Genomic DNA, 283,456 nt, shown 5'->3' on the forward strand with positions numbered 1-283,456 from the left:
TCAGACCTGGATCCTGGAAGCAGGTGACTTAATCTGATGAATCTTTTTCCTACATATCCATGGACAGCAGGGTCTGTGTACGTTGTTTACCTGCTATGCCCTGACCATTGTCCTGCAGGGAAGCTTTAAGTCCTGGGATACATGTGGATATTATGTTGACATGTGCCTTCCTACCTAAGCATTGCTGCAGACCATGTGTAGTATTACTTGTTGGCAGTGGCATCTTTCAGCAGGATAATGTGTCTCACCAACAAAACTGGTCAGGAACGTGACAACGAGTTCAAGTTGCCTTGACCTCAAACCCCCCCTGAGCTCAATCCAATCAATCATCTGTGGGATGTGCTGGAAAAAACAGTTTCATCTGCAAAGGTTCTACCTTGCAATTTACAGGATTACAGGATATGAGGTCAACATTTACATCTACTTAACTGACTCATACACATTCAGTGGTCTTGTAGAGGCATGCCTCGACGAGTGTGAGCTGTTTGGGTGTGGGCTGTCTGGGTGTGGGTTGTTTGGATGGTGAAAGAGGGTAATATCAGGCGTTTTACTGCTGTGGCTCTACAGTATATGGCTCAACAGTGTATCACATTTGCGAAACATTGTAACTATGTGTTTTGTTCACTCAGGGTTTATTTTAATTGATCGACTTCACATAGGACCCCCCCTCCCCCATACACTCCATTCAATAAACCTGGGATGTAAAAGGTTTTACAATGACAATAATAGTTTTAAACCACAGTGTCATTAATAGGAAAGCCACGGGGATGCATTAAGTGACACTGCCTTAATTATTTGCATTTCAATTCACTCTATTGTTTAGGGTGAATCTGTGAGGATTACACCAGGGGTTATCAGGGCTCAGCCTACACAGCTGATGCAAATGCAGCTCTTTCCTTTAATCCTCTGACATTTCCAGATGACCTATAAATCTATGTCAGCTCTGTCAGAGTGAGACAACTGGAGAAGACATGACAACCAAATGCATCATTCTCCTGTTTGCTCAGCAATAACGTTACGTCTGGAAGCCCACATCTGCCCAGATAAGACAAAACATAGTTGATAAAGAAGGAAAATGTGAATGACACTGTAAGTCACGATTTATAAATGGAAAGTCACGATTTTCACTTATCAAGTCAAAGCTCTGTCATAAAAAGTTAAATTATGACTTACCAAATGAGATGTAAATCATAACTTTCACTATTTTTTTTATTATGAGACCTACAGTCAGTCACTGAGAAGATCACCTACGTGACAGATCCATTTTATTGGTGTACAAGGAAGCAGGCAGCCGACCAAACACAAAGATAAGCTGATCTACTGCCAGCGTGAAAGGAGTCAACTGCCTTTTATTGAGGTTAGCTGCAACATTAATACTGGAACGTTATACAGGTGGAGTTTAGAAATAGGCTAGATGATGTTAAAATAATGCTGCCTCCTCAAACTAAATCCCTTGGTATGCACCCCTATGTATGTCATCACTTAAAGTCAAAATAATGTCTAAATCCAAATTATCATGCAATACAATCGTGGGCTAGATCCTACTGGGTATCATGACAAACGTCTCATTCTTCTGTGCCTGCAGAGTTGAACACAATAAAGTCACAATAAAATCATGTGTTGGACTGAGTTGCAGCAAAGGGCATCTCAAAAAATGAAAAAGTCAAAGCTTGGTCTGAAAACTCTCTGTTGACTGGTGCATGTTTAAAGCTGCAGAAATAGGTCAACAGCAATGACTGAATGTTCCTGTCTATCGGAGTAACAGTGCTGGACTCTTCTCTGAGGGCCTGCCTAGAGCACATGGAGGAGAGGTAGCCCACTCCTTCCATCTCTCTCTGCTGCAGCGAGAGAGAGAGAGAGCTATGGATTTTCCGTCTGACGCTGAGACACTGGCTGCTTGCTTTCATGGGATGAGCTTTTAATAAGTCCTGCAAAATAGCGAGCTATAGAGGATGCATTATGATGTGGTTATGCCTAGTTATTATGGTGTGAGTGCATCATGTTGCCTATCATTTATCACTGAATTTCAGCTGCTCTTAAGTGCTAAGCCCAAATTTAAAGTAGACAGTTTGGGAACTCACCAGTTGAGCGGATCTTGGCTGGCTGTGACATATTTCCAGTATGAGATTAAAGTCTGTTCCTCCACTGCTCCACGTGCCTGTAAAAAGCAGCAGCGCCGTGTCCTAGTACATCAGGATAGTGGCCTCTTAGGGAAAAGCTGCAGTCCTGTTCTGCCCACAACTGCAAAGGGGAGATTTCACTTGCTAATGAGCCAAGCACCTATCTTCCAGCCATTCGTCAGTGTGAGCTGCCTGTGTATGAAGTGGAGCCCGTCCCCGCAGCCCATTAAGGTTTATTCACACCACTTAAGTTACGAGCCTCTAAGTTACCTCTCCTGGGCAATGATTAACATCTGGTCAGCTGAATGCAAGATTTGTTCATAAAAGTGGCACTCTGAGTTTCTCGGATGAAGAGTGCCTTACAAATAAAATGTATTATTATTATTATTATTTATTAAGTCTTGTGCCTGCCAAATGCTGGGGTCTCTTCAAAGACTCAAGTGTCGCCCGCAGTGATAAAGTTAAATGAAGTAACCCCTTTAAAACAAACAGCAATAAAGGCATTTATGACTTTTTACTTGCAGTTTATTTTCACCCTTGGCAGCAAACGTTGACTCTTTAATTTCAGCGACAGATTACACCCAGCATCAAACTGTCCTCGCGCCCCATTAGTAATCCAACCACCATTACAAGGAAAGAAATACACACTTTCCCTTGCAAGCCCCCTGCTGACAGTGCATTATTAAAATCCTCCTCGGCCTAAAAACAGACAAATAACAATCCCACTAGTCATCAGGCAGACATTGTAACAGGTTTATTGAACGTTGAGACATGAAGCTCAGCTGAATCAGCTCAAATCTTTGTAATGTGGTGGAACTGAGCTGAGAATCTGCTCAAACCAAAAACTAAAACTTTAAAAGGCAGTATTTGTAAAAAAGCACTGTTCTTAATAATACCTCAGCAAGATAAAAGGATTCATGGACTAAAAGACAAATTAGGAACAACTTAGTATTTCTGCAGCACAGTTAGACACAATAAAATACAATTCTATGCTGTTCCATGTAACTACTGTGAAGCAGATGTTGTTTGTTGAAGTGTTTTCTCACACACACTCAGTAGTGCTGCTGCAAATCAGGAGTTTCCAATTCCTTGTCTTCCTGTTCTATATTTAATGAATCCTACCCAACCAAAATAGCATCTTAAGCTTGAAAGGTTTCTACACATCTTAAACCCTTTTATCTTTTTACGATTCTGAGAAACTGGAGCTCTTATCCACAAAATATGTACAACAGGATCACACAAAATACTAAACAGTAATAACATGATAGTTACAGACAAAGTCAAGATGAAGGAAATTCCGTGAAAAATGGAGCAATCGAATGGTTAGTCTCTGTAGATGCTTCAGTTTGTGGCCCCGGCATTAGCTTGATCCTTTTGACCTCTGACCTCCTGCGATTCATGTGCCATCTTTTTGAAGTAGCGTTCAGCACGCAGCTCCTCAAAGCAGAATTCAGTGGCGCCGCTGAGCAGCAGCTCTTTACAGTACATGCTCTGCTCCTGTGGCTTTCCCGTCTCTGCCTCTCTCCGCTGCTGATGATGCTCCTGGAGCCTCTTTAGAGGAGTTTCTTCTTTGCACGGCTTACGTGCTGATAAAACCGTGTTCACCACTGGGTTGATCTTACACGGAGTCCTAAGGGAGGGAAGGAATTATGCACTTAAATAAAATAATTATCTCAGAAATAAGCCACAAGGAGGGCTTAATAAATGCTCCTACTACTGAATAATTAATTTATTATTCTTTTATAGATTTATATAATTTTTAAAAGGCAAAAATGACAAATTCAAAGCAATTACTTTGAAATATCAGATTTTTATTTACAGAGGAAAGCAGCAAATCATAAAAATTAGGAGATTGTAAAAGGAAGTAGCGGACTTAATTATCAAAATTGTTGATTTATTAATTTCAGTGTTAGAAATCCATATATCTATAAGTTGCTTCAAAATAGACCAATAATTACCTTTAAATATTCTTTCACACGCAAAAGAACATTTAAATATCTCTTTTTTTAGCATAATGTCCACAAGAGGGCAAACTGATGCAATGAGGTTTATTTACTTCAGCATAAACATATACATACCTTCACAATATGGGTGCGAGATGAGACATGGCTGTTTCGAGTTCTGAACATGAGGCCATGATCACTTGGGTGAATATTTTTAAGACTACCCAAGTCTTGAGTGAGCAAGATTGTAATCTACTGAGCAAAGTCCAAAGATTTTCCTCGGTAGGATTTTGTATATTGATGGGTGCAAACCACTCTCTCCACATTTACGTTGAGTTGTGAACCTTCTGGTGTTGTTGGTATCACCTTGAACTACGTTTTGTTTTTTAAATCAATGGAAGTGATTCTGTCCATCAGAAAGTATATTTAATACTGTGCCATTTTTATTATACAATGGATTTTGAATATTTGCTGTTGTGCTTAGAAAAATAACCTGCATTTGTGACCTTAAAAAAATAAATAAATCAAAATGTTAGACTCTTGTTGTCACTCACATTGTTGGAGGCTGGTCTGACTCCTCCACAAAGGGTTGGAAGGTGGGTTTAGGAGGAGGTGGAGCCATAAGAGTGTGTCCATATTTAGATTTCTGGGGCATCTATGGTAGATAAAAACATTAAAGTAGTAAAACTCACAGGGATGAATTATACTTCACTAAAATAAGCAGTGTAAAATGTGCTTGTCTCATACCTTGACATCACACCATCTTTCTGGTCTCTGCTCATTTTCCTTTGCCTTTGAAGTGGGAGGAGCCATCCAGGACTCGTGTCTAGGCTCTGATGGACCAGCACTTTGAGTCTTATTTTCATCAAAGACAACCATGCGGCTGTTTGAAACTTTTCCCAAAACTGGGGCGCCATGTGTCCGCAAGCCTCCAGAAATACCTTTGAAAAAAAAAAATCCCCATCAAAGACTGAAATCAAACATCTTATGTAATAATATTAAAAAGGTATAACTTAGATAAGTATTCACTTACTTCTGATTGCAGCCCCAGTTCTGTTGATGGGGGCAATGGCCTTTTTCTTCCCTCGATGTTTGAGGTCGATCAGAGAAACTCTCTCAGGTTCTTTTGGCTCATCATCACTTTCCCCCTGCTCAACATTCATCATCACCTGTCGGGACACACGTGCCTGCAGAGCCCTTTGATAAAAAGACAGTAAATTGTGATGTGAACTCTCACGACAAAAGTAAAATTTCAGGCCTAGACCTTTATCTATTTCAAATTGTATTGTATTGATCCATACTTGTGAAACTGTAGAAGCTTATCATGCGGCTCAGCACATTTCTTGAATCCCTCCTGATAGACCAGATCTGCTTTGAGACAATTCCCTTGATTCTCATACTCCTCAGACCAAGCAATGTAAAAGGATGGCTGAGTCACTCCTATTCCCTGCACCTGCATGTAACTGTAAGTGTCCAGGGGTTCTGTGCAGTTCTCTGCCTAAAGACACACAATACACAAAAACATTTATTACTGACGCATTCGTTTGTCAGATATAAGTAGCAAAACTAGCCAAGGGTTAAATGTTACTTACAAATTTGATCCAGAGGTCAACATATCGAGGGTCATTGTGATATTTATTTTCATCTGTGAATTTGGTCACAGCCCTTTCCAACAGTGTGGCGAGGTTGCTCTCCTTTCCTCCCTGATGGAAGGTTTGTTCTGTCCACTTTATATACCTGTTAAAGACAGAACATCAGTATTACAAATAGAACCTCTCAGATTTAAGAGCAACTTGTATGACTGCACTCTACTGTTTCCATATTTCGCTTACCGATCATAAACATCAAGCGGATCATCTCCTTCATACATCCGCAGTTCCGCCTCAAAGGCCCTAGAGAGACAAAAAGTCACAAAATCTCTATTGATATGTGCAAACTGTTGAGAAAGAAGTATTTAGCAGAGGTTATGATCACCCAACCCAGTTGCAATATCTTAAAGCTAATGCATACTGTCTCTGTTGGTTGATGGCCAAGCTGAGTCCATCCTGTTGTTGACTCAGGGCTTGGTGCAGGGCTGATATGGCCCTGCCACGCCGCAGGGGCTGGATGTTTTCTTTGCTCAGCTCCCACTCCACATCTCCTCCTTCTGCCATCGTGGAAAATTAAAACAAGATCTCTATAAAAAGAAAACAAGTGCAACAGTTATTTTTGATAAGTGCCTTTTATAATAGCTATAGCAATTTAAACAAGGAGACAAAATTATTTGGTCCCTGCTAATCCAGTATGGAGATTGGCAGATTTTATATGATTTAAACGAAGCATTATTTACAGTCTCCTTTCTTCTATTCACTGTTATCTGACATTTTAGACCGAAGACAAACAATTCACTTATTCTTTAATTTCTATTAACTTGAAGTCTCTTTTAAAATGTCTAACTATTTTGGAAAACACGGATGCATTTGCATGAATGATAAAAACATAAGTCTACTATAGACTCATTAACAAAGTCATTATTGTTATTATTCTGAGTTTAAACTGGTGCACGAGTCTGCAAACTGGTCAGAAAATGGTTTTGGAGTCACGACATAACAGGCGATATAATACTATATACATATCAATGACAGAATCTACACGGGACTTTAAATTAAATCCCAAGAGGTAAAATCATATTCTCTAACATAACATGCAGCACAGAAACAAAACAGTGCAGACACTACAGAGACTGAGGGGGATGCTAACGATAGTGAGGCCATGACTTGGGGAGCTAACACACAAGCTAGCTAACGTGCGCTTCGCTCGATGGGTTTCATTGACGTTCCTGACATCAGCGTGATTTACCAGTCGAGGGTAAATAAATAAAAACAATTGCAGCATTAAGTCATATCTTTTCTTACCGTTTATATGCCTCTGTTGTCTCTTTTCCGGGTTCGACCACACGTACAAAGCTGCAGCGCGACTCGCCTTTGAACGGTCAGACCTGTTTTGAACGGGGACCGCCAGGGTCTTTGGAGAAAGCTGATTGGTCGACGGAGAAACCGGAAAACGGATATTGACGTGTCTCGACGCATCTTCCGGTTCAATTCCGGGTTTGATCGCAGCGACACTGACAGGTTGGAAACAGTTAGCTAGCTGCTTAACGATCGTACGTAGAGTGTGAGTCGCATATTTACCCACGACAGTAGTTACGGAAACAGTCAAACCGCCTGTCACATGAGTCTCTCCACGTGTCGACATGGACAACCGCTGTTTCTGTTGTGCATCAAAGTTCAGCCTGTTCAAGAAGGAGGTAAGGGGGTTAGCTTCCATCAGTGACACACAGTGCAACGCTATGCAAGGGATGACAGTGTGATTTACCTTGTGCTGTTCACCCAGCTGGGCTGTAAGAACTGCGGCCGCTCCTTCTGCTCCGGCTGTTTGACGTTCAACGCTGCGGTCCCTCGCTGTGGCAACACCCAGCAGAAGGTGTGTAAACAGTGCCATGGCAATCTGACAAGGTAAAGGGGAAACCATGCAGGATGACATTAGACGAGTGTGGTTTTCTGATGCTTAAAGTTCCCCGCTTGTCCACCGTCTCCTCTTTATTTAGTGGGGAGTCTCAGAACAGTGCTGGAAGATGGTCTCCTCCTGAGAATTACAAAAAGTCGGTGCTTAAGATTCTTTTTTTTAAAGAGACACTTTGTCAACACAGCAGTCTTGTGATTTTTAAGGATCATATTTCTTCCATAGACGTGTTGCTGCGTTGGAGAGCAAACAGCAGGGTCAGTCGTCGCAGCCTCTTGCACATGGAGGCAGCAGACTCGGCAAAGCAGGTGTACCAACCAAAGGCCTGAGTAAAGAAGATCAGGCTATTGCTGACAGACTTCAGAAGCTCAAAGAGGACACTGCACCCAGTAAGAAAATCTGATCTTTAGCAGCTACTACTTAAATTTGAAACACAGTTGTAGAAATAATATTTTACCTCTTTGCAGAAGAAATTTTTTTGCCTTTTTATGTTTTCCTCAGAGTCTGTCCCCTCTGAGAAGGAGATTGAGTCTCGCCTCGCTGCTCTGAAAGCTCCCAGCCGGCCAGTGCCTTCTGCAGTGGAGATGGAGGATCGTTTGGCAGCTCTGAGGGGTCACCCTCCACCATCTCAAGCCCCTCCACCAGTGAGAACAACCCCTCCATACTTTTGCAGCAAGGCTCAGTGTTAAATGCTAAATATGGTGTTCCTGCTGGGTCATTATCTGAATTTTAGTTCTTAAAAATTCCTAAACACATTAAATTATTTCTGATGAGGTCTTTAGTGTGTTCAGGTAGTTCTTTATTATGTCAATGTTCATTTAATGCTATTTCTTTCCTGATTTGAAATATTTTAAGATAAATGTTTTGTAGACATACTTTAAATGTCTCTGTGTATTGTAGTTCTTTCTCAATGATACAGATATGAGCATGCTGTAATAAAAACTATGAACAAGAACAACATGGAACTGATAACTAATAGCTGACATACATTTCATTTATCATGCTCTTGAATATACTTCAATTTAACCTTCTAAAACCTGCATAAACCCTGTAAATGGTTTGAATCAACCATACCTATGTGCTCATCTGTTCAGGTGCACCAGCCTCCAGATGGCAGGACTCAGACTGAACAAGCCAATGATCTGCTCAGTCAGATGACAGAGGAAGTTGCCATTGATGACCAGCAGTCAAATCCAGAGGGCAGTAAGATCTTACTCTTGCCACTGTATTTACACATATTCAGTTAATCGTTTTACAGGCCTTATGCAATGACCACATAAATTTGTAAAAATGTTGCGTGGTCAGTTGGTTGAATCAGGCAACAAATGTGACTCTTTGCTCAGCTGCTCTGTAGATCTTCCAAATAGGCTAAGACCTATATTTGTCTCTGCAGATGTGGATGGGCGTATGAACGATCTCAACAAGGGGGAGGGGGGAATACTGGATGAGAATTTGGAGGAGAACCAGGATGCGCAGCAGGATGCGAACAAGCAGCTGGAGGCTGAGAAGGCCCGTCTGCTGGAGGAGGCCATGGCGGAGCTGAGGACGGAGCAGCATTCCCAGGATCAGATCCTCCACATGGCCAAGAGACTGGCCCAGCTGAAGGGGCAGGACCCAGAAAAAGGTACATAATGCTCTCTTTACCATATCTCTTATTAATAGTAACTCAGTATGACAATATTCCATAAGAGCTTTAATCATTGTTGCATTGATTATAGTGTTACTGTGTTTGTGTATCAGAAACCTGTCAATGTTTATGTCCCACGTCATTTGTAGTTACTATGGAGGACTTCCAGCATCCAGACAGTGAGGAGGAGACTGAGGAAGAATCTGTGAAGCGAGTTTTGAAACAGGTGTGGGGCTTAAGGCTAAATGAACTTGATATTTTAACACGATGATAATGAAACTAACGCATGAATGTGTTACTAAGTACATATCATACCTTTTTAAATGTCATGGACAGCAAACTCAAATCAACCGGGAACACCACAAGGGGCTGCTGTTTTGCCATTTTAATTATTTGTAATGTGAACTATACACAATACAGATTTTTCCGATTTTCTTTTCCAGCTCTCAGAAGAAGCTGCACTGGATGAGGCCAGTGGCTACAACATTCCTTTAGAACAGTGTGGACCAAAGAACACAGAAAATAAGAAGACATCAAAGAAACAGGTACTGAACAACAGCCAATTTCAAAATATTCATACTATTAGACAGAATAACATTTAAATCCCTGGTTGTCCTGGTGTGTATTAAAAACACAGGCTCCACAACCAAAGAGTAGGATTCCGGCTGCGGCTGGAGCGCATCAGCAATCAGACAGCGATGAGGAGGAACTTCCATGGTGCTGCATCTGTAACCAAGATGCCACACTTCGCTGTCACACCTGTGACGGAGACATATACTGCAACCGATGCTTCAGGTAAACTGATATAAAAAAACTCTGCAAAAGCTCTGGCTTTCCACTCAGCTTTGTATGGAAATCTTAACCTCGATGCCAAAGAAAAGACGCCTGTGATTTGAAATGTGTACCAAGACCCAGATACATTGTCGGCAGCCTGCTGCCATACTGTTAAGCAGCATGACAATGAAGTATTTATTGTGATGAATTATCAATCTACACTCCCATTATCTCCCCAGGGAAGGCCATGATAAATATGACAGGATGGAGCATCGCACCACTAACTACACTGCGCCAAAGAAGAAGAGAAAGACATGATAGTTGGACTGTGTTGCAGATATGTTTGCCTTATCAGGCTCTTGTCACTCATCATCCTTAGAGCTGTGCTTTAGCCTTAAGTGACCTATTATTGTAAAAAAAAAAGATAGAAACACTACATGTTATCTAAAGCAGTGCAGAATGGCTAATTTTAAACTCTTAACGTATCTCATCTTATCTGTCCAACATGGTATAAATACAGGAAAGCAGCATTTGTCTTCTGTAGTTGCAAGCACTGATCTAGATTAATTGAGTAGGTAAAGACACAATGGATATATATGTGATATAAGATTTGTATAATAAGTGAAAGATAGCTCTTAATTTTCTGTAATGTATAAGAATAGAGGTAATTAACCTTACAGATGCTGGTAGACAGTGTTTGTATTTAAAAAAAAACAAACTATTCAGCTTCTGCACTCAGAAAAGTTCTCACCCTGTCCAACTTAATAAGAAGCTTTAGCTTTTTTCTGTCACTTGTGCCACTTCTTAAACGCAACAAAGGCTCATCTAAGTCTCTCTTTGCACATTTTATCATAATTTTTTTGTAATTGACATCACAGAGCGAGGAGCCAGACACGTCATGAGCTCATCTGGAATGATGGACTGTCCCAGACCTACTGTCAGCTCTAGACTGAAGACGCATAGAGGAGTCGGTATAATAGGATTACTGAGGGCTTTGTTATCTTTTTGGCAGGCACTGCAGTCACTCTTGTAATCTATGTTTGGCTGTGAGTCTGACATGAGTATCGCCCCTTCTTGTCCTTTGTTAGTAATTTCATTAGGAGGGAAACACAAGTGTAGAGCGCTGTCACTCCTCGGAGGGGAAGCAGTTTTATTTTTAACATTGAAGCATCTTTTTTGGGATTAAAGTTATCATTACAAGACAAGAGCGTCTCCGTCTGGCAGGTTTTGTCAGATGTGTAGGATATTACAGTATGGAGGTCAGAGAAGCAAAAGTGGAAATGGGGGTCGGACATAGCAAATTACTATAATGGAGCCACTCAGCCCAGAGACCCTGTGTGTGTGTCAGGGAGACGGCCAGAGTGCAGTTTCATCACTATGCATTACTGTCTAGCTGAGGAGAAACCATAATTACACTCTCCTCTGGGGGCTTGTCTCCATTAAGGTTTGCAACGAGGCCGTTACTGTGTTTGCCTTTTTTTTCTGGCCTTGTCATGCACGCACCACAGACAGGAAATGGATGAGGAGGATAATGGACGCATACTTAATGGACCCTCCTGCTGCTGATTGCACTGTGTTTACTCCTGGACTTGACATGTCAACGTCCCCTTTGTCTCCATCACCGCTGAAAGCACAACAAACCCATGTTTTCTGGGAATACCGTCTGAAAGTCAGGACTGTACGACATTATCCTCCTCTGAAGTGTTTTAGAGCAGTAACAGTATATTTAAATGTTTTTTTAAACTGCTTGGTGTTATGGACATGTCAATATTTATTTGTATAAGGAGGATGAATAATTTCTGATACCTGTTGCCCAGTCATATGATCGCCTGTGCTTGTGGAATCACACTTAACCCTCTTGACAATTCATCAACAGCCTTGTCTTGAAAATGTTCCAATTTTTATTTTAACTTACAACACTGTCATCAGAACAAAAATATTTATGTACATAAATAGGCAAATGAAAATGTACAGTCTTACACAAAAAAAGCCCAGTCTGTCTGAGTAATAGGCATAACAGCTTTTTATCTCATGTGCATTATTGGTTAATGGGAAACAAAATGTTTTAGCAGTCCATACATGAAAGTGAAATAATAATAATAAAGAAAATCTATTCAAAACCCAGCTGCTCTTGTGTCAGACTGATACCGACCCGGGAAGAGTTCCCACAATGTGAACTGCAAGTACTGGCGTCCCAACAGTTAACCTCCTCGGTCGATGGGAAGCTAAAGAAGCCCCGCACTGTCTCTATCATTTATTTGACCTAAAATTATTTCTTCAAGGGACCTGACATTTTACGTAGACCCTTTATCCTGTAGAGCAGGCCGTTGATAAATTCCTGTGAAGAGGACACAGAAAATATATTTCTTTAGTTCAGTTGAATGATTATTTTTATTTCATATAAGTCGTGCATGTTTCTGGTCTCACCTCTTTTGGCTTCCCGCATTCCTGCAACAGCTCCTAACAAAAAAAAAAGAACAAGCTCACACACACAACGCTGGACAGGGGATTCCAGCAAGGGTCAAGGGTTACGCTATTACCCCACATAGTGAATAGTCGGGTGTTCGCCCAAGTGTCACTGAAAACTTTTTTTTCAAATTGTATTATTGATAGAGAGTGACTAGTTAATAAAAGCAAGACTACTGACAAGACGGTGGCAAATCAGATTTTAGCTAGGGCATCTGCCCCCTTGGCCCCAGCCCTGGATTCGCCCCTGGACTTTGTCAGTTGTTTGCTGGACTTTGCCAGTTCCATTAAGTAGCCTCGGTAGTAAATAACTGAATATATAAATATGTTAGGTCAACTTGCCCTCACACAGTCTTACCTGCAGCCGGGTTCTCTGGCCTTCATCTGTCAGCTCCAGGAGCTCATCTATGTCGATCTCTAACTCCGGGATCTCCTCCTCCTGTGAGAGCAGAGGTAAATATAAGAGAGAAATAAGTTCAACAGAATATTCCTCAATAATCCTCTTTAACTTTAATGTTCATGCCTGCCTTTATGAATGCGTCAAAAGCTCTTGCAAATTAGGCTGTATTAAGTGGGCCTCTTGGCATCCATTCACCCATGGTGGTAAGACCTACTGAGCAGAGTCACTGAGAAGGAAAAGAAAGTGAAAGAAGCGATCCGGGATGTAATGTGACATGACAGGGATTTCTCTGCTGCACAGCGGCATATAACCATTTGGGATGTCACATCTAAAAAGGGTCAAATCCTTACTTTTATCACCTCAGTGTGTGTTATTACTGAAGGTTGTATTGCAGGAATAAATGCAGTTTTCTTCCAGAAGAATTGCAAATACCAATGATTTGATTGATGATGATGAGTCAAGCTGAAGAGCGCTGAGGCGCGAAGGCAAAAGGGCACCTGGAGACGTGTTTGCCACATGCCACATTTCATTGATGGTTTATCCTGCTGGCATTTACACTGTAGCTTGGACATCAAAGACAGTGTATTTCCTTTTCAAACGTTTTACTAAGAATATTTTAATCACAGATTGGTTGGGAAATAAAAAACAAACCCATGGGTAGCATTGACTTAGATATAGTCATCTGTGTTTCCGTCTCAAAGATTGTGTAACCTTGTGTAAAGATTGTTAAAAATAAGAGGGCTCAGTGTCCCAAGTTATAAAAAGCTAATGTACCAAAGTAATCACTTCATGTCGCTCGCTCTTATCCACACCTATAAACTACATTTTCAGAGGGAATGAGGAGTGCTCACTGTACAAATCCTGAAGATATCGGGAGTCAGCACAAGCACACTCCTATTTGTCAAGCGTTGCCACTTTTTAAGAGGAATATTATCCGGTTGGGGAGTTTTCATGGCTGCTGGGGATGGAGCAGCTTTCTGGATGAGGAGAGAACTAATCAATGTTGGAGTGCTGAGTGGCGGAATAAGATGGACCCACCTTCAGAGTCCCCTGTGTCCTCTCTAACTGATACACGCTGCCAGAGTGGACCCCATGTGATTCTGCTGATGTCTGTGGGATGCATACAGGGCTCTTTGTCTCTTTTTTCACTCCATGCTGTGCATTTCTGCTCTGTGTGGGTTTTGCTTTACCACCTCCGATTTGTTGGGCTGTGGTGAGATACAGCACTATACTTGTATGGTTTTGTGTGCTTGATAAAGTGCAGAATATTCTAATCTACCCGCCTCTTTGCCAGTTGCAGCTACGATGCATTGCCTATGTATCATTTTAGCAGTAATGCTGTGATTTCTTAGTATAGAACCTGCAGCTTGATTCAAGATTTACTACTTTATTGCCATATCTCCTGATCTGATTGGAATGTGTCTTGGAGAGCTCAATGAAACAATGACAAGAGAAAACACACACAACAAACACACAAAATACATAATAATAGAGTAAGACACAAGAAGTGTGACGAAAAATAGTATAATAAATAGAATAGAATAGAATAATAGAGTAGAATAGAACAGAATATCCTGAAACCAATTTTTTTTAAATGAATTAAACCAACCTATAGATATCTGAAAGCTATTTATAAGACATCAGCATTTGTAGGATGATTCTTGGCCGCCATTTATACTTAACTGGAAAAAATGCAGATTTATTTACAAACTATGTATTTTCTTGGCAGTACATATCAATAAATATATAAATAACTGCTCTCATTTGATGCATATGGTGGTGCTGTTCACTTCCCTTTTGGCTGATATTCAGACTTATATAGGGCTCCTTGTCTAGCAAGTAGGCCTTTAGAATAAATCCAATACTACATGAGCTCTAAGTGTAAAAAATTGATAAACTTCAAAATATACAAGGCGGCGCCTTCATCTACTTTGCTCTTAAACCCACTCTGTGACTGCAGGTCCATGCAGAGCACCACTGAATATCAATGAGAGACGTTTCCACTAGCACGGCACTAGTTACTGTTTCATAATGTACGCAGTCAAAATCCTCAGCTTGTTGAGATTTACCCTCATTGTCAGAGGAAAATAGCATTTTAATGAGGCCTCTGGGCAAAAGTGTCTCAGCAGCACTTTTTGAAGTTAAAAGCAGCAGACTGAAGCTAAAATGAATGTTGGCACTTATATTGGAATCCATGAATATCAAAGTGGTTCGCAGAGCTTCTCTGTTTCAGACAGCAGTGCAGATGCAGTCTAAATAATAAGCAGTTGGACTTAGTCGAGATAAGATAACCTCTGCTGCAATTTATAATTCAGGAATACTTCCTTATTATCATGTGAGGAGTGATTATCTGCACTCACAGTGGTAGTGTGATCATTTAAATTTATTTTCTACACAACTCCCTGACATCTTTCATTTATTCTACTTTGTCTTGTTGCACTGGAGAAACACTTTATCAAGGGAACTTCATCGTTTACGAAAATTGCCCAAAGACAGATCAGTCAAATCTGCCTTGTAGTGCTGCGAAACTGTGGAACTGAATATTTATATTCATGCCCCCCTGTGAATCATGTTAGTTTTTTTGGTCTGCCGTGTGTTAGACGCGTCACCACCACCCCCTCTAGCTCCCGAATTCTACAGGGAATCTCCTGCTGTTTTCTCACATCAGCTCCCTCAGACTTTCTGCAGACTTAATACCAGGGAGGCCAGAGAGAGAATCTCTGCAGAAACTCAAGAAGCTCTCACTTGAACATTTGTGTTCACACATACATATATTGCTCCAGAGGATCTCCAGAGAACAGTGAATGTCTTAACGCACCCTAAGCTTAATAGCTTTGGAGATATATTTTGATATAACCAGGCTAGCAGTTCCCCACCATTTACAGTGTTTATGCTAAGTTAAGGTAAACTAACTGGCTTAACAGATAAAAATAATCAAATTCACGCTATTTCAAGAAATGTGAAGCAATAAAGGCTTTGGTTTACAGATCTATTCTCTACGTATACACATTAATCCACTGACCTTTCATCAACAAAACATCAACATCACGTGCAGGTTGGATCTGTGTTATTTGCAATGTAAAGGAAGCCATGCCCAGGAAGTGTTGCTATTTTGAGAAGATGCCGAGCTGTGTTGGACTTATCGTAGCCTTCCCTTTTCCTGCCTGAGGCACGAGCTGCTACGACATCATAATATTCATTATCTGTACACTATGACATGGGAAAGTGTCAACAGGCAAAAGAGGATTCTAGAAAGTATTGGACAAATTCTAAAAACTCAAACTCAGAACAATGCTGCGGTTACACTATAACTTGAGTTAATTTAATCGTATAAGTTTCTTCAAATATTTCCATAAAATAGGCATTCACTGTAAATGTTGAGTATGGAAACACTGATCCAGGCTCTGAGTTACTCCTCACACACAGGCCTAAATGTTGCTCACCATTTATACGTATATTGAGAACAGTTTTTCACACATTTCTCACAGCGTGTGAAGTTTGCAAAGAGGACGGCCGCTCCAGACCGAGGCAGCACTTGTATGAATTGGAGATGGAGTTTAATAATTCAGGCGGTGACACCAGGGACTGATAAATGCTTCCATGCGGAAGACACAGAGTATACTTGCCCTGAGCCGATGCAAAATTCATTACAGTGGCCAGTGCACATGGACAAGACTGATTCCACACAAGTGACTAATGCAAATATCAAGTCTTGTAGATTGTACATGCACTTTCACTTTGTCTGCGCTGTGCATGTGCTGCACATTAATACTTATGTCTCAGAGTCAGAGCATGAAAGGCTATAAATGTGGCCTAATAACACTTTTTTGGTTCAAGATCAAAAGAATAATCAGAAAAAGACATCAGATCCGCTTTTGTTATCTTCATGTCCTGGTTCCCAATCATTTAATTTACTCCTCCCTTCTCTATCCCTCACAGGCATGAATTACAATTGTAAAACAAATAGTGTGCACAATATAAAAAAAAATAATCTTTGAGCTATCACCACAGTCAGATGAATGTCCATGCATGCCCTCTCTGCAGCATCAGCACACTACACACCATTTTTTCAAAAGGCAAGTGTGCAGTGAAAGAGGGAACCAGACATTGTGGTGGCTGCAGACCATGAAACAGGTTCCTCTCCGTTTGGTTTGAGACACAACCGAGAGACACTCTGACTCTTGTCGTCTCCGTCATGAACCGGAGGCGGCGCTGTCATCCGATCTGCCGCGTCATTAGGAAGCCTAGTGCTCCTCGGCAGACACCGCCAATTCCTCTGTGCGCACCGCCGCTGCCTCACGTGGGCGAGGAGACATCTGTTGCCATGGTTTCCCCTCAGAGAATGCCAAGCGAATCAATACGGAGCCTCTGACATAACTGGATTGGGTCCCACTCTACAGAAGAGTTGAGCCGTGTGTGGGAGACGGCTTACGTCTCGCTGTAACCCCTTAAATATGTAACAAACCCAACCATGTGTGTGATAAGGCCATTAAATAAGATCACTATAGTAATAATGAGCACGTTTCCATGTCATGACTCTTGTGTTCATACATGTACTGTGTTAATACAACACCCTATCGTAAAGCATATATGTTCACTTACAGTCAAGTTCTCTGATAATCACTGTCATCAAAAACCATCCTCAATACATAGGACACTATCAAAGTATATTATTATGTGTATTTAAGTGTATATTTTTTCAATTAAGTATAGTAACTTTTATGTCTGCAAACAGAGAAAGGACATGCACGCACGCACACACGCACAAACACACACACACACACACGCACACAATCTAACCTAAACCCTAATTCTAGTCCTAAACCTAAAAACAAGACTTAATGTTTAAATGTCATTGCTCTAATGGTTCTGAGCTCAAAATGGCCCTCACAAAGATGTACAAGTATACACACACACACACACACACACACAGTATTAAAACATTATAAAACTACTTATAATCTGCATTGAAACATGAAATATCAGTTTTTCTGTCTTTCTCTAACACCTCTTTATTACAATATCACAAAGTTACAGTGAAAATGTCCTGGTTCTTGTTTCATTTTCTACAGATCCTAGAATGTAAATTACATTTATTCACGCTGTGTACAACCATATTGCCACCCGGTGTATAAAGTGACGTAAGAGCTGAGTCATTAGGGTTGCAACAGGCTTTCAAATGACTGTAATTAGCCATTATATCTTGGCAAGTCTTATCTCATCAGTGTGGGAAAACAACATCTGATGGGATGATGACACATGAGGGCTTCTGAGCCAAAGACTGCGGCCGCGACAGAGCAGCCACTCGCCTCCCACCCACTCCTCCTCTAGGTCGCTGTGATCTCTCACCCATGATGGATGGCCCACCACAGGCATCTCTGAGCAGTTCACTGCCTCCCACGCACCCTGCACCTCGCCTCCTCAGGCACCCACCACAGTGAACCACCCTACCTCGCAGTCAAACAGCAGGTGCAGCTGTCCGTCGATCCACTCCTCAATATCCAGCCGCCTCTGCAGGTCCTTGCGGTTGTACTTGACCGTCAGCTTGCCCAGCTTGCGGTGAGCCGGCTCCTCTGTTTTGTCCTTAGCCTGGAACATCACCCTGGACTGGGCGCTGGCCTCTGATGCCATGGCTGCCACGGCCTCGGGAGAGCACACACACGTGCGCACACACAAACACACACACCCACACACACACCCACACACTTACAGATACTCAGGCTCTGGCACGTATGTCTTGCACACCTGCTCCTCTAGTCTGCCTCTATATCTCCTGTGCCTCTTCTTTTCCAGTGAGCGGCTGTTCCCATGCGGATCTCCTTTTGTGTTGCTGAGTGTTGTCCCTCTCTCTAACGCTCGCTCTGGTTCTCTGCCTGTCCTCCTCCTCCTCCTTTCTCTCTCTCTCTCTCTCTCTCTCTTGCTCTCTTTCCCTCCTCCTCTTGCAACACCCACTGGCTGCACTATCAGGAGGATGGTAATGAGATATGGCTCTGGGCGAGACAGTTTTTGGATGCATGTGTGTGTGTGTGCACATACACTTTCAGGGTGTGTGCAGGCTTTGCTCTCCTCCTTATTGCAGGTGGGAGAGCGTAGGTCAATTGCAGCAATAAAAAGTGGTTGAAGGGTAGGAGGGTTCCCTCTGCAATTAGATATGGTAATAACTCGGGCTGGAGATATGCCAGTATGCCCGAATAAAATCAAAATGATTATAAGTGCATTAGTCTTTTTCTTCTTATCCCCCCCAGTCATATGATCTGAAGACATATCTATCATCAGAAACCTCTGCATACCAACCCCCCAGCCATATATTTTTTACTCAGTTCAAATGTTTTTATCTGCTGACAGACTCAACAGGGTTCGATATGCTGAGGGCTCTTGTGTTCCGCAAACACTTCCAACAATGCCTGGGTCCCCCTGACAGGTGAGCCAGGGCTCCTATCGTGCGATAGCCACCGCGTCCTTTCATAACAGCCATTATCGGGTGTACGTTTAATAAGCCTTGAAGTCAAATTGGCGTCCTCCGTTAAGCACCCATCCATAATGGATGACTAGGAGAGCACTTTTTGTGGCTGTTTAAAAAGTAGATTTAACGTCCAGAAGCCGTTTGTGAAGTCAAACATCAACAGTGGCACATAACCCAAGGTCAGATATTCTTAGTTCTGCATCCCAGTGCCAATTCTTTCTCACAGGTGAGACAGCGGAGACAACAGGCCGCAGAGTTTCCACAGATCCCATTACGATATGAATGATGGGGTTCAGCTTTTTTGTTTTGGCAGGGACTCACTCAATCAGCCGTAGCTGCGCGTGTTCACCCACTGATGCACCGTCTGTTACAAACGCTGAATTATTGAGTGGCTCCTGCAGCTCACCTTTCCGGGCAAACAAATTCATTCATCTCGTCCGGGGGTTACTTGGTTCGGCAAACGGCGGCTTGTCTAAACCGTGGGACGTGGACTGGAGCCGTGCACTGGGCCTTCTCAACCTCAGACCTGGCTGGGTGACTCATTCCAAGGAAAGAGGAATGGAAACCAAATGCCGAGGATGAGTTAGACGTCTGATGGTTTGTGTTCAGTGTTGAGTGAAGATTTCATTATCCGGTTACTTATCTCATTTCCCCCAAAGACATCATAACCTCACTAATTTTGTCCGGAAATATGATTCACTCTAAATAAGAACAGCAAATTATCAGGATTTCATCAGAGCCACCACTTCCTGCCTCTCCCCAGGTTGGTGATCGTTACATGTGTGACGTCAAGAGTGCAATCTGATTACTTAACCAACTCAGTTCCACTTCCTGTCACAACAACATTGTGTTTCTTAGAATCTGAGTGATCATTTGTGTTAATGATCCTATAGCTCACCATACATATACTATAAAGCACATACTTTCCTTATGCGAAAGTATGAGTCATACTTTGTTCACCCCCGAAGATTCTTCCTTGCCTGTCGGTGGGATTATACTGCCACCTTCTGGATTAAAGATAGCAAATGATAAATAGTAGTTTAAACGAGCAAGATAAATGTAGTTTTGTGTGGGTATTTTTGCCTCATTAACACAACAGCAATAACTAACTTACAATGTTGTCTGATTACAGGTAATTCGAGTTCCCACCAGTACTTATGCTGCCCTTTTACCTTTACTTGGTTTTGCCTGTGTGTCAGAACTCTGTTCAAATAAGTTTGTTTTTTTTTACCTCATTATCATAGTGTTTCATATGCACCATTGTCTTTATAGAGAATGTTGGTGCTATTTGCTTGAAAGTAAGTAAATTAAAGATTTCTTATAATGTAATAATTTGTACTTGGAATCTATCTGGAATACCAAAGTGATTATTTTTATTTTATTTACACTTGAGTACATAATTAAATCGCATGTATCAATCTTAATATGTTTTCCACTATTCCTCTGGCTAAAAGCTTTGTATTTTATTCCTAGTAGCTGTACATTTTTTGTTTTCTCATTATATTATTCTACATTGTGCTTATTGAATATGCTACTTTTCATGACAGAAATAGGGGAAATATGATTAAGTAAATAGAGGACTTCCCCCATGAAACTTCATGACTGTATTTATGTGAGCATGTCCGTGTTTTAACCATAGACAGTGGTTTTAACACTTTGACGCTCACTCACAAAGCTGCGGACTGTGAAACCTCAGCCAGTCTCAGTATAATCAGGGAGTGGCATGTCAGGAGTGGAATTTCACTTCCTGTATCTCTCAGGTGAGTCACCTGGGCCGATGTCGTGGGTGGTTTAGGGTTTTTTGTCGACATCAAAGCGGCGGATCGTCCTGGCCCAGTTTCAGGGTCGTTGAGGATCAGCTCGTTGTGGACGGACTCTGCGATCACCTCGGGGTGCAGCTCAGGAAGTCGGTTTCACCTCAGACTTACTTGAAGGTTGTTGGTCGAGAGGAGGAGACGTGTTTTTTTTTTCTTTCGTTTGCGGCCTAAACACTCCACGGAGAAGTCGATTAACATCAAGCGGTAGTGTTTTTGTTAAACCTCACCTGACTCCACTGCTGCTCCAGGTGCTCTTTGCGTGCGTGGTAAACACAGACAGGACTATTTCCACAATGGTTCCGGGGCCCACCGGACCCCTGGGAGCCTGCGCGCTCCTGCTCTCCGCGCTGCTGCTGCGCTTCGCCGGGGCGCAGCAGTCCGGAGACGAGTGTTTGGCCAATTTCAAGGGCGGACGAGAGGATTTCGTCCTCGACACAGACGAGTCCGTGAAAACCGGAGCCACGTTCCTCTCGTCGCCGAAGCTGGACAGATCCAGGGACTGTGTGAGCGCCTGCTGCAAAGAACCGAGGTGCAACGTCGCCTTCATGCAGCGGGCAGCCGAGGAAGGTAAGGTGAACTCCTGCTTTCTGTTTGACTGCCTCTACAAGAAGAAGTACGCCTGCCGCTTCGTCAGGAAGAAGGGGTACACCAACTACATCCTGGAGACCTTGTACGACAGCTACCTGGAACTAGATAACACTCCAAGTAAGAATCCACACTGTTCCAGGCTACACTTCCAGACAGCTCCACATTGATGCATGTCACAGTTTGTCAGGAGGGAGCCTTTTGAATCATTGGGGTTTCTATTATAATCGTTCCTTTCAAAAGAAACATGTGTTAAAGGTGAAGATTTGACACTGGTATATCAGTTATGTATAATGTTAAGTTAAAGTTTTCCTAAGGACCGTGTGGGCATAGCACTTAATTTAATCATAGTGGCTCAGATCCTTTCTCATTGTTACCAGTGTCTTCTAATAATCAGTTTCCCTGTCTTTCCATGGTCTTTGTTTAAGCATTTTCTTCCCCAGGCCACAGACTTAGGGAAACAGCCTTCATTTCAGCATGTTCACACACGCCAGGGCCCCTGGTGTAGTGGTTCAGGTTTCTGTGTCCACCTGTGCCTCTTCCTGTGCTGCTACCTTGTGTTCGCAAATAACTCCTCATTGTTTGTAAGTTATCTTAGAGGTTGTCTATATGTGATGTACGCTGATCCAGTTTTGTCCCCCCAGATGACTCCGACCGTCCACCAGTGGCCAACGGAGGCCTGGACCAAGTGGTGCAACCTCAGGACAGTGTGACACTGAATGGCATTCAGAGCAAAGATGACAACGGGATTGAGTCTTTCAAATGGCAAATGCTGACTCCGTATCCTTACGCAGTCTTTGAGGTGAGTGACGGGACCGCAGTGCAAGGCCAGACTTTCTACAGTCCAGTTTGGAAAAGATGCAATTCTGCATCACTGTCCTCTTTGATTCCTCGTAGCAAACCAGCTTTGATGACCAGATCATCGTGTCCAATCTGACATCTGGGGTTTACAAGTTCCAGCTGACCGTCACGGACACTACTGGCCAATCCGACTCGGTGAAGGTCACTGTTCTGGTCCTGACTCCCGAGCAGTCTGAGCGTGAGTATCTCAGCTGATAGAAATATCATCTGAACATATTCATTCATGCTTCCCTCTTGTTGACCAGGACATGAGTGATGTGTTTCGAACGAGCTCTGAACACCCATGCAAATCCCAGCGTGTAGATCAAATCTCATATCAGAGTTGGCTGCTGTCGTTTCGTTAGTTTCTCTGCAAATATAGACTCAAAGTTAAGTATGTGACAGAAGAGTTTCACTATTTAACATGAGTCACCTGAGTCACCTCATGATAGTGTTGGGCCATAGGCAAAACATAATAATTCCATGTGTTTCTTAGATTATTTTTTTTTAAACGCTGTAAAATCCTTATGTTCTCCTTAATGTTTAAAATAGAAATTTCTGTGTTATTTCAAACTCTCTATACATTACCTCAAGAGGATTTAGCTGGAAAGGAAACAAACCACATCAGTTTACCTGGAATTGTTTGGCGTTTTTGTCACATGAGCTGTTCCATAGTAGTTGTCATCAAACCTGTCAAGGCACGTCCGCCTAATTCCTACTGCCTGAATGTCGCAACGGCAAAGGAAGATGATGGAGCGATAACAGATTGTTATATAAGAAGATTGAACCAGATCTGACTTTTGTTGACAGAAAAAAACAAAACAGCTGAGCTACAGAACTAAGTAGGTCTTTTTCATAGAAGAGCGTTTTTTTTTATTTCATACATCCCTGCGGTTTCACTTCCCTTGCTCACACGACCCACAAATCCGCAGCGAAGGTAGGCACGTTTTATATTTGCAGTTTCTACAGAAAGCAAAGCTTGAGTCAACGGGTGGCGGTTCTTTTTTCTCTCTCTCTCTTCTCACTTCTACCCTGCTGCAGTCCCACTCTCTCCGCCCCCCATCCCACAAAACCTGTTCGTCTGGTTTCAGCCTGAGTTACACAAACAAGAAAACTCCTGTCACATGGGGATCCGCGTCAGTATTGATTAGACGTGATTGAAAGTCTTAAAGTTTCCCCCTTTTTGAAAGCACTTTCGTAAGCTCAAGTTTGTATCTGTTGGTTTCTGGTTGAGGGAGTAACAATGAAAGACCTCTAAGGTCTCGGTGTTTCAGTTACCGATTAACAGCCTTTGTCCTTATTGGAGTTAGGAATGTACTTCATGCGTGAGCACGGCTGTGAGCGGCGCTGCCACATTAACTCCACAATAATTACCGGTTTGAATAAACTCATTCATAAATGACAGTGCGTGTGAGAACTTGGTGATGAAAAGAGCAGCTTCCAGTAGTTGTGTTGCCTTGTGACATGTGTAAAACATGAATCACCAGCCACATATACAGACAATCAACAGTACATATTGTACCTCTATAACCTCTGTGCTGAATCGCCTATTATTTGTTCTCAGTTGCATTTGTCTATACAGGAAAACCACATTGATAATGATGTGTCTGCTAACTCGTGAGACAGACACAAAGAATAGGAAGTTGAGACAAAATACGTTCTCAGTGAAGCTGGTGTCGGATATGAGACATAACTTAGACTGGAGTTTTGGATTTGTGGTGCATTGTTAAGTGTCCAGTGAGGATATCTGATGCATACTGCATTTGTATTTTAGTGCTTTTCTGAGGAATACTAGTTAGCTTATAACTTTTAGCGTAAGATTAACACAACGGAGCAAATAGTTAGTGTTGGGAAGATTTTACATTTCACTAGGCTGAGGTTGTTTTTCATCAATAACTGAGCCAAGGTCATGAAAACAATTAGACGTGTTTACATGGATATCAATAGAATAAATTAGAGATACACCCTCGTAAAAGGATTACCTCACAGAGGCCCCTTATAAAACCCCATTTAAATTATTTAGATCCAGCTTTTTTCATTTTGGATTTTCACTTTGTACACACATTGCATACACTCATAACTATCACTCCCCTTAACGGGGCTTATAATTTTCTCTAGGATCTATTCTACAAGAATCAACTAAATTCTGCAAAACACCCTTTTTGTCACAATGTAAAAGAAAGTAAATAAAAAAATGACTGGATCCGCCATCGGTGGAGCAGTTTTTTGCATAATTCTGCTGTGTCAACAAGTATTTTTGCAGATTTCCAGGAAGCACAAGCAGCATTTCTGATCCTTGATTCTGTGTCTTACCAGTGCAATGTATGGCCCCAAAGAAGATGGGACCATGCCGTGGTGCTTTCACCCGATGGCATTACAATGCCGCCTCGGAGAAGTGTGAGTCCTTTATCTTCGGAGGCTGCAGGGAGAATCTCAACAACTATTTGTCCATGGATGAGTGCAGCAAAGCCTGCCATGGCTCAGGTATCTATATCTTTAGTTATCTGGCTTTTGTTTGTTGCAATAGAATGTGATGATTTGTGAAAATGGGAACAGGTGAAGTACTGCTTTCAGCCCATTTAGCTCTCTCGGGGAAGCAGTATGCAAAAGAAAAACGTCAGCTCCATTATGCATGTAAAATCGAATGTAATGTTACAACCATGAGATGGTTAGCGTAGCATAGCTTTAAGGTGGCGGATCTAGGGTTTTTCTAAATCAGGGCTCATTCTGGCACCAATTATATGTTCAGCGACCATGCACAACTCACAATTCTTCCTTGTTCGAGCACATTTAAAAAAGCTTAGGAAATGATAATCAATAAATTGTCATATTTATTTTTAGTAAGCGACTTGCTTATTTAACCAAAAACAAAATCACCTTACAGGACAGGACCCCCAGATTAAGATGGAAACATGGGGGGAAATGGAAAGCTAGTCTAAACAACAAAACAGTTTGGAATTGTACTATATTTTAATAATACATATTTTAAAATTTAAATATACATTATTTTAATATAAACTTGTATTCATATATATTTATTTATAACAAAATGACAACTTAACATTAGTCTTATTGTTTTTTTATGGTGTCAACATGTCATTTTTTTTAATCATTGAATTTTAATCTAATTTTTGTTTTATCTTTCAGAGAAAACTGCCAAAACTGGTAGAGGTTTACCAATTCCCGCACCTAAGGGTACGTGAGTTCAGATATTTGTCTCTTCATCGTTTTTAAACCAGAAGAAAGCAAATGTTGAAAATCTCTGTTGCTAATGAGGCTTATCATCGGGTCTGTGATGGATATTTCACCTGGTGAGGCGTCTGAAAAATATAGATTTCGGAACTATAGTTTTTTAAGTATGCTTTGTTCCTTGAAAGGAAGGTCCAACAATCATACAACATTTGAAGAGCATTCTGTAGAGGGAATGACAAAGAAACATGTGCAGGCATGCTCTTTTATGCAGTTTAAGTGAAGAGATGAAATGTTTAAATGCGCCTTGCTTTGATTGAATATTGATTGTTGCCAGTCCAAAGGGACGACTCTGGTGCAGTGCCAGTGACATTTCCTGCTGTGTTTGTGTGCCACAGGAGAAACATGCGGTTCTCCCTGCTCCCGGGAGCAATTCACCTGTTCCAACGGCTGCTGCTTGGATCCAGGCCTCGAGTGTGACAAAACACCACAATGCAGCGACGGCTCAGACGAGCTGAAGTGCGAAGACTGTGAGCAGCGACTTTACAAACTAGGCTTTATCTTAATACAGACTCGTGAAATTAGAAATGTAGAAATAATAAGGGACTGATTTTAACTCTCAATGCGTCCTGTGTGCTTCTAGTGGACACCAAGTTTCAGGTCCTGCTCCAGATTCCAGTGGATGAGCAAAAAGGTGATTTGAACATTTCACTTTTTAATTTCTTTCTTAAAATTAGAAAAATAAATAAAGAGGCTCCTGTTAGCTGTTAGCGCTGCATACAATCTCACCCTACCGGTTCATTTTATTGTCGTTGACAGTGCGCTGCACGGAGCCTCCCCACACAGGCAGCTGCAGGGACAGTCTCACTAAGTGGTACTTTAACCCCATCAAGCAGGAATGCTTCCGCTTCAACTACGGCGGCTGCCAGGGGACTGAGAACAGATTTGACACTCAGGAAGACTGCAAGAGAGTTTGCCGTGGTGTTACAGGTGGGTTGATATTAAGGTATTTTACCCCCATATTGTATCCTGGTAAGTTAAAATCCTATTCCACCAAGAGTTTCCTCAATGGCATCTTTCTCCCGATCCTCTCCAACTGTCAAATTTCCCCTTTACTTTAAAATTTTTTTTTTCCTTTCATTGATTCAAACATTTCCTACAACCTCAAGTTATTTCTCCAATTTTTATTGTTCAACAGTTTAAGAGGAGCTCACTTAAGCCGTTTGAGACATGAACTCCGAATAATGTCTGGGGGGGAAAAAAAATATTCAGACACAGAAACAAAACTGATATACAAAGTTTTTGAATGGGGAAAAGCATGGGAAAAAGTAGTTTTACCTTCTGAGCCTGTGCAAATGCAGTGATTTATTAATACATAAAGCTGCTTTAATCCTTATTTTTACAGGCCCTATTCATAATGGATCATATTAATACATGCAATGGGAATGGAGTTGCTTGTAGCTCTATTGAGATTATAGGAACCGGTTTAATTTCCATGACTCACACATTTGCTTCACTGTCACTGGTTTTATCCCTGATGTATTTTGGAACAACAAGACAAAGTTTACAACACACTGGTGAACTTTAAGCTCATAGCTGACCCTGATAATCCCCTCACCAGTTGGTGGAGAACAAAAGGGAGCCAAAGGGTGAATGCTGGACTTGAGTTCAATTGAATATTGACCACGACTTCTGAACGCAGAAATCTGCACCTGAACAAGTTAACCATATTGGCTTGTTTCTGTTGCTCCGAAGTGGCCCAAACAATTAGACGTTATTGATGATTGAATTTCCCTCCACAGCCGAGTGCAGTTGAATGAATTCTTTCAATGCTTTTTTTTTTTAAACATGTGGTGTTCTGCGAAAAACTCCTGAAAATATATTTTGTCCTTCTCTTTCAGAACAGGACGTATTCGCAAGAAAGGGGGCGTTTGAAAAGCAGGTGTTTGAGAGCGATACAGGTATAGCACCTTCCTTTTTTTTTTATATTCTACACCTTTGTTAGTTAAATAAGCTTTAATAGTTAAATGTCAACCTAAAAAGTCGACCTAAAATCGATCTGCTCCACCAGGTGTTTGACCTCTAGTGGGTACAAGCTGTTCAATAATGTCATCCAAGTTTCATTCCAATTCCAGCGCAGTTTTCCAGTCCATGGAGTTGGTCATAGCAGAATTTGATGTAGTGATCTGCTTTGGTTTTACCCATTTCAAAGATGCACTCTCTTTCATTCCACAGCTGTCATTGCAATAGCTGCCGTCCTGGGTCTGGCTATCGTCTTCCTTCTAGGCCTACTGGTGTACTGCCTCGTAAAGGGGAAGAAGAAGTCAGTACAGCACCACCGCGTGCCCGTCAACACCGCCCCGGTCACCTCAATAGACCGAGAGCGTCTGGTCTACAACTCCACCACCAAGCCCATCTGACCCTCAGCCCTCACTTTTGACCCTCGTCCCGGTGCTGAATGACACTCAGACTGACAGAGGAGACAACACGATTAGGTTTGAATACTGGAGGGGGTCTGTTTTTATTTCGTCCATATAATGGATGTTTTTTTTTTTTAAGGGTGATGTCCACCGGAGCCAGAGTGTCGTCAGTGATGAAATGTGACGTCTTATGATTTGACATTTAGCTTGTATTTAATGCAGGGACCTGTTGGAGTGAGTTGTGGGAAACTGTGTGTACTCAGGTTAAAGGATTTTCATTAGTGTGGAGTTAGATTATTATACAGACCATCCATAGGTTCTGAGTTTAATGTTCTGTCACTTCTATGATATGATCTGATAGTTTCCAGAAAAAACCCTCTTTTATAAAATAGTCAGTTTTCATGCCTGAACTGTCAGCAGGTCTGTGCTGGTCTGTTACTCTAAAGTAAAAGACCAGATTATTTTGCGTTTTTCTGAATTTATAATGTCAAACGTTAATCCCTCCAATATACTGAGGTCCTGCCACGCCACCTTCTCAATTTTGCTGGTTTCATCACTGTTACACTGGATTACAAATAGAGTTCATTCATAATGTTGTACATAATCGTAGAGTTTTGAGAAAGTGATATTTTACTTCAGAAGATTATTTTTGTTGTATTTTTTGTGTTTTTTAGAATAAACTGAACTCGAATAGAAACATTCAGAAAGCAGCCTTCCTGTTGATTATTCAACATTTTATCAAATGTTTGTACATATGACCTGATTTGATTCTCTGCGACGTAAGCAGCATTGTGATGTTTATACTAATTAAAAATATAACTCAAAATGTACTGGAGAGTCATTTCTTCCTGGACGTTTTAAGTTGTAATTCAGCTAAGTGTGATTGATAACTTCTGCAGTTCTTCACACACTTTCAGCTTCATTGCTGTTGCTGCTTCAACTAAATAGATTTTTACCTGTTTTATCTCATTTAGGATATATTTTCATAAAAAAAAAGCTTTTCTCATATGATTTCTATTGGATTTTATAATCTTTATAATTATTATTTTTACTCTGTTTGTTTGTGAGTTTCATATTGTTGGTTGTAAGGCATTTTATTACTTGTATAGAAAAGTGCTGTACAAATAAAGTACAATTCACAGTCACACACATACCTTTTCTATAGTACACTGTTGGCACAGCTGTCTGGAGCAATTTGGAGCTTCAGTATCTTGCCTAAGAGCACTTCAGTATGCAGACTGGAGGTGCCTGGGGTCTAACTACCACCATCTGGTTAGTGGCGACCCACTTATTACTTACCTATATAAATCATACGGTTTGTTTTTGTGGCCTCACAAAGGTTTTTCATGTATTTTAAGAAGTAATTAGTTTAAACAGGACTTAGTCTAGCTGTTTTCTTCTTAAGCTCAAACAAATTGCACTTATCTCCCAGACAAATAAAAGACAGCCACTCTGATACCCTTTCTCCTGTGACCTCTGGGATTTTAATACTTCTAACCAAAGCACAAATATCCGGTTTGTAATTATGTGCACACAAACTTGATACATGAACTGATCCGTGAGTCTCTGCTCAGCATGTCTAGTTTCAAACCGCTGATGTTTTCTCAGTTTGTGTGAGGCCGAGACAGAGAAGTTTTTTTTTGCTCATCGTCAGCCTCCCTCAGACCACAGTTCCCTTTTTTATTTACAGTAACACACAGCTATTATCCAAGCTCCTCATAAGTACAGGTTGTTTTTTGTTATTGGAAGCTACACCTCAGGAATTTCAAGTGTAGCTTTTCCAGCAGCCTATATACACCCTCTAGTCTTGCACAACAAGCTAATAAAAGGAACTAGCCTAATTTATTAGCAAAATTAGCATCAAAACTACAAGTAACAAAAGTAAAGTAGTTGGATTATTATGACTGCTTGCCTGTGGATGACCTCTACAGGAATCAGCAGCTGGATTTAGACTAAACTGCAGCTGCAGGTTCAACTGTGGCCTCTAACAACACAGTAACAAGGTCTGAGGGCCCATGTTGAGCTCATTCAAGGAAACAGCTAAAGTAACACATTTTAAAACTTGAATTTCACAGCCCCTGTGACCGTGTGGTCAAGCAGCAGAAAAACATTGTAATCCTGTTGCCAACTTTTATCACCACTTCCCTATTAAAAGTGTTGACTGTGCAGATACTGATATTTAATTATTTGTTTGAAAATTTATTTATTTGCTTTTTAATCAATTGAAACATGAATATATGTGTTTTCTTTTAACATTAACATTGGAGTTTCACTGGCAAGAAGACGCCACCCACACACAGGGCACATGCATTACCATGTTTACACCAGCAGATGACGATATTGGCTCGTTAGATGTTCAAATCTTCTGCCTTAGCAGCCACTTCAAATTACCTACAAATATTTAAACTTAATTTCGTCCATTATAAAATCTTTGTCTTATTCATAATTTTTTGTTCTTTTAATCTTTTATTTAAATGTATATATATATAGATATATAATCACCTAGACACCTCATTTGCACATTTTACTGGAGCATGTTCAGTCCTATCTGCCTCAGAAGAACAATTAAATGTCCATTTCCACATTGTGGTCACCGACTGAAGTCATGCAGCACATTGCTTCACTAAACACAGGCCTCATGGGGAGGATCCCCAGGAGGAGGGCAAAGATCCCCAAAGCAAAGGCGCCCCTCTCTCTCTAATCAGCCGCATATAAATTATCACCCACCAATTGATTCACTGAAGCCCACCATTGTGAGCTCCACCATTCTGCCGAGCCGACCCTCATAAATGTAATTGTCAGGGTGAGAGTTTGTTATGTCCTTTCACAGGCCTGTCATTGGTTCACACACACATGGAAAGATACTTTTATGGTGAAAAATAATCAGCTTCTCTCTGTTTGCTTGTGAAACTATACTGGAGTAAAAGGCCAAGCAGTGTGATCCAGATGTTAGGATGTGGGAACACATCTGTCTTTCCCTGAAATGACACTGGCCTGTCAAAAAACAGGCGCTCCTTTGTTGCCTTCATTTACTCTTCGTAAAGTTGACTTTTTTTACTGGACTACTACTCTGCTGATAATTTAATAATAATAATAATCATAATAATCATAATGTAATTGTAAATGAAACTTAATACATCGTATACCAACAACGATCATTATTTAACTGGTGTTATCATTAGACCGAATGTAAAGTAATAAAAGAACCCAATAAAGATTTTTATCTATATTTAGTATTCTTTGTCATTTCCACTCCAGATGAGCCACAACAGGGCTCAGCAATAAAACAATATAGATAATTACTATTATCATTATAGAAGACAAGACGAGACCAGACCAGATAAGATAAGATAAGACCTTATCAATCCCAAAGGAAATTCTCGTACGAGCTTACTCCAAGATAACAGTATCAACAATATAATACAGGGAATAAAAGAACCATTAATGAATTGTACATTGTAGTATTATGTGTAAACGACATAAGTAAAATATAAATACAAAAAGGGAAGCAAATAATAATAATAAGTAAAAATGTGGAATATGGCCAAAATGGTCACTAAATGCAAATAGCAGGCTTCCTGTTGCGTTTTTCAGACTTTTTTGTGTGTCTGGTCATGATACACATGTGTATCGATTTTTGTGAAGATCGGTCAATGTGAACATGTTCCCTTACATGTTGGTAAGAATGATTTATAATATATAATAATAATAATAATCCTTACAATTTCAATAGGGCCTCACTGTCTGTCAGTGCTCGGCCCTAATAATAACAATAAAAATACATTCAGAAACCACACAGAATGTGTAGTTGGAGCAGAGTGCAATAAACCAACATATTTTTCTTCTCTGTCTCAGAATCCCAGGATTGTGGCTTTTCTTCCTGAGGCGTTCACTTGAAGTTCCCATATTTCCCAGGGACGTGAACGCAGCAGCAGCAGCAGCGAGGACAAGCATCATCCTGGAGCAGCGGCGGAGTTTCAGTCCGAGCTGCTGACCTGACCTGTGTGTTTGTGTTTCTGTGTGTGTCTGTGTGTGTGAGCGGCTTCTACCATGTGAAATGAACTAAGTGACGGAGTAACGTGACGCTTCACACCAAGAAAACCCGCCGGGAAAACATTTTTAATCCGCCGAGGACCAGGGCGCAAGACGTCGGCGAATCTCGGTACGTGAAGTTCCTCTGGTAAGTTTCACCGAGAGTGAGCTGAGTGAGCGTTAACGGGGAAAACAGGTAAATAACAGGTCCAAGCAGCTCTCTGGTACTGGAGCTCGACACAGTGGATGTTCCTCTGTGTGTTCAGCTGCTTTTCATTAACTACAGGGAACAGGGGGTGAGGTTTACCAGCGTCAAACTTCTCCATCCAGCAAAACAAACCAATGAAACCACCACACAGAACCTTTTTATTTTGTCCATTTTGGAGCAAATTCAAAGCCCTCAAACGCACCTCCAGGCATTGATGAGCCAGACAGCCTCATTGGATTCACTGCACACGGATGTGGGGTGTATTTCTATGTAGTTTCAGACATGCGGGCTGCAGGTCCGTCAGAGAGAGAGAGAGAGAGCAGGAGTTTCAGTCAGATAACTTGTGTTTGTCTTTGCTCTCTCAGTTCACTGGACTTTGATCAGCTGCTGCAGTTTCTCTTTTCCTGCCTTTTTTTTTTTTTTTTTTTAGGGGGATGAGACTTTTTTTCTCCACAAACACAAATCCATGCTGAGGCTGAATCATTTGGTCATTTCCTCTTTTCCCTCCACCAGCCCCCTATGGTGTCCATACTTGGCCCCAAGGAGCCCTGATTGTCTTTTTCTAATGAGCGCCCCCAGTGAGACACGGTGAGGTTTTAAATGCAGGCTATTCATAGGTCAGTGACTTCGCCCCGTCCAGCTGCTGGGGAAGAATGGCATGGAAATCAATCAGTTACCAGTGAAAAGTTTCATTTTCTTCTCCCCTGACCTCACTTGACCCGTCAACACAATAACCTCTGAACTTCATTTTGAGGATAGATGTTGCTTCGACGCAAGGAACAACGCTCTCTTCCAGGTGGTCCAGACAGGAAGCAGCCCGAGTGTGTCTTGGATCACAGACTTGGCTCCTGGATTCTTCCTCCTGAGTCTTGGTATGCTGCAGCTGGGATTAAAATTACCAGAGCTGCAGAATCCGACCGTCGCTTTCTTTGTTGTGCAGCGGTTTAACACTGATTTTACGCCGCTTAGGAGATACCAGGATCTCAAGGGACCATGAAGTTCCAGCTTTCGCAAGTCACAGCTCGGATTTCACAGTGAGAGTTTAAGGTCAGCTTTAAACTCGACCCGTAGACACTGTGTGTTTGTGTTTGACAGTGATGAGTGTGTTTGCCATGATTCAGCAGACACCAGAGGGAGGTCAGAATGTTTACCTGCGCCAAGGAGGTTATGTTTTATGTTGTTTCTCTGTTAGTAAGATTAAACAAAAAAGTACTAGATATTTGAATCTGGTGGAAGCATGGGACTGGGCCAAGAAAGAACCCGTTAACGTTTGGCGTGAATTAGGGACCTGGAGAAGGGATGGATCTGGGAATATTTATCACTTTCCTAACATTGCAGGATTTGTTTCCCAATTTCCCAGGGAATAAAGCATGGATCTTGATATTTGGGGGACTGTTTTCACTCAAGAAAATTGGCTTAGGACATTTGCCAGTTTGTCTTTAACACATAAAGAACACAGCAGGAGGAAAATGTCTGAAACATTCAGATGAGGGTTGAGCATGGAGGTGACAGGACATAGAGATCACATGTTTTTTGTTTACAGCACACCAAAGGCTTTCGAATCTTTCAGTCCTTCCAAGTTAACATCTTTGTAGGCATCCTCTACCTATCTGGCTTCTTTTTTCTTCCTGAGAAATTGGAATTCTTTTTGCTTTTTAGTTTTGCATCCATCATGTGTTAGAACAGTGACTAACACTACAACTTGCCTACTGTAAATCCTCCTGTGGATGCTTTACTAGGGGGCTTGCAGGAACATTTCAGGAAAATGTCCTGCGCAATGGCCTTGGACATTTGCGTTGCCCCTCTGGAAAATTTCAGGGAAATGTCCAGCCTTCGGTGGGTGTCTGGGTGTGTGCAATTTGGTGTGGCTTGATTGAATGTAAGTGGATTGTTGGGATTTCGGTGGAGGTACTTGTTCTACAGAGTGCCATTTAAATTGTTGATGTGTTATGATGTTAAGGGGCTTTCACGGAGGCACGGGGGAGCTGTTTGCAGATGTGGTGTATTGCACCTTTAAATGGCCACACTGAAAGTTCTATTTCCATGCCCGGTGTCTGATTTCCCCCGTCAAACATTGCAGGACACCATGGAGGACCACGAACCCCCCGGTTGTTCAACACTTAACATTTTTAAACTCTGGGAATGTTTTCATATCATCTCCCAAATAAGATGGCACTTGCCAACCTCACTTGCCAGGTAAGCATTCTAGTGGTCTCTGGCATGGAGGTGAAAATAGCTGTTTTCTTCTTTTCAGCACAGCGGGGAACAATTATTCTCCCATTAAGGGCTATTTTGGCCAGAATGTCTACGTGCACCATATGGGTTAAACTCCTCACAGTGCCCTGCGGGTGTTTATAGGGGTGAATCGGTTATTGTCCACTCTTAAAAAACGTGCTGAAAAATGCAGCAGACTAAAATAAGAGGTTCGCACTCTGCGCGTCTGTGGGAAGTCACGGGTTAGGGCAGCGCCTTTTGTTGGAGCTGTTGTATTTAATTGAGATGAAGAGAGACTGTCAGGGCTTTATTGTTTTCCCGAGTGAATGAAAAGCTGTTAGTCTCTCAAGGCTTGTGTGTCAGTGGACAATCTGCAGCAGTGTTGTGGGAAAGAGGGCACTCACAAAAAAAGCTGTTTGTCAAGGGGTATTTTCTGTCAGGGTAGAGGGTAAGAGAGAGGTCATGCAAAAATAAACACGGCACCAGTGCTGAAATAATAAAGACTATTTCTTAGATAGCCCGTAGGACTCAGGACCTCAGCCTGCCAGGCTAGATTGGATTTGTATTGGTTCTAAACATAAACATCCGTCCAGACTGACGGTGTCCCTAAAGAAATGTGATCCACCGTGTCTGAGTAGAGACATCCCAGAGGACTTATGTCATGCTCTCGGACTCCTGTGGGCCTTTTTGGGACAGGCAGTGAATGCGGCGTGATGCGGTAGGTCGCTTACTGTGACGGAGAAGCGCATCAACAATTGTACGGATTATTTTAAGCCTCTCGTCCCATCACATTGTTCTGCATGAGGAAAAGAAAAACATTTTGCCTTGTTAATTTCTGCACAAAGGGCTGATTCAGTTCCTTTTTTGGAATCTGATTGTGGGTCCAAACTGTACGTCATCAGTTTTGCACATTAATCACTTTGCAATAGGTCAAACTGGACAGGTGTTTTTCTTTGGAGACTGTTAGAATAACACATCATGGTTTAAATGTAAATACATTCCATTATTGGCAGCAGTCTTCTTGGTTAAATATGATGTCACATCCTTTCCAAATTGTCTTTGTCAGTATATCCCCTCCTGGAGAGACAGAGAAAGTGACATGTCTGCCTGATAGCAGAAGTCGTGTTTTTCTCTCGCTTCCTTTCTAAGCATTTTCAGTGGTTTCACTTCTTGCTATAACCTTGACAGTCTGTCTGTGGTGAAAAATACTGCAGATATTCATCACCCCCCGAGGACCTTTTCCCTTGAACGTGTCAGGCCTCAGGTCTCGGTTCAAGGGATCTGTGTGTTTGTGCGTATTTTGTCTTTTAACAGGTTCGTGGTGATAACTCAGTATAAATGTTCTCTTTATTAGCATGAGCGCAGTATCTCGGTCCGCATCTGTCCTACCCTTAATCATCTGTTTGTTATGTTTTAAAGAAAGGAATTCAGGCTTCGACCGCCTGGATCAGTGTAAAGCCACGGCGATTAGAGGAACAAGGAAGTTTATCTGCCCATCTGAAGAAGTGAGCCATTGCAGGTCTTTTAATAACCATCAGATTGGCTCTTGCAGCATCTGCCTTCAATTAAATGGGCAAGCTCCAGATTCCCATGTGGGAGGTTCATGCTGCGGGTAATGCAGTCATCAGCTGTGGGAACCAAATGCTCCCCCATTTGTGTGAAATGGCAGCTAGTTCAAGCACAGGTGGTGAGTTTGGTATGAATGTTGGTCTGTGCTTTGTGTTTTCTTTAGGATCTTAAATTTGTCCGTGCCCCCTCCCTAGGAAAACATGGATTTGGAATTATTGTGTGTCAGCAAACAAGGAGGGGAAAGTTCTTGAGTTACGATTGTTGAATTCTGACTAGAAGTGTTAAGATTGTTGGTTTCACGGATTTAAAATGTCCTGTTAAACATTTTCAACATTTCATTATCGCAGACCAAACCACCTGCAACCTTCAATAAGACATAGGATAAACACATTTAAGGCCCAGATGTCTACAGTGCTTCTAGGATTGAGCCCATTATTCCTAGTCTAGTCTCTCATTGACCAAAGTGAGATTAGCATAGCTTTGGTCTGGTCAGTAACCACGGTTGGCTAAGAGTTCAGGATTATCAGAGGATTTTATGAGTTCACTTTTCATTGAGACCATTTCAAAGCCTTCTTTTCAATATCACTTATCAAGGGTTTTCCCAAACTTACCCACCACTTGAAAATCAATTAACCAGGCTCGATCAAAGGTGCTTTGAGAAATCTCTATCGTGGAAGACCTGCACAAGCATGAATCAACATCGTATAGTAATTTCTTATCCCTATGTAGCTCTTAAAGATAAAATGTTCATGTTAATGTATGTGAGAATACAGCAGGAAAAGTTTGAGTTTGTGTCGATGATGTTTCTAACATGTGACATAAAACTGAAAAAAAGAATAAAACAAGTATCTCAGGAGGAAAAAGAGGCGTCATACAGGGAGAAGACTTCGACAAAGATATCAACTTGGAAGGAAGAGATTTGAAAGCTCAAGGGGATAATGGCCGGCAGCAATGTCAATATGCTGCTAACAGAAACATGTGATTTCCACCGCCGAATTTATACATTATGTCCTGCGTCCTGCAGGATCTAGCCATGTGCCACTCGTTCCCTTGACCGAATGTTCCAGACACTTTCCTGTTGTGAACGCGTCTGACTCAATCTGCTGCTGCAGTCTTCATATGTGAAAGAAAAATTGTCCAGACCCAATTTTCTGGATATTTTCCAGAGTTTATGTCTGAAAACGCTTGCAGTAATAGTCAAAGAGACTTTGCAAGCCAAAACTAATTTGTGTATGAGTAAAAAGAAAAAAATCTCATGTCATTGTGATACGTTTGACCGATTTTTCCCTGACTCGCGTGCTTTGCCCTAAGCTGAAGAAAAAAAAATAGGTTTTGTGGCTGCAGAGATTCGTGTGTAGTAAACAAGTCAGTCCAGGCTGCAGCTGCGGGGACCAGTGGTCTTAATGTTCAGAACCAGCCCTGTGACTTTGCTCCTGGCATGCCAGCACATCTTAATTGGCGAACCTCTTGGCAGCGGACTCTGCTTGGCCTGACTGTCAGTCTGGCACAGCGGCCAGCAAACGCACTAGGAACAATGTCCATCCTAATCCCCGAAGAATTCCTGCTCCTCTGATCTAGCTGGCCCAAGAATGTGATCTCTAAAAGGCCGGAGGCTCACCAGGAATCACACAGAGATGAGTTCTCATGTTAAGGAGCCAGAGAGGCAGTGATGTGAGAAAGTGGCTGCATAGCGGCTCTGAGGGGACATATCTCATCATTAATAGAACCACAGCCTGGCATGAGGGATCAGAAAAATACATGCCACCAGGCGTGAAACTGTTATCTCACTGGACAGTTACACTGATGATGAGAGACTTGTTTTGATGTGGCCTGGCAACATTTGCCAAACCAATAAAGGAGTATTTTCTTTCAGATTCTTCTTCACAAACAAACCATCAAACAAATGTACAGGAGTGAAAACATAACCTTCTTGGTGGAGGTCATTCGTTTTTACATGGCTCAAATGTCAGAAATCCATTAATATTTACTTTGCAGCTGCTAAATCTCTTAAGTGCCCATTAAGGGCAAGTTGTACTCACTCTCACTCCTTCCCTTTTTTTCTACCGATTAGCATGAGCTTATATCACAGTCAGCCCCCTTCATATCTCAAATCTGCTTACACTATACATACCAAGCGCTCGGCATGAGCTAATGCAGAGCAGCGACCAGGGGAATGGGTAGAATTTCCCTTTCATAGAAGACCTTGTCTCTGCTCTCCACAAGCCGGGTCAGTCAAGCGAAACATGAGTAGAGAAACCAAAAGTGTCTTTTGAGGTCATCACAAATGAAAAGTATATCAAAGCTGTCACTACTAAGTCTGGACACAAATTGCTAGAGTTGTGTTTTAGCCTTTATGTTTTGTTTTGTCAGCTCCAGAGGCCTGAGTGCCATGCCAGAGGGGTCCCACTCTGCTCTCCACCAGGGCCCAATGGGGGAAGGTAAGGTCAATGCCATTATAACCAGTGTAATCCATGCTTTGGTAATTGCTGCTTATGAGTGACCAGTTTTATGACATGGGGATTTAATGAGCAGGAGTTCTATAATGACGGTGGGTTTGGTTGGAAGCAGGGACACTGTGCTAACATAGAAGAAACACAGTACAGTAGAGGTTGAATGGAAAAATCCCTGGAATTGAAGAATAGAGGAAATGTAGAGGCAGAGCTGAGAGAGCAATGAACTCCCCTCCTACAGTCCCAGCTGGCAGAGAGGCTCTTTGTGTGTCTGTGGAGCTTGGCCAACCCCCCCCCCCCCCCCCGCCCCACACTCCTCATACAACTGAAACTCCTGAACACTCGCACATCCAACCAGCATGTGTCAGTATCCCCGACAGCCAAGATGGTTAGTCTAGCCAGTGGTGCTGACCTTGTATGCTGGGGGCCACTCAAATTACATATTATTTTAGCGTTCATTATCTTCAGTCGTAGAGCTACTGCATTGACACAGGGACTCTTTGTATCTCTTTGCCTGCTCTGTCCCTCAAGCCCCTCACGCCTCCGCTCTCCACTGAACACATTTGGCACTGGGCTTCGACTTTGGCTGAAGAATACCAATGTGTCAATGGTTCCCTTTTTCCCCTACGCCTGTCCCTTTGGTTCAGCTTTGGCCGGGAGAAGCTTTTGGCTTACGGAGACGTGTGCCGCCCTCATGAAAATTTGTTTGTCCATTTCCTCTAAAGGCCATTCTGCGCTGACATCACAGTCTCACAGCTCATTTTGCAACTCAGATGTGGAGCACGAAATCACCTTGGCTTGACAGAACACCCTCTGCATCTTTCAGTTTAGTTGTTTGTGGACCAGTTGGAGTTAATGTGTGACTGACCTCGCTCTCCTGCTTTGGACGGATGGGCGGTAATTAAGGGGCAGGGCTGCTGGTAGTGTGCTATATACGTGGGGTGATGATTGGAACCGCTTAACAGGCAGGAGGAATGCACATGGTGAAAGGTAGCCCCCTGTCTGGTCAAGGTAAACAATGACAAGGTTGTGTTCCAGCTCAAATATCTCTGAAGGGCCCAAGGATTTGAAAGTTAGGTTGCGTACTTTATTTTCACCACTAATCACTGAAAGGATTTTGGCGTCGCAAGGCATGATTAGTCAAAACCAGCATGAAGGATAATATTTGGGCTGTGCTCCATGATCTACCCAGGTGTTCTTCTCAGCGGCTGAAAGTGTTTTTTTCCATTGTTCTTTCTAAATACTTTTCCAGACCAATCTGGATGACAGGAGATTATGAGACCCATCATAATTTCCACCAAAGTTAAACTTTCATGACCATGGTGAAAATGTGAACCAGTGTGATTTATAATGATTGTGTTCCACATGTGAAATATATGAATATTACCAAAGCAAATGTACGTTTAGGGCTACATCCATATGTTCTTGTTTGGAAACAGCATTTTAAAACCTGAACCATCTCTGTCCACAGAAGTCTTTTTGCTCTGTCAGTTTTGATCCCCGTCCATACCAACACATATCCTGTGACCACCTAGGTACATATGCGTGTGCCAGTGTAAACAGGAATTGCTCGAAGAATAGATAATCTCCTATGCATGTAGGCAAATGCAGAATTTAACTGCACAACAGCTGGTAGCTAAAACAACAGGGTCAGCAACGCTTGTAACTGATTAACCATGTTGTGTTCTACACTGGTAGCTGAGGCTGATTTTGGTTGTTTTCCTCCTTCAAAAGTGGGTCATGTGATAGGGGCCTGACAATTAAGTGGAGGCTACGTCTGGATTGCATAGACCCAATCAGCAAGCAGTTGTGAGTGTCTATGTCGTTGCTTCCACCATCTCCGTTTCTGCCTGTCGAGACAATATGCAGCCTGTGAGGACAAGCAGCAATTTCAAAACTTTTAGCGGCTTGAACCCTCCGGAGTAGTGTGGACACCAGGCATATCCGTTTCGGAGTTGATGAGTTTCTAATTGGAACGTAGTGGTAGGTTGTCAATCCAGTGATAGGGACTTAAGTCATCAGTAGACCTGAGGCGGCCCTCTCAAAGATAAGGGTTCCTGCTGACTTACTTAACCTCAGGCAGGAATGTAGCTGCGTGTGCAGATTGAACAGCTTTAAAGGGGTTCTGGGGGGTGGACTGAGGGATCATCTCCATTCACTGCAGCTTTTCCAGACCAGTGGACACAGGCTTGTGGACGCAGATAGATGATGGCAGGGATGGCCGCGTCTCTGAGTGGGCTTGTTAATGGAACTTCCTGACTGGAACTCTTTCTCTGCTTAATCACCCATAGCATTAATTACCAGCAGCCTCAGGTGAGCCTGAATCCACTCCTGTTCAGGTTTCAAGTCATGCACTGACACTCAGCTGAAACTCCAGAGAGTCCCTCGTCCTCCGTGTTTGCAGCGTCTTGCTCAAGTCTCACAGGTTTATGTAAGTCATTACATAACATGGCTGCAATTGTAATAGAATGTATCCAGCTCCTACCGTCACTATGCTTCATTTCATTGTCTAGCTCAGGCTCCCGTACCCGTCACAAAATAATTTATTTCAATGTAAATTATTTTACAGCTCCTACAATGGCATTCTTCCTTATAGAGCTCTTAAGGTGGATTACCCACATTAGTTACAGGCTCTCTGCTGCGGCTGTTCCTGTTCGATGACCTCTTAGGAACTCATTTGAATCTATAAAACTCTTTATCGTCTTCCTGAATAACCCCACAAAACATTCGGTTGATGGTTTCGCAAGTAAGCAGCGCACTCAAAATATTTCCCTGCACACACGATTCGTAATTAATGTTTTTTTTGCGTGTAATTTATTATAGCTGTGCCAAAGCAAAGCAAGTTTAAAGTAAGTGTTAATGACGCCTAAACTAGAGGGAGAACAGCATCACACCCTTTATAACGCTGCATGTGATAAACGGCTAAATATGAATTAAATGAAGTGTCCTCCCCCCCCCTTCCGACCTCCCTCCTCTTCACATGGCTGTCCCACACCAGCCTGTGTGGACTCTGCAGAGAGGCGCTAACAGGACCGCAGTTTGGTTGTAGACTGTCAAACTGGTGGTAAAGTTTACAATGGACTCGCACCTCGGAGCCCAGATGGTGTGGGTTGTCCAGAGGAAATGTGAGTTTTGAAGAGATCCTGAGCTGGCAGGGCTGCTACAGCCTAAGGGGGTTCTTGGTGGTGTAGGTGGCTGGGGGGGGGGGGGGCTTGTTAACAGAGGAGTTGCTTAAGTGGATCATCACATGCCAATGCACTGAGGTCATTTGGCAAGGCTGGATCCTTTAAGAGCCATGGTCCGGCACAGGGGAGGTTTACAGGATTAAAACGGAGCTTTATGTTTTTTACATTTGTAACATTGAGAATCCTGCCTCTTTTAAAAAATCTTGTTTTTTAAAGACATATTAAGTCACTTTAAAAAAAAAAAAATTCAAACCAATTTTATGAGAGGTAATGGGACGTTTCATTTTGGTCGCCTTTAATTGCATCATATCCTCTTAACTGTTGCTTTGTCTGTCTCTTATATAACTGCAGGTGCGTGGGAATACAACCTAAATACTCATCTGTGAACATGATTTGCGCCTGGGTAGTCTAACCAGTGGGGTTATAGAGTCAGTCCGATTTTCATCAGCAATGGTTGCGAAGACATCTCCCATGATCCCAGCTGCTTCACAATGTCATCAAACTAGTGTTTGTTATTGTTCTGATTGAGAGACTCCTAGCGGCCAAAGGTACAGATTGTACATTTAGTTCTTGGGGGTTTTGTCCTTTGGTGTCTCTGTTGATGCGTAAATAATAAGGTCCATTGACAAAATAGTGTTTTTCCGAGAACCAGACGTGAGTACTCTGCAAGACTTGCCTAACTTTGTTGCTGCTTTTTTGTCAGACCTGAGTTTTACACAAGCATCTAAAAAAAACATTTACAAGAATTTCTGATATTTAATAACACACAGATGACTGAAGTGTATTGACTCATCAGAATTCCCCGAAAACTTCCCAGCACAACAGTTTGACCTTGACTGTCAGTGTGGAATGCAGGTTCAATTTGTGTGTGTGTCAGTCTTTGTTGTCCACTGTGATTTATTTACCGTCTCTCAGGCTAGTTATTAACACAGGATTGAAGGTTTGTTTTGAGGCTAAACGCAGGTAGAAATCAAATCATTCTGTACCTACAGTATCAAGGAAAGTTCAAAGGAAACTCTTCGGGAAGTATCCCGAATTCTTTCCTTCATCAACGGATAAGAAGTAAATCCACGTTTCGGTGTCTAATCACCACTGTTCTGACTCATGCTGTTTGATAATGGTCTGTGAAGACTCGGGGCTTAATCCTCTGCGGCACCCTTATTGCTTGCGCCTCCTGCCCTCCTGGGGGGTCAGCCATTCAGCGATGCCAGGTGAGGAGGAGTTTTTCTCATGGGGATCAGCACAAGACTACCTCCCTCTCCCAAAATCCCCTGTGGGGGGAGGTGAGTGGCCTGAGGATGTGGAGGGGTGCGGAAGAAGGAAGTTGGGAGTGAATGTTGAGTAGCGGAAGGCCTTTATTAAGATGTAGTGCAAACATGATTCTCCCTTTATCCCCCGAGGGAAACAGGGTCACACACTGTGCCTTTGGCTCTGAAAGGTAAGTTAGTGGATTAGCTGTCAGCTGGAGAGCCGGTTTGAAGTTGTTTTTTTTCTGTCTGACAATTAGGAACAAGGCGTTTCCATCGTGTTACATGTCTTAATGTGGGAGAGGACATTTCTCTGGTCAGTGAATCCACAAATAGTAACTCTGTTCAAGCAATAGTGAAGAAACACATGTGAGAAATCAGCAAGAATGTGCTTTAGACCTTGCCAAGTAAGATATGGGTATGTTGCAAGAAAAGGTTGCAAAATGTACTGAGCAGACTTCATCTTGTGTAGCTCTTTCCTAAATTAACTTCACTTGTTAAAAGAAAAAAGAGAAGATGGCCCAAGGTAATGGAATTAATGGATGGAGCTGTCAAGACAGTGTCAGGAACCCAGGGAACAAGAAATGACTCATCATGATGAAACTTATCACTGAAGTTACCAATATTTTCTCTGTTTTATCGTTCCCTATCGTACATGTGGGATCAAGCCTGTGTCAGATATGATTCATGGTACAATGGTCTCATATTTATTTCCTTTTGATAGATGAGTCAGGATGAATCCGGTAGAAAGGTAGGAGCGGCTGTGTAGGTTACTTAACTGAGCAGGTAGGGGCTTGTACTTTTTGAGGGATTTTCTGCCCACAGTGCTTACACTCCTACACTTATTGCTTGTTTTATATACTCATGAAATTACTGAACACTGATGCAAGTGGCAGCATATAAATAATCTAATGTTCTTTAAAGCTAGAGCCCGGCTGACATGGCCAGTGCCCCCCAAAAAATCCCAATATTGATATATCAGCTGACATAAGAGCCAAAAGTGATATGTTTGTGAAAGTCTCCGGTCGGACGATTTTTATTGGCAAACCAATCACTTGGTATTCAGAGGGGCTGCTGAGACAGTCTCTCTCTCTCTCTCTCTGATGCTAAGTGCATCTGCAGTTGTAGGAGAAGTATTTGCATGCTGAGCATCAATATGCGCTGTGTTGTTCCTGTTTCTCTTCTGTTTTCTAGTTGATCACGAAGGGTCAGCAGCCAGACACAACATCACATTGTAAGTCCTAGCTTCAGTTCTGTTAAAATACTCATGCAGGTGTGTCTCTTTGGCAATCTGCTTCTCTGACACTGTGTATTGCACACTCATCATTCGTCACATTAAAGTCTGGTAACAGGAGGGATTGGAGAGGAGCTTGGAAATATTTTATTTGGAAATAATCCTGGACTTTCCTCACTGCTGGACTGACACATTAGACTGGGAAAGAGGTGATTTGTATAATATTCAACTTGATTGTAATCTGCTGTTGATAACAATTCTATTTATATTCTCTCTGTGTAGAACTTGTGCTATAGTATATCTTTTTCCATAAGTCTACATTTTTTACTCTAGTTTACTGCATACAAAGAACTGAACAGCTCCATCCTGTAAATAGTATGAAACACAAATTGGATAAACCAGGCACATGGCTTAGTTTGTGGTTTTGAATGTGAAAGAACAAAACTATAGCTTGTCCAGGTTAGAATTTGCATGGTTATCTGCATAGAAGCTGGTTTGCATGAATTGATGTGGTAATGCGAGTCAAGTACTCTCAAGGTCTTACAACGAACAACTTGCGTCACGGCTGCATGCTGGGGCTCATCATGTTCAAGAAGGTGGGGATATTCAGCTATAAAAAATGATGCATCAGTATTGTGTGCCACATCTTTTACAGCATCTGTGGGGCTTACTGCAAGAAGACTGTTTCTTCAATGTGTCTGTTGTTAACTGAGCATGTAAAAAATGATTACACAAAGAATGCTTTATATCTCATACACAAAGTACTTCAGACAGACAGAGATCACCTCTGTCATACTCGTGACTGTGGCCTTTTTGAAAAAGTTAATAACCAGGTGCTGCGGTATCCATTTCTGAGTTTCTGTTCACCTCCGGCACCACCTTATTAGGCGCTGCATGTCATTCGCGTAACAATGATGTCAGAGGCGGAGAAGTTTATGAACTGTCTGCATTGTCAACCATCTGATAAGCTCACACTGAAAAGGAAGCAAGCCTAGACTTTACATTATTAGTTCTAGACTGCTTAGTCATCGAGCCCCTCATGAGTGGACGTCCTGTCTGCTTTCGGCAGGGAAACAGATCCAGGTTTTTTCCATAAATCACCTGTCATACACTAGTCACACTCACTTGCTTCTCATCAAATGAAGTCATACACTCAGACTTGGATTGACAGTCTTTTATTTGGACATTTTCTTCACATAAAATCACTCAACGTTAACTTTCCAAACGCTGTATTGTCGCACAGCATCACTGCCTCTGTCCAGGGGATTTGGATTCGGGGAGTCAACAAAAGGGAAGGGAAGGTCATGCTCGTAGCATTAACACACCTTTGTCTGTAAATGTTAACCACGGCTTAACAGACAGGAAACTGAAATTCAAAGAATTACAATGAGGTGTTGCAAGTTTTTTTTCCTGGAATTCCAACCATTTTTGTTTTAGCAACAACATTAGTGATCTGTGCACGCACAGGAATGTGAGGTTTTGTGATCCGTCAAAGATAAAATGGTCTCTACGCTCTTAGTTAACACTCATGGTGACTTTGTTGAGACAAAATTAACATGAGGTTAAAAATTCATATAACTGAGTCCAAATGCTACACTGTCTCTTCAGCCTTGACTTGGTTAATAGTTATATATGTGAGTTAACAACCGTATTGATGCAGTTGTGAAACAAAGAGAGGGTTGTGTTTTGTCAAGGCTGTGTACTTATGCTGTAAAATTGTGGTTTCTGACTCCGAAATGGAAATTTTGCACTGGACCATATATTTAACGGGACAAAGCCGTCTCCACAACTATTCTGTGAGATATGATTTAACAGGTCTGTCCACTGAGCTGTGTGCAAAGACGGGCCACAAGAAGAAGTTTGTAAATTGCTGATCATACTTTAACAAAACAAGTAAATGTAAATGAATGCTCCCCTCACATGTGAGAATTAGGAACAGTTTGTAGCCTTCTCTTCTCTCGACCAACCGGTCAGATGTAGTGAGTACATGAAAAACATGAGTTCATAATTGACAGCCTCAGCCAATTGGGTCAATTGGTCGCTGTAAGGAAAACAGATGCTTTAAACTAGTGTGAGCTGTTCACTGCCACTGGTACGGTAGTTTCATTTTATAGACCATTCACTGCAGTTATGCCAAAACTTAAATTGGCATTTCGGTTTTAACGGATTAATCCCAAGAACTATTTTTCCTTCCATTAACATTAATGTTAAAAGTAAACACAGTTTCAGTTGCATTAAAATACAAAACATACAAAATTTACACAACTACTATATATTTAAAAAGAGACCAGGTAAAATACACTCTACTCTGCTATATTAAAGTGAAAACATGTACTTTATGTTTTTCAAATGATGAATTTGATGCCAGGCACTTACCAATGCGCTACATTTAAGAACCCGGTGGCACAGTAATGGGAATGGCCTTACCACAGTGGTGTCAGATCCCTCAGAGATTGGTGATAAGTGTTATCAGATGCCGAAGAAGCACTGAGCAAGACCAGACACTATGACATTTACACTGTCTGTATGATCAGGATTGGGTATTTAGTATTTTGAGAGAACAGCATCAAAACGCCTGAGTCACATAGGATGCAGATCACAAGTCTTTGTCCGTTGTGACTGGCCGGATGGAAAAACTTTGCATTGCATGACACTGGACCGTGTTCTCGGCTTATCTCAGACTTGCATGTTGACCAGGTCATTTGCATTCCTCTGCACGCCGTGTTTCAACAAAGTCAGCGAGTGGTCCACCGTGGTGGTTTTGCCCTGAAACATGTGGTGTGGTATCGGCCAGAGATAGCCTGTATCTGAAGTGGTCAACAAAGCTGTGGAGCTAAGCTGGGGCTGGAGTCAAGTGCACATTCAAGTTTGACGTTGTCATTTCAAAGCAGCAAATCGTATCTTTTATTTCACCCCTTTGAGATATGCATAAGGAGATATATATAATGATTCTATGCAATCAGGAGAGGTTATATTCTGAAAGTATGGTGTTGATTTTGTCCATAGCCCACATTGTGCTGTTTCCCCCCACCTCCCTTTTACTCGGCATGGACTTCAGTCTGCAGCACAGCAGCGGTATTATGGAAAGATATGGTAGGGAGGAAGGAGGAAGGAGGGAGGATATTTCACATGCCAGACACAGGGGAAACTCAAAACCAAAAGTAAAGACAGAAGTGACAAAGGATATGGAAGCCTTATTCAAATTCATAGTGGTGTAGTGAGGGTAATAGCTTCCCATTACACTCCCGATCAACCCTATGATTTGTCAGTGAGCGTAAACCGAGTTTTCTCAAGTGGTCAGCTCTTGGTTGCCGAATCATCCTTTACTCCCCGTGAGGTTGTGCATGGGAACTGTGTTGTTGGTGCAGCCCAGTTTGGGCCGTGGAACAAGTAGTGCAGCGAGAACAAGACTCTCATGAGTTCAGCCCTGACTCATGGAAAGTTTGAGGATGCCAAGAGGTGTGTGTCTGTGTGTGTCTTAAAAAGGCAATTTGATTATTGGTGTAAAACCCTTCAACCAGCTGAACGTCACAATTTTCTCAAGAATTTATACATCAGATTTTGCTTTTATTATGCCTTTACTCCTACGAGAGCTGTTAATGGTTGTACTGTATGTCCTGTAAACTGGATATATATGAGACACTTTACATAAATTATGTATGCTTATTAAAGCAGCACCATGTCACTTATACTGAGCAGCAGCAACCTCATTGAAATTACTTCTTTGGCTCCATGTCTAAGCGATTAAGTGGTTTTCGTGTAGAGAAAATACAAAACCTATCAACGTTCTGAGCTCAACCCCTGACCATTAACTCACATCTACATAGTTTAAATAATGTCAACACTGGTGGATTTCCGGCTTGTGACGTAATCTACATCTGTTGGCTATCAACACGAAATTATGCTCTTCATCTCCACTTAGCAGTAGCACTTAGTGGAAAGATGTAATTTAATATTTAGCTTAACGATGGCTTATACCTTTTTAATTTCTATTTATTAGCCTGAAGTTAAAATTCATCACAAAGCCCCATTTCTTTAGCTGGGTAAAATGGTTTTGACCCCTTTGCCCTGTAAATATTAAAGGAAATGGAGCTCTCCGCTCGGTGGGCACTCAGTGCCCCATACTCACACAGCGACATGGTTTCTTATATTTAGGAAACGTTTGTGGGGAAAATTCCCCATCTGGTCAGGAAGGAAGTGAAACTGAATATGGATTCCATTTCTCTTAAATTCAGACGGAGCTCAATGAAGGCATATAAACAAAGCTCTGGGTGCCTTTCTACAATCTTTTTTTCTCCCCACTAGTTTTCCCTCTCTGTTTTTCCAAGGCCCAGCCTTCAGCAGTCAAAAGAACAAGAGGAAGTGGCTGGGTTTTCCATAGAATATGCTGCGTTGCAATTAGGCCATGTCACTAATGATTTGAGCTGAGGCTTTTACTGCAAACCACTCCTCTGTGTCTCAGCCTGGGAGAATAAACACAAAGCGCACAGCTTTTATTGATTCATGGATAGAAGTCTGGTCAACGTATCTAGAAACGTTTGCAGAATTATATTCGTCTGGATTGGTGCCTCAGCAGTGTCTCAATGCAGTCATGCCTTGCCGCTATGTGTGCACTTGCTGAGAGAAGACAACCATTAAGACAATTCACATAAGTATCTTGACAGTAACAGCATTGTAGAAAATTCTACATTAATGTTTACTGTAGCGTTCTATAAACAAATGATGTTGGCATCGGGTTCAGAAATATAAAATATAAAAAGTAAAATGAAGCAGCTTTGTTGGAGAACACCAATACATCACCCAAATTATTCTCTTGTGGCGGCTGTGGCTGAGGGGTAGAGTGGTCTTCCTCCAACCTGAAGGTCGGCAGTTCGATCCCCAGTCTGACCCCATCTGCATGCCGAAGTGTCCTTGGGCAAGATGCTGAACCCCGAATGGCCCCCCATAGAATAACTGTGTAAAAGTGCTGCGACTAGATGCAATGTATGAATGTGTGTGTGAATGTAGAACTGTACTGTAAAGCGCTTTGAGCGGTCATCAAGACTAGAAAAGTGCTATATAAATACAGAGCCATTTCCATTTATAGGCCAGGAAACCGCAAGCTAGAGGAAACAACAAATATCACAACATTTTTCTCAAGTTTAAATATTTAGTGCAACAGTCGCTTCTTGGAAGACAGGTTACATTGATTGAAAAGAGCAGACATAGCAGGTTTTTTCCAGTAAAAGCTTTTGACTGGAGGTATTTTATGTATGAAACACTTACCTTCTGCAATTAGCCATGAAGTTAGTAGATTAGATTGTCTCCAGAGAGATGGAGACAGATATCCATTTCTGTTTCACTGACTACAGTGTCTCTCAAATTCTGACCCCTCTATCTTTGTTCCTCTCTCCTGTCCCAGAATCTCCTCAGTTCTCCTCGCTTCTCCTCAGCAGTAATCATGACCAGGCAAACATGGACTTGGGCCAAGACTGTTACAGCCGACTTTGTGCGGAGCCACTGGATGGAGAGGGTGAACGTCCAGTGAGCCTTGTGTCCACCCTGTCCTCAGACTCATCCCGCGACAGTCGCAGCCTCTTCGGAAGCACCATCGCAATACCTTCCTCCAACACCCCACCCGTACCGTTCGGGGAGGACATAGACTTGGAGCTGAGTCCGGCCAAAGGTTACGGCGAACAGGCTGGGGACCAGAGTCCCATCCTCACAAGCTCCAGGGGCCGCTGGCAGGAACGGCTGGAGCCCCGGGTGGTCAGCCACCAGTGGAACAACAACAACGCTGCCTCCAACAGGAAGGTGATCGCTCAAATACCTCACATCACTGCCTCGCCTGTCGTCGCAAACGCCATGGCGCCCAACCCGAAGCTGACCTACGTGGACCGTGTGGTCATGGAGATCATTGAGACAGAACGCATGTACGTCAAGGACCTGCGCAGCATCGTGGAGGTGAGTGGATGTCAGGGTTATGCTGACTGTACTCAAATTGGATTTTCCTTTTGCCGTTTTCAGCCAAGTTCACTGTGAGCCACTGGTTGATATTGTAGAATGTAAATCATCAGCATTCAGTGCATTTGGAGCACGTGTTTTACCTTGGATTAATGGACAGCTGTGGCTCAGTGTCTGCAGAACTCTTTTGTACAGCCTGGAGCCAAAATAGGGGGAATTAGGCTCAGCGGCTGATGAGAGCAAATAATGTGTACTCGGTTTGTGGCCAAAAAATGGGTCTGGGCGTTGTAAAACATCCAATACATTTTAGTTCTTTGTCCTTTTATAACCAGGATATATCCTGATTGGGAGGTTGACAAAAATATATGTCTGACATCTGACAATGTGTTTTGTTTATATATTTCCAAGGCTGTGGAGTTTATGATCTGGTCGTAGTGATTTGTATAAAGCACTCTGTATATTTACAGTGCAGTGAAAATGTACGGCCTGTAGCCCACAGAGCGTGCTGAAAGCCAGAGTTCAAACACAGTCAGAACTGGGACACAGTGCAGGTCTTTCATGGCAGGAAACCTGGGCTCTATGATCTTCGTCAGAGATAGAAGAAACCTCATCTCAGACATGTGACCCATGGAAAATGGGCCAGGAATGATTTTACCCCTCAACAAACTTATCTCTTATACCCTGTTCTACCCTTTGCAGTCTGGAAACAAGTTCCAGACGAAGAAGCCTCCCCAGCTTTCAATCTTCCGTGTTGTTGCACAGAAACAGGAGCACGCTGCTGTCAAGCAGTCTCTGCTGTTAATGTCTTTAACACGTGAAGCATTTCACAGGCTGACTCGCAGTAAACCAGCTCGCACCTCTCCTCACCTTGTCTCCGACTGCGCTGGCGTCTGGCAGTTGCAGGGGCGAGGGGGTGCCGGCTGGTCGCGGTTTGATTAATGACTTGCTTTGGACAAACACTTCCACTGCTTTAAACTATTTCAGCTGACGGGCGCAGCAGCCCCTGTCTGGTCTGGCCCCGCTCACTCAGACCCTGCAGCGAGCTCCGGCCCAGCCTGAGCATTCAGGAGCTCTCAGCCAACACAAACACCTCCATCTTTGCACCAAACGGAGAATAACACAAATGAAAGCGTAGCAATCAGTTTTTCCATAGACTACAGTGTGGGAATATAGTCCAGCACAGATGTGTCCTTTTATGATACGGTATTGCTTCAGTCAAATAGATTCCATGCACCTCATTTTAATTTCACACTGAGCCTTGAATCTGACAGAGACGTGTGAAACCCGTTCCCTCATCTTGGAATTGATATTTCAGCAAACTATTGTAATTCAAAGCTTCCCCTTGATATTGACTCTGAAGTCTGAAACAGCTGCTGAAGATGTGTCCACCCTGCTGTCAGATCCAGTGAATCGCTCCCTCTGAAGTCTCTCACTCTTTACTGTCTATCCATAGAATAACGTTTAACAACAGCTGTTTGACCCAGCTGGTCTCACATGTCTAAATACAACCTCAGCACTTGGTCCAGTCACACCCAGAGGAATTGTTCAAAAAGAATGTGAAACATGCTTTTGGGTTTCAGAAAAAAGAGCCAGTCCAAAATAACGCTCCTCTATTTTATTTTATGCACTTTAGTCTGTGTTGCTTTATATCTCCTCTCACTCTTAAACAATAAATAATCGTTTCCATCTCCAATACTTCCTGTACTCTATCATCCTACACCATATTAGTTATATTGCCCAAGTTTAAAATATAACACTTTGGTATACAATATGTCCTAGCACCTCGCTCAGAATTCACTCTGTATGAGAATGGTTCTTTCAGCTCCAGGAGATATGAGTATGGTTTCCATCTTTATGGCCACATCGATATAAATAGCATGATAGCTTTTTTTTTATTTTTTTTGCGAACAGTCGATTACATTTTCTCAATATTTGCGATTTTTTGATTGTCTCTAATGTTACCCACACATTGAGCCAATCCTCCGCTAAAATTCAAAACTGTTTATTCTTTTCCCCCACTTAAACTGGTGCGGATAGAGAGGTTCATCCACTCAACAGAAGGTTGGCGGTTTAATCCCAGTCCGAGGCACTGTGTAACTGTGTATGTGAATGACTGACTGGCAAAAGTCTTCTGTAAAGCCTTTTGAGTTCTCTTCAACAATAGAGACGCATAGATAGATGAGAGATTACATAGATACAAACCATTTACCATTTAAACTATTGTTCTTATTTATTTTTAATTAGTTAGACATTTTGATGTGACTTATTGGTCCCACATTAGCCCTGCGCAGGTAAAGCTGGGTTTCTGGTGCTTTAAGCTTGTCGCACTATAAGCTGGGAGACTCCACATATAGCATTTAATCTCTCGTGCTATGCTAAAGGTCACGTGTGTATGGTGAAACAACAGTGGTGAGTTATTCCATAGGAGACTATGAGGCGCCCTGCTGACTGCAAGTCAGCATTGCTCCAGCTGCAGTGAAATTCTCCATCCATGACCAGTTCATTCAGCCAGTGCGATGTGATGACTCTACTCTTAATCTGGGCTGCCTGGCATGTGCGTGTGTGTGTCTCTCTGTGTGCTTGTGTGTATTTGCACCACATCGTCTGGGAGCATGGGGGTGTGTACAAGCTGTTTACTGGTAGATTCTTTATACAGTCGCTGAGTTCATACGGGTTTGTCGCTTGTCCTTTAGTCCTGCACTTGTTTGTCGTGGTTTGTGTGGCACATGAGTGCGACCGAGAGACAGGGCAACCATCCAGATGTTGGAATATGTGTGGTTTTAGATATTTTTATCTGCTGAATAGGTCCGTGGGGAGCTTGGTCCTGGCAGGGGAACGGGCTGTGCTGATGTTTATGGTCAAGGTACAATGGGACCTCCTCTAGACAGTCACATTGCCCCCCCCCCCCCCCCCCCCCCAGTCACTGGAACAAATCCTTAAAAGGATCCTTTAAACATCACATAGCTGTGAATAAATCAACCTACATCTTTCACGTCAAAGCCTTATGACCATGACATCAGAACTAGAATGGTATAAACCCTCTGCACAAACCAACTGTTGTGTAAAAAGTGATCATTCATCCTAGAGGATTTACTGTGTGATGGTTTTGAATGATAAAATTGTCTCTCTTTATGCATGCTCCCTCTGCAGGTAGGAATCTGCAAGTGCCTGAAGGATAGTAAACCATATGGAGTGATTTGAAATGAACAGTATTTTATGTTTTCCCAGGACTATTTGGCTCACATCATCGACATGAGCAACCTCCCCATACGACCAGAGCAAGTGTGTGCCCTGTTTGGAAACATAGAGGACATATATGAGTTCAACAGGTAGGTCATCGCCCGGGTTAACCCTCACCAACCAGCCTAACATCTAGATATGTTTTATTTTGTAGCTTTTATCTTAAAAGGTACCTTCGACCTGATGAGACAATACCCAGAGCAAAAGGGGCTATGGTCAGTCATTGGTGTACTTACTTCCTTGTACTTTGTTCCCTTTCACTGCACTTTGATGTGTGTGTACTCTGCTATTCTCATATTTGAGATAATATGAGGAATGTGGAGAATTCATGACGTCTAACTCCTTTTCTTCCACTCGCTGCTTGTGATCCATTCAGTGAGTCAAAGCAGACGCAGGGAGGAGCCGTGGGGCAACACTCTCCACAGTAAACACGCTGGTGTAATGGTCATAGTTAGTCTTACATTTAATCATCTCACTTCAGCAAGTGCCCACTGCTGTCCGTGCCTCTTGATAAAACAACACATTAACATTCCTCGGGTAATGTCAAGGCTATTGTACAGCACACGTTTTTTTTAAATTGAAGTCAGCTGAAGAGAGATTTGGGATCCGAGGGGACCCGCACTGTAGTTTACAGAGAGACAATGCTTTTCTTTTGTGTAACGTTGCACTGAGAGGCTTTGTCATCCTTCAGTTAGCAATTCAGACAGCGATACCAGCTTTTATTACAGTGCAGTTTCAGAGGAGAAGTGTCTGTCCTTGCCTGTGAATAGGTACCACATGTTTATTTAATATACAGAGTTGTGCCTATTTGCAGGAGGCTTTCCAAATGTATGTTGCAGTAGAGGTAAACCTTTCTATAGTCTGTCAAAAAATGTTTTAAAACCCAGTCACCTGGTTTACTCACCATTGCAGGGATCATGGAAACCATCAGCGTACGGCAGGTGTCTTACTAGCAGTAAAGTGTGTTACTTTGCTGTAATTCAAACCCCTGCTTTCCCAAAAGCACTTGATACTCAATAAACTCACATTTCTGAATGGATGTCATTGCTGGGAGGCCAGGATTTTACTCTTTCTGACCAGAGTAAATCTTGCAGTATGAACAAATATTGACTTTGTTTCCGAAACATACCTCAACCCCAGTGCTTTTCTTTTATTGTATTATGAACATGTTTCCTTGTAATGGCTTTCAGATAAGGCGCACAGTCTTTATCTTAAGGGATGGATTTCAGTTGGAAGAAACGTGTTTAATTATTTCTATTCCGAAGCCATGTTTTTTTTGTATTGTATTTTCCAACAGGGACCCAGTTGTGCACATTTTTTTGAGGTGATGTCACACCAAGTAAATAATGAATCAACCGTACAACTTCCAGGTTTTTAGAATACATCCTGTTTTTTATGGCACTGTCAGAGGGGAGAATTCCAGTGTTCCTTCTTGCCAAGACAAGGTTATTGTTTAACAGTGTATGCTGCCCTCTAGTGGCAAAATTCCTAATTTGTGTCAAATCTCACTGGGGGAGAATAAATACAGTAGAAGAATATAAGCATTGATTTATTGACAACAGCCACTAATCATTATTTCTTCCCTCCTTTGTGGTTTCATCGTTTTTTCTACACATAGATTTTTTGTTAACGTGAACTCTCTGTTCTGCTTTTCAGTGAACTGCTGCAGTCTCTGGATATGTGTGAGAACGACCCTGTGGCCATAGCTAGATGCTTTGTAGATAAGGTCAGTATATCTTCCTCATAACATTACAATTAAACTATTTTTAGTCTACTTTTTTTGTGATCAAATTTTTATTGGGATTTGAAGGACAACAATCATCATCATTCAACAGCACATACCATTTTTAGTCTACTTAAAATAATATATTGTTAGTTATTCTATCTTACCTAATTGCTTTAATTAATCAAAGTTATGATGGAAAGTACAAGGACTGAAATGAATGTTATCAAAATGTCTGCTTTGTGTTTCCTCAGAGTGAATACTTTGAAATTTATACCCAGTATTGCACCAACTATCCCAAGTAAGAAGCTAGAAAATATTTACTGGAAATAACCTTTTTCCTGTGATATCTGATGTAACGTCCTTTATTAAACATACACGTGTTATCATCTTCTGCTCTCTAGCTCTGTGGCAGCACTGACTGACTGCATGAGGAGTAACACCTTAGCCAAGTTCTTCAGGGATCGACAAGCTGCTCTGAAGCGCTCGCTCCCTTTGGGCTCCTTCCTGCTCAAGCCAGTTCAGAGGATCCTGAAATATCATCTGCTGCTGCAGGTACACAACATTGTCCTTGGTTACACTGCTTTAACATGAATTCTCTCAATATGTCACCTGCAGGCCTTAGACTTATGATACGGTAAGTATTAGAGAAGTTCACAGCCCTGATGCTTGATGATAAAGTATTGTTATTATATTGTTTTATAACTGCACCTTGAAAAATGCCTGTGAGTGTTTAACAATACAGCCAAAGAGTGATTGTCTCCTTTTCCCCTTCTTTAATTTGATTAATATCTAAGGGCCCAGAGGCAAAAAGCCATTTAGTATTTTCAAAGGTAAATAGCTCAATAGATTGATATGGATTCACATCTGTCTTTGTTTGGGAAGAGATTCAATTAGTTCCCTGTGGCGTCACCCTCCTGTCAGAAGTTGTAACTGTCCCCGGTCTCTTCCAAAGGAAATTGCGAAGCACTTTGACCCAGACGAGGAGGGAAATGAGGTGGTTCAGGAGGCCATCGACACCATGACCGGAGTGGCCTGGTACATCAATGACATGAAGAGGAAACATGAACATGCTGTCAGGGTTCAGGTCAGCGCTCCACACATGCATTCAAATAGCCATTTAAAATGTATATACGTCATTGTCATGAATTGCTCTCACACCAGCACTACACAGTCAGTTAAAGTTATTTTTTCCTAGTAAATTATGAAACTATCCTTGTGTCTTTCTGAATTTTTTACATTTTGAAACATAATTTTTCCATTGATTTATTGCAATAATTATATATCTTAACTCTACTTTTTTCTATCTCTTGAACATATACATATTCTAAAAATACGACTCTTCAGTCATATGTTCTCTAAAGCAAATCCACAAACCTTGATATCAATGTATACATCTGCAGCTTTCACTTTTAGTGTTAGAGGGAGGATTACTGATTCTTAATGATATTATTGGTGTGAGATGTTGATCAAGCGGCAGCTTCAGTTTCCATTGTATCTTTGTATCACAGATGAAATATGACGCTGTGCTGGCATTTATACTCTTTCATGGTGAAGGAACATGGCTAAGAGTGTGTGTGTATGTGTATGTATTTTTCATCTGCAGGAGATACAGTCTCTTCTGATCAACTGGAAGGGTCCTGACCTGACCACCTATGGAGAGCTGGTGCTGGAGGGCACGTTTCATGTCTTAAGGGCGAAGAACACCCGCACACTCTTCCTCTTCGAAAAGATGCTCCTCTTTACCAAGAAACGAGGGGAACACTACGTCTATAAGACCCACATCTTGGTAGGGTTCATTTTCACTCATTAATGATTTAGTACTTTAAGAAATTTAGATAAAGGTAAATGGTGATTTAAAGATTGAACAGAAGGTCAAACAACATCATATCGTGTGTTCAACAACTTAAGATCTATTACATAAAGACATATTATTTGAAGTAGCAAATTAAGTTGACTGAAGCCTCAGTTTCATCTCTACATTCGTTGTGGTTGCAGTGCTCCACCCTAATGCTGCTTGACAGTGCCAAGGATCCCCTGCTCTTCAGTGTCATCCATTTCAAGCATCCCAAGCAGCCACATACAGTGCAGGTAAATGTGGATCACCAGTAACTGTCAACCTTTTCCCTTCTGCTGCACATTTACACAACATGTACAACTTCAGTTTAATCATCTGGTCAGTATCATCAGAAAACAACCAGAGGCCTGATTAGTTTTATGTTTGCCATAATATCACCATCTGTAGTGTTAACCAAACCTTTCTTCTTAAACGCTTAAGAGTTTGCACTGTTATGTCAGTTCTGCATTCCTGTGAGCAGGATAACACAAACATTACTACCCAACCGATTACCACAAAATTTTGTGTAGGGAAATGAGAAAAGGAAGATGCCATTACAATTTTGGTGCAGATCCAGATCAGGGGGTTCTTAAACATTGTGGAATAGGAACTTTTTCAATATTTTGGTTGTTTTCTCAGAGAGTAATTCATGGATCGCAAAAAAACAGACGTTTTATGAGTATATTTGGATCTAGTGAATTTAAATGTGCTCTCATGAGGAGAATGTTGGGCCTCGGAGGAGATATACACTCAGTGCCAGTTTGTTTCCATTCTATTTGTTAATTGGAAGAACGACTTTCTAAATCACAAGTACATGTTGTTTACAGGCCAAATCAGTAGAGGAGAAGCGTCTCTGGGCCCATCACATTAAGAGGCTCATTCTTGAGAACCACAACACAATCGTCCCCCAGAAGGTAAAAAAAACAGTCCTTCAAAACGATGTCCTTTCTCCTCAGAGAAAGCTAAAGGTCTGCCTCTCATCATATCACACTGCCTTTTTCTTCAAAGGCAAAAGATGCCATCCTGGACAACTCAAACTGTAAGTGTCACAAATATGGAAACATTAGCCATGTACATACCACTTTAACAGTATCCATGGCAGCAGAAGATGCTGCTTGAAAAAAGGGTGTTTCATTTTCAGTGGTAAATATATATTGCTGTTTAATTTACCAGGAAGGCGTATCCCAGAACACATCCGACTATTGGGAGAAAATTGTTTTTGTAATTGCAGCTTTGAAGTGTGATGAAATATGTCTCTACTGCCAAGATCTAGGAAAGTACCACTACAGTCCTGAGAGGCTGAATAAAGCAGAGTCCTGCCGGGGGGACGACTTCCATCAGGGAGGACGAAAGGGGCGAAGGAGATCAGGTAAACAGTTGTCACCCGATCCTGTATTCTTAAATTGTGTATCTGCTCAATATAGTTCTATAGTTATTTAGTTGATCATTAATTGTCATTTTCAATGTCTCCCCTTTCAGAGCCTGCGAAAAGAATCATGAGGAGCACAAAAGGTTGGTACATGGTGAGGTTCAGTGGACGTTCATTCTCCGTTTTAGGAATTCCGGGGACAAACGGGCAGATTTTGGCTACATCCATATTACTCATTTGTTTGAAAACGCCATTTTTTTTATAGTCGTTACCAGTTGTCTAAACCACTCAGTTTCTGCTTGTCCAGACTCAAATTCAGCCCCATGTGGCCAGGAGCGTTTTCAAACTTGCTAAGTGAGGTTATTTTATGTCTACGTGAAATAAAGAGCTTTTTTCATCTGCATTCCAGTTTCGCTTTGTTCTCCCACAAAGACACCTGGAGAACAGATCAAAAGACACATACACTCGCTCCCCCCCCCTCCACTGGCCTCCCCCATAATGACGTTAATTATATTGCACATCGGCCCAAGGCTTTGTCATACACAAGCTCTTTTCAATAGTCCAACTCAGCCTCAGATCTACGTGTCCTCCTGCTGTCATCTTCTATAATTGGCCATTATGAAAGAGAAAAACCTCTGTATTCCTTGTCCCCAGTTCTTCTCTGCTCCCAGACCAGATCAATTTTTGGAATCAGTGTAATGAAGAAAAAATGTCCACGTCAACCTTCCATATCGGTGAGGGAGTGGCTCATCACATCCTGGCTAATTGAATCATGTCCAGTCTAAGCCACTGAGAGGAAGATGTTTCTAATTGGTATTTATCTAATCACAAGACCTCCTTTAAGTCTGGGCCAGAGTAACAACCACCTCACTCACTCCCTTCTTTTGGAGCTTATATAAGACTCATGTTGTACTCAGGTTATTCTGTCCTGCGATATTCTGACTTTTTTCATTTTGAATTATTGACATTCTTATTTGTTTATCTCTCCCCCTCTTCTTTATCTTTGTTCTCCATGAAGCTGTGCTGAAGGTAAGCGTCTGAAATCCAAATGTTGTCTTTTATTAAACCCTGATAAGCTTTTTGTTTATTCTGTTGTAAGCACACCACTTTATGTCGGTGTGCTGTGGTGAGATATGGTTTATCTAGTTTTGCTTCAGAAGTTCAGGCTCTCCATTCTTATCCCAAAAGAAGTGTAACCAAAACATTTGAAAGTAGAAAAAACCTAATCTGCACAGAACACACTTTGACCCGGCCTAAAGAAAGAAAAATCATATCTCACAGCCCATTTACAGCTCTTTGTAATCACAATCATGCTCCAGCACTGGCCTTGCGATAACAAACCACATGTCTTTGACTTCACGCTACAGCATGCAGGCAGTGAGGGTGCACTGCTCGGGGATAGGCGCACCCTTCAGCCAGCCGCTAGTGTCAGAACGCTGGACCCCGGTCACGATGACCCTCGGGCTGAGAGGCCATGTGTGGACGATCTGATCCCGAGAAGGGACTCTCTGGAGCAGCTAAGTCCGACTGACACTGGCCTGAAACTGGGCTCTTCACGCAGTGAGGGGGGTCTGGAGCTGCAGAAGGAGGAGGATGAGGAGGAGGGGGAGAGTTACAAGGAAGATATACTAATGGGAGATGACCAGGTAGCCGACTTTGCCAACTCAGTGCTGGCAGCCATCTCCTGCTGGCACTTTAGAGCCAGGGCTTTGCTTTCTACTCACTTCACAACGGTGAGGGTTTCTGCCACCCACGGGTTTCCCATTTTTGTCTTCCATTCCGCCGGCTTACCAATACTCTCTGCCACTCTTTCTCCCACGCACGCTCACGTCTCTCTCGCTTATTTTTACTTCACAAACAGAACCAACTAACACCTGCTACCATTTGCACTGTGCACATTAATACCTCCCGTCAAATTGATGTTGAAGGGCATGGAATTTCCTAATCTGCTCTAAGAAGGAATGGTTGCAGCTTAACTTGGTGCACGTCTCTTCTTGTGGAGCTGAAGATCATCTCTGTGTGCATGCACTCTGCTCCTGCTCCTGTCCTCCTCATCTGTGTAGCTCCAGTAATTGTGTGCCGTGTTTCATAATTGTGTTTTTAGGACATGATTGATGTTGATGCTCATGCTGTTGAAACCATTGCCTGCATTTGCATTAAAACCAGTGCCGCCCTGTTGAATGTAATTTGACTTCAAAGGTTGATTAAATGATTATTATTATGGCGAGCGCGTTGCTCTTTGATAATCATATTTCCCCTTTCCCCCTTCTTTGTTGAGGTAAATTATTATACCAGTATTTATTCTGATTATGCATTAATCCACGTCGGTTAAATTGAAACCCTTTGCATTGTAATGGCTGTTTCAAACGTTAAACGTAAGTGTGTTTGTTGTGTTTCAATTTTTTTTGATGCTCTCAGGATGATCACGACAGATTTGTGACTGAAGTGAAAGCTGAGACAGAAACTGGGAGGCAGGAGGAGAATCACGTGGACGAGGCTATTAAAAAAGCCCTCACTACACAGGTAGTTAATAAAGCCGTCCGCAATTAGTGTCCACACATCCATTCAGCATCATTTCCACACGTGTCCCTGAGGTCAGATGTGACACTAATGTGTATTCACTGTGTTACATTATGCCAATATATCCTTATACCCTCAGCACAGCTAAGTGTGTTGTAAGGGTTTATTGTCTCTTTACTACGACATCAATCTTTCAGTGTCTTTTCAGCTGTTATTTTCTATTTGGCCTATTTGAATTATGCCTGGAGTTTGTTTTGATGTAAATTAAAATGACACACACACGCACGTACAAACAGCTTTGTACTTCTATCTTAGTGAGGACATTCATTGGCATAATGGCGCCTTGATGTTAGGTGGTCTTAATCAGTTTGAATGCTGCAAAAAAAAGTGTATTAATTATCATATTTATTGTTGCTGTGATTTATTGTTATTTATTGTCTTATTAACATATAAAATACTTCAATTATTCCATGAGCTTACTTATTGATTCACTTTTTTCTTATGGTGAGATTTTAACCAGTCAATTATGGTCTTATGAGGGACTTTATAATGTGGAACTTTCTTTAAATCTCAAACTAACCCTAACTCTAATCCTCAAACCAAGTCTTAACCCTCAAACACCCCTTTGATAAAAAAGCTAAAATGTCCTCACTTCAAAGGGTCCTCTCAAAGATATACAGTGCTGTGAAAAAGTATTTGCCCCCTTCCTGGAGTCTTATGTTTTTGCATATGGGACACACACACACACACACACACCGCTCTCTGGTGAACATTTGATTTGGAGGCCAGGTGCTGCTCTCATGTTTCTCTGCACCTGAACAGAGTAAAGTTTTTAATTCCTTTCTAACCTTATCTCCACCACACAGCCCCAAGCTGCACTTTTTAGAAATTGCAGGTAAACCACACGAGCAGGCAACAACTGGAAACACATTTAGAATAATGGCCGACAAGGGCAACATCAGCACAGGGAGCAATGTCGGGGCGCCAATATCACAGGCGCTGTTAGGGCCGCTGACATCATCGTACTCGCCGTTAAACTCTCCAAGGGCGTCCTGAATGGTGCAGCGAGGAAGGGGTTAGCAGCCAGAATGTAAATGCAGTCACAGTGTCATTGCAATTTTTACCACACGGACATGTTGTACAATGAAACAGGTCACCGTAATAAAACTCCAGCGGGTCCCCAAGGATAAAACACATGCATCGTAAATTGTTGTGGCTGTGGATTAAACTGTCTGGTTGACTTTGAAAAGGTCCATTAGGTTTATGGAGATGGGAGAGTGCTTGCTGTCATTATGTCTATTTTGCTCATTAAGTGCTACTTTGTAAACACTCCATTGTGTTTCAGGTCAACGTGGAGGAGATTTGTCCTCTAGACTGCGTCCCTCCAGAGACGAGGAGAGATCAACCGGAGGAGCAGTGCTCCCTGTGTCCCGAGTCTCCTGTTTCCCCCCCTCAAAAAGACGACGACACCCTAGAAACTGAGGATACTTCAAGAGAAACTGGAGAGGAGGAAGAAGAAGGAGGGAGCGATTCCTCTTGTCTCCAAGTGGAGGAGGCGAGTGTACTGACAAACGGGGAGCTCTCAGAGGAGGAGGGGGAGGACGTGTTGGACCGTAAAAGCATCCTTCCCATGTCCGTGTTGGACCAGGCGAGCGTGATAGCGGAGCGATTCATCCGCAGCTTGTCCAGACGGAGCAGCCTAGTGTCCGAGGACCTGGGTTCCCTCGCCTGTCCCTCTCCTCCAGCAGAAAACGAAGTCTTCAAAAGCCCCTCGGCCTGCATGGACTTGGAGGAGCAGACCCAAATGTTCGAGAGCTCAACCCCAGAGCCTCAGTCCACCTCAGAGGTCAATACGTCGACGCCTGCACACAACCCTGCACTGGACGTCCTCATCGAAGGAGAACGGAGGTCGACACTTTCCAAACAAGATCGTCTTCTCATCCACAAGATCAGGAGTTACTACGAGGATGCCGAGCACCAGGATGCTAACTTCAGCATCAAGCGCCGGGAAAGTCTCTCCTACATCCCGGCAGGTCTGGTTCAACATCTGAGCCGACAGCTGAACAGCATTCCTCAGGAGCAGGCCGTCCCAGTGCACAGGAAGGGCCTCTCTCGGAACCGGCCCACTTCCTGGTCTGTGTTCGACCTTCCTGGATTAGACAAGAGTCAAAACACTGAAAGCGAACCGAAGAGAGCAGCGGAGGCCATGGCGAGACCTCAGTGCATCAGTGAAGCCTCAACCACAGAGGAAGAAGAGTTCAGAAGCTCAGAAGAAATGATCAAGGTTTGGCAAGACATGGAAATGGAGGAGGGCGTCCTGCAGATAGAAGAGGAGAAAGTAAATGATTCGATATTGGAAGCACCACAGGACATGAGCTTCGATACTTCAGACGTTAAAAGCAGCGAACAAACGCCTCCGGTTTTAGAAGAGTCTGAAACATGCGCTGCCTCAGATAGTTCCTTGGTCTCATCACCCAGCACAACCTCTCCACCGACAGAGGGCGGATCTACACCGAGTAAAACTCCTCCGTCACAGGAGAAGAACCACTTGAACCACAACCAGCTGCCGAAGATCATCAGCTTTCGAGCGAGTCTGGATGAGGAACAGATCCTGCAAGACATGGGAAAGATGAAAAACAAGGTGTTCCAGCTGGCTCGTCAGTACAGCCAACGCATCAAGAACAACAGGCCTATGGTGTGGCAGAGGAGCCGAGACTCGGCCAATCAGCAGAGCTTGAAGAGCCTGCCCGCTGTCCACGAGGAGAGGCTGCAGCTCAGGAAAAAGGGTAAACAGGAGGCAGTTGATTGCTTTCTCTTGCAGTAACTTATCACTTGTTCTTGTGTAGATAAAACTGATTCTCTGTGTGTTTTGTTTTTTTTGTTTGTGTGTATACAGGTAAACACAGCCTGAGATTGCCTCTGATTGGTTCTGATCAGATGGTCATCCATGAAGTGCGTTCTCCGAGCCCAGTCCAGACCCCCAACTCTGGTGCCATCTCCCAGAGCTCAGACACCTGCCCTCAAAGCTCCCAGACGGAGAGATTCCACTGGCCAGACGTGCAAGGACTTCGCTCCAAATACACCCACTCCTCCAAAGCAACAGGTAGCTGCACAATGGGGATGTTGGAGTGCTGCAGCAGCGTGTGTAATGGCTGCTCACACAAGTACAGCAGCTCCTCAGACCTTCACAAAGCTCTGACAGACCGGACACATTGTGAAGAAGGTCCAGCCGTAGAGGACTGGCCCCAGCCACGGCTTCAGCCCCTGCTGTGCAGGTGGAGCTCCTTGGACCACGTCGGGTCTCTTCCCCTCCACGAAGTGCAGAACCTCCAGGATCCTGTGAGGAGCAGCTGCATAGCAGAAAAACTCCAAGAACCGGACCACCTCCCCCAGGAGGATCCTGGCTGTGCAGAGAGGTCCTCCATTTTCAGTTCAGGGAAGATGTCAGAGAGTAATCTAGTGAAAAGCTTACGGGAGAAGTTCCAGAGTTTAAGCTGATGATCGCGTGAATCATGTTTATTTCTATTATCAGGAAACAGCTGCCAGTTATCTAACGCTTCTCAACATCCTCTTTTTCATCTTGTCCCCTAAAAGAATGCAGCTTACTGTCCGCACAGTGCTTTAGTACAGGAGACATTCAGTGATGAATTGTGTTTAACATGAAAGGGACATTATTGGTTATTTGTTGGGTTTATGAGAGGGATGTGTGATGTCTTTAAAAAGGTGTATTGCATTATTTGTACACTGGGTATTACCTGCACTGTACAATTTCAACTTTATGTAAAAAATGTGTAAATAGTTTCCTGTATCAGTTAAAGATTAGGTCTTACTTTATTATTATATGCACCCACTGTTGGTGATCCCTGCTATAGTCACTATAGCACTATTATCATGTGACCACGTAAACTGTAAGCTGGAGTGTCAGGAAGCGAAGTGGAGGTGGACAAACACAGACTGATCTTTTTTTTCAGCGTGAACACTGCCGTCTCACTGACGAGGATCTCTGACCGAACACCAAAGACCGTTTCCTTTTAACTTTTGTAGTCTTTGAACGCAAGCAGTCACCGCAGTAACTGGCTTCCACGTTCTACTGTAGCTGCTTCTACAACTGTCCTCACATACTGTGTCACAGGAGCTTTAATTTCTCAACATGTTGTATATTTTCTTAGATATTATTTATGAAACTGTATATTTGGGAGAGAGTGGCCTTGTGTAAATACTGAGCAGTAACAATTTTACTTTTTAAATTTCAGCTACAGGAAAAAAAAATGATTGTTTCATACTTGAAGTTTCCCGTATTTTCAATAAAAACAGAAATGGTCAAGTGTCCGTGGATTGTCATTGTCCTCTTTAATCTTCCATCCATTTGTCCTGTGGTCGGTAGAGTGAGATCTACAACTTCCTTATTAAACTGGTTAAATGTTTCAGTATTTTTATAAACCGTATGAGAGGAGTGTTGCATTGCTGTGTTCCTGACATTACGGGGAGGAAATGTATCCTGTTGATTCTCAAAAGGAAGAGGCTTCATCAATCTTTATATACAGTCCATGGTTAAAATGTACAGTAATGCAAATTGTTAAATGAGCAAAGCCAGTTTGCTGTAAGACTTAGCACTTCAGACCTTTTGTTCTAAATAAAATACACTGAAAAATAAAAAAATTGCTGAACTAACTTATACAGGTGGTTAGAATTAAAATTAACAAGGTACATTATCTGAATTGATAACTTACATATAAAATACATATATTTGAGTTGATGGAACATTGTCTTTTTTTAAGTGTAAAATGAGTTGATGGCAATAGAGACAAATTGTGTTTACGTGTGTCTGAATTGAGTCAAATGCTGCATCAAGTCAACCAGAAACACATATGTGAATACCGGAAGTTGGGTAGGTTGCACTTCAAAATAAAAAAAAAACAGCCTGCTGCATGTGGCTAATTGCAGAGGGGTTTTTATTTTGAAAGAAATGACCCGAGTCTGTGTGTTTACTGACGTGACTTCACCGATCAGTGATACCCACCAGAGGAGCAGTCACAGACCCCAGTGGAGTCGCGCACTTCAACCAGACGCAACAACCTCGGGTTTCCTCTGGAACCAATAATCAGCCCCTCCTTCTTTTCCTGCCCGGATTGTGTCATTCTCCTTGTTGTTTATCTTTGTTTTTCTTTATGAAGAATGGGCTGCGCGATTTCAGGTCTGGCAGCAAAAGCGGAGTTCGGGGAGAGGAGCCCAGAGGTGGAGGAGGAGGATGCTGCTGCTGCGCGTCCGCATCTCAGCGAGCGTCACATCCAGATGATCAAGGAGTCGTGGAAAGTTATCCGGGACGACATAGCCAAAGTTGGGATCATCATGTTCGTCAGGTGAGAAGCTCCACACCCACACTGCGTTGGTTTCACGACACAAACCGAAATACGCGAGGGCAGATATTTAGATAGATAGATAGATAGGGGGGGGGGGGGGGGGGGGGGGGGGGGGGGGTGGGGGGGGGGGGGGGGGTACACAACAGGTAGGTAATACAACATATAAGTACGCAGTCAATAAGGCCTAGGTAGATAACATGTAAGTACTGAGGCGACATACAAGTACACAACATAGAAGTCCCACAACATTTAACACGACATACAAGTACACAATATAGAAGTAAACACCATATAAGTAACCCAACATGTAACACAACATATAAGTACTCGGACGACATAAAAGTACACATCATATAAGTACACAAAGTTATGCAGTCAAAAAGGTTGATGGATGGATGTAAAGTGTCAATGGAGGATGTGCAAATAGTCAATGCCAATAGAAGTGGACAGTGCAAAATGATTTTTAGAGCAAGAAGAATAACACTTCACATAATATAAAATACTTAGCTGTTGTATAAAGGATACTAAACTTATGTAGAGAAAACCCTAAAACCCAAACACATTGTGCATTGGGCTAGTGTTACAAAGGGCCGAACATGACTTGGTGAGTAGAGAGAAAACCTTGTTCCTCAAAAATCCGTTTCGCCCTCCATTACTGTGACTGGGTGCAAAAGTTGGGATGTGGCAGAAACTCAGGAAAATAAAAATGGTCTTTCTGTTCTTTAAGAGACAGATTTTAAAAGGCTCCTTATCTTGATCTGCAGCAAAAGGAGCAAGAACACAGACTGCACAGTTTGACCTCAGAGCTTTGTCTGTGTGAAGCCTCCGGACTCCTGGAGGTCTAAACAGATCCCCCAGCGAGGCGCCTCGGAGCCTGACCTCAACGCACAAACCAGAGCCTGCTCCCATCCCTCCATCCTCGACCTCCACCCCCCCCCCCCCCCCCCCCCCCCCCCCCCCCCACCCGCTCCGGCTCCTGACTCTCATCTTCCCTCTGGAGGCTCGGGGGCACGATACCCCTCCTCCCCCCCTCATCGCTTCATATCTCGTCTTCACAACGTTACATAATAACCACACAGCTCCAGGTCTGCCGTTGTTTCATACAACTAAAGACATTATAGCCATCAGGAAAAGGCCTTTTTATCAATTATGATGATGCTGACGATGCTGTTCGTGCATGTGGGTAAACATCTTTGGCCCTTTGGCGCTGGACATAAAACAAACGAGAGAATCTAGTGATAAAAAAAAGAGGCTGGCAGACTGCTGTTGAGTAAAGAGCCCACCGGGCACATACTGTATCTCTGAGCCCAATTAATGCCATGTGTCCCCGAGCTGATCCCAAACGTTGACCGGGCATGACCTTAGTGTGTAAGCCTGGAAATCTAAAGGCCTCTTGTGGGTCAGGGTCACTCCAAGCTCGCCAGGCTGTCGGGGCAACGTGTCCTCTGTAGAATCTACACAAGACTCTCTCCGTTCACGAGTGCCAAATCGAACGTCTGAACCCTGCCAATTAAAATTCCTCTTGAGCTATATAGGCTGCTAAATTGTCTGCACACAGTATGTCACGCATGCTTGCATGTGGGCCCATGTCGACAAGAGGCGCGCACACAGAGGAACATAACAGCCGAGCTCTGTGAGAGATGTGGAGATGTGGATGAGACAAAAACGGGAGAGAGAGCGAGAGCAGCCAATTTCCCCTCTGTGTCATCAATGGAGCCGGTGCTGAGCGAGGGGGATGATTAGTGAGAAAGCACATTTCACAGCTATTGTGCCGCAGAAGAAAAAGAAAGACACAGTCAACCTGAACAGATGCAAGCGTGGTGAGGCCGCCTGTTGAGTTATACACATAATCTATCTATCTATCTATCTATCTATCTATCTATTGTCATGTATATTCAAATATACGATACTATCTATCTATCTATCTATCTATCTATCTATTTATATATCAACCTATCTATCTATCTATCTATCTATCTATCTATCTGTCTATCTGTCTATCTGTCTATCCATCTATCTCTCTATCTATCTATCTATCTGTCTGTCTATCCATCTATCTCTCTATCTCTCTATCTGTCTATCTGTCTATCTGTCTATCTATCCATCTATCTATCTATCTATCTATCTATCTATCTATCTATCTATCTATTGTCGTGTATATTCAAATATACGATACTATCTATCTATCTATCTATCTATCTATCTATCTATCTATTTATATATCAACCAATCTATCTATCTATCTATCTATCTATCTATCTATTGTCATGTATATTCAAATATACGATACTATCTATCTATCTATCTATCTATCTATCTATCTATCTATCTATCTATCCATCTATCTATTTATATATCAACCAATCTATCTATCTATCTATCTATCTATCTATCTATCTATCTATCTATCTATCTATCTATCTATCTATCTATCTATCTATCTATCTGTCTATCTGTCTATCTGTCTATCCATCTATCTCTCTATCTATCTATCTATCTGTCTGTCTATCCATCTATCTCTCTATCTCTCTATCTGTCTATCTGTCTATCTGTCTATCTATCCATCTATCTATCTATCTATCTATCTATCTATCTATCTATCTATTGTCGTGTATATTCAAATATACGATACTATCTATCTATCTATCTATCTATCTATCTATCTATCTATCTATCTATTTATATATCAACCAATCTATCTATCTATCTATCTATCTATCTATCTATCTATCTATCTATCTATCTATCTGTCTATCTGTCTATCCATCTATCTCTCTATCTATCTATCTATCTATCTGTCTGTCTATCCATCTATCTCTCTATCTCTCTATCTGTCTATCTGTCTATCTGTCTATCTATCCATCTATCTATCTATCTATCTATCTATCTATCTATCTATCTATCTATCTATCTATCTATCTATCTATCTATTGTCGTGTATATTCAAATATACGATACTATCTATATATCTATCTATCTATCTATCTATCTATCTATCTATCTATCTATCTATCTATCTATCTATCTATTTATATATCAACCAATCTATCTATCTATCTATCTATCTATCTATCTATCTATCTATCTATCTATCTATCTATCTATCTATCTGTCTATCTGTCTATCCATCTCTCTATCTATCTATCTATCTGTCTGTCTATCCATCTATCTCTCTATCTCTCTATCTGTCTATCTGTGTATCTGTCTATCTATCCATCTATCTATCTATCTATCTATCTATCTATCTATCTATCTATCTATCTATCTATCTATCTATCTATCTATCTATCTATCTATCTATCTATCTATCTATCTATCTATCTATCTATCTATCTATTCATCTGTCTATCTATCCATCTATCCATCTATCCATCTATCTCTCTATCTCTCTATCTCTCTATCTATCTATCCATCTCTCTATCCACCTATTCATCTATCTATCTATCCATCTATCCATCTATCCATCTATCCATCTATCTATCTATCCATCTATTCATCTATCTATCTATCCATCTATCTATCTAACTACTGTATATATCCATCCATCCATCCATCCAATATAAGCCTCTGTATGAGCTGCATCCCCCTGGAGTATTTAAATCCTGATTTATTATGGATCAGTTCAGCTCAGTGCTACAGGTTGTATACCAGGCTCTGCAGGAAATAATCAATCAATCAATGCCTTCACCAGCAGCTCTCAGCTCAGGTTGAAATGATGAAGCAGCACATGTTCTCACGTCACAACCTTCGACACCTGTCATCCAGGAGCCCTCAGCGTCTCAGTGGGGGCAGGATGCAGCTCACGCCATCCGCAGGAGGCGACTGCATCCCGGTGGCCTCGCTAATCACAGGTTCCACAGCTGGAGACGCAGAGGCTCTCTGATTGGATGGCAGGAGAATGATTGTGGTTAGAATCAGAGCAGGAAAACGCTCACAGGCGCAGTGGCTCCATCTCACTGGAGTTTCCATCCCAGGCTCAGACAGGGCAAAGCTCCAGGATGTGTATTTCCTGACCCTCTCTCATGGAGGCCCCTGTGGTGAGTGGCGGCCGCTGGGTGCAGAAGGAGGGCAGGGACGATGAGAAGAAACAGAATCAGATCAGGACGGCACAATCAGATCTTCCATTCAGAGTGTGGGGCTCAGTCGCAGTGTTAATGAGCTGAAACGTGCACATCCACACTCAGGATGACAGTTGTGTGAGTGAAACTCTCGGGGTTGTGTGTGTGTGTCGTCTCGGCTGGGGAGGTTTGTTGTTCCGAGTGGGACTGATTGTGACAGGCCGCTCTCCCAGAGGCTCACGGATGGCTGCCTGACGTGTTGCTGTTGTCTTGGCAACAGGTTGTTTGAGACCCATCCCGAGTGCAAGGACGTCTTCTTCCTGTTCCGAGATGTGGAGGATCTGGAGAGGCTGCGGACCAGCCGGGAGCTGAGGGCGCACGGCCTACGGTCAGTCAGCGACTGCATCTCACAGCACATAATGAATCAGTGAAAACACAGCTCTGTGGGGAGCACAGGGCCGGAGAGCGTGTCAACACCCTCCACCCTGTGGTCCCGCTCACACTGAAAGGTCAAAGTGTCACAGTCAGTCCTCGATGAGCATCCAGCCGCTACACACATTTTAAACTGCAATGCTTATGTTTTCTTTATTATTACCAAATCCTTTAAAACAACTTTGTTGTAGTTTCTCACTTTGTTTCTGTAAATCTTTCGAAGCAATTGTGTCTTCTGTTAGTTTTAAACAAGGTTCAATAATTCCCCTCAACAACTGGGCTCTGTCGATTTTAACAGACATTATTATAACTCGCCCATTAACATCATCACGTGTTCATTTGACTTGTCTGACTTGTCACTGTAAGTTATATATAAAATTGGGTTTCGTTACAATAGAGGACAATGATACTGGAGTTGTTTGTACTCGGCCAACATTTCATTTGTATTATTAGGACTTGGAGTTGGACATTTTAACCATTCTTTTTAAGTGTTGCTTTGTTTATTTATGTCGGGGGCATCGGGGGGGGGGGGGGGGGGGGACATTTCCTCTGAAATACTGCATAGGGGCGACCCACAGATGACACCAAGAGCCCCGGTGTGGACCAGCATTCAATCCAGGCTAGATGAGCATTAATTTGATATCTGGAGTCACCTGGTCCAAACCCTAACCACCAATCAGAATGTCGCTCTGGACAATCTTTTCTTTTTTTTTTATTTGTATAGCCAGTATTCACAAATCACAATTTGTGTCCTAGGGCTTAACATCCTCTGTTCTTACCTCTCAACAAGAGTAAGGAGAGAAAAACTATTAGCTGGGGAAAGAAATGTAGAAACCTCAGAGAGAGCAACATGTGAGGGATCCGTCTCCCAGTGTGGAACTGAGAACATCAGAAGCATTTACAGCAATGATGAGACGAAACAATTTGTAACATAATGAAAAGTTTGTCTATGTCTTAAGTATTTGTACATTAGAAAAGGTATGATAGAGATACAGGGAGCAGCAATGACAAATTAATTGAGGGGGATATTGTCAGTAATGGTAGAGTAGGTGAGTTGGCATTTTATAGATCCAGTGTATTATCATAAAGAGGTCACTTGATTGGCCCTCAATAGAGCGCAAACCTTCGCCATGGAACAACAGTCCACTTACGGATCCACAGTTTATTTGGATCTGCAACCAATTGCACACAAACACAGTGTCAGTCCTCTAAACTAGACAGATTTCTCCCCATCAGAATCTAAGAATTTTTACCTGAGAAATCGAGGGAAATGTAGATAAACAATCTCATAATGTTACAAAACAAAAGCGGAAGTGGATTCTCACATTCCTTCTTTTCGGGTGGAATTCAGTTGTTCAGAGCACCCACTGGCAGAAAAATGAATTTGAACCTGTGCACACTGGGATACCGGTAAAGGTTTTTGGGAATCACTATTGATACAGGAGAGTGCACACGGGATTAACTCTGAACAGAATAGTCAATTACTGCCCGAGGACCTGAAGACACAGAGGCCAAGCGGCTCCTCAGCCACGATCAGATGGTGGAAGGGAGACAGAGAGAAGAGGGAGATAGAAAAACAACTTGGTTCAATAATTCATCTTCTAAACTCTCACACACGCGGGAGACGACGGAGACACCTGGGAACCAACAAAGGGAATTGATCCTGTTGTGTTTTGTGCAGAGAAAAATGTTTTCACGGGAGAATTATCGTGCAATCAGTTGGTTTTGAGTTAAGCGGGAGAATGACTTATAAGATATACAATCAATTCCATTTCTTTTTCCTGGCATTTGAGTTTGTGAGGCTGCAAACACAGAGTCCTGGTGGCGTGTGAGCTCCTTCATGATGAACTGGAGAATCATTCGGCTGTGAATGTTTTTTCTTCACTGCGGTCAAGCCAGCCGACACTCGCGTCTTTGTGGTCAAATCAGCCGACACAGAAATTCTACTGCGCGCATATACTGACATTTATGGTAAACGCATCCAAAGCGTTTCTTTCAAAATAAACTGTTGAAATAAACACATTTTCACTGTGTACATCAAACCAGTACTAATACTAATCTATACAGTAAAAATGTTTGATATTCAGTATTAAGGTAGTCAGAGAGTTCCTGAACACAGGCATATGAGTCTTTCTCTGAACTTATTGAGCAAAGTGTTTTAACAGTACTTTGAAGTATCCGGAAATGATCATTTCCGAAGTGAAAATGTTGGACTTTACTTTGAAAAATTTCCAAATCTATACAGTAAAAATTTTGATATTGAGTATGTAGGTAGTCAGAGAGGTCCTGAAGACAGGCATATCAGTCTCTCTCTCAACTTATTGAGCAAAGTGATTTTATAGAACTTTGAAATATCCAGAAATGAACTGATTTGATTGTACACATGTGGGACTTTACTTTGAAAAATCTCTGAATCTATACAGTAAATATGTTTGATATTCAGTATGTAGATAGTCAGAGAGGTCCTGAACACAGGCATATGAGTCGTTCTCTGAACTTATTAAGCAAAGTGTTTTTACAGTTCTTTGAAGTATCCGGAAATGATCATTTCCGAAGTGAAAATGTTGGACTTTACTTTGAAAAATGTCTAAATCTCAACAGTAAATATGTTTAATATGCAGTATGTAGGTAGTCAGAGAGGTCCTGAACACAGGCATATGAGTCTCTCTCTGGATTTTGGAGCAAAGTGTTTTTATAGAACTTTGAAATATCCAGAAATTACCTACTTGAAGCTAAAAATGTGTGATTTGAATTTAGTAAAATATCATAATTGATACAGATAAGACAATATATACTTCTACTGAATTTTATCAAAGAAATTATTTTTAAATTATGCTTTTTGTATAGGCTCCATGTCAACAGTTTATTTTTAAAAACTGGACGTTGGCCTACATGTGTTCTTCCTGTAACTTCGGATACTCCGTTGCTGTCCCTTTTCTGGGCGGTTTGGATCAGGTTTGGATTTGTTTACCATAAGTGTCAGTATATGAGTGCAGTAGAATTTCTGTGTCGGCTGGCTTGACCGCAGTTTTTCTTCCAGGGTGATGTCGTTCATCGAGAAAAGCGTGGCGAGACTGGACCAGCCGGAGCGACTGGAGGCTCTGGCTCTGGAGCTGGGGAAAAGCCATTATCACTACAACGCCCCTCCCAAGTACTACAGCGTAAGAAACCCCACTGAATGTAACCCTAGTAACCACGGCACAAGCAATGTCATCAAGTGTCTCCGATGATTGTTTTCCAGTACGTCGGAGCAGAATTCATCTGCGCCGTGCAGCCCATCCTGAAGGACAGGTGGACAGTCGAGCTCGAGGAGGCGTGGAAGGTAAGAGGAGGCGTCACCGCGCGTCTCCTTTACGCAGACACCTCAACAGGCACTTGTGGGTAAATGGGCTTGATGTGTGCAGCCGGCGCGTCAGCAGCGGCGGCCCGTGTCCGACATCAGCACCAGAGCCTGTAATGCGCCCTGTGACATGTCAATACGTGGAACCAGCGCAGCACCAGTTTGACTGAACGGTTCCATCCCATCGAACCACAGATGATCATGAGGAGGAAATGCAACATGACTCTGTCACATCACGTCACTGAAGCGTCTCCTGTGTTATTAATACAGAGGCACTGGAATAACACTGCTGCTCCTCAGTGGTGCCACACAACTATTAGACATGTACTTTTTCATTTACGACAATGGACAACACTGGAAGCACAACACGTGTGTCTTGGTTCTTTGTTGCCATTTATACTGCTTCCTAGTGGTATATAAGAAAATACAAAAGCAGTTGTTTTATTATTAACACATATATACTTTAAAACAACGTATTTATGGTAATATTTGTGAAAATAGCTTAAAGAAAATTATCTTGTTAAAAATATATTTCAGCCAAAGCCCTAGTCTTCTTATGAAATTTCAGTAGATCTGGATTTTTATTTGGATCCAGATTTAAAGATGAACCTAAAACCTCATGCCTCCACAAAATTGTAGTAATTTTTGCATAACCCTGCTAACTAACAAGCAAACACAGACAAAAACCTAACCTCCTGTGTGGAGGTCATCAACTTCCAGTCTAAATGTATTTTGAACATGTATTTAATTTCCGATTCAACTATCCGTTGACCCATAAACTTATCTCACGAGTGTGGGACCCCCAGATGGAGAATCACTGTTCTTTACCATTCCTAGGGCCCAGTAGGTAAATCAAGTCGCCTCTCTTTTAGCATTAAAGGTAAAATACAAAATCTAAGCTGGTTAAAAGAAGAAATGTGCTCACAACTTTAAACATCAACATCAAATTCATCTTCAATGCTCATAATTTTGATTTAATCCACTTCACTTTCAATCACTGAAAAATAGGGCTCATCGAAATCATAGCTTCAGAACATGTTTTTTTGTCAAGGAGTCACATTTGTCAAATCCCACATAAGAACATTTGTCAGCCTAGTTTCTTTCATTTCAATTGATCATCACAGATTGTATCGTTAAACACGTCTCGTATGGTTCCCACTAAATATCTCCTGACCATATACGACCCTATCTCTGCTGTCCCTACTTATCGAGCAGAGGACACAGACAAGAGTGTCCAATCAAATCCATTTTCACTAAAGAGCGTCTTTCACTTAATGTGAAGCCTGATCCAGTTGCATGCGTGTTGTTTTTGATCCAGACCATGTTCCAGTATGTGACCAGTCTGATGAAGCAGGGCTACCAGGAGGAGAGCAGCCGGCAGCGCCAGCTCACACTCTCCCCGCGGGACAGACCGGAGAGGAGCAACACAGCGCTATGAGCTTCTTCTTCTGCTTCCCTCAACGGCTCAGCACAGCACAGAAATGTTTCTCTGTACATACTGTATTTACTGTCTCGTTTTCTAAGTCGCTCATGTTTACCGCAGTCACCGTTTGCTGTTCGATCAAAAAAACAATAATCACACGTTGAGTTTTAACAATGCACTTTATTTCTGAAAAACGCAACTTCTGCTGCGGTCCTCTTCCATGAGACCTGGACTCGGGAGCAGGGCGAGGCCACAGAGTGTCATGGCTGCGGCTCAACCTGCATTGTTAATTGTGATGAACTGAAATTATTATTAGATTTACAGCCAGTACTGTGTCTCTGTATTCATAAATCAAAAAGGACTTTCAGTAAACCTACAACTTTGTTTTTTTTTTACTCAATCATATCATACAATTATACTTACAAATAATAAGATTAACTGAAGCCATACTGTACGTTTTATTTCCCTCCAGTTTGAAAGCTTGGCATGACATGGTTCAAAAACAAGGGGGCCCATTATTCCAAGTGAAATAAAAATATAAAATACTATTTCATCTCCCCGCAAAAAAAATCCAGCCAGATGTAATACATCGAAGTTTGGCAAAATAAAAACAAACCTTATTAAATTTAGCTCTTTATCGCTGTGGACCCATGCTGAAATTTTAAAGCATGAAAAACATAATCTAAAAAACGTGAAAATCTAAAATCCTTCAAGAAATAGCCGAATTGAAACATGCCCAGGCAGCTCACAGGTGAGCCTGCAATACAACATAAATAGGGACGTTTAACAATTAAATAGTATGAAAGGCAGTTAATCATTAGGCTCCGTGGATTGGGCTCCAGAGGTGACACGGCTGCTGATGACCTGGTTTCTGAAGCTGGAGCCGCGGAGATTCACTACGGTTGACCTGCTTCGTCTTGCTATGAGTTTCGAGACATCCTCACGTATCCTGCTCCAGATCAGCGATGGCACTGAACCGCCAGGGATGAGACGTTACCATGCAAACAATGGCGTGTTATCAAAGCAGTCACCGGGTGGATGAACAGTGATTCTGAGGCCTTGGGTGATCGTGTAGAATGAGGCTGTTCCCATTACCCCCCACTGATCGTACAGGCCAGTGTAGGTTAACCAAGGTCATATTGTAAAGAGTCTGTTGCTCATTGGGTGGCTTTGGTTTTCTTGCTTTTGCTTTTCTTGTCTTTCTTCTTAAGTCCATCCATGTGAGCTCTAAGGAGATTGGAATACGCCTGGGGGGGAGATGATGATTTAGTCACACAAGTGGCTCATTCATCCGAGATAAACAATTACGAGACAAGAGACGATGATCAATACATTTTCTCTATAACATCAGGAGAACAGAGTCACAGGGTAATAGCCTCTTAACAATGAAAACATGACAAGAGCTCAACCTACCATTTGAAACTTGATTACTTCTTTGGTGCTGACCTGAAATCACAAGAGAAGAACATTCAGCATCAACACTTCGTTGAAACCATAAACTGAACAGATGAAGAGCGTTCCCATTCAAACATGAGAAAAACATATAAACTCACCACTGTGCTAATTTTCTTCTTGCCCTCAGACGCTCGGATGAGACACTTGTTGTCTGCAGGTTCAAACGACTCTGTGTTTCCTTTCCTGGGCACTGGTTTGGTCCTGCCGTCATCTGGTCATAGTGGACAAGCATCACGCAACATTAGCTCGTCACACTTCCTTCCCCATATAACATGAATGATGGCTGACAACAGCCAGGAGGAGCACACTTACATTTCTTCAGTGTGATCACGACACTGCCGGATGCTCTGCACTTCTGGAAGAGTCGCGTGAGCTCTGTGAGGAACTGAGGAGCACAGAAAATAGGGCTCACCTTAATGTTCCAGTTTCATTTCAGAAATTATATCGGAAATATAATATAAATATCACAAATGATGACATGTACTGTGGCTGATCTCAGAACAAAGAGAGAACACGTTTAATAATCCACTACCCCGTTGTTGTTGTTTTTTTACACCTGATTAAAAACTAATACAACAGCCCTGTGTTCAGTCTCTTCTCAAGGGGTTCAAAGTTGTTTTAATGATGGTTATTAACAAGCTGTGTCACATAGTCAGGCATACAGGAAGGTATACGTTTTTAGACAGTATTTAAGAAAGCTAATAAGAAAAGCACATCACAGCAGTTTTTCTGTGAGCAACATATGCCTGAGATTGGCTGACGTGATATCCCTGTGCCAACTCAAAGTTTCACTGACGATGTCTACATGTATGTCCACTTACTAAACTGTAGCTTTAAACGCGACTCAGTACTTTCAACTCAGATTTAAAACATAAGCCCCCGCGTGAGACTATCAATAAACAAGGAAGCAAAGTAACTGAGCGACATTACAGATTCCAGCTCAAATCCAAAGCAGCGTTAGCCTCAACCTAACGTTAGCAACCTGGCTAATGAGTCGGTTTGACGACTACCTCGTCTACCGTTGAAGGGATTAGGCTGCGAGCTGCTAGGCAGCATACACAGACCGTGTATGTGAGGCCATCAGTCAACACAGTAGAATTCGATACAGAGAATTGATGATTCTTACCGAGTCGTTTTCAAGCAGCACCATGATTCTCACTTCAGCTGTAGCTTCGCTTAGCCGCAAGCTAACTGCTGGGAAGCACACGTACTACTCAAGCCGGAGCCCCGCCCCGCGCCCTCACAGCGGGGGAGGGGGTTTAGTCACAGCGCCACCTGCTGCCTGGGAGGAAGACCAGCAGGCACACGCCTCAATCATACTTCTGAGAGTGAACTCAACATCAAATAATACACTTTTTAGGGCCCAAGCACTGACAGGCACTGACAGATAGTCAAATTCAAAATAGTGTAAGATATTGTGCACTTTATCAGTTATTTTAACCTTAGGGATTGGATTACCTGCTCATTCCCATGAGAAACTAAGCACTGGAAGAAGATGGACAAATTATTGTGTGTGTGTGTGTCTGTGTCATTCTATGCTGCTTTTCTACTTTACTACATATATTTGACAGCCTTACTTAACAGTTACTTTATATTGCTTTCAACAGGCACGTGCACAGACATTTTGGGGGGCAGGTGCTCAAACCAAAAAAAGGCACCCATCGCCAAAATTGTTTATGAAATTAAATATAATAACAATAAATAAATAAAAAACACAGTAGGATATAAATAAATGAATAACAGGCAAAAACAGCCAAAACAAGGTGTCGAGGGAATTTCACACAGACATGTAACAATGCTGCAAGAACTGAATTAGAATCAAACACCAGACATACAAGAGTACTCAGTTTTTACTTGCAAGGGAAGTCCACACCTCTGAGGAGTTCGCAGCAAACTTCAACGGATCTTCTCAAAACACAGTGTTTTTATTTGCACAGCTCAACATTACAACACATCATTTGGGTGGGGTTTTAATAACTTGATAACTCCTTCTCTTCGGGGTGTTTGATTATCTGGTAATACCCCATTCTACACATAATGGAAAAATAACCTTTATGGTTTCATAACCGTAACAGACAGTTCCGTAAAAATCAACTTTAGGCAAGGCACAGCAGTGGTTAGTCAGGCTAACTCTTGTGTTCTGGACTATGGGAAAAAAATGTCTCTGGTTCGTCTCTGGTTCGACTCCACGGAGAGACAACAAAAGGCGAACCTGGATTGATCTGCCCAAAAATCCAAGAGGATTCTCCCTACCCTGTCTAGTGCCCCTGAGCAAGGCACCTTACTCCCCCAACATCTGCTCCCCGGGCGCCGTACATGGTCGCTCACTGCTCTGTGTGTCCTGCACCAGATGGGCCAAAAGCAGAGGTTCAATTTCCCTACCTGCATGAGTGTGCCTGTGCATGTCTGCGCATGTGTTTGGGACTAATAAATGCATCTTAATAACAACTCCAACACCAGGTCATATTCAGTTCATGCAGGTCATATTCAGTTCATGATAACAATATTATATACAATTACAATGATATACAATTATTCCAACACAAGGCCATATTGAATGACCAAATAATATGTTAATGTTAGGGTTAGTGATGTGACGGGCTCCTCTGGATTATTGATTCTCCCTCATCTGTTTTACGAGTTGATGGCCTGATCCAAGATAAAAGAGAGCTGCTACCCTGAGCTGATTGCTGCAGTTCCCCGTCCTTCTGCTTTTGGAGTCTCTCTTTTCTTGGCATTATGCTGCAAATTTTGTAAATGAGATAAATAAATGTTGTGCATAATTATCAAGAGTGATTTACATAATCTATATAAAGCTGACAACACAGTACACACATTTTTTTTACTGTTTTCTGACAGAGTTGAAGCATAAGCAGCATTACACTAGTAATATACCACAATTTACCTCACCAGACTGTCATGTAGCTCAACTTAAGACCTACCTTTCATTTCAATAATTACGATTTTAAATGAAACAAAACTAGTGAACTTTTCTAATTTGTAGAACAGTAAAACTGCCTTTAAATTATCTGTCTGCCTGCCTGCCTGCCTTTCTGTCTGTCTGTATCTCTCTCCCTCTCTCTCTTTCTTAAACATGACAAACGTCAGTAAACAGCTGGATAAGGATTTGAAATCACGGAGTTTTTTGTTTGTTTATTTTTTAGGAATCGTCCGACCAGTTGCGGCTTAATGTTTTCAGTGGCGCTAATGTTGTGGTTCATTTATCACCAAACAGCAACAGGGGATTGCACGAACACCGTCATTACCTGTTTGTCTGATGCTGCGGGCAGTGTTGTACAAGTTCACACCTCTCATGAACTACTTCATAGTTCAGTTAATGTCATAGTTTTAATGTGGAAAGTGAGAATGAAAGACTTAACTTGTAAAGGAAAACCTTATCCATCACTAGCCCTTGCCTTTACTGTCGGAATCTTTATCAGACTGTGTGTAAAATCCCTCTCTGCTTTCTCTTGCCATCTGTATATGAGACCAAGAGCTGTTGTGTTACAGGTATGGCCTGCCCCTTTAAGGAAAGTTTGTAGTTTGTGACGTAGTGCACCTGAGAAGCTAAAAGTGTGTATATAACGAGAAGTGACGGACCACCTAGAGGTGATGCGAGTGTCGCTCGTGCTGTATATCCGAGAAATAAAGTGGAGGAGATGTTTCTTCCAAGTAAAAAAAACATCTCCTCCTCCTTATTCACGGAGCGGTCCGGCCGGCTGGTTACCGGCCAGACAGCAAGCCAAGGTAACCAGTGACAGGGGCGGCTCCTGGTACAGGCGATATGGGAGACTGATTTATCATGACGTGACACATGCAATGTAAAACAATACATTAACGTCACACCGTCATCCTCTAACCCCGGGGACGCACCGGAGGTAGAAGCGATGCGAAAAGCCGTCCGCCTCCTTTCCTAGCCCATGTTAAATACTTTGGCTGTTCGCACCGGCAGCGTAGTGCCGGGAAGAACCGGGAAGCACCGCGGCCGAACACACACACACACAAGCACATAATCTCCTGTAGGGGGGTGGCGGTTACAGGCTTGCGTAGGTCAGTCACCTGTGAAGACCAGCATCATTTACCCCTGAACAGGGGCGTTTCTAGGATTGAAAGAAAGGGGGGCCTAGCCCCTAAGGACGCTGAATGTTTGCGCACACAGTGCGCGCCAATTTTTTTTGGGCTCATTTGGGGCTGCAGATATCCATTGTTTCAGACAGTTTATAGATTGGTTCAAACAGAAAGAGTGTGATTTTTCTCTGTATCTTAGCTTGCATTCATTCAGTATAAGATAACAGACATTTTCTAACAAAATAGCTAGCTAGCTAGCTTAGTTTAAGACAAACAAAATCAAGTAACACTGTATCCGTTAACACTGATTCTGTGCAGCAACTGTGACTCTTATTCGGAAAATATCTGAAAGCTGGATGCTTACTATTGCTATTTGATCACCAGCCATAATGAGGTTACTCTCCTCCGCATTACACAGCTTTTGGGAGCTAAGTTCAGGTGAAGGTGCCGATGGCTGATGACTTAAAGGAAGAAACTTGCACTTGAGAAACCGTGAATTTTCAGCTTGTAAAACAGCAAAACTTTAGTTTGAGTGGAATAAATACTGAGAACAAATAATTCCATTTTAGAAATTTTATTCATTTTTGTAAATGTGGGGATAACAGGAGCACCTTGAGAAAACCCATTGCAAAACTTTAGACTTAGTAAAAGCTAGGTCAGGCCGGAAAATCCCTGGCCTGAAAATTATTATGGGGTACCTGCACCACAGAGGATCAATCAGCGCAGGTGAGAGCTGTTAGCTGATTGGTCCTCACACTGAAAAGCGATTCACTTTGTGTTTGTGTTAAGTTTGTGTGTTCACGTGTGTTGTACAATAAATCATGTTAACAAGCAAACATTCCATTTCTGGCTTTGTGTGGGAGGGCCCCGTGGCATGCACCACCACCACACTGACATTTGAAAGTGAAGCTATCGGAGTAACATCATCCACCTATTATCTCCTGAAGAAGGAAGAGATGCCTGCTCTGAAAGAGGAGAAGAAGCCAGGCTTTTTGCACAGGCGTCTTCTCAAAATGGAGATTATTGATATCTCAAGTTCAGGATCTCTTCCAAGAAGGGAAGACATTAGCATCGCTGGAGAAGGCCACTTCTTAGACAACTCCTTGTAAATGTCCATGTCAAATATTCTTTTAGGGATGTAAGGTGAGTCAATGTCTTTGACCTCGGCCCATATTCTCTCCAGCAGATGATGCCTTATGTCATCATCACTACAGGTCAGCTTTGCCTTGGTATAGATTTGTGTGACGAGCTTGTCCGAGAGAACACTGACATACATTTTATATTTGGCCTCTGCCTGGATCTTTTCAATCTTCTCCCTGGCCCGCCTGTCTGATGATCCTGAGTTTTCACGTTCTTTGCCGACTTCTGATGAGGAAGACTGCTTCGATCTTTTCTTCCCACTGTTGGTGACCACTGCTGGTGTTGACTGCTTAGATATTTTCTTCCCACTGCTGGTGTCCACTGCTGGGGTTGACTGCTTCAGTCTTTTATTCCCTCTGCTGCTGACTTCTGAGGATGAAGACTGCTTCGAACTTTTACTCCCACTGCTGGTGACCACTGCTAGGGTTGACTGCTTCAGTCCTTCATTCCCTCCGCTGCTGACTTCTGAGGATGAAGACTGCTTAGATATTTTCTTCCTTCTGCTGGTGACAACTGCTGGGGTTGACTGCTTCAGTCTTTCATTCCCTCCGCTGCTGACTTCTGAGGATGAAGACTGCTTCGAACTTTTACTCCCACTGCTGGTGACCACTGCTATGGTTGACTGCTTCAGTCCTTCATTCCCTCCGCCTCTGACTTCTGAGGATGAAAACTGCTTCGAACTTTTACTCCCACTGCTGGTGACCACTGCTAGGGTTGACTGCTTCCGTCCTTCATTCCCTCCCCTGCTGACTTCTGAGGATGAAGACTGCTTAGATATTTTCTTCCTTCTGCTGGTGACCACTGCTGGGGTTGACTGCTTCAGTCTTTCATTTCCTCTGCTGGTGAACTCTGATGATGATGACGACTGCTCTGATCTTTTCTCCTCGAGGCTGTTGACCTCTAATGATGATGACTGCGATGAGTCGATGGTCATTAAAGCGACTGACACTCTGTTTGTGTGGCGGTTAACTTGGTTCTTCAGCCACCAGCTTATCAAGGAGAGAAAACAAAACACCCTGGTCTGGATGTCTGCATATATGCCCCTGTGTGAAGAAGGAACACGAACCTTCTTCACTAGACCTGAACCCCTGTCTGAATTCTTGCCAGGTGTGATGTGCAAATAGATGAGATCTGAAAGCTGTTTTGTGAATACAATAACCTTTTCAGATCGAGGTTTTTCAAGGGTTTTGAATGCAGAATTTTCATTTCCACCTCCTGGCTTCTCCTTCTCCAGAAGCACAGCGTCAATACTAGCAATCAATGACTGCATCGTCTTCCTGCTAGTGACTTTGGAATTCTCATTGAATTTTTTTGCAACCTTTGACAATATTTGGAGTGTCCCTGCTGCGGCAAAAGTCTTTATGAAAAGCCTATTGATCTTTCTCATCGCTTTACCGTTTGAGAAGTTTGGCTCTGGAGATTCCTTTCCAGTTGTGCTTTCCTCACTGATTGACTCAATTATTTCATCTAAAGCCAAATCAATCTCTGAAGAAAACGAGGAACTGAGAGAGAGGCTGTCTTTGATCTCACTGAAGAAGTCTGTGATGTCAGTCAAACTCTCGTTGATTGTTTCCTGGACAAGCCTCTTCACACTGTCCACACTGCTTGTTGTTGAACCTCCCTCTGAGGAACTACCTGACTTGGAGCTTACTTGTGAAGAGTAGGAGCTTGAAGAAGTCCTAGACACCAGAATGGGATCATCTGAAGGGTCCTGTTCCTCTGAGGAGATGGCCCGACTTTGCTTGACCAACTGTTTGATTCGTCTGTCTGTCTTTAACGACTCGCAGGCATAACAGATCATCTTCTGGACTTTAGCGGGGTTAATGAGGCGGGTTGGGATAGGCTTCTCAGAGCTCACACAGCTGGAGCTTGCAGACAAGGTGGAGTTGACAGTCTCCGTCACCTCCTCTACAACCAAGTCTGTGAGCTTATCCAAACTCTCAGACGTTGTTGTGCTGCCTGGTGAAAGACTGTTGTTGAGAGTGTCGCCCAGAATGGACCGAACTTTATCCTCAGACACGGGTGAACGGGGACGCTGCTTTACAATGGCATTTGAAACAGACGTCATTAGGTTCAGCAGAAGTTCTGCCAACGTAAATGTTGTAGCTTCATCCGGATTGCATGACTTCAACCTCTCCCACTGCTCTGCTGTGAGCTTCGTAAAAAAGCTTTCAAAGTACGGGCGGACACTCTCTGCATTTATGTCCATTTGTTTAACTTTCTGAGTGAACTCCATTGTGACTGTTTGTTTTGCTGTTCAAAATGTGTTTTGCATGAAAAATCTCTTGTTCTTCTTTGTTCTACCAATTGGCTGGTTGCTGCAGACTGATTCTTCAATGAAGCAAAGTGGCTACTAGGAATTGTGGCAAAGGGGGTTAAAGGAATTGAAGCAAAGGGGATTAAAGGAATTTAAGCCAAGGGGGTTAAAGGAATTGAAGCAAAGGGGATTAAAGGAATTGAAGCAAAGGGGACTAAGGGAATTGAAGCAAAGGGGGTTAGAGATATAGAAGCAATGGGGGTTAAAGGAATCGAAGCAATGGGGATTAGAGGAATTGAAGCAAAGGGGGTTAAAGGAATTGAAGCAAAGGTGGTTAAAGGAAGCTAATGGGACTAATAGATCAATGGAAACTCTGATGTGACAATAAGCCACGCCCCTCAACTTTGACTGTTACACAAAAATAACTCATCGAACTATTATATCCATTAGTCTGGTATTAGGCTTTTGTTTCACAGACAATACGGGTGCTTGAACTTTCCACTTGGATCGACCTTGTACTGCAGTACCTAACCCTACCTGGTCAAGAGGAGCCCATCACATCACTAACCCTAACCCTTACATATTATTAGGTTATTCAATATGGCCTTGTTTTGTCTTTTTTGCCTGTTATTCATTTATTTATTCAAATTGATAGTTAGTTCGTTTGTTAACAAAATAAATATATAAGTTGAAAATATCCTACTGTGTTTTTTTATCTATTTATTATTATCATTTTTAATTTGGTAAATAATTTTGGCGATGGGTGCCCTTTTTTGGGGGGTTTGAGCATCTGCCCCCCAAAATGTCTGTTTGGAAGACAACGTGCCTGTTGTCTTCCAAAGATTTTCTCTCTTCAAAAATCATTTATCATGTAGACTGACATGAGTGTGTTCAATTTCTAATTAAGTTCAAGAAATACACCTCAATACTGATGACGAACCTTGTTTCATATTCGTTTTTTCCAATCATATCTTGATTGTAATTGATGTTTATTTGTTTAATTGCATTTTATCACAAATAACGAAAAGCACCTTTATTCATCAAAGTTGTGTCTGACACGTCTTACTGTGTGTCTTCTTTAAAATCAATTTATTCACATTCCCAGAGATCAGTAAAAAATGTGCCTTGTGCAGCGTTACCATAACCAATTAAAATATATTATAATATAATAATTAAATAAAATAAATGAGTCAATTACCAGATCCTTATGATTTGTCTTCACTTTTGGATAGCTGTCATGTCGTCCATCTTTATATTTCTTATTTTTTTCTTAATATACATATATTATATTTGGTTGCAACTTAACGAAGATAGTACAGATGAAAAAGTTGTTTGATCAAATTGATGTAGCATCAAAAGAAGCAAATATTAATCATATTGTGTCGAGATTGTGTCAGTAATTTTTGGTGATTCATTGGTTATTATCTTAAAATAAACTAGATTGGCACTTAGTAGAGCACATACATCCACTGAGGCCCAGCAGTCAATCAAACTGCACCAAACTTGCACCAAAAAAACACCCTATCTCACAAAGTTAAAGAAAATGATCCCTCCGCTGAATTGGTTCTGTACCAAACATTTGTGCGTTCCTCCCTGACCTATACCACATATATACAATAAGCTTTTGGTAATCAATTCAGTTGTGTTTTTGCAATCTTGATTATTAACAAACAAACCAACGAATCAACAGGGGTGAAAACATAACCTTCTCACTCCAGGTAATAAACTTAACCCAATTGTATTTTTTTAAACTAAACTTTAAAATTATATTTCTTGTGATTTTCCTTTCCTGGGAATTCTGCATAAGGACAATGCAAAATAAGTGTAACATAGTCTCTTTGTGTAACTAACAAAACCTGTATCCTACACAGATGCCATGTTTTCTGCTTTATGCTGCAGCTGAGCACATCAGGTTCAAATTCTGGTGTTACCGTCTGGTTTTAGTCCTGTCTTGGTCAACATTACCATCCAGCCTCAGTCCTAGTGACAACCATAACATTACTGTTGTTTCAGCATTCAGCACACAGTGAGGTGCAGCCAGCAGCAAAAGGAAACTCATATATATTTTGTTTATTTGCAGCAATCACATATAGATATTTACACATGTTAATAATCAAAAAGTATATCTAGTAATCACACATTGAACAATCAGTCAACATTGGAGGACTGCTGAATAAAACAATCAGTGCTAAGTGATTAAAACGTGTTAACAGTTATTAGTCTATCGATTTATGAAGTCATACAGTTGGATACATAGATGATATGACATCAAGTGATTGGTTCAAATACAACATTAATGATTGTATTGTGTTTTTTGTGGAGCTTCAGTCTTGTCATGTGGACAATGCACAGTCTGGGTGGTTCCCCAGGTCGTCGAGGTGCACAGCAAACGCAGAGAACCAGTCTCTCTCGAAAACCGCCCTGAGCTGCCCCTGCAGGGCCTTGGTCCTCCATACAGCGTGAGGAGCATGCTGGGAAATGACCAACCCCACTCCAGCTGTGGTGAGAAAGTAGTCCCCTGACCAGTTGGACGTACCTGCGGCAGCAACACAATGTTATTTGGTCAATTATTAACTTATTCACATGCAAAGAAGTCAAAACTCAACTACTACAAGTGAATCTGTTACTCACCGATGTAGGCGACTTTATCTGTCACCATGTATTTGTTGTGGTTGACTCTGGAGTAGGGGATATCAGAATGGTTTCCCACAGGCAGTATGAACAATTTCTGGAAAGACACACAACCACATTCAAGAGAGATAGACAATAATTCAGCGGTGAGGATTTAGTGTTTCCCTCAGCATGTATGTCACGTTGTGTCTCACCACTTGAATGCTGATGCCATGGAGAGGGCTGTCCATTGACGCCAGGGACTGAAGGAAGGGCAGCATGGCCGGATCAGAGTTACGTCCGCAGCTGATCAGCATCCGGATCTTAACCCTCCTCTCGAATGCAGCCGTCCTGAGGGCCACATCGATGAAGGGCCAGTATCTGTTCAAATCCAGAGGGACAAAATCAAGCAAAAGAGCTGCATGGAGAATAGATGTCTTTGTTATGTTTTACCTCGCGGGCTTTGAAAAGCGTGTGGTGGGGGAGTACTCCATGACAGCTACATCTACATAGTGTTGGGCCTCTGTGATGATGGAGAGAACGGCCTCCAGGTCCTGTGTCCTCGAGGGAGGACAGAATGATGGTGGAGAACCCTGGAGGGGAAACAAAAACATGGAATAACACTTCCAGAAACATTTCCATTATTGAACTTTATTTTAGAGTGGAAACAGTTAGAGTCTCGGCAGTGGCCCTGGCTGAAAATGTAACTGTGTGGTCATTTCAGTGTAAATAGTAACCTACCCTCAGATAAACAGTATCCAGGAATAAGGAAGGGAAACTCACTGAGAGGTAAATCCTGCTGGAGACATTGTCGGCTTCCACCAGGAGGGGGTGATATTTGTTGATGTCAGTGTCAAACTCTGAGGGCCAGGGTCTAGGCAGGGAGCTGTTGGACCCTCCCATCACCCAGTAAGACTGGAAGATCTTATACAGGTCCAGAGCTACACTGGAGCAGTTGTACATGACCACTCCAAGCTCCTTCACCTGCAGAGTCAAACAGTAAACTGTCACTTTACTGTTTCAGTGCTGACAAAGTACCTGTACTCCATTACTGTACTCAAGTACTTTCTACTCCGCTACAGTTTTACAATGCATTATATTTCATGATCACATTGTTTTTTTATATGTTCAAAATATAATCAGCGAGAGCAAAGTGTTCCTACAGCAGCAACATCACAGTGTCACAACGGTGAAAAGTCCACACTCTACTTCAAGTATATTCAAAACAAAGTACTTTCTCACTATTGTTAATGTGGTAATTTTACTTAAGTGCGTGTTTGTCTATTTGTTCATACTTTTACTTCAGTAAATTGTTTCAGTACTTCCTCCATCACTGGTTTCAGAGTTTAAAATAGGCCCCCATCATTTCAGGAGGTCAGTCAGATAACTAACAGGTGTGTTGGCTTGTGGAGAGTGAGGCGTGTCACATTTGTCTTCTTCCGTTTCACCTGAGTGAGAGCCCTCCAGTCCATGTTGGCACTGCCGATGAACACGTGTCTCCTGTCAATGATCCAGAACTTGCTGTGGAGGACGCCATTTGTCAGGCGGCCCAAGTTCACGCTCCTCACCTGAACCCCTACAGAGATCAACAAGTGGACGCCGTGTAACGCACACACCTAACGCAATGAATGAAGAGCGGAAGAATAAGAAGGATCGGTTCCAAACCTTTCGCTTCTAAGACCTTTAAATCGGTGGAGTTGTTCCTGACTGAGGGAACACTGGTCACCACCCGGACAGACACGTTCCTGGAGGGCAACTCCTCAAGGTCCCTCAGGATGTTCTTTCCCTGCCGAGGACGAAGTGAGCGTATTAAAAACACACTCACCTGGGGGAAGGTTCCATGTTTTCACGTTTCTTGGCCTTTGTTTGATTACTCACCGGAATGTCGGAGGAGGAGTTAATGTTGATGTCCTCCCCAGTTAAAGTCCAGTAGAAGGAGACCACGAGAACCTCCTCCGTTGCCATGGAGATAAGATCTTTCCAGGCTTGCTCCAGAGGGATCCCAAGCGTCACGTTGGATTTATATTCCACATGTTGGGGAATGCTCTCCACGAGGGCCATGCTGAGGGATATAAGACAAGGACGTGTGTGTGTGCGTGTGTGTTTGAATCCCCAGGAAATTGAATTGGAGAAAATTGTGGTGCAACCTAGAGAAACTAATCTTGACTCATGAAGTCAGCAGTCGGGCTGCAGCGTATTCAGTGGTTCACTTGGAGATTTCTTTTGCCCTGAACTCACTGGCTCAGAAAAAGTCCTTTTTGAAGTCGTTTAATTTTATTTAATTAAAGATATTGTCAATTGTATCATAAATACCCTTTTCGTTTTCACTTATTTTTAACATGGATATCCGTACTGCAAGTAATTTGAACTCATCTATCCAACAACATTCATCCAGTATATATTATAAAATTGCATTTAAAGTATGAATGTAGTATAGCATTTATAATATGGAGTACTTCAATACTTAAATATTTCCACTTTTAAGAAGAATTTTTGTTTAAATTAATTTTTTCCTTGGCTCTTTCTAGAATCAGCCCCTGGTGGCTGTTCTTGGTGCTCAGCCATGTTTGCAGTGGCTGAGCAGCTTCACTAGGATCATTACCTGCACTGGTCTGTGGCGGTATTGCTCCAGCCAGTGTCCTCAGGAAGTGTCTCATGATCTTTAGGCGGCTGGGGTCTCTCCAGGACGGCAACGGCGATTAAAATCCCCAGGACGGACACACAGCCCAGGAGCACAACAAGTACCACACAGCTGGTCGACTTCTAACAGTTAAACAGAACAACACTTCTAAGTAAGAAAAGAATAACATGAAATAATAAACAGTTTAGTGATGGTTTGATGGCGGCCTACCCCGTTGTTCTGAACACTTTCCTGAACATCACTGTCATCAAGTCTTCTGTACGTAGACATTTTTCTTTACATGCACGGCTTGTCTGTTAAAGACTGAAAGCAGGAAATGATCATGATAGAGAGTAAACAAAAACATTGAGATGTAATTATCATCTGCATCTTTAAATGGTTTTAAATCTCAGTGGAAGTTTAGTTTTTTTTTAAGTATTTAAAGAAAAGACAACTTACACAAAGCAGATGCTGAAAACAATAAGCTTAGTCCCTCTTCAGCTTTCAGTCAACACTGAGCTGAAGTGATGCCTCTGCTGCTCGGCATATTGCTGCACAGTTCCTGTTTTCATTTTCCTTTCTGGGTTTGAGACTTGAAAATGCTCACGTATATAAAAAAAGGTGTTGTGAGTAAATAGAAGAGATGTGAAAGAGTCGGAGAAAGCAGCACTGCTCATCAAATTTATTTTCAAATAACAAAGAAACAAACCTGCAATCACCATCTAACAAATGACACAAATATCCAAACATAAATACCATGTAACTATGAATCATCCTGAGAGGAGGAGGACGAGGAGGAGGGGAAACAGAAAGTTACTATCAAAACATGAGACGCAGCGTTAATCTTTGTCTCTTTGACTTTCTGGGGTTTAGATGTAGTTTAACAAAGTGGAAACACCATCCCACCGATGAAGAGCAGCATTACTTGGAGCGAGGAAGGACAAACATTCAGTTTTGCCGGAGCTTGTAAACAACCACTGTGCTGGGCTGCATGAAACGTCGTCCCCACACAGCTCTGTGGCACTTATGAGAATTTCCCAATTACAATCACACGTAGAGTTTGGACTGGGAAAGGGGAAGTTAAAAAACGTGCTGGTGTACTGGGTCGCTCTTCTCCCCCTCGCTTGAAACCCCACAGCACCAGATATTTACAATCTGTCACACGCAGGAGAGTTAAAGGCTTTGGCAGAACATCAGGTCCAGGGGATGAAGCTGTTCTACATTAGTGCAAACGGCAAAAGACTGAGAGGTAATTTTGTCTGATCTACACAAATCTTCAGATATTTACATACAGAACGAAACTAATGATCGGATTTACACACAAGTTGTCATTACATTACTTTTGTCACAGGACCAATGAGATTGGACATTTCCTCGGTCTGGAGTCACGTGGTCACTTCTGATTGGTGTATGTAGCGTATGATGAGTTCGATTAAAGAAGATTGTTTATGATTGTCAAAGGAAACTGTCCTCTTCAGTCATAGAAGACAACAAAACAACACACGTTTCAAGCCCCCCAACTGTGTTTTACACAATAAAAACACACTTTTCAGAAGCACTTGAGGGCTTAAACACCGACTACTGGTGTTTTACAGCCACTCCAGTTTGTGGTTGCCAGGTGACTGAACCAGGGACTCAGCCACAGCCTCCAATCGGAAACCTGAGGGATTTCACCTCCAGCCGAGCAAACACCGATGATGCCAATGTACTGAACATGTTTCAGGGAAATAACGGAATAAATACACAATAGATTGTCTGGTGTTAACGGTGTAGTGTAAGATGCGCTGGTCGACCAGCTCGCTCCCAAAATCATGTTGACTCGGTTACAAAATACCCGTGTGTCACAGAACACCCCTAATAAATACTTTACATTCTTCCACAAATCTGGTCTATAAAAGAGAAAACTGGCAAACAGAGACAAAATCAATGGAGAAAATATATAAAAGGAAATGCAATGGGTTTATGGAGTAAACAAACACAGTTCACTAACATCTGTGAAGATGATGTTCTATTTCCTCAAAATATCACTAAACACAAAATGTATGATTTGATAAGTTTCCCTGAGGTGATTTAGCTCAGGTCAATTTGCACCAAGTAATAACATAGAGCTTTTAAAATCAGCCATGTTGGTCATATCATTGGTAAATAATGAGGAAGATCTCTAACAGAGAAACAAATCAATATTCAAGGACTTTCAGATGAGGGGGGGGGGGGAAGTATGATACTTCCTCAAATCATCACTGCATATGTCAGCCTGTAAATGAGCATACTTTAAGGGCGTTAGGCACTGTGGGTAACAGTGCTGTGTAGTTGTGAAGTGCTCATAGTGCAGTAGTGTGTATGTGTGCATGTGCAGGAAGGTACGGTTCCGTGAATCTAGTCTCACTTCCTCCCTGTTGTTTTCATTTGGAACACAATGGTCGGACACCTGTGTGTGCGAGGCCACAGCTGAAGTTCAGGGCCGTGTGCGACCTCACACTAAATATCCCTGTCGGACATCGTCTGGTGTCACCGCTGCTCTCCTGATGCTCTCACTGGGCCTCGGGCCGCCGCCTCTTTTAGAGATGGAATGGACGGTTCTCCAGTCTCGCGATGAAGGAGTTCTGGAGAGGCGAACTCCAGACGAGGAGGAAGAGGCCTCTGATGCCTCGGGTTGCCCACCGGGCTCCATGACCGTGTTGATGACTGGACAGAGAAATGCAACAAAAGTATTATTATACAGAAGTTTTACACAGATAAAGATTAATTCCATCTTCAATTTCCATCTTAGAAATGTTATATGTAAATTCTCTATTATTTAATTTCTATGTTTCTATCACATTTTTTAAATGAAATACTGGAGGAAGTTTAACTGATTTGTAAATTAGTGGTGACCTTGGCATGACACAGAAATACAAAATATGTGTATATTATATGTACTGTATATACATTTATGTTGTCTATGGTGTCACTCACCTTCAAGTTGTTGCTGAACTCTCCTGAGTTCTTTCAAGATTGATGTGATTTCCTAAAACACAAATGTCTGACTTAGCTCAAACACATTTATTCTTTAAAGAGCATTTCACTTGAGAATGTTCTAAGGAAATCCCCCGGTAAAAATCACTGACCTTGTTGGAGGTTTTGACGACAGGGACATCATTGTCAGAGTTCATCTTTGCCTCAATTTGCTCCCAGATATCCGCCCTATCCTGGAACAGTACCCTGCGGGTACAATAGCAGATGTTAGGAAGCTGTTGTTTTACAGAGTTCTTAAAAATAAAAAAAAAATGATTTCATTAAATCAATACTGATGTACAAGACCTTCTAAGAGCATTTTAGTGGTGGGTACTTAATACACAGTATATTTTTCTTCTTTGGAGTCTGGTTATTTTTTGATCAAATAAATCCTCCGTGAAAAAAACAGGGTACAGTTAACGATGGAAATTTTCTAAGACAAATGTTTATTCAGTGACTAATCTACTTAGAAGATTAAATCTCTGTTGTCTCTGTCAGTAAGACGGAGTCTGTATGTGGACTCACCGGGTTATACTAATTTAATAAGATTATTGGCTCAGTGCCATCTGGCTGTTAGACAAGGTCAATAAAGTTTTTCATCAAACCTGGACTAAGCCTGGGAATGAAGGATGTTCATGTTTGTGATGTTTGTGTACATCTTACTTAATTTTATCAGCAAGCTGCTCAGTGTTTTCTCTGATGGCCACGATGATCTGAGTCACTGGGTTCAGCATCAGATTGTTCACAACGAGCTAGAGGAAAACATGAAAAAAAAAAAAACTTAATGAAGAATGATCTGTCCATGCTCCCATCACAGTGGTGGTAGCAACGAGGCAGAACAGCATGCTGTGTCAAACCTCGTCACTGCTCCGAGCTCGCGCCCTGCCGTTCTGCTCAAGGTCCCTGGAGCTCAGCTCAGGTTCCCTCGTCGAGGCAGAACTTGGTGGAACTCTCTGATAGTTCAGACCAGCCTCTGGAATATGCTGAACAAGCTGCAAAACAATCAGGCATTAGTGTCAGGATGTAAGATAGACAGAAAAAGAGACAAACTACATGTCTGATGAATGAATAAAGCAATATTCAAAAGAGATGAAACCATGATGTACTGCTCTATACTAAGTGACTGATTAGTGGACATTTTGGGGAACAGTGTAGCAACAATTGGTAGCAATTTAGGAACCTGCATCTAAAGCAGTGAGAGAGACTTCCTCTTGTAGTGTAGCTTGTGATAGAAAGAGAATCCTCCTTAGTCTGAGGTAATTAAAAAATAAAGATTTAATGCCTCTGTGCCATTAATCAGCAACTGCACCAAGTATAAGATATCCACTGTGACGCACCTGTTCGTGAGCAGTCACTGTGGACGTGGGCGCGCTGCTCTCCGCTCCAGCGCTATGTGGTTCTCCATCCCCCGCCACGTCATGGATCTCTCTGGCCAAGATAGCAAGGTCTTTAGCAAGGTCTTGACTCAAACTAGAAGGGAGCAAACATTTATTAGAAAGATGGCTGCCGGAATAACAGCAGTTTCCACTGAATGTAAAACCTTTTCTTTCTTTACAAAGATGATCCATATTAGGAACAGAAGAAATTGTTAAACTGTTAAATTCTATTTCTGCCAATTTATTATGTCAGCAAAATCTTTCCAGTAGTTAATCTATTTTCTACAGAGCATCATATTTGTTGTATCTTATTTTGCATGTATAGGGTCAAATCTTAAATTGACTCAAACATGAAGCTGTAAAGGCTGCAGGAGTGACATCATCTTTCATGTCACACTGATTTAACCTTTAGAAAACATTAGTATCCACAACAGAAAAAAGGTTTGTTATACTAAATGAAATCTATCTTCTGTCTTACCGTGCAATCTGAGCACTGTGTGTGGACCAGTTTTGGAGGGCGTCTCCCTCGTGGCTCTCCCCCTCAGAATCTTTGCCGCTGGCTTTCGGATGCAGGGCGACCAGCGGCTGGGACCGAGGCTGATTGCGTGGACTGTGGGAAGCTGAGGAAGGTTGGGAGCGTTTGTGTTTAGGGGTGCTCTGGTTTGAGTCGTACTCCTCGTCTGAGGTAGAGGTACAGTCAGAGCCTTGCTGTCGCCTCCTGGAGCCTTGGCGTCGTGATTTGGTTTGAGTTACAGAGGAGGGCGGGTAAAGAAGAAAAAGAGGAAGAGAACAGACGAGAGTCAAAGAGTAAAGGCCAGAAAATCACCACCAGGTATTTCAGGTAGCCACCAATAAACTTCCCAGAAGAGTCAGGTAAGGTGCTGTGGAAGTGCTCATCACTACAACTGTGACCAATTCAATGTTTCAAAAATAATGTAACGACTGAAATGAGCAGTTCACTTCCACAGTACTACAGCTGAGTACCAGACCACGCAGTAATTCCTTTTGTACAGGGCTGGTAGTAGTAGTGTAGTTTTCAACATGTCCACAATATCCTCATGGTATGACTGTAAACAAAGGTGAGGTCACATATTACCATAAACTGCATGAGAACAGTGTGGAGATTAAGGAAAATATTTAAGTTTATTTGAAAGTATTGTATTAATGTTAGTATTATTGTTATCAACAAGTCCAGAGTCAATTCCCACTTTCACAAAATAGAAAGTATAGAAAATAGAAAGGCTAGGATATATTTCCCAAAATATAGATTATCAAGGACTTTTATTAAACCCATTCACCACGGCCACAGTTTGACAGACCTTGAACCTCTTTTCTATGATGAGTTATACTGACATACAGTAGTTATGACAATCAAAATATTTGACTTTAAATAAGACAGGTATGTGTGAGGGTCTGTGTTATACTCACTTGCCGTGCTGGTGGCATATTTGGCACTGCTTGAACGTCCACGGGTGATTGGAGTCTTGTTGAGCTCTGCTTTCTGCGGCCTTTCCCCTGACTTTACTCCCGGAATAGAAGCCCGTCGAACAGAGCTGCCGCCAGACTCTGTGCTTCGGTTGGAGAATCCTGAGCTCCTGCCCATCCCATGTGGGACGGAGGACGACTCGGTGTCGCTGGTCGTGTTGAATGAGCCCGTCCGCTTACGAGGCATCGCCAGCATATCCAGCCTGGTGAGTTTCTTGGTTTCCTGCGGCTGCTTAGCCTGGATGTTGGCCGCCTCCTGGGTCAGCCTGTCAGTCTCCGTGCCCTCGTTGTCTGAGGCCTCTCCCAAGCGAGCGCGACGCAGCATGGATGCCCTGGTGGGTCTCGGCGCCGTCAAACTGTTGGCACGACTCAAGGGCTGGGACACTCTGGTGGGCTTTGTTTCCTCCTTCTGATGGGTCATGGTGTATTTTTTGCGGGCTTGGTAGTTGTTAGACTCCTGATCAGAGTAAGGTAAGCTCTGAGGGTCATCACTCAGGTCTGTGGAGCCACGTTTCCCAACACTACGTCTCAGTCCAACTGGCCTCCTGAAAGACTCAGTCCTACTGCTGCTGTCAGCTCGCTGAGGACGACGCACGGACTGATGGTTTGAGTCTTGACTCGCTATACTGGCTGAAGACTTTTCCCTATGGAGGCCAATAACAGAGGGTTTTTTCGCCAGTGTGTTTTGCTTGGTTGTATTGCTATGCTGGCTGACTGTGCTGGAGGTATCCACATCAGACTCCACAGAGAGAGAGTCCATTATTGGAGAGGGAGTGCTTCCTGATTGTCCTGCTTTAAGTTTGGCCTCCAGAACAGCCAGAACATCCTCCGTCTCTTTCAGGTAAGAGTGAGTGTCCTGATTGCAGGCTCTCTGGAATAATTCAGTGTCGGGATCTTTCGGAGCAGACTGGCTAGAGATGTTTGGCAATCTGGGGTTGCTAGGGCGCTCCTTGGTGAAGCTCTCTTGTCTGATTAATGGAGATACTGTCCTGGCCTCTTTGTACTCTGGACTCTGAGCACTCTCGCTCAGGATAGGAGCCGATGCGCTGGGTTTGACTTTTCCGAAGTCCTGGTTACCTCTCTGTTTGGTCATGGTGACTGTTGAGTAAGTTTTGGTTGCAAGTTCATTCTCAGCCTTAGGTGTGCCTGGTTTCAAGCCTCTATATTCAGGTTTGGACGGAGCTTCGTCTGACTCGATGTAGAATGATGTAGGTTTGGTTGAGAGTCTGGACTTCTCACCACGTGTCTTCTCTTCTGAGTCCGACAGCTGTCTCCTCCTCTGCTCTATGATGGAACCATCACTGGACTTGCTGGCGTCACTCAGGCTGTCAGGCTCTACCTCGTCCTGCACTGACAACCTGTGAATGCCATCCTCTGGAGTGCGGCCCACTAGGCTAGTCTCTTCTACATTGAATGTTGAATGGGGGTCATAATGAACATGAATGCTGGGAGTTGTAACGTCACTCTTCTCCCCCACTGGTACCTGGGGCAGGATGCGTCGAGCCCTTGAGTCTGTACTGTCATAGCTGCGGCTGAGAGAGGCCTTGCTGGTGATTGTACCTCGTGCTGAAGTGGAAGAGTTTTAACGCATATTAACAACATGTATTGAAACGGAATATCATTCATATTTATCAGGTTGTCTCATTATCATTTCAAATAGAATCGTAACTTATCAGACACTTACCCCCTCCTGACAGATCCATCTGGGAAGAGATGTCAAAGAGGCCAGACGAGGGGCCAGACTCTGTGTAGCTGTCTGCCAAGCTGGCCCAGCAAGACATCCACTTAGGAGCCCCCTGTAACACTGCAGCTGCTTGCTGCACCTGCATGAGAAAACAGTCAACTTATTCAAGAGAAGAAACAACATTTTGAAGAAAGCACAGGTAAAACAATATGATTCCCTGAGTAGGAAACAATGTTAATATTAAGAGCAGAAAAGATATCAAACATCAGTCTTGGTCATTAGAAATTATGAGGGACAGGTGAAGTTTAAACTTGTATTTGGTTAGAGAGAAAAACCAAAGAGGGAACCCAGAAACTGGAGGAAATCACAAAATCATATCAGAGACACCAAAAAGAACTGAAATTCCAAGAGGGCAAATCAAGACAGCAGTGCACGCTGATTTGTGCAACAGTTATGATTTATTGACCAAACGCATTGAGTCATTGTCTTTAGAGCTGACATTAATATAATGTATCAACAGATCCCACCCGGAGGAGGACTGTTTACCTTCACCAGACTCTGTCCCTGCTCTGGAGCTGGCCTCACCTGCCCACTGCTACTCAGACTATGCTGCTCCCTGCCCTGCCCAATAACAGGCCTAAATGCTGATGATGTTTCTGCTTCACTCTGGTTGGTTCGCTCTGGGCTCTCAACAACACCAAACACCTGTCAGGAACAAAGCATCGCAGGTGGATAAGTGTATGGACGGAGAAGTGGGACTTTCTCCATGAGACATTGGTGAATTGTAATACCAGCTTTTATTACCTTTAAGGAACATGATGCAATCTTTAGCCACAGCAACTTTGCTTTTAGAATGAACACAAAATAGATTGAAAGACTCACTTTGTCAATCTTGCTCCGTGCTTCTTCCAGCTCTTTATCTTGGAGATCTGCTTCGATGGTGTAAGTTCCTGCATCACTCAGACAGTCGTCCTCTTCGGCTCTGGGGCTGAGAAGGGGGCTCTTGACTTCCACAAGGTGAGACGCTGGGGGCATCACAGGGGCCTTGAGGGGAATAGGCTTGTGGATCGGAGAGGAAGTCTGTGGCTGGTAGGTAGAATTAAGGGGAGGGGGACTGGCCTGTGATTTTAAAACTGCCTCTGGTTTTGCTGCTGGAGGGGATCTAGATGTAGTTTTCTCCCAATTGGAAGAAAGGACCTTTTTTGCCTGTTTGTGCAATTCAGCTGTGAATTCCTGGGCGAGTTTGGATCTCCGGCCCACACTGCTGAAGGGCTTTGCCGGGACTGAAGGCGAAGAGCGGGAGGAAAAGTTGGTGCTGATTCGGTCTTCTGTCTTCTCCCTTCGTAATGAGCCAGCTCTTTGGGGACCTGTGGAAGCGAGGCTCTTCAGGGGGACAGTGTATCGTTGGGTTGGTGGGATGGTGGAGACTTGTCTCTCTGCATATGGGCTTGAGCTCTTCCTTTCCTTCTCCTGCTGCACCCTGAGGCCTGAGGGCTCAGGCGGGGAAGAGTTATTGGTGAACGACTGGGAGCGCTTTTTTCTTGGATTCTCATCTAGGAATTCAATGACATAAGCCTGTTGTGGCTCAGTCTTGTCAAGACTGGAGATGGACTGTGACTCTGGAGGAGAGGAGGACACAGGCTCCTCAGAGTCAGGGGTGGTGAGCTGTTGTGGGATTGGGCTTCTCTTAGATTGTGGAGAAACCTGGGACACCGTTTGATGTTCTGATGGGAGAAGATCATTCCCATTGATTATAGGATCCCCTGAATCACTGTGGGTGCCATCTTCATGGGTGTTTGCTGATGATGGAAAGACAACAAGTCAGTTCACCCACTAAGAAACTACAGCAGTTGTTTGTAAACAGAAACACAAACTGTGGCTACATCCAAACTAGTACATCTTCGTTTTAAAACACATCACTATTGCTACGTCTATGCCTACCATCCACACTAGTTGATGCAGAGAGCCTAAAACAAAGAAGTTAGGAAACGCTGCTGTTCCCGTTGAGTTTAAAAACTCCAGGGCTGCGTTGTCGTATGGCTGGACAGAAAAAGAGATGTTTGGAAACAATGACGCGGTCACCTGCATATGCTTCCTGCTTGGTTTTTCTCAGTCATGTCTCAACTACAAGTAGTGAAGGCATAACATTGCAAACACTTACAGTCAGTCACAGTGCCACCTCGTCATTGGTCCCAAAAAATGAATCCCTTGTCTTACTTTTCACCGTTATTGTTTATTTTTTGTAGTATTTGCTACTGTAAGGAAGCAACCAGCTGCAGAGTGGACAATTTGCGTCCTGTGTACACCAGCATGCACATTCCCAGTGTCACGTGATCTGCGTTTTCAACCGATTCGTATGGATGGGGATTTTTACTGATGCAGAGCTAAAACACTCTTATGGATGAAAATCTCTTTAGTTATAAAAGGCTGTTTTAAAATGAAAACATATTAGTAAGGATGCAGCCTGTTTAAGGGACTCACCCTTGGTGTTCTTCAGAAATGACGGGTCACTGATTGTGCTGTACATGTCCTCAGCCTGTGACCTCCTCCTCAACATGCTAGCATTGCTTTGGACCAGCCAATCAGCAACTTTGCTTTCTACTGAAATCACCTCAGTGGGTGTGGTGACAACCTCCGTAGAGGGCAGCTTTCTCTGCTGGCGGAAAGAAAACTTTGTCACATGATCCTTGATCTTCATTTTACCTGGTGTGCATTCATCGAACTCGATGGTGAAGGAAGCATGGCTCTGGACCACGGGAGGTGTGGGGGTGGAAGGGACACACTGGGTGGGATCGGGGGTGTCCTTTGTGGGAACCTCGTGCACTTGCGACTCAGGCTTTTTGGCAGGATGCTGCTGGAACTCCTTAGTAGGAATCTCAAAGTAGCTGGGCTCCCGGCGGTAGGAGAAGATGGACTTGGCGTGACTCTCGGACAGAGAACCGTTGACCTCATATTTTGTCACATCGTTACCATGCTCTGTTGAAAAGAAACACAAATATAAGACACACAACAATAATTGGTGATGGCTCAACATAATCTACTTTCTGTTAATTATAGAAATTACCCTTTAAGCTTTAATTAATAAGTGCAGACATACAATAGGTGAATTCTAGTTGTTTTTGAGATCCTTTCCAAGCCAATATTTATAGCTACACAGAGTAAATCTCTGAATCCTCACAAACAAAATTCTTAAAGCTTGATTGGGATGACACTGTCACACAATCAATGGAACGGGGAACCATAAATTAGACAATGTATCCAGCTGTTAGACTGAAAAACAAATCTGCCAGTTGGTTTATGAGGCCAAATATCACTATGAGCTCAGAGTCCAGTGGAGGGGAGCAGGAATAATCTGTATCAACCAGGGCAGCATGAGACAAACACACACACACCCACACGGCAGCTTAGAGGTTCATAATCCATCATGAGGCAGACCGGCAATGCCCTGGCATGGTATTGCCTGGCTAGCCATCCACAACTGGCAGCCAGAAACCTGCCTTGGGCTTAACACCATCCATCTCTCAGTGACCCACAAAGGGCAGCGGATAGAAGCGCCATAGAAAAACATGTCCCTACAAATTAGAATCTAATTCCTAGACATGGCATATCCCGAAATAATTAAAGAAAAATAACTCTGTAGCACAAGTTTTGATTTAAAGGTTGAAACACTTTATTATAAATGTCATAATTTAGTCATGGGCTTGTGCAAATAACAGTAAAAATACAAGATTCATTCTCTGACCTGGAGACTCCTGTTCTGGCGATTTCCCACCTCTGCTTCGCTTTTTCTTGGCAGGGTCCTCATCCTCCCCCCACCACGATGGCTGGCCATACAGAGGAGTGGGCTTGGATATCGGAGAATCTGTGGTAGCTAACAGACAAACACAAAAACAGACAAACACACATTAGGCAGAGGGACAAAAAGAAAGGAGGAACTGGATTGATACAGACTTCTCTAGGTAAATACATGTAAATCACACGATAAAACATTGTTGTGTTAATGTTTGTTCTTGCAAAAACATAAGACAACACAGGAGCTCACAAGTAAAGTGTTACACTATCAAAAGGCTTTGGGCTTTTTACAATTTCCACACATTCCCATGACACAGAGAGAGTAGTGAGGGACACAGTGTATCACGCAAACCACCAAAACATAATCCTCCTTGTGTGGGTCGGGATGAAGCTAATCCTAATCTTCAAAGAAAAAAGATACGATACGGACAGTAGGATAACCAGGCAATCTAAGCTGAGGATTTTTGTTGACAGTGATACTGTAGTTTGCACATAGTTTGCGCACTGACCTCAGTATATACTCAACTTCCTGTACAGGTGCAACCTGGGTAATGAAGGCTCATTTCCCTGATAAGGTTTCTTAACTGGTGTCGAGCAGCTCCACAATCCTAAGCATCAGCAGCAGTGCACCACTGTTGCCTTGGACACACACAATAAGACATCAACAGAGTGACGGGGCGAGCAGCAGGGCACGTTACTAATTCCTTTCCCCTTACCCAAGCCTCTGCTTTTAGCTTAGGAAAACACGAGTGAGCGTCAAAGGGCCAGTGGACTGAGGATTGCGCTTTATGTGGAGTTTATTGTTTTGGTAATGAGCAAAGACGACCACAAGGACCAAAGATTGAACAAGATGAAATTACCATGAGCACTTTTTACTATGGGACATATTCCTCAACATACCAGTTAACCAATATGTTAACTGTACTGAATACATGGACATTCAACACTAGATAATTTTTGGGGTAAGCTTTGTACAGAAACTTGATGTTATGAAAGTACAGTAGGTGACAACGTAAGCAATTCCTTTAAAAAAGGATTATGAATTTAGGATATTTTAAATCATATAGTCCTGATGTATGGAAAACTGGACAATACATTTAGCGTCACTTTAGTAAACACTGAATAGCCCCAGGTCCTGGCAGAGTTCAATCCAGAGTACATAAAACATTTATGTCGAGGGTACGAGCCAAACAAATTCAGTCAAAGAGAATCCATTTTTTTTACAAAGACAAAGAGATATGAAAAAGTAAAAAGGAAGACAGGGAGCAAAGGCTGCTGTTGTGAGGGACAGGGTCTATTTTTTGTTATCTGAAAAAAAGACGCAACACACCCGACTTATTGTAAGTGTTCAAACCAAGTCGTGTTTTATCTTCTCTCACATACTATGAAAACTGCCTTATCTTGTTGACACTGTTCATTTATCATCCGGGTAGTGTCGTCATCTCAAACGTGGACTGGGTTACAACAACACAGGGCAAGGCTGCAGATACGCTGCAGCCGTGAATGCGCCCAGCAAAGAGTTTGCGGTCGCAGGTTTAGTGGATCACTGTGGTTTATCTCTAAGCTGCAGGAGATACAACCATCCTAGTAGGAAACACATTACATAAACAAGGCAAATGATTTAAACAGTTCAAAGACACATTTATAAGGCAGTCAGAGCCTAGTACTGTGAATGTCCTATTCTAGGCACAAGTTGTGGTTTTCCCTCCAAGCTCATAAGGGCGATTATGGAGAAGAAAACATGAGAATTGCTAAATCAACAACAGCTGGAATGGGAACTGTGAATGAGCTTCATTCACAAAGTGCTTCCCTCAGACTAACAATTCTCCGACTGTTCCCCTAAACTGTAAAATTGGATTTACTCAGTACAGCTCAGCGCAGAAAGAGTGGGAAAGAGCGACTGTAAATATAAACAGCAACAAATCCACCTCAGCCTACAAGGACAGAAGTGCCAAGTTGGCGCCCCCCCCCCCCCCCCAACCACCACACACCTTTCTAACTCTCACACGACACGTGGTGGACCAGTGTCAGCAGTACCCCACCTGAGGTCAGCAATCAGCAATGGTTGACAGAGATAAGACCTTTTTGTCCTTAACTCCTCACCGCTCAGCCTGTCTGGCGAGCCCTGAGTCATGTGCAATCATCCTGCCAACTCTGGGCTTTCAAGATCTATTTCTTTACTGACTCCATAGGCTTGTACCTTTGGCCTCTCCGCTCACATGGCATCTTAATCTCACACCAGGGAAGCTCTTAATAAAAGAAGCCACAGGGGCCTTATCAGGAGATCTGCCGCCAAAGTCATGCAGGACACGAAGCCACAAAGACTTCCTCTTCCCAGTGTGTGAACAGGGAATTCAAATCCACTTAGGGTAAATCAGTTCCTCTGAGGCTGCAAGAACAGTTCATGTACTTGTGCAAGCAGAAAATGGCCAGGATTGAGTCTGCGTGTTTATGAATGGAAGCTGTTCACCTGTGAGTGAGTGGGCTCTTCGCTCAGTCTTGTCCTGCAGTTTGACATTGAAAAGAGAGTGTTTGCTCTTTTCTGAAGACTGGAGCTGATATTTTTCTTTCGTCTTGGCCTCCAGGTCCTTTACACCGATCTGCAACTGGCTGGTGTACTTCTCATGCTGCACAAAGACACAGGAGGGAAGCAGGATGTGAGGGACCCTCTGACAACAATCACTACAGATAGAACTGCCCTCAGACACACAACACACAGAATGAGGAAGACGTTTCAACAGTTACTTCTCAGTGAGCTGCCGGCACAGAAACTCAACCAACTGAGGACAACACACATTACATAACATGTCTATCAATCGATTATAATGGAAAATTAATCAAAAAAGCTTTTAACACGGAAATATTAAGTCCCCAGATTACCCGATGAAGTTTTTAGAGCATGTGCTTGTTGTTGTTCATTCACAGTGAGTTTAAAGGCCTCTGTGAATTTTTATCAGACAAAGAGGGAAAGATTATAAAGAAAGATATTGTTGATGATGGGATGTATTTAATTATACTTTATCATTAAAACGGAGATCCATAGAAAGTGTTTCTTGTAAAAGGCATTACGGCACTGCCAGCCTAGGGTAAAAGGAATAGACTGTCAGTGTCACTTACTTTAAGAGCTTCCTCTGGGACCTTGTGTTGACTCCTCTCCAGGATATATACATGAGCATGTGCAGGATGAGTTAAAGAACACAATTTTTTTCTGAAACAATGTGATAATGTGTCTATTTATATATTCACAGTTCATTGTATCTGGTTTAGAGAAGATTGTTGGCAAAGAGACTTGTGAAGTTTGTTTTTCTTTTACTGAATCTGTGTTGATGTCTACTCTACACCTTCTCTACAAAGGTGGTCAAGTGTTGTTTGAAAAAGATAACCAGTAAAAACCTGCTATACTTCAAATAAGCAGCACACTCCACTCCTTGACATGTGTACTATCACATGACACGACCCGCATTTGTGTGTTCAGTTCTGATCACTGAACAGCTCTCCCCCTGTTATCCAACCTACATTTCACCATTCATTTTTTTTCTGCTTCCGGGGGGTCAAAGGGTGCAGGAGATTTTCTGTTCACAATTGACTATAATCTAAAACCCCTGACTGAAAACCCACAGGGGATTAACATGCCAATGGACTGAAAGACCACAGAGGAGGAAAACAATGCAAAACATTTGCGAGTGAAACAGCTGCTGACGACTGGCTCATTCCAGCGTGGTCTGCTAATCACCAACTAAAATTGTTCCAACCAAAGAGCAGAACGTCTGTTTCACATGAATCACACAGATAATTTCGCAGTTAAACCAAATATGTGAATATAAGTTAATGATCATAAAATGTGAAGGATATCGTAACCAAATCGAATCACATCGGAGAGGTTCAAGGTGATGTTTGTCTGGTCAGGGATTCTTAGGTCATTCACGAACGTCTGCAAGAGAAAGACAAACAACATGAAGCCAAAATCATTGTCACTGTTTGTTAATGAAGTAAACGCATTGACTCACAGGTGAAAGGCTCTCTTAATTCCTTGTGGCACGCACTCATGTACTTTGGTATAAGGTGCTTTGCAATTGGCCCTTTCCCCATTGAAAGTTCATCAACACAACACATTAAATCTCTGATGAGATTAAGTTGTTATGTAATGGCTGTTTCAGCTGTTGTAGAATGCTTAATGGCCAGGTGTAAATAAACATGCAACGCTGCTGATCATCTTCTGCCTGAACTTGTATTTGGAGAGCCATTCTAGGTTTTATTGTCAGATCTGTAAACATCAAGAAAGACAAAGCTGAACGTTTGAAGAACAGAGTTTGTGTACCCAGATTCAATGAAGAAAACTGAGGAGAAAACACAGCCATGTTGGATTTCAGTTACAGGCCCGTGCACTGTTCTGCTCTGATTAATTTGGCTGCAGTGACCGAGGCCGAAAGAAACACTCTGTGAGAACAATGCACGGTTTCTCCCACTGCTCAACTCTGGATTTCGTTGGGATAATGGTGCAATGAGGTGGCAACAGAGGGGTGAAGGGAGGGATTGGGGGCTACTGCATGGACCAGGAAGAATGTGAGGGAGAAAAAGAGAGAGAAAAAAGGAGGATCCAGTCTCCTGATTTCTACTGTTTGACCAACCGTTCTTGTTCATTGGGACAAAGACTGGAGCCTTCAGGGATCTCAGGAGCTTTTATCACTCTGGGCTGAAACTAGAGATGGACTCACTCACCCCATTCAAACTGCCCAGGTCCTTCACCATGTGCTCATCCGTTTTCGGTTCATACTTGATCACAGCATGCTGCTTGTCCACACTGCGAGACTAGACAGACAAGAGTAAAGCAAGTTAGTCAATTCATCTATTTGAGGATGGACAGAAAAACAACAACCAATCAATTGGCTTCTCTTTGGATTTGTTTACAATAATGTTTCAAGACAAAACATCAAGCACTGTTTGTTTCTCCAGTGTAGGAATTAACTACTCTTCTCTGTTTGAGATCGATGTAAACTTCTGAACAAAGCAAGAGATGATGGTGAAGATTGTGCTAATCAACCAACCCCCAAGCCATTAAATAGAGGAGAAATATGCTGACCTCCAATTTTCATCAGTTAAACCGAGTAAGTGATTCAGGCTGACTCACTCTCTCCTTTCTGATCATTAGTGTGTCCTTGTCGCACAAAGAATCACAAAGAGTGAAAGTGACCTCCTAACTCACTCACTTAATACAACTGTCTCTCTGTATGCACTGTTAATATAACAAGTCAATGTATAAAAGAATAGAACATTTTATATAAAAACAAAGAACAAATAGAAATAAAAAAGCAAGAGAAACAAGCATTATGAATAATTGAGGATTAAAATACTGGACAATGACAGATTTGAAGGCCAGTAGGAAGAAGTGGGTCTTCAGCAATGGCTCAATGATTTTAGCAGTGGCCTGTTCAATCAGTGGACTTCCAAATAACTTCTTGAGAATAATGCCCGGGCTGAAGTGGTGAATTTATCAGTTTACTCAACTGATAAGGTCAAATAAGTGACAGCTTTTTAGAAGTCCACATTCCTTACTCGACAGGCTTTAGCTGTGTTTTGCCTCCTTTATCAGAAAGAAAACATTGGCTCTGGTACTGGGAAAAAGCAAATACACCACTGAACTAAAGAATAGATATTGGTCATAGAGATACAGACACTTATCAGGCCCCACTTGCCATGGAAAGTCCAAACATTTAAGTAGAAGCCCACAGCTATGCCATTTGATATGACTCAACATAGACTCAATCTCTGCTTTTCAAGCCAAGCAGGATTCTCTTGTTACACACATGTAACTGAGGTTTGAATGGACAAAAATGCACAGAGCTACAAACCAGAGAGAAACCTACAAATTAAAGGGTTAAAAACTATTTTGGATCGAAACCTAATAGGGTTCCAAGTCAGGAAGTTGTCCTAAGCATTTGAGCAGAGCAACAGTGGATCAAGTCTGCATCATTTCAGACTGGAACAAGCTGAGGGTTTTTTCCTGAGTCCGGCGACGCCTAAATGAGGACGTGAGCAACTTTTCAATCTGACCGACCGCTGTGGTTGGCAGGGCTTTTCTGAGCATAACACACGGAATGAGGAGAGCATAAACAACCGCTTCTGAGACAGCATTCCTCTTTCACTGGCCTAAATGCAGCATGGGGAGAAAATGGGAGGGAGAGTTCGACACAAATACCACAAAGAAATTGTGTTTATAACTGACAAAGCATGGAAGGCAACACACAAGAACAAGAATACTTTGGCAATGTTTTAGGTCCCTGCTTGAAAGGCTGTCAGGAGCAACTTTGTGTGGAGGAGCTGTCACCAGGTTATACACTGAGAAATGCACACACACACAAGGAATGCCATGAACCTCCCACTGGTGGTATTTATGTGATGAGCTGTCCTGTCAGATATGAGTGAGGAGCAATGCTACCCATCCATGGCATCTTTTCACACATTAAAGCAAATACCTGTTAGGGTTCATACGCCAGCGTGCCGCTGTTTGCTGTGTAAACGCAGGCTTCACGAAAGCTAGTGCACACAGTCCCTCTACGCTCTCCCTTAAGGGTACAGATTCACACTAACCTGCAGCATTAGCTCGCAGTCATCCCGGCCGACAAAGATCATCTCTCGTGGCAGCCGGTGGCGTGTGCCAGAGCTGCTCACCAGGAACCATGACGTCACACTCATGTTGGGGCCACGAGTCAGGATCTTCTTAGCATCCTGGGAAAAGACAGTAATAATAATAATATTCAAAGACAAATTTAAAGGAGGGTGTGGTGGCCAGCACTGCACTTCGGTTCAGCCGGAGACTTTCTCTGTGGAGATTCTCTTCTCCCCGGGTCTAAGTGGGTTTTCTCTGGGTACCCTGGCTTCCTCCCGCAGTCCAAACACACAGAGAGTGGGAATAGTTTAGTTAAAGACTCTGAATTGTCCACATTTGTGAATTTGAGAGAGAATGGTTGTTTGGCTGTATATGTGTGTGTATATGCTCTGATACGATGTCCCGGGTGTACCCTGCCTCTTGCCCAGTGTCAGCAGCGATTGGCTCCAGGTCCCCATTCGACCCTCAAGAGGAGAGGCGATACAGATAATAGAGGGATGGATGTCAACTTTTAAAAACATTAATGAAAGGCTGGACGTGAGGGCTAAAAATTAAATACAGATAAATGTTCACATATGTCGACATTCCTAAATATCACATTATTATTTCCTTTAAGTCCAAAAGAGGATTTTTGCTCCTGAGTGCATGTTGTGCCCTTGAGGTTTCTACATTTCTTTCCTCTATTAAAAGCTAGTTTTTCTCGATTATAGTGAGGGTTAAGTGCAAAGGATGTCGCACCTTGTTAAATCCAGTGAGGGAAATTGTGATTTAGGAACATGGGCTATACAAACACAACTTGATTGATTGAAACTCTTCTTTATCAGCAGAGCAAATACATGTTTTAGAAACAGCGAAACCTGAAGTAGATCGATTAAGTGTTACACGTCCTCACTGTGTTTACACAATGCATAAGCAGCATATTGATGAATATATGAAGCAGTAACCTCAATATGGTTTTAGTGACCAAAGTCCTCCACCTGTGTTCTCCCCCGTGCTACAATGCTAGGATTAGAGAGGGGAAGTCACCATGTAGCCCAGTTAAACCTGTTGATCCAACCAATTCAGTTTCTGCTAACGTAATAGAACTAAACAACCACTCTGGAGATACGGTGTGTTTGTGATGGTGAGTCAGCCACGTTAGAGACAGACAGGTTTACATGTGTCAACAGGGACTAGCACACAACACCACTTTAGCTTCCAACTTCCAACTTCCACAGGTTTTCACTTCCTGTAACCTTGGCACCTACACATTACCTCCAGAGACACAGCAGCTGAGACAGAAACACTTCACGACTCGGGCTCAAAGCTACGTCCCGTCACGTGAAGGCAGCAGCAGCATTGTTGTAAATGTCGGTGACAGTGACGTTGTTTCGCTGAACAAACAAAAAACAGCCCAGACGCACCTTCGGATCCAGATCCCGCTCCGCTCTGCTCCGGACCGAAGCCACACTTCCACGTCTCACGGCCGGAGGAGGACACTCGACGAGCGGCAGGTAGAGTCACGACAGACGGCTCCAGGTGAAACAGAGGACAGGTAGGTAAGCGCTGGTCACACCCATTCACACCCTCCTCCTCTTCATCTTCTTCATCACCCTTCTTCTTCGTCTTCTGCTGCTGCTTCTTCTTCTTCTGTCAAACGGCCGTAACTCCGCCGTCGCCTCCTCCCGACACGATGACGTCACTTCGACATGTCCTGTCAGTCCGCTCAAAGAGGTGGTGGAGGAGGGAGGCGGGGCGAGAGGTCTCACTCTGACTGGTTTCCCGGTGCCTTTAAAAAATAAAACTCACTGTAAAATGAGTAGAAGAATTAAGTTTATTTTTCGCATACAGGATTAAGTGGAGAAATAATTATAAACAAAAGTGACATTTAAAAACGATGTCCTAATTATTTTATTTTCTTTTATCTATCCTCTTTTTTTTAACAAGGAAGGTTCCATTGAGATTCACTAAACTAAACTAAAATATTTGAACACAACAAACATAGACACACGCAGACAATACAGGGATCAATGAAAAAAAAATGTATGGGAAATAAACAGCACATTTTAAAAGCAAAGGCATTGATCTATGAAAACTGAAGACAAAGAGAGAAAGCTATAAGGGGAAAACGATACAGCAAAAATATAAAATCATATACATACAAAATATCTATTTATATATAGAGAGAGCAAACCTGTGAGGCATGTGAAATATATAGATACACATCTTCTATAGCAGTTGGAATATATTAATATACATATTACTATTGGTATAAGAATTGGTTGGTCTGGTGGTTCATCCTCTCTATAGACTATCTTGGGTTGTATCCGCCTTTCACGCGTCATGTTATCAGACAGAAACATGTGTACATTCAAGTTAGAGAAATCGAATAAATACTCATCAAACTTTTACTTTGAATCACACCGGACAGTGGTTAGAGTGAGTTTGAGATTCAAATAGTGTTGACTTATTGTTGTTTGACACCAGTTGTTACTTTAAATTAAATATGTGTATATGTATATTAAAAATGCATCTTGCACAAGGCCTTCTCAGTCTGTTTAATTCTCTGCTCACATTTATATCCCAACAAAACCTCTACTGTCAGATGAGGGACGTTACATGAATCCACACAAGCGTGATCACCGCTTGATGGCGCTCTAGTTCCGATTTACCCATACAGCACAAGTCAACTTTTTTAAAGTGAGGGCCATTTCAATTCAGCCACAGTGTCTTTTATATTAGGTTCCCATCTTCCCCATTCATCCCTCCACCCATCTAATTCATCAGCCTTAATGTTTTTCCTTTAGTAGTAAGCAGACACGTGCACAGAAAGACCCCTAGTGGTGCTCAAGCACTGGCCCTTTTGCCCTGGATGAGAAAAGTGCCCTTCTGCTGGAGCCCAATTTTTTCTTCATTCATCAATATTTAAGAATAAAAATAACTCTCTCTGTCATCAATTGATGATTGCTGGTTGTTCATCAAATTGCCCTCGAGGGATATTCTTTTATGGACAACTTTGGTTAATCACAAGCTGCACAAACCAAACTAGAGCAGCATAGGAACCCAGCAGCCAGCAGAGGGCAGCCTCAGGACATCACAGCAGACTGATTCTTGCAAGGCGTCCGAAGACAAGGTTGGAAAAGTACTAACAATAGGTTTTTAAAGTATGTTAAATCATCCAGTATCATGCACTTTTAAGTAAGGTTGTCAAATATATGTAGTAAAGTAAAAAATATATAATTTGTCAATCTAAATGTATGCTTAATTGCACATGGCAGTCATCAGGTAGTGTGGCCTAGTAGGCAGGGCGTTTGCTCTTCAAATAGGGGGATCTGGGTACGAATCCCAGTGTTTCTAGCTGGCAACATACTGAATTCTTAAAACTGGAAGGATTTCTCCTAATAAATGCAATATATATTATACTTGGTAAATTTAAATTAATTAAATATAAAAACAGGGAAAAATTTAATAAAAAAAAAATAAGAAAAAAAAGCTGCGTGGCAATTCCTGCGCAGGATGTGCGCAATGGGCTTCTGCGCACTTCAGTAGGCTTCTGCGCAGGATGTGCGCAATGGGCTTCTGTGCAGGAAGTGCGCAGTGTGGTTCTGCGCAGGATGTGCGCGCCCAGTTTTTTTTTTAATTTAATTTAATTTAATATTTATTTAATTTTATATTTAATTAATTTTATATTTATTTAATTTTATATTTAATTTTTCATCATCATCATCATCATCATTTCTCCGCGCTGGTTCAGGGGTAAATGATGCTGGTCTTCACAGGTGACTGACATACGCAAGCCCGTAGCCGCCACCCCCACAAGAGATTATGTGCTTGAGTGTTTGTGTGTGGCCGCGACGCTTCCCGGTTCTTCCCGCTGCCTGTGCGAACAGCCCAAGTATTTAACATGGGCGAGGAAAGGAGGCGGACTACTTTTCGCAGCGCTTCTACCTCAGGTGCGTCCCCGGGGTAGAGGATGATGGTGTGACGTTAATGTTTTGTTTTACATTGCATGTGTCACGTCTCCAATGTCGCCTGTACCAGGAGCCCCCCTGTCTTGCCGGTAACCAGCCGTCCGGACCGCTCCGTGAATAAGGAGAAGGAGATGTTTCTTCACTTGGAAGAAACATCTCCTCCACTTTTTTTTTATCGGATATACAGCAGAAGCGACACTCGCATCACCTCTAGGTGGTCCGTCACTTCTCGTTATATACACACGCTTTTAGCGTCTTTTCCCACAATACCCAGGTGCACTACGTCACACACTACAAACTTTCCTTAAAGGGGCAGGCCATACCTGCAACACAACAGCTCTCGGTCTCATATACAGATGGCAAGAGAAAGCAGAGAGGGTTTTTTACACACTGTCTGATAAAGATTCCGACAGTAAAGGCAAGGGGTAGTGATGGATTTTCTTTAACAAGTCAAGTCTTTCATTCTCACTTTCCACCTTAAAACTATGACATGAACTGAACTATGAACTAGTTCATGAGAGGTGTGAACTTGCACAACAATGCCCGCAGCATCAGACAAACAGGTAATGACGGTGTTTGTGCAATCCCCCGATGCTGTTTGGTGTTAAATGAACCACAACATTAGCGCCGCTGAAAACATTACGTCGCAACTGGTCGGACGTTTCCTAAAAAATAAACAATCCAAAAAACTCTGTGATTTCAAAGCCTTATCCAGCTGTTTTCTGACGTTTGTCATGTTTAATGAAGAGAGAGAGGGAGAGAGATACAGACCGACAGACAGGCAGGCAGGCAGACAGACAGACAGATAATTTAAAGGCAGTTTTACTGTTCTACAAATTAGAAAAGTTCACTAGTTTTGTTTAATTTAAAATCGTAATTATTGAAATGAAAGGTAGGTCTTAAGTTGAGCTACATCACAGTCTGCTGAGGTAAATTGTGGTATATTACTAGTGTAATATATAAGTGTTTTTTATTTAATTATTATAATTATTTTTATTTCATAAACAATTATGGCGATGGGTGCCCTTTTTTTGGTTTGAGCACCTGTCCCCTAAAGGGTCTGTGCACGTGCCTGTTAGTTAGTTAAAGATTAAATAAATAAAGGGAGAAAATGGATTTCCTCGTGCATGTTTTTTTGTGCGTATAATAATGTGAAGAAATACAAAGACAATTTGGTCTGTACTGTATCTCTGTTTCTACTCTGCCTGTATTTCCCCTTCTTGACATGTAAATGCATTTTTCTTGCAGTCACAGAAAGGAAGTGCAGTGAGTGAGGATCAATCAAGCTGAAAAGTCCATGAGCACAGCTGTCTGCTTACAGCTGATAATTTAAAGTACAAGTATACAAGATAACAGAAGTATGAGATAGCATTGATAGAGGGAAAACAGAAGGGATGTGCTACTGATTTTGAGTTGCAGGAATTTACATTATTAACATTATACCTCATGTGTCTGGAAAAAAATTCCTTTTACATTCTATTGGGATTTCTTAAGATTCAAAAAGCATATTTGAACAGGTGTACTACTGCCTAACTTGTGTTATTCTCTGTATATTTAAATGTAAATAACTCTTATGTAACGCTAATTTTTATGTAACGCTTTAACAGGAAATATTTCTGCGTCTAGTGCAAAAAAAAAGTGCTCTGGCTTGCATGCTGATTGTGAGTGACACTTTCTCCACGCAGCACATCACTACATCACCCACGGGAGGCCGATGGCAGATCTGCAGCCCCAGCTCTGTGGTGAGTGTTGGCCAGTGCAGCTGGAGTCAGGTGAGGAATGGTTGTCAGGTGAGCCAAGAACCTCAGTCCCGCTGTGTGGCGCTGTGCATTGCAGCTTACCCCGTTACAGACTGGTGTCAACATCTGCTCAAGAGACTGTACCATCTGCCCGAGGGCCCAGGGGACACATCTCTCCCCGTCTCAGACCAGCTGCAGGGCCCCACACGTGGACCTGAGCACTCCTGCAGAGGCGGAGAGCAGGGCCAAGACACAGTCACAGCCTCTGAATGCTGGAACACATCTCACACACGCTTTGCTGTGTTTTGTCTGCAGGGTGTGATCACAGTCTGGTTTAGAGAAACAACGTTGACTCTCATATAAGCGTCAGAGGGGAAACGCCCTGGCTAAATATGTAAAGTATTTTGCAATGACATGTTTAATAAAATATCAAGACAAATTATTGTTGCATAAAAAAACACCCTGCAATTGTATGCCTCTCATATGGGGTCACCGTGACCTTTGACCACTATATTCTAATCACTTCATATTTGAGTGACTCTGGTCAAAATGTGTTGTGTGTTTTGTAAGGCGACTGTGACCTTGACCTTTGACCACCCAAACATAATCAGTTAATCCACCAGTCTCAGTGAACATTTGTACCATATGCATTCACAAGCATTCACTATGCAAAAAAGAGATTTGTGAGGCCATCGTGACCTTTGACCACCAGATTATAACCAGTTCATCTTTTAGGCAAAATAAATTAAAGAAATTTCCTCAAGGTGTTGTTGAGATGGGTCATACTAACAAGGGGAAAACAAGAGGAAGTGTGGGAGGAGGTGCTTATAGACGTTTGTGTGAAAATGAAAACATGGCTGCACAAGACATGGATATTATTATTTCCCATCACTCCTTGCAATCGCTGTATAATAAACTAATAAACATGTTTTTAAAGACTCTAATCAAAGTCTCACTCTGCTGCTCATTAAGCTCAATAATACTACAAAGTAAAATTGAAAAAGACACACACACAATTATTTGTCCATCTTCTTCCTGTGCTTAGTTTCTCATGGTATTAGACAGGTAATCCAATTCTAAATGTTAACATACGATTGGCCTAGTGGGTAGAGTGGTCGTTTTCGAGCAAGATACTGGGCCAAATACCACTCTTCCCCATCTCCATACCGAAGTGTCCTTGGCATAATACTGAACCCCTAAAATTGGCACTTCAACCACTTATTAATGCATTATATCTTATTAAATTTAAAACATAAATAAATTCAATATTCCTGCGCAAAAAATGCTTTTTTAAATTCACCTAAAAATAAATAACAGGAAATAAAGGAAAAGTAAATTTTCACCACTTTCAAATGTTCTACAAATTTTGGTAAGAATTTGGTAAGAACGCCCTCAAAAAGCTAATTCATTTGCCTGAGAAATAATAATAATCCTTACAATTTCGATAGGGCCTCATTTTCTGTCAGTGCCTGTCAGTGCTCAGGCCCTAATTGTGGGTGAGATAATTCCCATAATTAGAACCCCACAGATCCAGTCGTCAACCCCCCTCCCCCCGCCCCCGTGACCCTTGCAGGCTAAGTGGTAGAGATAATGGTTTCATCTTTCAGAGTAAAAGATGAGTGGACACAGTGTATTGTTAAGACCATTTATTTCCTCAATTTGAAAGAGACAAGTAAAAACAGTGTACAAAGTTTATATTATTTGTTTTACTAAAGCTGGTGTCCTCAGTCTCAGGAAAAACGGGAGGGCAGGTACAAAACAAAAAAAGTTGAAATAAAAAGTATAAAATGCATTTCCCTATTATCAGAAGATGGCAGCAAAGGGTGAGTGTGCATAGGAATAAGTAACAATCAGATTGAAAAAAAAAAACTGAACAGGATATTTGCAAAATGATTGAAAGTGAACACAAAAATCGTAAAAACCATTACATTCAATAACGTATGATGCACTTTTGAAAAATGATTATCTGTCATCGTAAAAAATACTGAAGCACTTTTGGAAACCTCCTTGTACACTTTGAAATAATAATAATAAAAAACCAAAACAGTTTCAGTTCCCGTGAGTCTCAGTTTAGCCTCGGCCGTCTGTAAAAAGGGGAGAATCATTCAAACAAATAAGTTTTATTTATTTGTTATCCACATTTGAATTTACATTATAAAAGAAGTTAATTTAGTCTTTACCAACCATAAAGTACAAATAAAGAGTCCAAATACAATCATTTTAGGGCAGCAAAGTGCATATTATTGGCACAGTAAAACTCATTTTAGTCGACGCTGGTCTCATAAATAAACTCAGAAGCTCGTGAAGGGGGAGGCAACCCCCCCCCCCAGAAAAAAAGCAACTCAAAAAGATGACCGTGTGTGTGTGTGTTTACCCCCATAAAGCCCAGTTTTTTTACACAGTATTCCTAAAGAAGTGTATTTTGTTTAAGTGACCTCACTGAGGCTGCGACGAATGCACTGGGTGGTGGAGAATAATAATTAAAAAAAAACAACACCCAATACTGTTCTGTACATGGAGGAGAAACCCAGAGGAGAAGAGTTTCTGAGCGATGGCCCCGTCTGCAGCAGAACGTCCAGATATGAAGGCATCAGGAACTATAAGCACTTAATTCAGGGAGGGAGGGGGAGGATTTACGTGATACGCTGACGAGGAAACTGTGAATGGGGGAGGTCTGTCTCTCATGGACTCTGATGTTTGAACAGGTAACAACAGGCGTCCAGGGCAGGCCGGCTTTCTACCTTAATGATTAATCACTCTGCATTCTCTGCGTGTCTGTCGCTCCTCACGTCAGACTGTATTGCACTATTGATTGATCAGACCCATCGAGGTGCGGCGGGATGACGATACAACAGACCGACTGACTGGTGGAAGAGTTTTGCGTCAGATAAGTAGAAACGTAAAGAATAAAAAGAAATTCCTCTCCTACCTTTAGGACAATCAAACATGCAAGTGTGCAGAAAGGTTGACTTTATTTTGATACGGTACATTCACGTTAGAAAACCAGAAATGTCTCGGTCTGTCTGAATGGTGTTTGAATTGGTCAGAAGTCGTAAAGAGGAAACTACTCACTCACACCCAGACCCTCTGCTCACATGTTGGTTTTGGTCCACAGAATGCCTGTTTCTATTTAAAACTGTTCAATATGTTCGCTATAAAATGGCCCTTCTCAAAACATTATAGCAGTGGCCTAATTTGTGCATAATGATACATTTCCCATGTCATTATGGTGTATGGACGCCTGCTCAGTAAAAAACAAAGCAACCAGGAAATGCAGGATAGTGTTAACCCTCTCTCTCTCTCTCTGGTATCGGTCTTCAGAGGCCGCGCACAATAACCACAGTAATATTGGTGTTTTTTATCTCCTCTCCTCTGTAAATAACACAACTTTCAGACTGGGAGTGTTGCATCCAACGACGGCATCTGCAGACAACGCTGGGAGGGCCGGGCTGTGTTGTGCCCCCCCGGTGTGTTTTTCGAGAGTGCAGTCGGGCGGGTAGCTGGGCGAGGTTGAGTGGGGTGATGGGGGGGATTGGGCGACGGTGGGACCAGAGGAATGTTTTGAGAGTTGTTCAGGCCGTCCCGCTGGCAGAGTAGGAGAACTGGGGGAAGTGGGGTCTCTGCTCGCTGTCGAAGGACTCCATACTGTCCTCTGTACGGGACAGACAGGAAGAGCAGTTAGTAGAGCCTAGGGCGGCTGACATGACAATGTAGAGCATGTGTTTACTTCTCTTTAATTCTCCCTTTAACATATCTGTGTATTAAACCACTGAAATGACCAGTGAGAGGTGGATGGACAGTTTTAATGCAAAATTTGGTTTTATATAATGTCATGAAGTTGTTTGTATAAATGGAACAGACATTTATTCATAACCAGCTTCTCAATTGATTTTTGTGATAATTACAGTAAACATGGATTGAGTTGGGCCCCCCCCCCCCTCCAATGTATTTATATTAACCTGTTGTCTGCAGGTACAGCTGACTCGAGACCTTATCAGAATGAAAATCATTATCAATGATTTATTGATATATGATTCTTTATTGCCTGGTGTTAACAATTATTAATATTCTTATATCTATAACTGGTTTTGTCATCTTAGGTACACAGTTGTTCCTGGTCTCTCCCGTCAACCCAACCGGTCAAAGCAGATGGCCGCTCACACTGACTCTGGGTCTTTTGAATTCCTGCTACTATGTAAAGTGCTTTGAGAGGACACATGTTGTGAGTGGTTTTATACAAATAGAACTAAATGTAATTGAATGCAAACTGAGATACTGGATTTACCTGGACAGGTTCTAACTATATATCCTAATCTGAGTTGAAGCACTTGTTAAATTCGATCATTCTAGACCCAGGAGACGCAATGTTTAGAAAAAACTGTTGAATCAGCTAGAAACCACCGTAAAAGCATGTTAGAGTTTTATTTTTATTCAATGACCATCTTAGTTGAGAATCAAACACGGAATGCTCGGTGTGCTTGGTCGTTATATCCGTATTGGTTGGTTTGACTTCTATAACTTTCTAAGGATAACAAAATATTCATTCAAAAATAAGATTTTTAACAATATCACATAGTCCCACTACTTTTAGTATATTTTACTATTTCACTGTAACCATGTATTCTCCACAGATAGTGGCTATCAAATGCATTTGGTTACATTGTGAGGTTTGTGGCGCTGGCTCTCCAGTAGAGGGCAGACTGCTCTCAGGGGAGCTACGTAAGCCCACAGAATGGTTTCTTTACTCCCATGATTAAATCATTCAATGGAATATTTTTGTGCAGAGGGAAAAACTCAAACTTCATGAGTTTTTATTGTTTCTCTCATGAACCTGACACTTGACATTTTAATGTAAAATTGAAATTAAAGGATATAATTTTGGGGTTTTAAAATAACTTCCATCTAATTCAGTGACACTGACTTAAGTAAGCAATATTTCAAGGATCAGTGGTTGAGTATCAAAAGTAAAGTTTGAGTTCTGTTTGAGTGAACAGAAAGTGTAATCTCTCATTTTTAATAAAGCCTCATGGGGAGGAGGAGGGAATGTATCATACAAGTTTGATGGCAATTAATCTTCAGTCCATTTAGCAGCCTTCCAGTCACACGTTGCCATGAGGCACCACTTGATGGTTTGATATTCTGTTTGTCTGAATGTGAAGTTCGGTCCTACCTTGTCCGGGTGGTGTGATAGTGATGGTCTGTGCTGTGAACTCCTCGTCAAAATATCGCGTGTCTGTTTCCGAGGTAACTTGGGGCTTAAATGGCGGAACCAGCTGTTGGAGAGGAGACAAGACAAACATATCAGCACATCTGCACATTCCCTGAGTTTCCCTAACAGTTTTCGGTCTGATGATGATCTGTATAGTCTCGCCTGTGGCTCTCTGAGTGACGTAACTTTATTTATCCCTTGAGGGATGGCGGCTATCTGAGTTTGGAGTCTGACAATCACAAAAGAATGAGTGAGAAACATGGCGACACGAAGATTTGAGAAACTGACCTTCTTTTCATAAACGTCCTGCCATTCGATTGCCGCAAAAAACTTGTGCTGCATGATTTCCTTGGCATCGTCAGGCCCTCCACCTAACCTGGAAGACGCGAAAGGAAAAATCTGTTTAACCACTGCACTGACTCTCAGGTTTGTGATCTGCTACATGAGAGGAACGTGGCGGATGTTCCTCACCTCTGCATGGGGTCTTTCTTGAGAAGGCCAGAGAGAAGCGAGCGCGCTTCGGGTCCAAGTGTCCGTGGGAAGCGGATGTCTTCCATGAGGATGAGCTCAAACAGCTTCTCGTGGTCCTGGTTGTAGAAAGGAAGCCGGCCGCACATCATCTCGTACATCACCACACCCAGACCCCACCAGTCCACAGCACGGCCGTAGTCGTTGTCTTCTAGCACCTAGGGGACGAGGAAGGGGGTGAAAGTTTATTCAGTGCAGCAGTTGGCTTGCTCTTGAGCTATTCTAACTTCATGTTAAGGGGGAATAGAATGAAGGAGTTTGATTATTTATGTGCACTTGTCCATTTATTAATTAAATATCTATAACTCTTGTCCTTTTGAGGGTTGAGGGGGCAGCTTGAGCTAATCCCAGCTGTCATTCCTGCGAGAGGCGGGGCTACCCTGGACAGGTCACTGGCTGTACAAACAACCATTCACACCTACAAACAATTCAGAATCTCCATTTAACCTCACTTCAAACTGCATGTCTTTCGACTGTGGGAAGGAGCCACAGTACCTGTAGAAAACCTACGCAGACAACAGGGGGGGACATGCAATCCCCACACAGACAGACCCAGGCTGAACCAGAATTCGAACCAGGAATCTTCTTGAGGCAACATTGTCAGTGCCGAAAATCTCTAACCCTTAGTGAGGTGATATGATTCAAGCAATACGCTTGTGTTTGGGCATTACAACGTTGTGCAGACAGCAGCTCTTTAGGCCAGACACACAAACCCTAAAGCAACTGGGTTGCCCCCATGACCCCACCCACCCAACATAATCACCTGCTCTCACCCACTGGTCTGGGCTTTTGAGGCAGCCACAGCCAGCACTGACTCACATCTCACATTAGGAGCTGGGATAGAGTTTCCCTTGGAGCCCTGCATATTTAATCACCGCAGGCCTCTCCACACATTCATAGACCCAGATCAACAAGCAGCAGAGGTGTGCGTCACTTCAATAAGCAACAGTGTGGCAACAAACACACACTGGGTCTTGGAAACAAACAGCCTCATGAACACCACCAGAGTCAGGAAAATATTTTGTCTTATCATTTCCATAGGATGACTTTTCTTGGCAGTTCTTACTGAGAAAAACGTATCCGGTGCTGTGCTCACTGAACAGTGCAACCTGTTGCATGACTAATGTGCTGCTGAGCAGAGTTGTCCCAAGGTCTCTGGGGACATGTACTGGATTCTACCTTGCCAAGCGGATGTTGAAGGTGAAATCAAGACAAGGAGAACAGTCTGTTCTCTCAAACCTCCAGCAGCGTGATGCTAAGCAATTTAGACCTAAAAATAGACGCTTAGGCAAAAAGACGTGGGCGGATTAATAGAATGAGATATGGACCCAACAGTGCAAAGGCTGAGAGAGGGTCCTGGAAAACAGATGGACGTGTCCGTAAAAGGTACAAAACTACTGTGTGTGCATGTGCACGCAGCTGTGCATGTGTCTGTGGGCACTTGTCCTGGCGCTGCGGTGAGTGGTGAGCATCAAGGAGGAGGACTAGGAGGGCAGGGGGAGTAACGTGAAGCCGGTGTGGGGCTAGGATTACTGGGCCGGCTCTATTTCCAGCGCTGCTGTCGTGTGATTCACACCGTGCGACAGCTGGGCCTGCAGCTGCCCCATATATGTAGAAGAGCACCACAGCTGTGAAGCTGCCAGGAGCGCAGGAGCCAAGCTCATCCCTCATATACGTAACCAGGACTGCTTTCCTCCCTGCCTGCCTCCCTGTCTGCCTGGGCCCCAGCCCCAAATACTGTTACACTGCCCCAAAGGAGCACACACAGGGAGGAGAGAGGGAGGAGAGAAGAGAGGATAAAAGCACAAACACTTGCTGCTGCTCCCGAGCTGCACTCTGTACACTGCACTTTTTTGCTCACGCTGACAGCCATTAATCTTCAAAGCTTGTGAATCCAGATCAGTTTCGGTGCCTAGATTAAACCAGTATGCATTTTTTTTTAAACATATTCCCTAAAAGCCAATTCCCTCAACCAATAATGGTTTTCTTCTTGTAACTGCTTAATAAATGTGACAAAGTGAATTTCCCTTCCTCCAGAGAGAAACTGGTCTGGCCTTTATTCATAGATTGGGTCTCTCCTCCCTCTCCCTCTCTCTCCCCCCTGCTCTGGGTGGAATATTCCCAGACGTTACAGCATTCCTGTGCAGCACACACAACAAGGTCATTGTTTACTGCAGAACAACCTGTAACACTGCCTGGCCCGCACTCCATAGAGAAGCTCGCCAGCGACCCTGTTGCCATGGTAACGCCCCCTGATGTCTCCCTGCTCTCCGCTGTGGAGGCTGGAGGTGTCATCGACTGTGCTTCTCTGTGGAGGAGCAAAGTGGGCTAGGGAGAGCGCGGCGTGGAGAGGTGGAGAACTCAGGAATAAAAAAAAAATTTGAGGTTTATAGTGTAAAGAATAAACTCCTTTTTCCTTCATTGTCCAGATGTGAGGAGATAAATATTCACATACTAGGCCAGCGTTAATGGCCTGGCGCTGATGACTGACTGATGAAAAGGACAGGTATGTGTTGTGAGGCAGTGGGATTGTGTGCTCTAGCTCTGCCCAGGTCAGGTGAAGCATCCGCTGGGCAGCAGTGGGTGCTGTGGCTCTCTTTGTGCCACACAACAGCTGTAAGCAATGTTTGTTTCCCCCCCCCACCCTCCACCCTCCAGGGGCAGAAGCTCACATTTCCTGAGGCGCTGCCAACCAATAACCCCTCCTCTCAGAAACAGAAAATTCCAAATGGAGGCTAAAAACAACGATGCGGCAACTGTGTCAACACGGACACCCTTCTCCCGGAAAACATTTTTATGGCAACAGGCAAAGGGGCTCCTACAAACACACCATACTCACAATGAAATATTGAGTTACATGGCCCACTCCAACACTTGTCATACCTGCACGCAACAGGGAGTCGCCACACCCATCCCCAAACAGCAAACACGAGAGCAGGCTGCCTTGCCCTCGGCACACGGCACACTCATTAACTCGACTTTAGATGGAGATTAGAAAGGCATTCTGGGACAGCTGCCTTTTCTTCCACGTGCTTCTTATCCACTGTGGTCAGAGAACACATACTGAATGCTAGACAAGGTGCTGTGCAAATACTGTTTAAATATAAAAGTGCTCAATCAATGTAGAACACACACACGCCATATTAAATAAACTTCTGTGAAGCTGGGATAGTCACCAGCCTGAGCTATGCACCCAGCTCATCCCCACCCGCCATCCAACTTTTTAGAAAATTTGGTTTTCTATGGGTGTTTATCTGCAAATCCTTTAATTCGATCTTAGCCTCTCTTCTGATTGGCTAACTGAACCGTTCTTGCCACAGCTCCAGAGAGAAGCACGAGGAACCTGTATCGCATACGCAAATGTTCCAGTGGCAAACCTTTCCCTTCAATGACAATATGTGCAAGCAAGGGGGCAAATAAAACATTATTTTTTTGAGGAAACGCAGCATGGATTCAAGTGAAGTTCAACTAAGGGGAACTTAGACCCATGATACTCACTACACATTTGCACATGAGAGACATGTAAAGCAATATTCAAATGTTAGTATTAAAAGCCAAAATGTACCTTCTCATGACAATATCACAATTAGGGAGAAAATATTTCCGATACGTCGGCCAATATATATTCGTTTTTTTCCTGTTATTTTTTGAAAACTAAAAATATACAACCAAATATATAGAAATTGAATAAAGATTTTTTTTCTTCTTTTTTTTACGTAACATGTAACCATAGATTAAATGTATATCTTTTCTGCATTGTTTCTTTTGTAAAACAAAGGTTTTCATATCATTGCATGTTGGCCAACAAATGCCAAAACTGATATGTCAATTTTAATAGTCGAGGATACATTTATCAGGCTCTAACAAAAACACCAGAAAGTGTAGAACACGGGACCTTTAAGTTGCTTTGTTGGCTCAATGTGGCAAATTACTTAGCTTGTTGGATTTTCATTTGCTTTGGCACTGATCTGTTCACACCTACAGAGAATTGACTTTGATGTAAGAGAGGAATATAAAATTATATCTCATATAGAAAGAAACACTTCTATGGTTACCTCAGGTGCGAGGTACTCTGGCGTCCCACAGAACGTTTTCATGGTGGCACCATCTACGATCCCCTCCTTACACAGACCAAAGTCTGTGATCTTTATGTGTCCATCTTTGTCCAGCATGAGGTTTTCCAGCTGAAGAAAACAGGAAGAAGAATACAATCAAATGAAGATGTAAACCAAGTCAGAGGCTCATGGGAATTAACAATAAAATAATTGTGGGAGGTGAGGGGAATACACATTTGTTAATCTACAAAGAATCAGGCTGCAGCACTGTCTATAATAGGAATCATAATATCCTAAATAATAAAGCATGTGTAAAGTGAATGACACATTGTTGCTTCCCATCTGAGGACGAGTTTGAGTTTTCTCTCATGTTTGTATACTACAGTCCCTGACAAAAGTCTTGTCGCTTGGGTACAAGTTGACCTTAAGTGCCCCTCAAATATATTTGTAATCAATTTTTTTTTTTTTTACAAGAAATGGCTAATTTCAATCCCAACAGCTTTTGAAATAATGTTTTGGTGCCAAACGAAACTGCTGAAAAGCATTCTAACGTTCATAGCTTGGTAAAGCCCACTGAGTCAGTTTTTGAAAAGACAAAAGTCTTGTCGCCTTGTCATTTGGTGCACCCAATCCTAGATTACAGCCTCACCTGTGATCAATAATTGATCAATCAATTAGTGGGTGGGTATGAAAAAAAAACAGCACACCAGACCTTCACATCAACTGCAACTTGACCTCTGACAACATGCCTAAGATTCACCCTAAGACCAAAGCGTTGATTATCAAGAGGCTGAAGACCAGCGTCAAGTACAAAGAATCTTGATGAACTCTGAATGGCATGGAAGACTGCTTTCTTTGCTATTCCTGATGACTTCATCAAAAAATGTATGAATCATTGTCGAACCGCATGGATGCAGTCCTTCAAGCTCATGGAAGTCATACAATATATTTAATATGGATCTCACAGCACCACTACTTAATTCACTGATGTTATGCAACATATTTTTGTATTTGAAGTAAATTATTTGTTCAATTTGCACATTACTCTCTGTAGGCGACAAAACTTTTGTCTTGCCAAAATCTGACCTTTCTGTGTTCATTAAATGATCAATCTTTTTTCAGTGAAGCAGATTTATTTTAATATATACATACATACATAATTTCGGAGGGTTTTAGCTTTCATATGAGCCATTTCTAAAACCAATGGATTAATTAGAAGTCAGGTTATAAGCTGTTGTTTCTACAAAATGGATAAGTGACAAGACTTTTGTCAGGGACTGTACTGCAGGGGCCACTTAAAATGTGCCTCTGGGACCTCGGCTTGTGTTCAACCAGTTTGCAGCTTTCCTGAGAGTATCATCCAAACAACATCACATTCAACACTGTACTTCTTTGGATCCTCAGCGATACACCTGCCATGTTTTAGTAATGTCCCCTCTCTGCTGAATGAATAGTGACAGGGTGACAGCGTAGAGGGTAACTGGGAAGACAATGCACTTCCGTGGGTCCTCACTAATACACTCACAACCTCTGAAGCCAATCAGATATAATCTCATTAAATACACAGTGACAGATATTCCTTTATATATAGTTCAATAAAGAAAGGTATCTTCATGTGCAAAAAATGAACCAGTCCATCCATTTCTTCAGTTGTGTAAAAATGTAACATGTAAAAAAAATGTAATTAAAAGTAGAACAAGCATATGTAAGAATAATGAGTTCAATCAGAAAACTCTGACACTATCAGCCTTTTTCGACAAACAAACTTTTTTGTCTCCATCTAAAAGAACATATTTTGTTTTTTTTTGTATTTCAGGCACTACCATTTTATGTACAAATAAAAAAAATTGAATTTACACAAGTAAATGGAAATCTGCCTAGTGAACTTAAGTACAGGCAAAGTGACCTAATGGCCTAAAGGATGTGCATCATGCAGTGTCATGCCTTGAAGCTGCATGGCCTTTTAATATCAGCTTGCCCTCCCTCCCCCCTCTCTCAGTTAAAGTCACCTGGCAGCTGTAGCTCACACGTGGCCAGCAGCGCCCGGCTAGAGTCAGCACATCCTCCATTCCTGCTACCCTGGCATTTTCAGGAGAACCCAAGCAGGCTGGGAGCCTGCCTCGTAAACCCAAGGGACAGAGGGAGGGAGCGAGTGCTGTGCTGACCTGGCTGGTATAGTTTTATCAGCTGGAAGTAGGAGGCCCACAGATGCCACTGCAACACTGATAACCCCCTATATCCTTCATGCCCTATCAGTCTGCAGCAACCATCTTTGATATCATCCTGAGAATATAAATTCTATATTTATATTGAAAAGAAGCAGCTGAAACCTGGAAACCCTTATATTCTCTGATGCTTAACAGATATTGCTATAATTTACTCCCTGTTAACTAACAGTGTTTAACTGCCAGCTTATGACCCCCCCCCCCCCCGACAATACTGTATGCGTCCTATAAAGGGAGGCCGTGGCGATCTGTTTCAAGAGGACCGGTGGTTATTTCTGCCTAACTGCAGTTAGAGTTGACCTGGCCGAGCCTCCCTCCAGCTGCACTGAGGTCTGGAGACCGATCTGGGGGAGGCAGATCAATAAGACCTGGCCACTGCAACTGTTATGGATGGAGGCAAACCCTATTTATATCCTGCCAGGGGAGAAATGAAGGGAAGGGAAGGAAGGGTGTGTGTCTGTGTGAGTGTAAGTGTGTGTGTGTGTGTGTGTGTGTGTGTGTGTGTGTGTGTGCGTGCGTGCGTGCGTGCGTGCGTGCGTGCGTGCGATGTTTGTTTGAGGTTGAATGTGTGTTGGGGGGGGTGCAGCAGCAAAAGAGGCTGACAGCGAGGACGAGAGAATGTCCCTTTTACCTTTAGATCTCGATAGACCACGTTTCTTTCAGAATGAAGGTAGTCCAGCGCCGACACTATCTCTGCACCGTAAAACCGTGCCCGCTCCTCCGAGAATACCCGGTCTCTTGACAGGTGGAAGAAAAGCTGAGGAGAGAGAAACAGGGGAGATTGACAATAACGATAAAGAGGACCAATGAAGAGAGAAAGACTTGTTCCAGACTGTTTGCAGATGTGCAAATGTAGTAATGGTTAAAATGGTTTACCTCGCCACCATTTGCATACTCCATGACGAAGCACAGGCGGTCATGTGTCTGGAAGGAGTATTTCAGTCCCTGCCGACAGAACAAAAAAAAACGTTCTAAGTGGAACAGTGTGATGTTTCCAGCAAAGTCAGGAGTAAGACATCCTCTGAGGAACACCATAGGTAGATATCTTACCTTGAAATAACAGTTTCAACATCATTTGATGGTACACCCATGTATAATAGGGAGAATGGCATAAGTGTCTTTGTTAGAGTGCTCAATGGACACTCTGGTGTACCGTGCTGAAACAATACGACCTGCTTTACAGCATAATTCACACACAAGCTATGAATAAGAAACCCTAGTTGCCATTCTCAGTGCGGACATCATGGCAGACCTCTGAGGGAACTGTCAGAGGAAATATAGAGGAGGAAAAGAGAAAGGGAGCGACTAAGAAACTGAAAAATAATTCATATCAGAGCTAATGGCAACTTTGGCTTGTTTGCTATGTTGTGCTGATCTGCTTGTTTAACATTTGGCTGTGTAAGTCAAGTTGTTGACTTGCTAGCGTATCATCAGAAGTCAAGTAATTCCATTTCAATAAAGGTTTAACCAAATAAGTCCATGTGATTTGAGACACATTGTGTTCGGACATGGATAACTGCGTCGGCTACTTGCTTGCTGTGTTAGCTTGTATGCTACAGTTCTACTGATTGCGGTCAATGTAAAAATGCTTACTTGTTTAACAAGCTTGAGTATACCCGAGAGCAAATCTAGCATTGTGTTGCTTTAAACAGTGGAGTTAAATGTAACTTGGAACATTTCAATCCTTGTTTTGCACTTTTAGCTACAAATTCAACACAACCATCAAATGAAAAGCGAAATATGAAAACCTCAGCACGGTGTGTCCAGTGTGCTGAGGCTTTTTAACAACTGCTGTGCTGCAAACACGGGTCCACTTCATTGCACTGAGCACATTGCATTAAGCGTTGCCTCCCCCCACCTCTTGTAACTAACATTTTGGAGGAGCTTTTCAATTCAAGACTTAGAGTAAGGGTTAACAGATTGAAAAGAATGCCCAGTGTTGCAGAGTGCCTTTATAAGAACAGCTCTTCACAACATTCCTGGTGAAAATGCCCTTTTTCTTCTTAAAGGATGCTGGATTTCTGTGAGTTAGAATAAGGTTTGGTTTAGGTATATGGATGAGCTCCTTACTGTCAAGAACGGATGCTTTGAATTCTGGAGGACTCTGTTCTCTGTGAGAGTGTGCGCCACTTCATCCTGGAAAAAAAAGCCACACAGTGTTAGTACAACTCCCACACAATGGCTAAAGATTTAGCTATCAGTCAATGCACACACCACTGATGTCCCCCTCCAATAGTGTTTAACTTGCTCAATGGCCTCCACTCACTTTTGCTACAATCACTTCCTTCTTTAGGATCTTCATGGCGTAGTAGCGTCCTGTGGCCTTCTCCTTTACCAGGATAACTTTGCCAAAAGTGCCTTTTCCCAGGAGTTTGAGGTATTCAAAGTCGTCCATAGTCTGGAAGGCAAGAGGAAAGAAAGTGGCATCTGGTTACAAACAGAAGCATGAACAGACCTCATCCTTTAACTAGCCAGGAAACACAATCCGACTGACAACAACACAAAAGAGTTTAAGGCACTATTTCACCTACCATGCAATTTCCATTCCTCTAATGGTTTGGCCTATATGTGGTTGTGTCTCAGTTAACCTCTGACCCTGGCACTCAGGGGAATGTTGAAAATGGTTGTGCGAGGGACATCCAATCCGGTTGCCTTGGACCTTTATGCCATGACACGTGTGGGGGTTGTGAAACAAGATGGACATGCTATCTGGTGCTAACCCACCCACGGCTGATGTTGGGATAGTAGAAGGTAGTTGGTTGGCTGAGGTGGTTTAAATGCAAATAAAGCAGAGTAGGGTGGCGGAGAAGATAAATGCTCAACCTAGAGGGAGAAGGACATACTCAGGGAGAGGAGTAATAAAGATGTTTGAGCTTGTCATTTATGGGAAACATAATTCTGACAGAAAAGGGTAATCTAAATTCTGAGAGATTTTTTGAGGTTTTGCAGAGGAATTCATGAGCTCTGCCTCTTGCATGCTCTATTCAGGTGCCAACGATCACCCGACTGTTCCTATTGCTTTAAACGTATCTGGCATAAACAATCTCCTGCAACATTTTTCACATGTGAAAGACAACCTCTGGAAAAAGTCCAGACTCACTTTATGGACATTTTTAGGAGTTTGTGATGATGGAAACGCTTCAGTGTGAGGGCAAATTGGAAAACAACAGGAAAGCTGGTCCGTACCACTTTTAGTCTAGGTTTGGTAAGGTAGACCTCCATGTCCATGGGGTCTGGAGACGAGTCCATCATCTCCTCCTCTTGTTTCTGCAGACCTTCAGCCACTGTCTGGATGGCTTTAGTCCATTCTTCCCTGAGGGAGACACGGGCAGCAGAAGAAAAAAAGATTACATCAGCCCATTTGCCATCATGCAAGCCCCGCAGCCCAATCACATAATTGTCTTCTTATCAACAGGAAGGCAATTTCAAGTGTGTGAGTTCTGCCAATAGCCAGTAGACCTTGTGCGAGTGCATAACAATGATTAAATGTGTATGTTTGAGAGTGTAAACCCACATGTTAGGGGAAAAAAACTGATAATCTCTTAAAACGCTAAACTGTTTTGTAGCAACAGGAGAAAGTGTAAATGATTTGTGTTTTGCTGCTCTGTGAGCTGAGAGGTGTGTGCTCCTCGCTTGCCTCTCCTCAGGGGTCTCCACGTGGAAGGTGCGCTCGATGACAGTGGTCCACTGCAGGCAGCGGATGATAAATGTGTTGGGCTTGGGCCGTTCCGTCTTCATCAGCTGGCACTCTGACCACAGCAGGGGAGGGAACCAGTGTGAAGGGGAGCAGAGGGAGAGACAGACCCACAGTTATAGCCATTTATCTTTATTGCCACCCTAACAGACACTGTCGGCCAATTTGGAAAAGAACAGGTGCACTTTGGTGGAGGAAAACATCTCAGAACCTTAACTTGTCATCTTCTTAAAACATAAATTCTGCCAATATGGGTTTTTAATATAAAATCTGTCATGTTAAATAAATATCAAATATGCTTGAACACAATGTCTAAATAAAACTATAATTAAATAAATAAGTTAAGTTTGCTATATTTATCATATTGAAGTTTTGTTTTATTAAAAAACGGGTAAACTTGCAAAGCCTGCAAATTATTTAGGTCACACTTTTAACAAATGAGTGACAGTTTTTCTTTTCCTTATTGATTTAACATTTAAAATCCTTTTTTATTATCTTTCTTTTCTCAGGAAGTAATTGTCTTGTAAGCAGTTTCGTGAAACAATTCCTCACAGCAGTCGAATAACGGAATTTAGAAAGCAGAGATTTCCATCTGCACCTCCTTCGCATTAACATCTGTTCCCAAATGAAACATGTCAGCAAATATGTCAGAACGTGACACAAAATGGCCTCTGTCTGATAGATGGAGGACAGGCAAGTGGACCACCACTGAGATCCAACATGGCTCCATTGTGGGTGAATATGTAATCCAGCTGCAGTGGCTCCGTCAGCGGCTGACGCGCCATGTGCGTCCTCTGTGGCGGGGTTGTAGTGGTGACAAGAACCCAAAGCCACTGCTGATGGAGGCAAAGAGGCTCAGAACGCAGCCCAGATGAATACTTGAAATGAGGCGGCTAATAACCACGATAACTCAAGAGTGTCGGGGAGGAAACGTTTTGTTAAACAAAACAGTATGCCGTCTAATTGCTGTGTTCAGTCATCTGCACAGCTTATCATAGCAACTTTGTCTGATGCGAAGACGGAGTGGGCACGGCTGCTCTGGGCAATTCTTCTGTCACAGTGCAGAAACAGAGAGTTTGGGGAAGACTTAAGCTGCTTCAGACCTGCACTGAACTTCGGATCAACTTCGGATAATCTCCAGACATTCTCCAGAGGTGCTCTAATGCAGATGTACAAGGCAAGTCCCTGGACATTCTGCTGACTGCCTTCGGCCAGCCCCCTAGTAAAAACTCTGGACGATGTCCGAATGAGCCCGTATTAGAACAGAGCGAGTGGGCAAAAATAGATATAATATACTAACATCTCAAATTATCTCACAGGTAAAGATGTCAAGAGAGCTTTCGGTGATAACAGTCGGCCGATGTGATTTAGACAAAAACACCTGATCTCCGCAGACTCATGAATAAGTCAAGTCCTGCGTCACCTCTCAACTGAACGCTTCTGAAATATCTGTTTAGTTGTGACACGTCTGAGCAGAGACTCTGCTGCTTCGTTGTTCATGTCATGGACACTGACATTTCTCATGCACAGAGCTTTGCCTTGGAGCGGTGCTAAAAGAAGCCCATAGTGAGGCTGCCGAGATAAAACTATAACTTAACGCTAATGTCACTATTCATATTCCTTTATAATAAAATAGAATAATAGAGTGATAATCTCTAATATTATAGGTGATTAACATTCATTCTTTTACCGCAATGGCACTTGGCATGACTTGTTTTTTCCGTTAATAATGACGCAAGAGGCATACGAAATCAAAACAAGCAGGTGAACATATTTGTTAACCACAATGCAGGTAAAAAACAGAATCAGAATCAAAACAAGAGTTACACAAGCTGCCAAGAAACAGGAGGAGAAAAGTTTCTTCAAAGCAGATACTCACGTGCTACGGAGAAGTTATTTAAGGGGGTTTCCAGCTGGTCGGGATCTTGCGGTCGCTCTTTGTAGCCAATGAACGTACCATCGCTCTTCAGGAGAAAATATCTTGGCCTCCAGGTCTTGATGTATTCTCCTGATATGAGAAAAAGATTGAGAAAGGACCACTGAGAAACAGGAGGCAAAATTAAACAACTCGTTACACAGTAATTGAGAGACCTCACACCGACGCACAACTGCTATGTTTATATTGTGTTTTCATGATTAATGGCGAAGCGGTGTCGTTCAATTACTTTCGGTGTTAATTCCCAGGGCTGCAACCCATTTTCTGCAGTCTAATTACTATGCTGTGCAGTGGCGCTCCCTAAAATGACCATTTTGTCACCGTCTCTCTGTTAGTGTAGGTCAGCTGCACGACAAATGGTTGGTTGAGTTGAGTCGGGACCCTTTCTCTCTCCTGGTCTGTTCCCCTTCACTTGAAAGAGTAGACTCTCGGGTAACATTCAAACTTTCTGAAAACTTTCTCAGAACATATCCTTGAACTGGTGAATTCAAATTTAAGAACAAAGTTAATGAATGTTCCTAGGAAAGAAGAAAAGTTATACTAAAAAGACTTATAACAGTATCACAACAATTAAGCATCATCTTTCTATTCCATTGTTGAATTAGACAATGAAAAAAAAACAGCAGCAGAATCTGAAAGTGTTTTTCTTAATTCCACACATTCTTCTTCCTTGTGTCTAGGTTACTCACAATGCAGCTAGCCTGCAGACAGTTCAGTCTGATATTTGGGTGTCTTAAAGATTGACAACATGCTGGCTCCCCAAAAGTGAAGCCAAAGCATCAACCTAACTGCCTGGTGACTGGCAGCAGTATAGGTCATAAGAACTGCCTTCTTCATGTTAGTGGACGGGACAGAGATTTGTTTAAAGTCAAACAATATGCCAAATACGTTTTTCTCAAAGACAGTTTCCGTCATTTTTAGGTAGTTCTCTAAATAGGATGAACAGTCATGATAGACAACTGAGACTGGCTCAGGATTGGTCAAATGCACTTATTGGTGCGACCTCCATTCCATATCCTGAAAACATATTTTAAAAAGTCTTTTAAACTCACTTTTTCTAATTCCAAGCCTGAAGATTTTTTTTAAATTTTCAACTTTGTAATCTTCAGCCCAAGGCAATGCTGACTCAAGTGAAACCACTTGAGACCAATTTGTCAGACTTCACTCAGCTTTATAACACTAGTTTCCATTTATGCAGAAGTATTTGGTTGAATTCCCCCTTTCAAAATACAGATGCTAGAACTGTAAATGTACTTTTATCCACAACTGCTTCTCTGTCTCTTCCCTATCAATTATTTTGCACCAACATCATCATGTTTACCAAAGTTGCATCGATTTTTTCCAATAAAACTTTCCCCATTTTCCAGACAACACCCATAACCTCAAGCCACGCATGTCCGTCCTGTTCACTTACACAAACCAGCATCACACAAATAAAACTCTGCAAATCACGTGCAGACGAAACCCAATTTATTCCGGTGATGCTTCAGGAAATGTTGTGCCAGATGTTGTGCAGACGGGGGGAGAAAAAAAAAGCTTACATACCATAACAAGGCAGTGGCACACAGCGGAGTGGGACTTGAATATTTATACAGGAAAAGTGTAATTTATTTTTAATCACGGAGCTGCATATTAACCCCATGCAGAGTCGTGGCAAGCTGTCCTTAATTGCCCCATTTCCTCCAACACAGAAGTGTGGTGTGTGTGTGTGTAGGGGAGAGGTGTCAATATGAGCTTCTGTTACCCTCCTTCAAATATTCACTTGTGACTGATGAAACTGATAACAGATCAGTCTGACCAAACAGCAGCTGAGTGTATGTTACTATAAAATATTTAAAGTGATGGCAAATGTTTTACATTGTCACTTTTCAATATTTGTCACTCCAGACTTGTCAGAATTATGAACTTCCCCTTCCTGCTCTCTAATGGGACATCCTCCATATGGCTTTTCTCAGTTGAGATAAAAAGGCAAGAAGAAAAAGAAAAGGACGCTTTAGAAGAGCACCCTCATTCTGGCAAACTTGACCACACACAGCAGCAGCATGAACAAGGCTATTTGTACACAGACAGCAGTACGTTTGGTGCCTCGCGCCTGTTTCAATGTAATTGAATTAATCGTGATGAGTTGTTTGTCCGTTTAAAACTACGAGCCTCACCAATAAACTCACACATCAGTCATCCACACGTGCACGCCGGTCTCCAGAGAATCCACATGCTTATCGTTATTTATCCCAAGCCTTCAAGAGAACCAGAATTCATCAGTTCAGCAAAGTGGTAGCTTCCAGACATCATTGGTGCAAAAAACGTTTAAAAAAAGCACAAAAGAGTTCGTTTTAAAAGTAGGATATGCAACTTTGGGCAATGGGGGGCCTCTCAATCAAAACAATAACAAAAGACCAAGTTGGATGATGGAAGCAGCCTGGGGACGTGGGAGTCTACCTTCATGATGAGGTAACAGTTTCAAGTTTTATCAATGTTTCGCAGCAAAAGTAAATGGATAATAACGAGTGATTAACACCGTGGAGGGTAAAAACAGCTGACTGGCTCACTGGCTTACAGAGTGTGTTTTCCCTTTCTCCTCTTTCCCCCGGAAGTTAAGGGAGAGACGGGCAAAGCCACGGGTAAAGCGGATATGACTAATTTTAAAGCCTTGAATAAAATTGGGGATTTCTCTGGGTTTGAACATTGTTAGAGACAGGTGGATAATGTAACTTCACAAGTCGATTCAATATATGTCATAGGTCATTTTAGAAATTTTAATGAAGACCTGTTACCTGTTGTATATTTAAGAGCAAATGCAGTCTTACAACATTAAGGTAGGAATTAAACCAACAGCCTGTTTGACACAACCACAAATTGCCTAAATCTTTCCGGGTGAACCTAGAAAGTCTACAAACTGAGCCTTGTTCTCCTCAGCTGGGCCCCAGCTGGTGCCTTGCTCTGTGGTCAGGTTTAGGCTGACCCATATCCCCCAGCTATAGTTCATGCCAGCACACACTAAAGGACAGTATGTGCACAATGCAGAGGCAGCATAATGAGGCCCCTACCTGACACCATGACACCACACAAAGGGCTCCAGCGTGCACTCTCATCGGTTAAGAGACGCGAAACTTCAGTTTGGATTCAGCAGGAATGCAGCAAATCACTTCCAGACTGAGCAAAGACCTCTTGTTCTTTATAGCAGATCCAGATCTCAAGAGATGTGTGTGCATGTAGGGGCTTATGTGTCCATAAATATGTGTGTGTGTGTGTGTGTGTGTGTGTGTGTGTGTGTGTGTTTGTGTGTGTCAATTAGTCACTGAGAGGTGTTTGTGTGTAAAACTGATTAAATCAACATCCAGTTTGGAAGTCGGTGAGCTTTGCCTGCCAGCTCCAGTGACGCACAGCACCCATCACAATTAGCATGGGTTTTCATTTGTGACGCAGCAGCGCATGGTGTGACGTGTGCAGTACTGGTATACGTTTCCCCAAACTGAGGCGGCCTCTGGCAAATGGATGCCGGGGGAGCAGACAATGATAGCACAACAACACAACCATGTGAACAAATCCGATGACAGAAGTTGATGACATTTAAAACAGCAACACAAGAGGTTGAAAACTCGTGGCAGACATTGATTCAGGACAAAATATCAGCGTTCGTTAAAAGGATCGCAATTTGGCGGCAGTGGGTGCAGACGGTTGCTAGCTACAGCCAGAGCACAAACAGCTCGTACTTTTACAGTATCAACCAAATCACCATGGTAATTAAAGACAGGAACTGTTAAACTAACAGTCAGGGATCACGTGAAACCGGTAAGCATTTCATCCCCACTGTGATACAAACACACATTTTTCACATGTGGTTGTAAAAAAGGCTAAATTGTTTGTGTGCCTTTTCAGCACTGTGACACACAATCTGAAAATAAATGACCACCACAGATATGTAAATCCACTTCTGCAACTCAAATTCTTAGCAAGTGCCTCCTCTTTCTAGACACTGCAACTTCCTCGTCTGTGACCACAAACAGGTCACATGACAACAGTGGAAGCAGCTATATCCGGTTGTCTGTCTGTGTGTATGTGTGTGTGTGTTTGTCTCCACCACTCTGAAGCTCAACCCCACACACAAACAGTTTGCCCCTTAGAGAGTAAGCAACAAAGATGACCCTTGTCAGCTTCCCATTTACATCAAGTTCCCCTTCTTCTCCTTTTATTCTGCTCTATTTTCCACGCTGTGTCTTTCGTAAGCGCCAACGAGACAAGAACCCACAACTGAGAGATTTGCTCAATTTAATTTTTTTTGTAATGACTCGAACAGGAGATTAAATGTGAGCAAAGAATTTATTATTAAGGTAATAATGCACAAATAATAAAATCATTCCATTCACTAAATATTTTCCATATAGTAGCTCCAAGTAGATAGATAGGAGATATGACTTGACTTTGACGCTTTGAAGAATAGACTCCAATGCATCCTGTGTACAGTGAGAAACAGTGCAGACTGCTGACAGAAGACAATGGGGCCACAAAACAACAGAGGAGAGCCTTCTGCTTTTGAGTCAGTTCATCAACACTGTGTTCCAGTAAACTAAACTCTTTTGATGTCAACGTGTTCTCCAAAACAGGAAACTAGCCAACAGACAGACTGACCACAACCTAGATTAGATAAAACCTGCTTCAAGTGTCGGGTTTGACTGCAACAGAGTCGACAGACTCTGCCGCGAGGAAGCATCCACTAAATGTCCCTGAATCAAATGCTTTTCTAATACATGTAAAGTGTGACAGCGCACATGTGACTCAACTCAACCAAATTAGGGGAAATACGGCGGAGAGGGAAGACTGATTTGACACCAGATGAGAGATGAGAGAACTCGAGGGGATGAGAAAGCTACACAGTGTGCAAAGAGTTGTGCTGAGTGGAGCGGTAGTGAGACAGATCACTACATATGTTCCCCACATATGTACGACTGCGCGTAGGGGGTGCGAGCGCAAGTGAAGTGTGTATGAGCAATGCATAATGTGTGTGCGTGCGTGTGTATGGGAGGAGCTGTCAGGGCCTGATAGAGTGTCTTTACATGACAAGCAGCTGCTGAGGCCTGGGATGCGCGCTGGGCAAAGTGGAAAATAATGAACGGAGAACCGCTGCCAAACACAACAGAATTCATCTTTATTTGCCAACTGCTGCACGGGCCCTATGTGTGGACAGCTCCAGCACGCCGTCGACGCGCCCTCTATATCCTTAACACACACGCTGAGAGAACAGGTTCAACCACAGCTGTACACGGTGGAGCATGTCTGTTTGCGTATGCATGAGCACTATCTGTAAAAATACTGGTGCGTGATCTGAAAGGGTAACCACCAGAGTGGTTTGAATATTGGGAGATTTGTTTGTAGAACTGTATTTAAAAGGTTGGGTTTGTACGTGATTTCTTAAACACTGTTAATCTGTTTCGTTGAAATCCTCTTCATATCCTGATAGATCTCGATAAAAAAGGTTGATATAGACAAGAATAAAAGCTGGTGTCTGGCCTTCATATAGGACTGTAATGAACACAACCAATCATTTCATTCAAATTAAACGATCAGTTGGTTAACATGGCACAGACCGAAAAACGTAGAATGCTTCAGACATCAGGGAGAGAGAGAGAGAAAGAAAGATGACAGAGAATGACAGAGGTTAATGGCTGTTTCCGAGAAGCGTTTCGTTCAGTCCGTCTCTACATGACAACGTCGGGAATGCTGAGGTCCCAGCTGCCGTAGCATGTTGGATTTAATAACACACATCATTCAACATTCATCATCCCAGTGTCTAGTCAAACCATCAGCTCTGTTGCTTCCTCCCGTTCTGTCCCATCATCTTATAGACTTTCAAAACATAGTATTGCACCAGTCATCTTGCACCTTGTCTCTCTCACACTAACACACACACTCACTCACAAACAGACACACACACACAGTGAGAGGGTCAGACAAAACACGTCTCTCAGTGCCTACACCCAGTGGTTGGACTTCCTGCGGGGGCTGCTGTTGGGTTTTGTCCCTGTCTGGCCATTCATAGCTTTGGGATGAGAGGAAGGGAGCCAGTGGTAACTGCGTGAACTGTGCATGTGAGTGGTGAGAATCGGATGAGAAGGGAGGGGGGGTGGGGGGGTTAGACGGAGGTTGAGGATTAGGGAATCTGAACTCCAAAGCGAGGGAGGAGGAGAGTGGGGGGCTGTGCCTTTTGTTGGTTTTTCCTCACCCGCCCCCGCCATCCTTTCGGCCCTTTTCTGCCGCGCTCTGCCTGTAGGCTGCAGCTGTGGCCTGCCACCCTGTGCCCTGCATCTCAATGAGCCACAGTCCGCCAGTCCAGAGGAGAGGGGGCTCCCTGATGCAGGGGGTCACTGCTGAGCCCCAGCAACCACAGACTCCGCCCCACATCAAACCCCCTACTATGAGCCGCAAGAGCCCAGAGCTGGGCTTCCCGTGCAACCCGGGCCCCAAAACTACCCATTTGCCACATCTCGCTGTGACCATATAAGGCGACATCAGGCTGACATGCCATCCTAAACTATCTGGGACTTCGGCCTCCTTAATTTTTTACCAAGTCTCTTTATGTCTTGCAGCACCCTCCTCCCCTCCTGTCCAACCCTCTTTTGTTAGCCCCTCTCTCTTCCATGCAGCTGGATGGGGGACGACATTGCCAGGGCTTTGGCAGTGGCATCAACAGGTTGCGGGGAAGGGCCACCCTGGCCTCTAATGTAGCCCTCTCTGTCTCTTGCCCTTATCCCTCGCTCCTTTTCTCTGTCACAGCGGTTGTTGCTGCTACCCCAACAGGAAAAAAAAAAGTAAGGGGGATGGGGGGGCACGGTTGAGGCTGCCCCTCTTTCTCACGCTCATAAGAAAGCCCTCACTTCTTCTCCGTGGTGAGTGACACCTGCTGATTACCATAGAGACACTGTGGGAAGTTCCCCCCTGCCACACTGGGGCTGAGATTTGCCCCCTCTCCCTGGGTAAACAAGCAGTCCATGGATTAGTTAACTGGGTTACTGCATGGCAAACAAATAAACACACATTATTTAGAGCAAATTAGTGCCAATGAACTCTCAATGACCAGTGTAAGATCTAACACTCTCGGACAAAAAAGAATAAATAAAGGATCCTGTTTATTTTTGTAGAGGAAGACAATCTCCAGCTGCTCAAAGATGTAAAGACCAACTTCCTCTTGAAAGCATGATGAAACTTTCTATATGACCTCTGAATAAAAAAATGTTCAGTACTAGAGAAAGCTGATGTGGAGATCACATAAATGAACCTACAGTCAGCTCTCAGTCTGCAGACTGAGCATCCCCTTCATTTCCATCTCCCCTGCCCGCCCTAAACCGGCAAGAGGTGCCAGTGATGTGATTGATGTCGGAGACTGGGAGCTTTTTGCTGGTCCATAGCTGCTTCCGCCGTGGGTTTTAGTTGTCAGCGGGGTCATTATCCTAGCAACAGGGTGGTTGGTGGGGAGCGTGCACTGGAAGTGGGGGAGGAGAGAAAGTGGGTGAGCTGTTGGGGGACAGGGGGAGTTAATAGGGATGAGGAGAAGAGGAAGAATGTAGGAGTTAAGAATGGACAAGAACAAGAGGAAGGACAGAGATGAAACAACAGAGACAAAAAAAGGGGAGGACAGTGACCGAGACTGCACCACAGTTGTGGCGAACAGGCGGACTCTGCACAGCAAAGTAAGCACACAGCGGGCTTGCCGCGAGAGGAGGCGAGCGGTGAAGGTGCCACCTCCCTCAGCCTCCTGGTCCCATCGGCGCTGCCAGCCAGCCTGCCTGCCGACAGCTGCACCCCAGTAATTTACTTCTCTCCACCACATTTAGCAGGAAGACTGCTTCCCATTACCCAGAGCAGGGGGTCTGTGCTGACGGCCAGACACCCAGCCAGAGCGCTGACGTCCCGGCGTGACACCCTCTGCTGCTGGACGCTGCCTACCGGGGCTCCATCACCGAAGCTGTCTAGCATTTCAGCCTCCGCTGCTGTTTATCAGTTTGGTGTTAGATGAAATTTACCAGAACCTTTTGGGTTAACTGTTGAAAAGTTAAATTATGTAAAAAGTAAAACATGCTTTGTCTGTTGGTTTTGGTCAAACTACTATATTAACTTTTGTTTACTCAGGTTACTTTGCTACCAACATCTGATTTGTTATCCATAAACTTTTTAGGCTGGTTATTAAAAATAAAAATATAAATTACAGGAAGGTTTAAATTTTTACTTTAATGAAAATTATTACTAAATCCTAGTTTACCCTTTTACCTGATCTCTTTAAATTCTCTTTCGTAATCTCTGATGGATTCCCTGTACATGTAGATAAAAGAACATTAAATACCCTTCTTGTTCTTTAATTGTTTGATTTTACATATTTTAATAGCAGCTTATAAAGTGTTTTTAAATTGAGAATCGCTGAATAAATGATTGACTGCAGTATTATGCAAATGAATGACAGACCCTTGACTAAATGTAGTTTCATAAGTTGTGTTATTTGTTACTTTTGAAAAGTTTGGAACAATGTATATCATATTTAGTGGCCATTTCAAGAAAGTGCAAAGTACAGAAATATATACAACTATATCCCTTCTGTTAACATGGAGGAGACCAATCAGTTTCTTATACTGCAGCCAGCCACCAGATGGCAATCAAGAGGCTGCAGTTTCGCTTTTTGGCAGTCGTCATGTCTTACATCTTTACATACAGTCCATGGTGTCACTACTTTGATGCAATTGAAATCTTGTGCATGTGTAATATAGGTATTAAGGGTTTTGATCTTTTTTTGGGGATTAAGTCCAGTATAGAACTGGTTATGATTCTCTCCCCATTCATTTACACAGGTCATGTTGGTCCGAAATAACCGCCTGGTGGTGTTGCCAAGATGGTTGTCCAGAGTCTTGCCTATATGTACCAAAAACATAAATGACTAAAAATAAGTAATGACCTTTGTTTATAATTACACTAACATTTAGTTAAAAAATGTAGATGATAAATAACAAACATTTTTGTATTATATAAAAGGATTGTGTTATTTGAAGCGCCCTTAGGACTTGTTTGTGACATTGAAGTTGAAAATATCAGCAAAAGGGATGAGCTATTGCTCCACTTCCACAGTATATCATGTGTGTATGTGTGCCTGTGTATTGCAGCAGTGTGTGGCCCATGACAGCCATAATAAGGGGATGTGTAGGAGCCTGGGCGAGCCCAGCAGCAGAGCTGGCAGCCAGTCAAAGTGCTGAGATCCTGAGACCGTCAGCATTGCAGCATCATGAGACATTTTTAATCTGGTGGGTCCGTTACTTTGAAACACGCAACGTGTTCCCTTACGGAGACGTCCCACACAAAACTACACAAGGCACAAATATTCAAAAGCTGAAAGAAAAATGTTTCCCCTACATCGACCACTGTGTCTGGTGTTTCAGACACCCCCCGCCCTACTCTCTTGTTCCCGCTTTGCGTCTCATGCACTTTCCTGGACCACCAACAAGGTCTTGCTTGGAGGAGGAGAGCATGGGGTGTCCTTCAGTCGCATGACCAGCGAAGGAGCAAATCAGCTCATGCACTCCAAACCAAACCACGAGAGGGTCTGTGCAGCACGTCGCACACAGCATCCATCCGCTCTGCTGAGGCTGATTGGGTCACTGAGCAATGTTCTGGGAATATCACAAAGTCGCTGTTCAACTTCTGTCGCTCTGTGTCTGCCCCCCCCCCACCGCCACCTCAATCTCCCCCTCGCTATCTCATACTGCTGTGTTCTCCGCTTTCCCTCCCTCTCTCACCGCACCCCTCCTCTCATGAGTCAGAGCCAGCTGAGCGTGCTACCCAAATCCAACAGTTGTTGTGGCCTTCGTTAGCCTAACGAGGGGGCCGGCTCTTTATACTTGTCAGGGAGCAAATGAGTCAAACAAACAAGGGCCAGGGAAGAGGGGAGGACAAGCGAGCGCTGTTCTGTCGAGCTTCACTGGGTTGTCGGCCACAGCGCTTCCCTGGAAACTAGGGAACCCACAATCTGCCTCTTTGATGTCTGATGATGCTCGGGCTTTGATGGAAAAATTCACTAGCAAAAAAAAAATAACATGCTACTCTGCCTCTGTGGCCACTAGAGGCCGTAGGCACATTCAAAGCGTGTGGGTGCACTGTGACGGATCTAAAAGGGAAGTATCATTTGGGGACATATAACAACTGGTTGTGATAGTAACAACAGAGTTACAGTGTTTATGCAGGGCTGTACTTGCGATGTGGTCTGTGCATAAAAGGGCCTGCTGGCAGCGTAACGTCTGAATAAATATGCTTTGCACTTGTCAATACACTCACTTATTTGCATAAGCATTTCTAGACGTACACACACACACAACTCCCGTCCCTTTCAGCGACTTTGTCTTGCATTCCAAAAATTGTCCTTCCAAAACAGATAACCAAGATAACCGTCACAACAACACATCCCAGACAGTGTCCATGAGCCAGACACATTACTGCAGCACATAGGCTTAAAGAGAAACTATCAAGGTGTGTCCTTCAGAATGAGATCATTTCACTGAGTGCAGTCTGTCTGGAACAAATGTACGGAGTACTTGGAGGCCAAGAATCTGCAGCTCTAATGACAGAGTCGCTCCACTGGGGGGGCTAACAGGAAAAACGAGGCACAACGGTTGCTACGGATTCTTTATCGAGCATTCTGAACATGATTAATCAGACACGAATCAAAGAGCGAAAGGGAGAATGTGTGTGTGTGAGTATGTACTTGTGTGTGTGGTAGGGATGTGCTCAGCTGTGGCACCAGAGCTGCAGCCGGTGACAAGCTCACCATAAAACCATTAAACGAGGCATCACTAGAGGACGACGTAACACTTAAACTGTGCTCGCTTTTGTTAAGTCATGGTTTGGAGCGAGACCATCTCCATGGAACACACGTACAATGTTGATGGAAATATGGAGGGACATCCTTTTTAAAACGTTAAATTTGTGTTTTGAGTGCACACATGGGAGTAATGAGCATGCTGAACACACTTGGAAGTGGTATAAGCCATTTATTATTACGCCCACATGGTGATGTGAGTCACTTGGGTGGCGCCATCACACACCAACACGCACGCACTTGCACGCACTCAAACATGCATACACGCACGCACACACACACAAAATTGAACGAAAGGTGCAACATGGGATGATAGCAGTTGAGCGTGGGCTGCCCGGCTGAGGTGATGGACACAGAGACAGGGCTACTTGCAGGTTCACCTTCTGTGCAGTGACTCTGGGGCAAAGACTGCGTGACAGTGACGCGACACTAAAAGCCTTCCTGTCAAGGAGGCAGGCGGACGCCCTCCAATCAAAACACTGCGGCTCTGGGTGACATTTCACAGGGCACAGCTGCTGGGCTGCGACAGCATGCCAACTCACTATTCCTGAAGGGTTGTTTGTTTAGTGTGTGTATGTATGTGTGTGACACAACTAGAAGGCTACCACTGCTAGCAGTTTGTGTGTGTGTATGTATGTGCGTGTTTACGCACATTTACTGCCACACAGGTCAACAACTGTTTTTCTAACGGTCACTATTTGACTTCTGGTATAGTTACACTTAACACAGGCTCTCGATCAAAATAATTTTATCGGCTGATATTGAGGAAAAAAAGAAGTGCCAATTTTGTTGGTATATAAATGAACAGACACAGAATGAATGACACTTGAGCCTAAACCTTCGACTGTAATGCAAAACTAATTTAATTTTACACGTTTTCTTCCAAAAAAATGATGGTTCCCCTTCACACAACTAGAATGACACTCTGTAGAGTGCAAACCTCCGCCAAGGCCCAACAGTCTCCTTATGAAACCTCATTTAAATTCAATAGATCCGGATTTTGATTGCACCAAATTTTACAGACTATTCTCTGAGAATACAAAGAAACGGTTTCAAAACACATTATCTCACTATGTTAAAGGAAGTGAAAAACAAAATGTAATGTGTTCTTCCTAGGGTAATGCCCAACCCCTCCCCACATTTTGCATGATCCTGTTAACTAACTAACGCAGACAAAAACATAACTTCTCCGGTGGATGTAGTCTGCCTCAGGTACAGAACACACATTTTGAGAGTTTTTCGCTCTAGTGGTAGATGCAGATGATTTATCATTAATCCAGGATTATTGATTTGATAAAGGTCTTAACAAGGTTTCTACCTTTTCATCATTGGTCAACACTAAATAGAACTTTTGCTGATAAGACACAAACAGCAACCAGTGCTTAGTCCGTAGGCTCAATGGAATGACCAGGGTGTGTCTGCCTACGACCGACTGAGTCGAACCAGGCTGACTGACCCTTTCCTAAAACAGCAGACTGTTATGCTCTTAGGCCAGGACTCAAGGAGGGAGGGGGTGGGTGGCTAAAACACCACAGCAGAACTCTGTTCCCCCCATAGAGTCCCAAGGAACTCTCCTGGTGACCTGCTCCCATCATCGTATCCCCTCAGTTAGAGCCTCGGTTACCCCTCTTCCAGTAAAAGCCTGGATCTCTGGCACTGGGCCTGGGTGCCTTCAGTGGTTTTGGAGAAATTCCTGATCCTATTTTGCCCCTGGTGGTGGTGGTGGTGGTGTGGGGCTCCGTGAGGCAGTCACAGTTCGAAAGGCAGAGTTAGTATGAACACATTAAGCTGCTCAAAGCCAGCAGGTATGTGAGGAATGCCTCTTCGTCCAAACAACAGGACTCACGCCCGACACAGAGCCACACCACGCCACACAAGCACTGTCAGAGCAGCTGAATGGGGCCCACTGGGGACTCCACAACTGGATGGTTCTTTAGATCTATGGCTGTTCAAATATGGTTCAACTAGTAATCAATCCCCTCGGACATATGTAATTGTGCTCAGGCCTTTCTGCATTTTTATTTTAATATAATACACACTACAGTAAATCCAAGAATGCCAAGAGTGAAGATAAACTAGTCGAAACATTTTAATCATTATACTGTACACCAATTAACGCCCCAAAAGAGCTGTAGATAAAACCTTCCATGCATGTGTTAAACACATAAACCAAGTAGAATTAGTTAAATGATTAAGTCAGACAGGTATTGACAAGGTATTTAAAAAAAGAGGATATTGTTATCGTATTTTGGGGTCTTTCTTTGCCAGCCCGGAAGATTTCTGAGTTGTCACGTGCACAGGGTGATTATGACTCTAAAACATCTTTTTTGAATTGTAAAAAAAACGAAAGAACTTCAAATTATGAGGTAGATTCAGTTATTATCTGTTCAAGGTTCAAGTGCAGATGAACTCCAAAACATCCAACACTCAAGACTTAACACCAGATATTAAATCAAACTGCATCGCAAAAGATTTATCTATCCTATTTACCTCTTTTATGGAGCCATCCCTCCTTGACGATCACCACATTGGTCATGATGGTGGGCAGGGTTGAGGATCCAGGTTTCCAACAGGAAGAGACACAGCTTTGCTTCCTTCACGCAGCCCTAGGCAGGAGCCTGGAGACGGGGTCCTGGGGTTTATAGCTGACTTCTCAATGGTGGTAACCTATTAGTTGAAGAGGAGTAAAAATTAGCCCCGTATTGAGGTAAAAGATTTCTTTCCACTTGTCTGAATATTAACCCTCGGGTCAACAGGCAGTGGAATTGAGAAGATCCTCATGCTTTATGGCCCAGTTAGGGGAGTACATGCTAAAACCACAGCGCCGCCCCTTTCAGATGTGAAACCTGCACCACTGCAAGGTCAAATATCTGTGTAAGGCCGCGGTCTTTGGCATTTGCAATAACGTTTCCCGTATTGGAAAATTCCATGCTGTTCTCACAAAACACAACCATTTCTGAAAGACTGAGCCTTTTTTTCTACTCGTGATGAGAACAGCAGTGAGTTCGAAAAAAAAGTCATTCAATAATGTCAAAATGATTGAAGTTATTTTGCAGTTGCACAGCTTATGGTTGGATCCAATCCTAAAATCATATACAAATGCTGTCCATGTTGAATCTGTAACCAAATCCTTTTTCTTACGATTTTATCCTGAAGGTATACGTGTCAAGAATGTTCAAAATGTAAGGGATTTGGAAAAGTTTGAAGGATGTGATGTCTCTGCTATAGGTATACGAGTTTCTAAGGGGGAGGCAGCAGACTTTGTAGACTTTTGTTTTGGCTAAAACTCAAACGAGACTGGACCTCAGACGTAAAATGTCTGATCAAAAAAGGATTTTCCATTCGCTCTTTTCCCTGATCAGAGCAACACTTGAGTGTTCCATGTTTTGATTAACTTCCCTATGTTCTTAATTCATGACCATATTTAATCTTTATGATAGAGCTCAGCAGTCCCAAACATAAAATCTCATCAACCTGTGCTTCTACATATTGCTCTGATATATTTTAGTAATGATAAAGATGTTTCTGTATTGATGAAATGGAGTTTCAAATTAAGCTATTTATAATACTTGACCACTAAAGTCATGTTAATTAAGATTTTGCATAACAATTACTCGATAATGAAACACATTATAGTTTACTAGAATGCTGCTGTCATAAGTCTCTATGAACACTGGAAAATGTCCAGACAATCTCTGGAGTTTGCTTCTCAAATATGAAGAATGCAGCAGGTATTCTCTAAGTAGACGGTTGACAACATTAGAGAAATCTCCGGGGGACGGGTGGCTCAGCGTGCCGGTTGCAGGACATAAATTATGCTGCGAAGAGATCATTCGTTTTTGTTTACAGCACATCACTGCAGGCATCATTCGTCATTTGTCAATGACACCTCTTTTACATTCAGAAAGGTTTGTATTTCTGTCTGTTTTCAGTTTCACATCCATCACGAGTTAGAAAAAAACCACCATCAACACGCCTCTGAATTATCTCCTTCTGTATTCTCACATGGGTTTACTCAGACTCTCCAGAGTGACAACCAGGGCGCAGGCAGGAAAAACAGAACAGCAACTACATGGGCCGGAATGTGTGATTTTTTTTAGTAATGATTTAAAGAAGTTGTGGGTAGAAAGTGCATTGTTTACTGCTCTTTTACGTGCTGGGGTTTTTCATTCACAGCTGCATGACCCTGTGGTGGAAGTGGTTCGGAAGTTTGTGTCCAGAACAACAACTTGGGCTCATCTTCTCACACAAAACAGACATGAAAAAAGCTGCCGTCACATTATACCTGCTCACACTCTTGTTAGAGTGTATGATACTAGATGGGATAAAACATGACTGACAGTCATCTGGTATATCTGCAGCATCAGCAGCACATATGAAGAAACCTGCAGGCCACTCAACCTTTTCATTAATTCAGTGATCTTTAGGATATAAAACAGCTTTCAGAGCAGGAGGGAAGCAGGAGAATGATCAATTGCCACGCTTGTTCACACAAATGTCACATACTGCACCAGGCAATATCTGAACATCAACTGAAATCAATTTGCCTGCCGCTGCTCCGTCAGAGTAAAGCCATCAAAAGGGAGCTCTGTTTGAGTGACCCCCATCCAGCCTACTGGTGGGGACAACAACAGGAAGTGGATGTGACTATTGACAGGCTGCGAGTCATATCTGTACAGCTCCAGGCTCGAGTGAGTCTGTCTGCGAGTGTGCGATCAACACGTCTTTTTCTGCCTCTGCCCGCTTCCATCAATGAGCAAAAGTGAGTTTAAGAGAGCAGGAGGGTTTTTTTGCTCACTGTTTTTGCTAATTGCACTAGGGTTGTGGTGCTTGTTTCACACTTTCGATGTTAAAAGGATCTCGGAGCGAGGAATTTGAAAAAAGCAAGAGCAAACTGAATGCAACTCAAACCAAGGTTCACACAAACTGTTGGATCCGTTCGGCATCTTGGTGTGTACTCTGTGACACAGGCACGCACACATAATATACACATTGGGACAAATCACACAAACAAACCTAAGCATGCGCACCACAGCCAAAAAAGCAACACATGCACAAGATCGGCTCTGGAGCCACAACAGAGCGCTGCTGTTTTAATGGGAGCGACCTGTTGCTACTGCGGCCTGTGTGGAAAAGCTGGGCCGCTGCCAGCGCTGCAGCCAGAAGCCACTGAATGAACCCAATACCCTGACAGCGGGTCACATGGTCCTCAGGCCTCTGGGCCACCGCCTGCCTGCCCGCCTGCCTGCCCGCCCTGCTGTCAGTGCAGCTCTCAATCATTCATCTTTCTGGCTCCAGCTCCAGGGGCGAACCCCATTCAATGCAAATCAGTGTCTTGCTGCAGAGATGCCACACACTGAGCCTGTCATTGGACCAGAGAAGACAGTCCCATTGAGTTTAGGGCAGGAAGCAGAAATTCAGGTCAACATCCCCACACTTCCTTCATTGCAGATTGATAAGATACAAGACTGGTTTTGCTCTATTTTCTGCAGGCGCTCTGGCATACGACTACATCAGCAGCTGGCTTGTGGCTACAAAGGGTAGAACATTACACTCCGATATTTAATATTCGAGGAAACCGGAGCATCAAACCTGTTCACCTGTTGCTGTAAAACGGTTCCTGAAGCCACATTTGGTTTGTGTTGTAATGAGACAATGGAACCACTACTAGTCAGATCTACTACTCGCTGCCAAGTTCCTCTTTCAAGTTCCCTGAAAGCACAACACCAACGATAAGAATATTGTGGGTAGTGGCAGCTAAAAAAACAGATCACGGCTCTTGTAACCTTGAAAGCCAAGAGGGCTCACTGCTTTAATCCTGCGATGACATGAGCAGAAACCCAAACAAGAATCATGTCAATGTATTTGTTTCCAAGCTGGTCAGACAAGCTAGAGTCGGACACAAGTCGTAACAACCTCCTCCTGCCTCCAGAGACTTTGAAGTCCTGCTCTGTTGCAAATGAATTCACTTGGTCGTTTAGCAGCGTGTAGCAGCCAGTAACCAAGATTAATGAAATCAAAGTATCTACTTCTCCTCAGTATCGTGAGACAGGCCCGAGAACACATCTGTGATGCGATGGCGACGCTGTGGGTTACAGTCATCGGAAGCGCATGCCTTTCAGGGACAATACATCTGAACTCCTGAGGCACACGCAGAGGGCTGGGGGGGTTTGTGGTGGTCACCATAAGTCTGCCTGTGTACAGGGACAAACTTTCAAACAACATTCCTCAGATTCTGCATGCAACTGGTGGCACATTTGCGTCAATGGAGCTGCAAGGGGATTGGGTGGGAGGCGACTGGTATTTTCTAAATAGAACAGGGACAGCCAAGCAGTCACTGGCTGCATCATTACGCCAGCCCTGTTGGGTCTTCCACGGGTCACATGGCAAGTCCCCCTGCATACACACACTGGACAGATGTAGTCTCATGACCGATAAACACAGTTTGACAGTAAAGGCATAACCGGTACAGCCTGCCTGGGGACAATGTTCCCTTCCCCATGCTGTACATGCAGATGCAATCTCTGAGGGATGGAGACAAACAGACAACAACATAAGTAATAACAGGGAGGTTTATCTCAACTGCCCTGTTGAGATGTCAGCTCTTTTTTCTTACCACATGAGTATCCTCTACGTAACAGGCGCCTATTTCATAAGATTCCAGCGAAAAACGAAGCCCCTTTCTAAAGAACCACTGCAGCTAACCTGATTTAGCGCTTACATGCATAACTGTCACCGCTGGAAGTGGGACGCTCACAGTGAAGAGGGTGAACCTTATCACAAAAAACTGGAAACCACATGATCGGTCCAGATGGACTCAAAATAGCACTATTGTGACCTTTTCTTCCCCCTCATGACCTCCCTGTGCTTGAAAAGAGGTTTTTAAGGGAGAGATACAACAAGTCACAACAGCAGATGTGTGTCACTGTGTGTGTGTGTGTGTGTGTGTGTGTGTGTGTGTGTGTGGGTGCAGCAGTGTTACAGCAACAGGCAGAGAAGCAGAGGCCTAAACTGAGTGACTGCCTCTCACACTTAATCACTTTGACCGGTAAACAAACGCTGAGGTAGATGACAACAATAATTGAAGTCGAGCTCGTTTGTTTGTTATCAAAAACAACCAGCCTGGATTAAAGTAGCAGGACTGCAGATATTATGGCCTGGGGGGCGGGGGGGTCTGTGTTGCCCTAGAAGTGGTGGTGAAAGCCGCCCCCCCTCCCCTCCCCTCAAAAACAATGATGGTTAGCTAATGACGGTTAGCATGTACATGTTTGTTTGTGTGTGGCGGGCGGGGGGGGGACAAAAACAACGCGTTACGATAACTCAGTACGAGGGACAGGCGCGCGCGCGTCTGAGTGTGTGCGTGTGTGTGCGAGAGCGAGAGAGTGAGCGGAAAGCAACAACTTCTTCTTGTCCTCCTTCTGCGGCGGAGCGAGGTGAGCGAGGCGCCTCGTTTCGGGCTCTAGCGACAGAGAAAAGGATATGGGGCCTAGCAGGGCAGCTCGGGTGAGAAGAACCGCATCCCATGTGAAGTACAATGGGGACCTACCCCGTCTTAGCTGTCGGCCTCTCTCGTAGTGAACCATGCGAAGGAGAAGGCGGACGTGTTTACCTGCGCGGGGGGTTCAACAGTGCGTCCGTCTCATTATAGGAGCGGTTGTGTCGGTGTTGAGAGTCGGTCGCTCCTTCAACAACCTGGACAAAAGTGCTCTCATTGACTCCGTTTCTCTCGCCTTTCTTCCACTACACCTCCCTAACGCTCCGGCTGCGATGCCTCTGTGGCGCCCGCGGCTCTCCCGGGTCCTAGCGCCCTGCCGGTTCACCGCCGCTCGCTCTGGTGTAGTAGTGGAGGCTTTCATGAGGCCCCCATTGAAAAAAAATACTGTTTTATCTGGAGCCACCATGGCGTTGGGGGAGCCACTCCTATGTGGTTTCCAGGGGGATCCTCTCTACTTTATCTTTTTTCTTTTCTCAATCACATGAGGTCATAGACTTGTTTTTAAAAAGTCACTCCTGGAAGTGGAGAGATGCAACCACTGGTTGTTTTTACTAAGTTTCACGGTTCACTGTCTGATACTTGTTCTTAACAGTTGAGGTCCTCTTCTATTCAAAAAATGTTCATAGTCTTTAAACATAAACATGAGACCCACTGGCTGTGTCTGAAATCAGCCACTCATCCAGCAACCCCTACTTCACCGCATAGCACTGTCTACTATGTAGACGACTATATGTGCAGTGTTCCATTAAAGAGATACTTCACACGAGAATGAAAATTCACTCATTATCTACTCGCCACTATTGAATGGTTTGAGTCAACAAAACACTTTAGGAGTTTAAGGGGTAAACAGTGTTCCAGCCAAATCCAATACAATTGAAGTAACTGGGGATCACTTCTTCAAACAGAAAAAAAACAGAAAATGCCTCGATCTGCTCCTGTGGCGTCGTCCAAGTGTCTGCAAGACCCCGGCATTCAGATTCAACCCGAAACAGCATCAGTTACTTGATGTTTTCAGCCTAAATGTGAGGATAACAGAGGACATTTAGGCATGTAATGTTTTTTTCTGTTGCATTTTTTTGTTTTATTTTCCTGTTTGAAGAATCAGTCGCCAGTTACTTCGATTGAATTGGATTTGGCTGCAACGCTGTTTACCCCTGAAACTCCAAAAGTGATTTGTGGACTCAAACACTTTATCCACACATCCATCAGCATAGTGGTGAGTAGATAATGAGTGAATTTTCATTTTTGTGGGAATCATCCCTTTAAGGGTTCGTCTGGCTGCAGGTTTACTTTATGATTCTAGTTCTTAATGCATAGCACAGTCCAATTACTGTCTGATGATTAAGATGCATTTATTAGATGACACTTTACTACAGTGTTAGTATGCGTGAAATGCAATGTAGTGTATTATGAACGTTTTTTGCTAACAGTGGCTAGCTGGCTAACTTATTGTTCCGGTGCAACTGGAACGCTGTCAACTCGGGTAACTCGAGTGTGACATCATTCCGAGGGTCGATCTGTAATGGAACGCGGCAATACTGAGCTAATCAGCAAAGGAAAGTAAGTTTTCTCTGCTACTTGGTATACATACTTAAATAAGACATGGTGGATGACCATCTATAATGTAGAAATAAACATCTCATTTTATGCTCTGATGGGATAACCTGCTTGAATTTACACAAGTACGACATGTTGGGCTTTTCCTGATGGCCTCTCTCACCTTATATCTCTGCCATGGTCACAATGCCTAATGGCATATATTGCTCGGTTAATGACCATTGATGCATTGTGGGAAACGATGAGTGCTGCAATATATAAAAGTTTCACTAAATATCTGTAGAGCACTTTCAAAACGGCAAGTGAGTGATTTCTGACAGAGACTCTCTCTTTTGCTTGCTCCACCTTTCTGAAAATCTGTGCTCAAATGAACCATTCAGATCAGGACGTCCTATGCATGGGCTCCTGTTGAGCTAGGATTTTTTTTGTTTTGCCCACAGTAGTTCCATCACAGTATCCGAGTGAAGCTACCTTGCAGCCGTCGTGATGAATTATCTCGCTATAGCAGCTCCTGTAAACTGAGATGCCGCAGGTATGAGGAATTACGCCTGAAGCTCTTTTGTAGGCTGCACAAACCAACACAGGAGTCTCCATGATGTCAGAAAATAAAAAAAAGACTAAAGTCCACTTGATATTTGAAAACCAACAATAATCCACCTTCAAGGAGCTGGAATCAGTTACTATTAAATGGATAACCCTTACAAATTATATTATATTTAACACACTAGCAGAAGTCTTTTAATCATTGGTAGTGACATACAGTTATATAAATTGTATCTGCAAATAATCTAGTAATAATTGCACATGAACAGTTAATGTTACAGAGTACTTGAGATCTAAAAAAAAGAGAATATATATATATATATATATATATAACATTCACCATGAAACCATTCCAAGTGGCTCGCATTAACAATATAAAGATTAAAACTGTAAGTAAAAATAAAACGTTGAAAACTACTAAAATAAAAAAGCACATTTTGGACTAAAGCATGGACCTTAAACTCATATCAAAGCTGCTCAGCTGTCAAGGAGCAAAGGTTTTTGTCTCGCATATTGAAAACAATGAAGTCACTACAGGACCTGGCATGCAGCCCTGTATAGGCTGGTTAAATGGTATTCAAATGTATTTAAGAAACTGACAAGTAACCATTGTCAATGGTGCAGTCATGGATGTGATGCTGGATGTCGTTAGCACTGGGCCGCATGTTTCTGCTGCTTTATTTGTGACACCTGACTGAAGAACATTACAAGGGTCGTTGGCATTTCCAATGAATAGCAAGCAAACTACAAACCTTTACATTTGTTCCTGTGTGGACGTTGGTAAACCTTTATTAATTTACCTTCACAATTCTTTGGCACTTAGGCACATCTGTTTTAGCTCAGGGGAGTGTTTTTTTATCTACACACTGCCTTAATCAGGAGATGGAATCAAATCACTACAGCGACAGTAGTAAGTGGACCTTGAGTAGACATTGTTTTGTCAAAGTATTGTTCCCAGGGTCAATAATTAATTTCCCTGCTTAACGTTAAAGGGTTCACGACAGTTAATGCAAGATGAAAATGCGGCAACACAAAGGTACAACGAGCCAGGACAGATATTAAGAAAGTGGCTTGGGTCCTGATTAAACAGTAAAAGGAAATGTAAAAGCATCAAGATTAATATCAGGTTATATCAGATTATAACTCTGCTGCTTATACCAGATTATTTTGAGATAAACAGTCATCTATAGCCACAGACTTCCTGGCAGAAAGGCAGGATTAAACCAGTTTAGAACAGGTACAGACAGGCCGGCCGCATCAAATGAAGCCCTCAGATCATTAGGCCAATGTATTAAAACAAAATTCTAACTGGGAGGTCCTTCACATAACAGGTTCCGGAAACCCTCATATATCCATATCACTGCTATCAACTTGCAAGATATGTCATGGTTTGCACGGTCGTAAATATTAGATAGTAAACAAGACTTCGGAATAAAATGACCTCTGTGAGCATGACAGTCCAGTTCATCAGGTTAATCAGTGTTGTGCAGTGATCTGCGAACATGTGAAACATGAAAAATGCAAGGCCATTGTGGTGAAAAGTTGCACAACAACAAAAGAATAATGTCAGGAGAACCGAAAGGCAGGAGGACAGCTGCAGCGCTCCCTCCGTGATGAAAAAACATTTCGGCCCCTGCCCTCTGTCTCGCTCAGCCTCCTCTGCTGTTGTTTCCCCTCTTTGTCACTCACACTGTGACGTGTTCCCTCACTGCTACTATGCGTCAGCCTCGCCGAGCTGCTACTGTCATACCACCAGGGCTGAGTGAGGGATCCCTCCTCCTCCTCATCTGTCTCTGGTCTGGTGACGGGAACGCCTGCCCTGTTGTCTTTCAGGTTCAAAGCAAAAGTAACAGGCTCAAAGGGTCAACTTGAAAAGATAATGTCTTTCTTGTCATGCACTTATCTGATCTCTTTTCTTGTCTACTTGCAGCATCTGTCCAGAATATGACCGAGCCGAACAGGGGGATGTTGAAGGAGAGCAGATGACATGCAGTCGCAACGATTAGACACAGAGGGGCCATAATAGGGAAGAGGAGGCTGTCGTGGTGGTGGTGGTGGGGGGGACGCACAACTGCGGTGCAACTGCGGTGCAAATATGTTGATTGTATGTCACACTAATTCCCAGGATGTATTGTCCAGCTGTTCTGCAGCGTCAGCACGGAAGATTCAAGACTCAGACGCACACAGAATGAGCATCTTCAACTAATGACATTATTTTGGTCTTATATGTAGAGAACAAATACCTGAAAGAGGAGTAAAGATGATTTTTATAGATGTAGACAAAGTCAACAACAATTTGTGCAAAGTTCAAATTGTCAGAGCTATTGGAAAAGCTCTGACAGGTGACACAACATAAATAAATAGAGATCACTTGTTATTGAGAAAAATAAATAAATTGATTTATATATGAAACCATCCGCCAATTTGTGTAGCTTAATAAGCCACCAAACAATTAGCATTAAAGTTCATTAATTAAGATGTTATTTCTTGTTTTTTTTTATCCGCACAAAAGGCAAAGTGTAAAAATAACAAGCTGCTTTTTCCCCCTGTTTCCAGTCTTATTGCTAGGATACGCAAATCATCTGCTGGGCCCATCTGCATATTCTCTGCTCAGATGTGAGTGTTATATATTTTAATTTTTTAATGAGTTGGTAGATGCGTGTATTTCTCCAAATCCAAACTATCGTGTGAATAAAGGATTGTGACAGTGACATACAGCATCTTCAGATGTGTAAACGACAATAGCTAATAAAGGACATACACACAGAGATAGTTTATTTGAACATCTGCTCTGGGTTACACTTGTGGAGGAGGATTCCTTTGATTTTTAAAGCATCAGGATGCTTGGCAAGTGTCCTCAGACAAAAGTCTAAGCCCGTCCCCATGATGAGACTTGGGTCCTGTTGCGGAGAGTGATGTGGTTCGACTGTGGTTGGATGGCTGGCCGGTTGGCCGGTCAGGCTACACTGGAATGCAGTCTCTTTTGTTTGTCTGAGAGAGGAGTGGGTCAGGGGGAGAATGCCATTGATGATTGCAGAGAGGAAGAATGAACCTCCAGGAAGTGTTCTCTCTCTCTCCCCGCTCCCCCACTCTCCCACTCTCATTCTCTCTCTGTCTCTCTCTCCGTCTCTCTCTTCCTCTATCTTTTTCTGCGTGTGAGAACCTTCACCGTGCCGAGCCTCTCTCTCTGAGGCCACGGTCCCCAGGCACAACCACTGCTTTGTCTTGCCCTGTGAACACACACCCCTCCTCTACTGGGCGCCTACGTTTGCCAGGGCCAGTGAAACACAGGGCCACTGCTCCTATTCTTATCCACATCGCTGCTCCTGCATGGATAGTGTATGTGTGTCAGTTCTGAATGGTAACATGCTTTTTTATGTGACACACACATCAGACACTTATGTATTTATTTAAGTTTAGAGGAAGACACTATGATCTCCTTGCATCCAGCGTTCAGACCAAATACAGAGAGTTTTTATTTTCAGAGCATGACCGCCAGTCTTGGTCATGATCATCTGGATATGACCAGGGTGCAGATATCCAACCTCTGTGAGAGTATAACAGCACCGGCCTAAAAATGGAATAAAGCAGTAAGTGGATAAGAATCTAGCCGGTGGCCCCTTCTGACCAGTGTCTGCCGCCTCCCGTCACATTGCTCATTCCCCTCTGTGTCAGAAGGCTGTGAGGAGCTGCAAATGGCCCTTTCAAAACACACGACAGCTGGAACACAGGGCAAAGGTGACCCAGGCAGTTGGGAGGGAAGGGGGGGTTGAAGGGGAACTGGGGAGGGTGAGAGGGTGAGAAGGGGGGGGGGGGACACGAGATGAGCAGCTGCAGCCCCGAGCCCCTGTTTCTACAACCGTGCCACCATCCCTGGCTTTAACAATCACAGAACAGACTCTGAGGACCGTGTGTGTTTTTTGTTTCTTTTTTTTTCGTGGTAAAATCAAAAAAATTGCAAATGGTGTGACCTTTTTTTGTCTGATCTCAGAAATCACCCTCCCTGTCTCAAGACAACAAAAAATTCCACAAAGGCACTTGGGTGATTTGGTACAAGGGAATTCCACAACCCAAAGCAGGATTAGAGGCTTTTAAAACGTTACCAAGAGACGCCCAACTCCCAAAGCAGGATTTATGGTTCTTTTATCATTCTGGATATACCAAAAGCCATTTTTAAGACAAAAAAAAAAAACAAACGTATTTCTTTCAACCAAATCAAAACGAAAAAAACAGCATTTTTGAGAGGATTTTTAAAGTAATCGAACTTGGGTGTGGACTTTGAATATCCAATTCCAAGCAGTTCTGAGGAAAAGGGAAAGTCATATTTAACTTTCAATTTGAACTGTCTTTGTTCAAAAATCTATCAAATGATTTCAGACTTTATTTCAATAACACATTTCATGCAAAGTTCCAGTACAAGCTGTTTAAAAAATACTGCAATACAATGAGTAAAATGATAAATAAATACAATAAAATGAAGAGTAAGATTGACTCTGCCCTGTTTATCATTGCTCCACATGTGTTCCTCCCTTACTTAGCCACACTTCAGGGTTGACCCCACTCCCTCCTCCCCCCCCCCCCCCCCCCCCCCCGATGGAGGGACAGGTGTTTTGATAAGAGCCAATAGATGTTCCCAGTGAGCCGCTGCTGTGTGAACTCACGGAGCGACACCACCACCACCGCCACCGAACTTTATTGTGGCCGCGCGTTATCGCGAGACTTGTGCCATTATCAACCTGCTTGACACACAGCAGCGCTGAGTGCAGCCTGCCTTGCCAGGGTTAGGACCGAAGCTTCAAGAAACGACAAGGAGCAGCGAAAACATCTGGACCGCACATCATGAGAGGAGACCGGGGCTTGTAGGTGGGGGAACAGCACGACGGATCGGGCGGACACACATGTGAGTACGGTGCGGCTTTTTGCGCTTTTAAAACGCAGGAAACGAAAGTTAAAGTGTAAAGCCTCGTTCGCTTCGTTCGGCGCAGTTGGCTTTGCTGGGAGTTCCTCCGCTGCTTTTTTAGAAAAAGGATCCCAGCAATGCGTTCCCCCACCACGGACACGGAGCTCGGTTTCAGCGCCCTCGGACAGCTCCGTCCACCAACTTTCTTTTTTTTTTTTTGTTCTTTTCAAAATAATCCAACTTCTGTACGTAAAAATCGCCGCACGGCAAACATGACCCGCGCCGTGTGTATGTGCCATCAAACTTTTAATAATCACTCAAACCCACAATTTTGTCTTCTCACTATCTGCCCTGTCTGTTTTGAATTAGCCCCTTTTAAAGAAACACCCACAGCTGTGTGCGTGTGTCCGAGCGGTGCTTAAAAAGGCCCCGCGGCTCGATTTCCCCCCCCCATTCTCATCCGCGACCATCGAAGTGCAGCTTTTTCAGCTGATAAATAAATGACCCGATTGGATTATTATTATTTCTAAAGTTGTCGGTGCTATCACTCACAGATCTCGCTCCGTTTGGAGAGTTGTGTGTCTTTCTTTTTGGGACTGCGCACGGCTCCGGAGTTTTAACATATGGCATAAAGGGGAGCACAGCTGGAGGTAGCGTTTCCATTGCGGTGATGTCAGAGCAGCTGACTCCACAGCTTGCAGTGTAATTAGCAAACAGAGCAGCAGTTTACTCACTCACTCTGCGCTGCTCTTATTTTTTTTTTCCTCCTGATCTTCACGCCGGCTTCCCTTCCTCCTCCCTCCCTCCCCCTGCGATGGCCGAGTCGGATCATTCCCAGTCCCGCTTCTTGCTTGTTCTGTAAACACCGCTGTTTTGTGTGCGCTCGGAGACGCACCGGTGCGTCACTATCCGATCGCATTTTTCGTAGGCGCAGTGCAAGAAGTGTGGCTGACTACCTCCGCTGCCGATCCCGACTTGGATCAGCGGATCCGTCTGCAGCCGTGGTCCATGGGTGGGTGAGCGCAGCGCGGAGTGCCCCACATCACTGTGGGGATACTCAAGTTGGATAAAGTTGTTGATGTAGACATTTCTCAAATGTATTTCTTGATCAAGTTTTAAAAATGTGATGGGTTTTTCTGAAGTTGTATTTAAAATATTCCTCCGAATGTTCTCCGGTACTTTTTAAAATCACGCGTAATTTCGGAAGAAGTTAATTTCTCTGTTTTTTTACACTTCGTGCTTGTTTTCGTTTCCGATGTACGAGCTCCTCCGATCGGCTCCATTTCCTTCATCCACCATCCTGTTTTTCCTGTTTTTCACCAGGTTATGAAGGAAGAATGGAGTTCCCAGACCATAGCCGCCAGTTGCTGCAGTGTCTGAGTCAGCAGCGTCACCAAGGTTTCCTCTGTGACTGCACTGTTCTTGTCGGCGAGGCTCGATTCAGAGCGCACAGAGCCGTGCTGGCCTCCTGCAGCATGTACTTCCATCTCTTCTACAGGGACCAGCAAGACAAAAGGGACGTTGTGCATCTCAACAGTGACATTGTGACAGCCCCTGCTTTCAGTCTGCTCCTTGAATTTATGTATGAGGGGAAGTTGGAGTTCAACACTCTGCCAGTGGAGGATGTCCTGGCAGCAGCCAGCTACCTCCACATGTATGATATAGTGAAAGTGTGCAAAGGCAAGCTTAAGGATAAGGAACTTTCGTGCCTGGACGAGAAGATTGGCGAGGGTTTGGGACTCAGCTGCCTGGACAGGGAAAATTCCTCGGATGGCGAGCTGCACAGTAAGCAGCTACTCCGGCGACAGCTCCAGTCACAGTCTCTGGGGCTTCACAGGGCCCCCCCGGCAGAAGAGTTTGACATGGACAACGGCGAACTCAGGCTGGCTGTCACAGATTGTGATAGGTCTACACGGAGCAGGCAGAAGGCGAACGGTCACTCTGGCAGGTCCCCGGACCTTGTAAGTGTCAATTATGTGTCAGCAGAGGCCGAGCCCTGCGTCCAAACAGCTGGAAAAACAAAAGCTGATGTCAGTAGTTCCACCGTATTGCTGTCCCAGAGGTCCCGGGCTTCAGATGACATGGACTGTGCACTGGATTTGTCTTTCAAGCCTCTGTCTAGCAGAGATCCCTTACACCCCTCCTACGTCTCGGGACAGCTGGCCCTCGACAGCCAGCAGCAGGGCATTGAGCCACTTGTTAAAGACGAACACGACTTGCTGTCAGAGCAGGAGGACAGTGAGCCGATGAGCCCTGAGAGCCAGCGCTTTGGGAATAGTGCCAGGAGCTCGGTGGTGACAGGGTTCGCTGCCCTCTTCCCAGGCAACAACGGCTCTACAGCCGCCCTGCTCTCCCAGGAGGAGGACCTGATGGACGAGGAGGGGGAGGCCTGCAGAAGGAGGGAGGGCGCCCCAGGCAGGGCGTTGGAGGAGCGGAGGGTCAGGCTGCTGGGGGACAGCGAGGAGGAGGAGGAGGACGACCTGGCCTCTTCAGACATCTCCACCTCCAGCGGCGTGCTGCTGCCCCCGGGGCAACAGGTGTGTGTGTGCCCCCTCTGCAGCAAAGTCTTCCCCAGCCCCCATGTGCTGCAACTGCACCTCAGCTCACACTTCCGCGAGAAGGAAGGCGCTCGCTCCAAACTGTCCCCGGACGGCTCGGTCCCCACCTGCATGCAGTGCAACAAGACCTTCTCCTGCATGTACACCCTTAAGCGCCACGAGCGCACACACTCTGGCGAGAAGCCATACACCTGTGGCCAGTGTGGCAAGAGCTTCCAGTACTCTCATAACTTGAGTCGGCATGCTGTAGTGCACACACGTGAGAAGCCTCACGCTTGCAAGTGGTGTGAGCGGCGCTTCACCCAGTCCGGGGACCTCTACCGCCACATCAGGAAGTTTCACTGTGGCCTTGTCAAGACTCTCGCCATCGGATAAAACACCTCTCACCCGTGCCATGGCATGAGACAGAAAATGTCTTTTCATACACTGAATACAATTACTGAACCATTCTCCTGTTAGTACACAGCCGTTTGTGGCAGTCTGTCGGAGACATATCTTTCTGGATTCTAACCCCATGTGGCATTTCTCAAGTCTCAAAAGATGTAGCAACTTCTGAGGCAGGAGCTGTTTACTTGCGCCGAGGCTGTTGAAGGTGCACAGGCTGCTCAGATCAACATGGGTGCTGTGAAATTCAAGCTGGATCTGTGTGAGCGACGATGAACAAATCAGACAATGCACTTGTTTGTTTCTGCCCTGTTTAAGTCAATCTGTTGAGTTTATTTAGTGAGAGCGAGAAAAAAAAACAACATCCTATGTATTTACCCTCTGGGTAATGATGTCTAATGCTAACATATGTTAATACAATCTTTAGAGTAGGTGAGACTTTTGTGCACATGGGAGATCAGAACCGTCCGTGAGTAGCAATATATGATTTGTTTTTAAAGCTTCTACATTTATTATTATTATTACTATTTATTATTTGGGATTTGTCTAGTCCTCTAACAAGTAAACTATTATAAGGCAGCAAAACTAATGAAGTCTGACTACTGGAAGTATGATTAATATTATTGTTCACAGTTTGTGTTTGGTTGAAATGAAGTCAACTGCAGTTTTATGTTGTTTAGAACAAGAGGCCCAGACCATTACATCATCATGTATCTTTTTTTGCATTGGGGAGAGTTAGCAGCTCTTTTAGTTACTAATGTAAGGCAGCACATATCGATGACACGGCCTTGGAATTGCTACTTAAAAAGGAAAAGTTGTATAAGCAGCGGGGGGATGGAGAGCTAGTTGGGAGCTAATGCCTGTAACACTGGTGCCTACTGAAGTCCTCAACCTAGTGTACTTACTAAAAACAAGAATGATACATAAATATTATCATGCCTTCACATCTGGATCACACTCCCTATACCAGGTCATAACAAAGGTAATTGTCTGCACTGGAAGGATCCCAGCGTGTCCTTAATTAAATCTTTTTTTTTTTTTTTAACAAGAATGTAATAAACGTAAATCAAGCTCCTGTCAGTTAAATGTTTATTGGCGTGTTGTGGTTAAAAGCAAATATTTGCCAGTAAATTACCTTGTTATTTCCTGGTATGGCATCTAAAGGGCCCGCTGATCCGGTGTTTGAGGCCAACCCTCCGCAGGCAGGGAGGGGAAAGACGGAGACAGGTGGATGTTCGGTGCTTTCGTCAGATGCTGTCGCCCGTCTGTTCGTCAAAGATGTGCCGCGTGGCCGAACCTACCGACGTTTCTTTCTCCGAAATTAACTTTCTCCACATTGATTCTTACTGTACGTGTGTCTAAATTACTACTGATGAAGTTGGAGCCTTTAGCGGCGCTCGTCCCCGAGAGAATCCTTTGGGCGGGAAGTGGATTTTCTTCTGTCCGGTCTCGAGAGGAGGCGTGGCGCTAAAAGTTCCTGATATTTGTCTATTCTGTCCTGAGAAGACTTGATCAGAATTTTATTTATTAGTTTGGTTCAGGGTTTACTGTAGCTGTAGTTCTCGTTTCTATGAGCTTGAGAGACGCCACGTCTTGCCTATAGCGATCTTGGTACTCATTAACTGTTGTTTGGGGGCTGTCTGTTTTATTTTCTCTGTGCAAATCAAGTTACTGTAATTGTATTTTTAATACACCATGTAGAAACCTCTGTCGAGTGTTCATGATGTGTCACATGGAACATAGAGAAGCACTTGTTTTTAGCATGCATATAGTTTCAACACTATTGTCTAGGCTGCTATTTCTTACTGTTTGTATATTTAATGTAAATATATATTGTATTTATCAGACTTTGTTTGTTTTTCCGTGTGACATCGCGCGTCGAGGAGAGTCAGGTGTCTTATCGAGGCGACACGGCCTCTTAAAAGTGTCCCGTCTTCCAGAGGGGGTTTGGTTCATTCTTTCTGTTTCCGCCATTTTTTTTTTTTTTAAGGACTTGATTGGACTCCGCCTCGCTACAAATCAGTGCAGTTAGTAAGAGCTCCGACTTCTGTTCTGCCACAGGAAACAGCGGTTCACAAGTACAGCCACATTGATACGGCATCGGCTACCTATAGAAACGAGACAATACAGGCATTGTCCCCCCCCCACCCCCCACCTCTCTACCAAGTCCCAGGTAGTTCTCAAGGGATCATTGTGTATCTCTCTCTCTCTCTCTCGGCGCTGTGGGGAGAGAAGCCGGCGCAAGTCTCTCTTTGCACTTTTTCTGTATTGAATGGAGCCCTCGGAATGTGAGAAATGTATTTGGCAAAGGGAGACCAAGGAGACTGTAAACAGGTGTATTGTTCGGAAGGCATCAAAGAACAGCCCCCCCCCCCCCCACCACCACCCCCCCACCCCGTCCCAGCACGTGGTAGATAAACGCCTCATTGTTCCCCCTACATGCAGAAGTACCACGGTGATTCGATTGCACACATCTATCGAGAGAATATCAGAGCATTGTTGTTCAAGAAAAAGTTGCGGAGACTGACGCGGAATATCTGGTGGTGGAGGTCAGACGTAGGTGCTCTGAACCTGTCCATTTCAGCAGAGACTCCCCGAGGTGTTGTTTTTCTTCAAGGTTTCTGTCAGTACACAAAAAGATAAATTCGTATGTGGTTTCGGAGCGTTAGCAAAGGTTTCAAGCGCAGAAACCCAAGTCCAGAAGAAATCGGCCCCTTTTTTATTTATTTTTTTATTACAAGCAACCTCCCTGACTTGCCATCAACAACAGAGCTGAATGGGAGTTGCTTGTAATCTGCCTCTCCTCCGTTTACTTGCACAAACACTCCTGTTGTTCGCACGCCACGTTTCTCACTTTGGTTATTCATCAGAACAACAGACTTGTGTGTCGCATACATAGATGCCGCATTAGTGTTGATAATGTATATTTCAATCCAATCGCAGGAATGTAGATTGTCACTGTTTCATTTCTTCTGAAGTGCAAGTTAAAAATCACTTGATTCTCTAATGTACATGTGTACAGAGGTAGCTGATCAGACAAACTAATGACACGTGAAAAGGGTCTTTTCTTTCTTTTTGTTATTCTTTGCCGTCTTTATTTATACCTCCAGGATGATCACCACATGTGCCTTGTAGACACACGGATGGGTGTTGCATCTGGAGAAGGCCTTTTTCAATACTGTACATTTTTACCCTCGACGGCGGTGTCAACGTTCTCATCCCAGCTCCAGTGGCTCGCCCACTAATGTGAAACCCTTCACAGCAGTTGTTCCTGTTTTTTTTCAATTCTATCATATCAAAAAAATGTAAATCCTGACAAACTGAAAGTTTGAAGTCCATTTATTTTTGCTGCTTTGAGAGAGATTACATCAACGTTTTGAGATTCATTTCACCTTTTTTTCTTTTTTGTCTGCGACTAAATCTGTTTTGGATTTTTGTTTAACTGAAGACAAGCATTTGTGTTTTGGCTCATTAGAAGCCAGTGCTAGTGGGAACTAACAGTATGTTCCGCAGTTAATGTCACTGTTGAATGTGAAACACTGAGATTTTGATTGTTGACTTTAGTGGAGACGGTGCCTCTCTCGACTGAGGGCCGCGCTCTCCTAACTCATGCTGTATGATCTTTTTAAGTAAAAAAAAACTGTTGTCCTCTGCAGGATACAACTGTGAAATTGTGTTTAATCATGAGACATATTTATTATTGCAATTTGCTTCTGGTGCAACAATTGACTGTTTCTGTTTTAATTTGGTTTAAAAAAAAGAAGACAAAGCTTCTAAATGTCAAACGAAAAATCTTTTTAATAGAATTTGTAGAAGTGCCATTAGATTTTAATATAATTTTTTTAATAAGAAAGGTATATTTTATAGTAATCAATAGCTTCAGTCTTAGTGGTGTAGAGATTAGAGGACAATCTTTATGCAGAATTGACTTAGATATTGAGGTGATTTAATTTGATCTATAACTGTATGTGCATTTTCTTTGTTTGCGCTTTTGGAGTGTGCTTGTGTGTGTGTGTGTTTGTGTGTGTGTGCTGTGGAAATGTGACAATCTTGATTTAGGTCTTTATTAAGATTATGCATAGAATTAAATGGAACAACTTTCTTTCTTTGTGTGGACTCCATTCATTCATTTTCCAACCTCCGTTTCACACCTAATAGGACACATGATGATCGGTATAACAGAGGCATGTTCCTTATGCTCATAAATACTTGAGAAGAGGAGACTAGTCTGACACACAGCAGCAACAATCAGGCAGACTGTGTGTGTGGGTGCGTGTGTGTGTACAGAGACAACAGAAAGTGATAATACTGCTGGTCTTGCAGGCCGTATCCCTCTGAAACCATAAACTGAGCTCAAGGACGGAGTGATTTCAAGATCGGCTCCCATTGTTCCATAGCTGATGCCAGTAGTAGAGATAACAGAGCTGCCTTTGTAATGTAATTATTACTTAAACTCAACTTATAGCAACTAAACTACACTTGTTATCTGTGCGCGCAAAGAGACATGTTAGAAACGAGCTGGTCTAATTGAAGCCAATTCACTGGACATTTTCAATAGGGAGAAGTTTTAATTATTTCCCCGCTGCACCATGAAAGAAATCCAGCTGCTCCGCGAAGTGATCCCAATGGGGATGTGCTCAGGTTCCCACCACCCTCCCCCCTAGGCCCAGCTCACCCATTCTGGGAACGCCATATAGACATGCAACATCCAACTGCCCCTGCCCCCATCCATCCTACCTCCACCCCCACAGCCCCCAAATCCATGGCCCCAAACCTCGGCCTCATCCCACCACTCCATTGTGTGCATGGGTAGTAGTTCAGCCAGGCTATTGTCTGGCGAGGCTCCCCAGCACGTACTTTATGCACAAACAGACGACACAGCGGCGCTGGCCAGGCAGCTCCAACATAAAGAAAACAATGTCCTCCCAAGATCATTCATAAAGACCCTGAGCAACCCTGGCAACAGCTTCGCCCACGATAAATAAGGGCCACTGTGGACTCCTCACAGTGTACACATCCACAGCAACATCTCACATCTGCCTTACAGGATCCAGGGGCCTGGTGTGTGTGCGTGTGTGTGTCTGTGTGTGTTAACTGTGGACCAAAACGTTCACATGGAAAGTCTGGGCCATGTGATAGAGCTTAGCTGCAGGGTGAGGAGCTGGGATATGTGCAGTGTAACTCGATGGTGTAATAAAACATTCCTTTTCTGAGGCTCAAAGCCGGGCTCCTTTGGCTTTGAGTGATTCTGTGTGTGTGCGTATGCGCGTGAGTGTGCGCGTGTGTGTGTGTATGTGTGTGTGTGTGTGTCTGTGTGCGTTTAGAGGCACTCGAGAGAAGTTGAGAGGAAAGTTGTAAGTGTCTACCACCTCAACAGGGCCAGCGGTGGGAGCCCTTGACCTCTGAAGGGACGGACTGCCAGGGACAGCTGGTGTGGCCTGTGTTTATTTATTTATTTCTTAACAAAAGACAGGTGGTCACACTTGAAAAGGGCACACAAACACAATCACATGCGCTTGTGCACAGACGATTGCGCGTGCACACACACTCACACACACACACAAAGGGGTAGTTGGTATGTGTATTAACACATGCATATGTTATCATCCACTTAATTTTGCAGGAGCCATTCTTATGACTTTCAGAAAATCAGGCTGCTGCCCAGAACAAACAATAATAATTGGATTCTCAATGAATAAACTAATAGACTGGAGTAAAAATAAATCTCAGCCAGCGTCCACTACAGCCAGCTTTTACAAATCATTCACACGTAAAGCAGCTAGACGCTCTTAAACCCAACCTGCAGCCCACATCTGAACTGTGTGTGAATTTCCACATGTGCATAATGACATATCAACTGGTGCCCTCGTATACTGGGTTTTGCCTTTTTTGGAGCGACTCGCCCTGACAGTGCCAAGACAATGTGTCCTTGGTCCACTGTACAGCTGTCCCTTACTCACACTCGTTGACGCATATTTATAGCAGCAGCATCACTGGGCCTGACGCTCGCCACGCTCAGACCACAGCTGGTCCCCAGAAGAATGGGGGAAAGACAAAGCCACGTGCTCCCGCTGGCCGGCCGCAGTTGGTCCTGTCTGGAGCGCTGTGGGCGATTGTGTGGCCCCCTTCTCCTCGCAGACATGCGGGCCATGCATGCAGCAGGGAGAGGATGAGGAGGGCCCATTCATGGGGCGGGGGGTGAGAGAAAGCACACCATGACCTTTTTTTCCTTTCTCTCTTCTTTGGGTGTCAGGGATGGGGATGTGGGGAAAAACCTTGGCAGCTGCAGCTGTCTTGTTTCTGAAGGTGCATAAACACATCACATCCTTATTAAGCGAGAGCAGAGGGGGAGGAGAGGCTGCGCATCAGCATCCTTTACTATAATAAGTCCACAATTAATATAGTGAACATTTTGGATGACATACAGCAATGTCACCTGTGTAATGTCCTGCATCTAGAGTCTCATTTCAAACGTTTTGCTTTCAGAATAAGGAGAGGGTCAAGACAGTGGAGTCAAGCCACTGATATTTGCTGCTTTAATGCACTGGCCTTGATTGATTAAGTTGAAGGAAAAAAGGATGAATGGAAGAGTGATTCATGAGGTTGGGATTGGAGCAGGCTTTTCTCCATTGACATTCTGTAAATGACTTTCCCAAAGATGTTAATGCGAGGTCTGATGCGGCGGTGGGTCACAGGAAACTAGTCGAACGGTTAGACCGCTAAAAGCCAGATTCACAGTACGTGACTCAGACCATTACAACAAACAGTTTAAAAGCACGTGAAGGATTCTCCCTCTGACTCTGGTGCAGAGAATAGTGACGACTTGTTTCTTTCTGTTCAGATATGCACTCACACACAACTTTTAACCGGTTTACGAGCCTTATTTGGGGAAACAGTTTATTTTAAATGAGATCAGCTCATGTTTTACTCTCATTGTTAGGTGATTCTGGAATAATGGATTAGAATAAAGAAACAAGACGAACAGGGACAGATCCAAGTGCGGAACCAGTGGGGCACTGGCCCGAGCTGAAAACTTATTGGCCCCTGTATTGCCAGTAGTAGTATCTTTTTTTTTTTAAAACAAACTAGTCACTCACTATCAATACTAACAATGAATACAAGAACTTGTTTGAAATACGCAATGTGCTTCAATAAGAACAATTTTCTAAACATATTCTATGATGTGTGATTTTGCTTAAAGATATATAGCCAACATTGAACAAGGAAGGACTTAAATGTGCACGTTACTGAACGGGGATTTGAGCAGGGATGTTAGACATATAATTGTCCCCTCCGTGTAAACACAGGCCCCTGAAAAATCCTAGACCACCACTGAAGATGGATCATCAGATATTTCCAATATTTCCTTGTAATTTGATCTCGTAAGTTTGATTTATTAGTTAACAGGTGACATGCACAACACAAGGGCCAGATCTGGCAATGTAGCTAATCTGCATCTGCAAATCCTGGGCAGGATCAATTAAAAGCATATACGGTATATCACATGAAAATATCATACAAAATATACTTGGCAGTTAGGATAATAAGTAGCCTATAGGTAAACACTATTTTGGAAGTGTTGTGTGTTACTTGGAGGGCCACATGAATAAAGATACCTTTTTTTGAATCATCTAGTTTGATGGAACTTTTGTAATGGGACTGCTTATATTTTATATTTTTTTCCATTATTCGTTAATCTATTGATATTCTTTACAACTACTGATAAGCCCTAGAAAAAAAAAAAAAAAAAAGACTCAAAATAAAAATGCATATTACAAGTTCTAAGAGCCCAGCATAACATCTCCAAATATCTTGTTTTGTATAATCCAACTGTTTAAAACCCAGAGATGTTTAGGTTACCGTGATTTAACCCAAAAAGAACAATTGATAGTCTAATCTAACAATTCTGCTCCAGATTAATATTCTGCGTATCAGCTAATAACTCCTATCCTTTTTAAAAGTTGATCCCAAGGGATAATTTGGCTCGCAATTTTAAAAGTGTCTTCTTTATAAGTGTTTAATGGTCACCTCCATGTTCCTTAAAGCCATATCAAGAAATGTGCAGACAACTTGACGCCTCGCTTGCCAGCAGCTGTCTTGTTCGCTGAGCCAGAAATCAAGTGGTGCCCTCGGACACCAACTGCAGAGCTCCCAAAAGACCGACAGAGCCACAACTGGCCCGCTGAGCCGGGGCTGTGACTCAACAGCTCACAGGCGCATATGCAATAAGCTCCAGGAAGTGTACTCATCCATGCTAATATCTATAACAGCATGTCACGAGACGGCTTTCTAAAGAGCAGACCGCTGAGGACATGTGCCACCGAGAACAATTACTCACAGTGTACAATACCTGACCCTGAAAGCAGTCATCATCAGTGACGAGCCACGGCCAAGACAAAGTGATGACTACACCCTCAAGGTCGTGTCCAGCGGGGATAATTGTAGCCAAATTGTCTGCTGCAAATGCCCCAGTCCCGCTCAACCTCTGGGTCATCTTGTTTTAATAAATAAATTTGATAGTGGATTCTCAAGGTCAGCGCAAGACGGGCTGGGTTGGAATTTCATTATCATTGCCAAGCCGAGACAAAACTTTCACACTTTAAAGTAAAGGGTTGAAATTGCACCTCCTTAGCATAGAGAGATTCATTTGTCCATCCACACACAAAGCAGGGTTCTGTGAATTAGCCTGACTGGGGTGCAGTAGGAGAGGGAGTGTGCTGCCATCTGCTGATGGATCCACACAGACTGACAACTTGGTCGTCTTTCAGGGGTTTAAGGACTTTTGTAATATTTAGGAATATTTAATATTTTGTGCATATTTAATCATTCAGCTTATATAAAAAGCATTAATTGACAAAACTAAAAATAAATGAGATTCAACTGTATACAAAATGGTTCAAGTTTATTTCAGTTAATTTCAAAAAGGGAATACATATACACATATACAATAAAGATTTGGATCATATCGTTAAAAAAACATCAGGTATAAAATGCAATCTTAGTAATATCTTATGTGAGTTAACTACATGTACATTAGATACATAGTCAAGCTCCTGATCAGTCCTTTATGTCGAGCAGCTGCAGCACAGTACTTCTTCATATTGTCCGCTGTAACTGTGGGGATACATTTTTTTAATTAATTATAGCATATCATCATTGATCATTAACAGACAGAAAATGTTTTAGAGAAGTTGAATCATTACACTGTTCAAAAAAAGACTTCACGTTCACCTAGTTAGGGTTTCAGTGTCTCTCAGTCTCCAAGGGCCAGTGATTAGGATTCAGTGGCATCTAGTGGTTAAACTAAAAACCCTTCACTTCTCTCCCAAGCATGGAGGAGAGGCACTCACTAGAGCCAGTAATTGGCTTGTCCTTTCTGGGCACGCAATACAGATCTAAAAGGGTTTATTCCAAGATAACAAAGACATGATTCTTGGTTTCAGGCGATTATGTACTAACGAAATATAAATATTATAATTCTGGCCCTAACCCTGAATCCTACACAGTGGATCTCAAAGGTGAAAAATATGATGCATAAAAACTGTAAGTTGATCTAAACTTTGACATCATGAACAGATCTTCAAAGTTAGTAACTCAGTCCAACCTGCAGGTTTGAAAGATGGGAGGTGACTAGTCTTACTTAAGACAAACACGCAATTAAGTAGTTTCTTGCTCCAACTGCTTTAACCTTCAAATTCACCTATAGAGCTGTGCTTTCAACTTATTGCCGCTGCAGCAAAAGATGATATGGAACCAAGGTTTAGAGAAATTAGTCATCTACATTTCAACAGAAAATATTGTACTTTCTACTCTACTATGTTACCTTTACATCATGAAATACTATTAACTGCTGAGATGATTTTACACAATGGATAATATAATAATCTCTTAAAATATAACATTCCTTAAGGTTAAATTATTTCAAAGAAGAGATGAAAAACAGCCTGTGTTGTTTAAACACGTTGCGGCTTTGTCAAAGCAAGTTGTTTCCAGCTGACAACTAATTAACCTCAGTACCCCTGCACTGTCTCTCAGGTTAAAGGAATCTACTGATGCTTTGGCGTCTAGGAAAAAAAACCCCGCAGCTGGATTCTGTCTGGTGACCTGATGTTTTAAGGACAATATTTCTCAGCCTAGATTAGATGATTAGGAAAATACTAGTAATAAAATCGAGAAGTTTGCAGTGTTCTGCATTTTTCTTGTCTACTGAAAAATGGCAGTTATATTGATGTAGATAACATTTATTGAAATTCAACAATGTTGAGGTGCTTTGGGAAATGGGGTATCAAGGCAATCACAAGTGACTTACTCTATGATGGTGCAGACAGAGCAGCAGGGGCTGGAGCAGCTCGAGCACTGTCGGGTACAGGAGGAGCACACTGGACGGTCACATTGGGAGCACGGAGTCCTGGAGCCTTGGCTCTTCTGACACACACAGCAGCCTGCAGGGACCACTGGTGCGCCTAGACACAAGGGTCACAGCCACATGGCACAATGGATTAGCATTTAGCAAAGCACCCCAGTTTAAAGCCCAACTTACTATCCTGTGCCAATGCTGACCTCTGCTGGAAAAAGCAAAAACCAAATTTGTTTTGGGGTATGGAGAGCACTGGCTTGTCACAATATAAAGAGCTTGCTGAGTAACAGCGCCCTCTGCAGACACACTGGCAACCTATTCTGTTAGGCTCAGAGTCTGCTTATTTAATGCTTTTCATGTAGAGAAAAACAAAGAGTATCAATGTCTTCACTGGAGTTGTCCCACCCAATTCTCTGAAAAACAACTTAACAGTGAAGATTACCCACAATCCCCGGCTTCCTGAACCAGAAGAGCTGGTGCTGCACCAATTACACCAGACTTTCTTCAGAATTCTTGAAATGTAACTTAAAGTTTTCCTGGTTTTCAATGACTTTAGTCTCTTTAACTGATCCACAGTTCAACATTACTCTTGAACTTGCCGACCTGATGCTGACAATTAAAACTGCGACTGCCAGTTACACACTTCTCACAGGAGATGGTCTCAGCAAAGTTATATAGAATAAAAACGGGAGTCTGCGATGAGGGGTGGGAATGAAATAGGCACCATTTGCCCTTTTCCAAACTTCTTTAAAAGCTGCTATTTTGACAGAAGAAAGAGTTCTGCGTCCTAACACCCGTTGTGAACTGTGAAAAATTCTTTCTGCAGTTTTGAAAGAAATCCTGCGTATGCTGAGCAGCTTTCAGTGTCAAATTACTTATTGTACCAAAAGTTCTCGCCCAATAAAGCACCGCATGCTGTGTTTTTTGATAGGAGGAATCGTTACAGCGACCAATAATGCTTCCGATGTGCATCTTGCAGTGAGAGTATTCTATTAATACACTTAAAAAAATGTGAAGATCCTTTAATTAATAGGATAAGTACATTGTAAGGAGTAAATCAAAGAAAAGGATTGTCATTGCTATCGGCTTGATATGATCTTAACTACATCATAATAAGTTTGGGTATAATTAGGAATTTCTTAGTCCGACCCTTTTCTGTGATCTATTACAGAAAAACTTGTGGTAGAATTGTTACGTCAGCTGTTTGAGGGCCATCCTAATCAAAATCTTTACATGGGTCACAAAGTATTTCCACTAGGTTGTTCCCTGAGGACTGTTGAATGAACTCTTACTTTAGGTCCTGCTAGGAGAGTGTGACCCAGTTACTCAAAAGAAGCTTCTTCCATTCTATGCGACTCCCACGACTTCTTTTGACATGGAATACCTTGATTCTAGGATCAGTCACTTCACTGCTCTCACATCTTTGTACTTTGTAGTTTTCACCCCTGTCTGCTGGCTTGGATTGTCAGCAGGAAAACGCAAAACTATTAAACAGATTCAGCAAAGTTCAGTGAAAGGATGTGACATGTGCCAAGATGGAGCCCAATACAATTTGCCATGGAAGTTTAACAATAGGCCTGGTCCAGGACTTAATTTCACTTTCTTAAACATTGAAAGACTGCGAGCTGTCCATTTAGAAGATAGATCCATGAGCGTGATATTCTTTGCAGATCCAAATAAACTGTGGGGCCTTTTTGGAGGTATGCACATCGCCGAGTGTCAGTCTATTATATTTCTTCTTGTGTAAATCCCACAGAAGCGTTTCTCTAGCTGTGCCTTAAAGGATGAGGCCTCTGGGAATGAGACTATGATAAAGTTCTTGTTTCACTCATCAGGACATTTCTCTCACACAGCTGTCCAGTGTTGCCGGGTTCAGATGAGTCCATGCATTTTGCTCAGACCGTGTAAATCCTTTCCACCTGTCTCACTCTCACCTGCCGCAGCGTTGACTCTCGTCAGTGTCCCATCGTGTCCGATCAGTGTCTGTCCTCTCAGCAGGATCTGGTTACATGAAGGTGTCTCCGCCGGTCCGGCTGTCTGCGGGTCGGTGGACTTCTCCTCTCCGGTCCAGAGTCCGCCCATCACGGCTTTGGCTCCCATAAAGAGCAAATTCTTTGTTTTCTCTGGTGAAAGAAAAGAGACAAGCACACGTGACTCACCGCAGACTATATGCTCGCTGCATTGTGTTAGCTCAGAGGCCATTAGCCGTGCAAACCTTGTCAAACTAATGGCACGACGAGCAAACGTTTGGTGAACACGAACAAACACATTAAAAGCCATCAATGTCAACACATGGAGGACATTTTGGAAGATCAACTAGAGCCCGCTGCACAACGGGGCGACGCAAAGAAACATTTCACGGCGCTATCTTGTACTCACCGTAGGTTTCCTGTCTGTATTTGTTCCCAAACACGCCGAGGTTGGTGAGCTCCTGTTGTCGTATGTGTACTTTGTACTGTGAGGAGAAGGTTTCGGGAAACGGACAGGCCCTTTTCGTCATTTTCGCAGTTAAAACAAAGTGGCGAGGTCCGTCACACTTCAACACTTCGTTTGTTGCGGGAAAAGTGGAATGGATGCGGCGACGGGCCAATCGCACGCCTTCTTAATTGTCACGTGAAAGATATACGCCAATCGAATCGCTGCTCTGCTATAAAGCGCTATCTGGCTCAACGTTAAGCTTCTCCCGCACTATGCTGCGTTCACGGGCTGTGGGGAATTCTGTGGAGTTTTTGTTGTCTTATTATAAAAAAACAAAAATAGCTGATTAGTCGAAGACATGGAAGTAAAGGGCTCATTTTTGGGGACATGTTTATTTAAATAATACATTGTTATCATTATTATATTCGTGTTTTTAAACTTATGATTAAATTGCCAAAAAAACATAAAAACATTCCCAGTTTAGACAAACCAGTGGTATTTGCATTGACTGACCTTGTTTATACACACACAAACCCACGCACACTATGATGAATGATCTACAGATTACCATGGATAAATTCATTTTTATTTGAAAATACTGGTGCCAGTTAAATTGGTGACATGGCTCTTTATTGACACCTGTGGTAAACTAACATCCTCTAATAGTAAAAATAATAAAAGAACAAGAGATTTTGGGCTGTAACAAAAAAAACAACAACACTGCTTAAAGGCTAAATAGATGATTTGTTTATTAACTAATAAAGATAAAAATCATCTTAAGGTGATGAAAAGATGCCACACGATCCGTTCTTCCATCAAGTGGAGGTGAAGGTCTCCCTCTAGAACATCTGGATCATGCACTCTCTGGACTTCCCAACACCGACCCACTTAACTGGTGAGAGAGAAAGGAACAGAGAAAGATTAGAAAAGTGAGAATGTACAGGCTATTTCTGGTATTTGAAGTGCCTAATGGATTTCGTCTAGTTTTATCATGAGTGTTTGTCTTAGTTTGTAAGCTTCCAACGAAAGTACAAATATTTTCCAGCATTCTTTTCCAATTCATCGGTGTTTAATGCTTATTTTGTGTGAAACTCACTGGGAACTCCGATGTGGTTCTCGATGAAGCGGATGTAGTTTTGTGCCTTGGGGGGGAGGTCGTTCCACTTCCTGGCTGCAGACGTGTCCGTCTTCCAACCCGGGAAGGTCTCATACTCGACTTCCACTTTGTGCAAAACATCCATGTTGGCTATTATTAAAAATAAAATGATTATTAACAATCTTTAAATCAACACTTGGTCTTCAGACCAACTCTTTCTCATATGTCATAAAGTAAGGCAGATGGATATGTGAGTTCAGGGGTCATTGTGAGATAGGGCTGTGATTTAACGTTTCATTTATTTCTCAGAGATTAATTCATTGATCTTCAGGCATGTTTAGGGCACTGCCATTTGAGTGTGCACAATTTGGTGCAGATCCAAATAAAAAATCCAGATGAAGTGACTTTAAATATTGTTTCATATGGAGACTGTTGGGCCTTGGCAGAGGCATATGCTCTTCTTCTGTTTTTGCACATGGTTTCTTATGTTAAATCACCTGGAAAATGGGGAATTCTTTTTCCATTGAGTTTGTAAGCAACTCCAACTTTGATTTCATCCAGCACGTCCAGAATGTCAAGCTTTGTCAAGGCAATGCTGCAGGAAAAGTAACATGTTATTGGTCAACAGGTGTGAACAAGTTTATTTCTCTTTTTGTGATAAAAAAACATCCTTGTAGTATAAATGTGCTTCAATATGAAAAAAACGGATAAAAGACCATATGATTCTCTTAAGGTTACTCACGCAGTGAAGCCATTGATCATATGAGCGTATCTGACGATGACTAGATCCAACCAGCCGCAACGGCGCTTCCTTCCTGTGGTTACGCCCACCTCACGACCCCTGGTCTGCAGCAGCTCTCCGTCTGCCTACAGTAAACCGGAAAAAACACCTCTTAACTTTATCATTCATCCACTTGAATAATGTCCCACAGGAGCCTAAAAATACATCTGATCTGCGGTTCTATAAACAGTTGAGTACAATAAAACATGACATGTGCTGAAGAGATAGTTTTCAGTTTTGACATCTTGACCCCATGTGTGTGACAAGTAACACAACCCCGGCACACACAGTAAATATATCTTGAACCCAGACTCTCGCCCTAAATTTATCCCCTGTGAACCTGTGACCTGCATGAGAGATAAGAGTGTTTGAGCCTGTCTCGCACAAAATTTGACAGCTGCACTCGGCCGGCACACGCAGATCCCTCCCTTCCAACCGGCCCTGCCGTCCGTGTGTCAGTCAATGAAGTTACATAACATGTCATGTGTTCCTCCTTAATACAAGAAGAGGGCCAGTGAAAAGAATATGTCATGTGACAGCGTGTGGGATAGATGTCTTAATAAGATCAGAACTATACATCATGCCCTTACGTTGAGTTGTTCTGTGGGGAACGCTCCGATTCCCACTCTGGTGGTGTAGGCCTTTGCTACGCCGTACACGTCACCAATATTCAGAGGAGGGATCCCAAGACCAGTGCACGCCCCGCCCACAGTGCAGTTTGATGATGTCACAAAAGGATAAGTACCTAAAAAGAATAATTCAACATGTTATGCAGATACACATTTCAGTGATGAATTCAAATCTATTTTATCGTCGCTGGCTCTACCAAAGTCGATGTCAAGCAGAGCTGCATTGGCCCCTTCAACCAGAATTTTTTTGGGATGTCCATGAAGAGCTTCGTACATATAATAGACCCCGTCTCTCACCATCGGCCGCAATCTCTCACCGTACTCCTGCACGAAACACAAATAACAGAATGTTTTGTTGTGTCAGTTAGAGGCAGTGTCGATAAATCATCAATTCATTGTTTCATTCATGTTTCCTTGATGCTCACTTTGAGCTGCTTCAGTTGGTCCTCAGTGTCAACTTCCAAGGAAGGATACATGGACTGATACTGCCGCACCAGGTTCTTGAATCTGGAAGGAAATGGAAATTGTGTATCATGGCACAGCCGTGTAGATTGGAGGAATCTTTATCACCATTTGTCCTGTCATGCCGACCTGGTGGAGAAGTCCTTAAAGTCTCCCAGGAGGTCACACACACGCAGGCCAGTGCGAGAAGCTTTGCTGGAATAAGCAGGTCCAATGCCCTTCTTGGTTGTTCCAATGCTGTTGTTACAATCACAGGAGAATAATTGCAGATTTGTGAAGAAACATTTGTGCAACGCTTATCTTTTGGCGAAACTGTCGTCAATCTCTAAATCAAAGCATCACTTTTCTCTATATCCTTACTTCTTTCCTTCTTGTGCTTGTCGTTCACTTTCCTGTAAGCCATCGACCACCTGGTGGAAATCAAACACTGCGAGAGATAACACACAAATCAATAAAACACACAAACACACATTTGAAATAAGATATATTGTTTATAGAGGCTAAACAGTACATACCGAGGTGAGCCCTGTCTGAGACAATAAGTCTCTTATCCCATCCTTTCAGACCTGGTCAGAGAACAGAAATCACATTTATTTGAGGCGACAATCATCTAAATTGACATGAGTGTTTGTCTTTCCGAACATACCTTTCTTGTCATTTTTATCACCTTCCTCAAACAGGCCGGGTAGATGTATGACCACTCCATTACCTATAAGAGTAAAAGGAGTTGACTTTGAGTAAAACCTCTAGTGACGCTCTCTCGTATATAAGGACTGAAGATCGAAGCCTTTACCAATGAGGGATGTGCTTTTGGGGTTGATGATTCCACTAGGGAGGAGGTGGAAGTCGTACTCCTTGCCATCCACCACCACTGTGTGTCCTGCATTGTTGCCTCCCTATAAATCAAAGCAGCATGTGGTAAGAGTCAGTGCTCTGATGACATTTCAATGAAATACAGCATGATGTTGATATACCACCACAGGACAGATGACATTAATACCTGTCCTGCTTATTCCCATTAGGTGCTGATAAGCCAACACTCTTCTCCCCCAATTCACTGCTATTTTAACAGACTTGGCTGGTCGCTGGTGGGTCCTGCACTCTGTGTCCCCCCCGCCCTCCTAAGGCCTGGCCTTCTCACATATCCAGCCAGCCTGAGAATGTGACCTCGCTCCAGCATGGTGGGTGGGGCTCTCAAGCCTCCAGAACACAGGGTACTGGTCCTGTCAGTGGAGCTAGTAACAACACAGCAACTGTTGGCAGGGCACACTCTGTCCTGGTGCTGCAGTGACCTACGATTTCTCACCGGGGGCTTATGTTACTCACTGCAAGTGGACAGAACCTGACCTGAATGAATTTGGGAATTTAATGCCACACAAATCAAATCTGGCTCAATGTAATCTCATTGTGATCAGGCTGGTTTAGAGATGGGTACAATAATGAACAGAGGATTCAGGCTTGAATGTTGCACTTGTGCATAAATACTGGAAAGATAACGGCATTTGGCACGGCTTGGCACCATTTTGCACGACTTGGCACCTATTTGGCCAAATTTTGCAACTATTCCACCATCTATGTCCATGAGTAGCCTACATATCCATCTCAACGTGTCTCATTGTGGTAGTTTGAAAGGTTACTCAGTTATGAACAAGTGTTTTCACTGAGCACCTGTTGCGCTCCACCAGCCAGCCGTTGACAGGTTCCATTCAGGCAAAAAGGAAGTGGCATGCAGCAGCGATGATACAAAGACAAGAACCCCGGAGCTGAAGCCACGGATAACGAAACGTTTACCTGACATCTGCAGACAACGTCCGCCTCGACGGCCAACAAGTCGACGACCTTCCCTTTGCCCTCGTCTCCCCACTGCGCGCCGAGCACCACCGTCACCTTGTTCCCCGCGTCGTTACGCGCTCGCTTCTGCGGCCCGGTGGCGGTGGGCAGACTGGTGTTCTTGTGGTCTTTCGCTGACCAGGTGTGAGACATGACGGCGCTGTCTGTGGTCTGTCCGCCGCAAGAAGACTAACGCGTCTCCAAGAGGGGGCTTTGCCATATCTGTAACCTCAGAGGCGATGATGTCAGAGCCAGGCGCACAGATCTCTGGGCAGATCGTCTCCAAGGCTGCGGAGTCACCGGGGAAAACAGACTTAACGGGAAGTAAAGTGTAGAAGTTTCACCGGCGAATGTTTGTGTCCCTGGCAGAAAAAAAAGAGCTGCAATTTAGTTCTTCTTTATTATAAAAAATGTTGGTCACAATGACTTGCTACCAAAATGAATTGTCTTAATTAGTTACGATATATCAGTCATATTATTTATAAAGATATGAACAATCTATACTTTAATTTGTTGTTTGTCAATATCAGTCTTATTATAAATAAATATGTAATCTAATGTTCCTGGAACACTGAACAAGTATTATTTGTATTATATAATACGTATTTACATAGACATATATTCATATTTTTATTATATCAAAATGACCATTTATGTACTTGGTCCCTTGGCCAGATTTTGGACATTCAACCCTGCTTGATTATGAACTTATCGTCCATCTTGATTAAATATATATATGAAAGTCATATTTTTAGAAAAGAAAACTGCTCAGTTGTGGATACAATTAATTCAGAGTTGAAAGTAATTGATTGAAAGACTTCAGAGTAACAGTTGAAACCTATTGTCAATAAAAGAAATACATTGCATATATCTGTGTGAAATTCCGTTATATATTTAGAAAACACAAGGTATGTTGATAATTTAGTTTGAAAACACCTTTATTGCTGCAAAGGGATCACATATGTGATTTGAATTGTTTAATCACAGCCACTGTCAGAAGTCAAATGGAGAATAAACATAACAATGTACTTCTCTAAATATGCTGAATTTCTAAAATGTTAGCACGTCTTTATTTATGTAGCATACATATTAGGGCTTATCAAACTGCATTTGTATTCTCACTACTGCCATCTGTGTGACAAGGCTGATAAAAACACACAACTCAATAGTAATTCAATTTATTAAAATATACTTCACATTAAAAGTTACAATCCATCATATGCTGTCCCCAGCATTACTGTTAAGAGTTCATCTGAACAATATATATACAAAGAAATTATATTTTTTATGAGTTACAGTAAATATCTGGCACCAAACCATCGTTCTCTCTCAAGGTTCTGAAACGCAATTGGAGCTCATGATAGATAACAAAACATGCATATTACAACAACTTAACGAAACATACAAAGAATAGTCATATTTTTGGAATAGCTCTGAATCAAAAACACCCATTTTCACAAGAAAGAAAACTACAATTAATTTACATAAAGTGACATGATTACATCCTCGCTGTGATGAACCGAGCTGTAGATGTGTTTACTCTTCATGGTCTGGAAAGACAGATCATCACAAAAGAAAGACCTCTGCATCCTCTCTAAGGCAGTCGATATTCATGAAGTCTCTCACGAAATAAAATATATATATCTTCGTTTCCCAGTTCAGAACTCCACTGAGAAATTAACAATTTCTTTTTCCTCTCGATTTCCTTTTCCTGGAGTCACCTGGGGAAACAAAGGCTAAAATGAATAAACGGATTCAAAAATATACCAAAGTCCAATATTTTAATATCTTTAAAGTCATATTCAGAACTAAGGAGTTTGTTACAATTCTTTGGCGTGCAGAAATGACTATTTCCTTAAATTTTTTTAAAGTTAAAAAGTTATAAAAACATTTTTAATGTATTTACAGCCCATATATAAACAGTATCTTCCATCACAATCAGATTTAAGAATATTTTACAGGAAGCCCACGATTTTGTAAGAAGTATAAAAGAATAAAAAAAATAAAAAACAGTTCCAGCTGCTTAGTTTAGGAAATGGACAAGAAAATATGAGAAACAAGAAGTGAAAGGCTTTCATGAAACGAATCAAGTCCAAGATGACTTCACGAGACGCCACAAACTGCGAGGCTGCTTGAGACCAGAGCACTGATGTAAGAAGATCACGTCATCATTGATTAAAGGAGATAAAATGTTATATACATGTAAAATGTTAATATTTCCCCCCAGGTTTAATGGATATAAGAATCAACTGAAGACACCTGAATTCGATCAAACAAGGCCGGAGATAGACTAGCTTTTAGCTGCATGTGTCATGGCTGTCTTGTGCATCCTGCATCCATTTGGTGTGTTGGTTGTGGACATCCTTGGAAATTAGCACTGTGTCAGCACAATGCAAGTATACACATGAACAGTAGTGGCAGTATTTGACATCCGGTGTCGCCATGTTTTATTATTGGCAGAATCCAAATCCATAAGGTGTATTTAAACACACGATCTGAGTCTTGTACTGAGCCCTCTAGTGGACACTCCAGTAACATGCATACTACACAGCGAGTATGTGATTAATTGCACTCATGTTGCAATCTATGTGAACATGTGTCTGAATAGCAAGTAAATCTCCGGCCTTAAGCATTTAGCTTTGGTAACCTCTGCGTTGGAAAGGTTTTAGAGAGAAAGAGCAGGTGTTAAAAAGCTGGACAACACAGACAAATGAAATCTTGATTCCAGTTGAAGCCACAAAATGACGTGTTATTTGTGAAAAAAGCGTCGACAGTGATCATTAGGATGATGGTCCTGCTTACAGTTTGCCATCCCATCGATTTTGACCTACCTCACTGCAACACACAGCCCTTTTTATGTTTAGTGTGTCCTTTCCCACTGTTGCCTTGTGTTTCAGAGAATCAAAACGGAGAGAGCATTCAAACAAAACTGACCACACATTGAAATCCATTGATGTAATCTGAAAGTCTGCCACAGAAGGAATCCATACCCTTTAATATAAAACTGAATGTAAATCATGCATTAAAAAACACACTCAGGAACATATACTAAAATAGCCCATGCATAAAATGTAAAATGCGAAATGCAGTAAAAACAAAACAAATACGGATTTCCTTTTAAGACACGTCAAGAGACTAGCATTCCAAAAGTGATGTTTATTGAAGTTAATGGAGGAGTTACCTTGGTTACTCTTCTTTTTGTTTCGTTTAAAGAAGCTCGGCTGTTTTTTTACGTCGGGCTTCAGGGATAGAGGCACCGCTTCAGAAACCTCTTCAGACACCGATGGCCGGTCTTGTGCTTCCACTCCATCTGGGACGTCACACCCCTCAATGAGCTCTTCGAAGGCGGTCAAATGGCTTTTAAGTTCAGTGATCTTGCGACCGACGGCCTGGTCTTGGCTGCACTTTATAACGACAATGGACTCCTGCTCCTCGCCACCGTTCTCTTTCCCGACAGTCTCTGTTAAATGGCTTGTTTTATTACTAGTTTCCCGTTCTCCATTTTTATTGCTTTCACTCCTCTGTGTTACATTGACATCTGTACTAGGTAACGGAGATTCCTTGACCTGAATATTCGCAGTAATGTCTGCTGGTTGCCCGGGTGTCAGCTTCTCAGGTGCCAGGCTGGAAGCGCCATCTACAACAGCCTCCAGCAGGTCAGCGTCGGAGAGGGAGGACGGGCTGAGGACGCTGGTGTCAGTTGAATCCAATGAAAAGCCATTTGTTGCGGGACTTGGTTGATGTGCCCCTTCAGCCCGAGCTAGAGGTTGTGTTGTAGCTTGGGAAGGCACCGAATGCGTCTCTGGGTGCTGGGCCTTCTGCAGCGACGCAGGTCTTTCTGGGGGGGCCTGCCTGGTCTCGGCTCGGTCTACTGGGGGTGTGTTGGGAGGTGGAGCTGCTCCGTCTGACGCGGCCCTCTGCGGGGCAGGTGGCGTCTCTTCTGACGGGCTGATGAAGCCGTTCACCTCGCCTGTGCTGTCCTGGCGACCCTCTGTCCGAGATTTGCTGGGAGAGGAACTGGTGGCTATTTCTGCGGCTTCTCCGTCTGCAGGCTTGGCACTTGATCCTGAGGAGCGGGAGAAGGAGGGAGCATTGACGTACATCAAGACAACTTTTATTTTTGCAACGGGATTATAATAATAGCGGGGATTGATTGCATGATAGTAAGAAGGGCACTGCATAAACAAAAGCTAATATAGCTCAACAAAAGCAGCAGAGCGATGAGGCTAGCTTAGCGAGATGAGAGCAGCTTTTAAAGCAGAAACAAACAAACAAAGGGCAGAAGTAAAAAGCAAGACAAGGCAGTGTTGTGGCTCGCAGTTAAGTGGCTCGGGCGCGGAGCTGGGAACTGCAGATGGCGGCCACACTCTCTTGTCCTTACCAGGTGGGCAGGTATCCCTACGCTTTTCACTAGAAGGGAGGCTTTCCGAATCGCACCTTGGCCTGGTCTTTCTGAGGCTGAAACCTTTCCTGATATCCGCCAGGAGGTGGTCGATGATGCAGCCGTCGTCCTTTGGCACGAAGCCTTTCTTGACTGGAAACAGAGAGGTGAAAGTTCAATTTGCATCGTCGTGGGAGAAGTGAGAGAAACGGAGGCTGTTTGCCACTTACTGATTTTTCCGTTCTCTCCCTTCTGTCTCTTGGACTCTTCCTCTGCCAGCTGCTTCTTTCTCTTCTCAGCCTTGGCCGCCTGCTCTTTCCTGCCTTTGTTTTCCTGTCGTCACGAAAAAAGAAAAAAAAAGGTTGTCACTCACTGCAGAGTTGAAAACTTACTCAGCAATTTGTCATCTTTTCGTTTGGACAGTGAAATATAAACATTTATCACTTTCTCAGTATAATGATACCTATGATCCAACACCGCCCCCGTACAGAAGAGTAAGATTTGATGGCTGTAATAAATGTATCATCAGGATGGCTGATGCCAACAGAGCATCTTCCCTGACCTTTAATGCTTTGATGAAGAATTCCCGAAAACTCCTGAGGGTTCCAAAGAGTTCCTCTAGCGACAGCTGATTAGCGTCCTCACATAGGTAGACGGCCAGCTCACTCCTCTGCTTGTCGATGTCATTGAACCTTTCGTTCAAAGCTTGACATTCCGCCACACTTTCCTGGAACAGAAGAAGAAGGCGGTGTTTGGAATGTAGCTCATTGGGTCATGCATTTTGGCTCAATTTGTAGGGAAAAACCAGAGAAGCGTCATCTTACTTCAAGAGCCTCTGCATACTGCTCCTTCACCTCCTCCATGGAGACGGAGACCTTCTTGACCGCCTCGTTCAGTCGTTTTAGTAAGGCGCTGGCTTCCGCTTGAGCAGAGTCCATATTCACACTGAGGACAAAGTGCAAGTGTTTGTCATGTGTCTGTGTTTCTGGATCACTGAGAACATGAGCTGCAGGGAAAGAGAGAGGTATCATTACCCTGCTGCTTTTTGACAGATCTCAATATCGTCTGGCAGTGCCAACAGCTCCGGATGGTTTGCCTCTGCCTCCTTTGGAAAAGAAGGGATATGGAAGTGTAATTACAAAGATTCATGACTGATGAAAAAAAACAGGTAATGGCTGCTGTGAGCAAATTTGGCCCCGTTCAGACCTGGTATCAACACACCGTCCTGAGAGATCCGATGGCAAGGGGACAGCATTGTCTGCTCACACACCTGAATCTCCTGTGACCCCTTGTGATAGGATCTCACTTCCCCCTTCTATATGCAAATACTCACGTACATCATTTGTGTTTGTGAAGATCAAATTGGTTGATTCTAGATAACTTGAGTTAACAGATGTGTCCGATGACTACGTGTGTATTGTCACGCGCGAGAGGCGTCAGGAGGGGCTGAATGAATCAATGAGCTGCGCGCAGATCTGCTTTGAACAAAGATTTTTACCAATTTAAGAAAGTATCAATCATTCTGTGGAGGTCAGTGTTGATACTGTGGCCATAAACAAATCAACCTATGGTCACTGAGAAGCTTTAAAATATGTGTTATTCATTGTAAAACTGAAGCGGGTCAGAAGACATCAGCTGAGTGGGAGGTCCACATGTGGGCCAGGACGCGTTTTCAAAAAGAAGGAAGAAACAGGACAAACAAAATGTGGTCTGGAGGCGGTGGAGGTTTCAGACCTGAACACAGCGCTGACCACTTGAGATCGAATCACTCAGGTCAGATGTTATCTCTAGGTCTGAACTGGGTCATTATGTACCTCCAGGATGTGATGAAGCAGCGTGATGCGGCTCTTGTTGGCCTTGGTCTCTGTGAGCTTGAGCAAGGAGCTGATCTTGAACCCCTCTGCGTTCCCTGTGTGACTTCCCTGGAAGCAGACAATGATTTAAAAAAAAATATATAATAAAGCAAGTTCACTTTAAATGTCAGTTTGATTTAAAAAATGAATGAGGAGAGAAGAGGCTCTTACATAGTTGAGAAAATTTCCCACGTCGAGGATGAGCCTGCAGAAGCTGGGTATGAGCGTGCTTGCTCTGAGGGCTGGGGAAATAGTGACAGCTGTTTAGATTTACTGTGAATGACTAATTCATGAATTAAACTAGACGTACTGTGCTGTGGTTAAGAGCTTCCAGCCAGTGCTGTTTCAGTCCACACAACTTTGAATCCAGACTCATGAGGACACTGAGACCTTTACCATTGACCAAATTTGTTAAATCAGAGAGTCGAAGTGGACGAGGCTTTGAAAGTGCCACATTCATGATGCATAAAAGGGTTTTGCAAGGTCACCTTGATCTTTGACCATCAAATTTTTATACCAATACAAATTTTAGATCAAGATGTTATTGAGATATATCTGGTTAATGTCGGCGGGGATGAATACTAGAGCATAAGAATGACATCTCACTTTAAGCACAGTTCTGGTTCAAGAAGTAAGTTCCCCATTCATTTTCAGACAATCCTTATTTTATTTTTTTTAAAAGGGCTTGGTGTGTACATACTTATATTATATTTTGTGAGGGAAGGAACCACCCAACCCATAAACCATTGCAGATGAACCCTTTAACAACCTCCTCCAATTCTTCTTGAGCGTTTCCTTGTTGTAGAGATTTTCAACCCTTTGGACCTATCCCACCTGAGGATTGTGGGTAGTGTAGTACTTATCTCAAATAATAGGAACACAGCTGATATCAAACAGATCTGTGGCCACCACAGGAGCATATACGATGGTTGCATTTCCGCGATGCTTGTAGTTAGTTTACCTTGGATTGTGACAATAGTATGGCTGAAAATGTTGATCTCTATTCAGAAAGTGAATAGGATCCTTCCATCTGGAAACACACTGTGGATCTCTGTTAGTTCGGAGTGAAACACAGCTGAAGAGCTTTGCTTTACGTACACTGGCAGGCCTCCTCCACCAGCTTGACTTTAGGTTTGAGCATGTCCAGCACCGACGAAGTCTCCTCGCACAGCAGCATGCACTCAATCCTCAACTGATAACTGCAGAGACAAGAGCGAGAGAGACAAGAAAGTACGGAGCCAAGGGTGGTGAAAGGCATTCGACTGAGAAACATCACATTTACAGCACGCACATAATTATCAAACTACGATTGGAGATGACAGTTACCATGGCACAGTGAGGAGGCAGGTGTAGAAGCGGTCAACATTCGCCAACTTGTCCTTTTCTCCTTGGAAGGACTTCAAGTTTTCAATCTAGATTTTGAAAAGACAAAAAAGGCACCAGACAGTGACTCAGACAGGCAGTGTCATGGTCAAGGGTGGATCGGTGAAGTCTGGCGAGAACACACCTCGTGCTTCTCCGGTAGAAGCTTCAGAAGCTGCTTTAGCACCTCCACATCAAACTTAGTCCGGTCGCCACTCTGAATCATGGCCACAAAGTCTTCATTTTTACTGGAGAGAGGGAATCAAACACAGTGAGCTGTAATTTTTTTTTTATATATATCTACAAAAACAAAAAAATGATGCGATATCTCACCATCTGAACTGCTTCAGGAATATGTTCAAATTCAAGTTTTTCTTTGGATCAATGAATGAAATCTACAGACACGAGGCAGAGAGACATATTGATTATTCAGCTTTGATAAATCAGGTGTGCTTGTTGTTCTGAGGAGCGGCGTTGTCGAGTGGTGCACCAAGCGCACCTCTTTAGCCTCCTTCTTGACAGGAGCAGCTGCCCCCTTGTCTTTGTGCTCGGTCACCGGGAGACAGAACAGCTGCTCGATACTGCTGTAGTTCGGCTCCGGAGGAGGAGGCTCTTTCTGAACTGAGGCCCACATGGAGGGACCATCTGCGTGTGTGGAGAGAGACAGTGAACCTGTGACCAGCTTGTGTGGCCATTTTTAAACAACACCCCATCATCAAATAACACCTTATTATGAAAACGCTGGTCTGATAAACTTTTAAAAAGGTTCAGTGTGTAAGATTCAGGTGAAGAGGATCTATTGGAAGAAATTGAATAATGAAAATAATCCTAGTGATTTTTTCACTAGTGGGTATCATTTGAAATTGTACGAACTGTTTTTTATATACTACAATGGACCTTTATATTTACATTGGAAGTGGGTCCTCTCTATGGACGCCGCCATGTTGTTTTTTTTACATTATGCAAACTGGACACACTAAACACCTTTGCGTTTTTACTGAACTTTACCACAGTTTCTCTTTCATGTTTGGAAGGAGAGGTTGAAGTGAGGGGTATTCTGCTACATGCAACTTCACCACTCGATGTCACTAAATTCTAAACACTGAACCTTTAATAAGGTAGGGTTGCTATTTTGTTTGTGAAACACTTCCATCTTATTTGTTGAAATCCTCGTCAACACAATAAACACAAACCACCTTAAACGATTGGTTTGCATACCAGTCGATCACTGACCTGCCTGCTTGAGCACACCCTGATTAAAAAAATGATATGAGCTCTCACAAGAATGTAACTCACCAGTCACAGTACGGAGTTTCTGCCAGTTGAGCTTTTTCATCCTGAGGGTGGGGCATCGGTACTTCTTGGCAGGTGCCGTGCACCCCAGGGACTGAACGCTCTGGGCCACAATCATGCCTGGGGCGGGAGGAGGCGGAGGTGGCATGCCAGGTAGAGGAGGCGGTGGCGGTGGCCCGCTGCTTATTCCTGGTAGGAAGGGCGGTGGAGGAGGAGGAGGAGGAGGTATGCCTGGGCCGCCTGGTGGAAGTGGCATGCCGGGTAAGGGAGGAGGTGGTGGAGGTCCACCAAACCCTCCAGGAAGCGGCGGTGGCGGAGGAGGCGGTGGACACTGGTTTGAAAGGTGGAGCAGGGGCCCAGTCATACCAAAGGGAAGAGGTGGTGGGGGAGGAGGGGGGGGAGGCGGCGGGGCGGCACAGAGTGTCTTCTGAGAGGACGCAGGGATCATGACTGGCTTCTCTTCATCCAGCCCCGTCTGCACACTCTTGTCCACTCCGACCTTCAGCCCGTCCAATTCGTGATGACCCACTCTGCTCTTACCTTTGGAGAACAGGAGCCGCTGTGTGATCTTCTCACAGGACTCCATCTGGGCTGGAGCACAAATACACACACTAATAAGCCCCATCTGAAGAGACTTCTTCTACTAAAAACAAGCTTTCAGCCATCGCGTCACCAGCCTGGCACAGCAGTCTGTATTGTATCGCTATGATCTAATTTGCCAGAGGAGGCCATTAGCCTCTCCGAAGTATTATTGACCCATATAGTAAATGTTTTGTTGTTTCGGTGCTGACTCACAGTCCTGGGCCAACAGCACAGCTCTGTTGGTAATAGCCTCCAGAGCCAGCCAGATATCGGAGCGACCGGGCCCCAGCACCAACAGTGTCTGCAGGATGGAGAGCAGCTGCAGAGAGGCTGGAGAGCTGCTCACCTACGGGCACACACACACACACACACATTAGTAATTCCTATTATAATATTGTTGGTCAGTTGCATAAAAACTTAGTCCAAGAAACGGCCTTAATTAGAAGATTCACATTAAGACCACCTCATGTCAGGACAACTCAAAGTTGATTTGAAGATTATCTTGGAACCCTAATTACCCAGTTTCAGATATCGCTTTAAATAAAAGCTTTTAATGTTGCTCTGTACACAAAAATATGAAACATTATGTTTACAGCGTTCCAGGTTTTTTCCTCATTCCAACTTGCAAGCACATGAACACATTAGAAGTGGGAACCACGACTTCACAACTCAAGAAATGGGACCTTCAGAGGGGCACGAGAATGAACAGGTCGCCCCTTGTGATGAAGTCACTTCTCACCTTGTTGAAGAGCGTAGTGAAGACCTCCATGGGATCACTCATGTCGATGCCCCCGTACACCCGCAGCAGCTCCTCCTCATCTTCAGCCATTGCTTCTTCAAAAGCCTCACATTGAATCATCAAGTCTTCATCCTCCTGCTCCCTGCACAGCACACAGACACACACAACACAAAGACATAGACACACACATCACTGACCGTGTAGATCAACACATGTAAAAGCCATTTTCAAGAGGCAACCACGAGCACCTTCGCTCAAATGACTGAGAATTAATGGGACACAAATTACAGACACCTTTTCCTGAAACCACAACTCTGCTAGCAGTGATTACATGTTCCAACTATTAAAATGCAAATGCCAAATTTAATTTATTCTACAAAATCTGGTTAAAAACAAAACTTGAACAAACAGAAGTGAGGCTCACCTTAACTTCGGCAGGATATCAAGTAGCTGAAGCCCTGTGTGACAATGAAAAAACACAGCTCTGAGTTCACTAAATTTTCACTTTTTAGGATCATATATCTTTTAAAAAACACCATCACACATCTCTGCCTAGTTACAAATGTTACTTCTTCGCAGGTGAGCAATCACAGTGGGAGGAGTGGCCAATCAGACGGGTGATTGGTCCAAGGTGGTGGAAGAATTGTTTATGAAAGTAAGAGGGTTTTATGAAAGATTTGCCAAAATATCTCAAGGGCGGTAGATTCTCGGGCAGGTGAACATCTTGGCATCACAGGAAGAAGACCATGGGTTCAAGAACACAATGCTCTCGACATGTGAGGTTTGTTTCCTTCTCTGGCTTTTTGTCAGAGTGAGAATGAGGTCATTAGACCTATTCTTAGACAGACCTAGAGGCAGACATATTTGTAGTAGACCTCCGTTTGATTTCCCCTCTGCTTTTCCACTTCCAGGCCAGCGAGGGGGAAACACTTCTGTTGCGCCCACAATGTACCACTGTGTGACCTTGCACCAGACTAATGACTAATTGTGAAATAGAGCACCCACCGATAAACTCCTTTCTCATCTTATCTCTCTGCCTGAGGTCGTCTGCGCCGAAGATGATGGCGTTGATGACACTGAGGAGTGTGAACGTGTAGGGGACGTTATCTGTCGCCTGCAGCTCATTCATGATCACACTGAAGCGATACTGCTGCGTCTTCACGCCCTGAGGAGGGAATTCAAGGCCGGTGAGAGTTATCATCTAAGCATCATTGGGTGAGAGCTGTGATGTTTGCGGGAATGATAATGTTTATGCAAACAACCTCCCACCAGCTATTTGCCACACTGATGATCTAAGGCCCTGTTCAGACCTGGTACTAACATTTTTCCTGAATGTGTCTCCTGTGACCACTTGTGGGTGGATCTCACTCCCCCCTCGCTCTTTATGCAAATAATCATTTTTGTTTGCAGAGACCAAATATGCCGGTTTTATTCAGTCTAATAATAATAAGAACTTTATTTTTATAACACTTCCTCATTAACTGGGAGAAACCTCTGGCAGAACCAGACTGAAGGTGGGGTGATTGGAGAAACCTGGGGAAGAGAGGAGGTGGGTGACAAAGAGAGAGTAGAAAAGAGAGAGAACTCTACAAGACTGAGTGTTGTAATGAAAATGATTACAATTACTGTTAGAATTGCTTTTCTTCTGTTTTGAGCAGTGATTTGAAGATCGGTAGTTGGCGAGTCTAATCTCATCAGGCAGTGACTATGTTCAATTCATTGTGAAACTGAAGCAGGTCCGAACGCCTCAGCTGAGTAGGCGGTCCTCGCGATGCTTTTGCTTGTGTTCCGACCTGTGCTTCACACGGATCGGATCACTCGAGATGGATTTTAAAAGCAGGTCTGAACAGGGTGTCCGATCAGGAGCAGTAAATCCCACGTTTCAAATAAAACCATTATTTCACGGGTGTGTCCACTTGCCTTGTAATGGTCCAGGGCATCCAGAGCCAGGCGGTGGCCGTCTGCAGAGAACATGCTGAGGGCTGCCAGTAGCTCAAACACCTGCTTCTTCACCATGGTGTTGGAGGTATCCAGGGCTGTGGAGAATCATGATAACACACACATATCAATACAGGATGAAACAAGCCTCTCTCGCTTCTCTTGCCTGCTTGTGTCTGGACTCAAGTAGGATGCGCTGACTTTCAGTAACTCATCCTGAACTCTGCCGTCTGCGGCGTTGTGGTGTTGATAAACATGCATTTCTGTGTCTGTTTTGGGGGAAATCCAATAACCACAACACACTGTGACGATATATTTTTATAAGATGATCTGAAGTGACCTTAAAATCAATTAACTCTGTGCGAGACAGGGCTGGCTCCAAGGGCAGGGCCAGGGGGGGCACTGACCCGAGCTGAAATTTACAAAATCCTTGTCGTCTTAATAGTCTTCAAAAACTAGTCAGTTACTAATAATACTAACTAAAAATGCAAAAAGTTAGTAAATTGTCATTATTTGAAGTACATAATGTGCTTGAAAAAGGAAACATTTGTGTGGATTACTCAAAACTATAGAGCTAACAGTAAACAAGTTTGGACTGAGACAGGAAACATGCATGGATGTTGGACATATATAATTGGCCCCTGGGAGTGATCTGTGGCCCCTTCATGGCCCCTGATTTAATCCTTGATCGGTCATGTTCTCATCCTATACATGACAGAGATATTCAGCTCTGCAGATCCTCCAATCAAGCGACCAATTAATCATATTCCAAAAGTTAAATACTATGTTAGAGGTAACTGGTGAGCCCGCCCTATGATTATGAAGTTGAATTCATAATTAAATATCTTGACCGAATTATCCCTTGTGCTGGAAAATTCATCTTCTGAAGTATCTCTGCCACATGTTTTATGAGCTAATCTGAACCTAAACCACATTACCATGATATGCAGAAAAATTCAAACCCCCATGCAAGTGAAGTTAACCTTGTGACAGCTTCCGGATGTATCCCTCATTGTCTATAATGAAGTGGATCCCTGTGGAGGAGTTCATGACCGCCCGCACGCAGTTGACACACGTGAGCTGCAGCAGGGCGTCGGCGATGCGGGAGCATCCGCGCCCCGAGAGCCGGTCCAGGGCTTCGAGGAGCAGATCCAGTCCGCTGAGCTCCAAGAACTGGACCATCCATGTCTGGTCGCTGCCCTCCAGGCGACGCTTCAGCCCCGAGTAGTTGACCACAGTGGGAACTTGCAGCAGCCTGATGCACAGCTCTGGGTCGGCGCTCTCCAGGTTGGCCTCCTGTTGGGTGTCGGAGTCCTGCGACGAGCCCAGGCGATCCCTGACCGCCGCCCACTTCTTTTTTCCATCTGACTTCCCTGACATTGTGGCCGGTGGGACTGTGGAGGAAACAGGAGAAAATATGTTGTAGATTATTTAACGTATATAATGATTTAATCAAAGTTTCTGTCATTTTTGGTAGTTCTTATCACACCGAGTTTTTCTGTTAAGTTTGGTTTTTTATTTAGTTATTTGATTCCATAGAAATGGGGTGAAATGTTGTGATTAACAGCTGAGACTGGCTCGCGGTTGGTAAAACTCAGATATTGGCGGGATCTTGATACCCAGACCATGATGACTACTGTGCAGACTCATGCTCCACACAACGTCAAAGCACAAGATGGCTGCCCCCGTATCATGGATATTTTGGCTTCATTTTTGTACAAAGGGAGAAAATGGAAACTGGTCGTGCATCTTGAAAATAGGCACTTTTCAGCAGTCGTCATCAACAAAAAGAAATTCTAATTGTTTTGCGCTGATGGCGTCTGCTTCCACTGATAACTGATGATTCGTTTTTGGCCAGTATGCAACGTCGTCAGTGTTATCCGGAGCACAGGAAGCAGGCCAAAACCAGACCTTATCAGACAGGAAAACAGAATGGGAAATGATGGCCCTGCAGTTTGTAGATGAGCTAAATATGTGTCAGCAATCCAGTCATCATCAGCGCTGCCAAACATTCCTACTTAATCCAGTTTGAAAGACAAGAGAATGGCTGTTCGCTCTTCAAAAAGCCACAAAGCCGAGCTCAGTGTTGCCTGGACAGTGTGTAGCCTAATTCCCGTAAATGTATTTCAAAGTCATGACTTAAGCACAAATAAACACTGGTGCATGCGTAGAAACCACTGAAGAATATCATAACAAACATAACTGATGTTTCACATGCATGCGCTCATTGCTCCGAGAAGTGTTTTTTTGGCGTTTCCCCAGAAGACATAGTCTACTCTTGTAGCAACCTGTAAAACAGTTCAGACAACAAGTGTAAGCACATTCACACACTGTGTGACTTATAAAACCATCAAAGACTGAGACAACTTCAAAAGTCTCTGAATGCTGCCTCTCTGTGCTGCGGTTGTGATCTTAGTTGGTCCTGCGGAGATGAACAGTGTGACTGGTTCCTCTCCTCTCTCCTGTTGTACATTTCTCTCCTGGCACAGATGAGATATACAGAAGAGGCACTGAGTGATGAGTGCATGCAAACACAATGCTCTGAGGTCAGTCTCAGAGACAAACTGGAAGGATTTATAACTTTGATCATCCCAAGGCTCGGCTCAGCACCCTGCTTCATTACAACCTGTTTGCAAAAGCATCCCTCTCTTTTCAAATATGAATTCTCGAGGAACCGAAGCAGCGACTTGTAAAAACCAAGACAAAGTGGATTTCTATTCTCACTAAATGTAAAATCCTCAAATCTTCTGGCAAGACATTTGTCAGCTCAGGCTGCTGCATTTAATCCTGCTCCCAGTGTGAGTGTGTTACCGTGGCAGCAAGCAGACAGACAGACAATGCTTTCCTTTTCATTCTTTTTTTTTACAATAGGCCTCCTCAGCTCTCCTCAAAGAGCTGCGTTCACAAAATGGGGATGGGGCACTCCCCCGGCTCCCTTCCGGCCGGGTGAGAGAGTTTCGCCATGACAATTGTTCCGACACCGTGTGGCTCGGGAGCACGTTGTGTTGTCATGTTCAGTGTGAGCAGGGAGCAGAAAGCTGCGAGTGGACAATTGTAATCTCGAGAAATTTCACAACATGATCAAACTGTTAAGAAGATTCTAGGGGTTTATTGGAAATGTAATGGGAGTACTTGTTAGAAGGATTCGACTTCCTGCAAAGTAACAGTTAAGACACTTAAAGAGTGTGTGTGTGTGTGTGTGTGCTTGTTAAAGGGAAGTGGTTTCCTGGGACAGGAAACTTGGCTCATGACAAACACGCTGGCGTGGCAGCTCCTGATCCTCTTTGGAAATTTCATTCCACAAGATTCTACTTCACATGCCGAGCAACTTCAAAGACCCTTTGCATTTTTTCTTTTGTTCATGCCTCAAATATGAACAACTTTACCTAGCTCTCATCGGTGTCTGCCAGTGCTCCCACATGCACCGGTAATAGCAGGCTGATTCACTGCACACACGAACAGAGCCTACTCATCTGTCCTCTGGTCCATCCACCCACACAGCGGCCCACTCCTACTGTACAGCATCAACACTTAGGAACAGGCACAAACATCTCCACCGATTTTTCCCTCTGAAATGCAAAACATATGCAAAGAGGGGACAGTTCTTTGTCCCCATTTTGCAATATGTGCTGTGTATGTTATAAATGAGTAAATAAACGAATAGACAGAGTGTTTATTAAATCTCATACAGTATATGTTTGTTTGTTTTCCACTGATTTTCAAGCAGATATGAGATGAAGATATGTATTACTGGGACATTAGCCATAAACCTCTCAGCACTGCAATTGTCACCTTAAACACATGTGAACGACTGGATGTGTTGCTTTCCTGATTGGGTAATTATAGACAGCTACTCAAGCTTTGTCCACACCTAAAATCTTCATGCAGTATTTGCGGAATCAAAACATCTGGTTCTCATTTAACTCCAAACTCCGACCCATCCTCCCCTCGCTGCTGTGTAAGGGAGTGACCAAAGTCCACAAGCTAATTTTATTTTGGGGAGGAATCTACTGGAATGCGGTTAGTTCCCGTTATTTCCTTTCCGGCTGTTCGCAGCACGTCTGCACCCTGGCACAAACATAGGTGACATATGTTCACGTGATCCAAACATGGCATTAAAAACTGCCATCATCAGTAGAAGTGATGTTTTTGCTGCACAGTTTATTTCCATCCCAGTCTCCCCTTCATCCTGTCTCCAGTGAGGCAGCAGTCGCTTACCACCTCCAGATTGGACAGAAGACTGAGCCACAGGAACACTGCTGTCACTTTGCCAGACTGTATTATGTGACAGCAACAACACAACCCGAACACAACAGCGACATAAACGTGGCAACATCGCTATTTTGCGCTGCGATTACTGTTTGGTTGCACACACCAGAGGACGTAACCGGACCAGTCACATCGCAATGGTGCGTAAAGAACCCACCAGAAATAAATAAAAATACAACGCGGATGATCAGCTCCACTACACATGACAAGTCTCAACACAACGTCCCGCCGATATCGATCACACATAGGATGAGTGCGACCCCTTACCTGAGTTCATTCCATGAATCCACACGCGTCCTCTGCCGCGCGTCGGGGGGAGATGCACTCCGCGGTCATCCACACGACCCCTCTCCCTCCAGAGGATGGACCTGGTGGGGGTTCGAACCTCTGGCTGAGCAGCAGGCAGGATGGCTCCGCTTTAAAAATTTGTCACGGCCCCTGGGCTTCTCACTCATTTGGAGAGACTGGCAAGGACAGGGCAGCGTCACTGAGCTCGGACGTCCGATGAGGGCTTTTCAGAATAAAACCGCTGCTTTACACGTTTAATGCAAAAGTATGATTATTCCTTTTCCGTCCTCAGTAGTAAAAGAGCAGAGTAAAAATAGAATTGTAAATTAAAGTCAAAATAAGTAAAGATACAATATAGACACAAGGAAAGACACAAAAAATGTGTATATTTACAAAGTAAGGAAGCTAAATGTGTTTCTAAATGGTTTGGCATATTTATACCTTAGTGTAGGTTGTCGTTTTAAACTCTTCTTGATAAAGAGGATGACAAACACTTAATGAAAACAGTAAAACATTATACAAATCTGCCGTAGATAAATTATGTGTTAAACTGGTATTGCTTTATTGTCCAGCCCCAGTCTGGCATGTGACTGTTCCACATTACACAACATTACAAGTTAGATCAAATTCATATGAAGAAAAACGGAATTCAGCAAAGTAGCTAAAGAAAAATGATATCGTCAAAAATTCCCACAGCAATAACCACACTGCACTTTATAATGTTAACATAAAAACAGTCCACAATAAATAAATCAGCTACAAAGCTGAAAATAGAAGCTGGCAAACACATTAGCCTTTATGTGGCTAAATTAGCACTGAGCTGATTACAGAAGGGATTATCAAACATGAAATCAAACAAAATACAAAATAAATGGGGTTTCAAAAGATCTTTATTTTGTAGGGAGTATGGGCAGATTTCCGGTCCTGGTGTACTTGCTGTTGAGCAGCTTGAATCTGGTTGTGATGCTGAGTGTAAGCAGCCAGTGGTTGGGGCCATAGACTGTATAGAAAAAGGTTGGGCCCTCCTCACTCATCCCCATCCCATCATCTGAATCTGAACTCAGGATGAACGTCTCTGCTTGAGGTAAACAAGTTTCCTGACTGAAGTCAGTAGACAACTCCTGAATTTACAAGATGTCACACGGTTACAGAGTATATATTCCCATTATACTCTTAAATGAATGTGGCTTCATCAGTTACAATGACTGAAGGGTGAGCATACAGTCTCAACTCCCCCGAGCAGCCTTTTGGGGCCTTTTAACATACTTTTTAAGGCATCGTGTTATATATCAGTTCTCTAACAACAGATCTAAGTTTTTCATAGCTTCAAAGATCCAGGAATGTGAACTCCACTCTCCTACACCACACCTACAGAGCACACAGTCATTTGTTTTTTCGTGATTATCCTGGACTTCAGGCACATGCTCAGATAGACCCCTAATGGTGCTCAAGCACTGGCCCTTTTGCCCTGGATGAGAAAAGTGCCCTTCTGCTGGAGCCCAATTTTTTCTTCAATCATCAATATATAAGAATAGTAATTACTCTCTCTGTCATCAATTCCACCCAAATGTGTTGTGATATCTGACTGGGCATTTATTTGAGTTCTTGTGAGAATCCCCCCCCGACATGCTCCGCGGCGCTCACAAGCTCAGACAAGTTCACTCGTTCAGTGAACTCCTCCACTTTATTTCCCGGACATACAGCAGAAGCGACTCTCGCATCACCTCTAGGTGGTCCGTCACTTCTCGTAACGTACACACACTTTTAGCTTATTTTCCCACAATACCCAGGTGCACTACGTCACACACTACAAACTTTCCTTAAAGGGGCAAGCCATACCTGCAACACAACAGCTCTCGGTCTCATATACAGATGGCAAGAGAAAGCAGAGAGGGATTTTTACACACTGTCTGATAAAGATTCCGACAGTAAAGGCAAGGGGTAGTGATGGATTTTCTTTAACAAGTTAAGTCTTTCATTCTCACTTTCCACCTTAAAACTATGATATGAACTGAACTATGAACTAGTTCATGAGAGGTGTGAACTTGCACAACACTGCCCGCAGCATCAGACAAACAGGTAATGATGGTGTTTGTGCAATCCCCCGATGCTGTTTGATGATAAATGAACCACAACATTAGCGAGACTGAAAACATTACGTCGCAACTGGTCGGACGTTTCCTAAAAAATAAACAATCAAAAAACTCAGTGATTTCAAAGCCTTATGCAGCTGTTTTCTGACGTTTGTCATGTTTAATGAAGAGAGAGAGGGAGAGAGATACAGACAGACAGAAAGGCAGGCAGGCAGGCAGACAGACAGAGAGACAATTTAAAGGCAGTTTTACTGTTCTATAAATTAGAAAAGTTCACTAATTATGTTTCATTTAAAATTCAATGTAATTATTGAAATGAAAGGTAGGTCTTAAGTTGAGCTACATGCCAGTCTGGTGAGATAAATTGTGGCATATTATTAGTCTAATGCTGCTTATGCTTCAACTCTGTCAGAAAACAGTAAAAGAAATTGTGTCTACTGTGTTGTCAGCTTTATAGAGATTATTTAAGTCACTCTAAATAATTATGCACAACATTGATTTATCTCATTTACAAAATTTGCAGCATAATGTCAAGGTTGTTTGAGCACCTGCCCCCCAAAATGTCTGTGCACATGCCTGCTGGACTTGAGACTAAATGTTTCCTTGTGAAACAGACGTTCCAGCAATGCGGAAAACAATTTCAAGTTCAAGAATTTCTTATCTTCAATCGGTTTGTTGGCACTTGCCCTCAAGGGGCTGAGGAGATAAACAAGTTGTTATAAAACAACAGGAAAAGTGTGGTTCTTGTGGCTCTCCACTTTGATGGCCTTTTCTTTAAACTGCTCTCTAGATTTATTCTAAGTTTGATGTGAGCTCAAATTGTCAATAAACTTCGATGAAAACTCTTGTTTGAATCTGTAAATTTTGTTATGAACCTGCTGTATCGTGCGACTTGGGGCTATTTAGTTTGGTATAGAGTTTCAGTGCCTCAGACATAGGTATACTACATGGCCCTTGTATTGTTAAACTGCTTTAGCTCCCCTGGGGCATCCCCATAAAAGGTTTTGTTCCTAAAGTTAAAGAAAAACTGGGCTTCTAACGAATAACAGTGAGAATCGGTAGCATGGCCTCCTCGTGTTACAGCTCCAATTGGATGTGCAGGGCAGCAGAGATAAGCAGCGATACGCATTTAAAATAGTGGCCACACGGGAGACTGTATTGTTTAAACTGAGCAGTGAGACTGAGCAAACACTATGAACTCATGATGAGTAGTCCAGGCTCTAGCTGGGTGTGTCAAACAGGATCTTCCAACATATTCACTAGGATCAAACACTTAGTATTAAAAGTCAGAGTAAACACCATTCTCTTAATTCCATTTATTGTTCTACTGTTCATACAGGCAGATGCAACACTGGGTTTTGCAGGCATGATTTTAGCCAGAAACTGACCCTTAATCCACCAAACCCTCTACAAAGCCTCTACACTACAGGGTGTGGGCTGTGCAGTGTTCACAGGATTTAGCCCGACTTGTGTCATGGGAGTCCTGATAGACAACAGAGATCGTAACATGGGTCAGTATGTACACACAGATTCCAAGGATGATCAACACCAAAGAGTTTTGCATATATCGTGGACGTGTTTTCATTAGCTTTATTAGTCTGACTAGATTTTAGAAAAGGAGAGCAGACACGTCAGGGCATGTTCTTGTTTCATGGTAACTGGGTCTCTTCGGGATGTGCTGCAACATTTGATTTATTTATTTTATTAAATGTGATAGTGACAACCTTGACAGGGAAAAGATGCTCTGATTAGGACAGTGCTCTTTGTTTACATTTCATCATTGGCACAAGTTCCACCGGTTTAATGAGGTAGAGCCAAAGTCTTGAACAAAGCTGAACCATGAGTCAGATGTAAACAAAGGTGGAGCCCTGCGGTCCGCAATGTAAAACCACAGGATGTCCTCTGCTGATTTTGGCTAATTACAAATGTATGAGTGTAGGTATCCATGCTGGCCAAAATGCATGAATCAAATAACATTATACAACAATTATAAATGTGTCTGTTCCAATTATTAAAAAAAGAGGACTCTTTGTATTATGCTGTATGGATCATTATTTAAATACAAACTGACACAAAACTTGAATGTGTGGATTTGAGGGAGCCTTGGTAAACATATTTGACAATGTGCATGGGTTTTGTTCAAACACAATGAAGGCAAATGGCCACTCTTGGGGAAGACTGAGATATACTTAATACAATATATATATTTTTCCAAAGTCTTGAGTCACTTACTAACAATCTAACAGAATGTCAAAAGTTAACAAATTGTCATTATTGGAGGTTCCCAATGTGCTTGAACAAGGAAAAACTTTTCAAGATACTGTATATTCAAAGATGTGTGGCTTTTCTCAAGGAACCATGCATGGATGTTGGCCTCTCTTGGTGAACTGTGGCCCCTTTAAGGCCCCTGATAAATCCTTGACTCGCCACTGGTGTGATGAGATGAGTATATGACTGAGAAATTCAGCTCTGCAGATCCTCCAATCACGTGACCTATTTAACATAATAAAAAAGTAGTCTCGGGTCCTTAAAAAAGAGATGGTTTCCTGTTAAATTAATAAGATGATTTAAACATATAAAAAACAAATTATCCCTTGTATTGGAACATTTACTTTCCTTCGTATATAAACCACATGTGATATAATCTATTTTGACCTTAACCACATTATCATGATATGCAGAAATATATAAAGCTTCATGCAAGTGTAGTCAACCTTCTCACAGCTTCCGAATGTACCGTATGTATGGATGGGTTATGTGGAAACATAACAAAGGCCAGTGGCCACTCTTGGGGAATACTGAGATATTCCAAATACAATATATACAAACAGCAAAAACAACAAAAACAACAATACCATGACATCACTGTTCGGCAGTTCCTCTTGTTGAGCGTGAAGAACAGATGATGTTGCACCTGTCCGTTTTCAACCTCTCCAAGCTGGGATTGAGATCTATATTTATCGATGTGTTAAATTCTCTCTAATCTGTCCAGACTCCCTCATGCTACATCATTTCCGGTCACTCGGTTTCAGATGCAGAAAAAAAATACTCTCACCAAACAACTTCAGAAGTCACAGTTGTTCTAATAAAATTATAATGTTCCATCGTGATGTTACCACACAATAATTCACTGGTATCTGTAGCCTGCAAGTTGCTCTTGAAGCCATATGAGGCAAAATGTGATTTGTGAATATGAGCTATGCAAATGAAAAATAATTATATGACTATCCCATAAATATGTATATGACTTTGAATGAAAATATGCTTCTGGAAACATACTGTACAATCAGAGTCATACCATTTAGAAGAAAAATCTCTAACGAGGGATGACAAGATGAATATAGAGTTGGAAATTGTTTTAAAAAATGGTTCAGTCTTATATTAAAAACACTATTTTAAAAGTTAATGTGGTGTGTTTAGTATATTTTGAAGACAAACCTGAGGAGCAGCCGAACACAGACTCCATTTCCCATAATGCCGTGCACACGCCAATTCAAGACGTCAAACTCGTGCGTCCCTCCAACCACAACAACAGTAGAAGTAGCCCCACGCTAACACAACGTTTACACCTGTTAGTCTCCTGCCTGTGTCGGTACTGTACCTGTTCGGCCTCAGTCATGTCCGGGAAGGCCAAAGACATCCTGAAGATGGACCTGTATGGTTTACTCGGAATAGACATCACCGCTACTACGAAAGAGGTACCCAAGTTAGCCGGTTAGCCGTGAAGCTAGTCAGATAACAAAGCGTACGTTAGTGTGGGATTAGCCTCAGATGTCATGGTAGACACTTCAGAGCCTGCACAAGGCTGTTCCCTGAGTTAAAGGTTTGAATGAATTTGTGCGTGAGGACATCTTGTCTCTGCAGGTAGGAGGCTATGCTAGCCTGCTACCACGGAGCCTCAATGAGTGTGTGTTTGAATGGCATGTTCCACAATGACGTGACGCACGGGTCTTTTTGTTAAGTTATCAGAAATGCAATGTGAGTAAACCAGGACCTGAAATGTTTAGTTCCACTGAGACTCCGGGGAGCGCAGGATAAGTCAGGCTAACTGGCTAGCGGCTAAAACCACGTAATACACTCAAGTCACCACTAAGCGGCGTCAGTGCATCAGTCAAGTCCTTGGCATCAACGCTGATCTGAAATGTGTCTGAAAAAAGGATGTTAACTTTACCTTTATTTCAAACACAAAGATCTATATCAGTATAAAGATAGAAGTAGAATAAATTAAAAATACTGAAAAATAAAATAGAAATCACTGTTTATATTCTATTGTTACTGTTTTTTTTTATTTATAGTCTCTCTATATATTTATATGTACTTGCGTTTATATTACATGTTAACTTATTTATTACTTTTACTCTTGTCCATAATTTTGAATGTTATCTTATCTTAAGTGTAAAGGGATTAAATCAGAGATTTGTTCCAGTGTTTCCAAAAACAAGATGAATTGTTAGGGCCTTTGTGATCAACTTTTTTTAACTCAGCACAGTTTACTTTGCTGGCCACACATGTAGCGTGCACTTGTCCATATTCGCAGCCTGAGTAAAATTCTCAATGAATCATATACAGTATGCAACCTGAAGCTGTTTGTATTACTATAGCTGCACCACATGTCTGCTATGTAATGTGGATCTCTAAGAAGTACTATTTTAACATCAGCTGTTTACATAGGAAATTTGCATGCCAACACATTTGTCTATGCATAAAGCTTTCAGCACTGATGCTGCACATGTCTTCATCACATTGTTTCTAATGCCCACAGCAATTTGTACTGAATATAAATTCCAAATATTATTGATGTAAAATTAATATTGAGCCTACCACCTCACTGTATAGTTCATAATTAGGTTAACTTTGAAAAACAAATGCATACAAAGAATGCATTCCAAGAAACGTCAAGTTTCTATCTAGTTTGACTGTCGTAACTGAATAATAACAAAACTAAATGTAGAAGTACACTACAATTACTTCCTTTAGATAGCTGTTAAAGTGCAACATCAGTTTGTAATAATAGAAGCCCTTTTACATATTGCCAGCCCTCAAGACTGAAGTCTTGTATACAATATATTTATCACTGTTGACTTTTAAGTCTGAAAATTTGATGATATACTTAGCAAACTTTTATTTTTTCCTTCTCTTAAAAACAGTACTTGCCAGTGGCGGTACTCGTTGGAGTGGCAAAGAGGAAGAAGTGATTTCCTGGAAAAAGCTAATTGCAGTGTGAAACTAATACAATATAAAGACGAGTCAGTCTACTGTTAGATTTGTGTACTTGCTGATACCCGACGCAGCCTGAATTACATTTTATGCCTACATAGATTTAGAATGTATGTAGAGGAGAGTCCAGGGGTCTTCCTGAGACTCTTCCTCTAAATTTCACTTCCAAGCTCCAGAGCGGATCCTCATGATGTCCTGAAAATCCATATTTTTCCCTACAACCACCTCTCACAGTTTCCAACATGCAGAATCCAAAGCCCTAAAGTGAAATTAAACTTGCTGCCAAAAACGAGGGAGGAAGTTAATTTCTTAATTGGATTTCAAAGTCCTGTCCTCCCCAGAGGATTATCCTGGAGGAAGTTAGCGGTTGTGGCTTGGGCAGAACCGAGGCACCAAAATGTAGGAGGCTGGTTCTGTGAGGTATGGTGATGGTTGACAGAGATAGCAGGGTTTTATGTGTGCGAGTGTGTTTGTAGTGATTGAGCTCTGTGGTTGGGGCTCAAAAAACCAATCAAGTGTGAGAAGACGGTTGTCATCAGATTGGATACTTATCCCAGTTGTTTGGCCTGCTGCTCCACGACCACTATCAAGCATCTTGTTCATCTCCGAGTAAGGGGAAGCACATCTCTGAGATTGTATACCGCAGCTTGTAAAACATTGCCTTGACGTAGATGATTTGCTTTCTGAATCTCCTCCTGGTTCTGTTTATCCTCTTCTTCTATTATCACTGCTGGTGATCTTCCTCTTGTCTGATAAATGGGAAATACTGGCCTGACTTGACTGGGCCTGGGATTTGCTTTACCTTTGTAGTGCTGAGGAAGACTCTCATTGAAGGCTAGCCACCATGTAGAGAGCTGTGCCCATGCATATCAGCAGGGTTTGGGTCATAATTGCAGAGTGTATTTTACCTACCACAGATTCTTAGTAAAACACTGTCAACAGCCAAGACCACACAACATGCCTTGTGGTTCCTTCAGCTCCTTAAATTGTAGTGTACCTGGTGTGCGACCGTCTATGCAGCAGCTGGGTGTCTGGATGATTTACTTCCTACTCTAACACTGGATTGTGAACTCCTGTCTCTCACTGATGAGTTATTTCAGTGAGTATCGGCTGGGCCACGGTCTCTAGACCATGATTGTCATTGCATCCCATGGTGCACTGGGGTAAAGCATCAGTGATGCAACCTGGGGTCATCAGATGTTCTAGGTCTTTAATCATCAGATGGTGTCACACATGTGGTTAATGTTGAATTAACTGAGCTGTGCTCCACAGTTATATCAGACAAATCTGATCCATGATGTAAAAAAACCTTATAAAGAAAAATTGTGTGACATACAATATTTCTGACAGGCTCAAATTGTTGGTTTCCCCAGGTTCCTAAGCTCAAGTCAATGACAGACTCTCTCTTCTTCTTCTGCTTTAAGTTCACCTCAATATGTTCTTTACCTCCTTACCTCCATCCTTGCTCATCTCCTACCATCTCCCTGTTGGGCCTATTATTATTATAATTATAATTATTATTTTATCTCCAGCTGATAATATCCCGCAAATAGCAGAGTGTTGTAATTAAGAAGGATGGGCCCATAGCATATCACGCAGTTAATCAGCCACACAGACTAGGGGCCCGATTTTGGCTGTGCTGCGGCTGCACCAGGACCAGTTTGTCAACTGTAATTGGCACCAAAGAGTGGTTTAATGAGGACAAGATGTAGGCGCGCAGCTAGGACTTTGGCAGGCAGTGATCAGGGCGACACAGAGAGTCTGTTTTGGGCCATGTTACTTATCATTAGTCTACTGTTGGCCTGCTAGTGCAATATGATAGTCTTTCCTTAATTTCTTTGGTTCCTCCTGCAAACTAAAGTGTGGGAAATAACTGAGATTTCTCCAATTCAGTTTGCTTTGCATAAGAGAAAAGAAAAATTGGCACTTGACAATGTAGAATTGTTTGATGTGCAAGAGAAATAAGACAGAGCAGTATTGTAGGCTCTTCTTTTAGCACAAGTCTTATATGGTTTTCTCCATCTCTCTTCATCGAGAGCCAATTCTGAAAGGTCATGGTGAACTGCACAAATTGCCTCCCTGGATGAGTCCTGTAGAAAGATGCCACTCGATCTTAGAACTCTTATCCGCACATGTGCTAACCTCTTCAACAGTTGGCCCGCTCCAGCGTCTCGTCTGTACGACCAAAGGGCTTCAGGGTCTTCCAGCATCAATTAAGGCTTGCGTGTTAAGGCATTGATGGGAGTAATCATGTATTATTTAACCAAAACAGCACTGGAAGCACAGTTGGGACAAGATATCGTGGAGGATGCTGGAGGGAGTGAAAAGGCAAAGAGGAGCAGATAGAGAGAAAGAGCCTGACAGAAAGGGAGGAAAGAAAATCCAGTGAAATATAAAGACGGCATGTGTGTAAACTTCAGCTTTGACTGAACCCAATGAGACAAATGTAATGAAGTGCAACATGGCCACAGCTCCGACGATGACAGGTCCCACTTGTCAAACATCTCAGCTGGCCAGACGTCTGCCCTGGCAAGGTTAAACATCTGGAGAGTTTACAGCAGATGTGATGACATGTTTATCTCGTCAACTGGCTGCAGGTGATGAAGAACGTGAGAAGTAAAGTGAGCTCAGGACACAGTGCGTCCTCCTAAAAGACCATAGCACTGGTTTTATTTCCAATTATACATGATTATCTTCACAGCTGTGTGCCACGATACTCTGCTTTGCTCTTCAGCCAGTCCACTTCTTTAAATTCATTTCTGCATGGTATAAACATTTCACACACTTCTGAATCGTGCTTGTGTAAGCATTGAGGTGCATACGGTTTTGTCAAATTACACTATTGTTGTGAGGTTATGCCTGTACAGTTAAAAAACAAAATAAAAGCCAGTCTGCACTTAAACTGCATTACCATGCAGAGACAGATTACAGCTCAAGTTTTATGGATTTATTCATATTTTAATCAGAACATATGGAAAAAATGAAAACCAATACCTGCTTGCATTGCAAGGAAAAACCTAAATCTGTGTAGCATCAACTCAGAAATAGTCGGTAAAATCAGATTTGAAGCAGACTTGAAATCAGAAGTTGAGACCCTCGTAGACTTCTGTAGAAACAGACTTCTTCTTTGCAACCAGTGGAGTCGCCCTCTGTTGGTTATTAGAGAGAATAACATTTTCAGGCTCTCTTGCATTGGCTTCACTTTTCCGAACCAAAAGTCCTCATCCATTTTTATTAATGTCAATGGTTAAAATGCACATAAGATTTTAGTTTAAGAACTTAACTTTGCAAACCCACAGTGTCCTTAAAACCATCCTTTTTCTATGTGCTGTCAAAGCACTGACTGGGTTGTATAAGACAGGAGTTTTCCAGCTGTTACCACTACCTGCCAGTTAAGTTGGCTCGCCTTTTCTTCACTATTCTGTCTATGGAAGAATGACAGTAAACTTGAACTTCAGTTTTAATTTCTCTGAACCATAGCAGAAATCTCTCTAGAGAAAACTATGATAGCGAGCCGAGCACACAGAATAAAGAGCGAAACGTGGAGGGCAAGGTTAAAATAAGGGGCAATAGAATAAAGGTCTATGCATGTGTTCAGTGGCAGCCCTTAGCCCTTTGTGTTAACTGTAGGAAGGCTGTGTGTGTCAAGCAGCAAGACCAAATATACTTTCATGATGTATATTCTCTCAAAGCCCTCTCGCTTTACAGTGGAAACTATAATGAGAAAGAAAGATCTGATGGTGAAGAGATAGAAGAATAGGACTTGTGACATTTAAGAGCTGTCTGAGCCATGATAATCTCCAGGGTGCTCACTGCAGCTTTTACATAATCATGTGGAGGCTCAGTTCCTTTACCTTGGACTATGGGCATCCAGCCTAATGGGTCTAAGTCTCGACTGTCATGGAGACTTGTCGGAGTTGCTGTCAAAAGGCCTGGACACTGATGGATTACACCATCATGCAGTGCTCCGCTGTGAAGTCAGCTCTGTTTGTTTTGGCGTGCAGTCGTGGGATAGAATTGTGCAAAACAACGCTCATGGACAAGGCGTCCAATGCAAATGTTTTCCAGGTTTGCAGAAGGGAGCTCGCAAATTCTATCGCCTGTAGCTTGCTGGCAGGAGATTGATTTGCTCTAAGGGGGATGTATTCAAAAAACATGCCGAACGTTGGCATGTCTGATTAAAACTGGTGAGAAAGTGTATATGTCAGTGCGTCTGCGTGTGGTTGTGTCTGAGCCTTGGATGTACAGGGGGATGTGTGTGCCAAATCCTTTGCATGCAATGCATCCGTGTGTGTTTGGAGGTTGTGTGCAGAAAGCTTCATCGCGCACTCCGCTCCCCCCTCTGGTCTCCAAAGAAAGTTTTCCTGCTTCCCCTCTTTCTCCTGAGGAACAAAGATCTAATGAAAACCATCTCGTCATTAACTGGTCTCTAGAAGGACCAATGAATGTTTAACATTCCAAGCAGTGACCTGGAGTAAAAAAAAAACAGTTCACCATTTTGGTTCTGTGAACTGTCCCCAAACGTTTTGGCCTCCTGGCTAAGATATTAATTGTGTCCTTCTAAGTGTGTTGTTAACAATGGCACTCTTTTTTAAGTTAAAGATGGGCTAATATGAAGCTGCAACTCAGGCCACATTTATCTTGCAAACTGGCGATGGGCCTGAGAATGGTTTGGGATTCTTGTGTGGTTTAATTCACAGTACATTGTGTGCCATTGTTGTTAAGGCTCCATTAACCACACGTCAAACGGACAAAAAGCAGAGGAATAGCTCAGGTGTTGATTCGATCTAAACAACCCAATCTCTAAAATTGAAGACCACATTTCGGCCCCCAGTTCCCTCATGTCACACACAGGCTACTATTTCAATGTGACCATCAATTATTTTATTCAGATTTTTGTTTTCTGGGCGAGGGAGACGGGATCAAAATAATCGGTACTGAGAAAAAGGATTTAACTTTCACATGAGCAAAATATGTGTGAAGTGAATGATTTGTTCTCATCAACATTTTCCACACAACATAACCTTAGGGTCTCGTCTGTTTCTCTCTCCTAGATCAAGAAAGCTTATCGACAGAAAGCCCTAACATGCCATCCAGACAAGAACCCAGACAACCCAAAAGCAGGTGAGTGAGACAGTTGATGCCTGTGTCTCTACAACTTCTCTCCATTATGAGCCACAGATGTTTGGAAGTCACCGAAGAGCTGGAAGAAGATTTATGATTTGTTTTTGCAATCTGCGTTATTTTCTGGAGAATTAGGGTTAATTATCTAACTTACATGGATCCTCTAGTGTAGCATTCTCAGCAACCCTGCAGAGAGCAAAGACACAGCACTTTGAGGGAAGTCTAACCAAGTCTCATGACACTTTCTAGCAAGACAGGACCAGTCAAACACCACCATCACCACCATGGTTTCCATCTGCTTGGCTTTGGGAGGCCTTCCATGGCCTGTTGCCAGCCTGCATGTCAACAATTGGGCCAGGAAATCTCAATGTAGCTTTTCTGTTAGGAGAGGGAAAAAAGGCAGGTCATGAGGCATGTTTTCAAGTGAGGTTTATGTGGTTACTGGATGGTTCAGACAATTCCTGATTATATCAGGAAAAAAAACAGGGAAATTGGTGGGGCTGAGGGGTTGAGAGGGATAATACAAAAGCAGGGGGTCGGCGGTTTCCCAGAAATGGAAAAGAAGTGGTTTGGAGGGCCTCAGCAATTGAACCCGCGCACGTACAGACCCGGTCTGCATCGCACGAGAGCGGTGCAAGACTTGGGAGTTGTTGCCCCTCAGGGGAAGGTTGCATGCATGTAAGAGGTGACTTAGGGGTTATGCTTCCTCAGTGACTGAAGACACCCCCCTCAATATCCCTCATTTTCCTCAACCCCCTATGTTGTGACACTCTGAGCTGCCTATTGGGCATGGCAGGTCTCCCCCCAGTCGGATTTCATTCCAGCCCATTATATGCATGTAGGTAACGTGACCACCTCTGCTGGTAGCATGATCTCCAGAGCCTCCTGTTAGTGTGCACCTCTGCTCCCCCCAGGGAGTAACACTATCGGTTTGTTAGGCCTCCCATAAGTGAATGATTATGCCTGGCTAGTATAATGCAGTAGTGAGGCGGTTGTATGATGGGGAGAGGGATTGTGGTCGCCCTGTATGGGTACATTTGTGTGTGTGTGTTGGATGACAACTGGGGAGTCGTAGCTTTGCGTGATTGCGGTGATGGCCACTTGAGGTGCTCTGATGTGGAGGATAGACGGAGAGGCGGAGGGTTTGTGTTTGTATGTGTGGCTGTGTCACTGGAGGAAGAACGGTTTCGTGAGACTTGCGGAACCTTTTAAAGAGTAAAATGTCCACGTTCATCTCAGACCTGTGTCCCATGAAGACATCATGCTGACTATTTTGACTCTTTACTCTCGTCACAGGAATCACCCTTCCTTTCAGCTTTTGGAAGCAAACAGATTTTTACAGAACAGATTCACATTTAGGTTTACATTTTGTGTTAAAAAGGATATGTACTTGTTTATATTTCTATAATTTGTATACATTCGATGCATAAATATTGCTTGAAAATGTTAATATTGTCATTGGCCATTAAATTGTTGGACTTAATTATTTATTAATAATATACTATGTGTCATCATTGTTTTATACTATATACTTATCCCTATACAAATATAGATTGAATACAATGAATAATACATTTATTTCTGAATTCTTAACCATATTATTTTTTAAAAGCTTGTTTTCAAGCTCATATTATACATTTAATACTCTGCAGATGTCTAGGCTATACAGAAACCTACAATCCTCTTTTATAATTTGTGATGAATTGTACATTTTGTAATCGTATGACTCTTCTCGTCGAACTTTGTTCCAGCTGAACTCTTCCACCAGTTGTCTCAGGCCCTCGAGGTGCTAACTGATGCTCCCGCCAAGGTAAGACCGTAGACACCTCTCAATCGTTCATAAAAGTGCTAACCCACACACACTCAGACTCGTACTCACACACTCACACATGGCCACAATTCATCCTGGTGTCTAATGCGGTTTTCAGGCTGCCTATGACAAGATCTGCGCTGCCAAGAAACAAGCAGAAGAAAGAAACAACAAACTAGATGATAAGAGAAAGAAAATAAAGCTTGGTGAGTCCCTTTCCAAATCTTAGCTCATCTCTTGGCTTTGGTTTACTGATTTTATTGTAAGTGGGTTTGTATTTGTAGTGTAATGGGTTATATTTAAATTAGATTTTTTTTTGTCAGACGCATTCCAGGATTAACAAAACAAGGGCTGAGGTTTTTATAATGATAGGGACAGACAGGAATCGTCAAGAATGGAATAAAATACAAGCAGCTGTTAGAAAATAATCGAGTTATTTAGGCTGTTTTTGTCTGTTTCTGATAATGGAAAAGATATTCAGTGTGTGTGTGCATGCGTGTTTGTGTCTGTTATTCCAGACTTGGAGGCCAGAGAGCGCAAAGCAGAAGCTCAGACCTACGAGTCGGTGCAAATCACGAGAACACTAGAAGAAGAGGTAAGAGAATTTATAGACACCATATGAGAGATTATATTGTGCCACACTTTCCCCAGTGAGAACATTCAAAATCATTGTTTTGCTTTTAATCCCGGCCTTATCTGTGCACTGGGAAAAAGGTATTCCAGTGCATCCAGGAAATTCTGAAGCATACCCAGGTGCTTTTATTCTGTTCTTCATCAAATACTTTCTCCTGATTGAGCAGAAATCTACTAAAGACTTGGGTCGAGATCAGAGGCCCTGTCCGTGCAAGCCATTTTTTTCACTGCCATATCATAATTATCAGTAAACCCATTAGATGATATTGCATGACTTGATACGCTTTGTTCAGGAAGCCAATGATAAATAAAAATGGTGTGCGTGCCTCCTTGGAGAGTCATGGCACGTGCCTAATGTTCTAAATTCATGTAAATAATGTGGCCACGGGCCTTTGGAGGAGGGGGTAACCTGTAGGTAGCACTATTCCATTTTCTGTCTCATTTCAAGGTGTTATTTACTTCTCTAATAAAATAAGGTTGTCTGCACACACTCTCCTGGTAGAGCATATAGGTAGTCATTGACCATTCAGGTGACGAATGACACCGATGAAGAGTTATGATGCAGATTTCTTTTGTCACTTAAAACCTATATATCTGTTGGTGCACATTACTCTTTTGTGTTTTTCTTTTTCCGCGAGATCGCCCGTTTGAGGGAGGAGGGATCCAGACAGCTTGAGGAGGAGCAGAGGCTTGTCAGAGAGCAGATCCAGAGGGAGAAGGAAGCCCAGCAAACGGGAGAATACACTCAGAGAAGTATGCCCACCTCCAAGATTTAGCACTGTTCATTCTGTTCTAGTTTAGCACAGCCCCGCGAGTTGTCCATCCGTCCCATTCATGTGAACACAATATCTCAAGAACTCCTCTATTTTGGTACAAATATTCCAATGAACTGATTTTGATAGTCAAAGGTCAAGGTCACTGTTACCGCAAAAAACATATGTTTGGCCTCTTGAATGTAATATCTTAAAATTGGCTGGTTGGAATTCTTTCAGATTTGGCACAAACATTTAATTTGGACTCAAATTAACTCAATTTTGGTGCCTGGAGGTCATAGGTCAAGGTCAGTGGTCAAAGGAGATGAATGGATATGAATCAGGAAACAAAATTGCGGAAACTGCACTGGTTAGTGGAGGCATACAACCGTGGGTATTAGTAGTTTACGACCCTGAAACGTCACTTGAGTGAACCCCCGTGTTTCCCAACCATTACAGTGTCAGTACGACCGCAGCAGCCACCAGGCACCCTGTGGTTGACCCAATATCATTTAAATAAAAAAACAATAACAGAGACTGATTGTATATTTGAATTTATGTTATGCTTTAAAACCCTTTGAGGAGGTCTATTTTAGTGTCTTGGCACCAAAGAAACTTGGCACGGTAACATAGGAATGCAAAGCACCACTCACACACACGCACACACACACACAAACACGCACTGTCCATCAAACTTTTAACCTCTCGATAAAACTCTCACATTAAATCCTTGACGTCTCCATTCTGGAGACATGAAATGAAATAGAGCTATGGAAGTGTGGGTATTTAAAGGAAATACTGAGTCGTAGCCCTTGATTGATCCCTTTTTGTGGCTTGACAATTACTCATGCATAGTCAGCAATTTTTTTTGAGTCTCTTCCACTTGCACGCAGTCAGGCCTCCCAGCCCTCCCCTGGGTCACCGCTCTGTCTGAGACGCACTCAGCGGATCAGGGCTGCAGCCGGAGCCATACATTTACCACGTGACAGCTAGTTTTATATTACTGTACATGTGCCTGAGACTCTCTGACTGCTGAGTGCTATATGTCTTTTCTTTTGCCAAACAATTGATTCTTTGTCTTTTCACTTCAACGTCTCAGACCCAGGAGTGCAGAGATGTTCCATGAGCAGTGTGACCCCCAAATTGAAGGTAAGGCTTTCAGCTGTGATGTTGTCAATCAGTGGATGAGGTTTGGGTGAGGGTTGCAGTTCTTGCAGTTTAATGCTGGAAGATTGGCAGTGGTGGTGGGGGTTATTCAGCAGGAGTGAAAGTGCATGCAAAGCCTCTGCTGGGATTTTGACAGAAATGTAGACATTTGTAATTTATTATTTTGAGACCACATATGCTGCTTTCTCACCAGAGTGATCTTACGCCCATTCCTCCAGAGTAGCCCCAACGTCGTCAGGAGACCTGTAACCCTGTCAGGGGAGGGCTTATTACATTAACTCCTGGAAATAGCAGAGCCTGCGCATATTAACGTACACTGGGGGATGTTAGCTAATGTGTTTAGACATTCTAGACAAATCTGGTTTTAAAATTTGATAGCCATCTAGTGCAGCAGTGTATCAGCTGACGTTTGTGTGTTCACTTATAAAAACAAACAGCAGCCTTGAGACTGACAGTATCACAAGTCATGTCTATGTCAAACTATATGAAACAAAATTCCTCCATCAAATAACAACATCCAATTTTTCTTGAGAAATAACGTGTAACTGTTTATCTAGCCTTTTTTCTTTTTGTTTTCCCTGTTGAGTTTCCTGTCTCCCAGTAATTTAAGTTAAAACTTCCTTAAGAATTCTGGTAATTTTAGATACAAAATCCTCAGCAAAATTATTAACTTCAAAACATGAAATCCAACATTCCTAGAATCAAGTGTCAGTCAATTTTTCACAAGAGATTTTTATTTTTATTACGTAGGTGACTATCAAATGCAGACAGAGCAGTTTGAGTTATGTCCACTAATGACTTTTTTGCCCGTGTATTTATTTAAAGTAGCAGGAGAACACAGCGACGTGCCAGTGTTGCAGGCTCAAACCATAGACATCACATCATGCATATAACATCTTCCTCAAAGATTAATGGGTAGGTTGTTTATCACTGGGTAGAGGAGACTGCTGCTGGAAGAAGAACGTACATTTTCAAGTGTAATTGTTGGTAAAGGGTGCTGCGTAGACGTGGACATTCCCAGAAATCCAGTTTCTCTGACAGTGAGCAGGATGCTGGAGCTGAAGCAACATTTACTGCTCGTCATTTATCATTTTACTTTGAGCAGTTAGTGTGATGTTGGCGAGACTCTGATCGGCTTTTTAAATGGATTTGAGAACTTGCTCAACTCCCTTTTTTAGTAGTACGGGAACTCGTGTCCGGACTCCAAGCATGCAGAACCCCCCCCCCCCCCCCCCCCCCTCCAGGTTAAACTGTATTTTTTACAACAGCGTTTACATAGTGCAATATGGCATCAATCACAGAGACACTGTTACACAAGCAAATAGGTTAAACACAGTTCAGATTTAAACCCATTCCCCAGGAGGACTGCCTCTTCCTTTGCCCACCACCAAGCACCTTGGGCATCGACCTGCTTCGGATTACTCTGCAATTATTGTGTCTGGTGTTGTGCTACGGTTAAGCAGGTGAGTCACCGCAGTCCAGGAGTCCATGTGTCAAGTTTCAACCTCTCTAGCGCTGCAGCTCCTCCTCGGTATGAATGGAAATTGACTACTGGTCTCGCAGGTGTTTCCGGGGTGATGTTCCAACAGCTTAACAACGTCTCTCTCCCATAGCTCCAGTCGGCCCTGATGGTTTTGGTAATTTGTGTAATTGGGCATGTTTTTTCGACTCATCCACTGAGTTTGATCAGTTGAACTCTCATAATTTATCATCATGCGCGTCTTCAGCTCTTGAGTGTTCAGGACTAATAACCTCTCCTCTCCCTCTCCTTTTCTCTCTCTTTCCAGTTGAAGTGGAAGTGTAAAAAAGACGACGAGACAAATGGAGGCTACTCTCAAGACATTCTTATGAGACTTCTACAGAAGGTACAAATAAGAAGACTACTTTAAGTCTTACTGATCTTTATACGGCAAATGCCCCTTACTTTCAGGACTTTTAGCAAGTTTTCATTTAGGGTCAGGCTTCATTATTAATATATATACCTTGAGACTAGTAGAGGTAGCTATTCCTTTAATATCTCTGAATTAGTAGGACATTGCAGGACTTTGTGTCGTTTAATGAACAGGACCACTTCACAGGAATTTTGTATTTCCTGTAATATTGCATTGAAAATACTATATGTGTAACAATATAATATGTCAATGAACATTATTTATTGAAGGATATCGAGATGTTAAGAGGATTTCAACTAATAGGATAAAAAGTGCTTTAGAAACAATTTACCAAGTCTACCTTTTAATTTACTGGATTAACAAAAGAATCTATAACCCTGTGGATATTAAATCTCATTTAAACTTTCCCTTTTCAATCCACCACATCAGGATAGGATAAATATCAAATGTAATGTTAGAATTCTATATCTCTTTATCCCCAAACCAGAGCTCCACATTAACAAACCTTGCCTGCAGAGTCCGGCCACGTTCGAGGTCTGCATGACATCAGCGCTGCAGATTGTTTTATTCGTTCCTTTAAACAAGGCCCATTAAGTTTTGTTGCAGTGAAAGTGCTGAGAGCAATGTTGTAGTGCCCTTTTAAAGCCATGCACGCCAGTGTTTGTGCCCCTCTTAACCAGGTGATTAAGCGGTGCCAAGGGAGGCATTAGGAAATGTGCTCTTCTCATGCAACCGAAGCCCAGTTTATGCTACAACCCAGCACAAAGGGCTTTTGGTGGGGCATAGGTTTGCCTGCCATGAGGATAAGGGCAAGTGTCACTGACGTCAAGCTGTCCAGAAATAGGCGTTTTAATTTCTCCTCTGCACGCACTCAATCAATTCAGTGCAGGCGGTAGTGAAGACTGGAAAAGTGTTGTTCCTTGAAGCAAAGGGAACAAACTTTAGGAAAAAATGAAGTTTAAGATGTCAAGCTCCACTGAGTGACAGTTAATGGTTTAAAAAGCCAGTGCTGTGTGGGAGTGGGAAAGCAAATATGGCATGTGTACACTTGTGCATGCGTACGTGTGCAGACTTGTGTATTTTGGCCCTCCAAAATAATACATCTTTGCTTCAGGGGGAAAAAAAATATGTTAAGATATTTATATTTTAAGAAACACAGGCCTTTTTGAGAGTCTCCTTTGTCACTGTTGGCTTGCTCCAGAGTGTCCTTAGTAAGCATGAGCTTTCCTGGACTTTCCACTTCCCAGAAAGCTCCAGTTTCACAGAACAAGACTGTCAAAGGTCTCGTACATCCTACTTTTTCTTCCCAAGCCTCTGCTTTGGGAGGAGAGAGATTAATGATAGAAGACAGTGGTTAAGGTGAAACCAACCAAAGGAAATAAAAAAACTCCCTTAGCTCTACTAATGACTGGCCTCAACAGTGATCAATTTCTTTGCCTCTCCTGCAAAGTCGTGTTTTTAGCCTTCATGTTGGCCAACCTTTCCTCCCTGTTTTGATTTGTGGCCAGGAGCTGGATGAGAGGCACATCCACTTCCAACCGTGAGTGTTGTCAAAAGTGCAGGGAGTAGTTCAAATGATGATAAGGTGTTGCCTCTATAGCCTCTTTTCAAAAAGTCCAAGAGGTCTTAGCTTTGTGCCTGATGTTACTTGAGTATTCTTTACAGTTTTACTGTCTCAGTCCCAAACATACAACCCCTCCAATTAGAGATTAGGTGTAATAAACAAACCCATATTGAATCCTAATGTTTTTTTTGTATTCACCAGTGTTTTGAGTTTTCTTGTCTGCATATGCTTTGTGTTTTCATGGTTATGGGTTGTGCTGTGAAAGGAAATACTAATTAGATTTTTCTGCATATCCTCCATGTGACGTTTCTTTTATCCTCCAATTTCTTTCTACCAGTATGGAGATGTTTTGAACGTGATTCTTTCGAGTAAGAAGACGGGAAGCGCTGTGGTCGAGTTTGCAACAGTAAGAGCCGCCGTAAGTACCAAACTTTTCCTCAGTCACTGTCTTTATTCTCTTTCTTCACAATGACAATCTTGTCCAAACCAGACTTTTTCATAAAAACATATTTGCTGACTGATCGCTTTCCTGAAGTCTCTGGTCACCTGCTGAGTTTGATTCGTCCTTAGAATGACACCTGTCAGAGACTTCCCAGCCTCAGGAGAAACTCTGAGACTTTAACTGATGTTTTAGTCGTTCTGTAGTGTTGAGAACTTTGTGATAATTCAAACCATCGCACGAAAGGGCTTGAGCTGTCTCTTGTTCACCCCTGTCTGGATCCTCAGGGCCTTTGTCCTGACGGTGTACTTTTCTGTTGTGGTTTCCTCACCACAGTATGTGGTTTCCCTCCAGGAATCCTTTAATGCCAGTCTAGCAGGACCTGGGTGCAGGGTCTGCGGTCTCTTCCTGCCCATCTCCAAGCTCTAGCTTTGCTCTGGGAGTTGGTCCAATATAATTCAACTCTGTCTGCATGTGTTTTTCATATGTATGCTTTACCAACTGTCCCTGTACAAATACCCACGTGTAAGATGGGCACGATGCAGCCTTCACACATATCAGGAGAAAGAGAATGATTTTTTTCTGGCCTAATATTATGAGATAAATCATTTCAAATATAACTGACAGATTATTATATGTTTTTTAGGAGCTGGCTGTTAAAAATGAAAGCGGCCTGAGTGGAAACCCCTTGAAGATTTCGTGGCTTGAAGGACAGCCTGAGGTTATTGCTCCGGTATCTCAACCTGGACACTTCATGTCAACACAGGTACCAGTTTAACAGAAACAGAAACTGCATTGGAGTATTTCTTGTCTCATAAAGCATGTTGACACTAAGTTATAAAATCTTACAACGTCCACCGATTCCAACACAAATACTATTGCCTAAAACACTGTTTCACAAAGAGAGGTATGTAAACTCTCTGAGGTTTTATTTTCACATCATTGCCGCAAATATTTCCCCGCCGCTTGCACTCCCATCATCTATCCTAGAACAATGTCTTTGGTGGAATAGACCTAAATTTATTTAGTTTGGAGGGGTGAGGCGCTGGCCAGGCACTGGCCCACAGCCTCTGGTCGGCCGCTCATTAACGGGACCTGACCTGGGAGAAGCCAGGAATGCTGCACTTCACATAGCAACGCAGGAGCAACAGAAAGCAGTAATGGTAGCCGGGCACGAGACTGAATAGTTAAAATCTCTGCACTGGGGCAGGTTAGTCCGCATGGTTATACTCCTAATGATAATAGAAAAATTAAGAAATTCAAATTTTTCATTTTGATCATTTATCATATCTCAGAGGGTTTCCTTTGCCATTTGTCTGTGAACAAGTTTACACAAAAACTACGGAAGTGATTTTATTTCAACTTAGTGGAAGTGTGGTTTATGGGCTAAGGAAGAATACAATAACTTTTGGAGCAGATTTAACTAAGGGGGGTGGATTTAGGATTTAAAAAATCACAGTGTGATATTGGATTAAATTGCGTTTTTCAACCTTTATGTGAATTTCTCAAGAAAGAGATCTTTATGAAAGGAATACGGCCTATGTACAGTGCTTGTTGCTGTTAATGTGAATTTGGTGCAGATCAGTATAATGGATCTGGATTTTGTAAATTAAGTATTTGTAAGGGGGTTATTTCTGTTTGGTTACTGTACTGTAACAAACACTGGAAGGAACTGGCAACAATTTATTTACCCTTTGTGATTTGAAATTCAGTTAGGTACTAGCAGCTTTGATAATCTGTAATGGTCAAAGAGATACAGTATATCAAGATGAATTATGAAGAAAATCCAAACCTAGTAATGGATCAAAGATTTGTTTCCCTCTTGGCAGAGGTATGTACTCTCTAAGTGCCCCTCTAGTTCAGAACATGTGATTGCTCCTTTTAAATCTGAAGGATTTACTTTCTGCAGACCAAATGTTTGCTGCACTTAAATACAAAGCTTTGAAAGGCTGAGGAACAACTACTTTAAAAACGTCCCCTCTCATGTGTTGCCTCTTGTGATTTAGAAATCACAATAGTCCACATCGTAGTCTTGACTTTCTGTGTGCCCAATATACACACGCAACAACAAAAAGAACCATCACTCCAGTCCTCACAATTTAGTCTGATTTCAGCTACGTGCAATGAAAATCTGCAGAGTTCTTCTTGTCATTAGATTAGTATGAGGGAATGTTTTGTTTCCACCGTGTCCATTTGAACTTCTCCAATATTGTGATCTGTCTGTGTGGGGGATTGTCGATCAGCAGAATCCCTCCCACTACTTATATGCGTCTCCAGAGCTGCTGCTGAACTGGGTTTCACCCCTCAGATCCCCTTGTCCGGGTTAGTATGCGAGACTCGGCCCGCGCACTGGGACTTGTCACGCTAATCTCTTTAAATGTTATTATGGTAACCCGGGTTGCCTCGCAGATATCCAAAGTTGATTGTTTCATCTTGCACCTGAGAATGAAAACATTACTACGAATGTAATTTTCACATTAGCCCTCAGCAAGAATACTTCTCGCTAAACTGGCCCCACGTGACATATTGGCTGAACCAGTGTAGACATTAGCATTAGAGAAAGAGAGAGATAGGGGTAATGAGAAGCCAGAGCCTTGGAGGTCCATGTGCTCGCTGTCTATCTGGACATAAAAATCGAATCCCTCTCCAGTTGTCTACCCCTCCATCACTCCCCCACGTCAGCCAGCTGCACTCACACAGGAACAGCTTGGCCGAGGACTTGCTTCTTTAACCCTGTCAATCCAAACAGAGAGCCAGGGTCTCACTAGAGGGAGCTCAGAGATGCACACGAGTGACTTCAGCTTCGGCTTCAGTTCCAACTTAATAAATGAATCTGGGGCCAATGCGAGGGGCCTAGTGGAGCGAGGGCCAGATGTCGGGGTCCATAGACCTTGAGTGTTACTTACTACGCTGTGATGGGTTTCGACCGCTCTCACGGAGACACTGAGGAACACAGCTGGCTGTCTTCTTATTCTGCTTGTCCAGTTGTGCACTTAGTTTTGTCTCACCACAGATATTAAACATTTAAAAATAGGTTAGGGGGCACATCTTCCACACCGTGCAGGATTGCTCCCCTTGCTCTTTTTTGGGAAATTATCGAGTTTCATCAGCAGGCTGATGACCAGGACATTGACAGGCTTTTTGTGCAAACAGTTATTTATCATTGTCAAACCTCAGTGAATCTGAGTGAGTCATGGTGAACGTTTTTTTTACGTTTATTGTAGCTCGGATACTACATGTTGGTGCCCTGTTTTTGCTTCGCACTCCAAAAAATTGTTGCATCAAAATAGATTTCACATGTGGCCAACTGTATGGATTCCACAGAGTCTGACTAATAATTTATATTGCATTTCCAAGACTGTCTCAGACCTGGAACCATCAAACCAGCTTCTTTCTCTTGCCAGACATCATGTTTGCGTCCCCCCCGGAGATCTGATCATTAATCACTGCGTCTTGATTCAAGGGTTATTGCGTAGTTTAGCATAGACTGTATTATTTAAAGTGAATCTATCATAATGGATTAACATTTGAGCTTTCTACGTCTGCTTCCTCCATCCAAAGCCAAAGAGTCATCGTGAGCTTGTCACGACACAGACCAGATGCCGCAGATCAGCCATTCAGGGATTGTTTTTCCAGTCCGCCAGTTTGCTGGTGCTCGAAAAAGTGCACTCTCACCTAAAATAGCCCCCGATTCTGGAAAAGATGTACTTTATGTGGCCATGCTGTTGGCATATTCAACCCTGGCCTGACCCCCAGGCAGGAGACCAGTAGGCTTCAGTATTTAACTATGACCAAAAGCAAAGGGAGGAAGTCTTTTCATCATTGTTATTGTTATGTACCTAATATTGAATTAATTAAGAGAATCCTTGTTCGTCAGAGTTTCTCACCCACTGGATCCAAACCTTAAACTACGAAACCACTTTTGTATATCAATTATATACAGTCCATTACTACCAAACATTTCCTCCTCCAGAAAAGATAAATTTCCTCCAAGTCTGTTTTTTTGTTTTTTATTTTAGAATAAAATGTGGCTTACACAATCTTTTCAGAGTCCTGATGATAATGATAACAATAATATTGTTGTAATGGTAATCCAAACTTTATACTTGTAAAATTGCAACTTCATTATTATAAAAGCACAACTTGTTTTTCATAATATTACAACTGTAATCACCAATTTTTTTTTCTCTTTAAGTGGCCCCCATACTCCTTGGTAGAAGATAGCTTGACATACACAGATTTGTGTTTTGCACTTTCTCATTAGATGCAGAATGAAATGCCTGCTGTGATAAGTGGGTGGTTGGAATTCCACAATAATGTTTGACATAAATAAACCCAGTTCATTATGAGTCTGGTGTGGGTGGTCGATGCTGTGGACTGGCTCTGCCCTCACTATCTACAGCGTGATGAATTGTTCTGACAGGATACAGGGAGCAAAAACATTGTTTTCTCAAACCTCCTTTTTTGGGAACCCATTTGAATTACAGCCGAAGACACATCTCTTATTTACCAAAACAATAATTTTAGTTTTTAAGTTAGTACCTGACAAAATAAATAACTTGCTTCTTTTCAGTGAGATGACGGGGGTTCTTGGTATTCTTTATGACAGCAAGTTTAGATTTTTTGAAGACAGCGAAGCGGTAACAGATGGGATTGGGATACTTCACAGCTCAACCAGTTTGTGTAGTTGAGACAAGATAATTTGTTCTCGATTACAGGCTCCTTCTTCTCACATCAGTCATGCATTATATGTCTATAAGATTCTTCACACCAAGGGCTTGTGTGTCGACGACAATCTCACGGCAGCCAAGGACTCTTTGTCTGAAGAAGGGCAAAAGCAATACATGTACAATTGTGGAGGGTATTATATAAAAGGTTTTCTTAATGTATTCTTTCTGAAGTAGATAAAATACCAAAACCTTTAAATCACATATATGTTTTTAAAGTTGAAGGCTTTTTTTTTTTTTTTTACCCTTAAGTAAGGCTCTGTTTTAATCTGCGTTTATTTGGATTGTTAGCAGGATTGCACAACTTTCCAAGAAAACTTGCAGAGGGGTTGGACATGACCAAAGGAAGAACCCATCAAAGTTCTGATGCAGATCAAGATCAGGGGGCAGATTCAGGATGTTTTTCTCTTTAACATTGTGAAGATGTTTTTCAATTATTTACGACTAATATTTACGAGTGTGTGCAACTTGGTGCAGAACCAAATGAATTGTGAATTTTATTGTGCTTTTATAAGGGGACTCTTGAGGCTTAGCGGATGCATTTGCTATCTGAGAGCCGTTCTAGTTCCTTTTTTCCTGTGCATGAATGAGGCTTTGTTCCTTAAGGACCTTTGTAGCTGGAGGGGAACTGAGCCATATAACGTCTGTGAACACCTCTTTATGCTTATCTGTACAGAAAAGTCCTAACAAGTTGTCGACACACCCTGGTTAGCCATTGAGTCTCACTTCTTTGAGCTTCAGTGCACTAAATGCCCGCAGTTGTGTCAGAGTCTGGTTTACTGAACCAATGCGACTCTATGTCTGATTTAGGCCTATTTGTTTCCTAACTTTGAAATAATATTGTGTTGCTTGTAGTGTCGGATAGTCTGAGGCTATAATTTCTCCAGAAACTGTTAGTTATTAGTGACAGACAAGGCTTATATCTTCCACAGTGGCTGTTGTGGTTAAAAAGCCAAATAAATTCGGTCCACCAGGGTGTGTAAACAATCTCATACGAGTTTCTTAAAATGTTAACACAAGCACTTCAATCCACAAAACCACCAATCTTGCAATTTAAAAGATATTTTTCTTTACTTTCCCAAAATACGAAACAGTCCAAAAAAAAATCTACGATTAAAAAAAAAAGAAGGAGATTTCACAATGTGTTATTGTCACAACATATACAAGGAACAGGGGCAATGATATCCACTTAAAAATAGAAGATGCCAAAACAGATATACAGTGCAGATGTACCCACAGACATTGCTGTCTCTGTTGGGACAGAGATAGATTTCTGAATCTATTGCTAGAACCGGGACAACTGTGGTTTTGTATATATTTTCCGGCGCGATCCATTGGGCGCCTAGGAATTTGACTGGTTCTGGGTTTGCCCCAAAGCCTTCCCTGGCAACCTCCTACCAAGACACAGACTCTCTTCTGTCCAGACGGGAGGAAAATGGACATGGATTGTCTGCACAAATCCGCGCTTGACCACACGTTGGTACACGTTTACATGTGCGCTGCTCTTCACTCCTGTGTCAGTGTATGTGAGATGCAAGCATTGTGTTTTTCACGTGTGAGGGGTGTGTTTGGTCAGAAGGTAGTGTTTAAACCCTCATCAGGACTTGCGCTGCAGTAATGGATGTCTCTGGTCCTCCTCCCTCGACACCCCCTGCATATGTGGAAGTATCACATATCCCTTTACCACTTTCCTTCTCGTGTGCCACTCACCAGAGCAGCGGACCCCGATTTGCAGCTAAGAAAACAGTTTGCCCCAGCCTTTTTTTATTCTGAGGTCTTGGACCTGTGGCCTGGCTTGGTCCGCAGCCCAACCTGCCACCACTGCCTGGCTTTTTATTGGAAGCAGAGCTAAGTGTTTGTTTTCACTGCATTGTTGGGAATGAGAGATGGGGGGTACCTTGGTCTACCTTTGAGTGGGGCCTCTGGGATGCGTGCGGAGGAGAAATTGCGCTGCGCACACAATAGATTGGCAAGCACGCCAAGAGCCAAGACATCACAGCTCGAGGACCTTGGATGTAGCCGCAGCTTTTCTTTTCTTAAACACAACACTCTTTAAGTCTTAACAGCCGTTTTCAGCACAGTGCTGTGTGGTTTAGGGGATTACACAAAGTCAAAGGAAGGAGTGAAGTAAAAGAAGGTCAAAATGTCCAACTTGGAGTTGGACATTTTCATCTGACAGGGTTTAATTATTAACTTAACTATTGTGTCTAACTCTGCAAGCGGTGAAACTAAGGAGAACATTAACTTATTCTTTTCTTTAGTTTAACCTTTTGTTCCAAATTATGCTTACTTTTGAACAAACCCTATGGACAGCAGCGGATACACACATATCTGGTTCCTTTGACAGAAAGGTGTTCATATTAACTTTGCTGTGATGATCTTATCCACAGTTAACATGTTTTAATAAAATGTGAAAGAAGGCAGAATTCTTTGTCCTGTCCATCAGTGTTTCCAGTGTGTTAGTTTATCCATCAGAACACTGCTGTTGTCCGTTCTCTCCACAGCTTATTTTTTGTTCCTCAGTATAATGAAATCAGAAATACATCTCCAAGTGAATGTGAACAATAACATCTCTTTAGGATATTGCATTGTCCATAAATTCCGAGGCGTGTACCCCAGAACCAGTTGAGTTGGATCTCCTCTTTATATTCCATTCATGTCGTTAAACCCTCCTGTGATGCTTGGTGACAGTGGTTTCTAATTGTGCTGCTTGTCCATCACCTGTAACACGTCATCCAGGATTGACGGGCCCAAGTCAAGGCTGAAAGAAAAGCCACTGTCCTCCTCCTTTTGTTTTCCAGCAGTTTTCTCACAGAAATCTTTGGCGTCTACATCCTTGTCGGAATTAACCCTACCCCGACCTGGTCCGCAAGCGGCATTTGTCCCTCTTTGGCACCCATCCCTCTCTGCTATGTCTACTTTGACGTCATCATTGTCCAGCAGCGGCATAGAGCTGCATTTCTTCCTCCTCTGGGAGGAGCTGAGGTGGTGACCAGCAGAAAAGTTAGGGCTCTCCGAACCGTCTGTCCCGTCCAGGTTGAGACGAGGGGGCTTTGGCGGAGGAGAGCAGGCCAGGAAGATGTTCTGTTCACTCTGGGAGCTTTGAAGAAGCAGGTTGTGGCCCATCTTTAGGAAGGACAGGTCCCCAAAGCTGTCTGTGTGGGCATCGTTGCCAATATGTGTGATATGGCGGAAATCACCCAGCGGTAGGCTGATCATGTTGACGGACAGCACCTCACGGCGCTTGGTGTTCCTGCCGGGCCAACGAGCAGAGGATTGCTTTCTGTATAATGATGTTCTCAGCGGCATTGTGGGAGATATGGTTAAGAGAGACTTAAATAATTAAATGTATCCGATTTTATAGGTCCCGAAAAGTCTTTGTATCCTTTTGTATCTCCGGCTTTGATCAACAATAAATCTTTAGGAAGTTGTGAAGCTTAAGAGCATACTGCCATCTGGAACAAAACAGAGGAGAAATTATAATTGAACATATGTGAGTCTGAAAATGAAACGTTTTCTGGGAGGCTAATTAATATAACGCTAGAGAATAAATAAACCTTTGATAATCCAGGTTTCCTTCATATCATGCTCGGATCTGTAAGCAGGTCTGTGCTTGTCACGTTATGCTGCACCAGATGTAAGCATTGGACTGTATCATTATGATGAGAATCGGCAGCCATTGTTTAGAGATTGCACTTGCTCCACTTGATTTTGGTTTAATGGAAGTTCACCATTATTTGGCAGCGGATGGATGTTCCAACAATACTTTGAAGCTTTCCTCTCTAAATATTTACTTTTCACAGTTTTCCCATAAATGCAGGTGTGGTCTGCCGCATATCCTGCAAAGGAAATCCATTAGCTTGCCTAAGACTTCCAGTAACAAAAGTTGCTGATTCGCAAATGGTAATTGTGTCTCTTCATGTTTAGTTCTGGGAGGTTGAGGCTTTACTGTAATTTCTGTCAAAAATCACGATGATAACTTCTTATGAACACATGTTTGTGATTTTCTGAGAAGTACAAATAGCTTGGATGCAGTGAGTTTACTTTGCTGTGGTGTGAGAGCTATGCAGTGACTCTGGATGTGGAAGTCAGAAAAAATGAAATATTCCTGATCCATGAATATTATCACGCTACAGCCACTATGTTTAAAACAAATCTCATGTTTGTAACGTAGTTTGGGGATTGTATGATGTTAAAATGTCACTTCTGCCAAAAATACTGTGGTAAAAATGAAACAATACAATAACCTTCGAAATTCAAGTCAAACTTCAATTCAAAAAAAAAAAAAAAAAGTTTTGTATTTCGTGACCTGTAATCATTTTATTGAGTAAAACAGAACTCAGTTCATCAGCGCTGGCATGCCGATTAGATAATCTGCTCATGTCTGTGATTTTTATGGTCTCAAACAGCTTGGCCCACGTTAGGTCTGCGTTCATGCCTTGAAACATGCACTCTGTAAATTTGTAAGTCACTACAGCAAACAGGTTTTGTTAGCTTGTAAAGGTTTTATCGGCACTTTAGTAGCAGCAGGAGATTGGAGAGCGTGGACACAACAGCATTCCTTTTCCAACATGTCAGTTTGGCCAAGGAGGGGTCTCGGGGTTTGAGCCATGAGTATCACGCTCAGGAAACGCTCCGTGGCCAAGTGAAAAATTAAAGAAGTCCATTAAAATAGATTGGCCAAGAAACACCTTTTAAATGATTTTTCCCAACGCTGCCATAAAGGGTTCATCTTAGACACAGATGAGGAATCTGTCTGATGGAGACTTGAGTCACGAGATGAAGCAGTTCTCTGTTCATGCAGTTTTCTAGTAGGATAAATAACATGAGAATATATAAAGAACGATGAGCTGATTCTTACCTGTCCTGCTGAGCAAATACGGGATATTTGAATCCCACTCACTCACACTCGTCTCTGTCAGGAAACTAGGTTGCGTCTACCTGTACACCCTGACAAACTTGTCCTTGACATGAAGGGACTTGTTGAGCTGTTACAGGGAAGCCTCCGTTGAGCAGCCTTGAAACAGAGAAACAACATTTCTGAAAATGACTTTTCCCTCAGGGACACGGCAGAGTCGTCATTCACATTTACTTGATTCACTCCATAGTAACTGCAAAGAGGCTGTTTCTTACCTGTGTTCATACTGCTGCCTGGGTGTGTGTCATTGGACACTTGATTCTTTTTTTTCCCTAATCCTTCCTGTTGTCAAACCACCGCCTGCATTGCAAAACCCTCCAGGTGTGTCACTTGGCAAAAGTCTTCTTTGCCTAAGAGATAAGGCAGGTGGGGTCAGAGTACAAGAGCATTCAGGCACCCGGTCGGAAGCATTTCTTCAGTTCTTTCTCCTCAAGATTTCCTCAGTCTAAACTCGCTGTCATCTCCACTTCAGACTGGTTGCCTGCCGTCAGATGACATCATTCAGGTTGCGGTGTGAGCTGGCCGTTTAGTCACAAAGGATAATGCAATCCCTGCTGGCTGCACCCATTACCTGTGGGAAGCACAGGAGCTGCTGATTGAACTCCTTTGAACCATATACCAGAAATGTGCACAGCTCATTTTCTCAAGAGCTGACTGGTTCGCCAGTGCACTTACAACAGGTTGTGTTCGTGCCTGTGTGGTGTAGATGTGTACCAAAAAAAAAGGAAGTGATAGTCAGCGAGCAAACAGGACGGTCGTCCTGGGGGAGGAGGTTAACTGATCTCTAATCTCCATGTCATTGTCCCTCTGCTCTGCTGCTTTCCTGGTTTCCTGTCAACTGTCTGCCTGTCTAAAGCCGCTGAGTCCGCCCCACTCCATATGCCCTTCTGCCTGACTGGAGCCCTATAGCTGCTCTATGTAACCAAAGCGCACAATCCCACGCAGACATGTATGGACAGGAACACTGGTTGCACAAGAACGATAACTTGTTGCATTTTCCGATTCGCATGCCTCCAGCGTTATGTCTTTGCCTTTGGAATTCTATAGTTATACAGCAATGGAAATTGTTTCGCAACAGAAAACGTTTTTACATGTCTATGGAATTTGTTTGTGTTTAAAATAAGAGGCTTGGAGCACTTTGTTGTGCTTTCCCTGGAAGTCAGTGCCACTTACAATGAAAATGCCCTTATTGGTATTATGTATAAAGATGCTTTTTGAAAATGCAGCTGTGTTCCTATTGGGGTTCCGTCTCCCTCAGAGGATGCGGTCTACGCAGCCCATGAAGAAGGCAGTTTTTTTGGACTGCAGGAGCTGTGAAGGTCAAACCGAAATGAGACTGTCTGCTCCACATGTGAGGATTTCCTTGATTGGTGTCACCATGTGTACCGTTAGCTGTTCGGTTGAGCTGAAGCGTAGAACTCAAGCATCGGACGTCTCATCGCTTGTTGGTGCCATTATCCCTTTGAAAAATTGGAGGATCCTGTGATTGGTTGGCCTGAGAAGCATCCACCCGTCGGAGCCTGCGTTTCACGGGGATGGAAGGGAGCATTTGAAGGAGCCTCTGAAGCATGCAGCCCCTGAAGTGACACACAGCTTATGCAATCTTCAACAACCCTGTATATGTAAAGACAGTAAAGTAAAATGCTGTCGCACTGGGATATCTCACAATAAACACTGTGTTCCAGGAGAAAGGAGGACACGGCTGGGGTTCCCTTTGTCTACAGTCCCAAAGCTTCCCCTTGTTTGCTCGGCTTAGAAAATACAGGGTGTGAAGGAAATGGACAAATCATGTCTTTCACTGCTCCTCCAGTCCTTTCAAATTGATCCAATAAACAACAGACATGCCGTCTGATCCTTTCCTGTTCTCTCACTCTGCACTCTAGTGCCAAAACAGTCTGCAAGACCAGACACAATTACTCACGCAAATGAAATTATCATAACATTTATTCAATCCTGCAACAGATCATTTTGAACATCGGTCTTCGGAGAAAAAAAATAATCAACCTACGACCACAAAACGGCTTTCATGCTAGGAGACAATTAGGGTGAAGAGCTCATGTTATCTGCGGTAATTGGGAATGACCTCACAGGACCTGCCATCTCAACGAGGCTGGGCTTACTCAGTTAGTTGTGTTGTCATGCTATGTAGCCTCCGAGCTGATGCATTTAGCCCTCGATGGATTTCTGTGTAAGCCTCTTTTCTAAGGTCTGACCATAGCGGGCAGTGTGGTTTGATGCAGCTATGCTGGGCCTGAAATCTGGGATGCTGCATGTTTTTGTTATTGCAGGATAAAAAGTGTTTCCAGATATTGCTTTGACTGGTGCTAGAAGCCCAAACTGAGGCTTTGATGGATATTCTTCTGTCTCTTTGTTGTGTGTTCTCCAGCTTCCGCTCTGTTGAGGCCCTTAGACAGCCAGCATTTAGACTAGATTTACACTGTCTCATTCTTTTATATGAAAAACATTGTTCAGTGACGACAAACACAGGACATTCTGTACTCAGCAGATTCTGCCTCGAATTGCAAAGAGAATGAAAAGCATGAGGACAGGCAATTTAATTTAGTTCACGGTTCAACTGTTCGTATCTGTATCTGTCTCTTAAGACAGTTTCTTGTCTCCAAATTTATGACTCAGTGTTGGGCTTTTTGAACACGCTCCAAACGAAACCTGGCAGCCTGGCTGTAAAGTGGAAGAGTAGAAACTCAGCTGCATGACTGGCACATGACAGAGATGGGACACCAGACAAAGTCCAGGTGTGATGTTACAGGAAACCAAGTGCGAACTTGTCCACACATGACGAAAGACACAGCAGCCTCTAATCGAAACGAAAAGGTCACATTAAGCCCAACACAGTATGGAGGACAAGAGACTGGATCATTCATGGAGAGATGTAACTGAAATGTCTTGCTTTTTGCCTGCAAGCAGTTTTTTAATGTTGACAATTGGTACTTAAAGTATAATATAATATATAATGTAATATATCACATAGTGTTTGTGGAGGGCTACGGGTGTAAAACCTAAGAAGTTTTACTTTCTTCCCCTCTCTTGTCATTTTCATCCATCAAATGTCAAATAAAGGTAAAACAATATCCATTTCTTTATTGGGATTTTACAATAATTACAGGGCATTACAAAGAACAACCCCACCCCATGCCTTCCGACAACCTGTCTTGTTACAGGTTGTGGGAGGGGAATGAAGAAAATAGTGGATTAAATAATAATAAAGAAAATGATACAGATCATAAAAGACCCAAGTATTATGAGGACCATTCCATGCTAAAGCTAGTGATAAAGTGTGCCCTAATTGTAACGCAGTTAAACATATTACAACACTGTCAGTCATGTAATGATTCACAAATGCACAACCCAAATCAGATGGCATGAGTTAGCGATGAAGAAATGAAGTAACGTAAATACGTGAGTGATTGAACAACATCGTCGGTGGCAGGGAACACTCCCAGGTTATAGCTCGGCATCTGAAGGGAGCCTCTGCAGGGAATTGAACAATGTAAACGTTTGCAATTTAGAACCTAATTCATCATTCAGACCCCGTTAGAAAGTACTTCTTCTCGAGCGTGAGAAAGCACATCTGTAAGCCAGGTAGAGCTGGAGGGAGGCCGTGCAGACTTCTCTTGAAGAAGAATTCTGTGACATGCAAGCAAGGTTGTGAAAGAAATTATTTCTGCTTGTTTCAAATTTATGAGGACAGATCAAATAACAGTTTTGTGCTGTTATACAGAGAAATCTTGAAATTGTTTTGATATCTTTGTTAAACACATTAAATATAATTTAAGCGCCGTAGATATGGATGCCTGTTAATATGGGAACACATATGTATATACTCAAAGAGAACAGACCTTTTTTTGTGTTTGGAACCTTGATTTCATTTTAATTTTTTCTCTCCTCTCATAATCCCCGAGTTATTTTTGACATCTCCAAGGTTTAGGCTGCATTCTTACCAGTCCCGTGGCCCCTTTTTGTTTTAATGGGAAATCTCTTGCAATCAGAGGGCTTTTCCCGGAAGGCTCGGACGTGAAAGACATCATTTTGCTTTTACAACGGCGTATTATTGGATATTAAAGAGGCCGAACTCCCACACCTCCCCTATTCCAGGATCCCAGAGCTCATCCGTCAAAAAGAGAAATGCCAGGGCACCAGGAGTTCAGGTCCTTGCTGCCATTTCTCTTTTCACTGTTTATTTCCTTTACTTAAAAATGTTCCAAAGGCACTCCATCCCTGTCCAATAGGCTTTCTCTCCGGCCAATACCATGACCACGTACAACCACATGCATACACTTCCATACATAGACTCACATCTACTCACTCGCTGCCCTTTTCTTCTCCGACACTTCACCTTTACAAGTTACTCTGCTGAATCTGCAGTCCACACACATATTATATTGTCTTCTTTCAGGGTTTTGTTTTGCTGACATGGGTTTTAGCTCCAGGTTGTTGTCACTGCTCCACAAAGATATTGATATTCAGGTTGTGAAAATAGGGAAATATGCAGTGTCTCTTTTTTCTCTTGCAGCTGGATTTGTAATTTATATTTTTAGGATAGATTTATTATTTAAATGCACTAAACATCTTGCCTGGTGTAGTTTCAAGGATAACTTTAAATTCTGCCGCTTCCATATAAAATAATCGCCCCGTGTAATTGTGGTCGTCACAATCAGTGATCTGTGAATGTATTCACCAAGACCATTTCTGCAGAGTTTTTCCTGTTCAAGGATTTTGCTGTCAAATAAAAAGGAGGTCTCGTCCAGTCTCCATTCAGAAACCAGATGTTGGCAGGACACGTGCTGGTAAAGGGTTAAATACAGGAAGTAGATTTGGGCCTTAATCTCAGTGTAGTTTTTGTTCTTCACTAACAAAAACAATGTAATTGTCCAGCAGACCTTTGGGGGTAGTCAGAGTAATCGTGACCTCTTTATGATCCCAGTTAACTAAGAGCTTTGAATGAGCAAAGGCAGATGGGAGTTTAGCTTTAATTCATTTATTAATGGTTGTTTCCAGTGAAGGTTCAGTGATCAATCTTCAAATGTAATGAATGGAGATGCAGGGATGAAGACTGGAAGGGTTTGAGGATTAGGTGAATGATCATAAACAGAAAGAAAGGTATTCATCCCTCAGGCTGAGCACCAGATATCTATAAAAATAATACCAGGAAGCAGTGACGCTGCTCAGTGTTCCGTCACTCGCGCTCACGTGCTTACACACTCACACTAAGTCTCACACAACAGCGCATTTTTTTTTTTTTGTAATACGCAGATGATGGGAGAAGTTGTACTGAGGGAGCGCAGTGGCCACCTGCACTGCGAGAGGCCTCCTGCTGTGTGTGTGTGTGTGTTGACTGACTCACTGCTGGTATTCATGATGTCATTTCTGGCCTGGGGTCAGACTGGGATGTGCTGTATAGAGCCCTAGACATGTGCTGATGTCACATTGCTAATCCTGAGTTTGTTTGTGTGTGTGTGTGTGCGTGCCTGTGTGTGTTTTACTACTATCCCACCTCTGCGGTGGCCTTGTGCCCTCTGCTCTTGGCTTTGTACGGGGGCCCATTGTTTGTGTTTTGCGGTTTCCATCTTAGTCTGGGCCCCAGTGTTACTGCAACACACACGCACGCATGCATGCATACACACAGCGAGTGTTTAGTTACAGAGTGATGCATTGGCTAAACATGTACATTGTAAGTTAACACCCCGGGCAAGGAAACATCCCTCATCCTGCCCATAAAGCACCTGCTAATGCTCAGAGCTCCCCCACATCACTGGCCAGTCCACCCGTGACCACACCGGGTGGAGAATGGGTCAGACCAATTAGTGAGCGTTCAGGCGCATTTCTCTGCAGTGACCAATAGAGGGCATCTGCCCCCATCTGAGGAGATGGGGGCATTTTCACCAGCTTAGTTGTGTACTTGCTTGTGTTCTGTTTAATTCGAAGATGCGAGAATCATTTATTTACCTAATGACGCTCGCGTGATATTCCATAGTTATGTGTTAGCCGAGGGCTTGAGCTCACATTACTGGAATGATAATAGCCGCTTTCCTCAATCCAGAGCTGGGTGATGGAGGGAGGGTGGGAGGGTAACTTCCCCTTTGCCGACCCTCTCCTCTCCACTCTTCTTCATCCATGCTTACCCTCTCTCTCTCAGCACATGGACGCTGGAGTCCCGTGATGTTTTCCAGATGCCTTAGCTCAGCGAGTGGACTGACAAAAACCCACCTCTCCTCCTCAAATCGCCCTCTCTCTCTCTCCCTCAGAGTCCGTCATGCACACACTCACTCGGTCTCTCCTGCAGCTCACTGTCTTATTAAAGAGACACTTCCTTGGCCCGGCAGACTTCCTGGATATAATCCTATAAAACAGTGGCGTACTCTGTGGACACAACCCCCCCTCCCTTCAAATTGGCACAATGGTCGCTGCTAGTGTGTTTTTAATATGTGTCAGTATTCAGACGTAAGCATTTGTTTGCTTGCATGTTTTAAAAATTGTCTCTTCACTTCTTGAGAATCCCTCTGCTCGTGCGTGGTTGTGTATCCTGGCCTGTGTGTGGCATTCGTGACCGCACAGATTGAGATTTTTTTATGGATGTGTGTGTGAGAGACGTCTGGCCTGTGTTCCACCCTGCTTGATTAGCCATTAGCCAGTGGCTACCCTCTGCAAATCCCACCACGCACAGACACAAACCCAGACACACACAAGAAAATATCTCGCCATCCTCATGCAAGCTCTAGCCCCTTGTAGAAATCACACACGCACACATATAAACACACACAGTGAGAAGCCGGGAGACTGCCAGGCCTAATCCCAGCCCCCATCTTGGGGTTTAATGACCTCAGGCAGAGGAATTACCCTGTCACAGTTGCTCTGCAGGCTTGTTCACCCCAGCCGCTGCGTCTATGGTAAATGAGACAAGATCGTCCGTCCGAGTTTGCCTCCCTCCCCTCCGATCCGTCGTGAAAACAAACACACGGTTGACGGTGACAGTGGTGTCATTTGCTCCGTGTTGCCGCTGTGATGATAATGAACACAGTCATTTAACTTTTGTGAGACCCGCTGCTTGTGCAAGAGTTCGTTAGACATTTTCCTTGAAGTTTGATGTAGACCCACTCCACTGCTTTCAGGGTTATATCATCTTGGGTTTGGAGACTAATGGAAAGCCTGTCTGCGTTAGAAAGTGAAGGGGTTCGGTCTGAAAGACACGGACATGGAATGGAAAAATGCAAAAAAATTGTTTTGTCTGAACAACAGTCCAAAACTCAATCACTCAATATTTTTTCTTGAAATGCTCCATATCAAACTTTTAAGAATGTTTTTATAATCTTTAGAAAATCTTGATCTCAAATATTTATCAAATATCCAAATTTTCTCTTAGAAATATCACAAAGAATGTATGTGCTTTAAATCACATGCATTGGTTTGAACATGTTCCATGTTTTAATGACTTCTCTGTGTTACCTTGTCTCCTCTGCAGGCTGCCCTGACAAATGAGCGCGACTACGAGAGTGTGGTGATGATGAGGATGAGGCAGGCCGCGGAGCGACAGAAACTCATAGAAAAAATGCAAAGAGAGGATGATGATGACGAGGGTGTCCGGTCGTAGCACAGCACGACCCAGCCGGCAACCAGCCTGAATGAAATGACCCGTTTCACGAAGCTGCTCCATGTGTTCTGTTATTAGTTTTTGTATGTATACACCGTGGCAAAATAAATATTTTTAAATTACTAATGTTGTTACCACTTTGTGGTTTTTATCACAAGTCGACCAATTCATCGGTTCCGTAGAGGACGTTCAGCACATCACCACTTTGCTTTCAGGCTCCAGTTATGAAGTCATGGTAATGTCAGTGTTCACAGGAGGTAATTCACATTTAAATGAAATACAATGTTACACAAGACAAGCTTTATAAGCTTCATTGGTAAATCAAAGTAAATCAAAGTAGTATAATGAAGTCGTTGGTTAATGTACGACATTAATAATTGGGTTAAACTAAAGATAACTGCTGTTCTGCGGAGGGCATGATGTCTCTGTTTGGGTGGAGACCACTGTCAGGAATGAGTGTTCAGCCGTGTGGTCCCAGAGTGACAGGTTCCATCACTCAGCTTGCAGGGTTGAATCAGGACTGCTCAGTATTTTGTGACACACTTTGTGATATATATTGTACCAGTATGCTGTATGCATGCCAAATTCAAAGTTCAGAGTATGCACTGTTTGTCTTCACTCCGTTTATTACAATTCAGAAGAAAGCTCTGAAGTTATACCTAATGGCCCATGCAGCATCATGCCATATAACATGGTTACATCAACTGCAGTGTTGCTGATTAGTAATGAGTTTGTGAGTATGTGATAATAAGACCTTCAGAGATTCAAGGCATCAGCGAGTGTTTAGTCTTTGTTCACTGTGTTGTAAAAGAGCCAGAGGAGATTGGCCCTGCAACGCTACGCAGTATCAAAGCGGTACAATGACGTAATGTGCATCTGTCAGCCATCGCCTGGTTAACTATGACAACTCATTACCTCATCACTGCAGCCGACCAAGTGCAATGTAAAAATAATGATTTTCCGTTGTCTGGATTCTTATTTCAACTTCATTTCAGATTTGAGGGTTGCAGAAATCACCCCCCCCCCCCCCCCATGTAAACCTGTTAAACAGGCCTCAATTGGAGCAGCAGGTCGACTTGGATGGGAGTTCTTGTGGTCCCATGTGATGAAACGTGAATGTACTCTGGAGACAAGGCCCCTCATTATAGATCTAGTGGTTTAGGGGATTGTTCCCTGGTCTTTGTACACAGTGCATCTGAAGCTCTGCTCCAGACGGAAGAGTCCTTTGGACTGGACAGTTCCATGGCTGCATAGTGTTTATTATATTTGCATGTCACCAATGAGCAGCCTTCTGCATCTCATGCACAAAATGATGAGTATCAGGGGGTCCCCATCTGGGGATCAAGACCTTCCAATGGGGCCCCAGGTTATTTAAATTTTCTTAGCTTTTTTCTGTGAGATACCTCTTTTGTGAACCTAAAAACCCTTCAACTTAAACAATCCATTAAGGATCAGCCCCTGAGGTACACCATCTGTGCTATTACTAGATCGAGAAAAAAAGGCCTTATTGGTAACAAGGTTCTGTTGCCTTTAACTCTTTTAAACTGGAAACCCAAAGATACAAAATCCACCAAGCAGTATCTTTAAAGGTCATTAATTAGCACATTATATCTAGTTTGTTGAATCTGATTAACAACCAACCCTATAAAAAGATGAGATCTGACAGCAGGTTGGGTGCTGAGCTGTTCACTGGCAGGGATGAGATGACTTTCTGGAGTTTCGTCCTAACCGTGAGTTTGCCAGGCAACCGGCGGACAATCTGGGAAAATCGCTGCTCTCAGCCAAGAAGCAGTCTGGCACAAGCGTCGCCCTCCTTACAGCTGCATGTGGCTCCATCTTAAGATTGAATGGACAGACATTTCAAGTCTTATCAATCTTTTCTTCTAACTCTCATTGAGAAAGAATATTGGCATTTTTCCATGCAAAATCAAGAACTACTGCTTCAATCACCAACTGAAGAATGTTGATGGAAGGAGCCCTTGAATAATGAATGTATAGCTTACACCTTGTGATAGGATTTATCTCAGTAATACTTGAATATTTGCCCTCATACATCATATTGAATGTATTGTTAAAGTTTAGATTCTTTACAGATGAGTTTACTTGTTTTGAGACCTTTTATTGTTTCTACTTTAACTGAAGAACATGCCACCTGCTTCAAAACCATCTGTCCTATCTCCTGTGATACGGACCTCAACAAATGACCTCATAGTTACTGTTTCAAGCTCTTTCACAATAAGCTTATGTAATCGTACATAGAACATTTGCCTTATTCCTGTTTATGCTCTCCGAAGTGACAAGCTACCGCTCTGTGACCCACATTAGGTCAGACGTTACAGTGCCAGACTGTTGTGGTCGCCCTGGGCTTTGTAACAAGGTCCTCTGCCTGTGGAACATTTATTCATCCAAAGTCTAATTTTACTTTTCCTTGGGGGACTATGGCGTAATGGTGTGTCTGTGTCTTTTGGGCTTGCGTGGCAGCGCTTTCTCTTGTCATTGTGTTATCTAGGAGACGCATGGCAGCTTTGCAACATCCAAGCCAGCCATCCGTCTCCCTACCACCCCTTCCGCTGCCTCGCCGTGGCTCTGTTACACAATGTCCAGCTGTGGAGTGGTGTGGTGGGAGACATCTGCTCCTCTCCTCTTGCAAAATCCCCTCATCACATGGACTGGTTTATCCGTGGCCCTTTTTCATATCCCGGCAATGTGGGAAAAAAAAAAAGCCCAGAAACACACAAACTCTATCCAAATGACAACAGAGGAAATACAATTACAGGAAACACATTTACCACCAACCCTGCCCTGAGCCCACAGTGGCTTGTGCTGCATGCAAACCAGGATGCTCTGCCCTATCATCAACTGCAGCACAGTTTCCTAGAAACTTCATATGATCCTCCTCCGCGTTTTCCGTACATTGTCCCAATCAAAGCAGCCATATCAGTGTAGTCAAAGAATAAATGGAATCCCTGTGGCCACAGAGCTGGGAAGCACCCCACTGCCTTTTTGATCTTAAGTGCGGAGCTGGAAGCTAAGTCATGTGTGAGGCTGCAGATCTCAGGTTTGGTTGTGAGCTCACTGGCAAGGTTTCTGGTTTTGGTGATCCGGGGTTGGCCCCAGACATGTGCTGGCAGAGCTGCGGCTGCAACCAAACCACCTAGCGATTGTTGGCTCTCAGAGGTCGGCTCCTGCACTGTGTGTGCCTGCAGGGCCTCATGTTGGATCATGCAACATCCCTGTCAGGTGCAAGGGCTCACAATAATAAAGATAAATACATATATTCAGTGTTATCTGTGAATATTAGAAGGATTCATTATTTTATTCATTATCTTTTTTAATTACACAAGCAAACCACATCATCATATCATTAAACAATAAGCAAATGACAAATTACAAAATCAGCCTTGCACAGTTCTGTCAATACAAACTTATCTATTAATCTTTTATGTACTTATCAGAAAGGAAGTAATGGGTGAGGCCTTTTCATGACTCTACAGCCATTCCTTTAATTAAGCTCTAATACTGCCCCCTCAGTCCGTAAACTTAAACTCAGTCATCAGGAGTAAACAGCAAACAACAACCAACAACATGGACATATAGCCTCCTACAATCTGTGGAATGTAGTCCGGTGTTCCCCCTGACGTGTCCACTATCCAACGTGATCTGAAACCTTGCGTCTGGGATAATCTCAAATTTAAGATCTTTTGTCTGACTTGGCTCAGTATGTTCCTGTCAGCGGGACACACATGGAGCAGAGGACCAAAGTTAACACATACAAAAAGAAGAAGCTGTTTCCCGCACAAGTCGTCCATGCATTCAAATGGACACGGCCTCCCTGTGCAGGCACCACACCAGCGTCTGTCCCACCCCGGTCATCGTCAGCACGCGGAAGCCGATCTTCTCCAGCTTGTCCAACACGAGACGTGGCGGGTCGTCCACATGGTACTCGGAGCTGAATGAGCATAAACACAGAGTAACTCCTCTTTCCACAGATGTGGTATTTCTCGGGTCTGTCGGTAAACATTGCTCGGAGAGTAGAACGCTGTAAGTTGTCCGGCTGCTTGTTCACTTCCTCCCACACCTTGGTTCATTTCCCAGCAACAGTTGAATCCGATTGCCAATGACAACACTTCCCTGATCTGTGTTCTATCAGCTTGAGTGGTTTATGCTAAACCTGCAAACCAGGCTTCTTTCCCCCCTCCGCTCCATGTGACTTGATCTCAGCTGTCGTCAATATGTACACGTTTACTGCCAAAAGCGAGAGAATCACCAGCGTTAAGTGCCTAAATATGGAAATGGGGCTCGCTGAGAGCACATTTACTGTGCACCTGGGAGTCGATTCTCTGCGTGTGGAGGTCCGTTTTGGAAAAGTGTTGTTATGGTTTACTATTTCCATGTTGGGGGATGGTGGTGGGATTGATGCTTTGCAAAAATTGTTCAGATAAAGATAGAAACTCTTCATCGTTTGATAGACATTTAACTTAAAATGATTTGTGGATGAAACTCTGAGTTGAGGGATGGATATAAATCATTAGATTGTATAAAAAATTGGACGATATCACAGCTCCCCAAAAGTGAAGCCAAAGCCTCTCAATCACTGCCCCTGGTGGCTGAGTGCAGTATAGCTCATAAATCTAGGATTTTGCATCTAAATACAAGTTGAATACATTCTTCTCAAAGATGGTTTCTGTCATTTTAGGTAGTTCTTATCACATTGATGTTTGTTCAAGCTGAAATTTGATCAGGAAGTTTGTTTTTAATTAGTTATTTGATGCTACAAAAACAGGGTGATATGTCATGATTGACAGTAAAGGGCAGCTGGAGCCACCATAATCCCTCTGAACCCGCCCCACGGCCGGGACAAAACTCACCAAACCCCTTGGGCATTCTGTGTTTTGTAGCAGACCCTGACCAGAGCTCAATGTTTCCCAGATTAAAAGCATGTGAAGTGTAAAAAAAAACATAACCCTAACCCAAAACCTAACCCTAACCCCTAACCCTAACCCTAACCCTAACCCTAACCCTAACCCAAGCCAACATGACCAAAACCAATTCAAACCCGTATATCATTTCAAACCAAGCCCATCCAATTGGGTCTGATAGCCACATTCAAACCGACAGCTGTGACTGAATCACAAATGTTGGAGGAAGTGTATGGTAACCTTTCCAGATGACATTTGGATGGCAGCGTTCACATCCAGGAGGTTTTGGCCTCATTTCTGGATAGTTGGTGGGAAGTGGAGACACTTTGTTCATCTTTAAATACAGATATGAATATCTATTCACCCTCATTTGAGCAGCTACTTGCCCAGTTACTTGTGTACTCCCACTACAAATGCTGACTGGCGATACTCACAAATTGTTTCCCAGCACGATTGTTTTCCTGGCTCCCAGGTAATTCATGACATCTGGATCGGAGAACTCATCCCCCACATTTGTCGGGCCAGTCTCCTTGAAAGACAGATATTAAACACATTAACCACACAGCTCATAGTGTAAAACAATCTGTCTCCTGTTATTGGTGCAGCATTTTTCTGAGTGTACACCTGCAGCTCTGTGGCAGAGCATAATCTCTACTATCTGGACGGACTATAAATAGATGATCCATTACTCAGAGGCTCTAGAATTAGGCGGCTCCATGTGCAGGCTGCAGAATGAACGTGCAGCAGCAAGAGGCCGACAACTGGGCAACATGTGTTTTTGATTTAGGGCACCATAGCAAAAACACTCACACACTCGCACAACCATACGCACGCAGCTTGCACCGCTTGTAGCCTTAACTGTTTGTTGTTTCTACTTTGCAGAACATTGCCCATCTACAATCTGCAGTGATCCACTCTGGTTATTAGTAGGAGCAATAAATAAATCCCCGAGTCTCCGGCCCGAGCGCGCGTCCTCCTCCTCCGGAGAGCGTGTGGCACGGACGCGCGGTTTACGCACCAGTCGGATCTGCGTGCTGATCAGGATGTGCGGCATCGCGTCTCCTCTGGTGTCTGCAGCGTGGATCCCCCGGGAGAGACTGACTGAGGAGCTTCCTCCACAGACGCGAAAGGTCCGCTTCCCCCCGCGTCTTCGAACTCGCAGCTTCTGCTGACAGCTCGGCGCGGAATGCGGAAACACCCACCGCGACGGACCAATCACACGCTTCCCTCCTCAGCATCTGTCAACAGGCTGCGCTGCACCGTGTTGCACAACTGGGATCAGGGGTTTGTTGACATGGGAAATGTTGGAGTTCAGTCATGTGCCAAGTCTTACTTACTTTTATTTTTTTCAGAATAATACATCCTCAGTGCCTATGTCCTTTATAAATCCACATTACTCTGTGGCTAAGTAAATAATAATCACAATAATAACATTAATAGTGATAATTACACAAAAATAGCAATACTACTACTGCTACTTATAATGATAATTATAATTATAATCGTATGATGATAATAACGTAAATGAAAAGAACATATATCTTTAATGATAAAGCACTCAAAACAAAGTTACAAAGTGCTTCATGAATATAAAACACACAACACATAAAAAAACAAATAAATAAAATACCACATTCAGTTTCTCGTGTTTTCACCAATTCACACTCATTAATTGTTAATTACATGTATTGCTAAAATAAAAGTCAATACATGCACGTAGGTGTATCACATTGTACCTACACTGTCTGGAACTCCAATTTCCTCCCCAGACATTTATTAATTTCCTCCTTGCTGCAGTTATAATCATTTTTGGATCAGTCTTATGACGCCGGGAAATGAAAGGCAAAGAGCAAAGGCCAACAACAATGGCGGCGACTCTGATAAAAATCAGCAATATGAAAATAATGTCCCATGCACCGATGCCAGAAGGAGCCCGGCGGCCCTTCAGTTAGAGTCTTTGCATGTCATGCTCGGTGGGGAGGGTAATTTAAAAGCCTGATGGCAGCTTCTGTTATGATAGTAGGCAGCCGTGTGTATGAGCAAAGCAGATCTCATTCAGAAATGTCCTTCACCGCAATCCTAACTATTCCCACTAATAAAATGGTTGTGTTTTTGCTGTAGACATTGTGCCAGCTACATTTGATACAGCTCTGTACTGTGAGATGACATGGATGCTGTTTTTTTACTGACAGATGGGTCAGCCATGATTCTGCAATCTGTGCCTGACTGCAGGTGCTCGCTGAGGATTGCTGAGAAGATTGCCACCTACTGGCTCCCAAGATCAATGTCACCCCCAGCTTGTGTGTCATTTCTTTGATCTGTGCACCACAAACACAGATTCAAAATATGTTACATTTAAATCGATAAGATCTGTCTTCTTGCGTTGACTTTGGAAAACTGCCACTCGCTGACTGACAGACTAATATTTTGGCATCCTTGGACATAAAGAGCATTTGAGGTATTGGACAAATGAAAGGGATTTCCAGAGAAACGTCTCTTCTCTCATGTTTTATCTGTCCTCATTAACCTGAGACCTCCTTCAGGAAAGAAAACAGGAAAGCAGCGGGGCTGTTGCGGAGGCCCTGAAAACAAACCATAGAGCGACCCCTCTCCCACCCACCCACCTCGCCGCAGAAAAAACATTTCTCTCCAAACATAGTTCCCTCTGTGGTCTTTTGCTGTGCTCCTGCAGTGTCTTCCTGTGCCGGCTCATCTGCTGCTGGTTATTGGAGTCCAGGGTCACCTCCTCTGTGACCTGCTGGTGACAGTGGAGCACGTCCCAGGCGCTTGTGCAGGAAGCAGTTGGATCTTTTGATGATGCCTTCGCCTTGGCATCCTCAGCCAAAGTGTGACGCCCCGTTGCTGCTACGCTTTTGTCAAACGATCAAGCAGTATCATAAAAGACTCACGTGCTTGGTGATCCGTGCAGTAGCTTTTCTGCGTATTCTTCAAATCAACAAACAAATAGACATGGGTAAAAACATAACCTTCCCTGCAGAGCGTTAAAAAAATAAAAATAATTACAGGATCATGGCATCAAGTTCAGCAGTGGGGAAAAAAACCCACAATCCTTGAATCACCTATAAAAACCAATATTTCTGCTAATAAAAAGGAAAAGCAGTCGATTATTTGCTTCTATTGAATGTAGGGCAACCTCTTTAACATGTGGTGCTCTGCATAAAAACAGTAATTCCTAGAATATAAACTCTGTGTCATGTCCTGTTCCCGATGCCTCAGACGTCCCACATGCAACACGGAGCTCCCTGTGATAAATACGTCTGGCTGATTTACCTGCTGTGAATGTGTGGGTGAAGGCCTGTGGTGGGATAGCTGCCCTGCTAAAGTAATCACCTCAGATCCCTGAGTGAGGATTGAATGGGGAATGAATTATATCTGTGTGTGTGTGTATGTGTGTGTGTCTGTGTGTGTGTGTGTGTGCGTTTGTGTGTGTGTGTGTGTGTGTGCGTGTGTGCGTGCGTGCGTGTTTATAGGAAGATTTACTGTAGGTGTATGTCGGAGTGATATTCCAATATTCTGCAGCGGGATTTAAACTGTGGGAGAGCAGGGACCAGAGGCAGCTCATGGATAGATTGGGTGTTAGGGTTACACCTCATATATATATATATATATATATATATATATATATACATCCGCTTCATTGCGATGAATCAGGATATTGTTGAGACTTTCAAACTTGTGAATTTAAACCTGTGTGTGTGTGTGTGTGTGTCTGTCTGCCTGTGTGGTACAACAAGCTTCACTCAGTCCCTCCTGCAAGAAGATACATCACTGTCCTCCTTTCCTCTGCTGTTTTCCAGATTACACCCTGCATCTTACATAATGTGTCTCTGAGCTGCACCGATATTACCCAGCAGCTTCGGCAAGGTTCAGGTCTCCTCCTCCTCCTCCTCCTCCTCTTCCTCCACCACCTCCTGTGTTTGCCTCTTCTCCTCAACTCACCTCACCTCGCCTCACCCATTCGCCTCCTTCTTTGTCATGCCGCACTCCCTGAGAGATGATACCGCCGGCCTCAGGAATTTTACAACGTATTATGGCGGCGGTGCTCAACGCTGTCACCAGGTTAACCATTTATTGAGAAACACCAGGATGCAGTTTCGGTTGTTTGTGGGTATGTGCTGGAGGGATTTGTTTTTTTGGTGGACGCTCTCTCCCTGTGATTAAGAGTAATATCATCTGAAATATGGATCTATGTGTCCTCCCACGCTGCGTCTTCTCTCTCGTCACCTTGAATCAGAGCTTGATTTCTGGGGATTCATTAGACTGTAAGTAACAGGAAACAACACGACGCGTAATGAACACAGAGGAACAGAGGAGAGCTCGAACGTATCCAGCTATAAATCCTGGGATTTTGTTGATGTTTGCCTGTGTTGCGTCCCAGTGAGTCTGACCACAGTAATGTGCATTTGCTTGGACTAATTATCACTAGTAAGGTATACTGCAGCCGACTCGGATGCTTTAGAGACAGAACATTTATCCTCTTTGTTCAAGTTATATTCATCTGGGAGTCATCAGAAGAAGTTCCAGGAACAGCTGTTTATTTATGACCAAATCAGCCTCTATGAACTTACAACACCGAAATCTGCTGCCCCGCTCGGCATTCACTTTCTCACCGAATGATTGATCACATCTTGGAGTAAATGTTTTTGTTCACATATTAATTATTCAGCCCAACTTCCGCTTTTCTCCCCTCGTGATTTCAAGTTTTTCGAGGAACTGAAAAGACTCTCAGTTCTTGTGAAATTAGGCAAGGCTTCTCAAACAGCTCAAACATCTCTCTTTAGACTCCAGCATGACCATCGCTTGTCAGCTTATTCATGAAGCTATATTTATTTTCTCTGCTACATCATAAAAGTGTTTATTCCCACGTTTTGGCCCCCAAAGTTAAACATCCGTCTGAATGTCCAAAGGAAAACTAATAATGATATCGCTAAACTTAAATGCACACCCTTTAAGTGTTATTGAAAGTTAGGGGAATGCTTTCCGGCTTCTCTCTATGTCTTTAAACCAATCACACTGTTTTAAGCAGCACTAAGCCAAGGATGCAGTGACAGTGCCATTGCCTAGTATTGTCAGAGGGTGGGGATGGTTTTGATGGAACACTGGCAGCAGCGGGGGGGGGGGACTGTGTGTTTGAACGATTCAAACCTTTGTTAAAACCTTATATTCTCAGTGTGAAGGTCACCAGTTTGTTGTTGTTTTGGATATTGTATTGTATATTGTAACTGTTTTGATGATTACTCACTAATGCCAATTAACAATTCTCAGAAAACATACATAAAATCTTATAATTGAAAATGACTATAAATGTCAAATTAATTTCATCACAATTCCAAACGTACATCTGGAGAAGAATAGAAGTATGAAGTAGCATCCAATGAAAAATAATATTTCACTCTTCACTCAATGTACCATTATCACATCTCTACAGGAAATAGCACATTAAGATGGAATGGTTAACTGAACAGAACAATGACAACATGGAAGTGCGCCGCCAGGACTGAGTCAGATCACAGTTCCCATCAGGCCTTGTGGTTATTATCATGTTTCGCATTATATGTTGCCGCATGTGGTTGCTGTTTGTGAACGAGTCCTGGAGAGGTGATCCGCTCAGAGTATCGCCGCAGCCTCACTACAAGAGGAATGGCTGCTGCTAGAAAAAACCGCTATGAGATGACAATGAGTTTGGCAGCAGCGAAGATCTTGACTTTATTGAATGCACAACAACAACAACAACAACAACAACAACAACAACAACAACAACAGCAGCAAAAGCAGCACACTGATAGCGCACAAGTTTCACTGGTTGTTGTAACCCGATGTGTGTGATGATGGAGAGAATAAAATAATATCTTCTCCTGATGACTTAATTTGATCATTTGTTGCCATGGTTACTGACTTTGGGATGCTAAGCTTCACAGCATGAAAGGCAGAGGTGCTCTGGATTCATGAGGACTGTTGACAAGTGTGTGTGTGTCAGCTGCAGGAGCAGACGTTACATCCCATGATTTTCCATTAATAAATTGAAACGAAGAGTCCGACTGTCTGCCACGTAACAAGAACTGAATCTCCAGAGGCACAGTCTTTAACATCGCAGTGCACACCCAGCACTATAATCACGTGAAAGGGGGCGACTTCAATAACCGTGGCCTTCACTTGTCCTGACAACAAAGCAGGAAAGAGAGTAGTGGACGATGAGAGTCGATTATGTGACAATGATGTCATGGCACAGGTCGCTCTGATCGAGGCCATGTGTTGACGGGGCTCCCTCGCAATGCTTCGGAATGGATTTCCTGACGGAGAGTGATTGGAAGTGTAAGTGACGCACGCAAGCAGCGCCACAAACCTCAGACATATCAGTAAACAAGTTATACATCACCAGAAAGACTGCGAAGCTTCACTTCAGCGCAGCAGGACGATAAATTACGTGTGATTTTGCTGTCTCGCTGCGACACATAACTAGTAAATTACCATCACGCATCCGGAATCTGACCATTTAACACGTTTTGGGGGTTTTGAGGTACATGGAGACTGCTCCGACTAACGTCAGTAACTCAGTGGAAACTCTTGGGCGCTCACACAAACACACATGTGCTCACACACATGGGCCGTTATGGTTTCACAAGATGATAGATGAATCTGGGGGCAGAAAGTCACATTCTTAGATGTAGTGTGGTCGTGATGGTTTCTCTGTTCCCAGACTAATGGCTCACTGACACTTATCTAATTCATAATTTGCTGCTTTATTACAAGCTTCAGCTGAAGCACGAGGTCATGTGGGAAACATGGATACCCACACGGCTACACACACACATGCAGAACTACATGCTCTGTGCTTTTGACGTTTGCATTTTCACTCCATTTCCCCGCCTTGTACTTTATTAAACCGAGTGGGAGTTTGAGTAATGAGGCTTAACAAGTAATCCAGGCCTCCCTTTTTTATCTGTGCTGGTTCTCTTCTTCGCTTTTCACCCACATCCTTTTTCTCTTTCCCCTGCAGCTCTAACCACTTCTGGAGGAGCCTTGGTTATCTTCAACACGTGTTGATGTTCCGTTCAGACCACATTGCATTCCACATTAATCAGACCCTCCTATCTCCTATCAGCACTGATGTTCGTGGGTCACTCCAGGATGTTGACACGTCCCAGATGGAAGTCGGACTTAAGCCATGTCCCTCGTGACCTCATCCACACTTGATGAGAATTTTCAGTTGTAAGTTTGATGCTTTTGCCAAATAATTCCTAGTTATTATTATCATTAGGGATATCAGAACAAATCTTAAAGGTTCAGTGTGTAGAATTTAGTGACATCTAGTGGTGAAGTTGCATGTTGCAGCTGAATACCCCTCCCCTACCAAACATGAAAGAGAAGCTGTGATAACCTTCAGTTGTCATAAAAACTCAAAGGGTGTTTGGTGGGTCCAGTCTGGGCTACTGTAAAAAATGCGGTGGCCTTTACATTCCTCTACAATTATAAAAAATTATTTACTTTAACTTACTTTAAAATGACATGTAACTTACTGATAGGCACATTTCCCCACTGTGGGACGAATAAAGGATTACCTTATCTTATCTTATCTTAACTAAGTTTACTGTTGGGACATCTGGAGTTATGGCTGGTTCATTGATTTGGCTGTAAAATGACCCTGTGCTTCAGAGAACTGGGACAGACATCCCGCTCCATAGAAAACGACATTGAAACATCATTCTGAGTCTGATCAATAACCACAGTGTCATTGACAGGTTGTCACATGGACATAATAAGACATCGAATTTCATAGCAAGCCTGAATGATGCAAAACGCGGGGGGAAATAAATATTAACTCTGGTTTGATTTAAAAAAAACAAAAGACACATCCTCCACGAGCACATCAATCTTGATATGTATTTGTTCACCAGTGGTTTTAAACTTTTGAAACACATTGTCCGGTTACATTTGTGGTTTAATAATGAAAAGTATGTGCGCTCATAAGTTGGTCATTCATCAAATTTAGATGTGAACTTAGTTAGAAACTGCAGCTGTTCAACATCACATGGGTGTTTCTCCTACACCCGAACACTGGGGATGACAGAGGTACGAGGTCAGAAAACTCAGCGGGGAACGTCCGATGTTCCACGGTAAACGGAATGCAATATGATGACAGGGAGTCTAATTAATAATGTCATGTTGACAATCCGAGCCATGGATTTTTCTTACGTTTCAATATGTATTCCTAGATATCGTGAAAGCACCAAAAATGCAGCGCTCACACATCACACAGAGTCTAAAGTAAAACCAGCTGATCAGCCTGATAGATTAGTGTTAAAGCGATCAAACGAGGGTGAAAACTGAAAAGAAAAGCTACTAAAGTGATGTGTCAGTCAGTGGCTGCCTTTCTGGTTTGGGTTTCCTGATTTAAATACGAATCCGACCACATTGTACTCGTCGTCTGAACTGAGTTGGGTTGGCAAAAGTGTCCCTGAAGGCTGCAGCACGGGGACAGGATACTGCAGGATACTACATTTGACAAAGATGTGTTCAAGATGACCTTTGAAAGATAAGTACGTTGCATTATTCTCTTTCGTGCTGAGTGGCCCTGTGGTGTTCCAGGAAAGACAATCTTGTCTGGGAGCTGTTGTACTGTTGACTCAAAGCCACAGAGGCTCCCCTTTCCCCCTTCTCCGTTCCTACATCTCTTGCCGCTCTGCCTCCCATCCCTCTGACTGCCTGCACCCCCCCCCCTCCCATCACAGCCTTCATGGGCTGCCTCCCATCTTCCCCTTCGTCTTGGTGCTCGCTCCAAATCCCCCAGCCCGGGGTGAGTGGCTGCTTCTTATTCCATGTCAGCCCGATCCGAACTGGGCCACGGCCTAATGAATAATTTCCTCCAAGATACGGTGAGAAAATCACTTTCAGAGTTTGGAGCGGGCAATCGATGCAGCGTGATGCGCATATGCCCACGCCTCGCTCTTCCCCTCCTACACCCCCCCCCCCCCCCCCCGCTCTGTGGAGGCACAGTTTGTATACACATGTGCATGCAACCGGTCACACACGCACACAAACCAACACAGAGAGCGCCGCTGACGTTGTGTGTCTCTTGTTGTATTCTTTATTTTACCGGCCCGCTATAGGCCCCATGAAGCCGCAAACGTGGTCAAAATGGTTTTAGCCATGTGGATATCAGATGTCGCATCCTCTTCCTTCCACAGAAACAAACATGGGCACGTATGTAATTGCCCAACCAAGCTGCCACTTATCAGAATGTATACCTTCATGCAAGCTCACTGAGGGTTTTTGGAGAGTATCCACTCCGGCTCCTCCAACTCGACACACACAATCGGACGGAGCCTGCTCTCTGTCACGTACCATCTCCCGCTGGGCTTCTGGACCTCCCTGCAGCTCAAGCTGTGTGACTTGGCAGCACATACCGTTGTGCAGAAAACACAGCACCCAGGAGGACATCAAGTGTGTGTGTGTGTGTGTGTGTGTGTGCGTGAGTAAAAAAAGGAAAGGCAGAGGTAGAGATACCGCAACTCACATTAGGGCTGGCTATTTCGCGTGTGCAGCATGTTTGAGTTTGTGCACGTTAAGCACCATTAAACAGGTGGCTCCATATTGCTGTGCAAATAGACCCTGATCCCCTCCTCAGAGGAAACACTCATACAACTCTCTACAGGCTTCTCAATTTTTTGTTTTCTGCGCTGTAATGGCATTTGTCTCGCCTTGTCCCGTCCACCCTCCGTATATATGTTATTTGAACTCCCCTCTTCCTGGCTGCGGCTTCCCCTGTACCCCCTCGGGCTGTTTGGCTTGGCCGCTCACCCAGATTAGTGCACATTCTGTCCCCCAGTCATCACAGTCATTTGGGAGGACTGTTTTCCTTCAGGTTCAGCATTTCCCCCCCCCCAAAAAAGTGTCTCCATTTACTCCCCCTTGTCTGTTCTGTACCACTCCATTAAGCAGAGGTCTCTGGCAGCGAGGCAGAGGCCTGAGCCAGAAAAGAACATGCCACATGGAAGGCTTTTATCTGTTTTCTCCCAACATTTATCTTAAAGAGATGCTGGACAGCAGTTGCTTCTCGCAGGTCAGCGAGACCTAAACGCATCTACGTGAAGATATGTCTGCGTTTTGTTACACCTCTAAATACCCTACGAGACTCGAGCGACTGCCAGATAATCACACACAATATTTTCATCACGAGTTATTTGACCGCATTAGATGACATGCAGCGGCTATGAGTGCGATCCAGGGGATTTCGAGTTTCAGTCCAAATGCAAATAAAATGTCAGCAAATGCCTCGTTGGCCTCGATGCCAGACTCTTGAAAACCTCTCCCGCTGCTTCTCCGTTCTTGTATTACCAAGGTGAGGACCTGCCAAAGTGAAATATGCCTCAAGATTTTTTTCTATTTCCTTTTCAAGTGAGTTACTTCCTTGTCCTGTTCCTCAAATCCCCGCCCGTTCAATCAGCACTTTTGGCTGCACGCACTTTTCGCCCTTGGCATCAGACCGTTCTCATGTTTAGCTGTTTCTACATCCAGTGATAAATGTCCTTGGCCTTTGTGGAATTCCATTGGTCCAGCTTTGGCTGTTTCCTCACTGTGAGTGCATCGTTACACATGTGTGTTGTGGTTGGCATGCTGCGCAACATGGCCTGCTTACGTCTAATTTTCACTCTAACAAATTAGCGCTCCTTGTGCTAAACAAATGTCTTCCTTCTTTTCCAATTCTGGCATGAGAGGGATTCCAGGAAATGTGGTGAACCAAGAGTCTTGTTGGCTTTCTGTATCCTTCTCCTCTCTTTTCTAGGTTCACTTATTTTTGTTTTCATTATTTAAAAAGAAATATACTTATATTTGGCTTTCTTTTTTTCTTTTTATTAAATCATCCCTTTCAGGTGTATTCACCAGATGGAAACAACCTCACAATGACTGCCTCATCCAAACTCACTGGATCAAGCTGTGGAAGAAGTCAGATTTCAAATTCAGGAATCCCACATTAAGAAAGCAAGACAGCTCAGCACCTTGTAATTGCACCGTAGAAACTTTCAAACCATTTGAAGTAGCATAACCTCAAAAGTATCTGTCAGACTTATTGATTGCCATTTGTATAGGCTGAGCACAAAAGCTCCATGCCCTGATTACCTCCTCTGTCAGAACAGAGCTTGAGGATTCAATGAGTCCCGGCTCATGCTTTTGCTCTCTCTCCAGCTCTTCTGTACTGTATCAATCCCATCTATTCCCCAATCCTGTTTGAATAGGCTGAATTGACACAAGCCTAATTATTGCAATGTGAGAAGAATAAACAATCTGTGAAAATATGAACCTTGGCAATAGTGGCGCTATTTTCTTAAATAATTGCATTTGCTATATTGTCTGTAGTACTTTTGTTCAATGTTTTTACAATGTCTGGAGAGACCTTAAAGAAAGTTATCAAACTTTGTTGCTAATTAGCCTGTTCTCATCGGCAGACGATGATTTGATGAGTGTTTCGTAAAAACTCAAAAATCATCATATTATATGTTTTTAATAAGGCCACCGGATAATGGTTAACATTTCAGTCACTCTAATTAAACCACTGTGTGACCACACCAGTTTATGAGCAGGGACATGTTCATCCACAAGTTCCCATGAGCTGTTAGAAAACAGATGCATGGAGGATAAAAGCTAAGGACCAAGATTAGTAGTGATTAACATATGTGGTTCTCTTACAATATGTTGTTTCAGTTCAATGATTTATGTCTGAGCTTCTGCGTTAAATTAATCTGCATTTTTCCCCCTTTGTACATTAATGGATCTCAAGTGTTCATGGCAACAAAGAATAATGTCAGTATCAATAGTGTGATCCCATTCCTATGTAATGTATTACCGTTACAAGAGGTACATATAGTTACTGAATTACTGAAGCTACAGCAAATTTCATCAGGGCTCATTCAAACTCTTCGTTTCAGCTCTATCAAGTCTTTTCTGCAGCTACAGACATTTGTCCTCTCTTGCTGTGTGGGGAAATAATTTATATGTGGTAATCCTGAAAACGTCTTTGACCACAGCTTTGTGATAAATTGTGTCCAACTGCACGTCCAATAAATTGTATTTACACTTTTGCTAAAAGATGTATTTTTCGTCAGTGAATATTCCACACAGTCTCGATCGTTTTGGTTTTTATATTCTTTTTATTATAGGTTGCCGTGGTATTCAAGGCCCATAGCTAATACATTTTACAATTTGTCGTGATCCTTAAACTTTTCATCTAAAATATCCTTTTGTCAGAGACTTTGGTTTATGACCATATATCTGGAAAACTCATATATGATAATGACATTCCCATGAGCCTCAGCTGTACTTTCTTCAAACAGAGCCTGCTGTTAATGCCATTTTACTGAAATTGGCGTCAATGCACGTAGAGCGCAGTCACGAGGTAAATACAAACTTAGGATTGAAATAAAAGAAAACCACTAATGTCCATTTGTTCTTCTTACAAGGAGGGCAATCTGCCCCTAGCATGCTGATGGGTCAGCTGAGGATTCATAGCTGATTGTGAGGGACACTCTTCCTCGTTGGCACTAGAAGTTTAAGAAAAGTGAATGAAGTTGCATGAGCCTCTGAGCGAGCACCAGGAGAATCTTTTGCCTGATAGCCAAATGTTAGTCTGGTTATTATAACAGCTGCTCACTGGTCATGGTGCTGTTAGTAACTATAGTCAACACTCTGATGTTGTATAGTATCTATAGTAAATTCTTACAGAAAAGGTAAGTAGAGTAAAAAGGGACAAATCAAGTCTAATGCCACTACTGCACTATTTAAATGTCACTGTTTTTCGATATAACTTTTAAAAACAAACCATTATGTTTTAGAGCTAGAGCTCCATAGGCCTCCATTCATTCTGGACTACCTATGCACATCCACTGAACATTTGCACATTTGAACATTTGAACATTTGAGCATTTGTACATTTGCACTTAACTTATTCCTACTGTATTATCCCACCTATAGTGTATTCATATTTTTATATATTTATCTTGTTCTTAGTGTATTCATCATTCTTATATCATACCTTACCTCTTAATACTGTTCATATACCATTTATATTTCCATTTATATTCCATGTATATTTCTAACTGTACTTCATATTTATTTACATATTCCATCTCTGCACTTTAACTGCCATTTTTTTGCACTTCTGGTTAGATGCTAAACCGCATTTCGTTGTATATGTACTTGTACTGTGCAATGACAATAAAGTTGAATATAATCTAATCCAATCTATGACTCAACACAATTACTGCCCTTTTAGCTATGTTGTTTTTTGTTCCACCAACACCTGAGGGAAATATCTTGGTTGTTAGCAGCTAAATGCTCTACTATGTACAATGACTGGTTGCTAAATGTGTCTGTGTTGTTTGGTGCGGGGGCAGTTAGCCTGTATTGAGTTTATCTGAGCTTCCTACTGGAGATTATAGTGAGATTGAAAACCAAATCAATAAATCGAAAAGATCAAAAACTATACATTAAAGCTGAGGGGAAGCGTATAGATGGGTGACAATTATCTGTGTGAGAGATCCCTTACAGATTACAATCCTTGGACCCTTTGTTGGTGTAAAACTATTCAGTTGTACAGCTTTAATAATTTGTTTACCAGGCAACCCCGTCCCCAGCTTGAAAATAGAAGTTATTTGGGGAAAATAGATCCCTGACTTTCTCCTCTTATGTGTTGCTGAGTTTTGATGAAACCCGTCTCGGTTGTACTCTAACACATCACAGTGCATTTACCCAAGTCAATCATTTCACTTGATGGAATTGGATATGACTGAACTGCCGTAATAAAGCACACTTTTCTCCTGCAAAAATCTCTTGACGACCTTGTATTTCTCACTCAAAAGCCGACATGCTACATCAGGATCAGTACCAACTTTTACGATTCAACATAAATCAGCCGGTGATGTACTGCACGTTAAACTCTTCCCTCGCAGTATGTTATGAAATGAGGAGTAGGTGTGATGTCAGATCCAGGCCAAAGCAAATGAGTACCATGGGATGTGACTGAAGGAATTCAGTTTTTATGTTGTGGAGTGGAGCTGCCAGGAGTGTTTTCTCAGCTGGGCCAGTCAGGAGGACACAGCCGGCCGTGCTTTTTGCACTCCAGTGTCCACATGTTCACACTGGCCCTGAAAATGCAGATGTATCCATTACGTCAGCGGACCTTCACACTTCAATACGTTCAAGTTGGTCTGCCCCACAATTGCTGACCTATAAGTACAAAGACAGATGTCAGACACCGCAATACGCCAATTTGCTTTATAGATTGTCCGTGCTGCATGGATGTTGTCAAATATATAAGTGCCTTCTGATCTTTTATTAGAAACGTACTCGCTGGATGTAAAAGTCTGTAAAATTTGCAGACATTAAATGACTTGATGCCGTTCTAATTATAGGTCAGAGCTGGTCGTTAAGATCATTTAAAGGCAAAAAGATTCGGTGGCATGACATCCGGATTTCTCCATTTGCTGTAGGCTAAAATGACGTGTAGTTTTTCTTCTTTTTAAATGTGCGATGATCAAAGAGAAGAGAAAATAAGCACAAGATTCAATCACACTTCTGTAAGAGATAAGATAAGATAAAACTTTATCCACACACCAAGGAAATTCACCTAACCCTAACCCACTATTCAGTCACTTGAAATTACTATCTACAACTGTGGAACTCTGATTGATAATTTAATCAATAAGTATTTCCAAAATTGCCACATCAGTAGTTAGCAAGGTTGAAAAATGTACGTTTGTGTGTGTGTGTGCTCTCATTTTTGTCACTGACCTTGTCAGGACCAGTAGACCTCATGGGGACCAAAGCCTAAAGATGCCTTTCTGAGGTCCTGGGTAAAGTGCTCAAACCTGTGTGTCTGTGTGTGTATGTCCATCTCTTCATCCTCATGCCAATACTCACTTTTGTTCTTCCAATATTTTTGCACAGTGCTAAAGATAGTTGGCCGGACTTTTTAATGGGCAATCTTGAACTGTTTCTGTTGTTTTTTAAAACGTGGCCAAGTCCCTATGCTCTGTAGCCCATTCTATTCCCATCTCCGACATATAACAACAACAAACGCAACAAGTGGTCTGCTCCAGTGTGTACATAGCAACCTATTTCAAAGAACACATGTTGCCGCTCAACCTGGATCTGCATGGATTTTCTTTGGGCAAAGTATATTATTCTCAGAATCAGAGGGGAGAAAGGGCAAAGTCGAGTGTAGCTGTTGGCTGCTCTCTGACCACTGTGATGTGGGGAGACGTGTTGTATTGTTGAGACAAGGATGGGGGGGTGGGGGGGGAAGAGAGAGAGAGCAGAATGTCTTATTTTTGCTGGCAGAGGAAAGAAGTGCTACCTTGGAGGCAGCTCTCTGCAGAGGCCCATACATCTTAGTTCCTGGCAGCCGAGCCGTTGGGGGGGGGGGGGGGGGGGGAGAGGGTGGGAGGGTGGGAGTGCTCGTGGGAGGAGTAAAAAAGAAGAGAGAAGGGTTGCTGTCGAAGGGGAGGGGGGTATGATGAGGGGGCCAATGCTGCTGGGGAGTCAGCCAAAGTCCAGGACTTGCTTAATGGGTTCTCCTCTGCTATTTGATCCTAGTTTGGAGAATTGGAGCAGACACCCCGACTCCTGACTCCCCTGATCTGCCTACTGCCTACTGGAGCTTGGCTTGTGCATGATGGTTGGTTTAGTTTGGCCGGACAGGGAGGTGGTGGATGCTCCTTTCATTGCTTGTGTCTCCTCATCTCAGGGAAACAAACCGGCTGACAAAACCAACGCCACCTGTGTGCGTGTGCAGCAATCTGACTCATACCAGAGCTCCCTCTTCCTCTGAGTCATCAAATGGCACTTGACTGATTTCAACGATGCACCTCCCAAAGGTGAAACTACACTTGCAACTTGATGGGAGCATATTTCCTCTTTCAGTGCAGATAGACATTTACTAAAGCACACCCTGTTTTCTTGGGATGGGATATGCAATCATACACTGTATCTCAGGATGTCCTACATGACGGCTCCCAAAAAGTGAAAGCCTCTCGATTGCCCCCTGGTGGCTCGCTATAATATAGACCTTAAATTCAACCTCCTCAGTATTACTGGATGGGACATTAAAGTACACATCAAAGACATTGTTCTCACAGATAATTGCTTTCATTTTATACAGTTCATGTCACAATGTGGCTGTGGGTTGTTTGTTTCTGATAAGATGGTTCGAATTAGTTATTGGATGACTTGATGGCTGAGACTGACTTGTGATTGGTGTGCTCTCTCTCCTCTCGTCACTCCACCGCGTGAGCAATGCATGACTGTAGATATTGCTCGGTTAGTGACCAATGATTGTACACAATTTTTCATGATTCATTATGGGAAGCAATGAATGCACGTTATAGGGATTTGAAAGTTCACTAAACATTGGCGAAAAAATGGCGAATTCATTTATGGTGGACTATTTAGTGATTAGTGAGTAATTTATGACATGGCCTCTGGCTCCAAATGCACAAGATGGCAGCTTTTGTATAGCCGGAGGAAGTGGAGACGTGTCCTCCATCTTTATTTATTGTCCAATTTCCCAACCACGATGTTTATTGAATATTGAGAAGCACAAACTTGACAAAATTGTTTCGATCATTTATTTCTGATCAATTATTTCCACTCTCTGACTCCTGTCTAAATGTACATACCTTTCTCACTGTCTCCAGATTCCTAACTTTATTGAAACAAAAACGGTTCCTTCTCTACTTCATACTCTGCACCCATGCACAATGGTAATGAGAGGAAAACGAGACCTTATTGTGATTCTCAATTAAGTAATTTATCTTCATTTGAGGATATCAGGAGCAAATATTTTTCCAAGTGATCTTACTGGGTATGGGTTTGGACACAATGTGTATAATTTGCACGAATGTGTAATTGTATTTGAAAGCCGAGCTGCGGCCCCCATGTGAAACATCCCACAGCCAGCACAGTGGTTCAGACTGAGGTTGCTCACTTTAGATGTGTTAACTCCTTCTTTGCCTAAACTGAATTATGTAATCGCCCACTGCCAGTGAACTCACACAGGATATTTTCGTGATTCAAGCTTTTTGAGTTCATAATTATGAAAGCTATAACTATTCCAAAAACATTTTACTATCCACCATCTTTTAATGGCCTGGCTTAGGATTGTTATTGGAGTAAACAGACTCAAACTATTTCCAAGTAAGGCAGGCAGAGAGGAGAGCTGCATGCTCATAGCTGAATGCACCTGAATGTCTTACATAATGCCGTGATCCCACACCAAAGATCTAATAATGTAACACAAACTAGTGATCACCAGTCACATTGCATGGCCTCACACTCCAGTAAACCTGACAGTTTTTTTCTCCCAGTATCCAGTCATGCGAGTCAGAGGTTATGCTCTGGTATGCAGAACCCCTTCCCCGTTTTAACAAATCTAAAACAGTGCTTACCCATGACTTTGACAGTCAGAACATGCCCGGCTTCTGTGTCCTCTCACTTTTTCCCTCAGTGGGACGAAGCTCGGCACCTCGCGCTGGGATGAGGAGGAGGAAGAGGAGGAGGAGGAGGAGGAAGGAGGAACAAGGAGGAGGAAGAGAGGAACAAGCGGCCAACTGCTCTAATGCTGGCAGGCTGAGTAAACGGTGTCTCCGGAACCTTGTTTTAGCCCCAGCATTTCCATAAGCACCCTTCATCCCCGATGTGTTATTCTTTATGATCTGCACCTCCGCTCCGGCTCAAGCCGTCTTCCGGGACCTCTGGTTCTGTCTTCAGCGCCCTCCCCCTGCCCCCCTACTCTCAGATGCCTCTTAACTGCGTGGATTCACCCTCAAAAAGAGTCCAGCTGATGGTTTGATGAAAACTCAAGACACAAACGCCCACACGTTGACATCCGGCTCACATCTGATGTCTAAATGAATATTAGTGTGTGTCTCGGAGGAACAGGCTGTGGAAGTTCGAATATATTATTGGACTCTGTTGGGCCCTGATCAAAATGTCATGCTTCGTTTTCCAGTGTTAGTTATTGCGGGGTCAAACGTTTGTGTAATCTCTGGCGCATCGTCATCGACGTCTCACGTGACCAAAAGGGGGCTGGAGCCAATCCCAGCGGACATTTGGCGAGAGGCAGGGTACACGCGAGCAGGTCACTAACGTATTCTAGGACTTACTTAATGGGACAAACAAACATTCATGCTCACTATTGTCAATTTAGAGTAGATTAGAGGATGCATGACACGGAGAACATGGGAGAACATGAACACCCCACACAGAAGGAACAAGGTTTTGAACCAGGAACCTGCTTGCTAGAGGGCAACGCTGCAATGCACAGCTCCACCATGCTGCCCTCTAATTGTCTCACATAAGAAACGTCAGCGAGACATTGACCTCTGTAGGTGCATGTGAGCTGCTTGTGTCCCTGTGCCCTGTGTGCTGTCATGAAGCTAATGAGTGCTGAATAAAGCATAGGGTGCACACTGTCTATGTATATACAGTATGTGTGTCCATGTGAGAGCAATTAAACTAGCGTCATCTGTATCATCTATTTGTGATGATGATGGGAACCAAAAAGTACCAGAGTTCTGAGAATATTCCACAACAAATTAACTTCCCTGTAAAATCTAAATAGAATTTATATTTTTATGGTGAACATGATTGACTTCAAAACAAGCCCAACACGCAGACTGTATGTGCAGTTCTTGCACTACAATAATATAAAATCTCACACTGTCAACAAACACAAGCTCCAAGTGCGGACAGCTCCAAGTATTAAAGTGAGGCGTTTTCAGGAGAGAGAGTCTAAACCCGTCTTCTCTGCAGTGAGAGGGGAAATTCTGACAGGCAATCAGGGCCCACTACAAAAGGAGAATGCAAAAACAACTGAAAACGAATCCCCGCGAACGCAAATAGCTTATTGCAAAATTGTTTTGGTCTGGGGTAAAGCGTTGCCAAGAAGAGGGCTTGGAGTGGAATAGCGTGAAAGCGAGGGATGGAAGGAGGAGAATGGTTCTGCTGTAGCGGAGAGCTGAATTATGGGTAGCTTCTTTGACACGGGAGCTTGTGACTATTGTTTCTCGTTTCTAGGAGATTTGGTTAGAAGATATTACATACCTCAGTTTATCAACTGGAATTTCATATATAGACTCTCTACAATTCCAGCAAGCTATTACAGGATACAGGGTCATGACCCAATTTCTCTATCATATATATATATGAGACAGTGGATATCAGAGGCCACATCTTGATTGACCCTGGTGTCTCTGGTGATAATATGTTGCTCTCTGATTCTCAAGATAAGACAATGTTATATATTCACTGTGGATTCAGATGATTACTCTGGCTGCACATCTGCCACTGTTTTAGACCGTAGACACAGACTGTTCAGACTGAGAGTAACTGTTTATCGCCCATTATATAATACATTGCCAAAAGTACACTTTTTCCAAATTTTCTAACTTGATTTATTCCTCTATGTTTGGGCTATTGTTTGAATTATGCCCCATAGTTCATATTAAGGGGTATTTGAATGCTATGGAGCATATAATGATGATTTAGAGGGGAAAAGCCTCCAACTTGGCAACAGTTTGGTAAAGACCTTTTCCCTGTTTCAGTGTGACAGAGGTCCTGTGAACTTAACCCCTTTGGAATATACTGGAACACCAACTCAAGGTCAGTCCCAAATGCTCTTGGAGAAAGTTTCCACAGACGTGTTCCAAAATGTTGTAGAAAGAGAGGAGGCTTTTGTTCATAAAATATAGTGCAACATATCCATTTAAGGGGATTTCTAAACTTTCTCGAAAAAAAACGTGGTTAGCACCAACAACAAGGGTATTGATGGTTCGAATTCCAACTTGCAGTTTGCATGTTCTCCTCCTGTCTGTTGGGTACGGTGGCCCTGAGAGCTCAACGAACAGCAACTTAAGAAAACACATGCAAGTTGACAAAACACAATCAAAGTGAGAAAACAACTTCATAAATTTCACAACTCAACACAACACATTACAGAAATGCGCAGCAAATCCCAAAAGTGCGCAGCAAATACACAAATGCGCAGCACCGGGCTGCAAATAGAGAAACGCGTTGTAAATAGAGGAAGTGTTTCCAGAGGACAGCTAAAAGTGATGGACACTGCTGCCACAGGACACACAAAAACGTCCAATACATCATACAAATTCGGTTCCACACAGGGGTCTGCCACCCGCGGCTCTGGAGCTGCATGCGGCTCTTCAGCCTCTCTGTGTGTGTGTGTGTAGCAACTCCCCCACTCGCTTAGAAGATGGGGCAAAATGTCTCTTTTGATAGTAAATGTAATCTCTCTTGGCTTATTTGTTGATTTTAGTGGTAAACCATTTTGTCTCATAAATGCTGAGTGTTCTAAAAATGTAAGTCGCTTTGGACAAAAGTGTCAGCTAAATGACATGCAATGTAATGTAATGTCTGTCAGGTTTAATTTAGAACACATAACGTCCATGTTCACGATTTTCTTCTGAATTCATGTTTAACCACATAGGTTTTCCACACCTATTCAAAAGGGGGGGGGGGGGGGGTACTGCTTCTTTATGGTTCTTTAAAAAAAAAAAAATCTCGTGAGATTTCAAGTGTCAATCAATCAATCAATCAAATTTTATTTGTATAGCCCATATTCACAAATTACAATTCATCTCATAGGGCTTTAACAGGGGTGTGACATCCTCTGTCCTTAACCCTCAGCAAGAGTAAGGAAAAACTACTAAAAAACCCTTTTAACAGGGTAAAAATACGTAGAAACCTCAGAGAGAGCCACAGGTGAGGGATCCCTCTCCCAGGACGGACAGAAGTGCAATAGATGCCACGTGCAGGAAAACATCATCAAGATTAAAGTCTTCAAGATTAAAGATTAAAGTCTCTAGCAGCATTTGATGAGGGTAAGCATCCCGAAGGACAACCCCAACATGACATGCCAAGCAGTCCTGCTGCAATCACAGTCCATGGTCAGCAACCAACAGGACCATGATCCACCATCCAGACCAGAACGCTACTCTAGTCCACAGTCACCGTCCGCCACCACCACCACGATCAGCCCACACGACACAGAATCCGCCACACAGGGCCCGCCACCACCACCACGACCAGCCCACACGACACAGAATCCGCCACACTGTATCCACCATCGCGACCCCCTGTGCGCGATCAACAAACCGCAATCCATGGTGGGGCCACAGAGGCCCTGGATCTGCGGGTGATAAAGCAAAGGGATTCCGGGGAACAAGTAACGTTCTGCCGCACTAATTAGCTCTAACTATAAGCTTTATCAAAAAGGAAGGTTTTGAGCCTACTCTTAAACGAACAGATGGTGTCTGCCTCCCGAACTGAAAGTGAAAGTTTATTCCACAGCAGAGGAGCTTGATGGCTAAAAGCTCTGGCTCCTACTCTACTTTTAAAGACTTTAGGGACGACAAGTAGGCCTAAATTCTGGGAGCGGAGTGCTCTAGTGGGTTTATAAGGTACTAACAGCTCTTTAAGGTAAAATGGCACCATATTATTAAGGGCCTTGAAGGTGAGGAGGAGAATTTTAAATTCTATTCGGGATTTAACTGGAAGCCAGTGTAGCGATGCTAACACAGGAGAAATGTGCTCTCTTTTCTTTGTTCTCGTCAGGACACGTGCTGCGGCATTTTGGACAAGCTGTAGAGTCTTTAACGACTTACTGCTGGAGCCTGATAATAATGAATTACAATAGTCCAGTCTCGATGTAACAAAGGCGTGGACTAGTTTTTCTGCATCTTTTTGCGAAAGGACATGTCTGATTTTTGAGATATAACGCAAGTGGAAAAAGGCGGTTCTAGAAATTTGTTTTAAGTGACTATTAAAGGACAAATCAGGATCGAAGATCACTCCCAAGTTCCTGACTGTTTTGTTGGAAGCAAGGGCAATGTCGTCTAGCGCAGCTATATCATTAGATAATGCATCTCTAAGGTGTTTGGGGCCAAGTATTATAACCTCTGTTTTGTCTGAGTTTAATAAGAGAAAATTGCGGGTCATCCAGGTTTTTATGTCCTTGAGACATGCTCGAAGGTTAGTTAATTGATTACTTTGTTCAGGTTTTATTGATAAGTATAACTGGGTGTCATCCGCATAGCACTGGAAATTTACCGAGTGTGTCCTGATAATGTTTCCTAGTGGAAGCATATATAATGAGAATAAAATTGGGCCGAGCACAGAGCCCTGTGGAACACCATGGTTAACTTTGGTGCGCACAGATGGCTCATCATTAATTTGCACGTCAGCAATCACCTCTGTGAAATCGTAAATTCGGATTACAGTTAGAAATACTTTTGTGTGTACCCGGCTTGAGTACAGTGAATGTTTTATTAATTTAATGATTTTTATTATTTTTATTTAACTCTATGCTCTGTACAAATACATATCTTACAAATCTTCCCCTGTCCCTCCATGTGATATGTGGGATATCACAACGTTGAGCTCTTCCAACATTCTCATGTGACGTGGACAAATACAGGATAATGCAATAAACTGATTTATTTCCTCTTGAAAAAGAAAAAAACTAATCTATCCTCTTCTCATTCCCTCTCTGTGCTCCTCCATAAGATGTCCCAGTCTGTGTTGCACAACAACAGTGGTGCCAGTGTTTCATTATCATCTGAGCGGACAGCACTATCTCGGACACTGCACAAGATTGATGGCCTTGTGAAGGTGCTGGACCTACTGGGAAGTACCAGACACCTTCTCTGAAGCTCCACCAGAGCTGATTTATCATGAGATGAATGGGATCATGGGTTGTATGTAGGAGACATGCTGCTGTAATCTAATTTGCTCTCTAGGTTTGGCAAGCGAAGAGGGAGTTATGTGTCTGCTGTTCTTGATAGATAGTGAGGAAGTACAGATGTTTACACACTGAAGAATGTGAACGTCACCTCGGGAGCAGTGGTTGAATGGAACAAAGTACAAAGTACAAAGTACTCAATGGATTTTCTTTTGCGCACTTTTCACGTTTCCTCCACCTGACATGCCAGCAAATATCAGTACTTTCAATAGAGAAAGGGGAATTGTTCCACTGTTCCAATCAGAGCAGGTAATATTAAGGTTCAGCCATACCACTTAATTTTCATTATCAGCACATTGTGAGTGAAAAGTAGTTGTGGGTGTGTCATCAACACAAAACATTATCGATTCTACCCGTCCGGACTAAAACTCCCTGCAGTTTCCTAACTAAAACCCGACCAGCAGCGATTCTAAACTTCTCCATTCAGCGTGTGTGTATAGATTCATCTTTGGAATCTGCCTCCTCCTCCACAGCAGCAGCAGCACTCACTGGTGGAGAAATATCTGAAAAGGCCCCAACCGAGCCTCAGACTTGAGTCAGTTTTGCCTATTTATTTGTTCTTTTATGTTGATTTACTTCCTCCATCACTAGGAGAAGGTGGAAAACCTGGCACAGCCTCAGCCTGTCTCAGTGATGGCAGATGGTGACTTGGGGAGAGACGGTGCAAGCTCCTCCATCTTCATCTCATTTCGCTAAACACCACAGACATCACGTCACTTAACATAAATCACATGGAAATACTGCTGCGCAGTTTCCATATCAAACAAAATCAGACACTTTAACTCGAGTGTGACCGACCGTGATGTGAACTCCCGTCCATGCTCAGGAACCACACGCCACACGCTAGCTGTGTTCTCACACTGACCACTACGGACCACCTCCTCCTGCACCTCATGAAAATAATTGTTTGTTATATGGAAAGAGAATATGGCGAATGGAAATGAATAGTGTAATTTCATAGCAAAGGTCCCTCTTCTGCCATCGCTCCAAAACACAAACCCAGCTCGGACACGCTGGCCGTCCCACCCTGAAATAATGAGTTGGGTCATTGTTTATTGAAAAGGGCCACTTCACGTGTCTTTGTGACGAGGTTGTATTTCCAGAACATGAAGTGAAGGTCACTAATTGCAGGTCTTGACCGTATGTTAGTAATGTGTTAAATCACAGAGTCTAATGCAGGACGCTGAGCCTCAAGGTGGCACGACTTTGATTATAATGTCGAGTGGAACATCATTGTAAGTCCTGTTCAGTGTTTACGTCCATGACATAATTCCACAGGGGCGTTGAAGAGAGAGGAAACATTTTTCGAACTCACAAGTGGAACATCAAACAGACTCTGGAATATATTACAACGAATCATAACGCACATCACAGCTCTTTCCAGTTTGTTTGGACACGTTTAGGCCTGATGCAGGACAGCGGTTGTTTAATACTCAGGGCATCATGTTGAAAAGTGACCAGGGTTATTGAAGTGTCAACTCTCATTTCCTTTCCCTCTTATTATCCAGTGTTCATCCATCCATCATCTATACAGCTTATCCTTTATAGTGTCCAAGAGGAGCTGGAGACAATCCCAGCTGACATGGGGTGAGAGGTGGGTTACACCCTGGACATATCACGCCAGCATATCACGGGGCCAACTTACAGGGACAAACAACAATTCACTCTAGTCTCAATTCAAACTAACCTCAATCTGCATGTCTCTGGACTGTGGGAGGAAGCGGGAGAACACAGAAAAAGCCACGGAATCGTCTCCTGTCTACATTCTGAAATGTCCATGGGCAAGATACTGAACCCTAAACTGCCCCTGACAGGTGTGTTCTATAAAATACACACCGTCTGGAGGTTTGTATGAATGGATGAATGTGGTTAAGACTTGAAAAGCACTATATAAATACAGTCCATTTACCACGTGAATATAAAGAGGTGAGTATGTGTGTACCTCTGTGCGCTCATGGTTGTTTGACTTGTTTTTAATGTCACCTTTGTCCTGTGGGAAAAACTTGATTCATACTTATTTTGCATGAGCCTCTTTCCCCCTGAAGTTGTTTTTGTTAACCAAAGAAAAATGCTTCTCTTCTGTAATACTTTGATTAATGATCCACTGTGGTGTCTGGTGCTTTCCTTGTTTAAGATTGAAGAGCGTGCAAAATTACAATCACATTGTTTGTCTGCAACATTTAGGATTTGGAGTGTAGCTGTGGTCAGTGTGTTGGTCTTGGGGGGGAGATTGGCTGTATGAACACACACGGCTGTTCACAGACACAATGTGATGCTGTGTTTTCTGCAGATGACGGGGAAAGAGGTTTTCTGGACAATTTGCCTGCTTGTTTGTCTACTTTTAAGTGATTCTACCTCACTGTGCATCGCCTATAGCAGTGAGTGCAGTTCGCATGTTAAAGCTCCAGCGGGGCGGTTTGGTATCTGGTGGTGAGAACATTGTGGGAGGTCACTCTGAGCATGTGCAGAATGTGAACGACCTCAGAGAAACCGTCAGCCTCCACAGTTCAGCCGGTCTGCGGAGGGGATGCGGAGCCGGTGACTCAGGGTGAAAGGAAGTCTTTCATCACATTTCATGGATGTTTTGGGAAGCAGCGATGCAGACGGGGGAGTTCAGGTGGCTTGTCTCCTGAACTCCCCGCCCCCTTGGTGTCAGAGCAATGAGCGAGAAATCAGGAGAGAAAGAGTGTGTGAACGGGACAGAATGTCTCCAGCCTGCTCTACATTAACTCCAGGGAAAACCTCAGTTTCCATCCACACTCCTGCTCCTGCTGGTAGACTCACGTGCACTCACTGAGGCATCTCATGGTAGAAGAGAGTGGACATAAAAATAAGACGGGGGGATGAAAATGATGAGCTGCTAACCCTCAGTTAAACAAACATTTATGGAGCATACTTATAGCAGGATAAATGTTGAGCAACCAGTGGTTGGGTTTTCCCGAAATAGAAAAAAAGTTACTTGGGAGGAAGAATTTCAGGAGGTTTGTTGACTGCACTTGTTGGAATAGATGCCAATCACATGACTTGAGCAAATATTTTGTACAAGGGATAGAAAATAAGGGAGAGTCATTATTATGGAGACATGGGTGCAAACACAGGAGGATCTATTCTTTTTATAGATGCTATACTGATGTATCGGTGCATATTGCAGATTTAACTGTTTTATATATCATAGGGCTGCTGAGTCCAGTGTTTCCCAATCTTGGGGTCACTTGATGAATATTGATGTAAAAAAGAAGAAACCTCACGTCAAGTTTAATTCCACTCCTTTATCCACTTTTTTTTGTAAAATACTGCATAATTTGTCCACCTCAAACTGTAATAAATCAAACAAAATGGCGACGTCTGAAATGTGTTGAAGGACCCAGCCAGATGCTTCCTTTTTGTATTGAGACACAGGACAAATAGTTTCGGGACAAATTATTTGATCTTTAACAAGAATGGCTCAGTAGAATGCCCCTTATGAAGCCACATTTAAATGTACTAGATCAGCACTCATAAATATCAGTCCCCTAAACATGCCTGATTTTTTTCATCAAGATCCATTCTCTTATTATTCTCTGAGAAATCAAGGAAAATTTTGAAAAACACATCTCACAATTGTTAAATAAAGTGAAATAAAACAAACAACAATTTACGGGTTCTTCCCCGACCCGACGTCCTTCCGCAAGGTTTTGTTGAAATCTTTCCAGTAGTTTTTGCATAATTTTACTAACAAACAAACAAACAAAAAAATGGGAAGGGATGAAAACACAGGCTACTTGACAGAGGTAACAAAGTTATCATTTATCTTTATGGAACCTTAACGTGAAATGTTACTTGCGCAAAAATCCAACTAGGTTCAGCACTCAACTAAAATGCTCTTATTTACATTCCACTTCTCCTACTGGGCCAAAAAACATGTGCCAAACCCAATCTGCAACCGAAACAGTGGCAGAAGAAACCAAATGAAACCACTCCAGGGATGTGATACAAATTGGGCTGACAAGCGTAGATTATTCAAATATAACCTGATTTGACTCACCCCAGCCAACCTCCCTCCCCCGTAACAGTCTCTGATAGGGTGACCCCCCACCCCCTCACCCACCCCCCCGCCCAAAGTTAAAGTGCTAAGTGTTAAAGAAGTGCCATTCATTTTCAGCCTTTTGAAATTCACACCTTTTATTAGACATGACATCAGTTTAGGAGATGCAGGGCTGCTCACTGAGTGTGTGAATCTGAACGATGTGTTCGTTCAGGACCCAAAAAAATGACACAGCAGTCAAGAGTACAGCGCGGCCCGTGTTAAATATTGATGAGTGCAGCTCGCGGCTGCTTAACGCTGATGCACCGAGTCACAGGCTGCTTGTAAGGCGGGGGGGGGGGGGGGGAACAAGGGCATGCCGGGCCTGTAACCCACATTAAAGTTTTACAACAACACCGAGACCAGACATCATGATCTATTATTATCTCTTTGACCTCTCTCGCCTTTATGATTCTCTTCGGCTGATATACACATCCCACAGATTCAGGTCGGAATCAGTACAAAATTGTTTATTGGACGTTCATTGTACAAGCTTTTAGTGGCACGGCAGAGTACAAACTGTAGCAGACAGGGTCATTGTGACTCATTGGTTAGCTTCTATCACCATACAGGTTATTGCACAGTGTTATGTGAGCTAAGGCAGTTTGATTAGTGGCTTTTACACAAGTCGTTGGATATAGCAGCATCATGCAGGATTTCAGAGCACATGAATGTAATGATATGCACATTGTATTTGTATTGAGCTGAAATATATAATAAAGTCCAGTACATATTTGTGTTTAGGGGGATGTTGACCACACAGCTGCTTCATCATTTCTCCCCATCAGCACTGAAAAGGACATTTAGTCATCACCAGCCAGTTTATATTGCATTTCGGGAGACATTCCACTAAATAGCCTCATATAAATAACAACATTGTGTTTATGGGCGACCACATCGAAGCTTTCATGACATCTTTTTCTGCCACTTACATGACACAGTATATTTTCAGGTTTTCTCATTCGCTTAGACTTCCAGGTTTCGAGGAGCGAAATCTTCTTTGTGCTGAGAAATTACTTTTATTCTTAGTAAGGATGCATAGTTTTAATACATTAACCAATGCTTTTTTTCCCTATGAAATAACTTTCACAAATGTCAGCAGAAGTTACAAGCTTATCGTTTGCATTTTTGGGGGGTTAATCAAAAGCTATAAAAAAAATCCTCTGTCATACAAGGTATACATATTTATTCCAGAAGACATACCTCATACTGCTTTTCTTAAATTGCTGAAACCACAGTCTCACAGCTTTTTCCTCCCCTGAGTTTGGCAGCGATCTTGTAATCTAAAGGTTTCAGTGTTAAACCATACGAGCAATTTAAAGACAGGTCCTCGTCGGGGCATTTCTCAAAGTTGCACTGGTGGAGCAGAATCGCGACGAACAAAAAGATCTCAACTTTGGCGATCTGGTCCCCGATGCACCTTCTCTTCCCTGCTGAGAAGATCATAACATCGTTTGTGAGGTCCTTGTCCAGGGAGCCACTTTCATCCAGGAAGCGCGAGGGGTCAAAGTCTTGTGGGTCCTTCCACTTTAGGGGGTCGTGATTGACGGACCACTGATTGATGAAGACCACCGTGTCTTTGGGGATGTGAACGCCCTCAACGGTGACGTCTGAGGTCGTGGAGTGGGGGATGGTGACTGGGACGAAGCTGGTGTAGCGCATAGTCTCATAGATGAAGGAGTCCAGGTACGTGAGGCTGCTCCTGTCCTCGATCGATGGCAGTCTGTCCGGGCCCACCACTTTGTCTATGAGATCATGGAGTTTGGTTTGAATTTCAGGGTGTTTTGCCAGAAGAAGGACGATCCAGTGAAGAGCCGTAGAGACAGTGTCCAGGCCTGCGCCGATCAGATCGGACACCAGCGCTTCAGCGTGACCTGGGGTGAGCCCGTTATCGCTGTCAGAGTTGTCAATGTTGCCGATAAACGCATCGCTCATGTCCCTCGTCACCTCTGGATCAAATGTCTCTCTATGCTCCTTCACTTTGCTCTGGACAAACATGAAATATTCTTTGTTCAGGACTTTGAATTTTTTAAAGACACTGCGAACCGGATTAGGGAAAGACTGAAGCCATGGCATCACATCTACAAGGCTGCCGGCCCCGATCGTCTGTCCGAACTGATCTATATGCTTTAACAAGGCTCTAAACTCAACGTCCTCGTGTCCATATCGTTTTCCAAAGCACAATGCACAAATCACATTAGCTGCAGACACTGTCAGCTCATGAGCAGGGTTGAAATAATGGCCGTGAGCGCTGAGTTGAAGGAAACTCTCAACTAGCTCTGTGGCCTCTGCCACAATTTGCTGCTCAAAGGCTTTCTTGGTCTGGCTGTTGGCGGATGAGAACGCTCTAATTGTTGATTGAGCAATTTTCCGATGCATCTTCCACTGTTTGCTGTAATTGGAGAAAGTTACACTTTTCCCCCCTGACACAAACTGAAATGAGACAAAGTTGGGTCTGCCTGCAAACTCTGTGCTGTGCTCAATCAGAGCCTGACGGATCGCCCTGTGTCCATTGAGAACCACAATGTCACTGCAGCCGAGTCGTATCTGGTACACGTTGCCGTACTTTTTGGCCAGCCTGGCGAAGGTGATGTGCGGCATCTGGCCCAGCTGCATGGCGTTGCCCACCACGGGCCAGGCGAAGGGTCCCGGCAGTCGTCTCTTGAGCCGGAGGTTTCTGACCCACAGACAGGCTTCCAGACAGAAGAGGAAAACGAAGGAGGCCACCAGAGCCGGCTGGACCTGTCCACTCCATTCCCTGATGATGCTGCTGCCCTTCACACCGAACTCAGAGTCCACTTGAGCCATTGTGCTGTGCTGTAGTTTGTCATCCACTGCTTCAAATAAAGGGAAAATTGCACTTAAAATGCGAAAAACAATTCAAAGAAACAGTTTAAAATGGAATAAATACAGATCTTTACTTTTCAGATGGATAAAATAGCCATACCAAATGAAAGGGGTTCCAAGCACCGCTCACATGCTGTCTCACTCCCCCTCCTCCACAGAAGCTGGGTTGAGAAGGGCTCGATCAGCTCCACTGGTTAGCACTGGTGCAGCACGTCTTCAGATGACCACCTCAGAAGAATGCAGATTCAAGCCTTAACACTTCTCTTATATGTATCTCTACAGTGGGAGGGGTCAGCGACTCAGGTTTTTATTATCTCTCCCCTCCCATTTTGACCCCAGCCTGCAGACCGTAGTCCTACTCCTTCTCAGGCCTCCCTCCAGCACTGTCCCATCTAGGACGAGGAGGGGAGCAGCTACTTAATGGAACCTGTTTGGCAAAAAAAATAAGGATTTATAGTTGTGCTGCCAAAGAGCATAACAGAGACAGTTTTAAAGATTAACAACCCTACATGTCATGTGGGGCCTAAATGTTTTTGTCACATTTTGACACATAAAAATTATAATAATAATACTAATAATACTAATAATACTACTAATACTAATACTACTACTACTACTAATAATAATAATTATAATAATAATAATAATAAAAATAATAATAATAATAGTAATACATGTGTAAAGGGGAACTTGTGGTGGAATGGATGCATTTTTAAGTGGGAGCATAAAGTGTTAATAGTGGACAATGAGCTGGAGTTGATTTTTTCCTCTGGGTTTACATGTTTTTGCTCTTTGCTGTTTCCTATGGACTTTCCGTGACCATTTAAAACATGATTTGGTTTCTGTTATTTACAGCCAAGCTGTTAATTATAACCATACAGAGAAAACAGGGCTCTGGGATATCACCATGAAAGCTATGGGTTTTAAGAGTCAAACACTGAACAGATACAAACAGCACAACTTATTCTGCTCCATAAAAATACATTTGCAGCCTTATTGTTGGCATAATGGCCCTTTAAAGATATTGTAGCCGTGAGGGTTGCGGCTGCATCAGAATAGTTTTGAGGAGTCTGGCTGTAAATCTGCTTGTAGGCTGGTGATTGCGTAACCAAAAGAGGAACTTTAAAAAAGCATCCGATTTAGTTTTAGTGATATTTGGCCCAGTCAAGTCTTCTAGCAGTTTCCTATTTGAGAACAATGAGTTACGACAGACATTTAAACAATGGTTGAATCCTAATGTCACAAAGTTGTCACGTCTAGTATCTGGACGGTGGCAACAGGGGCGAAGAAAACTACTTTCATATCACAGCCAGAGACGTGATGTGCACATAGCTGAGCAGGCCTACAGGAATATGGTGATGTTTTTTGCTCAGCTTCTTTCTTGAGGATAGAAGGACAATCAAAGAATCACACTGATTGTTGACATTTCACTTTATTCATTTATTCAGATATAGCTTATTTTCCCCATCATATGAAGCCGACACATTGATAACAAAACATCCTCTGTGATGAACGCTTTAACATTCGAGGCCCCACTGAGTTCGACTTCTTGCTTTGACACGGACAGAAGGAACACTCCGCCTCATTCATTATAACACCATAGTTCCTGAATGCAGAAGCTTAAAGAGGGTGCGGCGACGTCCGTGTTTCTTTGAAATAGTTCCTCTGTAAACAAACATGTTTTTGAGAATGCCTCGTGAGTGATTTAAAAAAAAAAAATGTTTTGCTGCTGCTGCACATGTGTTTCGTTTGAACGGGTGAGACTTGGGTTTGGCACGGGGGGGAGAGCTGCAGTGCTTGTACAGTAAAGCTGAAACCCTGAATACATACATGACAAGTGTGTGAAGTGTCTGCAGTCCATGGCAGGGTCTGCTCTTCATCCTCACGACAGTGTGGTTGCTTGCTTCCTTACTAATGAATGTCTTCCTCTTTCACAAAAATTCCACCCCCCCGCCCTTCAACGCCACTTTGATCACTCTTAGTTTAATGTTTTCCTATGCTTTGAGTACAGTAGATAGTGAAATACAATACATTTCATTACATTTATTATCATACCTGAAATACGAAATTATAAAAAACATGTTGTAACTGAGTTACATGGCATAGGTTAAATATCTTCTTACATATTACAATATAGGACAAACAGTAAGTCTTCAGGTGACTTGGTAACATTCACAAGCATTTTCATGTAGTTATATTAGTTTAAACTGACATTTATAGGAAATATAGCTAATTCCAGCACACACCGTGCATTTACATATACATTAGTGGATGTAAAACAAGTACACAATTCAGAATGAAACAATTATGCACAAGATCTCATCAAGTATAGAATATTTGTGTGGAGCAGAGGTGTAATATTTGCACTGATTCCAAATTTCCACAAGCTTTCAAACCTGCAGCTAAAGACACATCTTTGAAATCCTACCCTCAGTCCAGCACCAACAACAAAACAAAAGCACACCGTGTTAAAATACCCATTAAATATTATTAAATATGTGAATCTTACAACAGGATTTAGTGCAGGTATACTGATACTCACTGTTACTGTAAAAGTCATTGGTGTAAAAGTGTTTGCTGGCCTTGAGTCACAATACAGGGACACGCTGATCATGCTGGGGAAACCAAGCCGAGCAGCTTCCCCCTGAGCTTGGCGCTGACACAGAATCGGAGGGGCTTCAGCGTGAGCCCGTAGGAGCAGTCAAGAGAGAGGGGTTGAGAGGGGTCGCTCTCAAGGCTGCACTGGTGCAGCAGCACTGCTGTTAATAAAAACACCTCCACCTTTGCGATCTGGTTGCCGATGCAGCGTCTCTTACCCGTTGAAAAGATCATCACACCATTTGTGATGTCTTTATCGAGGGCCCCGTTTTCATCAAGGAAACGTATGGGGTCAAAGATGTGCGGGTCCTTCCACTTCAGGGGGTCGTGGTTGACGGACCACTGATTGATGAATACAACCGTGTCTTTCGGGATGTGGAGACCTTCAATAGTGACGTCTGCGGTTGTGGAGTGTGGGATGGTGACGGGGACGAAGCTGGTGAAGCGCATGGTCTCATAGATGAAGGCGTCCAGGTATGCCAGGCTGCTCCTGTCCTCAATTGTTGGCAGTCTGTCTGGGCCCACCGCTTTGTCTATGAGCTTGTGGAGCTTGGTTTGCATATCTGGGTATTTGACGAGGAGCAGCACGATCCACTGCATGATTGTTGACATTGTGTCTTGACCTGCTCCAATGATATCTGCTACTGTCGCTTCGACAAACTCTTTAGACAGTCCACTGTCTTTTCCATGCTCGATCATGTTGATGATGGCATCACTGATGTCCCGGGTCGAATCAGGGCTGAAGGACTCTCTGTGCTGCGCCACTTTATCTTTCACAAAGGCGAAAAACTCCTCATTGAGGTATTTGAAGTTTTCATAGATGCTGCGGACCGGGTTAGGGAAGGACTGGAGCCATGGCATCACATCTACCAGGCTTCCTGCCCCGACTGTCTCTCCGAACTTGTTAAGGTTTTTCAACAGGGTCCTGAACTCTAAGTCATCATGTCCGTATCGCTTCCCAAAGCAGAGCGCGCACATGACATTGGCAGCAGATACTGTAAATTCATGAGCAGGGTCAAAATACTGTGCGTCAGTGCTGTGCCGCAGAAATACCTGCACCAGCTCCATGGCCTCGAATGTAATATGCTGTTCAAAAGCTTTCTTGGTCTGACTATTTGCAGAGGAAAAGGCTCTGAGGCTCGTCTGGGCAATTTTCCTGTGTGCTTTCCACTGTTTGCTGTAAGTAGTGAATGTTACACTCCTGCCTCCAGAGATCATCTGGAAAGAGACAAAGTTGGGTCTGCCTGCGAACTCTGTGCTGTGCTCTATCAGAGCCTGACGGATCGCCCTGTCTCCATTGAGAACCACGACGTCACTGCAGCCGAGTCGTATCTGGTACACGTTGCCGTACTTTTTGGCCAGCCTGGCGAAGGTGATGTGCGGCATCTGGCCCAGCTGCATGGCGTTGCCCACCACGGGCCAGGCGAAGGGTCCCGGCAGTCGTCTCTTGAGCCGGAGGTTCCTGACCCACAGACAGGCTTCCAGACAGAAGAGAAAAACGAAGGAGGCCACCAGAGCCGGCTGGACCTGTCCACTCCATTCCTTGATAATGCTGCTGCCCTTCACACCGAACTCAGAGTCCAGAGCCATTCTGACACCCACACTTGTTCCTCCAAAAAAAAAAAACTTCTCTATAAAGTCTGCTCAGTGGTTGTATGCTAAGGAAAAAAACGAATACAGTTCTTGAACATCCATATAAGCTGAGGAAAAGATATTTCAGGAGTGCAAGTCAAATGCAGGTGAGGTCTTAACAACAACAAAAACTAAATAAACTGTCTGATAAATGAAGTGCCTCACGGAGAAGTTTTGTTTTCTTTAGTGAGTCTTTTCATGAAGATTTAAGGATAAAGTGCCTGCTCTTCGCTTCACTCCAGCGTCTTATATGTTTTGCAGTCGGTGGGCAGGGCTCGGGATAACTTTCATACTCCTCCCATTGTGGTAGCCCCGCAGACCCCATTATCTCTCCCTGCTGTCGGTGTGCTCTCGGAGGCGCGCACTTGCGAGCGGGGGACACCGGGAGCGTGCGGCGTGAACAACCGCCGTCCTCAGCAACTGGTGACCGCTTCAGTAGGAAAACGTGTCGAGGCAATTTGTTCGAGTAATTGGAGAAGCTGGCGGAGGCTGCACGGTTCACTGTGCGTCCTCTTCTAACCTGATTGATTCTCTGGCTGCAGGAGACGCGGCGTGCGCACTTTGGCACAGACAGGCAGGAAGTGTTTGGATACGGTTTGTCCCACTTCAGACTGAGTTTGTATTTGCTTATTCGAATTGTACGGGGTGGATATGAGCGTGTTTTTAGTTTCAGCTCATCGTGTTTTTATTTATGTGTAAATTGGACGGTTTAGCGAGGTGCGTAAAAGTGTGTTTGCGCACATCTGGTTACATGGATCATCTGTTGGGAAAGTTTGATTATTCGGTGCGCAGTGACGAGTTTGTTGTGACTCGTCTGTGGGAAGCAACTGTAACTCCATCATTTAAGCCCAGCAGGTTGACAAAGTTTCGCTTTGTAAGTTTGTCGTTAGTTTGTGCCAAAGGTGTTCGAAAGACCCTGCAGCCGCCTCTGTGGATATTTGATCTGTACATGGCAGTTTGAATTTAAGCAAATAAATTGATCAGAGAAAAAAAAAAGAGTCATCTCATTGAAACTTGTTGGATTAGCACAGAAGAGAGGTGAAGAACTACAGCAGCAAAAGTAAAGACATTTTTAATGACAACTCTTAAAATAAAGATATAGTTGTTAATAAGATATGATACAAAATATCAAATCTGAACATCTTTCAACTCATTCAACAAATCAATAAATCGATACATTAATGTATTAATTAATGAATTAGTTAATCACACCATGACACTGAATATAATCAATACAGTCTATGAGATAATAGTATTTTTGAAAATTTCCCTCTTCATGATTGCCATAACTTATGATCATGATATAAACATATAATCATCTTTCTTTCTTTCTCTGTCTCTGTCTCTGTCTCTTTCTCTTTGTCTTTGTCTTTGTCTTTCTTTATTTCTGTCTATCTTTCAAAATACAGCGGGTGAACTGACACAACAAACTAACACACGCAGTAACTCAGTGCTGACGCCCCATGAAATATTGATACTTGAATTTGCAACATCTTGTTTTTGCCAACACATAAACTGAACTCTTTTGCATGAGACTCCAGGTTATGTCATCGCAAAGAAAACTTCAAGTGGCCCCCTTTCATGCAGCAGTCCTCACAAAGATGGGGCAATGCAGAAGAAAGAAAAAGCAACACAAAGCAAACAAATTTCGCTTTGGATGTATTGTAGTTATATTGTATTTTTTGTTAAGTAATAAATCATGCGCTCTGTTTATGATATAGTTGCACAATTATTTTAAACATATGAGTCAAGAGTGCATGCTCAAAACCTTTTTAGATATAGATAGATGAATTGACGACAGATGGACAAATACAAATAGTAAGAGATAGATAGAAAGATAGATAGATAGATAGATAGATAGATAGATAGATAGATAGATAGATAGAAAGATAGATAGATAGATAGATAGATAGAGTTATCCTTGGCATTCATATAAACTTTAATAAAATGTATCTTCTATTTCTTGATTCTAAGGAAGTTTCCGTTTAAAGCGATATGATGTCCCGGGGATGAAACATTACCCTCCTCCAAGCAGAGGACAAAAATTAGTTTCTTGTGTTCCCACCGACTGTGAAGTTTATTTTTGCACAGAGGTAATGACCCTAATTGAAGGCACTAAAACGTTTCCGAAGTAAGGCACCAAGTCAGAGGGACAGAAACTCCACACACAAGCACAGTCAGTCATTATTAACAGAGTAAAAGGAGGAGGAGGAGGGTGAGTAATGGAGGATGATGGCTGACATTGAGAGTGATACATGACTGTTTAAACATGTGTTTTACAACGCATATTAGATGTACACATCAGTTTTCACGACAAGAGAGCAACTGCTAATCCCAGAGTTTATGTCCGACCGATTAACAACAAATGACGACTATGAGGAGGAAGGAGAATTTATCTTTATACACAGGGGAGGTAAAGTCACATGAAGAACACATTTGTCAATACAAAGAGATTCCACTGAATGTTCATGGATTGCACCATGAGCACTCAGTTTTTACAACCCTCCGATAAGTGAGTGGATCTGCAAAGCATTTCACTGCTTCCAGAGATACAACAGGCTTCTTTTTATTAAGTTATACAACTGTCGCAAAGATGCTCATAAAAACAATAGCTTGTAATGAGCTCTGATTGAAGAAAGCCATAAGTCACAGGTCTTACTGGCACAGCATACTAACATTGCGTCAACAAACAGAAACGGCAACAGCGCGGGCAACGTTGGTTGCAATTACTGCTGCTATGTGTTCTTGTTCTTCCACAACAATGGTCCTTAAACAGCCTCATACAGATATGGGAGAGTGTTGCTGGTGGCGAGCAGCGCCTCAGAGCTGTTTGTCTTCCGAAATGTGGTGTGGCTCCAGAACGAGTCCTCGGTTAACCAGGGACATAGAAATGTCTTCCAGTACACTGGCTGCACTGGGGGAAGACTGTTCCTCCTCCAGTCCTATAGGGGGAATCTCCCCCCTCTCCACCTCCACCTCTGCTGACACCCTCCTCCTCCTCCTCCTCCTCCTCCTCCTCCTCCTCCATCCATACCCCTCGTACATATGTGGCCACTCGCATCCCCATCACGCTAATTGGAGCCAGGTTTGTGGCTGAGGGAGGGAGGGGGGGTGTGGGAGGGCAGGGTTATGGGTGAGGGGTGGGGGGGGGGGGGGTGTCGTGTGTGAGTCTTGCGTGTGGCTGCTGCGTTTGCCTGTGATTACCTCTTTGTAACCTGGCTGTGAAAGGTTGGCCCTGACCCTGCGGTGACTCTGGGGCGAAGGGGGGGAAGTAGTCAAAGGGGGGAGTCGGGTGGGTGAGGGTCGGTGGTGGTGGGAGGGCACAGGCAGGGATGGGGTCTATGTGCCGGTGCATGTCTTGTGCAAGCGGGTGGGCGCTTGCTGTGGGGAGACAGGACCAATGGCAGGCCAGGCTTGCCTCGGCTCTGGAGCTAATCATTGTTTACTACTCTCATTTCCACTTCTCAGTGAGCTACTGTCACGCACAGCACCGACACGGAGGAAGGAAGAGGGACGGGGGGTTTGGGTGTGTGTGTGTGTGTGTGTGTGTGTGTTTGAAGGGGGGGTGGGAGCCAGGGGTCCTACAGGCAGTTGGGGAGCTGATGGGACTTAGGAATGGAAAGTGCAGAGAATAAAGGAATTTGAGTGAAGCTTTAGCTTAGTTTTTTTTCTCTTGAGAACAAAGGTGTGCCAAGAACGAAAAAAAAAATCTGAAGCCAAAAACATCCCAGACGAAACCAGTGAGCAAACCAACAAGAAAACAAAACAAAAAACTGCCTCTGGGTCTGAGCCATCTCAGGCAGCCAGGAGGCAACCACCACCGGACATCGCTAGTTAGAGATGGTGATGTCTGAAATGACAGCGTCTTCGCTCGCCAGACCACATAACGGGGAAAGAGAGATACTTGGAAAGAAAGGGAAAAAAACCTCAGTGTCTGACCTGATTGTTGTTTGTCTGTAAAGAGCCTGAGAAAAGACACAACTCACTTTTGTGGGGTGATCCTAAATGGACTTGTGGCTGAAGCTGTATAAGCAGAGAGATCGATTTCAACCCGTATTATCGAGTTCAGCCCTTAAACGTTCGATATCATCTTACAACATGAGAAGGAAACACATCTGCTGACAAAACTCTTTTGTCTTAAAGCTGAGACTGAAAATGTAAAAAGGAAGTGATATCACTTTTAAAGTTGCACTAATCGATACTGTATATAATGACTACTTGGAAGGTGTCACTTGCATTAATGAACCCACGACAATTTATTCTCACCCAACGAACTATAATTAGATGGTCTTTCAGCTCCTTGTTTTGGTTTTGTCAGCCTCAAACTTTACTCAGCTGGTTGAGTTTCATTGCTCTCACTAAACTCATTTCAAGCCACAGCTAAGAGCTGACTTCACCAGAAACGATCTCATAAGCCTCATGTTCACTGAAAAGCACCAAGAGGACGGCATGTAACTGGCTGGTGGAGCATTTTGCTAAAGAGACAGACATTTCCCTCACGAAACACGATGTTCTGCCAGCTACACAAAAAAGTACATACTTTGTCAAATCTAGTAAATTGGTAACACAAAAATTATATAAAATTTCAAATAAATATCCAATTTGTTCATCTATCTTGTTCCTTTTATTTTAAAAAAATATAATAATTTTGTGTGTTATTTTGTGTGTTAACAATAAAAGTATTAAGTCACATTTTCTTCATATCAACTGTATAAACCTCTAATATAAAAGTTCTGTATGTTTACAGCTTGTTACACTGCCTCCAAGTGGTCAATAATATATAATAATGCAGCTTTACTATTCATTTACCTTTAAACTCGCTGTTGTGGAATATAACAAATGCCTTCATATGATGATAATCCAGATGTTTAAATCCAATTTTTCGTTTTATCCAGCACTATGTGCAATATGTTTTGGAAAATATTGTACTCAGGGAACAAGCGATACTTTTGGAAAATGTCTAAATCCGAGCTCAGACTGAATTAAGTTCTAAATCCTTGTTTAATATCACAAGGAAAAACAAATCCTTAAAAAAAAGGATTCAAGCATTATGTGTGTATTGTGTTACATACATTTCACCACACACAGCACATTGAACTCTGGTGCACAAGCCAGCACTGAACTATAGAGTATATTCGATTCCCTGCTTGTGTACTCGTCAAAAGCTCCCCCTCTGGTTTCACTTGTTTAAAGCCTGTCGCATTGAAAGAGTCACAGACTGTCTTATGTAAGACGGGTTGAATTGTGGTATCACAGAAGCTCCGATGCCCCGTGTTCATTTTGATTCGGAATAAAAAGTACGAAAACAGCTTGCTAAGGAATCTGCTTATCGTCCAAACCCTTGTTGTGTTAGACCTGCTGTGTCGCTGCAGGCAATATCAAACAGCCCACATGAGAGGGGCGAGCAGCACATCAGGAGGAGGCTCCCCTGGAATGATTTAAGGTCCTCGCTCTAACCATGAGAAACATGTATTCTGGCCCTTTTCAAAGGTACGATTTCTAATAGTAGCATAAGATTTTCTTACACAAACTGCACTCTCATGTGGTTCTGTAGTTCAACGCAGCAGCAACACAGTCCAGATTAGGGCTTTGATTCCACCAAGTGACCACCCACACTACACTTGTAGTACCGCAGGGTACTTAAGAATTCATCAAAAGGGATATTTTAATGGAAAAACATAACCCGGCGTCCAGACATTCAATTTCACTATGAAATGTTATTTCAAAGTGCCACACAGTAACTTCTTCTGATTTCCGGACGGGATGAAACTTGCCCTTGCGTGCACTTTCCGAGGTCGTCTTAAAAAATGTACTGCAAACTTCTGCATCGATGTAAAAACAAAAGTGGAAGTGATAAAGTGACTGAGAAAATGCAGATGCAGCTCAACAAACCACTGCAGACAAACCCAGAAGTTCTTCTAGCCTATTATTAATCAAGTAACCTATTAGGATAATAGCATATTTATTTTTCCCACACTGCTCCCCCCGGACACTTTCCCTCCTCTCTGTGTGCAGGCTGCGTGATAGATCTTCACTTAATGTGGCACCCAGGACAGGAGCCATCTATTATGTACAGTACAGGGTGATTTGTTTCTAATCCCGTAGAGTTTTTTGCGTGCAAGGGGGGAGCGGAGCGGGGATGAGCTTGCGTGCCATGCCGGCCTGGCGTGCGCGGAGCTCGGTCACTGAACTTCGGCTTCCCCTGGGAGCGGGGGCGGCGGGGAGGAGGTGTGGGGCTGTGCTGAGAGATTAAAATGAGACGAGGGAGAAAGCACAAGAAGAAATGGCTTCCAGATGACCCCGGCTCCCCGAGCCCGCCAGAGACAAGGCTGAGGCATCGCTCGGAAACGGTTTTCTAAGCGTTTTTCACCTTCTGCCCGATGAAAGAGCAGAGTATTTAATACGTAAGAAGAAAAAGAAATGGATGACACTATTACATTTGGTCTGAGCGAAAATAGCGAGAAAAAAGAGGGATTTTGATACAAGTTGCCATCAAACTTAAGTCCAGAGAGACATGAAATAATTGCAGCAACCTTGTGAACAGAGACGATGGTAAAGATGACAGTTCAGCACAACCAAAAATTACGCAACACTTAGAATTTTCTAGGGGTTGTGTATCATGACTTATTTGATTTAATATCACTTTTATCCACCGTTAAGGGACCAATTATATTTCTTATATCCATGCACAAATCCTGATTCAGTAAGATGCACATTTAAGTCATTCCTTGTTTACTGATAGTCCTTTGAGCAAAGTCATACATCATTGAATTGTTTTAGAAAATATTTACCCATTCGAGTACATTGTGTACTAGAGAAAAGCTCCTTTACAAATTGTTATAATTATTGTTAAAATTATTAGTGTTGGAAATGAGTGAATGAGAGGACAGGGGCACTTCAGGGGCTAATCAGATTTCAGCTGGGGCCGGTGCCCCGCTGGCCCCTCCCCTGGATCTGCCACTGGTTTTGTGTCACGTTTGATATTAGAAGATGATTATTGTCCTTTTTGGTGCAAAATTGAGGGTCAGATTTTTCGATTACTTCGCAGCCTACATGCTGTTAAGTTGGTAAAAAAATGATAAGCCCATTGATCTGTCATCCATCAACCATGACAGATAGTATCTCTTATAATCTTTAGATGGAAGAAATATATACGATGATTGCATTTCCAATAAGAGTTGAGTAAATTTAACTCATAGGTCTCCAGGATGCACAGCGTTACGCCTAAAAACTTGTGGTAGAGGTCTTAACTTTCTTAGTACTTTTATACTTAGTTTCTTAGTATTTTACAGATGACTCACTGCAGTTTTTAATACCCACCAAACCACATCCATAGCAGTTTAAATGCTGGAATAATCACTCCCATCTTATTATGAGACACAGCAGACTACTGCATTTTCATAAACTAATTTCTGGCAATTAACCTTTCACACAAACTTTACAGCCACATCTGTTACTTATCTTTTACCTGCTTCACTTGAATTATGTCACTGTAATCTGCGAATCATTAATTGTCAGAGTTCGACTTTCTCTAAATTCCTCGCAGACTCTGTGATACAGAAATCATCTTTCGGGCCACTCAGAAGAAAATTAAAGAGGAAATTCACCTTGAAAAATAAATCACTTGCATATGGAGGAACCTCTTACGCAGTTAAAGCTGAAGAGACAACAGTTTGTCTGCAATGTTTTCTGAAGCTGACTGTGAGGAGAGCTCTCACTGCTTTTATTTTGGTAAGATTGCTAAGATTGATTTGACACAGTTCGAACCGGTGCAACTCACACACAAACACACACAGTTTTGTCTCCATGATTTCACATTACATTGGCTTACATTGATTTCCCAAAGATTTCCTCCAACAATAGTTACTACTTGCCTTACCTAACCCTAACCCTAACCCTAACCTTAACCTTAACCTTAACCTTAACCTTAACCTTAACCTTAACCCCTATCTAATGTAACTTTAAAACATGTCCTCACCTTAAAGTGGAACGACTTAGTTTTTGTCCCCATAAGGAAGTGAAGTCCCCATTATGTCACTAAACAGATTTAGGTCCCCAAAACAACAGGAAGACCGAGACCATACACTTCAAATACAGAAGATAATGTTAAAAGAGACAGAAAACGAAAGCACTTCTAAGATCTGAACTATTTGAAGTTAGAGTTTCTAGGTTTCCAGATTTTCAAACATACATATTTGGAAGCTACTGATTTTATTGCTACTTATCTGTAGAATACATTTTACTTTTCATGGTTCAAAAAGTTTAAATATAGAATGTATAGTCTGTCCTATAGTTAAAATTTAAATTTGTCGGCAAAATGTCATAAGAACCAAACCAAACACTGGTCTTTGATCTTTTTATTTTATTATGCCTTAATATTAATGCATACAAACTTATTCATTTACCTCAATATATATATCTCAAATATCCATAAGCAAGTGAACAAAGAGGTAATTTAATGCTGAAATACAGTCAAGTCTTTCTCAGCCTCCGGCTGTGTCCTCAGGTTACTGAGGGTAGAGACTGTGTCCCTTCTACTCAAATCGTGGAACTTGTGAGTCCTGCTGAGTGAGAATGAGCATTACTCTCTGCTCTGATGCCAGTTTGTCGTGCAAAATGTGGACTTTGACGACACGTCACCTTCTCCATTAAACTTGGAAGCCGGTGACAATGAAAGCCTCTCATCTCCTGATACCACATGATTCACAATATCTGAAGAGCATCTGCTCCGTTTGCTTTGATATTACATGAATTAGGTTGTCCTCCTCTGGATGTGACACAGGATGTTCCTGTTTCTTCTCATTACTTTTTACTGACTCACATATATTTATGAGCTGTTTGTCTCCGTCTCTCTTTGAGACAGACTCTCCCAGGCTGGGATCCCTGCAGGTGTGGGAGGCTGAGCTGGTCTGATCGGTGCTGAGGGGGCCTGTGGCTCAGCTACAGGCATACTGAGCATTACGTGCTAGTATGGATATGAGCAGCGGGTTGCTCTTCTCATTGTGTAATTGGGCGGATAATGTTCCGTGATTCCCTCTCTTTTGCACGTCCGTATATTCTGCTTGAGCAGCTCGGTGCGTTTAAGTATCCTGAAAATGAAGCCGGGTCAGAGAACAGTCGGGTTTCCCTACTGCAAATCTGCTGATGGGCCAATGGAATCGCCACAGCAGTGGGACGAGGGCTGGTGAGGTCAGAGGTCAATCACTGTCCTGGGCCCTCTGACACCTCACTCTAGTCTCTCTGCAATATAAGGGTGGAAAACTTAGCATTCTTTGTGATTTTAATTCATCCATATTTTAAAAGAATATGTGCTAACTGGAAAGAAAAACATGTTAAAAATGAAGATATTAATCTTTTTTGGATTAGAAAGAAGAAGGGAAACACTCCCTTTAAATCAATTCATTATTTCTGCTCAATTTTACCACGTAGATCTGTTGTGGAGGAAAATGTGAAAGAAGTGTGTGTGTGTCTGTGTGTGTGTGTATGTGTGTGTGTGGCCTCATATTAGTCCTGTGTGTGTGCATCATGTACCACACGCCTCATTTGCACACCACAACACTTTGTATCTTGGATTATAAAGTCTGAGACACTTACTGTTGAGCAGAGACCAGAGAAGTCATATTAAGTTACTTCTGGACTTCTGTGAAGTCAATTTAATTAACTTTAAAACCATGTTTCAGTTTTCCTTCTGTGAGCCACCTGCTTCCGTCCGTCTCCTTTTTCTTGTTTAGTTTGGATTCATTGAGGGAAACTCTCCTGTCTTTTGTCACAGTTCACTTTGAGTCCTGACTCACTTCAGAGACTGAATCTCTCCTATGAACCGGACACTCAGCTCTGTCCTGGCTGCTGCTTGAGGAGCGGAGATCTCCTGAACACGCTGCAGAAGTGTTTATACTTGAGTTCATGAGTGCAGAAAGACGGATTGTAGCTCTTACAGCCGGCTGACATGAAATAACAGTTTGACCCTTAGGAGAAGACACAACTCCAGCAGCGTCTCGCCCTCTGATGCTCTTAAAAAGTGAGAGCTTGGCTTTAGGTGACGGATGGCCGTGTGTGCCCCTAAAGACGATATGAGTTAAAACAAAACGTCCTGTTAGCTTGAATAAAGTTGGGGATTTCTCTTTGTTTGAGCATTGTTGGAAACAAAATATATATAACACTTTTTATACATTTTGATGAAGAAATATATCTTTAAAATAAAAAAGATCTCAGATGTTATTTTTCTTTTCGGTTTCTAGTATGAAACTTCTATAAATTAGAAAAGCAACCAAGAACAATAACCCAAGCTTAAGTTGACATCAAAGCTACAACCCTGCATGGACAAACTGACTGTGCAGACGTGCTTAAGCCATTCAGTCTGGCTCTAGACATTTGACTACTATGTTTTGGAGTGAGTCAAACTTAGGTCTGAGATAGAAAACACAACGCCAAGAACTCCAAATCCTGATTCTGCGGCACGTGTATCCTGTACCATCGTTTCATTCAGATCTCTGCTCGGTTTCTTGGTTTCGCTTGACTCTGACGTGTTCGACCAGCCGCAGCTGCACCGACGTCCACCTCACCCTGTCTGTCAGACTGCAGCGCACCCTGCAGCCACGGCCCATGTGGAAATCACCCGCAGTCTCCCTATAGATGCAATGCAAGCAGACATGAGGAAGTCATCCATATACACACCAGACACATGGTGTTTGAGCAGACAGGCCAGTCAGAGTGTTTGAAGCACTTATATCATCGTACCTTCTCTTTAATGTTCAGTCGGCTCAGGCTCAGGAATTTTATGCTTGACGAAAAAAATTATACATTTACAGTGATTGTATCGCAGCCATCTCCTCTGTTTACATACGGGACTGGTTCAAATGCTACACTCAGTGGATTGTGTCTATATAAGGCCTGTTCTGGTCTGAGCTACAGTCATTTAGGGGGGAATGTAAACACTGTTAGCACACTAATAGCCATTAGCGGTCCTATTAATCGAGGAGAGAAACTGAGACGGGCAAAGATGCTCTGAATTCAATCATTCAGTGATGAAGTCATACCAGAACATTTTTTTTACACTTTTCTCATCCTCACCTGTATTTTAACAATGGTTATATTGGACCTCTTGTGTGGAATGAACAGTTTGGAAGTGTAACAATGCAAATTATATAGCAGTAATATGTAAAATGTATATGTATGTAATATTCAATGTTATAATTGGACAAATGTGTGCAAATAGTATAGTAGTAGAATATACATTTTAATTATCAGCCATAATATTCCAAAAGTCTGTATGCTGTAAACTGTGTTTAAGAAAACATGTTTTATTTGCGATATGTAGGAGGAGTTCTAAACTACTCACAATTCCTCAGGTGTAATAGCAACTTCTGTGATTGGGGGAGCGCACTGTCAATAAATTGAATGTTTGAAAAAGATTCTGTATATATCCATATATATGTTTAGATGTTTCTGTGACTTCACCACTTCCCCTTTGTTGTTGTTCTCCATGTTAGAGGTACGTGACATATTATCCGTACAAATGTCAATATTTTAGCCTCTGTGTTATTATGTTTGAAAGTTGACCTGCTTGTTCAAGGTTATTATATAGCATGCTAACGTATTCCCGTTGGTCAATTTGTGCACAGGGGCTCAACTTACATACACTATAGAGACTATAGAGTATTTAGCTATTTGACTCTTTTTTGTCAGAATAAACAGAGATCGTCTCCAAAGATATTCATGGTCCGGCCCTTTTCCTCAAATCCAACTCGTTCGAAGAGGAAGTGGGAAATGATCAATATAGAGCGTGAAGCAGTCTGAAGAGTTTGTCAGACTCCTGTTAATTTGCAGAACAGACCGGTGGGAAACACAGAAGTCTGTTTTTATCATTTTTTTATTTTAAACGACCCCCGCAGGCGTAGCTTGAGCGTGCGGCGCTCTGTCATTGTTTGGGAAAAATTTCACAGACATGTGCAATGAAGACCAATGTTGGCCCTGTACTTCATGTGGGATGATATGCCTTTTTCCTGCCCATTCGATATGCTTCGGTAATTTATTGACATTATTATAGGAACCTCAGGGGGGGGCTGCACTCGAGGCAGATGTGAGGACTAATAGAACCCACACAACAGAGATGCAGGGCCAGAGAAAGAAGTCGTGTTATTCTTGTGTTATAAAACTCTTTTAATTCTTAGTAAGAAACAAACACATCATACATGTCCCTTAGCATATACATACATCTGTGTGATACTCTAATCCGAGACATGAGCTCTACAGGCCGCAGTTTTCCCATGGAGGCAGACTCAGACACAAACAAGAGTGAAGATTGACCTTCTTACCCATGTCCCCCTGCATGGCCTGCTGCCCCCTCTTCCTTGACGCACCCACCACTGAAGGTGATACATTTCTGAATCCTACCGTTTCTGCAGGGAGAAGCGGCAGGGGTGAGGGTGAGGGTGAGGGGTGGGGTCGCAGGCGGACAGGCTTCCTCACAACCTAAATAGCTTAAGAGAGAACAGGCTTCGGAGGAGTCCCTCATGCGCAATGTATTCCATATGCTCCCTCAGAGGCCGAGAGGCACCCTATGCCTCACATCTGGCCTGGACCACCTATGCTAGCTGACATCCCCAGACCATCACAACAGTGGCCTCTCAGTGGGCGGAGGCTGGGGACTCATCACTGATCTGTTTTTTTATGTTGGTGTTTGTTTATGAACCAAACACAGAGAGAGACAGTGAGTTTATTTATGATCAGGTCAAATGAACCTGATTAGTTTTTAATTACCTCTTGTATAACAACTTTGTACTAGAATTACAATGTTTGTCAGCGTGCAATTAAATAAAATATAATATGGTTCATATCTATGAATGAAAATGGTGTAGGTTTAAGATAAAGCTTTAGCATTTAATAATATAATATGCCTAAAGCAGTGAAGCCAAAGCATCCTGATGGCCCCCTGGTGGCTGGCTGCAGTATCGGTCATACACCCTGCCACCTGCGTGTCAGTGAACAGGACATGGATCAAACCAAATGATCAGATAATTTCTCAGCTGAGGCTGACTTGCGATTGGTCGAGTGCCTGTATGAGCGAGACTTTGGTACTGCGACTCCATCCCCCGGTAGACTCCAAATGAA

At 42.9% G+C, this 283,456-nt stretch overlaps 20 protein-coding genes and 1 long non-coding RNA gene across 28 annotated transcripts; 7 read left to right on the forward strand and 14 right to left on the reverse strand.

Annotated features, from left to right (window-relative positions):
* Positions 1 to 2,859: 2,859 nt before the first annotated feature.
* bub1bb (BUB1 mitotic checkpoint serine/threonine kinase Bb) lies at positions 2,860 to 6,218 on the reverse strand. The gene is made up of 8 exons (XM_062397384.1): positions 6,074 to 6,218; positions 5,896 to 5,955; positions 5,656 to 5,800; positions 5,365 to 5,561; positions 5,097 to 5,260; positions 4,811 to 5,004; positions 4,618 to 4,718; positions 2,860 to 3,750 (listed from the first exon to the last, which is right to left on the reverse strand). The coding sequence occupies exons 1-8, from the start codon at positions 6,214 to 6,216 to the stop codon at positions 3,462 to 3,464; spliced, it is 1,293 nt and encodes a 430-aa protein (XP_062253368.1). The 5' UTR covers positions 6,217 to 6,218; the 3' UTR covers positions 2,860 to 3,461.
* Positions 6,219 to 7,131: 913 nt separating this feature from the next.
* Positions 7,132 to 10,451, forward strand: zfyve19 (zinc finger, FYVE domain containing 19). Of its 2 annotated transcripts, none has more exons than XM_062397386.1 (11): positions 7,132 to 7,349; positions 7,436 to 7,557; positions 7,650 to 7,703; positions 7,790 to 7,953; positions 8,066 to 8,208; positions 8,659 to 8,767; positions 8,958 to 9,188; positions 9,341 to 9,417; positions 9,635 to 9,736; positions 9,829 to 9,986; positions 10,205 to 10,451. In XM_062397386.1, the coding sequence occupies exons 1-11, from the start codon at positions 7,296 to 7,298 to the stop codon at positions 10,281 to 10,283; spliced, it is 1,293 nt and encodes a 430-aa protein (XP_062253370.1). In that variant the 5' UTR covers positions 7,132 to 7,295; the 3' UTR covers positions 10,284 to 10,451. The 2 variants fall into 2 exon arrangements, with proteins under 2 accessions (XP_062253370.1, XP_062253371.1); XM_062397387.1 differs by having other exon boundaries at positions 8,659 to 8,764.
* Positions 10,452 to 12,081: 1,630 nt separating this feature from the next.
* ppp1r14d (protein phosphatase 1 regulatory inhibitor subunit 14D) lies at positions 12,082 to 19,924 on the reverse strand. Its single transcript, XM_062397388.1, has 4 exons — positions 18,283 to 19,924; positions 12,790 to 12,870; positions 12,393 to 12,425; positions 12,082 to 12,303 (listed from the first exon to the last, which is right to left on the reverse strand). Exons 1-4 carry the CDS (start codon positions 18,460 to 18,462, stop codon positions 12,235 to 12,237), a joined length of 363 nt encoding a protein of 120 aa, XP_062253372.1. The 5' UTR covers positions 18,463 to 19,924; the 3' UTR covers positions 12,082 to 12,234.
* A 1,030-nt stretch (positions 19,925 to 20,954) lies between these two features.
* On the forward strand, positions 20,955 to 28,975 carry spint1a (serine peptidase inhibitor, Kunitz type 1 a). Its single transcript, XM_062397385.1, has 10 exons — positions 20,955 to 21,816; positions 22,341 to 22,498; positions 22,594 to 22,735; positions 24,853 to 25,020; positions 25,684 to 25,731; positions 26,124 to 26,255; positions 26,369 to 26,419; positions 26,545 to 26,715; positions 27,627 to 27,686; positions 27,961 to 28,975. The coding sequence occupies exons 1-10, from the start codon at positions 21,405 to 21,407 to the stop codon at positions 28,143 to 28,145; spliced, it is 1,527 nt and encodes a 508-aa protein (XP_062253369.1). The 5' UTR covers positions 20,955 to 21,404; the 3' UTR covers positions 28,146 to 28,975.
* A 4,028-nt stretch (positions 28,976 to 33,003) lies between these two features.
* Positions 33,004 to 65,245, forward strand: LOC133961968 (pleckstrin homology domain-containing family G member 3). Its single transcript, XM_062397389.1, has 19 exons — positions 33,004 to 33,257; positions 38,539 to 38,606; positions 49,686 to 50,227; positions 53,456 to 53,556; positions 55,124 to 55,193; positions 55,445 to 55,491; positions 55,595 to 55,745; positions 56,146 to 56,277; positions 56,797 to 56,979; positions 57,189 to 57,281; positions 57,855 to 57,941; positions 58,036 to 58,066; positions 58,295 to 58,396; positions 58,507 to 58,539; positions 59,415 to 59,425; positions 59,764 to 60,129; positions 60,815 to 60,919; positions 62,262 to 63,702; positions 63,813 to 65,245. Exons 1-19 carry the CDS (start codon positions 33,145 to 33,147, stop codon positions 64,412 to 64,414), a joined length of 4,278 nt encoding a protein of 1,425 aa, XP_062253373.1. The 5' UTR covers positions 33,004 to 33,144; the 3' UTR covers positions 64,415 to 65,245.
* A 730-nt stretch (positions 65,246 to 65,975) lies between these two features.
* Positions 65,976 to 75,925, forward strand: xgb (x globin). Its single transcript, XM_062396542.1, has 5 exons — positions 65,976 to 66,276; positions 70,615 to 70,722; positions 73,807 to 73,927; positions 74,008 to 74,088; positions 75,425 to 75,925. The coding sequence occupies exons 1-5, from the start codon at positions 66,092 to 66,094 to the stop codon at positions 75,542 to 75,544; spliced, it is 615 nt and encodes a 204-aa protein (XP_062252526.1). The 5' UTR covers positions 65,976 to 66,091; the 3' UTR covers positions 75,545 to 75,925.
* srp14 (signal recognition particle 14) lies at positions 75,690 to 78,238 on the reverse strand. The gene is made up of 5 exons (XM_062396546.1): positions 78,111 to 78,238; positions 77,297 to 77,369; positions 77,083 to 77,195; positions 76,943 to 76,975; positions 75,690 to 76,776 (listed from the first exon to the last, which is right to left on the reverse strand). The coding sequence occupies exons 1-5, from the start codon at positions 78,132 to 78,134 to the stop codon at positions 76,687 to 76,689; spliced, it is 333 nt and encodes a 110-aa protein (XP_062252530.1). The 5' UTR covers positions 78,135 to 78,238; the 3' UTR covers positions 75,690 to 76,686.
* Positions 78,239 to 86,504: 8,266 nt separating this feature from the next.
* LOC133962479 (5'-3' exonuclease PLD4) lies at positions 86,505 to 90,248 on the reverse strand. The gene is made up of 11 exons (XM_062398102.1): positions 90,139 to 90,248; positions 89,911 to 90,003; positions 89,662 to 89,822; positions 88,938 to 89,121; positions 88,725 to 88,845; positions 88,508 to 88,635; positions 87,843 to 88,043; positions 87,513 to 87,652; positions 87,275 to 87,440; positions 87,081 to 87,177; positions 86,505 to 86,985 (listed from the first exon to the last, which is right to left on the reverse strand). The coding sequence occupies exons 2-11, from the start codon at positions 89,968 to 89,970 to the stop codon at positions 86,783 to 86,785; spliced, it is 1,461 nt and encodes a 486-aa protein (XP_062254086.1). The 5' UTR covers positions 89,971 to 90,003; positions 90,139 to 90,248; the 3' UTR covers positions 86,505 to 86,782.
* A 98-nt stretch (positions 90,249 to 90,346) lies between these two features.
* On the reverse strand, positions 90,347 to 109,307 carry cep170ba (centrosomal protein 170Ba). 4 transcript variants are annotated; one of them, XM_062398099.1, is made up of 19 exons: positions 109,021 to 109,301; positions 107,599 to 107,736; positions 105,730 to 105,819; positions 104,861 to 104,941; positions 104,128 to 104,184; positions 103,481 to 103,637; positions 100,961 to 101,089; positions 99,700 to 100,194; positions 98,101 to 99,017; positions 97,804 to 97,923; positions 97,219 to 97,357; positions 95,478 to 97,100; positions 94,528 to 94,669; positions 94,011 to 94,143; positions 93,531 to 93,665; positions 93,337 to 93,425; positions 92,787 to 92,880; positions 92,635 to 92,686; positions 90,347 to 92,364 (listed from the first exon to the last, which is right to left on the reverse strand). In XM_062398099.1, exons 2-19 carry the CDS (start codon positions 107,701 to 107,703, stop codon positions 92,153 to 92,155), a joined length of 4,770 nt encoding a protein of 1,589 aa, XP_062254083.1. In that variant the 5' UTR covers positions 107,704 to 107,736; positions 109,021 to 109,301; the 3' UTR covers positions 90,347 to 92,152. The 4 variants fall into 4 exon arrangements, with proteins under 4 accessions (XP_062254083.1, XP_062254082.1, XP_062254084.1 ...); XM_062398098.1 differs by having other exon boundaries at positions 94,528 to 94,774; positions 109,021 to 109,300; XM_062398100.1 differs by lacking the exon at positions 97,804 to 97,923 and having other exon boundaries at positions 94,528 to 94,774; positions 109,021 to 109,300.
* A 5,630-nt stretch (positions 109,308 to 114,937) lies between these two features.
* Positions 114,938 to 149,606, reverse strand: akt1 (v-akt murine thymoma viral oncogene homolog 1). Of its 2 annotated transcripts, none has more exons than XM_062398103.1 (14): positions 149,412 to 149,606; positions 144,293 to 144,469; positions 130,897 to 131,025; positions 128,961 to 129,072; positions 128,510 to 128,636; positions 127,590 to 127,721; positions 127,394 to 127,459; positions 126,200 to 126,268; positions 125,955 to 126,080; positions 123,099 to 123,227; positions 118,987 to 119,201; positions 118,804 to 118,891; positions 118,477 to 118,579; positions 114,938 to 116,958 (listed from the first exon to the last, which is right to left on the reverse strand). In XM_062398103.1, exons 2-14 carry the CDS (start codon positions 144,336 to 144,338, stop codon positions 116,879 to 116,881), a joined length of 1,422 nt encoding a protein of 473 aa, XP_062254087.1. In that variant the 5' UTR covers positions 144,339 to 144,469; positions 149,412 to 149,606; the 3' UTR covers positions 114,938 to 116,878. The 2 variants fall into 2 exon arrangements, with proteins under 2 accessions (XP_062254087.1, XP_062254088.1); XM_062398104.1 differs by having other exon boundaries at positions 149,349 to 149,606.
* On the forward strand, positions 149,119 to 154,389 carry LOC133962481 (uncharacterized). 2 transcript variants are annotated; one of them, XR_009922125.1, is made up of 3 exons: positions 149,119 to 149,305; positions 151,295 to 151,386; positions 153,328 to 154,389. It is a non-coding gene; the product is annotated as an uncharacterized LOC133962481 (long non-coding RNA). The 2 variants fall into 2 exon arrangements; XR_009922124.1 differs by lacking the exon at positions 149,119 to 149,305 and adding an exon at positions 150,186 to 150,513.
* A 1,602-nt stretch (positions 154,390 to 155,991) lies between these two features.
* On the forward strand, positions 155,992 to 163,341 carry zbtb42 (zinc finger and BTB domain containing 42). Its single transcript, XM_062397885.1, has 2 exons — positions 155,992 to 156,297; positions 157,621 to 163,341. The coding sequence occupies exon 2, from the start codon at positions 157,635 to 157,637 to the stop codon at positions 159,228 to 159,230; it is 1,596 nt and encodes a 531-aa protein (XP_062253869.1). The 5' UTR covers positions 155,992 to 156,297; positions 157,621 to 157,634; the 3' UTR covers positions 159,231 to 163,341.
* Positions 163,342 to 168,124: 4,783 nt separating this feature from the next.
* siva1 (SIVA1, apoptosis-inducing factor) lies at positions 168,125 to 172,179 on the reverse strand. The gene is made up of 4 exons (XM_062397856.1): positions 171,976 to 172,179; positions 171,531 to 171,719; positions 169,549 to 169,702; positions 168,125 to 168,353 (listed from the first exon to the last, which is right to left on the reverse strand). Exons 1-4 carry the CDS (start codon positions 172,094 to 172,096, stop codon positions 168,305 to 168,307), a joined length of 513 nt encoding a protein of 170 aa, XP_062253840.1. The 5' UTR covers positions 172,097 to 172,179; the 3' UTR covers positions 168,125 to 168,304.
* A 559-nt stretch (positions 172,180 to 172,738) lies between these two features.
* Positions 172,739 to 177,016, reverse strand: adss1 (adenylosuccinate synthase 1). The gene is made up of 13 exons (XM_062397234.1): positions 176,774 to 177,016; positions 175,776 to 175,878; positions 175,629 to 175,691; positions 175,498 to 175,548; positions 175,343 to 175,409; positions 175,112 to 175,219; positions 174,946 to 175,027; positions 174,718 to 174,844; positions 174,482 to 174,636; positions 173,853 to 173,977; positions 173,608 to 173,705; positions 173,111 to 173,260; positions 172,739 to 172,906 (listed from the first exon to the last, which is right to left on the reverse strand). Exons 1-13 carry the CDS (start codon positions 176,963 to 176,965, stop codon positions 172,854 to 172,856), a joined length of 1,374 nt encoding a protein of 457 aa, XP_062253218.1. The 5' UTR covers positions 176,966 to 177,016; the 3' UTR covers positions 172,739 to 172,853.
* A 958-nt stretch (positions 177,017 to 177,974) lies between these two features.
* On the reverse strand, positions 177,975 to 187,598 carry LOC133961867 (inverted formin-2-like). Its single transcript, XM_062397233.1, has 19 exons — positions 187,447 to 187,598; positions 187,023 to 187,164; positions 186,497 to 186,629; positions 185,705 to 186,292; positions 184,908 to 185,053; positions 184,742 to 184,803; positions 184,554 to 184,656; positions 184,373 to 184,458; positions 184,145 to 184,245; positions 183,218 to 183,288; positions 183,008 to 183,115; positions 182,228 to 182,298; positions 182,018 to 182,138; positions 181,756 to 181,920; positions 181,424 to 181,526; positions 181,194 to 181,346; positions 179,994 to 180,878; positions 179,644 to 179,697; positions 177,975 to 178,533 (listed from the first exon to the last, which is right to left on the reverse strand). The coding sequence occupies exons 2-18, from the start codon at positions 187,140 to 187,142 to the stop codon at positions 179,645 to 179,647; spliced, it is 3,069 nt and encodes a 1,022-aa protein (XP_062253217.1). The 5' UTR covers positions 187,143 to 187,164; positions 187,447 to 187,598; the 3' UTR covers positions 177,975 to 178,533; position 179,644.
* inf2 (inverted formin 2) lies at positions 187,443 to 193,668 on the reverse strand. Its single transcript, XM_062397235.1, has 5 exons — positions 193,497 to 193,668; positions 189,944 to 190,354; positions 188,943 to 189,058; positions 188,028 to 188,187; positions 187,443 to 187,480 (listed from the first exon to the last, which is right to left on the reverse strand). The coding sequence occupies exons 1-5, from the start codon at positions 193,504 to 193,506 to the stop codon at positions 187,443 to 187,445; spliced, it is 735 nt and encodes a 244-aa protein (XP_062253219.1). The 5' UTR covers positions 193,507 to 193,668.
* Positions 193,669 to 199,112: 5,444 nt separating this feature from the next.
* dnajc17 (DnaJ (Hsp40) homolog, subfamily C, member 17) lies at positions 199,113 to 231,585 on the forward strand. Its single transcript, XM_062397697.1, has 11 exons — positions 199,113 to 199,308; positions 205,882 to 205,951; positions 207,703 to 207,761; positions 207,880 to 207,967; positions 208,280 to 208,356; positions 209,033 to 209,147; positions 210,246 to 210,295; positions 212,101 to 212,178; positions 214,107 to 214,187; positions 214,855 to 214,974; positions 231,331 to 231,585. Exons 1-11 carry the CDS (start codon positions 199,228 to 199,230, stop codon positions 231,457 to 231,459), a joined length of 948 nt encoding a protein of 315 aa, XP_062253681.1. The 5' UTR covers positions 199,113 to 199,227; the 3' UTR covers positions 231,460 to 231,585.
* On the reverse strand, positions 220,941 to 224,401 carry LOC133962206 (cdc42 effector protein 3). The gene is made up of 3 exons (XM_062397699.1): positions 224,069 to 224,401; positions 223,797 to 223,952; positions 220,941 to 222,390 (listed from the first exon to the last, which is right to left on the reverse strand). Exon 3 carries the CDS (start codon positions 222,242 to 222,244, stop codon positions 221,633 to 221,635), a length of 612 nt encoding a protein of 203 aa, XP_062253683.1. The 5' UTR covers positions 222,245 to 222,390; positions 223,797 to 223,952; positions 224,069 to 224,401; the 3' UTR covers positions 220,941 to 221,632.
* A 3,158-nt stretch (positions 231,586 to 234,743) lies between the features above and the next one.
* gchfr (GTP cyclohydrolase I feedback regulator) lies at positions 234,744 to 237,579 on the reverse strand. The gene is made up of 3 exons (XM_062397745.1): positions 237,397 to 237,579; positions 236,813 to 236,907; positions 234,744 to 235,408 (listed from the first exon to the last, which is right to left on the reverse strand). Exons 1-3 carry the CDS (start codon positions 237,430 to 237,432, stop codon positions 235,273 to 235,275), a joined length of 267 nt encoding a protein of 88 aa, XP_062253729.1. The 5' UTR covers positions 237,433 to 237,579; the 3' UTR covers positions 234,744 to 235,272.
* Positions 237,580 to 263,723: 26,144 nt separating this feature from the next.
* LOC133961439 (cytochrome P450 1B1-like) lies at positions 263,724 to 266,341 on the reverse strand. 2 transcript variants are annotated; one of them, XM_062396541.1, is made up of 2 exons: positions 266,217 to 266,341; positions 263,724 to 266,103 (listed from the first exon to the last, which is right to left on the reverse strand). In XM_062396541.1, exon 2 carries the CDS (start codon positions 266,075 to 266,077, stop codon positions 264,488 to 264,490), a length of 1,590 nt encoding a protein of 529 aa, XP_062252525.1. In that variant the 5' UTR covers positions 266,078 to 266,103; positions 266,217 to 266,341; the 3' UTR covers positions 263,724 to 264,487. The 2 variants fall into 2 exon arrangements, with proteins under 2 accessions (XP_062252525.1, XP_062252524.1); XM_062396540.1 differs by having other exon boundaries at positions 263,724 to 266,106; positions 266,217 to 266,333.
* Positions 266,342 to 267,529: 1,188 nt separating this feature from the next.
* On the reverse strand, positions 267,530 to 270,538 carry LOC133962535 (cytochrome P450 1B1-like). Its single transcript, XM_062398167.1, has one exon. The coding sequence runs from the start codon at positions 270,302 to 270,304 to the stop codon at positions 268,727 to 268,729; it is 1,578 nt and encodes a 525-aa protein (XP_062254151.1). The 5' UTR covers positions 270,305 to 270,538; the 3' UTR covers positions 267,530 to 268,726.
* Positions 270,539 to 283,456: the final 12,918 nt, after the last annotated feature.

Source organism: Platichthys flesus, chromosome 10, assembly GCF_949316205.1.
Source record: "Platichthys flesus chromosome 10, fPlaFle2.1, whole genome shotgun sequence".
Classification (NCBI taxonomy): domain Eukaryota; kingdom Metazoa; phylum Chordata; class Actinopteri; order Pleuronectiformes; family Pleuronectidae; genus Platichthys; species Platichthys flesus.

Bases quoted from the DNA above. Each gene is read 5' to 3' on its own strand.
- LOC133962206 (XM_062397699.1), bottom strand. From the start codon at position 222,244: ATGCCGCTGAGAACATCATTATACAGAAAGCAATCCTCTGCTCGTTGG.
- LOC133961968 (XM_062397389.1), top strand. From the start codon at position 33,145: ATGTTGCTTCGACGCAAGGAACAACGCTCTCTTCCAGGTGGTCCAGAC. The intron at 55,194-55,444 runs GTCAGTATATCT...GTGTTTCCTCAG, and splicing joins CTAGATGCTTTGTAGATAAG to AGTGAATACTTTGAAATTTA. The intron at 57,942-58,035 runs GTAAAAAAAACA...TTTTCTTCAAAG, and splicing joins ACACAATCGTCCCCCAGAAG to GCAAAAGATGCCATCCTGGA.
- LOC133962479 (XM_062398102.1), bottom strand. From the start codon at position 89,970: ATGTCTACGTACAGAAGACTTGATGACAGTGATGTTCAGGAAAGTGTT. The intron at 89,122-89,661 runs GTAATGATCCTA...TATATCCCTCAG, and splicing joins ACCGCCACAGACCAGTGCAG to CATGGCCCTCGTGGAGAGCA. The intron at 87,178-87,274 runs GTGAGACACAAC...GTGTCTTTCCAG, and splicing joins ATGGCATCAGCATTCAAGTG to AAATTGTTCATACTGCCTGT.
- gchfr (XM_062397745.1), bottom strand. From the start codon at position 237,432: ATGCCGCACATCCTGATCAGCACGCAGATCCGACTG. The intron at 236,908-237,396 runs GTGCGTAAACCG...CTGTCTTTCAAG, and splicing joins TCAGCACGCAGATCCGACTG to GAGACTGGCCCGACAAATGT. The intron at 235,409-236,812 runs GTGAGTATCGCC...ATGCTCATTCAG, and splicing joins ATCGTGCTGGGAAACAATTT to CTCCGAGTACCATGTGGACG.
- bub1bb (XM_062397384.1), bottom strand. From the start codon at position 6,216: ATGGCAGAAGGAGGAGATGTGGAGTGGGAGCTGAGCAAAGAAAACATC. The intron at 5,801-5,895 runs GTAAGCGAAATA...TGTCTTTAACAG, and splicing joins CCGCTTGATGTTTATGATCG to GTATATAAAGTGGACAGAAC. The intron at 5,005-5,096 runs GTAAGTGAATAC...TTTTTTTCAAAG, and splicing joins AACTGGGGCTGCAATCAGAA to GTATTTCTGGAGGCTTGCGG.
- akt1 (XM_062398103.1), bottom strand. From the start codon at position 144,338: ATGACCAATGTGGTGATCGTCAAGGAGGGATGGCTCCATAAAAGAG. The intron at 126,269-127,393 runs GTAAGGAGCTCA...TTCTGTCGGCAG, and splicing joins CAAAGCATCCGTTCTTGACA to GGACTGAAATACTCCTTCCA. The intron at 116,959-118,476 runs GTAGGACCGAAC...TGTCCCGTACAG, and splicing joins TATCACACCACCCGGACAAG to AGGACAGTATGGAGTCCTTC.
- siva1 (XM_062397856.1), bottom strand. From the start codon at position 172,096: ATGACGAAAAGGGCCTGTCCGTTTCCCGAAACCTTCTCCTCACAGTAC. The intron at 171,720-171,975 runs GTGAGTACAAGA...TTCTTTCACCAG, and splicing joins ATACAGACAGGAAACCTACG to AGAAAACAAAGAATTTGCTC. The intron at 168,354-169,548 runs GTAAGTCACTTG...GTATCCCCACAG, and splicing joins TCTGTCTGCACCATCATAGA to TTACAGCGGACAATATGAAG.
- LOC133961439 (XM_062396541.1), bottom strand. From the start codon at position 266,077: ATGGCTCAAGTGGACTCTGAGTTCGGTGTGAAGGGCAGCAGCATCATC.
- srp14 (XM_062396546.1), bottom strand. From the start codon at position 78,134: ATGGTGCTGCTTGAAAACGACTCG. The intron at 76,976-77,082 runs GTGAGTTTATAT...TTGTGATTTCAG, and splicing joins AGAAGAAAATTAGCACAGTG to GTCAGCACCAAAGAAGTAAT. The intron at 76,777-76,942 runs GTAGGTTGAGCT...TCTCCCCCCCAG, and splicing joins AAGTAATCAAGTTTCAAATG to GCGTATTCCAATCTCCTTAG.
- LOC133962535 (XM_062398167.1), bottom strand. From the start codon at position 270,304: ATGGCTCTGGACTCTGAGTTCGGTGTGAAGGGCAGCAGCATTATCAAG.
- inf2 (XM_062397235.1), bottom strand. The intron at 189,059-189,943 runs GTTAACTTCACT...GATTCTCCACAG, and splicing joins CATCCGGAAGCTGTCACAAG to CCCTGGATACCTCCAACACC. The intron at 187,481-188,027 runs GTGGGTGCTCTA...ATTGTCACACAG, and splicing joins GATGAGAAAGGAGTTTATCG to GGCTTCAGCTACTTGATATC.
- dnajc17 (XM_062397697.1), top strand. From the start codon at position 199,228: ATGTCCGGGAAGGCCAAAGACATCCTGAAGATGGACCTGTATGGTTTA. The intron at 207,762-207,879 runs GTAAGACCGTAG...TGCGGTTTTCAG, and splicing joins TAACTGATGCTCCCGCCAAG to GCTGCCTATGACAAGATCTG. The intron at 214,188-214,854 runs GTAAGTACCAAA...TATGTTTTTTAG, and splicing joins TTGCAACAGTAAGAGCCGCC to GAGCTGGCTGTTAAAAATGA.
- cep170ba (XM_062398098.1), bottom strand. From the start codon at position 107,703: ATGAGTGTGACGTCATGGTTCCTGGTGAGCAGCTCTGGCACACGCCAC. The intron at 99,018-99,699 runs GTGAGTCCCTTA...TTCCATCATCAG, and splicing joins ATTTCTGAAGAACACCAAGG to CAAACACCCATGAAGATGGC. The intron at 94,775-95,477 runs GTGAGTATAACA...CACGACGCCAAG, and splicing joins ATATGCCACCAGCACGGCAA to GCTCCAGGAGGCGACAGCAA.
- adss1 (XM_062397234.1), bottom strand. From the start codon at position 176,965: ATGTCTCACACCTGGTCAGCGAAAGACCACAAGAACACCAGTCTGCCC. The intron at 174,637-174,717 runs GTAGAGCCAGCG...TATTCTTTTTAG, and splicing joins TCTGCTTGACATCGACTTTG to GTACTTATCCTTTTGTGACA. The intron at 173,706-173,852 runs GTGAGTAACCTT...CTTTTCCTGCAG, and splicing joins ATGATCAATGGCTTCACTGC to CATTGCCTTGACAAAGCTTG.
- spint1a (XM_062397385.1), top strand. From the start codon at position 21,405: ATGGTTCCGGGGCCCACCGGACCCCTGGGAGCCTGCGCGCTCCTGCTC. The intron at 25,021-25,683 runs GTATCTATATCT...TTTATCTTTCAG, and splicing joins CAAAGCCTGCCATGGCTCAG to AGAAAACTGCCAAAACTGGT. The intron at 27,687-27,960 runs GTATAGCACCTT...TTCATTCCACAG, and splicing joins GGTGTTTGAGAGCGATACAG to CTGTCATTGCAATAGCTGCC.
- ppp1r14d (XM_062397388.1), bottom strand. From the start codon at position 18,462: ATGGCATCAGAGGCCAGCGCCCAGTCCAGGGTGATGTTCCAGGCTAAG. The intron at 12,871-18,282 runs GTAGGGTGGTTC...CTGCTCTCACAG, and splicing joins ACCTGCTGTTTGACTGCGAG to GAGGAGGAGATCCCGGAGTT. The intron at 12,426-12,789 runs GTAAGACTGTGT...TTTTTTTGTTAG, and splicing joins GCCAGAGAACCCGGCTGCAG to GAGCTGTTGCAGGAATGCGG.
- LOC133961867 (XM_062397233.1), bottom strand. From the start codon at position 187,142: ATGATTCAATGTGAGGCTTTTGAAGAAGCAATGGCTGAAGATGAGGAG. The intron at 184,459-184,553 runs GTGTGTTCTCGC...TTCAAAATCTAG, and splicing joins TTCTACCGGAGAAGCACGAG to ATTGAAAACTTGAAGTCCTT. The intron at 181,347-181,423 runs GTAAGTGGCAAA...CTCTGTTTCCAG, and splicing joins GGGAGAGAACGGAAAAATCA to TCAAGAAAGGCTTCGTGCCA.
- zfyve19 (XM_062397386.1), top strand. From the start codon at position 7,296: ATGGACAACCGCTGTTTCTGTTGTGCATCAAAGTTCAGCCTGTTCAAG. The intron at 9,418-9,634 runs GTGTGGGGCTTA...TTTCTTTTCCAG, and splicing joins TGAAGCGAGTTTTGAAACAG to CTCTCAGAAGAAGCTGCACT. The intron at 9,737-9,828 runs GTACTGAACAAC...TTAAAAACACAG, and splicing joins AGAAGACATCAAAGAAACAG to GCTCCACAACCAAAGAGTAG.
- xgb (XM_062396542.1), top strand. From the start codon at position 66,092: ATGGGCTGCGCGATTTCAGGTCTGGCAGCAAAAGCGGAGTTCGGGGAG. The intron at 66,277-70,614 runs GTGAGAAGCTCC...TCTTGGCAACAG, and splicing joins GGGATCATCATGTTCGTCAG to GTTGTTTGAGACCCATCCCG. The intron at 73,928-74,007 runs GTAAGAAACCCC...ATTGTTTTCCAG, and splicing joins CCCCTCCCAAGTACTACAGC to TACGTCGGAGCAGAATTCAT.
- zbtb42 (XM_062397885.1), top strand. From the start codon at position 157,635: ATGGAGTTCCCAGACCATAGCCGCCAGTTGCTGCAGTGTCTGAGTCAG.